At 46.0% G+C, this 287,401-nt stretch overlaps 6 protein-coding genes, 1 long non-coding RNA gene, 2 other non-coding genes and 1 pseudogene across 15 annotated transcripts; 4 read left to right on the top strand and 6 right to left on the bottom strand.

The window, feature by feature from the left end:
* The first annotated feature begins 12,846 nt into the window (after positions 1–12,846).
* CHST3 (carbohydrate sulfotransferase 3) lies at positions 12,847–47,602 on the top strand. 2 transcript variants are annotated; one of them, XM_006212865.4, is made up of 3 exons: positions 12,847–13,500; positions 40,056–40,277; positions 41,481–47,602. In XM_006212865.4, exons 2-3 carry the CDS (start codon positions 40,138–40,140, stop codon positions 42,757–42,759), a joined length of 1,419 nt encoding a protein of 472 aa, XP_006212927.2. In that variant the 5' UTR covers positions 12,847–13,500; positions 40,056–40,137; the 3' UTR covers positions 42,760–47,602. The 2 variants fall into 2 exon arrangements, with proteins under 2 accessions (XP_006212927.2, XP_031538130.2); XM_031682270.2 differs by lacking the exon at positions 12,847–13,500 and adding an exon at positions 13,540–13,712.
* A 35,314-nt stretch (positions 47,603–82,916) lies between these two features.
* On the bottom strand, positions 82,917–109,771 carry SPOCK2 (SPARC (osteonectin), cwcv and kazal like domains proteoglycan 2). Of its 2 annotated transcripts, XM_072971347.1 has the most exons (11): positions 109,735–109,771; positions 108,682–109,168; positions 94,496–94,541; positions 94,122–94,236; positions 92,644–92,758; positions 91,075–91,189; positions 90,532–90,651; positions 89,835–90,053; positions 88,250–88,312; positions 86,775–86,912; positions 82,917–86,659 (listed from the first exon to the last, which is right to left on the bottom strand). In XM_072971347.1, exons 2-11 carry the CDS (start codon positions 108,868–108,870, stop codon positions 86,514–86,516), a joined length of 1,266 nt encoding a protein of 421 aa, XP_072827448.1. In that variant the 5' UTR covers positions 108,871–109,168; positions 109,735–109,771; the 3' UTR covers positions 82,917–86,513. The 2 variants fall into 2 exon arrangements, with proteins under 2 accessions (XP_072827448.1, XP_015102144.2); XM_015246658.3 differs by lacking the exon at positions 109,735–109,771 and having other exon boundaries at positions 108,682–109,186.
* Positions 101,617–101,691, bottom strand: TRNAA-UGC (transfer RNA alanine (anticodon UGC)). Its single transcript has one exon. It is a non-coding gene; the product is annotated as a tRNA-Ala (tRNA).
* Positions 109,772–116,680: 6,909 nt separating the features above from the next.
* Positions 116,681–197,107, bottom strand: ASCC1 (activating signal cointegrator 1 complex subunit 1). Of its 3 annotated transcripts, none has more exons than XM_006212861.4 (11): positions 196,898–197,107; positions 195,220–195,364; positions 193,975–194,074; positions 190,270–190,367; positions 185,848–186,026; positions 164,910–165,046; positions 158,552–158,671; positions 142,682–142,806; positions 137,921–138,006; positions 117,177–117,335; positions 116,681–116,982 (listed from the first exon to the last, which is right to left on the bottom strand). In XM_006212861.4, the coding sequence occupies exons 2-10, from the start codon at positions 195,329–195,331 to the stop codon at positions 117,219–117,221; spliced, it is 1,074 nt and encodes a 357-aa protein (XP_006212923.1). In that variant the 5' UTR covers positions 195,332–195,364; positions 196,898–197,107; the 3' UTR covers positions 116,681–116,982; positions 117,177–117,218. The 3 variants fall into 3 exon arrangements, with proteins under 3 accessions (XP_006212923.1, XP_072827447.1, XP_031538133.1); XM_072971346.1 differs by lacking the exon at positions 196,898–197,107 and adding an exon at positions 196,430–196,615; XM_031682273.2 differs by lacking the exon at positions 196,898–197,107 and adding an exon at positions 196,183–196,206.
* On the top strand, positions 164,436–164,542 carry LOC116282398 (U6 spliceosomal RNA). The gene has a single exon (XR_004191912.2). It is a non-coding gene; the product is annotated as a U6 spliceosomal RNA (small nuclear RNA).
* Positions 196,684–205,498, top strand: ANAPC16 (anaphase promoting complex subunit 16). The gene is made up of 4 exons (XM_006212862.3): positions 196,684–196,830; positions 198,618–198,784; positions 203,841–203,915; positions 204,655–205,498. The coding sequence occupies exons 2-4, from the start codon at positions 198,643–198,645 to the stop codon at positions 204,768–204,770; spliced, it is 333 nt and encodes a 110-aa protein (XP_006212924.1). The 5' UTR covers positions 196,684–196,830; positions 198,618–198,642; the 3' UTR covers positions 204,771–205,498.
* Positions 205,499–228,804: 23,306 nt separating this feature from the next.
* DDIT4 (DNA damage inducible transcript 4) lies at positions 228,805–230,960 on the top strand. The gene is made up of 3 exons (XM_006212860.3): positions 228,805–228,963; positions 229,087–229,347; positions 229,623–230,960. Exons 2-3 carry the CDS (start codon positions 229,146–229,148, stop codon positions 230,114–230,116), a joined length of 696 nt encoding a protein of 231 aa, XP_006212922.1. The 5' UTR covers positions 228,805–228,963; positions 229,087–229,145; the 3' UTR covers positions 230,117–230,960.
* A 2,923-nt stretch (positions 230,961–233,883) lies between these two features.
* On the bottom strand, positions 233,884–267,895 carry LOC116282363 (uncharacterized). The gene is made up of 4 exons (XR_004191870.2): positions 267,235–267,895; positions 253,032–253,225; positions 246,184–246,250; positions 233,884–234,060 (listed from the first exon to the last, which is right to left on the bottom strand). It is a non-coding gene; the product is annotated as an uncharacterized lncRNA (long non-coding RNA).
* A 1,245-nt stretch (positions 267,896–269,140) lies between these two features.
* On the bottom strand, positions 269,141–287,165 carry DNAJB12 (DnaJ heat shock protein family (Hsp40) member B12). 3 transcript variants are annotated; one of them, XM_031682276.2, is made up of 9 exons: positions 286,760–287,165; positions 279,082–279,262; positions 277,757–277,902; positions 275,760–275,945; positions 275,561–275,640; positions 274,424–274,533; positions 272,795–272,967; positions 272,124–272,221; positions 269,141–270,932 (listed from the first exon to the last, which is right to left on the bottom strand). In XM_031682276.2, the coding sequence occupies exons 1-9, from the start codon at positions 286,890–286,892 to the stop codon at positions 270,903–270,905; spliced, it is 1,137 nt and encodes a 378-aa protein (XP_031538136.1). In that variant the 5' UTR covers positions 286,893–287,165; the 3' UTR covers positions 269,141–270,902. The 3 variants fall into 3 exon arrangements, with proteins under 3 accessions (XP_031538136.1, XP_006212921.2, XP_031538135.1); XM_006212859.3 differs by having other exon boundaries at positions 272,070–272,221; positions 286,760–286,963; XM_031682275.2 differs by having other exon boundaries at positions 272,076–272,221; positions 286,760–286,963.
* On the bottom strand, positions 281,237–285,521 carry LOC140699314 (large ribosomal subunit protein eL21-like; annotated as a pseudogene).
* Positions 287,166–287,401: the final 236 nt, after the last annotated feature.

Here is a 287,401-nt window from a genome sequence, read left to right as displayed (position 1 = left end):
GAAGCAGCTTCAACAATTATCAACACATGGCCAATCATCTATACTCCCACCCGCTCCTTCCTCCTCTTCAGGTTATTTAGCATCTATTTCCTATGTTACTCTGTCACTATGTAACTCTATAAGAACTTTTTTTACTATAAAAATAGTACCACAATCTTATGATCACATCTATATAATTTAACAATAGTTCCTTAAATTATCAAATATGCCATCAAAGTTTACATTTTAACAATTATTTTATAAATTTTTTAAGAAGACAGTTTGTTTGCTTGAAACAGTATCTAAATAAAGTCCATACATGTCTCTCTTTCTGTGATATTAGTAACTACATAAGATGAATGCCTGGATTCTTTTATCAGGGATGCAAAATGGTGATAGTCAATTCTGTGATTCCTCCTTTAACTACTAGCTCAGATATTTCACAAGACTTAATGTCAATGATTCACCACTCTTTTGGGATTTTTGAAGCCTGTTTTCTAGGAGATTACTCAGAAAGGGCTCAAGGGAACAGTATTTCTTGGGTACTTTCATGTTCATAACTGTTTGGCTTTTCTACTTGAAGGTCAGTTTCATTCAGTATAAAATCCTTGGTTCACATTTTCTGAAATACGTCATTATATTGTCTTCTGACATAAAATACTGCTGTTGAAAAGTCAGATGACAATTTGTTTTTCTTTCCTGTATAAGCAATTTCGTCTTTTTGCTTGGATCCCCTTTTTTTTTCTTTAAAGCTCAATAGTTTTCCTAGATATAAATCTCAGGGTTGATTGGCCCACGTATACAGTACGCTTCTTCCATGTGAAATTTCAGGCCATGCTCTCTGTAAGGAACATTTTCCTTGAATTGTAGTTTTTAGTATTTGTTCTGTTCCATTGTTTTGCTTTTCTTCAGGGTTCTTCATGGACTCCTATTACATGTATATTGACTCTTCCTTTTCTATACTTTCTCTGCTGTATCTGTCACCTACTCTTGAATCTTTTTTAATCTCTTTATCAATGTTTTAAAATGCCCTCCTTTCTACCTTAGTTTCCTTTGAAAATATGATCTGTTATGGTGGTTCTCTCTCCTGTTCCTTCTCTTTTCATCTGCACTTCTGAAATGCTTTCTCGTTCTTTTGTATTTAGTTATTTTCTGACTTTTATCATCACTCTTTTCAAAACTTTCTTTTTTCCTTAATCACCTGACTTCTGAGTTCATCTAATTTTTATTTATGTAGTTTCATAATTTCTATCATTTTAATTTTTTCTCTAATTTTGTTTTGAAATATTAAGTTTTCATCTCCTTTGTGGACATGTTTTTCTGGCATGCTTTTATTACTTGTAGAAAGTTGTTTTGTAACTTATTGTCCTTTTTTTCATAACTTTATGCAAGATTCAACCTTGATGCTTTTCTGACACTTTTTTTTTAAGTAAAATGAATTTCCCAGCACTTTAGGAGACATGGGATGAGTAAGGATAGTTTTCCAACTTCATGGATCTTTAGCTCCACATATTGTTGAGTCTAATTACTATTGCTGCATAACAAATCACCCCAAACTTAGTGTATAAAACAACCACTATTTCATTGTGTTCAGATTCTGTGGGTCAGACATTTAGAAAGAAAACAGTGAGGATGGCATGTCTCTGCATCGTGATGTCTGGTGCCACAGCTGGAAGTTTGAGTGGAGGGGACTTGATAGCTTGGGGCTGGGGCCATCTGACAGCTCATTCACTCCTATGTCTGATGGTGGATGTGATCTCTCTGTGTGGCCTGTTGGGCTTCCTCACAGTGTAGTGGCTGATTTTGAAGAGTGAATATTTTAAGAAAGAAGGTGGACATGCATGGTATTTGAACAGTCTTGGAGGCCACATGGCCTCTACTTCCACTGGACTCTATTGGTCAAGTCAGTCACAAAGTTCCAGCCAGCTACACAGGCCCAACATTTAAAGGGTCAAATGACAAGGCTACATTGTAAGAAGGGCATGTGGGATGAGGAGATAATTTTTGCAGCCATCTTTAGAAAATAAAATCTGCCTCAGTGATTATATGTGTATGTGTGTATGTGTGTGTGTGTGTGCTATGTTATATGTTATGTACACACACACACACACACACACACACACACACAGCTTTGTACTCCCTGACATCCCTTGATCCACCGTCCTCCAAGCCTACTTTTGTCTGGAGCTTTTCTTTCTTTGTCCCTAGTGTGTCTGTCCTTATCAGTTTGGATTCTGCTCTCCAAGTTCCAGTGTGAGAATCTGTCAATAAAGACAGCTTCAGTCTGTTAGTTTCAAGTGTGTACGGGAGCAGGAGGAGAGCGTATATAGGTCAGTGGTAGAGCACGTGCTTAGCATGCAGGAGGTCCGGGGTTCTATGGCCAGTAACTCCTTAAAAATAGATAGAAATATAGATAGATAGATACATACATACATACATACATAGACAGACAGACAGAGGGTATACGGGAAGCAAAAAGGAGTTTATGGGGCCTAGATGGCTCTAGCACCATCAGACCTCACTATACGAGGTCCCCTGACACTCATATGCAAATTGGATTCTGCAGAAGTGTTTTCTAGTTTCAGTCGCTTTTGAATTGAGCTGTCATACTTTTGAGTACAAGTTGGTGATTTAAGGATGTAACTATTCTCAGCACCATCAGAAGCCCAGGTGTATTCCTTCTGCTTTTTCCCACACAGATATTGGTATCACGTGGGTCTAGTAACTGGATACAGTCCATAGCTGAAGGAACTTGGGGAGAGGCAAAAACTACATTTTGCCATCTTCCCAGAGTGAGAGAGGCTTTGGCTGCAGTCCATACAGATCCATGACCCAGGACAGACAGCAGAGTAGAAGGGGTGGGGAGTGCTCCAGGGGCAAAGGGAAGATGTCCATCCAGCACACGACAAAGGCCTTCCATGGCTGGACCCTCTGTGGCTGGGCTTCTGCTACGTCTGCCTGTCATCAGCTCCTAACAGGTGCTGCTCTCCCCAGTAGGCTCCGAGGACAGCAAGCTGCTCCTCCATTTCCCTGAACATACTGTCCTGCTCCTGGTCTCATGGTCATGAGACTGCCTGTAATGCCCTTCCTCGCTTCCCTGCCACTTCTCTCCAGTTCAACCAAGAGCTCCTATTTATTTTACCGTTTAGCATTTACCTTGGGCACCTCCTTCTTTAGAAGGTTCTCCTAGATGTCTAATTGGCTGCTAGGACCCACCTTCTCCATGCTCTCAGGTTGTGCATTCGTGCAAGTGCACATGCACATGCACACACACACACCCCCACATGCACATGCACACACACTCCGATGCCTCCCACCTATGCCTCCTCACGTTGCACTTCCCTCACCGCATTGTAATTATGTCTTTATTGGACACAGAAGCCTTCCCTGCCCCCAACTAGATGGTGAGCCCCCTGAGGACAAGTCCTATGCCTCGTCACCTACAGCAGACTGGATCCCTGCCCTCAGTTCACTCCCCTTGTCACAGAATTCACTGTCTATGTCATCACCAGGCTTCGTGGTGGGTAAAATAGGCCTCTCTGCCTTCATGCCTTTAGGTTGGGCATGGGATTTTTCTGGCCAGCGAGGTCAGCAGAAGCTTCACGTCCTTTGATCCGATACCTCTGCAGTATGAGTCAGGTCAAGTCACTGCACCTCCCGAGACCTCTGCCACCTCTCCCTTTCAAAGAAGACAATAATGATTTCTTTGTAGGGCTGCTGTGAGGATTCAATAACGTAGGTAAAGCTCCTGGACTTCGTACCAAATAAGTGCTATTTTTCTTCCTCCATTTCCACCCCCTGACATCTGTAAGTGAGCTGTTAGGTTCAAATGATGGGGATAGAGGAAGTTGAGGTGGGTGAGCAGTGGGGAGAGGGACGAGCTTACCCTAGGCTCTTGGCCCTTTAACTCCAGCCAGGGGAGCCTATTTATGTTCTTCCCCTTACCCCCTCCTTTGCCCCCAGCATTCTTCCCTGAGTCACTGCCAACTGGCTCTTCTTGGCCCAGAAGAGGATTGGCTGCAGATCCCAAGAATGGCTCAGCAATTCTTAAGAACATAGGCAGCTTACACTTCCTCTGTCTTGGAAGCTAGCCACTATGTAAGAGGCCTGACTACTCTGAAACCACCATGCTGTGAGGAAGCCCAAGCTAGCCAGATGGGGAGAGAGAGGCCACACTGAGAAGAACAAACCATGCCGCATATGGGAGTGAAAACCCTTAGACTTTCCAGCCCAGCCCAGCCCAACTGCTAGCTGAACACCGCAGAGTGAGTGGCCTTGGTTGATGCCACGTGGAAGAGAAGCACCTTCCAGATGGATCTGGTCAGTCCACAAGACTGTGAGAAATAATACATCTTTATTGTTTTAAGTCATTAAGTTCTGAGGTGGTTTTTTATACAACAGATAAATTAATAAATAAGTGAAACTTTCTCTATAAAATGTTATATAATATGTATAATATTTATTTTTCTTATTATTTCTGAGCCATTTGAGAGAAGTAGCAGCAGTCATGACTATAAATATTTCTGTGTGCATCTGTAATGAACCAAATATCATGTTACAGAACAGGACCGTTACCAAACTCAGGAAATTTAACATCAACACAATATTATGATTCATTCTATCCCTGCTTGTACTGGGTCAATTATCTAAATAATGTTTTTCATAGTGACTTTTTTTTCAGTTCCAGAACTCAGTTCAGGAACACATTGCATTTGGTTGTATTACTTATAAGGAGCTGCGTAACAAGTCACCCCAAAACTTAGTGACTTAAAACAGCAATCTTTACCATCTCACAGTTTCTGTGGGTCAAGAATCTGGATGTGGCCTAGCTGGCCTATTTGGCTCAAAGCTGCAATCAAGGTGTCAGCCAGGGCTGCCCTGATCTTAAGATTCAACTGGGGCAGGATCTGCTTCCAGGTTCATTTCAATCAGTGACAGCTGGTAGGATTCAGTCACTGCAGACTGTTGACCTGAGGGCCTCAGTTTCTTAAAACAGGGGCCTCTCCAAAGGGCAGCTCACAGTATAGTATTTTGCTTCATCAGACCAAGCAAGGTGAGAAGAACCAGAGAGAGAATGCTAGCAAGACAGAAGTCACAGTCTTCTGTAATCTAAATCACGGTCTTCTGGATTCTCAGAAGTTGTATTTCATCACCTTTGCTATATTCTATTCATTAGAAGCAAGTCACCAACATGAAAGCAACTAAATGTTCATCAACAGATGAATGGATAAAGAAGATGTGGTATTGTGTATATATTTACATATATATATACACACACATACACATATATACATATATATATACAATGTAATATTACTGAGCCATAGAAAAGAATGAAATATTGCCATTTGTAGCAACATGGATGGACCAAGGGATTATCAAACTCCCAATAGGACCTTCTTGCCTATCTATTTTGTACACAGTAGTTTGTATCTGCCAATCCCAAACTCCCAGTTTATCCCTCCCTCCTCCCTTACATGCCAGCAACCATAAAGTGACATCATATAATATTTGTCTTTCTCTCTCCGACTTATTTCACTTAGTATGATAAGTGAAGGGAACTATATTCAATGGCTTATAGTAATCTGTAATGAAAAAAATATGTTTATATACAACTGAATCGCTACGCTGCACACCAGAAACTAATACAACATCACAAATCAACTATACTTCAATTAAAAAAAAAGGGGGAGGAAAAAAAGAAAAATTTATGGTTACCAAAGGGGAAAGGAGGGGGAGGGATAAATAAGGAGTATGGGATTAACAGATACACATTGCTATATATAAAATAGATAAGCAACAAGGACCTACTGTATAGCATAAGGGAATATATTCAATATCTTATAATAACCTATAATGGAAAAGAATCTGAAAAAATATATATACATAACTGAATCACTTTTCTGTACATCAGAGACTAACACAATAATGTCAATCAACTATACATCAATTAAAAATAAAAAAGAAGTCACCAGATCCAGGCACACTCAAGGAGAGGTGATGACACAGGAGAGGGGCGCATCACTGGGGACCATCTTAGAAGCCTGCCTGCCATAGTCCTCAAGCCTCATTAATCTTCTTCCAACCTGGAATGGTTTCCTACACTTTTTGTCTTTCACGTCATTGACATTTTAAACACTACAGGCCAACAGTTTTATAAATGACCCTCAGTTTGGGTTCGCTTAATGTTTCCTCATGCTTAGACTCAGGTGATGTGTTTTGTGGCAGAAATACTTCATACATTGCGTCCTTCTCAACACGTCACATCAGGAGGCATATGCTGTCGGCATGTCCCTTTATCAGTGACCTCAACTCGTGCCAGTGTCGACAAAAAATTAATCAATAGCCAACCTAAGAAAGAAATGGAAAATTTTATTCAGGTCCACTTGAGGATTAAAACCCAGGAGACAGTCCCTCAGAGAGCTCTAAGGACTGTTCTGAGGAAGTAAGGGGAGAGGTCAGTATCTATGTGAGTTTGGCGAAAGAGTACATATAACCAAGTACACATCTTGGTGGTAGAAGGTTACTATTATTTGGAGGAACAGATATCTTAGTTAATAGTTTTATTGCTTTTCTAAGTATGGGTAGATGCTGGGTTCATAAAATTTTTTCCTGAAAATAGCTAACTACCTGAGGGCCAGTTCTGTCAGGTTTCCCAGAGCACAAAGTGCCTCATCCTGATCTTCACCCTCAACTCCTTTCAAGGTGTACTGTAAGTCAGTGACTGCGGTGATGGATGATTTAATTCTTGCAGGACTGGATGGTGGGCAACATTCTTTATATTACAATCCCTTTTGTTTTGGTCTTAATTTTGATCAAAGTTTGGGAGGCATTTCATGACCAACTTGTCCCATGGCACCAGGAATGCTCATTCCCAGGTCAGGCGAGGATTTTGTTGATAGGCCACTCAATGTGCTGGACTAGGCCCTGTTAACAGTAGCCAAAAGCCTCTGGGCCACCTGTCTTACTAGTCTGTTATGGTCCAGGAAATGGTTCCCTCTTGTTCTAAGAGTTACACTATTACAATCATTGATCTTCTAAAGATATATTTGGTCAGTCCTTTCAAGTCACCTAGTCATCATTATTTCTATCATAGGCTCACTCATACATTTAGTAATGCAAGAAACAATAATCTTGTAAAACAGGAAGAATATAAGTGTAATATGGCCAGTAACACTAATAGGGTCACAAGTAAGTATTTAAGCTAAGAATTTCCATTAGGTGCGGCCGGTATCTCCCCAGGTCATCTGACCCAGTCTGTTCTGCACCAATCACTATCTTCAAGGGAAATGATATATTGGCATTGTACATAGAGTTCACCAAAGAATCTGCACATACAAAGTGAATGGTGGGTCACTGTGACCCCTTACAAGATTGAGAAAGGAATAATATCTTCCAAGGAGTCACCTGCCTGGTGTCAGAAGGAGAAAAAATGATCTTTCTGGTTGAGCAGATATTTCTGCCATTGGGGAGATGTGGTTAACGCTAATGCAGATGAACAATGCATGCTAGAGCCCAAGGGCAGAGGAAAAGTTTTATGCATAAATTTCTCTTGTCTGCCATAAAATGTAAATTTTTATTTCATCACTTTGATTGCTTGGTTAAAATAGTGCTCAGGCTCCCACATTCTTCAACATCCTGGAATTCTGCCTCTGGCCTAGGAAGTTCTTTCAATTTTTCAAACAGCGCTTAAAACAAACAAATAAACAAACAAACAAAAAAACCTGAGACCAATTCTATTGGCAGAGCAATTGTGGGAAGAAGATGAGCCTGGAAACTCTTTTAGGATGAAAATTCCCTATGTCCTGAATCAGACCTTTACTCTCTACCTGTTATTTGCATCCAAGATACCCTCATTGAAAGCCCAAGTAGTGGCTGTCATGCTTGGAGAGTGAATACCCATTCAAACCTTTGTTTCTTTCAATTGCTGGTGCCTTCACCTAGAGAGCTCTGTCCCACTGCTACCTTCTTTTCTACCTGCAGAACTCCTGCTCATCTCTTAAGCCCAGGCCTGGAGTCTTTAGCTCCAGGAATAAGGCTGCTGCAGTTTCAGGGGCCAACAGTCACATCACATTCCATGTACCTTGTGCCCCCTGGAGTTGTGCAAGCCTGTGGTCTTGTTCTGAAGACACCTACTCCCACCCCAGCCACAGCCTCACCTCACAAAGCACACTGATTCAGGAGTACTTGTTTAGATGTAGGTCTGTGTCCTCTAATCAGAAGGTGAGACTAGGTTTGCTCACCTCAATGGGCCTCTCCATCCAATATGTGCTCAACAAGAGTTGGATGAACACAAGAAGGTAGCAATGACCACTCGGGCACACCCTCCCCACCCTCTACTGGTATCAGTAGCACAGAGACCCATTCTCCATAATCTGGTGATGACAAGTTTCCACCCTGTATCCCCCAAGGGGCATCACAAGGTTCTGGCAATAAAATCCTAGACCCCATATGTCCCGCAGGAAGGCTTCCCTTACAAAACCAGCAGGGGCAGTTAAATGTAGCTTCTGGACAGATTTGTGAGGCTGAAATGGAGGCTCTCCCTTTTGAGAAGAGGGGATGGGGTCTGGAGAAACCCACGTGCCAAGATACCCTCTCCAAAAATCAGCTGAAGAGCCTGCAGACTGACTCCAGGGCAGAGGCCTGGGCCCTGTGATGTGAAGTGAGAGCAACCAGCACGACTGGAGATGCAGAGAGGGGTTCCAGGAGCTTACCCAGGAGGTGAGGTGGAGTCTGAATTCTCACCAAATCTCTAGTCCCCTATTGCAGGTCACTGTCTTTTTGTTTGTTTGTTTTTTCGGTTGAAGTATAGTCAGTTTATAATGTTGTGTCAATTTCTGGTGTACAGCGTAATATTTCAGTCATACATGTACATATATACATTCATTTTTATATTCTTTTTCATTATAGGTAACTATAAGATATTGAATATAGTTTCCTGTACTATACATTATAAACTTGTTTATCTATTTTATATATAGTAGTTCATATCTACAAATCTGAAACTCCCAATTTATTCTTTCCCAACCCCTTTCCCCCCTGGTAACCATAAATTTGTTTTCTATGTCTGTGAGTCTGTTTCTGTTATGTAAATAAGTTCTTTTTTTTTTTTTAAGATTCCACATGTAAGTGATATCATATGGTATTTTTCTTTGTCTTTCTGGCTTACTTCACTTAAAATGATGATCTCAAGGTCCATCCATGTTGCTGCAAATGGCATTATTTTATTCTTTTTTATGGCTGGGTAGTATTCCACTGTATAAATATACCACAACTTCTTTATCTAGTCATCTATCAATGGACATTTAGGTTGTGTCCATGTCTTGGCTATTGTATATAGTGCTGCTGTGAACATTGGGGTGTCTGTATCTTTTCGAATTAGAGTTCTCTCTGGATATATGCCCAGAAATGGAATTGCTGGATCATATGGTCAATTTATTTTTTGTTTTTTTAAGGAATCTCCATACTGTTCTCCATAGTGGCTGCACCAAATTACATTCCCACCAACAGTGTAAGAGGGTTCCCTTTTTCCCACACCCTCGCCAGCATTTATCGTTTGTGGACTTTTGAATTATGGCCATTCAGACTGGTGTGAGGTGATACCTCATTGTAGTTTTGATTTGCATTTCTCTAATAATTATTGATATTGAGCATTCTTTCATGTGTCTATTGGCCATTTGTATGTCTTCACTGGAGAATTGATTGTTTAGGTCTTCTGCCCATTTTTGGATTGGGCTGTTTGGTTTTTTGTTATTAAGTTGCATAAGCTGTTTGTATATTCTGGAAATTAAGCTCTTGTCAGTCGCATCATTTGCAAATATTTTCTCCCATTCCATAGGCTGTCGTCGTTTTGTTTATGATTTCCTTTACTGTGCAAAAGCTTATAGATTTAATTAGGTCCCATTTGTTTATTTTTGCTTTTATTTCTATTGCCTGGGTAGACTGCCCTAGGAGAACATTGCTAAGATTTATGTCAGAGAATGTTTTGCCTATGCTGTCTTCTAGGAGGTTTATAGTGTCTTTTCTTATGTTTAAGTCTTTAAGCCATTATGAGTTTATTTTTGTGTATGGTGTGAGTATTACAGGTCACTGTTAATAACAGAAAGGAACCAACCAGTCAGGTTTTTCTGCTAAAAGAGACACCGAAGTTTTATCTCCCTGTCTGGATACTTTGCCCAGACCCACTTCAGCTGGCAGCTGGTTGAAGCTTTGGATGGTCTAGACCCAGATAATGAACTGGGACCTCTGACTTCCACCTATGAGGACCTGCTCCTGGGAAGGCCTGGGTCATTCTCAATCTCTGGGTTTCTTATCTGCATCCGTTGAGAATGACAGAGGAAGGCCAAGTGCAGATGATAAGGGTTTGGCTTTTTGTTTGTGTTCCAACTCCGAGCCCTTTACCACACTAGCCTTGTACCCTAAAGCCAGCTCCGCCCAGCTGGGCACCCACATGCAGAAGGAATCACACTTGGTCAAACAGGATTATAAGTCACTGTGAAACAATATTTACTCACTTAACCAAAGTGACAATACAAGATTTTAAAAGCTTGTAAAGAGACTTACAATCTGTTATCAAAAGCAGCTCAATATTCCAAAAAAAAAAAAAAAACCTATTCTCTTAATAGAGAAGCCAAATTCAGGTTTTGTACCATTTTACCTTTAATATTAAAATTCATGTACTCAATTAAATTCATGTACTCAATTAAATTCATTCTTAGTTGATCCTGATCACACATAGAATTTCTTTCTATAGACTTTCTTTCCTCTCATAAATTTTCCACAACTTTCTATATCCATATTAATTTGCCCTTTATTTTCTTTCCCATTTAGAAATAACCAGCGTTAGTACCAAATTAGTTTCTTTCCCTTAAGAAAATGCAGTTTCATTTCTTATACCTTCTTTTTCCTTGAATGTAAAGCTGTTTTTCTTATTAAATTTTAGTTTTAGTCACATATATTAGAATTCTTGACTCTTAAAAACCTTAAGTTCTAGTGAAAACTAAGAAGCAAATTATTAAGAACTACCTTTTACATTAGCACTCAGATTGGCAAACTTGAAAAACATTCAATGAAATTCTATCATTAAACTTTAAGAACTCTAAAGAAGAAACTAAGAAGAAATATCTGAAGAAACTATTTTAAGTAGATAGTCTTAAAACATAATTATTCCTAAAGAGTTCTATTTTTTAAATCTCTAATTTCATTTACATTTAATTTACTTATAAAAATTTTCATCATACTAAGTTTTTTCTCTTGCTAACAAATCTTGCAACTGATACAAGATCTTATTTGACTTCCAGTAAACCTGGGTACAATAAAAATATTATACTTAATGTGGATGGCGCCAAAGACATATCTGTATTAACTAAAACACAAAATTTAACTTTAATGTCAAAAATTAACTTAATACTGAATATTTCCCAGTTCACGTAAACCCGAAATTTCTTTGGTTTAGTTTCTTTTATATTTCTGACAATTTATGTAAGTGTTTAATTCCCTTTAAGCCACTTAAATAGAGTTCATTTACAAATTAACTTTGTTAATTAGGTCTGGAGGTAGAGACGTATCATACCTACAAGGTACATACAGACATATAAACAGACACAACTAGAGATCTCATAGCTTCACACTAAAACTTACTCATGAATCAAGTATTATAATACAAAACTCACTAGTTTATAACTAACAGTCGGAACAAATTAAGTTTAACCCACGCCACACCCCTCATTTTTCCTCTTAGTCTCAGGAACTGGAGATGGTCCAGATAAGGTAGAAATTCCTGAGAGCCCTAGTAGAACATTCACATCTCAAGACACAGGGAGAGAAAAGCAAGTTCCTCCTAGAAGAACTTGCTCCGTTAGAGTCAGAATTCTGAAAAGATGTTTTATCAAGCTGGCAAAACCAGTTCTGGATTGTCACATGAACCTCATCTTGGGCATCTTTCTCTAGAGTCTAAAGAATATTGTGGTCACACAGTGTGTCTGTCTGTCTCATACACACACACACACACACACACACACACACACACACACACACACACACAAAGCCAAACCAGTTCCAAAAGCCTCACTTTGATACAACAGCATAAAAGCCTATATATAAAGAATTTCATGCCACTTTCCTTCCCTTTTACCAAACAGATTTACTTGGTGGTCCCTACTTGGTAGCCAAAATTGTTACCAAACTTAACGTGTATCCCCTTGCCCAATGAGCAGAGCAGCAAAGCCAATCTACTGACACCAGGTTGAGGTGAAGGAAAGTCCAGGGTTTACTGCAGGGAGGCCAGCAAGGAAGTGGGAGACAAGCCTCAGATCCACTCCACTTGGTCTTTGAGTGAGGGATTTTTATAAAGAGGAATTACAAAGAGGCTGGGATTAATCATCATCTTGTGACATTTCCATGACATTTCTTAACTGGGGTTTTAGGAGTCAGGATGTCTCTGGTTTAGTTTCTGGCTAGAAGGTCCACTGCAGGGTGGTGGTGGGGGGTCCTTTTAACTTATCTTGCACTGGAGAAACAACCTGAGCTTGTACATTAATGATGGTATCTTTAATAGATATTTTTACATTAACAATGTTATGGATAACAGCAATTTCATCTGACTCTGGTTGTTAAGTGTTCAGCTAACACAGGATTGAAGCCAGTGGACAAGAAATGTAATAAAGTCTTCGATAGACGCATTAATCATAAACTCGGCAAGGAAACTCTGGTTTTAAAAAGACTTGGTTTCAATAGGATGGGAGGCCAGAAGGGCTTGGGGGGTTCTGGCACGGTGAAGCCACGAGGATCTCCAGGCCGCCTCTCCTCCAAACCACCCCTCTTCAACGCCACCACCAATCCAGGAACGGGAGCTCTTCCCAGCATCTCTGAAAGGGGGTAGGAATCCCAAAGGTCCCAAGCAGCCCTCGGGGAGAAGCGGGCTGAGGTGCAGCACCGGGAACAAAGGCCCACAGAGGGGTCCTGGAGAGCACGGCTCCCCAGGGACTCCGGCGAGGGCGGCCCCCTCCTCCTCAGCTCCTCCCTTTCCTCCCCGCTTCTACCCAGAGGCCCGGCGCGCAGCCCAAGCTGCGCCAACTTCGCCAACAGTCCCCAAGTTGCCGGGGGCGCAGGGGTGGGAGCTGGGTGGGAGCTCGGTGGGGTGAGGAAGAAAAAGAGGAGGAGGGCTCCCTGGGCGCCTTGGACGAGGTTCAGGAATCCGCCGCCGCCGCTGCCGGCCGCTTGCTGACTCCGGCCGAACAGGGAGGGCGCCAGGCAGGACCGCTCGGTCGCTGCGCAGCACGGCGCCCGCCTGGCGCCGCTTCCCGCCCGGTGTGCGAACCGGCCGGGCCCGCGCCTCCTTCCCTCTCCGCCGCCGCCCTCGCGGGGCGCGCAGAACCGGCACGGCCAGGGAGCTGGAGCCTGGGAGACGATTCTGCCGCGTTCTGCCGAGAGAAAGGCAAAGTTGCGGGCGAATGCTGCCGGCGCCAGACCCCAGCCTCGGAGAGTCGGATCCGCCCCCGCTGGAGGAGGCTCGCTGGCGGGGTAAGTAGGGCGCCAGCATCCCGGAACCGCCTCCGGGCCCCGGCGAGGCAGCCCAGCAGTGCGCCCCCCCCATCTCTGATCGGGCGCGCGCGCCAAACTTTGGAGGAAGAGGGGACGAAACGAAGGGTGTGAGAGGGAGTTTCCGACTCGGAAACTCTCCATGCAGGCATCTACGCCACCAGTCCCACTGCACCCAGATTCACAGCTGCCAGGTACGCACAGTTCATCACCCCTCGAGCCACAGACACTACGCGCGCCCGCCACACCAAGCAGGCACACGCCGCAGACCGAAATGTACAATTCCAGGAGTGCGGGCGTTTGGGTCTTTGGACCAAGCATGTCTTCCTGCCCTCACATAAATCCACTGTCTTTGTCTGCTGCCCCTGCAGCCCCCCTAGTGAGCCCCCAAAGCGAGACGGGCAGGGGAGTGGCTGTCTTGTCTTTGAAATGTCGTGGCCGGGACCTCGAGGCCGAGAACTGGGGAAGGGAAATCAGACATTGCAGTTGGCTATCAGGGTTCATCAGGAGCGAGTTTGGTGTGGAAACTTGGTGTCTGACTGATGTGTCTGGGTGTGCGCAGCCCTTCCGGAGGCAAGGCCGGGAGAGAGGAGGGAGTGATTCATAAATTCACCCCGGCGCGTTAGGGTCTGTGAGCAGAGTAGGAAAGGCTGGCAGGCGGTGCTGCGCTGGACAGCTGGGCGGTAGCAGTGACAGGGCCTGCGAGGGAAGCACAGACCCTTCCCCCTAGCGGATGTGCTTCCTCAGAGGGACTTCCAGGAGACAGGCCAGCCAGCCGAGGAGATTCCAGCCCTGGGTGTGTATATGTAAAACGTGGTGCGGGGTGTTTAGGACTCCAAGGTCCTGAAGAAAGCAGGGTGGTCTTGAAGCCTTATTTATTTTCATTGCACCTCAAGTTGTGTCTGTTTTCAGATGCCCTGGTGTCTTGGGGCTCCTGGATGTTTCAAGGGTTGTCCTGGATCTAGAACAGTGCGTAACACATAGTGGGTAGTCAGTAAATAGTTGTTTGATATATAATGACACCAATAATTTATATTTGTTAAGGTCACTCTATGAGCCAAGCCAGGCCGTCTCAGCTGGGTTGGAATTGGTCTTTCTGCAGAGGAGGGAGCCCTGAGGGGTTCCAGGGAGCCCTGCCTGATCTGTTTGGCTCAAGCAGCATGTTCCACTGTGCCCTGTGGGCTGGCACTGGGGACTTGAGTCCCATCACTGGCCTCTGCTCCCTAAGAAGGACAGCAGGGAGGTCTCCATTTCTGCCTCTGGCTAAGTTCGGGGTGTTTCTTCCTGGCTCCTATGGCCTAGCTGAGATGGGTCTCATGAAGGGTCTAAGATCTGTGTCCTCCAGCAGTCCTTGGCTCTGTGGTGGAGCAGGTGGAGGGGCAGTATGCTATACTGAGCATTGGGTGGGTTCCTCTTGTGCCAGCTGGCATGAGCCTCCCAGAGGAGTGGAAACATCTCATGTTCCTGGAACTGGGATTGCAAGCAATCTTGGGAATGATTCCCTGCTGGCATGGGATTGGGAACATGCAAGGATGTGGGAGTGGCCTGCCCATGTAATCACAAAGAAGTGTGTCATTCCCCATCCCTGCCCCTTTGTGACTGGGTTTGGTGTGCATATCAAGCTTCTACGTGGTCTTAATGCTGAAATTAGCAAGGTATGTGGGCAGCACTCAGAATTGTGGCCCCAGATGAGAGGAAGTGATCTGGGCTTGGCCACCCCCAATTTCAGCCAGTCCCTTCCCAATATCACCTTTCCACATTAATTATGTCTTCTGTGAATCAAGAGTTCTCCATTCCCTATGAAGTTATTAGCATTTTATCACCATTTTACAGATTAGGAAACTAAGGGTCAGAAAAGTTAAGTAACTTTTTGGAGGTCACACAGCTGGTGAGAGACAAAGCCAAGATCTGAACCTAGACAGTGTGACTCGAATCCATGCTGTCTTCACCATGCCCAGCTGTCTCTAAGGTCCCTAACTGGCTCTCCATAGCAACAAGGAAGCAACACTGATGCACTTACTGGGCCCTGGGGCCCCTGACTGCAGTCCTCTTTTTATACACACTCTGCCCAGCCTAGGTTACACCATGGGTCATGGAAATCAAAAGCTGAGTGGCACCAGGCTAGACCCTTCCATGTGGATTTGGAGTCAGGAAACGATGGGGATTTGGGAGTGCCTACAGGGAAATACTGCAGTAATTCAGTGAGAGATAATTCACTGCTTATCTGAGAAGTGGGGACAAAGCTACCACTCATGACCATACAAGTCACAAGTTTCCATTTGGGAGAAATTGCTAGGTAAACATCCTCAAATGGATTACTCTATTCCTTTCCCATTTTGGCCCTTGCCAGGGTAGAAATTATTACACAGGGAAATCAGCCCTCACCTGCCACCTCCTGCCATTGCTTACCTGGTGAATATAAAAGGGCATGTCATGTCATGGCTCCCGCCGCCCACCCTCACCACGTGCCCTGGAGAGCTGGACTCCATGGCAGTGTCTGGTCTTCAGGAGAGATGGATGGGGTAGAGCCCGGGCAGCCAGAGGGAGTGATAACCACACGGCTCACCTAATCCCCAGCTTATGCTTCCTCACACAGACCCCACAGAGGGACAGTGGTTCTAGTTCCTCCTTTACAGATGAGGAAATGAGACTCAGAGAGGTTCGGTGACTGCCCAAGGTCACGAAGCTAAGGAGAAAGTACAGGCTATGCTGCCTTCAGGACTTTCTGCAGGCACTTAGGGATAGCTGTGTTTTCTGTCTGGTTGGTATGCTATCTCCCCCCACTCCAGGGCTGAAAAGGGGTCACCCCTGTTAGGACAGGGTCCTCACTGCTCTGCCTACCCCCATCTCTGCCCCAAGAGCCTCTGATATAGGTGTTTGTAGTACAGGGAAAGCTGGCGACTTTAACAAGGAGCAGAGGATGAGCACTGCCCAGGTGGCCCCTACCCACCTTCCACAGCAAGCCCACTTGAGTGAGTTCCAAGAGGCTTCGCAGTGCTGAGCTGCAAAGATATTGGAGCTCTCTCCCCAGTTCATTGCAGAGTGGACTTACTGTCCAGGATGGAAGTTGGGAGACTGGGTGTGGGGAAAGGCTGCCCCATTTGAGACACGGGGGCTATTTATCTTTGTGACTCTGGCTCCGTCCTAGCCTCTAACACATGGAGGTACTTGGGAACATTGTCAGATGACAGGCGAAGCCCAGGGAGGGGGCTGTGAGCGCCTCTGCTGGGAAATCGTAAAGCAGGGAACCCAAGGGAATCTTAGCTGAGAGGAAACAGAGAGGCCTTTGCCCTTCATGAAGTCACACAGGAGGAAAAGAAAATAGCTCTCCTTTTCATTCCTTAAACAGAAATACTTATCACCTTTTCTCTGATGCTTAAATAGATGGTTCTGCTTGTCCTGTCTTGAACATATCAATTCCACATCTGGGTTTGGGGTGGCTGGACAGTTTGCTCTGTGCTTGAAGGTCTCAGCCTTCATCTTCATCAACCCAAATTTGACTGGTTGCTCAGGCACACCCAGCACATCCCTGCCTCTGCAAGCTCAGGAGGAGAGGCAGGCAGGCCATGAGAGCCCCTGACCACTAGTAACTTCACATCTCCACCCACCCATCCCTCCCTCTCAATGCCTCTCCCCTCCCCCCATGTCCTACCCCCAGCCTCACAAAAATGGCTGTGTGCTGAGGAACCATGGGTTTTCTGGCCTCTGGGAAATTTATCACTGGGATTCCAGAGGCCTCTCTGAAAAGGATTTGGAGGGAAAGTGTGGAAAAGAAATAAGCCAGTTCATAGCTCAACCTCTCCTGAATGCCTCAAGTAAACAGCCAGCCCAGCCAGGGAAGCTCTGTTGGCCTCCGTGCTTACACCTGGCCCACTGGCTGCCTTTACCAGCTCCCTCCTTCCTGCCTCCTCCCCGCCTCCTCCCAGTCCAGCCTCCTTGACTTTGGGAGCCTCAAAAGTCAGGGAACACACCCACGGATGGCCTGTCTTTGTGCTGTGGGACACTGGGAAGCTGGCACACTGGAGGCTGGAGACAAGAGGAGCATGTGGGAGAAAAGCCCACCAGGGGTGGGAGCCCAGCCCTGCTCCATCTGAGTAAGTCTCCCAGCCTCAGCTCTGCTCAGCGGGGCAGAGTGGTCTTTCTGTTGGTGGGTTTGACTTTGATAATGGAGAATGATGGGGCTTTTTCCAGTTTTGCAGCATCTAGGGAAGCTTTGCATTTTAAACATCAGTTTAGAGTAGATGGATCAAAGCCTGTCCATCCCTCGAAGGTGGGTTCACACGTGAAGAAACCCTTAAAACCTCGTTTACATGGTAGGGCTTCCCGGACTAACTAGAATGTCAAGGTTCTTTGCCTTTGACTGGAGTCCTATCAGCTTGGGCCCTATCTGCTTAGCGTGCTGGTGGTTTGAGTTTACACCAATGTTTTCAAGAAGCTCAAGCACTGATAGAAGTTACTGTGTCTGTGAGGTAGGAAGTAAACTCATGATAATTTAATAACTTCATTTTATTCGGTGGGCCCGCTCTAAAACCCAGCACTCAGTGAGAAGGGGAGAACCAGGGTGCTAGAGTAGGGGGCAGTTCCCAAATGGGATTGGCACCTGAGGGCCACACCTCAGCCCCAGGGGACCTTCCCATCACATGTGGCTATGCTGAGCTCAGTCAGTAAACTGAAACCCCTGGGATCTAGGGAGCGGGGACTGCCATGGGGCTCTGGGCAGGAGCCCCTCTGCCCTGCTGCTGCCAGGCTGCAGAGAGGGAAGTTGAGGGGTGAGCCCCAAAGCTTGCAGCCTTCATGGGAGAGAGGCTGCACACCCACGTACTCACAGATTATCACACATCATCATGGGTGGAAATACACACACACACACATACACACTCAGATAGGCCCCCCTATTTATTTCAGTAAATAGCCGCACATGTTATACATTGAAACATTTGTAGGTACAAGTGTATACACACACAAACACAGATACACAAACACAAGGATGCACTCATTCCAAAAGGCAAATTATGCAATGGTTAATAGCATATATTCTGCTTAGTACTTGTGTGACCTTGGGCAAGTTACTTAACCTTTCTGGGCCCTAGCTGCCTAATCATTAAGGAGGCAATGGTAATGGGCCATAGGTAACAGAGCTGTAAGTGAATTAGTATCTGTGAGGAGTTTGGAAATACGCCTGTACATAGCTCGGTATGCATTTTTAACTATTGTTTACCACACACTGTCTGCCCCACAGATTCAGGCCCAAGTGCACAAGACTTCCCAGAGAGGTGCTCACAAACTTGTCAGCAAATGGAATCAATCCCTTTGCACTTTCTGAGCCCTGATTCTCAGGATGTGTGGCATTCACTGTACTAGACTCGAATTAGAATTTATTATAAAGATCATTTCATCTTTTCTAAGGAAGCTCATTATTTTAAAACAGTGTGGGCACTAAATCTCCCAAAGGGTGTGATTCCTTTACCAGCAGCAGTTTTCAAACTAGGTTCCAGGGAGTGCCAGAGTTCAGCCGAGGCCCCTTAGAGGCCTGGTGGGAGGGGGTTGCAGGCCTGTCTCCCAGTTATCTGTTCTACATATTAGGCTTCCAAGGAAAGTTCTGGTTTATAAGAAGGCTCCGTAGTCTAGACAGCTGAAAGCCCCCCTCGATGGGCAGACCCACTTCCTATCCTGTGCACGCCTGTCCACACATGCCATCGATGCCCGTGTGGGCCTATGCAGCTACCTGAGACTTGGCCCAGGGCCTCTCCCACTTTCTTCCCCGCTTCCCTCCTCTCTCCTCCTCGCCAGCTGCTTCACCATCTGCAGGATTCTGGAAAGTGCTAGCATGTCTGAGCCAAAGCTGCACTATCTGAGGAAATATTCTGAAAACAAACTGGGCCACCCCCCTGCCTGAGACTGCACTGATTTTCCAGCAAAGAATTTCACAACTCTGGGCACATGGGTGGGGCCGCAGGCCCCTGGCTCTCCTCTGGAGAAGGCCTGGGGCCTGTCTCTGCGGAGTGAGGACAGACATGCCTGAAGAGGCCCGATCTGCAAACCTAGAACTTGTGAGTCAGAAAGGGAAGTCCTTACAGAGTTAAGAACCAAAACCCCTGGCCACAGAGGTCAGGCACCCTGTCTTCCTCTTATTCTGAGAGATGCTACTTTCCTTTCAGTTTTCTTCCTCCTTTTGCATCTGGTGCAGGTGCCTCAGGACAAGGACACCAGAAATATTAGTGCTAACAGCCAGCATGCCCAGCCCTAGGCTGAGTACCTCTGGGCCCGCAGTCACCGAGTTCTCACAGAAAGCTCAGGAGGTAGGTACCACTGCAATCACCACTGGACAGATAGGCAAACAGAACGAGACAGGAGGAATAAGTTGCCGGCACCCCACTGCTGGTGAGTGCAGCGCTGGGTCTAAGCCCTGCAGCCCGGCTCCAGAGTGAGCACTCCTGACCCTGCGTGTGTCCATCCTGCTGCGTCCACAGCCCGAGAGGCAGACTGGCACCCTAGGACAGTCATTTCATAACTGTGGCCAGGGCGAATCGCTCGTGTCTGGCTGGGAAGCTCTGGGGAGGCCGGCAAGCTCTGCAAGTAAAGTCTGAGCCTTGGCCTTCCCTCAGGAATGCCTGGGCAGAGCATCGCAACGTACAACAGCCTCTTTTGCAAGGCCAGCCATCTGCTGACTGCTGCTTCCCTGGGCAATGACTGGTCTCAGGAAGTGACATAGATGGCAGCAGAAGGGATTTAAATTATTAACAAGGAGGAACTGACAGATCAGGGACCCCTGTCTGCCATAAGGCCATTCCAGTAAGACAGAAAGCCCACCCTAGAGTAAGTGCTGAACTGCTGAGGACGCTGAATGGCTTCCTTGGGCCCTGTGATCCCCCAGGGAGTACTATACCCCAGCCTCTTTCACCAGCCCTTGTACTCAGTGTTCCAGGTTACAAACTGTCCGCTGCCAAGAATACTCTCTCCTTCCTTTTCTTGTGGCCAGCTCCCTTCATCTTCAGGCCTCAGCTTGAATGTCTGCTTCTAGAAGCTTCGGTCAGTGGCCTTCCCTACAGATGTCCCCATCCTCACACATTGCCCCCCTGTGTTGTCCTGGCTGCTTTCATGGTCTGTCATCTCTACTGGGTAGTGAAGTCTGCAAGCAGGACAGCACATGCCTTGTTCTCCTTGTGTCTCCAAGTGCTTAGCACAGCTGCAAATGTGCAGTGAGTGCCCATGCCTGATTGCAGAACCGTGAGTGGTGAGTGTGGCATCGGGCCCCAGGAAGGAGCAGGGGTGGGACAGTGCTCAACCTCCCAGGATAGGGTGCTCCTGTTAGGGAGTGATCTGTGTCTGGGTAGAGGTGGTGGCAGTTGTCGTGAGTGGGAGGGGGGAGCTGATGTGGACCAGAGGCCCTGGTAGAGTGGGACCCTGGGCAGATGGCCTCTTATAGTCACCGCCCTGTGGATAGGCCTGAAACCCTCGGAGAGGCCCTTTTAAATTAGGTGGGCTGGTGGATGATTGTACTATGTGCCTCGCTACTCAGCAAATGGCTCTCAGTCCTGTCCCCTTTGTGGACGGACATCCATTCATCCTCTCCAAGCTTCAGCCCCCAACCTCCAAGCAATGGAAGGCCCCCATGCCTGAATCCCTTCCCCTCCTGAGGATGGTTCCAGCTATAGCCCTCAAACTGTCCTTGTAGAAGTAATGGGGCCCTAAGTACTAGGTTCTCCTCCACGCCACCCGGGGAGCATACATTAGGTGCTCCAGCCAGGGCATCACCTGTCCAGGTGCCTGCTCATGCCTGACACTATACCAGGGGGGCTGGGGGTATCAGAAGACACCTCCAGGCTAAAAGAGGAGAGGACACTTGGACCAAATAACCGTCTTCGAGTCCAACTGTGATGTGCCCACAAAGGTGAATGTGAGAGAGGACTTGGGGGAGGCTTCATGGAAGAGGCAGGCATTCCAGTGCAAGAAGGAAACCTGGGCAAAAGCATGAGGATGAGAAAGTTCAGATTGAATGCAGAAGATGGTGAGGAGTCCAGTTGGACTGAACTGCAGTTTGTAGGATCGCACAAAGAAGACAGAGAAAAAGGTAAGGCAGATGGAGTTGTGGTTATATATGCAAGCTCTAGAGCTAGGCTGCCTGCATGGGGAATCTTGCTTCCCATTTACTGGCTGTGTGACCATGGCCAAGTTGCTTAACCTCTCTGTGCCTCAGTTGTCCCATCTATAAAATGGAGATACTAACAGTACCCACCCACATGGGGGTGATATAAGAAAATGTGTTTCTATACAATTGTTTAGAGCAGTGCCTGGCACATAGTAAACATCAAAAAGTGAACTATTATCCTTTTTTTTTTTAAGCAGCTAAGAAAGTAAATTGAGGTCAGATCATAGAGGTCCTTTGATATCATACTTTCCATTTGCTAAACACCACTGTGTGCCAAGTTCTTTACAGACATTCTCACTAAGGCCTGTACAACCTAGCAAGGTTGTTAGCAATGTCTCCATTTTATAGATGAGGAAACTGAAGCTCAGAGAGGCAGAGTTACCTGCCCAAGGTCACTCAGCCAGGAGGAGGCAGAGGCAGTAATAAAACCCAGGTCTGTCTGGCACTTAGGTCTTTCTTCAACATGGAGATTGGAGAGATGTGACAGAGGCAGCATGGGGACATCCCCTGGGCTGGGGTCACATCCAGGGGCAGAGCATGGATCCTGTAGCCATGGGTCCCTGGGCAGGGAGAATAGGAGGTGACAAGGGGAAGGAGGGATACAGGCAAGCCTGGAAGGCAAGAGGATGGGGAGGCCCTGAGGCCACAGCATGCAGCTCACCATTCACAGCCCAAGGGCAAGCTGTTGAGTCATTTTGGGAAAACATGACATCACTGAGTCTTGCTGTCTGCTGCCCACCTGCCAGCCTGTCCTCTGTGGTTCTCCTGGTGCTCAAAGTCCTGCAAGGTGACCCTCACACTCCAGGCAGCAGGGCCAGGTCACCTCCCCAACCTCTGTCTCTTACCATCCCACTGCTCCTCTCCCTGCCTGGGGCCCCCACTTAGAAACCCAGATGAGGCAGGAGCTTCTGCAAGTGAAGATGGGCATACTGAGCTTCCAAAAGGGCCTCCATGCCAGGTCTGTGATTGGAATTCTGGGTGGGAAGGGGACAGCTGTATGAGTTTTTAGAACTGTTTTTCCTTTAAGAATGGTGCCTGATACTCTATTGCAATCGCTTTTTAAAAGTAAATCCCGGTTGAGCTGTGTGCCCACAACTATGTCAGATCCCCGGCAGCCTCTGCCTATCCTAGAAGGTACAGTTGAGTATCTGAGAGCTCTTTAAGTACTAGGCATCCTCAGGCTGAGTGATTTATTTGTGTCAATCTGACTGCAGGAGGTAGCCCCCATTTTACAGATGCTGTCACTGAGGTCCAGAGAGGTTAGGTGACTTGTCCAAGGTCACACAGCCAGAATTCAATCCCTTGGCTGTCCAACTCCAGATGCTCTTAGCCACTCCACCATCCAGCCTCAAATAAAGTCACCAGAGAATCATTGCAGGTGGGATGCACTGAACCTATACCAAATGGTACGGTGTAGACAGGAAGTGCCAGGAGAATTTGCATCTCAGAGTGTGGGTCACTCCTGAAAACTTATTGGAGATTATGGATCTATTTAGGAGGTAACAGAAAGTGCCTAGGTTCCTTGCTGAGCACACCCTGCTGACGTGGCTATTTGAGGGAAGACTGTTCCCTCTGAAAGGAGCACCGGGACTCAGAGTTTGCCTGTCCTCGTTTTGGTGGGTCAGACCTAGAAAAGGAGTATAAGTCAAGCAAGAATCAAGTGCCAGCTTCCTCAGCCCAGTCTGCGTGAGGGTGCAGATGCCAGGCTGCTGCTGCCACTCACAGTGCCCTTCCAGCTGAAGGAGGGGCCAGTGGCTGGCCCTGCGCTCAGGGGCGCCCTCTCACCCTCGCCACGACCTAGCAAGGGAGGCACCGTTACCCCCATTTAACAGATGAGGACACTGAGGCTTAGAGAGGTTTTCTGGCTCATCGGAACTCCCTTGGCCGGAAAAGGGAGGAACTGAGACTCAAGTCTTTTTTCTGCCAAGAGAGAGACAGACATAAGGAGGGAGGAGGTAGCCTGCCCTCTGACACTGAGCTGAGCAGGCTGGCTGTTCTCAGGCTTGCATTTCTGATTCATTCTGCCATCACCGGCCTGTGCATTACAGGGCGAATAACCTCTGGGGTGAGAAAAGCTCTGATTTCCCTTGGGCCATGAGTCATCATCTTTCCAGGGACACTTTTTAAGGCAGAGAGGCCCTCCCCAGGCTTTGGGGCGCAGGTCCCTTCTCTGCCTGAGTGCCAGCCCCCAACCCTGGCCCTGCAGTGCCTGTTTGTGGAAGAGCCAGGAAACAAAGGGCCTCCACGAAAGGCCTGGCCTTAGTGATTACCAGCATGTGACACGCAGCCTTGCTCTCAATGGCCAGGGGCCAGACTCCCATAGGTCTGTGGGGTCTGCAGCCTTCAGGGGTCCCTTGTCCCCTTAAATGCTCAAGGCCCATGGGGTTAGCACAAGTCCACTTGCTTGCCCCAAGGGTATCTGGGAATCCCCTAGGACTCCACCATCTGCAGGGCAGCTCCTCCTGACATTCTTCCCCACCCCCACCCCCAAGGAGGGAGGGGACCCAAAACAGTTACTGCCCTCCTCGTCAGTCTCTGACTACAGTAATAATTTCCGGAGAGTTGTCATTTTTCTCACAGAGAAACCAGACTGTTAAATTCCACTTGTGGGGCAGTTTTGTTTCTCAATGCCCCCAGTTTTTCCTTCCTGGGACAGGATTTTGGCTTTGCCTCTACTTAAGTTCAAAGACCTGTTAAAATGGACTTTTCCAAAATGAGAGAGTCTCACCTCAAAAGAACTTTGCCTCTACCTCTGCAGGCAGAAAACTGGTACCTGCTTTTATCTTATTTTTAGTTTCATTAAATTTTATAAAATGAGTAATCCATGCCAATGGTATAAAATTGGAAAGGTACAAAAGACATGTGGTGAGATCTCTTTCCCACGCCTGACCGACACTGGGGCTCTCCACAAAGGCAACCAGCATTATCAATTTCTTGTGTGTAAGCTGCTTTTGAATTACCCAGTTTTAAAGCAATTAAGATCGTACTTTATTGGGCTTCCCAGTCCACCACTCATCAAACTGAGGCACAACACAAAAATCAGTGGCCCAGGAAGTAGCATGAGGCCGCCTGCAGAGTGCAGCTCTGCTCAGGGCTGGCGGTGGGATCACTAGCTGTCATCAGTGCTAAGGGGCTGCTCCCTCCCAGGCTGCACTGGCGGCCCATGTCCAGCCCCCACCCCTCAGCAGGCACCTTGGATCCACTCACACATCCTCATTCCCTTCAGCTCTAGGGAGTCAGCCTCAGACTGTGCCCTCAACTTCCAAGAGTGGCTCCTCCAGGCTCTAGGTAACCCTGTGCTCCCGGCTGCCCCTTCTCCACTTTACCTTCTTGTATGGCTGGACAGGGGCCTGTAGCTGGGCCTTGTGGGGTCAGGGCCTGGTGATGGTGATCTGACCAGATATGGTGCCTCTTAGCCAGACTGAGTAGCCACACAGGTAGGGTCCACCCTTCTCCACTCCCATCCTCAGTGCAACCAGAGGCCTCCCTGCTCACCTCCCCTCCCCATCTCACCTCCTTTCAACCTCTCCTCCCTTTCTTTTCTTCATTCCTTCTTTCCCTACATATTCATCTGGTGCTGTTCAGCAAACATTAACTCAAATAGGAAGTGGAAAGTGATAAGAATGGCGCAAGGCCGAGATGAATGCTGCTAGGAGAGTCCAGTCTTTGAGACTGTCCTTCAGCAGATCCTGCCCTTCACACCCTGGCCTTGTACCTCCTGCTGGGTGACCTTGGGCAGGTCACTTAGCTTCTCTGAACCTCCCTTTCTCATCTGGATAAGGAAGGAAAGGGCAGTGGTAAGGATCCAGAGGACTGGTGAGAACCTGGGGCTGCCAAAGGGCTTTCTAAAGAGAGGGGGACAGTTATGTGGGGTGGGGCAGTCCTCCTCCTCTCAGGGATTGATTATGACTGTGGGGGGAGGGCTCTGGGGACAGACAGGGTTTGTGTTCAGCCTTAGGGCATGGATGGGGGAGGGGGGCCCCTTTGGGCACCTTGGGCCCAAAGCTACTGCTGCCTCTCCTGCCTTGGCAAATGCCTTCCCTTTTCTGTATTTCCACACTGAGGTGGACCCTTGGTTTTGTTTTTCTTTTTTAAGTAGTGACTTTATTTTTAAATAATGATAGATGTTTAGCATGCAAAATTCAAGTAAAATGGATGAGATCAGAGAAGAAAGCAACAAACCACCCCTCAGTTCCCCTACCCAGATGTCACCAGCTAGTTATCTGGTCCACATACCTCTCTAGGCACATAGACAAAGAAGGGGGACAGGGGAGGGACAGAATGTTTTATGAATATGGGGGAGATGCACACTTTAATTTAGCTTTAGGCCAGCATTGTAAAGAGGCTGTCGGCCCCCAGAGCAGCCCCTCTCATCTGTTCACCACCTACATGAGGGTCTGGAAGTGGGGCAAGGAACTCCTATGCCAGAATCCTTCAAACTTCCCAATTCAGACAAATTACAAAGGGGAGCTGATTGAATTACAGATCTTCCTTGACTTATGATGAGGTTATATCCCAACAAATCCACCCTAAATTGAAAATGCATTTAACACACCTAACCTACTGAACATCATAGCTTAGCCTAGCCTAACTTAAACGTGCTCAGAACACTTACAGATGGACAAAAACATCTAACACAAGGCCTATTTTATAATAAAGCGTTGAACCTCTCATGTAACTTATTGAACGCTCTATTGAAAGTGAAAAACAATGGCTGTCTGGGTGCAGAATGGTTGTAAGTGTATCGGTTGTTTATCCCGCTGACTGCATGGCTGACTGGGAGCAGCAGCTGACGATTACTGCATCTCTCGAGCCCAGATTCCAAGTACGGTTTCTACTGAATGTGTATTGCTTTCGCACCATCTTCAGGTCAACCATCTTAAGTTGGGGCCTGTCTGTACTACATTCTGGCTCTAGAACAGTGACTTTTAATCTTTATGGACCAAAACCTGAGACAGAGACAGTCACACATAACTGAAATAAAAGTCTTATGAAACTCATGTGTATCCTTATGGCATATCCTTCATATGCTCTGATATTTTCTGTCTATACAATTCTGTTCTATTAAAAAAACAAAAGCTTGTCCGACCTACCAAATTGATGGCACAGCCTGAAGTTAGAAACACGTGGTGAAAAATGGTGATTTCCAAACTTGAGCGCCCATCAAAATCACCTGCAGAGCTTATTAAAGCACTTGCCAGGTCCACCCCCAGAGATTCCGACTGAGGAGGTCTGGGGAGGGGCCCGAGAATGTGCATGTCTACCAAGTTCCAAGGTGCTGCTGCTGCTGTCCTGGGACCCCACTGTGAGATCCCACCCTCCTAGAGTATGTTTTAAGACAACACACTCCCTTGGCAGAGACTACCAGAGGATTTACTGTGTTCAACAGATGAGAATTGCTGATGGCTAGCAAAGAATGATAAGTCTCTGGCATTTCTGAGGATGCTAATCAGGCACTGTCTCTGGGATCTTAAACACTCGCCTACCAAAATTCATCTCACTATTAGTATCAACTGCTGAATGTAGAAAAGGTCTGCTAAGCAAAGGGACATTTATGCCCAACCCTGCTTGAATTGCCTGCCTCTTAAATCCCAAGCCCACAGAACATAAAACCCTCCCAGCTCTTTTGAAAACACTGTTCTCTAGGCAATGAAAGGCACCATTTACTGTGCAGATTTCACCTTTCTGTTTTTCTAAAGGAAAGAAGGTAGGTCAAGCATGACCATCCCATAGGGAAAGCCGTCCCCCAGCTCCTGTTGGGGTCTGGTGGATTTCATTATCTGTCCCTGGACTCCCAGCTTTAATGGGAACCTCTTCCTGGCCTTGCAGCTGAGCCCCACATCAGCAGGGGCTTTCCAGACTGCTGACTTCTGAGACCAGCCTATGTTCCAGGATATCTCAGCTCCTCCAACCAGGGGACTCAGCCCCCACCCCTAATCCTCCCCCTTCTCCTTATAGCCTTAGGGCCCCTCCCCAAACTCACAGTCCTCCAGAAGCCAGCCCTCAGCTGGGAGCAGCTTCGTGAGGGAGAGAAGTGTTAAATGGGCACAGAGCCCCTCTGTTCTATTAACAATGGCCCGTTGATTACTGGATTCTGCTGGGTTGGCCCCCTTGACTGGACTTCGGAGAGAAGGAAGGACTCCAGCCCCCTAGGCAGCTACTCCTGGGTGTGAGGTTGATTCAGAGGCCAAGGCCTCTGTCTGCCCACAGAACCTCATTCTTCAGGTTCTGATGCAGCAGCAAGAAACCCTCTCACCCCTCCCAGCCCATCCCAGGGGTAGTTTGGGGCCCCAGGAGTGATTCACTGCAGTTTAATTCAACAAACATCTATTGAACAGCTCCTGGGCACTGAGGTTCGATGCTAAGTAGCTGTGGGAATAAGAATAACTGCTGACATGAATTCACTGCTTATTATAGTCAACCCCACCCTGGCTGTCAAACAGAGTCACTAGGGAACTTATAAAAATTCCAGTGCATAGACACCCACCCGACTCCCTGCCCAATCTTCAGGAGTGAACCCTAGGCACTCTTTTGCAAAAGCTCTCAAACTGTTTCCCTTGCCCGACTGGGATTAAGCATCACTGGTCTCCTATTGGTTAGACACTATGCTGAGCACTTAACTTGTAACATTCCATTTCATGGGGTCCATGATTGTGGAAGGCTGAATAATGACCCCCCTCAAAGATCTCCACATATGAATCCTCACACCTGTGGACACATTATTTCGCATAGTAAAAGGGACTTTGAGGTGTGGTTAAGGATTTTGAGATGGGGAGATTATCCTGGATTCTCCAAGCGGGCCCAATGTAATCATCAGGGTCCTTCTATGAGGGAGACTTGACTACAGAAGAGGAGTCCAAGTAACGTATTGGGAAAAATTCAGCCAGCTGTTGCTGACTTTGAGAATGGAGGAAGGGACCATGAGCCATGGAAAGCAGACAACCTCTAGAAGCTGGAAAAGGCAAGGAAGAAAAGTTCTCCTAGAGACTCTAGAAGGAACCCAAGCCTGCTAATACCTTGATTTGAGGCCAGTGAAACTGATCTTGGACTGGACATTCAGAACTATAAAACAATAAATATGTGCTGTTTTAAGCTACTGAGTTTGCGGTAATGTGTTAATACAGGGCTATTACTAACCCCATCTTATAGACGAGGCACAGAGAGGTGAGTCACTCACCTGGGGTCACACAGCTAGTGACTGGCAGAACTGCAACAGGAAGAACTCAGGTGTGTCTGACCCCTTAGTCCGTGTTCTCTCAACCTCAACGCATCGCCCCTACTTTGCGGCCATACAGACATGGGTTCAAGTACCAGCTCTGCTATGTTCTGTCCTTGTGCCCTTTGCTAACAGTGGGCCCACTTGGCAAGAGGGGAGGCTGCAGGTGGGGAAGATGTGGGGGCCACTTGGAAAGCCAGGGTCAGCCAGGCTGTTCTCAGGTAGAATACCATGTATAAGAGTCTGAATTTGATTCTGGAGGAACGGAGCCTATAGGTTCCACCCCAGGTCGCCTCTGCTGCGTTTCACAATGCTGCCTCAGACTTTCAGGCCCGCTCAGGCTCTGGGATCTGGCTCTATTGGAGCAACCATGCTCCTGTGCACAACTGCAGGGTTGGGGCAAGAAGCAGCATTCTACTTGTCACCTACAGCCAATGAGAGCTGCTTATCTGGGATGGCCACTAAGCTCCCGTTTCTTAAGAAGCCAGCACCAGCCCAATGCCTCCAAAGCATGTTTCGTCAAAGACTCTCCAACAGCCTTGCACCTGGGGCCATGTTTGTCTCTGATATAAGGAGCGTGAGATAGAAAGAGGTCCAGAGAGTTGTTCAGAGTCATACAAGTTGGTACATGTCCTAGAAGACCAGTTCCTCGCCAGGACTCTGATCTGCCCACCACGTACAGCTCCTGCCTTTTGGCTAAATCTCCTGCTCAGTGCTAGAGAGCCATGGTTGAATTTACGGGCCATGGAGACAGACTGCTTGGGTTCGAATCCCCACCCTTCCTTGTAACTGAGGGAAAGTTGTTTGTCCACTGCCTTAATCGGGGTGGTCAGTATGATCTATTTTTATCTACTTACTCCTTACAGGATTGTTCTGAGGACTCAATATATTTATGTGTGAAGTGCTTGGAACAGTGCCCACTTCATTAGGAGTGTTAACTTCTGTTATTCTTCAGCTCCCTGAGGATGGAGACTGTCTTTCCCTCCCTCTACTCCCCTTGCCTCTTCCCATGCTTGGCCCAGAGCAAGGGCTCAGCAAATGAATTTACTGGCTGAATGTGAGCTTTATCATACACAGGTTCACTAGATACTTTCTCAATTGCATTCACTTCTAAAATTTCCACCTTAGTTGCAAATTCTTCACCTCCTTCTCGCTTGGGAACCACAGAATTGCCATAAAGTGTCCTGAAGCTTGCTTTGCCCCTTGGTAGGTCCAGTGAGCAGTTCATAGATAACCTAGATGTGCTTGGGTCTCACATACCCTGAGTGGCGGTGTTGCACAGTGTGGCTGCCAGGATCTCCTCTCTCCAAGGCCATGCCTGAACCACCTTCTGAGGCCCCCCTGGGATCTCTGGGCCCTGAGGCAGCACTGAGTCCTGTGTGGCCTCCCCACTCCTCTCCAAACTGGAGCTCACTGCTGGTCTTCCAGCTGATGAAGGGGTCAGATGTTGTGTCATCCCCTCCAGAATCCTTTCCCATCTTTCTCTTTCCCCTGCTGTGGGGATAGGCTTCCTCATCATTTTACCTCCTCAAAAAGCCCCCAGGTTTGTCCTTACACTTGAAGAGACCCAAGGAGGGTGGCCAGTCCATGTGTCCCAAAAAGCCAGACTCAAGAGTTCCGAATTGGACTCCGCTCGCTCACTCCTGCCCCAGGAAGGCCATTTCTGCTCAATCTTACCACCCACCTCCAGCTCCATTTTCCAAAGATCTCTTTAAAACCTGTTTGCTATCGTAGGGCCTCTTTTTTTTTTTCTAGTTAATTACTTTTTTGTTTGGAGGTACTGTAGATACCCGTGCAATTTTAAGAAATAATACAGGATCCCATGAACCCATTCCCCAGTTTCCCCTGATGGTGCAAAACTCTAGTGCAGTATCACAACCAGGGTACTAATGCTGATACAGTCAAGATACAGAACATTTCCATCACCACAAGGACTCCTCATGTTGCCATTTTATAGCTATGCCCACTTCCCTTCCACCCCCACCCCTTCTTTAACTCCTGGCAATACTAACTTGTTCTTCTCTCTTACAATTTTGTCATTTTTAAAATCTTATATAAATGATACGTGATGGAATACTACTCAGCCATAAAAAAGAATGAAGCAATGCCATCTGCAGCAACACAGATGGACCTGGAGATTGTCACACTAAGTGAAGTAAGCCAGAAAGAGAAAAAAAATACCAAATGATATATATACCAAACATACCAAATTCCACTTATATGTGGAATCAAAAAAAAAAAAGACAATGATACACACAAACTTACTTACAAAATAGAAACAGACTCACAGACAGAGAAAACAAACATATGGTTACCAGGGAGGAAAGGGAGTGGGGAGGGATAAATTGGGAGTCTGGGATTTGCAGTTACAATTAGATATAAAATAGATAAACAACAATGCCCTACTGTATAATACAGGGAGCTATATTCAATACCTTGTAATAACTATAATGAAAAAGAATACAAAAATGAGTGTATATATATATACACACACACACATATGTATAACTGAATCTCTACACTGTACACCAGAAACTAACACAACATTGTAAATCGACTATACTTCAATTAAAAAAATGTTATATATGGAATCACACAGTATGTCACCTTTAAAAACAATTTTTTTATTGAAGTATAATTGATTTACAATGTTTCAGGTATACAGCAAAGTGACTCAGTTATACATATACATACATATTCTTTTTCAGATTCATATGCTTTTTTTAGGCAACTGGCCTCAACCTTTTCCTGCTGTAATCCCCATCGCAGATTATGTTCACACTCAAGACACACTCCAATGGACTTGCCCCAATTTTCCCCAAACCCAGAAATCATTTTGTGGGGTAGCCCTAGGACTTAAAATTTTGGCTCTGATTCATAAAAACATATAAAGGCATGTAAGTAATCATATAAAATTAGCCATATGAAGATCTTTGCCAGCTGTGCTGCAGAATGGATTGGTAGCAGTTCTGTGCAGTGTCCTGGATGCTCTAACTCCACCGCTACTCTCATTCACGCAAACACCAGCAAAGCGAGAAAGAGAAAGAGGGGAAAGAGAGGTGAAATCATAAGACCTTTGCATCTGTTGCAGTTCTTTTCAGAAGCAAATTTCTTTCTTGCAAATTTTGATGCTTTAACTATTCTTAGTAACTTCACTATTCATTGTCATCTGTGGTGTTCTGTTCAGTAAAGGGCTGTATGTGCTAAATGAAAGGCTTGGAGGAATAATGTACAAGGCATGTGTGCTTGAATGGAGGGGTGAGAACTGGAATTGGGGCTGGCATTGGGGGGTGATGTCAGATAGCAGAATGCCAAATGGGTGGTGATGAATTTTGTTTGGTAGCCAGTAAGGATCCTGTAAAGTTGGGAGGGCAGATTGGTTTTTATTTCACATGCCAACTCTAATGGATTGGCACTGCACTGAGAAGGCTTATGAGGCTACAGCTAGTCCCAGCTAAAAAGAGGATGATGATTGATTAGTGATGTCTGACCCAGGCACAGGACTACTGAGTGGTGGAATGTGTGCTATTTGCCATCCTGTGTTGAAGATTCTTGAGTGGGCTAAGCTCTAAGAGTCAGAGTGATAAAGTTGGGCAGGATCATCACTGATCTTCATTGTAATTCAAGTTTTGTCACCATCCAGTTGTCTGCCTTGGTCAAGCACTTCCCTCCTCTGAGCCTGAACTGCTATAGATGAAAAACATGGAAGGGTAGATAAGAAAATTTCCAAGCCCTTTCCAGTCCTGCCATTCTGCAGTTTTAGGGCAAGAGCCATATTTTTTGCATGATTGGCGGGGTGGTGTGTAGGACAGATTTCTCTTAGACCTCTCTGAAAGAAATGCCCTCCTCAGACTCACACAGTCGGAGGCAAGGACAACTCGAGTTGGAAAGCCACGCTGCTTTGTGTAAGGCTGTTGGCCTTAGCCACTGTGGACAACATGATTTTGTCCTGGGGGCAAAATCCACTGGCATTCAACTTGTCCTCGACCTGACAGCTCTGAGGCCCGAAGCCCCCGTTCATAACAGCCCGAGTGGAGACAGCTTTTCTGCAGGGTCCGTTGTCCTGCCCCAGCCCACAGCTCTTGTGCCTTTGCAGCCACACTCGTCAGCCAGTGCACTCAACACTTCCTGGCCATGTGGGCCATATGGAATTTGTGGGCAGTTTTGGCCTGTGGGAAAGCTGGGGAGAGAGCATACTTAAGGGTTCTGCCTATGGTGTTTCTGGGTCTCTCTCTGGTTGCCCTGCTGCCTCAGGGCTACAGGTGACTGCAGTGCCTGCGATGGGGAAAGTCAGCAAGTTTACTCCCAGATGAGACTGAGAGTGAGGAGGATGAGAGGTCCAGGGCCAAATGCTGTCCCTAAATGAGCCATAGTGGCTCTGCCTGAGGGACATTTCCAGCTGTGGTCAGCCCAGTCACTGTGTCCTTTCTTCATCCTGGTATTTTTAGGGGACTCAGACCCCCTCCCACCCCCACCATTCCAGTACTCACCACCAATCACAAGCCACAGAATCTGCTGCATCTGTAAAGACAGGGCAAGCAGCTCCTCAGCAGGACCACTTACCACAATTTGGGCTTGGATTAAAGAGTTCACTAACATCTTCTCAATGAATTCCCTGTGACCACTGAGTGTACAACAGATGCTGTAAGTGTCCCATTTACAGATGAGGAAACCACTCAGATTTAAGTTCCTTTCCTAGCGTCACAGGCTTCAAAGTCAATACATAAAAGCAAGGAAGTCAAGCTGAATAGAGATTCACTTTTAACTTGTTCAGACTTCCAGAATGTCTGTGTTCTCTCTCTCTCTCTCTCTCTCTCTCTCTCTCTCCCTCCCTCTCTCTCTCTCTCTCTCTCTGTCTCCGTCCCTTTCTCTGTCCGTCTCTCTCCCCATCCCTCCCCACCTCCACTATACACAAGCACACACATATATATAATCAACAAGCATCTTCTACGTGTCCAAGTATTCCACTAGCACCGGGGAAGAGGAACTACAGAAAACCACAGCTAAGTCTTCAAGACAGTGTATGAATCCATTCTTTCACTTCACAAATGTTATTGAGCCCTGCCATGTGCCAGGCATCTGCTGCCCAAGGAAGGAACCAGGGGTCCTCCAAGAGCCCTCTATTCACCTCCCTCCCCACCTCCGCCCATAGGCATCACTGTTTATGAATTCGTTTTTTTTATTGTGGAAATATATATACCATAAAATTGGCTATTCTAACCATTTTTAAGTGTACAGTTCAGTAGCATTAAGTATATTCACGTTGTTGTACAACCTTCACCACCACTGATCTCTAGAATTTTTTCATTTTCCCAAACTGACATTCCATCCCCACTAAACACTAACTCCCCATTTCCCCTCCCCCCAGGCCCAGGCAACCACCCTTCCAGTCTTTGTCTCTGTGAATTTGGCTCCTCTAGATGCCACATGTAAGTGGCATCATACAGGATTTGGCCTATTGTGTCTGACTTATTTCACTTCATAAACTTACAGTCCTCAAGGCTCATCTAAGATATGCTTGTCACAGGCACCACACTGGCATCCTTAAAGTCCCACGTGTCTATCCTTCCTCTTCTGCACTCTGGCCCCACTTGCTCAGGCGGCCTTCTCTCTCCTGGACCAGTACAGAAGGGACGGCCTGGTCTCCTGGCCTCTGGGCCTGCCTTCTTCTGATGCATTTTCCACACCACTTCCAATCTTATACTTCTCTTTTTTGAGTTTCAGGTTGGATTTTAAAACTTATTAAAGTGGTACTTGTGTATGGTTGTCAAAAATTCAAAGACTACGAAAGGGCATAAAGTAAAAAGAATGATCACTTAATACACCGTTTTTGTAGCTGGGCATCAGCCTTTTTAACCCTTGCATGGCTTGCATTCATCGTGCCCATGCAGTTCCTCAGCCAGCCCCATCTGCTGAGACACTCAAGCTGCTGCTCACACGTTGGATTTTCAGGGCTGGGTGCACATCCTTGGCCATGATTGTTGGCCCACTTCCAGGTTAGTTCCAAACAAGCCAGAGGACTCCTCCCAGGCGGCCCGGCTGCATGGCTAGGGGCATCCTGGACACCAGCCTCAGCTGCAGCTCCTGACTGGACAGGGGTTGCAGAGCCCAGAGTAGTGGGTCAGCTCCAATCTGGCCCAGGTCCCAGGGTTCAGCGTGAGAGGCACAGGAAGTACCTGTGCTGATAGGGAGGCCAGGGACTGTTCTCTAGGGCCCCATATCCATGCAGCTGTCAGCACTGGGGTTTGCACAGGATGTGTTTCTCACACAGCTGAGCAGGCCCTGATGAAGTGGCCGTGTCAGATGGGGGAGAGAGCGTGCTCCCCGACACGCCCGTACAGCAAGATGGGGCTGAGGACTAGCAGGGTCTGTCCCGGCCAGGGCTGGCTCCTTGAGTGTCTGTGGCAGCTCCAACCCTGCCAGGCTGGCCCTCAGCCCTGTGGTCCCCCTAGTGGCTCTGGCCCACAGCTTCTCACAAGTTCTTGGATGTCCACAGTCACTCAGGTGACACACACCTCCACCTTTGGCTGCATCTACTCTGTCTCTGTCTTGGTGGAAGTTGAAGTTTAACATGGTTTGTTCCTGGGAGAGGAAGCTAGAGCCCCGGGCTGTGAGGGGCTTGGGGAGGAATGATGGCCCCAGGCTGCACAGGAGAGCCTCCCTCAGCTAGGCCTCCAACCATTTCCTTGTCCTCTCATTCCTCCTCTTCTTCCTTCCCTCACTGGTTCGTCCAACAGCCTCTGGGTATTTACTCTCCTATCTGATACTAAGCTCAAGATATTGGGGGGCCCTGGTCTTTCCCAAGCCAGCTCTGGATGTCCCCATGTGAAATAAGACCTCGCCTGGACAAGCCACTGGATGGACTCCTGCGTCCTCCAAGCAAAGATCATCTGCGAGCTTGTGTGCCCCTTCTCCCTGTCCTGCCCTCTGTCTCCACTCTAGGGGACCCAGAGACAACCCGCAGAAACCCTCCCAAGGTCTCCCCTCCCAGGTGTTTGGTGATACGGCACGGTTGGGACAGCCCCCCAGCCCAAGGCTGCGGCTTTTGAGTCAGTTCAGAATTTTCCCACAATGGGCTTCACTGCCCCCATCTCTGCCCAGGGAGCCTCCTCCATCTCAGCTCTTCGCCTTTGTCAGCCCAGGCAGCTCCTCCTCCTGCCTGGTGGAAAGGCTGTGCACAGGGAGGGCCTGCCACAGCTGAGGCCCCAATCCCTGCTGTGTTCCTGGCCCTGAGCAAGTGAGGGGAGTGGAGCTTTGCTGCCTGATGCAACGTCTGGCAGCGCCCATCCCTTATCAGGGCTCCATGCACAGCAGACTCTGGGACCCTGGCTCCCGCGGGGGAGGCAGGAGTGGGCTGCAGTCCATCTGCGGCCTCAGTGGAAGGCCTGGGGAAGCCAGGGGCCTGCCTGGGAGCCATCCAAGAAGAAAACTGTTCTCTCATGTGGGCGCTTTGCCAGGTCACGAGGGAGGCTTGAGCAGAAAGGTCCCCGAGCGGAGAGCAAGGTGGGGAAGCCATGCCTAGAATTTAGAGCCTCAGATCACAGCCTGCTTCCTTTCCAATGCTCCCTTGCTAGACTGCCTGGGATGCCTTCGCTGCTTTCTGCCCTCCCCATTATAAGCACAGAGCTGTAGAGGCTTGAACTGAAAGCCACAGGCCTAGTTTCTCTATCCTCAAAACAGCATCCCAGATTGATATTAATTCAAGAGATCAATGTATGTGAAGCCCCACGCGTGAAGTTTTGCCCATGGTACACACTCGTAGCACACACTTATAGTATATACCTACAGTATACACTCAACACATGCTTGTAGTACACGCTCAGGGCAAATGCTCAGCACACTCTCAGCACAGGGTCACGGCGCACATGTGTGGTTCACTCAGGGAACCACGGCTTTTTCTTCTTTCTCTTTATATTGTCCATCAACTTAGAACAATTAAGCATCTCACACTGGGCTAAATGTTTTGGAAAAGGCATTCATCTCTTCCTTCTACAAGTATTCTGGGGCACCCACTCTGCCTGGTACGCGTGGAGCAGGGCACTGAGGTTCTGGGGGCAAAAAGAACAAAGGTTTATCCAGTGTCACAGATGTCACAGGGGTTTCATTCAGAGGGGGTTTTCACCCTTGTTTCTTCCTTTTAGAGCAACACTGGGAAGGTTCTCAGAACCCTGTATTTGTGGCGGTCAGGGGGCTGGGACAGTGACTCAAAAATAGAAACAGTGCTGGAAGGGAGGGGAGAGGAAGGTTCAGAAGCTTTGTCATCGTCACAACCAAACTTCTAAATCTTATCAAAGATACTAGACCCTGCAGAGAGAGGACAACGAAGATAACTCCCCCTGCCCCACAACTGCCTTTTCTCCCTCTCCCATGCACCAGATACTGCTCTTCACAGCAACTTCATGCAGTAGGAACTGCCCTTTCCATGTCACCAGTGAAGAAACTGAGGCCCAGAGAAGCTAAGTCACTTATGCAATGTTACACAGCATGGTAGACATGCAGGAGGACTAGAGCCCAGGACTTCTGGTCCCAGCTCCTTCTGCTTCCCTCACATCATCAAAGCAGGCAACTCTCAGCTGACCCAAGAGGGCAGAAAGCCAAGATTTCAGCCCTTTGTGGTCAGAAGACTCAGTATTGGGTCTCACCCAATACTCCCAGCAGACAGGCAGCCTCGCACCCCCACCCCCAACAGGCTAACCTGGCTGCATAGGGAACGTAGCTCTGCCCAGGATTCTGCAAACTCATGCTGACAGCCTACCAGGCACCAGCTTCAATGGGTTGACTTACCAGTGATTTGCTGGGCAGCAGGTATGTGGCGGGTCCCGTTTTAGATGCTGGTCTTCACTTCCAAGAGCTTGCAGTCTGGGAACGAGAGATAAACAGACCATTAGCTGGAAAGTCCTACCATATGTGCTACAGTGTGTGTGTGCCAGGGAGCAGTCACTGTGAAGCATCAAGGGGCCTGAATGACCTGGATCAGGGAGGGGGGATCAGGCTGCTGCTGGAGGACCCGTGTGCAAATTATTTAACCTCTCACAATCCCAGTTTCCTCATCTGTAAAATGAGATGGGCTCTTGTGAGGATTTGATGAGGAAATGCAAATCCAGTGCTTAGTATGGCATCAGACACAGAGCAGTAATTTTATAAATTTCACTAGATTTCATCTACCCATATCCTTCAAGTTGGCTCTTTCAACCAGAGTGTAAGCCCCCTGAAGGCATGGGCTGGGTCTGCTTGTTCACTGCTGTATTCCCATTGCCAACACTGGCACATAGTAGGTGCTCAGGAAATATTTGTTTAATGAGTGCATGGGAAATGACTGGCCCAGAAGAATTTGGAAGAGCCAAGAATATTCCAGTTGACCTTGAACTGGCCTTGCAGCTCTCTTCCCTCCTGACTCCTCTCCACCTACTCACACTCATGAAGCACCCCAGCACTCTGCCAGAAGAGCTGCCCACTGCCCTACCACCACTCTGTCCTGCACAGCTGGGACCTCCACTCCAGCTGCCAGGGTACACATCTGCCTTCTCACAAGTAGAACCCTGGCCTCCCGGCTTTCCCTAGAGGATAGATTTTCTGGCTGTCCCTGAAGACATTTCCATTGTGTAACAAAGGTGCAGCCCTGGGACCCTCCTTCCTGCCCTCCCAGTCCCCTGTCAACATCAGCTTAGAAGAAATCAATCTTTCCCAGAAAGAAGGATGGTCCTGGATGCCCTGCATGAGATCACAATAAGATTTTTCCATACTGGGAGCAGACTGTCTCCCATGGTTGAGGGTCCTTATGGAGATAAGGATAGACTTTTGGAAGAGGGGGTTGTGCTGGAATTTGGGGCTTGTGGTACAGGGCAGGTATGTACGATGGTGAGGATAAATGAAAGAAATGGTGATTCAGGTTCCAATGGGCAATAGTGAATTTGCTCCAGCTTTTAAAAATATAGACACCTTCCTCAGAGAGTCATTTATTCCTTTAACTATTTTGTCATTTAGCAGTCATGCATGAGTGTCTCCTGTGTGCCTGGCCGAGTGCTAAGGGATTATGAGGGTCCCGGACAAACTCCCTGTCCTCCATGAAGGGATGATCAGCATCAAACAAGTCATTACAAGTGGTTCTGCTTTATGACAAAGTCTCAGGTGCTAGTAAGAGTCTTTGTAGTGTGGTGGGGCTGAGGGAGCCCTAACCTATCCCTGGGGAAGCTGCCTCACAAAACTGAGACCTCAAGGCCGAGGCCACGAGGAGGATTTTGTTAGAAATCATGTGCTACAGTGAAAACCTTTAATTAATTTTAAAAAATGTACACACCCACATGGTAAAAATTCTAACGGTACACAATGTTACATAGAAAACTTAAGATTCACCCCAGCCTTCACTCCTGACCTACCTGTCCCTCTGTTACAAGGCCATGTTTACCTAGCATTTATATTTTTCTCTCCCTTAATTTTTTTTTTCAAATGGGAGCATACTACATCAGAGATACTCAACCTGGGATGACTTTGCATCTCCCCGCTGCTCAGGGTCCATCTGACAATGCCTAGAAACATTTCTGATTGTCACATCTGAGCAGAGAGGATGATACCATTATCTAATGTGTAGGGGCCAAATCATGTGCTAGGGGCCAAGGATGCTGTTAAACATCCTACAATGCATAGGACAGCCCCCACAACAAAGAATTATCTGATCCAAAATAGTAGTGCTAAGATTAAGAAAACCTATCCTATATAAACACACTATATCTGCATCTTGCTTATATATTTATATATTATTATAGATATAAAATTTTAATATACATAGTAGATTGTTCACATTAGCATTTGTAGATCCACCTCATTATTCTTTATGGCCTCATAATAATCCATTGCATGGATGCGCCATCATTTTTTTAAGTGTTTGCAGTCTTTCGCTATTGCAAACATGCATACTGCAAGGAGGATTCTTTTCCATATACTTACCATTGAGTCATGTATGAGGTCAAAGGATAAAGTGATGGAGGTGACAGGGGTGAATCAGAAGGCTCATTGCATTTTAAATGACCTGATTTCAACTCTCTGGGGCATAGTCCATTGGGAGAGTAGGTCTGGGTGCTAAGCAGGCCTTGGGGTTCCCAAAAGTCTGGTGGAAGAGCTCCTCTTTGTTCTCATCTACAGACAAGGGTGTTCTGACTGCCCATCTCTCCACAGGACCAGGTGTCCCCCACCTGAACGACAAGCCAGGTCCTGAGTGATGCCCCCGAGCTGAGTGCCCACGACCTCACCCTTCCCCATGGAGAAAGGACTCACTATGCCCCAGGACTGCCGACACTTTCTGCACAGCCTGAGAATGAGGAGCAAATACGCCCTTTTCCTGGCTTTTGTGGTGGTGGTTTTTGTCTTCATTGAAAAGGAAAATAAAATCATATCAAGGTGAGGGATGCAAGCACAAGTCTTCCTTATCAAGGTGGGGGGGTAGGGGCAGAGAGGTAGTTATAGGGCTCTCATATGTATATGGGAGTCTGTATGTATATGGACCTACAAAGGCAATCCTTCAACCAGCAACTACCAGGCCCATAGGCAGTAAGTCATGCCCACATCCTCATGACTGCACAGTAGTGAGACAGGCTCTGGATTCAAGCAGCCTGGGTTGGAATCCTGATTCTGGCCCTTCCCAACTGTGAGAGCTTAAGACAAATTATTTCACTTTTCTGTCTTAAATTCCTCTTCTGTAAACTGTGGGGAATGATTGGGCTTGCCTTGATGTGAAGATTAAATGAGAAAATGTAAAAGCATTTAGCCCAGTGCTTGGCATGTAACTGGAGTCCAATACTTGCTGGCCATGGTTATTATTTTTAGTTAACTTCCTGGCCTAGAATGATGCCTCACATTAACAGCACATCCCTCATATGAATCTGAAGTCATGGATGAGGGTGAGGCAGGGTCCTGGTACAGACCTGGTGGATAGAGCTGCCATGTGCAATTGCCCAGGTTGTGTATTGTTCAATTCCAAGGGTGTGCACTCACATGGGCTATGCTGGGAATACTGCCACCTAGAGTTGGCAGTGTACCACTGTATGCAGTGGCCCTGCTAGTGGGCCTGAGCACAACCTCTGCAAGAAAGCATCAACCAAGATGGGTAGGTTAGGAACTGGGCTGCCCAGTAGGCATTATATGAGTGCCCTGCCTGGGTGTCTCAGCATGGACTGTTGCAGTTTGTGCCAACTGGGTCCTATTGCAAGTCCCTGCAACTCTCCACCTGAGGATATTCTCTCCACCCGCACACTGGCAAGCCAGAAGTCCTGGGGAATAAATGCCTCTGAAAGCAGCCCTCAGGCAAGGTCAGCTGGGAGCTTCATACCTCTTGGGTGAGAGAATCCTGAGGTGTGTTCTGCCTACCCCGTAGCAGAGCCATTTGCCCCAGGGGTAGCCTGCTCACCCTTAGGGACTTCCTTTCCTCCCTGCCTCACATCCCTACCCTGCTAGCAGTTCTTCCTGTGATCGTGTCCCAGGTAAACTACTTACACTCAAATCCTTGTCTCAAAGTCAGCTTCCGGGTGATCAGCCAGGGTTGCGCCTTCTGGTGGCACAGGGGATGGAGTCCCCGGTCAGTCACTGATCCCTTTGTCTTCACAGGGTTTCAGACAAGCTGAAGCAAATTCCCCAATCTCTGGTAGATGCCAACAGCACCGATCCAGCCCTGGTCTTGGCTGAGAACGCATCTCTCTTGTCCCTGAGTGAGCTGGATTCAGCCTTCACGCAACTACAGAGCCGCCTTCGAAACCTAAGTTTGCAGTTGGGCGTGGAGCCAGCAGAGCAGGGTGGGGAGGAGGAGGCGGAGCAGGAGGAGCCCCGCCCACCCGCCGAGGCCCCGCCCAGACGCCACGTGCTCCTCATGGCCACTACCCGCACCGGCTCCTCGTTTGTAGGCGAATTCTTCAACCAGCAAGGCAACATCTTCTACCTCTTCGAGCCGCTGTGGCACATCGAGCGCACGGTGTCCTTCGAGCAGGGCGGCGCCAATGCCGCGGGCTCAGCTCTGGTCTACCGAGACGTGCTCAAGCAGCTCTTCCTGTGCGACCTGTACATCCTGGAGCATTTCATCACCCCGCTGCCCGAGGACCACGTGACCCAGTTCGTGTTCCGCCGGGGTTCCAGCCGCTCCCTCTGCGAGGACCCCGTCTGCACGCCCGTCGTCAAGAAGGTCTTCGAGAAGTACCCCTGCAAGAACCGCCGCTGCGGCCCCCTTAACATGACGCTGGCTGCCGAGGCCTGCCACCGCAAGGAGCACATGGCGGTCAAGGCCGTACGCATCCGGCAGCTGGAGTTCCTGCAGCCGCTGGCCGAGGACCCCCGGCTTGACTTGCGCGTCATCCAGCTGGTGCGTGACCCCCGCGCCGTGCTGGCCTCCCGCATGGTGGCCTTCGCCGACAAGTACGAGACCTGGAAGAAGTGGCTGGCCAAGGGACAGGACCAGCTGCGGGAGGAGGAAGTTCAGCGGCTGAGGGGCAACTGTGAGAGCATCCGCTTATCGGCCGAACTGGGCCTGAGGCAGCCGGCCTGGCTGCGGGGCCGCTACATGCTGGTGCGCTACGAGGACGTGGCCCTGAGGCCGCTGCAGAAGGCCCAGGAGATGTACCGCTTTGCCGGCATCCCCCTGACCCCGCAAGTAGAGGACTGGATCCAGAAGAACACGCAGGCGGCCCATGACGGCATCTACTCCACGCAGAAGAACTCCTCGGAGCAGTTTGAGAAATGGCGCTTCAGCATGCCGTTCAAGCTGGCGCAGGTGGTGCAGGCCGCCTGCGGCCCCGCCATGCACCTCTTCGGCTACAGACAGGTGCAGGATGCCGCCTCGCTCTCCAACCGCTCCGTCAGCCTGCTGGAGGAGCGCGGCACCTTCTGGGTCACGTAGGGAGCCCAGAGAGGCGAGCACCCCTCCTGATGAAAGTCCCACCCTGCCTGCCTCACCCAGGCGAGCGGGGAGCCAGCCGGCAGCAGCGCCCGCAATGGGCGGGCAGGAAGCCGCGCAGGAAGCCGCGCAGGAAGCAGGCAGCACTTCCGCCGTAACGCCCGCCCATCCCCCCGTAGAAAAGTAGGCCCCCAATCAGGTCGCTTCCCCGCCGCAGCTGTGGGCCTGGGGTTTCTGGCTGAGAACGGAACAGTGGCCGGTCCCTTTGAGGGCCGTCAAACCCAGACCTAAGGGGCTGTGGTCTCCTGAGCAGGCCCAGCCAGGCCTGGGCCTATTGACAAGCCTTTCTCACTCGCTCCCTCTCTCTCATATACACACACACATACACACACAGAAACATACGTGAAACACACATAGATGCCTAAAGACCCTGTGGGCCAAAGTCCACACATAATTGAAAACCAGAAGGGGTTCTGAGCACTGGCTAGTTGCAATTAGACCCCCTGCTGTACACAGTGTCAACCTTTCAGTTTCTGAATTTCTCCACGATCCAGTGTGGCATCTGGGTGGGTCCCTGGGAGGAGAGAAATCAGCTTTGTATAAGAGCTACAAAACACACGCAGATAAAGACAAATACCTACACTCACACCATATACACAGACAGAAAAACATCCTAATAACACAAATGTACACACACATACATACACAGAAAATCTTCCCTGTTGCTTTGTGCCCGCAGTGTTTATCTGTATCATACAACTAAAGAGGAGCCTTTAATTACATTTTTAGAATGATTTGAAGGTGAGGGAAGGAAATACAATCAGGGGCCATAACCCTGTTCCGCATCCACGTTTGAGGCTGAACGGTGGATACAGAACTGCCAAGTCCATGGCCTCTGCCTGCCTTAGATTCTCGTGGCTACCTCCTCTGATCCATTCATGTCCTTACTGCTAGCAGGCAGCATGTTTTGAAATGGCGTGGCCAACCCTCACGTGACTGCAGCCCAAAGGCCTCATCCCAGCTCAGCTGGCTTCCCAAGAGCAGGTCCATATTTGAAGGCTGCCTCAGGCCTGACTGGCAGAAGTATCTGTGGTCCCTGGAGGCAAAAGGCAGCTCACGAGTCCTGCCATTTCCAGCTAGGCCTCTGTGGGGCAGGGCCCAGAAGGAAGTACAGAGTGCTGCTCTTTGAGGGGAGAAGTCACATCAGGATACCCCCTCCCCTGAGAAGACAGGGGACAGAGGTCAGCCACGTGGTTGGTCGCCATGGTTATGTGGTTAGTGTCTGAATTCCTCCTTTCAGGCTCTGGGAAGAGCATTGCTCAACGTGGGATGGGCTGAATGTTTTATCTGTTTCTTTTTTTTTTAAGTTATTTATGGTTTGGTGTCTTATTTCATGGCTGTGTTTTCAGGTTTGTTCCTACAGAATTGCTGCTTGGAAGCAGTCTGGGCTTGAGGAGCTGGGGGGGCTGGGAAGACCAGTTGGGAGCACTCTGACTCCTGCTGGAGGGTGAGGAAGAGGAGCCTTCCCCTAAAAAGAGCAGAACCTAGGTAGCCACATGGCAGCCCACAATGCCCCACAGGCTTTTCTGTTTGAACCCATGTGGAACAAATCTCAGAAACCATGAGGGTTCTTTGCTGAGTGTCCAGAGGCAGCATAAATTAGTAGTCCTTACCCCCTTCCTGAGAAAAGGCCAGGTTTGAAAATCTCTCCTGGGTCCTAACATATTTTCTGAGGGGTCAAGGGCCTATGACCAAGGAGCAAATGCCCCCAAAGTGGAAGCCTTTCCCCACTCCCACCCCAAACTAGGGAGTGGAACTCAGTACCACCTCAGAACTTTCAGGAAGCTGCAATGGCTCACTAAGGGCTGTTTCTGATTTCCTGGACAATCTCTCTGTCAGATCTGTCCCATTGTCAAACCCAGAGGGCTGGGTTTTATTTGGAGTATTACGGACAGCAGGGAAATACAGGATCTGGGTCCAGCTGGTATTGCCATGCCGAAGGGAGGGTGTGTCCTGGCAGGAAGCCAGCCTTTGAAAAGGTGAGGATGGTAACCATCCTGTGGGATCTGTTACAATCAGTGTATTTGAGCTGCTAGGTCTCCATCACCATGGACTCAGCCAATCAAGGATGTCTTTAGGTTTTCTAATCCAAGAATAAATTGTGCAGGGAACTGGCTCTAATTTGGGGTGCAAAGGGACTCCAGCTCTGAAAACTTGATCCTGGAGCAGAGTGAGGCCAGGATGTTACTGGCAGGCCCAGAACTGCTGGCCATTCTGTCCCAGCCCCTTCCCTGCTCCCTCCACTGTTCCCCACCGGGGGGTGTGTGGGTAGGGGCAGGCACCTCTATCCAGAGCCCTTCCTGGGGCTCTCCTGGTGTGGACAGCAGACTTCTTCCTTCCTTCCTATATGCCTCTGGGCCTCCGCCCCGAGCTCTGAGGACTATGCCGAGAATGGACCTTTGGGACTTCTCAGGATATTGACAATTTGTACACTGCAGGTTGACTTAACTTATTTATTTTGTGTAAAGGAAGAGACAAAAAGTATTTTATTATTTGCAGGGACTCAAAGCTGTACCCAAATCAAGAAAGACAAAATAATAATAATAGAAACTGTTCACTTCATACATACGAGGACACTCCAAGACGATTCAGAATACACGAGAGGACAAAACTGAGAGCGTGGGAATCACGATGGCAGCTGGGTATTTTTTAGCTCGATTTCCTCTTGTTAATTTGAAGATGTGACAGTCAGGCCCTTTCTGCTGTATTACCTTTGCCCAGGTGTCTGAAATAGGACACAACTCAAGTGAGTGTTGCCTGGGGCCCAGCAATGCCCTGGGAACCCTCAGGGTTTAAGGACAGGGTGGGGTGACTACTGACTCCACACTCTGTACTGGGACCTGCTTGGAGTCATGCCTGAGGGGTTTTCAGCTGGGAGCTGGGCTGGGAAGGTGGTCCAGCCAGGAACTGGTACCTCCTGTCCCAGCGAGACCAGCCTGGTTTCTTTGCTCTCACTTGCTCCCCCAGGAGCCTTGCCCTCCTCAGCACCCACCTGCCTGGAGACAGAGGGAGCAGTCGAGGCCTCACCTCTGCCAGCCGCCAGCTTCCCCAGAACAAGAGGCCCATTCAGCAATGAGCGTTTACTCATTTTCTTTTTCTTCATGAAGACCTCTTTAGCCTGGCCTATATAAATAGTTCAGAACATTCCAGGCCTTGGTGAGACAGGGCAGTGTCCAACACCCTCAGGCAGTCGCCACTGCTGCCCATTCCTGGCTTCTCCTCTGGGCCTTGTTTGTAAACAAGTGGATGAGGACATGGGGGGAGGGGTCTTTGGGAGCAGGATTTTGGGGGGTCAGAATTCCTGAGACCCACGGGAAGGGAAAAATCAGCAGCAGATGTGCAGGTCTCTGTAGCGCGGCCCCTGCAGGTTATCACCGAGTTATTACTAAGGTTGAAAGACAGGAGCAAGTTCTAGTCTTTCGTCCCTTGATGCGATGCACTCACTTGAAAATAAGTAACTAAATAAACAGAGAAAATGTTGGTCTGCCAGTACCCTCAGCCTGGGAGCTATGCCAGAGGGCTGGCCAAACCCCTAAGGGCAGAGGGCCCACCCAACCCGTTACAGTGGCATCGGACCCTTCCACCTCTGCTCTCTGTCCAGCAGGAGGTCAGGGGCTCCCTGTCCCAGAAGATGTATGCTTGGCTTAGACAGCAGACAGGAGATGTAAGCATCAGATGGTCTGGTCCTGACCCTGCAGGTCTCTTCCAGCCCTGGGTGATCCTGTCTCACACTAGGCCCTATTTTAACTGACTGTAGGGCCTGTCCCTTGATAGGCCCTGGATTATGAAGGACAGAGGCAGAAGAGTGGATGGCTGTGTCCCGAAGGCAGTCTCTCCTCACTCCCATCCCCAAAGGTTGAGAGCAAAGGTGAGTTCCTGACAGAGCAGGGGTTGGGGGGACAGATACCTACAGAAGCCAAGTGGGTCCTGTCAATCTACACAAACTGAAATGAGCATCCTCTGAAATCCAGAGTTGGTGGGTAGTAGGTGAAGATCCTACGACGTTCAGGGGGAGGGAGAAAACCCTCTGAATGCAGCCACATATGGCCTTTCAACTGCCCATGGTTTCAGGAAGAGTGGAAGCTGCCCTTTACCTCAAAAGGATGAAGTAGGATTGGCAACTGCAGATGTCTTAAGAGCTTCAAGATCCTTTGATCTTGTGACCTTTGTCATTCCATACTGTGCATGGAGGACTACTTAGTTATGTTTCCAAGGTTACCATGGTGCCATCTTCAGGCCCTAGCTCATATTGTAGACCATATTTTAATTGTATTTATTTGTCAGATAAAATGATCCATGTACCCTGTTTCCTCTAACATTGGTCTTGAACTGGGTGCCCCCCTAAAGCCTCCATTTCATCTGTACATTCTAGGCCAAGTCTGCCTGGCTCCCCTGCTCTCTCTTGGCTCCTGCAAACTCTTTTTGCCAAGACCTCGACCCTATGTCATGTTTCATGGCCACATAGTACCGACACCCCCTCCATGACCATACATAGCCATGGTATGTACATATGTGTCCACACGTGTGTATGTGTAGCATGTAGCTCAATCTGCTCGGCCATGTTGCTCCCAGCCCCCTTGCCATCAATGTCCTTGCCATGGTGTCCTTGCCATGATGTCCTTGCCATGGCTACAATCTCCTGGAAACACAGGGGCTGCCCTTTGGCGAGCTGTTGGCCACCGCCAGTCAGGATCTGCTTTGCAGAACAGAATGTGAACCCATCACCTGATGGCTTACTTGACTTATTTAATTAAAAGTGAAAACATGCAATGAGAAAAATCTGAAATGTGTCTCTGCCTTCTTTTTTGTGTTTATTCCCAGCAGCAATTGGGTTGTAAAAATTAACAGGAAAATTTGTATGTCAATTGTATCTCAATAAAGCTGGGGAGGAAATAGAAAAAAAAATAAACAGGAAAAAAAATTAGCAGCAGTAGGAAAGGGGTAACCTCCAGCATGAAGGTCAGAGAAATCCCTGGCCACTCCCGAGGAATGGAAGGCCCAGGGAGATATGGATAAGTGCCAGGGGTATGATGAATATTCCTTATGTTACCAGGATGGCAGAGCTGGTGATTAGTGTTTGGAGCTGGCTGCAACGATGAGGCCTGAGACAGAAATACCCAGGCATCGTAGGGCAGGGACAGGAGTGTTAGCTAGAGGTCAGGGGGCCCTGGGGACAAGTCCCAGCTTTGCCAGTATCTGGCCCTGTGACCCTGGGCAAGTCACTTCCCTTAATCTGTACCCCAGTTTTCTTTAGAATGAAAGGTATAATTAGTAGTTTACAACCATTGTTCCACAAAAGCCCGTTTAGGGATTCAAGCCAGCTGTAAGGGCAGGCAGTGCCCTCTCACTCGGAGCAACCATGCGTTGATCTGTTACACATGTTCAAATAGTGCTTAAGATTTCATTTGGCCTTCAACCAAATCTCAAAAATCACCTGAGATAGCTAAGAACCCTTTCAGCTAAGAAATGTAATGCAATTACATTGCTGTCTAAGTCATATCGACTTAGTACAAATTAGATTTCAGCCCTTTTGTCTCCTAACAGCCACCTGGAGGGAATGGATGTTTCCCCAGGGAGAAGACAGTGGGTTCATTGGAGAACACAGGAAGACAGAGCTGGTGAGCTTGGTGGGTCTGGGGACACCGGGCAGCAGAAACAGCAGCCATGAAGAGGCAGAGAAGACCTGGGCCCTGGAGACAATGGTATCTGGAGTGAGGGGCTAACAACAGATATGAGGGAATGAGCCCCCTTCCCCAGAACCCAAACCTGTATCTCCATCATTTCACCTAGGCCAGGCCTTAGAAGCTCATCCCAACACGGGTGGAATCTCAGCCACCCCAACCCCAGCCAGATGTCACTGCTGTCGCCAATCTTCTGGGGACTGAATATATTTAGTTTAATTTCTGGGTTGTGCTTCCTACCACAAATGACCCCCTGGAGAAACAAATTGTCCTAATCAGAGAGCAGAAAAGCCTGGAGGCCTCCCCACCCACCACCCCCGCAGCCACCAGCCAGAGCTGAGCCCAGACCTCTTCGGGCCCCCGAATCTTCCTCCACTCCACCCCAAGTTGTCAGCCCTGGGAAGAAGCTGAACACCCGACGGGCGCTCTGAGGGAGGGGCAGTCAGCTGGGCCCATCCCGTCAGGCAGTTTCGTCACTAGCAGAGAGGGGCCTTGGACCTGTGCCACTTGCTCCTGGAGCCTGAGGCAGAGGGTCTCTCTCCAAGTGTTTCTGGAGGCGCTGTGGTCACCTAACCTCTCTTGAGAAGTTACAGGGCCCATTGGCATATTAAGGCTCTGAGAAGTCCTGCTTTCCTCTGACTAACCCAGCTTACCAGGGTTCACTCCAGACCAATTTTATGGGTGGAATTCTTTTATCATGAAAACTTTTTGCGCAACAATATTTTCAAGATTTTGGCATTCTACAGAACAATTTGTTCCTACCAGAAACCTGCAAGTGTTAGTATATAGGGCTGAAAGCAGGTAAAGGTGGTAGATGAAGGGGTTGGGGAGAAAAAGTCTCAGGTGTAGTCTCAGGGCCCTTGCCCATTTTTACACCATTCTCACCTAGCTGTAGGTCAGGAGCAAGTCAGCCTGTGGAGACTGTAGCAGCCACAGGGTCACCGTGGGTCACAGTTCACATCCCCATGGCATCCACTCTGCTGTCCTAAAACCTTCTGGTCACTTGAAACCCTTGGTCATTGGTGTGCTCAAATCAAGCCACACTGTGGGGCCTCTGTGACATTACCCAAAAGATGTGGCAACCCCCACAGAGAGTGGGGACCACGGAGAACCAGGCCAGGCCTAAACACTACAGGATACTATTGCTCTGAGGAGTGGGAGCTTGGGGTAATTCTTCAAGGAGTCATTTCTGAAACAGCTGGACAAAGGTTACCCACAGTAAACAGGTTCCCTAGAGAAATAATCCCCTAGGAGCTAGTAAACCTCTTGCTAAATGCTGCCATGCAGTTTATTGGAAGAGCAAGCAAGCAGTAAAGACTCAGGCAAGAGACACTTGCCCAAGAAAATCAGAATGAGAGAAAGAAGGGAGGAAGGGAGAGTGACAGCAAACTGGGGACATTCTCCTGAGAGGCAGGGGAGGAAGACAGCCAAGTTGCTAGAAAGAACACCCATGAGGACAGCCACAGCCACAGTGTCTAAGAATTTAAGGGATGTGCAGGGCCAAGCGAAGCCCAATTGCACACAGCCCCGCATACCACTGGCGTGGCTCCAGCCTCCCCTGTGAATGTGTGGGCCACGCGGTGTCTGCTTTTGTTCTTAACTGGCATTAGAGGCCAACACTTAAGGGATTTTATACAAAAACCAGATTTCTGCTTCCTCTTGAAAATCAGGTATCTTGGTTTGAATTACACCAGAAGTTGATACTGAGACAAAGTTTTGAGAGCAAATGGTTTCTCCGGGAACTGCAGACCGCCAGGCAGGGGAGGAGAGGGGGTGACAGCCAGCAAGGGTGCTGTGTTGAGCCAGCTGCCCCCTTGGACAACTAGGGCTGAGTGCCTCCGGGAAGCTGCACAAAGCTTGGGCCCTGGAATAACCAGCGCCAAGGGGCAAGGTGAGGGTGCCTAAAGTATTCCTGCATCAAAGACCCGTCAGTCTTTGGCTGAAGGCTGTTCTTGGTTTATATTAATTCCCCAGCACAGCCCTGCTGGCAGAACAACATTCCAGAATTCTGGAAAAAGCTGTCAGGCCCAGAAAGCAAGGAAAACACAAGTGGTTGGAAGTTTCCAGAGCACACTGAAAGTTTCCAAAGTAAGGTGTGAGGGATGGGAGGAGCCTGACAGCACCTGCTCCCTGGGGTGGCAGGTCACCTGGGGCTCTGGTCCCCGCAGGAACCACGGGCTTCAGCGGGGAGAAGGGCAGGGTCCTACTCCCTCTCTGGTGTCTCCAATAGTAGGCAGCATTTATCCCGGCATCTGCACTGACATTTTACCTCAATGGAGACATCCTCTCTATTCATCCCTGTCTGTCCAAGGTAAGAAAGCAGCAGGGAGAGAGGGCCACAGCTGCGACTCCCACAGGCCCGGCATGTTTGAGTTTTCAAACCTCGGCTTAAAGTCCTGTTGGAGTGCTGGGGTCTGGGTTGGCTTTCCTGACAATGTCCACTCAGGGGCCCTTCATGCTTAGACCTCGGGAATAGCATGGTTAGTCTGGAAACCAGGGGCTCTGCCTAGGTCTGTCTGGTCAGAACACGGCGGAACTCAACCTCCGCATTGCCATCTCTTGCCACACCCAGCTGGATTTCTTTTCTTTTCTTTTTTTTTAAGGTTTTCATCTTTAATGAAATGACTTTAGAATTAACATACATTTCCGTGACACCAACTCTACAGTTTTTGGGGTCACAGAATTATATCCATAATTAACATGAATGCCAACATTTCAAGCAGTAGTTTCTGTTACACTGGAGGAGCTGCTGTCCACTTGGCCGGAGGCCAGAACGAGCAGTGAGGAGCACAGGTGGTTTCCTCACCTGGAGGGTGACCAGGGCCAGCCGGCATCTGGTCCATACCAGAGCAGCCCTCCCTGGAAAGATTTCAACTTCTTTCTGCTCTGACACACACAGGAGGCAGTGTTCACCTGTGGGCACAATGGGTTCCTTGGGTGTGCTCCTTTGATGATCGGCACGGCAATCCCTAGGGCCCGAGTTCGAAAGCCACCCTGTTCTTGCCCACCCAGGAAAGTTCAATAGGGTGACCAAGGAGACAGTGTATAAAAAGCCCTGAAGGATAAAGATGACTTGAGAGTTTAGAGATCGGGAAAGTCTGCTCTGGCTGAGGTGGTGATGAGACAGGAAGCTAGAGAGGAAAGCTAGGACCTGAGTGTGCAGGAGCCTCTAAGCCATGCTAAGAAGAAGAGATTGGACTTTGATCCCAAGAGCTATAAGGAGCCTTTGAAAGGTAGAGTGAAGCAGCGCAGCCTGATCAATTATATCCCATTTTACAGTTGAGAAGAGCGAGGCACAGTAAGCTGACATGACCAGCAGTGTCAGGATGTGAATCCATACCCTTCATCCTTGTAGACCCTTCTGTCCCATCTTTTGCCTCAGGTCTCCCATGTCAATCTGTTGAGACCTCGTAGGCCACAGAAATGCCATGGAGGCACAAGTCCAGAACCAAAGGCTTCCCTTTGGGATCATACAGAACAAGCCTGACCCCTCCTCTCTGTACCAGCTTTTCAAAGTCAGCCTGAGTCTGCTCTTCTCCAGCAATGTGCCCCAGCTGTGTGACCCTGAACCAGTGAATTGCCCTCTCTGAGCCTCAGGTTGCTCGTGTGCAAAACGGGGATACTATCAGTATGAAGGTTAGGGATGCATGCAGTATCTCTGGTTCATGGTGAGCCCTGAATAAATGGTGGCTGTTACTCTGTGAAAATAGAGGCCCTTCAACCTATGCTGACCCTTTTCTGGATGCTTCTCAGTTAACCAATGAATCAACAAATATTTTGAAGGGAGGCCTAAATAGAGATTATAATGGAACCTGGGGCCAAATCAAACAGGTCCCTCAGCATCTACACCAGGCAGTCAGGCTGCCCCCTGCAGGACAAATCCTGAAAACCAGTGCTCAGCTTCCAGGGACAGACCTTGAAATGGCCCTCAGAGCAACTCCCAGAGTTGGGATGAGTGAGTACGGGCTAATTTTCTCCTTCCTTTTGGAAGCTTTCATTAATTCCACTTCTATGCTTCACCAGCCTCTTCCCCTGACTTGATGTTGATTTCTTTAAGCAGTTTCCCTTCCAGGAAAAAATGCCCCCTGCCTTCTGTCTATATGAGTGGAGAGACTGATCCTTGAATACCAAGAAGATCTGGGTTTAAATCAATTCATTCAAAACATTGTTTGATGGGCAGCATTTCTCCCCCTGCACCGGCCCCTGGGTGAGGTGTAGTGTCTGGCTGGCCCAAATGAAGGTGTGTTCACACTCGGCCTGGAGCCTACAGCTTCCTGACGCTTGCTTCACTTGGCTGGGAGCAGAGACACAGTTGAGAAGACATGTGTCAAGGCTTGCCTGTGGAAGGAGGAATCCAAGGAGCCCATCACAGGGAAATGCTCCTGACATCTCACTTCTAGATGTCATGGCCTTCTCCTCCTCCTCAGTTGAAGCCTTCAGCATTCACATTGTCTCCCACTGCACCTGACATAGCACAAGTGGTGGCTGAATGAGTGAATGAATGAATGAATGAATGGTGATGAAGTTTAAGAAGCCCTTGGAATAAAACATTTTTTTCCAATTGTAATAAAATACACATGACATAAAGTTTACTGTTAGTATGTTTAGTACATTCATGAGGTGCAACCATCACCACTGTCTAGGTCCAGACCATTTTCATCACCCTGAAAAGAAATTTTCATATGCCCTGGCAACCACGAAGCTGCTTTCTGTTTCTATGGATGTGTCTATTCTGGACAGTTCATGTAAATGGAATTATACAATAAGTAACCTCTTGTGTCTGGCTTCTTTCACTCAGCATAGTGTTTTCAATGTTCATCCATGTTGTATGATGTATTAGAATTTCATTTCTTTTTAAGACTGAATAATAGTCCATTGTATGGCTATACCACATTTTGTTTATCAATTATTGGCTGATGGATACTTTGGTTGTTTCCATCTTTTGGCATTTAATTTAATAAACATTTCATTTAATAAACATTCATTTAATTTAATAAACATTTAATTTAATAAACATTCCCTGAGTTCCAACTATGACCCAAGCACTGTCCTGGGGACTTGCTCACTAACTATTATTGAACCCTCAGCACTGCTTTCGACTAAGTAGAAATTGTTTCCCCATTTCACAGATAAAGGAACTGAGGCTCAGCAAGCTTTAAGGAATTTGCTGAGATAGAAAGTAGCAGAAAGAGTTCAGCCCAACAAACCTTGGCTGTGTGCCTGCACTCTGCCAGCCCCCACGCTGGGCTGCAGGGCACAGGCGTGAAAAGCACAGTGCCTGTCAGAGCGATAACAGACATCGCACGTTAGACTTGCTGGGCCAACTCGTTATTACTTACTTTCAATTAAAGAAAATCATCAGTGATTCCAATGTGACTTAATTTGTAATCATCTGTACCAGTAAATTCCCAGTCAGGGAAAAATAAAACCCACTATCACACCCCGTGTCTGTGTCATCCCTCCCTGCACATGACTGATGGAATTGTCCAGTTTGAAGTGGTTTGGGCCTCACTGGTTCAAGTGTAACTCACCAGTTTCTTTCTGCCCTTGACAATGCAACGTCACTCAGTCTGTCTCCGTAGCAACAGCTCCCTGAGCTTTACTGGTCTCCTTAAGAGGCCCAGGACCTCCACAACAGTGCACTTTATCTTGGACCTAGAAGCAGGGTGACCAGACCCCAGCCCTGCAGCAGGCATGCTGATTTCTCACCATTGCCCTAGAAGAGCCGTGTGGTCATGTGGCCATAGCTTAGATGGCTCGGAGTCCACCCCTCTGTGTCTTTTTTCCGAGGATGCAGGAGATTCAGCGTCTGCCCTGGAAGCTGCTGGCAGAAACCTAGCAGTGCCAAGTGCAACCTCTTGGATGGTAAACTGAAGTGGAATGTAAGTGAGATTAGACACTTTCTTAAATATTCAGAGATGCCACCATCTTTGCCAGTGTCAGAATTTGTGTATCATGGAGGATGAGAGGACAGAATCTGGAGCCGGACTGCCTGTTCTCAAATCCTGGCTCTGCCCACTTCCTCGCTGTGTGGCCTTGGACAACGTAATCAACCTGTCTGGGCCACAGTTTCCTCATCTGTAAAATGGAGATTGGATAGTATCTACCTATGGGGTTGTTGAAAGGATGAAGTAAGATAATAATGTGTAAGGGGCCTGGAACAAAGTAAGTACTCATAAACGTTAGCTATTTTGTTAAGAGTCTGGTCAGAAGGGAGGATAACGAAAGTGAAACAAAGTTCTAATGGTTTTACTTCCCAGAAATGACAAGATTGGTTATGTGTATCTATGAACATTTTAAATAAGTGTGTATCTGTAATATTGTTTCTCACTCAAAATACTCTCCCAAAACCCTCTAAATGCTCACAATTGATCGATAATCATAACGATGACTTACTGAGCATGTGCTATATGCTGGACACTGCACCCAGTCTTCCACACATTATTTCCTTGGATGATCCTCCCAACCCTGTGAAATGGGAAACTTGATTATCACCCATTTTACTGATGAGGAAACTAAGGCTTGGAGAGGTAGGCTGAGGGTGGATTCAAGTTGCAAACCCAGGTCTTTATGCCGCCGGAGCTTGACCTAAGAACAGCTGTGCCCCACCACTATGGGGACATCTGTGTGCTCAGGCCCTTTGGCACCCACATCCCTCTCCTTGGTGGCAGGACAAATAAAAAATCGCTTAATTGTCAGCCCAGTTGTCTGGGATCTTGGGTAATCCCTGCATGTGTCATCTGCCTCTGTGAACAGTGCTCATGGGATCCTGGCCAGGAAAGAGGCAGTGGGACCAGAGACTCTCTTTAAAACTTGGCTTTCAATGCAAGCCAGGCGAAGCTAAAGCAGGGAAACATTACACACGGAGCTGCTAGAGGGAAGGTCTTCTGCTGACCTCCAGGTACAAGCCCACAATAAACAAAGGCAGAAAGCTCACACTCAGCAGACAGCCGAGAAATGCAAACCAAAACAACAATGATCTCTTAAAATAGCAACAGTCTTTTTTAAATAGTAAAACCCAGTGCTGTTATGATAAATCACAGAGAAAAAAAAAAACCCAGTGCTGATGAAGGTGTAGAGAAACATCCATTCATCTGCTGGATTCATCTGATGGTAGACTTTTGGAGGAAAGTTTGGTAACATGTATCAAACACCTTAACATTTTTCATATGTTTTCAACCAGCAAATCCAGCACAAAAATTTATTCTAAGGAAATAACTGTGGCTGAATGCTAAGATTTATGTTTCAAAACATTAAACATTGTTTATAATAGTGAAAAACCAAAAAAAAAGTCTTAAGTGTTGAAAAATAAAGAATTGGTCGAATAAATGATGGTTACACATAAGATGGGATACTCTGCAGCCATTAAAATAATCATGTAGAAGACTTTTTATGACAGCTAAAGATGTTTAAGATGTGTTAGATAACAAAAGTGGTCTAAAAAACAAGCACCATATGACTCCATTTATATAAAACAAAGTACTCTCTATAATGTGAATATATTTGCACAGAGAAATGATTGCAAAGGCAGAAACCAAACTGTCAACAGTAAATTACTTATCCGAATGTTTAACTGTTTCTTTAACAAACATGTATTCCTTGCATTCATCATCAGGTGTTGAAGAATGTAGCCTCTGGAGTCAGGCTACCTGAGCTCAAATCCCAGTTCCACCTCTGATGCATGGAGACCTCTCTGTATTTCAGTTTTCAAGTACAAATAGGAGAAATATTGACTCCAAAGCGTCTGCTAAGGGGTGTTGGGAGGCTCTGAATGAGAAGGTATATGTGCTGTTCTGAATACAATGGTGGTTTATCATCACCCTTACTATGATTACTACGACTAATCATGGTAATGATTATTAATATACCTTGGAATTAGGAAGGAGAAAAGCCTGAGGGTTCGCCCACTTCCTCGGCCCACCTTGGAAAGCCGTCCCTGCCAGCTGTCCTCTCACCGGGCTGGTGCTCGCTCTCGACTTCCTGCAGGGCCTTCAGCTCACACTTGCCAGGACTCCCGTATTCCGTCCTCCTTGCCCCTGTCCACAAACAGGAAGAAACATCCCAGCAAACACCGGTCTGCTGGCCCCAGAGTGAGACGTGGAAGTTTACAAAAATGCATAAGCAAATGTTTGGTTTGGGGGGAGAGGAGGAGCAGAGACCACACCAAGAAAGGAGACTTTTCAGAAGGCCCAGGAGGAGACTACCCTTCACCGCTGGGCCTGCTTTCTTCCATTTGTTTCTTCATTTCGTCCTGACCACCTCATTTGCCATGAAACATCTGGCCCCAATGTGGGGCTGATTTTAATAAATCCAAGACATCTCCCTTAGCCGAGCAGACTTGGAAGAAGTCAAGAAGAAACCCCACAGTGTTGCCAGCAGAAGCCCTGAGAGGCAGAGACAGACAGGAAAGAGGAGGGTGATTAACAACCAAGTGAGGACCAGGGTGTATTGTGGGCGCAAAGCATGTACACGAGGCTGAAATCGAGAGGGATGGGCCAGAGAGAGGTATGTGCCCACAGGAGCCAGCAGCAGCCTCCAGCAAGCACTCACCTGCCCTGGGTTTCTGTCCTCTTCTGTGACCCCTCATTAGGCAGGAGCTGGCTCACATGGTCACAGATTTCCCCAGACGTGGGAGAACAGTATAGAGGGACATGTTGGAGTTGCTCCCCTGCACAGATAGACACACGCACACACCCTCTTCCAGGCTGGGAGAGCTGAAGCATTATGGAGCTCCAGCCAGACTCCATCGTCCAGTCGCTTTAACTCGGACGGATACTGCAGCCCCTTCTACGTGAAAACACCAATACGGGTGTTAAATTCTGGCAAACCCAAGACAAAGCAGAGTAACTGTTGGGTGGAGCATCAAGAAAGGCAGACAGGAACGTTAGATTGAAAATGAAAGAAAGAAGTGAATGAAAAAAAAAAAGCTGTGATTCCTAGAAATTCCCACTCCACCCACTTCCCACAACTATTCTATTACTCCAAAATGAGAAATTAATTCCTCCAGGATTAGGATTGTGAGGAATGTGCCAAAACTCAAAAAAAAGGCTTTATGTTTGCAGAATGTGAACTTGGCTTAGCTGGAACTCACTAAGATGCAGCTAAGGGAGCCTGTGCTCCACTTCTTTGCGTTTCAGTAGAGCCTCAAAATATACTTTGTCAAGGTTTAGGGCCTTTTCTGTTGTTGGTGTTGGTAATAGAGCAGAGTGGGCAGCAGTATTAACACTGATGACAATTTTTGTCTTCTCACTTATGTATGTAGAAGGTGTTCAATGAGTGGGAAGGTCACGGCCCTCTTCCCCCTCTTCTTATCCCGAACCCTGAACTTCAGCAGGGAGGAGATAAGCCGCTGTTGAAGAGGCCACGCAACTCAGTACTCACCAACTCACTACTTATTTTAAAAATACAGAACTTCCTAAACTAACCTGGTCGTTTTCAACTCTGGACACACACTGAAAGCACCCACTGGCTCTCAAATTTTCCTGTGCATCAGAATCTCATGGAAGACCTGTTAAAACACAGATTTCTGGACACCCCTGCCCAAAACTTTCTGATTCAGTAGGTCAGGGTGGGGCCTGAGAATCTGCATTTTAATAAGGGCCCTGGTGCCACCGGTGCTGCTGGTCCCTGCTCACACTTTGAGAGCCACTGCCTCCCCCTGTTCTCAGAGACTGATTCAGTTGGCCTGGCATGGGGTTTTGGACACCTGTTATTTAAAGGGGCCCAGAGGATCCTGGGTGAACCACTGCTAACAAAAGCTACAAAAAGCACATTGTAAAAATCAGCACAAATACCCAGCTAACAGTTCTTGCTAAAACCCAGGTGTTCTCAATCATAATCTTATCTAACTCCTATTCCATTTTTATATCAGAGAGAAATCTTGACATCTCTCTCTCTGACTTGGCATGTCTGCAGCTTTGCAGAGGCCGTTTCTGCACGTCCCTGCTCTGCTCCTGGTTCTGGCTGAGCTCTGGGACATCAGCACTTGATCACAGCTCCTAGCTCTCAGTGGGCAGGTTCGTTGGTGTCTTACTGCTCTCCCTCTTCCTTTTGTTCAAGAGAAATGTTCTCTGTCCTTGTACATGGTACAGAGATCCCCTATGTCATGCCTTCCTTATGACCCAGCCCAGGGATAGCTGACTCATCTTGATCCACAGAAAAGCCAAGGCAGCCCAACTCTGGGAAGGGCAGTCTACTTAGCACACAGCTGAGGAGCTGTGTGGTCTGCATGGGCATAAACCCTGCTTCAAGGCCTGGCAGCAAGGGAGCAGTGGGCCTCCAGCCCTATCCTGTGGGAAGATTTACAAAACAAAGAGCAGCTGCTGTGAACAATGACTTCACCACATAATGGGGCTCAATGCATTTAGATCAGGAAGGGAAGGGTCGGTGGATGCTGGCCAAGTCTTGCTGAGAGAAGCCTCAGAGAGACAGGCAGCTGAGACATGGATGACGCAGCCATGATGAGGAGCAGAGGGAGGAGAATGAACACACTTGGCCTCCCCCGGGCCATGCTCTTACAGGTCATACCTTATTTAATCCCTACAACTCCACAGTAGATGCTGTCATTGCTTCTATTTTGAAGATGAGGAAAGAGAGGCTCCGAGAGGTCACACGTCCTCTCTACAGTCACGTAGATGGTATGATAGCTGATGCTGAGTCCTTACTGTATCCCAGGCACTGCTTCAGTTGCTATATATTGACCCAGAGGTAGTGTATTAGATAGCATAGGCTAGGTTGTGCTGTGGTAACAAACAATCCCCTGAAGTTTCTGAGCCTAATATAACAAAGGTTTACTTCTTATCTACATGAAGTCTGCTGTAGGTCCATGAATCTCTCTGAGGCATCTCTCCTTCATGCAGTGACCCAGCAAGCCAGGTAGCTTTGATCTTGTCACTCAGCTAACTGAACAGAAGGCCAACTTGGTGCTGAGGCAGAGGAAAAGCCAATTGGAGGGTGACGTGCTAGCTCTTCTATGCTTTGCCCCGGAAGTGACTCATGCAGGCCCTGCCCCCTACTCCTGCCTCTTTTTTATAGAAAATCTGAAGTCTCCCAGGCCTCTGTAAATCTTAAAAGAGCAGGCTCAAGCAGTTGATTAGGACAAGGCTGCAGGCATTGGGGGATGGCTACGACTTTGACCATCTATCTCAAAGATTCACTGAGATTACCCCCCACCTTCCCTTTAAAACTTTCACAGCTGAACAGAATCTTTGGAGATAGTTTTTTCAGGGGGATGCTGGGTCCACCAGATTGCAGGCATTCTGGTTAAAACCAACTTTCCTTTTTGTTACCAAGTCTGTTGCCCCCAGCATCATAGCCCTGCCCCTCCTTCTACTAGAAAACAATCACTCTTATCTAAGCCTTAGGAGGCAGCTGCCGAGAAGAACTGGTTAAAGCCAGTGGAGTCCAAGATGGTGAAGGATTTGACTTACAGTGGACCTTGAGCCTCACTGTAATGTATTAACATGCAAAATGACACACCCACCAGCACCTTGACAGTTGATGGCTGCCATGACAACCACCAGAAAAGCCCATACAAGGACTGAAAAGCCCATACAAGGACTGGTTGGCGCCATCACGCCTGGAAGGAGGACATGATGGAAGAAGCCTCCCATAAAATTCCACGCGGCCTGACCCAGGCTAGAGCTGGCTCTACCGCCCGTCTTGGCTAGTGGCTCCCCACTCGAGCACCTTTTCCTCGCTGGAGCAGTTTTCTTCCCTGATCCCTGCTCGAGCACTTTCCTTCCATTTCCCCTTCTGAGCAGTAAAGTGACTGTTCACTTGTCCCTCTGCCTCTGCTGCGTGAATTCTTCCACAGTCAGTGGAAAGGACCTGCGCTTTGGTGGGCTCCCTGATTTAGGGGTCCCTCCATCTGCTAACAGTACAACACAGGGAATTAAGCCAATATTTTACAATAACTGTACATGGAAAGTAACCATTAAAAACTATACATTTTTTAATTAAAAATTTTAAAAGAATGTAGTTTTAACATCCCCTTGAAGGAGAATTAATAAAATGGTCACATTGAGGCTAACAGATTGCTTATTCCTATGCTTGCCCTTAAAATGGTCAACTGACCTGACTGACCAGTTGCTACTCCCAGCTGCAGGTCAGTTGTTAAAATAAAGCTATTAATTTTACTGATTCTGCTTTATTCCAGTAATCGAAAGTAATAAACATACTTCGTTTCTGAGTTGTTCTCCAGGGAGAAAGTCACACAACTGTAACCTTACAAAGTAGGCTAAATGCCAAGAAGACCACACTTTGGGTACTTATGAGATAAAGAGATCGAACAAGTGACAACTACTAGCCTCTACAGAATTGGTTGTCTGGAGGCATCATGACACCACTCTAAGTCTTCTGATGAGAAAATGATTCTGTTGATTGTTTATTGTTTGAGCTTTGGCTATGTAATCACCTTACCCCATCTCCAAGGTGGCTTCACAGTTTTGAAGGCACTAGCCTGCTATGAGTCCCCTTTGCCCGACAAAGTAATAAAGCTGCCTCTTCTAAGCTTCAAGACCCTGTCCCTGAGTTATTTGGCTCATCAGGGACAGGGGCTGATATTTCGGCAACACCTTGAGCTGAAGTCCAGTCTGGGCTCACTGTTTACCGTTCATTAGCTGGGCCCTGCTGGACTTGTTACTGTCCCTTTCTTAGCCTCGGTTTCCTCATCTGTAATAACCCTTAGAGTTTTTTGAATGCTGTGACATTTCATGAGATAATGCAGGCAAAGAGCTTACGAGCGAGCTTGGCATGTAGAAAGCCTCAAAAATGTTAGATTACACTCAGAGTAGGGATGAACTTCAAAATCTCACCTCTTCTGGGAGAGAGGGAAGGGGGACAGTGGTGACTAAATGTCACCCCCCCATCCTGCAGAGCCCCAGGGCAGGGGGATCTTTGAGCCCCAGGGAGCCCCAGTGTGGGACCTCCTTCTAGACCCCAGTGCTGGCCTCCCGAGACACCAGCCCCGCTCTGAGGCAGAAAGCTGCTCACACACGCAGCCTGGGCAGCTTCCTCCGCGTGACTGGCCCAGAGGGAGGCCAGGAAGTCAGGGACAGGCCAGGAACCCAGAAATCTGTCACCTTTAAGCCATAGAAACAGCCTTTGGCTGATGGACTGAAAAGAAATTCTCCTGATCAAACCCACCCCCTGCAGATAGCCCCAGCCTCAGATATCTCAGATGTGATATCTCACATGGGGCTGATTAAAAAATGACAAGATAAACCCCAAACTAAAAGGCCAGCTGTTATGCTTGAAACCCTGTCCTCCAATTCAATTTTTAACACTAACAATAGCTATCATTCATTGTGCTTTGTTGGAATTACATTCAACCAAATTCAACGCTCATAGTAACCTCAGGAGTAGGTATTGTTATCCCCATTAAAGAGATGAAAAAACTGAGTCCTACAGAGTTGAGCCACTTGCCCAAGGTGACACATGTCTGACTGAGGACTGTATAAAAGCCCCCAGCAGCCCCCTCCTGACTGCAATGGCTCACTCTGCCCTCTCAGTCCTCAGGGACACATGTGGACATTCTGAGACAGGAGGGAATGGGGCAGGGTACAGCCACTCAAGGAATGACGGCAACCAAAATGGTGGAAGATTCACCTCCTAGTTGGCCTTAAGGATTAAGAGGTTTGACTTCTAGTAGACCTTGAGCTTCATCATATGCTCATTGTAACAGCATGATCAAACAACATGCCAAAAGGGGCCATGATAGCCCAAGGCTAACCGCAAAAGGCCAAAGAATGGGTGGTGGCCCAGTCCCTGGGAATCCCAGCCCCTGCCCCAGGGCAGCTGGATTGATCCCACCTGTAGGACCATAAAAAGTGACACCACCACCCCTAGTGTCCTTTGCGCTCTCTCCACTTTGGAGATGGCCTGCACTGTCTATGGAGTGTGTACCTACGTGTACTTTAACCTGAGCACCCAATTCCCACACCTCTTACCTTGCCTTTCTCTTGCCTTACACTCTATGCAGTAGGTAACTCTCTAAATAAATCTATCTTAACTCAACAGTGGCTTACACTTGAATTCTCTCCTGCACAAAGCCAAGGACCCACACTTGGCAGGGCACGTCCCAGGGGCTCAACCGAGACTTGGGACTTGGCCCTCCTCATGCCCCACATCCATTTTCCTGCATCAATTCTAGTGGCCGTCCCTTGCCCAGGAGTCTCTGCTTTTGGGGAGTAGGCACAGAGAGCCCTACATCCTGAGCATCTGCCACTGGCCACCCTCCTGTACTTACCCCGAGGCTGCCATCTGGACAAAGCCTCCTTGTCTTGTCCTGGGAGGTGGCAAGTTTTTAATTAAGGACATGGGTTTAGAACCAGGGCTGTTTATTAAAGGATTGGGTTTCCTCTCGAAGGTGAAGAAGGCACTGTCACAGAGCGTGGAGAACAATGTCAGGCTCACCATCTCTTCCTCTGCTCCCTTCCCTGGGCACGTGGTTCCACCTGACAACACGCCACCTACATACACAAGCACACTCACACACACACACCTGCACACATATGCAGTCTTCCAGGAAGCAGGGGAAAGCAAAAAGGGCCTTTCTTGAGTTCTTGGTTGTCCTCAAGGACATCTAAAGTCATTTGCAAACTTATGGTATATGTGTATGCTTGTGTGCATAAACTGCAGGCTTATGCAGGACATAATTTGCAGGGCCCAGTGCAAAATGAAAATATGGAACCTGTTGTTCGAAAAGTATTAAGAATTTCACAATGGCAATAACAGAACATTAAACCAAGCATGGAGCCCCTCTGCGCGCAAGCCAAGTGTGACTGTACTGACCTTGTGCCCAGGAAGGGAGCGCCTCACACGTGGGTGGGTTATATGCTTATCCTGCAGGCACTTTGCTGATTAGAAGGCTGAGGAAGTTTTCACTAGAATCTCAAAAGGGTTCACAACTTTCTAAAAGTTAAGAACTATTTGGTAGCAGAAGGCCTGGATTTGAGTCCAGGCATATCATTTACTAGCTGTGGGATCTGGACCAATTTCCTTGACCCCTCTGAGCTATTTTGTCATCTGTAAAATAAGGGTTATAATAAAGCCAGCCTCACAGGGTTAATGTGACGCTAGGGGCAACAGGGTAAAAACTTAGCACAGAGCCTGGCACGTTAGCTCCCAGGAAGTGGTTGTTAGTTAAGGAATTGCGAGTCCAGTCTGTTTTGTAGCCTAACCTGCACCTTCCGGATGTCCCCAGCAGGCCCAGCAGAGCCTGGCAGAAGCTCTCGCAGACACGCGCTGGTGTTTCTGTGGACTGGCCTGGTGTCTCGGCTGGTCTTTTCCCCAGGCCTTGCCCTGTTGGCTGACCTGACTGGGTTGGTCTGCAAGACCTGGGCCCCTCAAGAGGACCTCACAGCTTTTAAGTCTAATGTCACCCTTGATAGAGCCTCTTTCTAAAATGGGGCACCCAGGAGAGGGTTCTTAGGAAACCTGGGCTCAGTGGCAGTTGGTGGCCTGTCTTTCCCCTCTGGCCCCCACCTGGTGGCTCCCTGGGGGCCTCCGTGCCGCCTCAGTGACTGTCTCTACTGGACTTGCCAGCATCACAGGGAGAAGAGCCTCCACGGCCCAGTAACCACCCCCTCCCTTCCCCCAGCCTGGCGGCTGGTGCCCCGGCCCCTCCTCACATCATTCAGGGTGGAGACTCCTAGCGGCTGAGAAGAGGCAACACGGGGGCTGAGACCGGTTACACTGCTCTCCATATCATCTAAGGGAGGTCTGCAGCCTCTCAGGGCCTCCAAGTCCATATTTGTAAAATGCCAGGGTGCGCCTTCCCCATCCTGGAAGAGCCCTCCCCCAGACACACAAGGAGACGTCTCGACATGTACCACAGGCAGCCTTGTACTGATGAAAGTGAAAGCAACCAGATGTCCGTCCAGAGGGGAGCAGTAAATAAAGGGCAGTTAGTCATGTGAGGAACGTTATCCGGCAGTTCTTAACAACAAAGTGGGCTGATACAGAAAGGTGCCCAGGATGTATTTTTAAGAGAAAAATGAAAATTGCTAGATAATACATACAGTGTAAATCATTTCCGTAATAATAAACTATGCATTCTCTAAGCACATTTATGTACAGTGTAAGGTCTGGAAAGATACCTTTCAACGTGATCATAGAGGCAGCCTCCAAGAGGGGAGGGGATGGAGGGGGTGACTGAGAAAGACTTAAAGTCTACCCTTCTGGAGCCCATGCCCCAGACCCTGCTGGAATGGAATTCCTAATCCATTCCTAATCCCAGGGCCAAGGCCATGCAGCACTGCTGGCACCTTGGGTGGGAATTCTGAGTGGCTTATGAATAACCACCCTCCCATCCAGGGCTAGTAAAACTGTTCCAATGCCATTTATTAATTCCCTACCAAGGGCCAGGCACAGCCGGGCATCCCACTCTTCCAGCGACAGGGTGGGTATTAAGAGTCCAGCATGGAACTGCCAAGAACTGTGGCGGGCCTGAGATTTTACTCTGCTTGCAAGCCAGCAGTCAGCCTGCCAGTACCATCCACGCTGGCGGAAGACTTCTGGGACAGAGACAAAGGACTTATTAGGTAAAGCAGGTGACACAAGCTCCATGTCTGCTTTGCTCCCTTTGCCCCCTTGGGGCACCAGCGAAGTGGGAGGTGGGCCGCAGGGGAACACTGTGCCCACAGAGAGTTCATGTCTCAGTTGAGGAACCCTGAGATTAGGAAACCACTAATCTTATAAAGCAGCTTCTAGCAAACCTGCCCCAGCTTTGCCCTGGAGGGACACATTGTTTTTATTCTCCTGGAAAGCAAATAAATCTGCCTTCTTCCCTGGAGGGAGAGACTATCTTTATCGGCTAAGGCTGTTTGCTAAACAAACATCCTTGAGAAGAGAGTCCAAAACAAAAGCTATTACAAAGACTCCAGAAATTCCAGAGGCTGTCTGGAGAACTGCTTCTGGGCACTGGCAGGCACTGAGATGTTGAGTCCCCTCCCCAGGGTCACACAGCAAGGACACAACTGAGCTGGGGTTACACCAGGTAATCTGACTCCAATGCCCTTGCTTTTTCCTCCCCGCCTTCCAAATGGACTGGTAGTCCAGCCTGGAACCAAAGAAACATGGACAACATTACTTTGTGGGGGGAAGAGGGGGTCCTAACTCAGTGGTAGAGTGCATGTTTAGCATGCATGAGGTCTTGGGTTCAACCCCCAGTTGAAAAAATTTTTTTAAAGCAAACAACAACAACAAAACATTGCTTCAGAGTGAGTATCGACTCTGAGTTCCCGACAAGGTCCTACAGAAGAACTGTGGGAACAGAGCCTGTGGCTTGAGGACCAAGTGCTGCTGACCTGACTCCCCCAGGAGATGAGAAGAGAAAACTCCCCTCGGGCTGCCCCTGGGTGATGTCAGAGAAGAGCTGAAAATAAGGAATAAGCTCCTGGAGACCGGATAAATGCTCTTTTCTTTTGCAGAAGGAAAATAATGTCATGCTACTCCATATTTATTTAAATGTGAAATTTATTTATGGAGCAGAAAGAGTTGGTGTTGGCTTTCAGCGCCCAGCCAGGAAATGGTCTGGGCTTGTTTTTGTCTCCTTGGGCACCCTGTCCCCCGGTGACCCAATCTGATCCTTCAGACTTGAAGGCTGGAGCCTGTGCCCTGGTTCTCAGGCTCCCCCTGACCCACAGCCACCCCTCCCTGCCTGAAGGATGCGCTGAGGGGCCGAGTGTGTCACTGGGGTTCCTCTATCACTTACTGAGCTTCATGGGTAGAACGGGACACGCCTGTCTGCGCACCTCTCCCTCATCAATAAAAAGCAACTAGTAGTAATAATAACAACGATAACAGCTTCTAATTCAGTGAGTCGTCAATACGCGCATCCATGAGGTATTAGGATTCTTTACAGATCAGGAAACAGGTCCAGGGACATTGGCCACTGTCACATAGACACCCCTGAGGAATGTCTGCCTACTGTCACTTTGCCCATCCCAAATTCCCTCTGGCCACCAAGGAAGACACGCCTCCAATATCTGCTCCTCTGAGTTCTGTCTGAAGATGCACAAAGTTTATATACTCAGAGGCTGGGGCAGGGCTGAGGCTGGGGTCTTGGCCTACAGACAGCAAGCCCCGTTCCCCAAGAACCGCTCTGTAGGAGGCTCTTAACCTTGTTTATCTCATTTTAAACTCATGGCAGCCCTGAGAGAAAAAACGCTTTATCTCCACTTGCAGTGGGGAACCTGAGGTTCTGAGAGTCTTGCATGGCCAGGCCCCAAGAGGCTGGTGGGGACCAGGACAAAGGTCCCACTCTGTCAGCCTGGCTCCCTGTCCCCACACCACAAAGCCTCTGAACCAGCACATTGGGATCCAGCCTCAGTTTCTCCCTCTGCAGCCTGGAGACGAGACCCAGCTCCTTGCCATCTGAGGGGTTTCTGTGTTCTCTCCAACTGAACTCTGTGCTATTAGTTTGGACAGACCCAGAGAGGACCAGTGACATGCCGGAAGTCACCCAGTCAACCACAGCAGGGCCAGGACAAGGTCTGAGCCCCCTGCCTTCAGGCCAGTGCTCTGTCACCCACACCTTGTGGCACAGGCCTCTGCAGGGAGGTGATGGTGGTGGGTGTGCCAAGGCCCTGTCTCACGGAGGGGGCTGAGCAAAGCCATCCCGGCTGTGTCCCAAATAAGCTCTCATGGCAGACAGGGAAATTACAGGGTGAGGTGGTGGTGGCAAGGCCAGGGTGGGGCCAGAGGATCGAAGAACAGGGAGGAGCTGGCCTGATGCCCACACTTTCCTGCCCAGGGCCTGCTGGCAGCTGTGGAGACAGACACCTGCAGCCAGGGGTGCCTGCGGGACCCACCTTGGGAAAACGGTGGGCACAGGGGTGCGGATGACCCAGGGGATGTCCCCCTCCCCACACTTCACCCCCTTTGCAGCAGGGTGATGAGCTATTGTCCTGCCAATTAAAAAAATGTCACTCAACACTCGGTTCTACATGAATAAAGTCACTGGCCACTGTCAGCACTGACCTTCAGCCCACCCTGAAAGGAGTTCAGGCTGGAGTTGAGGATGAGATGCTTTGTGCTCTGGGAAAACTGACAGAACAGGCCTCCAGACAGATATTTTCAGGAGAACTTTTTTATGAACTTGGACTCTTGCATCTTCCCATACTTAGAAAAGCACTACAAGCTTTAACTGAGGCAAGCAGCAACTTGTGTGCTTGGCTTCACGTACCCCCTTCACCAAAATCCCATACGTGCAGACCGGCTCCCCAGCCTCTCCTGAGCCATCCTCAGGGCTAGCCGAGCGGCCGGCTCTGGGGTAGAAGATCCCCAATAAAACAGAACTCACGCTCTCCACTGAGCATTTTTATTTCAGCCGACAGTCCCCTCGCCTTTCAGGTCACAGGAAGGCCTGCTGACCTGCCTTGTAAAGCTGCCCCTTCCCTGCCCCCACCTGCTAGGTGTCCCTCATGCCTGGTGACTGTTGTTTGTCTGCTTTCTTTCAGACTCACCGTCCCAGACCACTGAACTGTGAGCCCCACGGAGTCTAGGCCGTGCTTGGTTCTGCTTTCCCTCTGCCGCCCAGGGCCCAGCACGGGCTGATGGGGCCCCAAATGTCATCCTGGGGCACCTGCCCATTCAGTGGTGTAACAGGATGGTGAAGGACTCATCCTGTGGTTCCAAAGGGCAGCAGAGAAGCAAAGCTGAGGACATCTATGGGGGACTGAGGCCCCAGTTTTAAGAGAACCCATGTGAGGGTAGACATCTCCCCCTAGAGCCCACAAGGCCAGCGGAACTGACCCCACCCCAGCAGCCCCCACCCTGGCTCAGTCATGGACAGAGTGTGGAGGATGGTCCCTGGAGGCGAAAAAATGCAGTGATGAATAGCTCTTTCTACCTGGCCCCATGGTAGAGGGGGGCTCACCCAGCCCCCACCCCAGCCAAGTGCTGGGGTGACTTTTGGAATTCCACATGGAAACCTGGGTGTTCCTGCGAGGAGGAAGGGCTGCCATCTGGTGACCCAGAGCATAGGTAGAGATCTCGGGAGAGTGTGCCCTGTGTCCCTGAGAGTTTGAGGTACCGGGGAATGGAGAGGTGGGCTGCTGAAGGCAGGAGATCAGGCAGCTGCTCCAGCAGGTGCTGAAGGATGAGTGGCTTAGAGGCAAGGCCTGGTCCAACATGGAAACGCAGGGCCCTTGTTCAAAAGCTTACTAAACGAGATTAACATCAACAGTGGTCAGGCACGTCAGCCACACATTTTGATATGATGTGATGAGAAGGATGCTTTACTGCCATGGGCTCCCCTCACTCCCAGAGGGATGCACTCCCCAGAGGCATCTGTTAAGCAGGAATTGAGAAGAGGAAAGCTGATGGTCAATAAAAATTTGAGAAGATGCTCCTCCTCATCAGAGTTCAGCAAGATGCAAATTAAAGCCACAGTGAAATACTATGTTTCACCAGAAGATAGGCAAGAATTTCAAACATCAAATAGCAATAGCTGAGAGCACTGAGGGTGCCTGGGACAGGTTGCTACACTCTGGTGTGAGCTGCATCTCCTGTTTGGAAACTAATCTGACATTTTCTTCTAAAATATGAAACACACACTTACTTTAGCCTAGCAGTGCCAACACTGACGAGTTTCCTATAGAACAGAAGCACCCACTGAAAGGATATATAAAAAGGAATGGCTTTGAAATACTGTTTGAAATAGTGATGGAAAAAAACCAACCACTTAGGTATCCGAATAGCCATCTCTCTATACAAGAAATGATTGAATGAACATTGGTAGATTTCTGCTCTTGCATATTATGCATCTCTTAAAAAGAACAGATTTGGCACACCTCCACTGTCTGGAGGGCTGTGCACATCCTACTAAATTTGGAAAGCATGTTGCAGAGGTGGGACACTCCGGGAACTGTAGGCGGGATGACTCGATGGGGAAAACCATCCCACACAATAAAGGACACTCAGCACCCCTTGTCCCTTCACATTGTGCTAACCCTGCCCCCTCATCTTCAAAGAAAGAACAACACAAAAGCCTTAACGTGTTTCCAAATATTCCATGCTAAAAACCACTGTGATGGTGAGGCTGAGGGTGGTTTCTTTTGTATTTTAACAAACATTAGCAAGCCCCTACTTGTGTGGATGTTTGCACCTGCTTGTAAAGACATGGGAGGTGTGGAAGGGGAACGACAAGGGGGAGGGAGAAGATCCTCACACCTGGCTCCATCTTTGTATGGACTCACCAGGCAAATGAGGACATGACACTCATGTAATTACCGAAATTAACAAGGAGAAAGACCTTTTAAAAGAAAAGTGATGATGGGGGGAGGGTATAGATCAGTGGTTAGAGACATGCTTAGCATGCATGAGGTCCTGGGTTCAAACCCCAGTACCCCCATTAAAGAAACTAAATAAATAAATAAACCTAATTACCCCCTCACCAAAAACCCCAAACAAACCAAAAAAAGAAAAGAAAAAATACGAAAGAATAACAGTAACAAAAATAGCACTACATACACTACCCACAGTCCCTGCCCCCAGCGCAGCAGCACGCAGTGTGGACAGGGAGCGTTGCCCTTCATCCCAGCTCTGCAAAGATCAAGCCATTACCACTGCAGCTCCCCACTGGTGGCACATCCTGAGGGGAATTCAGGGTGGAGAAAACCAGGAAGCGTTCTGTGCTTTGCATCCTGGTCCTAGATAGTTCAGGTGAGTATCTAAGGAACAATTCCAATAAACCCAGATTCTTGTATCTTCTCATACAAAGAAAAACACTAAAATCATTAACTTGAGATGTCTGTTCTTTGTGATCAGCTTTAATCTTTTGATGTTTGGATACATGTCTTTTCCTGGCTCCTCCCTTACCTCTTCAGAGCAGTTCCTCGGAGCTTTCCGAGAGGCTGTCTCCCAGGCTATAGTCCTCAGTAGGGTCCCCAAAAAGAACTGAACTCGCAACTTTTAGACTGTGCATCTTTCTTCAGTAGATGGGGTGACCTGGTAGCCGCACCTGCTGGCCACCTCCCTGGCCACACAGCACCGGCACCCTCCTTGCCATCCAGCAGCCATCCTCTGCTTGCCACAAAGGCCCCTTTCTCTGCTGGCTGTTTTCGCTGGGCCTTGTCCACGTCCATGGTCAGCCTCTGGCTGCTGTTGGTGGCACCAGGACAGGCCCCTGCCTGCTATTGAAGGCTGGCTTTATGGACATAAAGATTTGTCGGCCAGTGCACTCAGGCGTTTGGAAGCCAGCTGTTTCCACCCTCCTGCCACATCCCCGCCCCACTGCTCCCACCCCGGCTCCAGGAGGGAACACACAGCTTCTGTTCTTCCTCAGCCCGTGACATAAATCACTGCTCCTCAGGCTAGGTATCAGGGCCAGGTCCCCTGCAGCCTGCATCACAGGCGACCTTGACACCCTGCTGGCTGGAAACCACGCCCAGCACCTCCCTTGCACTCTGCCCTCTCTGAAGTCTGGGTGAGGCTGAGCCAGGAGCCCCTGGCTGCACCCCAAGGCCATGTCAGGGGGCGGTTCCAACTTGTGTATTTCTCATTTTAAAAACACTGTCTATATTTAAATACGTCCTGTCTTGTTCCAAAAATATAAAACAGCCACAAGGACACAAAAGATGCGACCAATATAAATTAAGACCAGAACAGGATGCTCATAATAAGCTTGCCACAGTGATCTTCAGTATAATTTAAAACACTGAAACATTAGAAGCCACTTCATGTCCAAATGTGGGAGATGGGTTAAATAAATTACAGTGTAGCCACACAATTGAATATTACACAGTCAGAAAATTTGAAATGATAGCTATATAACCTAATTTACTTATAAACAGTTTATTTATAGAACCTAATGCTAAATTTGTATGTATATGTGCCTAAGGGTATTTTTATAGGAAAGGGACTAGAAGTCTCATGAGCTTCTTGAAATGATTGTAGCTTCCAAGAAATTAAGAGTCACCACCTACAGAAGGGCATGTAATGCCATGACTAGATATGTACGATGCACATAAACTGTATGTGATACAAAATCCTCTGCTATCTAGCCTGCATCCCGGGGCTCGGCCAAAACAGATGGCCTGTCCAGGGGAATGCCTTGCAGCCCCCCTCTGCCGGCCCCACTCAGGAAAGGAGCTGACTCATCCCCTCACAGACGGGCAGGGCGGGGTGGGGTCAGAAACTCTCTCTGCTCCCCTCTCACAAGGAGAGTCAGTGACACATCCCAAAGAGTTAGCCACTCGTGGTAGACTGTCTGGCACAAGCAGCAGACTGGGGATAACTGAAATCAGTTGTTCACCCCATCCAGGGCTGGAGGCTCTTACTACCCATCCCCAGGGGAATGTCCCCAGAACACATTCTAGATGGTTCTGGTTATCTATTGCTGAATAACAGGTCACCCTGAAATTTAGTGGCCCAAGGCAACAACAAACGTTTTATTCTCTCTCATGGTTCCTGTGGGCCAGGAACTCAGGGATGGGCTCAGTTGGGTGGTCCTGGCTCAGGGTCTCATGCCGTTGTAGTCAGATGGAAGCTGGTGTTGGGGCAGCATGAGACTGGGGGGGCTGGGGGATGGCCAAGCATCTCTCTCCCTTCACATAGCCTCAGAAACTCTCCATGTGTTCGCTTCACGTGTGATAGTTTCGGTTTCCTAACAGTGTGGTATGTATCACACAGAGCCATCACCAGTAACCAGGGCAGGCAAGGACAGACTGAGGTAGATGGAAGCCCTTTGACTTTTGACCCTGTACACTGGACATCAACACTCTTAGCCTATCTTTATCTATACAAAATTCAGCCATTTCCTGCCTCAGGTGACCCGCAAACACTTTGAGCTATGATGGCAGGGGGCACTGAGTGTCAGCCAAGAGACGGACTTTGGTAGTGACCATTTTGCCTGAGTTTTGAGCAATTATTTGAATATACTATTGAGTTTTACCCATACGATCTGACTTTTTAAAAAAATAAGTGGAAAACAGAAAAGTGAACTTGTTGATGAAAATGATGACAAAGGTCTGGGCTCCCACCCCAGGACAGCTGAGGCTGAGATGGAGTCAAGAGGGCCTCCATAGGCCTGAATGGGATGGTCTTGAGCGAGTTGACCAGGAGTTCTCTTGTGAAGAAAAAGAACAAGAGCAGCAAAGGAACAAAAGAGAAGAATGTATATTACTGTAATATTTGGGAGGAAATGACACAATGTCTGGGATTTGCTTTGACATGCCCCAATGAACAAACAAACAAAAAGTACACATAAGGAGGGAAAGATTGGTCATGAGTTGCTAATTGCTGAAGCATGTAGGGTTCTCTATACCATTCCTTCCATTTCTGAGAATGTTTAACACACCCACAGCAAAAAATAAAAATAAATGTATATTAAATATTGGAAATACATCGCTAAGCATTGCAAGTGGACATCAAACTGTGGTTAGATGTAATTAAATTCCTGGAAATGTCTCCTCTCCATAACTCTTGTACACATTCCTTATGTCTTTTATAAGGATGATCAGGATCATATTTATACAGAAGTCAGTTACCATCTGTACTGATGTACTTAATTCCATTGTGCAAACAATGTAGAATTTTCCTGGCAAGATAAGTGTACTATATACGTGTAACAACAACAAAGATAATACGAGTCCCTGAATTCAGAATTCCTGAAGTAATGAGAAAGTGTTAATGAACAGAGAGAACAGGTGCTGGCAGTGGGAGCAGGAATATTCTGTATGGTGTGAATTTCTTTTTGCTGTGTGTATGTCATTTTTTTTTAAACTTAATTGATTCACTTAGAATAAGAAAAAGCTGTTGAACAGGTACTACTGGCTGTTTCTCTCTTTTTCCTATAGTATATCTTTACTAATTTTGAACTCATTTTGTCTTCCAGGGGAGTAGGTAGCACTAGCAGACAAGAGGGAGCAGACGTCAAAGGTAAAGAGAAAATGATGGAAGGTAAGTTTAAAATGGAATGAACTCTAGTCTTTAGCTTAATCCCACTCCTCTACTTTGCTCCATTCAGCTCGCCTCCACCCATCACCTCGGACTTGGGGGAAAAACCCTTGTTGGATTTCAGCCCCTGGACGTAACAGAATGACCAGCACGCCATCTGGTGGCTTCCAGCAGAAGTGCACAAGCAGTGGGTTTTTTTCTCTTTTCATCTCTTTTTCTTCTTTTCTCTTCTCTTCTCTTCCTTTCTTCCTTCCTTTCAGCAGGGAGGGCGCTGTTCTTTTATGAGCTCACAACACCAAGTAGTAGTTTCCACCAGGGTTCATAAACAGGTGCTCCACAGGCCAAACCTGACCTACAATGTCCTGTCTATAAACGTAGAGATGTATGGACCACAATGCTTTTACAGGCTGTTAGTATCTTGCCAATATTTAAAATACAAAGTCTGATCTCTGGCTTCTTTTGAACAGCAGATCTGAGGATGCCTGGCTGAGCCCTGAGCTCTCCAGTTACCTGTCTGGCTTCTACTGTGGCCACTTTGGTTTGGTTTGTTGTACACCAGATCCCTGTAGTGTGTTGAATAGTGTCTCCCAAATAAATGTGTCCACCTGGAACCTCAGAATGGGATCTTTTTTGGAAATAAGGTCTTTGTGGATGCAGTGAGTTAAGGATCCTGAGATAAAATCATCCTAAATCCAATGACTGATGTCTTTATAAGAAGAGGAGAGGACACAGAGACACAGAAAACACCACTTGAAAACAGAGGCAGACACTGGAGTAATGGGTCTACAAGCCCAGGGGCACTGAGGACAATGGCAACTACCAGAAGCTCAGAGAGATGCACGGAACAGATCTTCCCTAAGAGCCTCTAGAAGTAACTAACCCCACTGACACATTCATTTTGGAGTTTTGGCCTCCAGAACTGTGGGAGAATCAATTTCTGTTGTTCAAAGCTATCCAGTTGGTGGTGACTTGTTACAGCAGCCCTGGGAAGCTAATCTACAACCCCCAAGAGATCCCCACCTTCCTCCAACATCCCTCAAACAGTCCTCTGCTCTAAAACCTCCAGGGACAGGGAGCTCACTACTTCCCACCTCTCTGATAGACTAATCGTTGGAAAGTCTTTCTGTTAAACCAATACAGAATATGAACAACATACCATCAGGTTAGAGTCTGTAACAAGTGAGAACGAGTGAGGAAACCAAGGCCTAAAAAAAACAAATCCCTGCTTGTTGTGGGCTCAGGGAAGGTTCATGGAGGAGACAGCACTTGAACTGGGCCTTAAAGGATGGATACAATCAAAACAAGCCGGAGCAGGTGTGGTGGTAGCCATGTTCCATACCACAGAGCAGTGGAAGGTCCAGGAGTAGGAAAGTGTGGGCTCTCTATAGATTCATTCATTCATTTATTCATCCCTCCTATGGATATTTATTTGCTGAGCAGTGAGTAGTGAGCTTAGTTGGAAGAGAGGTGTGTGTCCAGGTGGGGTCAGCAGGTTGGAATTTATAATGGAGGGCCTAAATCTTTAAAACTCCTGGGCTCCCAAGAGAGCTAAGTAAAATGTATGACATTTATCCACATCCCTGGATTTTTTCCTCAAGCTAAACTACTCTATTTTCCACTGCTGGTTTTGTATCTTTCCAGAAAGCTTCCCTGTATCCCCTCCCCTGGTAACAGATCATGTTCTGGCCACAAAGATGGTTACTGACGTGGGCTGCACCCCACATACCTTGGCAGCACCAATGGGTCCAGTCGGAGTCCTTCCCTGGGCCTGCTGTATAGACTCTGGAAATAAGCTGCACTCTTTCTGCTGGAGCAGCGAGTTCTCTGCCACGTGGCAAACTCCCATGGGGAGTTGGAGAGAATGAGGCTAACAGGTGAAAAGAAACAGAGCAAAGTGTTGATGAGAGATGGCCAGCACCTGGGAGAGCCCTGGGGGCACTGACCTCACAGATGCCATCCCTGAGGCCCTGGCTCCTAGACTGTTTCCTTCACTTCCAAGAGCTGCCCCAGTATTCTCCCTCTTCCTGAGCTGGGTTTCTGTTGCTTGCACCAAGGGGTCCTTCCTGGCCGATATGGTCCTGTTTCCAGCTCCCCAGCTCCCCCTGCCCTGCTGACCAAGCAGCCAATGAGAGCAAAGGAGGGTGATGGTTCCCATCCAGGCCAGCAGCCCCCACCCCGTCCAGTTGAGAGAGGTCACCTCGCGCACTTCCTGGTGAGCATGTGAGCACCTGGCACTGTTAGAGTGACGCTGAAAAAGCACAGGGGTGTGACTCCAGGTAAAATCCAAGTAAAGTACAGAAAGCAGATAATGAATGAAAGCCTCTCTGTGACATTTCTGCCTCAAAGGACACATATTTCCACTGTCGTCCCTTTGGGTCAAGGCTCCTTTTGAAACATAAGCTGGGAGAGAAATTCAGGAGGCAGAAAGTAGGCCACTTTGCCAAAAAATTAATACACCTTAGAAGAATGCACCAAATTTACTAAATTTAAAAAATTATAGCACAGGGGACTATACTCAATATCTGGTAGTAACTTATGGTGAAAAGAATATGAAAATGAATATATGTATGTTCCAAATGACTGAAGTATTGTGCTGTACACCAGAAAGTGACACAACATTGTAAACTGACAACACTTCAATAAAAATATATTAAAATATTATAAAACCTTGTTTCTTTTCACAATATATAAAGTTCTCAGCAATTCATATAAAATGTTGACATTTTGGTTTCCAGCATGAAACAGTTGGGCTACTTTAGCTTGGCAGCTGTTTGCAGAAAGGTTCTACTGGAAAGGGTAAAATTGTTTCAGCAACTGAAGAGAAGTGAATTTCTAATGATAATAAACAGTACCAGGGGTGATGACAGGTATTTTTGACAAGGGTGATAACAGGCTGAACTGAGACAAGATAATTCATCTAGTCACTCATTTAGCATATACATCCTGGTTACCTGCCCTGTGCCAACTCCAGGACTCAGAGATACACATGTGACAAGACATGATTCATGCCCTCAAGGAACTCAAGCGGGGAAAAACTCAGGGACTCAAGAAGATGTAGCCCAGTGGTCTTTAGACAGAATATAGACCTACACAAGGCCAATGAGGAACAAAAGCAGCTAGGTCCTCTCTGCCTGAGGAGGTGGGAAAGAGACATGATGCTTGAGCTGGGTTTTGAAAGATGTGTAGGAGTTCACCAGGTAAAGAAGGAGAATGGAGAAAATTTTCAGGCAGGGGTATAGACTAAGCTAAGGTTCTGAGGTACAGGAAGTGGAGAGGAAGAAGCTGAAGAGGTGAAGGTCAAATCACCAGGCTTCCACAAAGCCAGTCAAAAGGAATTTTACTTTCATCCTGTGGGTAATATGGAGCCATTGAGGGTATTATGTAGAGGAAGAAAATCACCCTGTCTCCATGGCAGGTGTGATCAAAATGGACCAAGAGTGCTAGAAAAGAGGAGGCTGGAAGACCAGGTTAGTGGCTGCTGCAGCTGTCCAAGTGACAGATGAACTGGGTTACACTAGAATTTATTCATCCAACAAATATTTATTGGTCACCACCTGACTAGAGACAGGCATTAGCCCAAGTGATCACTGCTGGGAATGCAGCAGTGGGTAGAAGCTGGATGACAGAGGGTGAAGTAGAGGAAGAACACTCCAGACAGAGGGAACAGAATGTGGGTGTTCTAAAGTGGGAAAGATTTGAGTTCTTTTCAGGCACAGAAGGAAGACAAGTGTAGCTAGGGCCTCATAACTGGGAGGCTGGGAGAGACTAAAACTGAGACTGCCAGTCTTGCAGGGCGTTGCCCATCCACATTTATCTCTACCCTTCAAGGTCCAGTGCCAATGCCACCTCCACCAGGAAGGCTCCCTTGATCACTAGCAGTCAGATTCATCTCTCCCTCTCTCAGCTCCTTGCTCCTTTTTGCAGGATGCCTGCTGGAGTGGTTTCTAGCTGAAGAGTGGATAATCCATAAACATTTTTTGAATGAATGACTATTTGAAAGAGAAAAAACAGTGGGGTGAGGGAGGCAGTGTGGAGGCGGTGGGTGTTGCAGTAAAGATGGAAAGCTGGTGGCCTGAGGAGAGTGAGTCAGCCTGAGAGTCAGGACAGTGCTTTTCAGACTTCAGGTCATGATAATTCAGTGAGCACACAATAAGCATTTTTTTAAAAAGTGAACAGAATTAAAATATTAGAATACAGAGTGAGAAACAATAAATGCTGGAAAGGGTGTGGAGAAAAGGGAACCCTCCTACACTGTTGTTGGGAATGTAGTTTGATGCAGCTATTAGAAAGCAGTGTGGAGATTCCTTAAAAATCTAAAAATAGAGTTACCATATGATCCAGCAACCTCACTCCTGGGCATATATCCAGGAAAAAAACCTCTAATTCTAAAAGATACACACATCCCAATGTTCACAGCAGCACTATTTACAACAGCCAAGACATGGAAGCAACCTAAATGTTCACTGACAGATGACTGGATAAAGAAGATGTGGTATGTATGTGTACGGACGTACACACACACACACACACACACACACACACACACACACACACACTGGAATACTACTCAGCAATAAAAAAGAATAATGCCATTTGCAGCAACATGGATGGACCTAGAGATTATCATACTAAGCGAAGTAAGTCAGAGAAGGTCAAATATCATGATGTTGCTTATATGTGGAATCTAAAAAAAGCACACAAATGAACTTATTTACAAATCAGAAACAGACTCACAGACATGGAAAACAGACATACGATTACCAGTGGGGAAAGGGGATGGGAAGGCATAAATTGGGAGTTTGGGATTAGCAGACACTAACTACTACGGTATGTAGAATAAAAAATGTGCTATACTGTAGAGTGCAGGAAACTATATTCAGTAGCTTGTAATAACCTATAGTGAAAAAGAATCTGAAAAGGAATAGATATATATATGTATCAATGAGTCACTATGCTGTACACCAGAAACTAACATAACATTATAAATGAACTATACTTAACACAGAGTGTGTAGGAAAGGTTGGTGTTGCTTCATGACGCCTTGTTCTACTTACACACACTCGTCACAACGTACAACCTACTTCTCTCTCTGGTCATGACAAAAGAGACCCTCAGAGTTGGGATATAGATTTGGCTCTTGTATCAGAGACTTACAATAGCGATGATAGGGAGTCACCTGGCCAGGGAGGCTGGAAAGTGCCTTTCTCTGGGCAGACAGCTGCCGGGCTGGAGGCGTTGTGGGAGGGGGGCTTCTGTTACTGTAGAAGGGGACTGGATTATCCTGCGGCCTCTGCCTCAGCTTGTGTTTGAGGAGCTGCTAAGGGTCCCCTGGGCTTGGCCCAGGCCAGCACATAGGCCCTGGAGGCTGCGGGCCAGGCCCTCCTCCCCCGGGGGCAGGGCGGGCTTTCTCCACACCCTCCTCCACACCCCAGGTCATCTCTCTGGTGATAAACGAAATTTTCTCATATTGAGATGTAAGGAAGTCATCCTGGCTTATACGTGAGTTCACCTGAATTTGATGCTTAACTAAAATAGCTTGTTTGTGGCCCGTCAAACATATGTTGTTCATCTGCTTTAATTATTAAAGGGTACATTGATCAGAAGTAAATGTCCACATTAAAAATAAAGGTTAAATGCCTCTCTTCCTGGGACGCCAATGCTGGTCCTCCTTTGATGAGAAGACTCCCTTCCCAGGTGCCAAGGCCATACTGACTCACTGTGTATGTGCTGGTCTGTTCTTTTTTGAAATCTTGAAGAAATGTATCCCTGACTTGTTAATATTTCTTTTTTCTGACAAGATGTAAAACTGTGCTGAAAACCCTGCTTCTCCGGAGCAGTTTCTCAGAGTAAACTGGGAAGCAGGCTTCCGGGCTAGTCCTTGCTTTGGCTCAAAAAAACCTTTTTTCTTCTTATTTTTGATTATTTTTGTCGATACTGGCCACCAGTGGCCCTTAGAGCTCCCCACGCCCTTTGGACTCTGTGAGGAGTGAAGGGGGTGGCCCAGGTGGGTGCACACATGGCACAGGGCCTGGTGCGGAACAAGCCCTCCGGGAACGAAGCCATCCACCTCAGTGTTTCGGCCACCAGCTCTCCTCCTCACTTAGCCCTGTTGACAGTGTCACTGTTCCCAGGAGCCCCCGGCACCCAACAACATACAGACACTCTTCACCCCACACCCAAGGGGCCGCTCTCTTCTGCAGGATCCCAAGACTATGACGCCTACTGACCAGAGAAGCTTCCTGTGTCCGGGTCCCCAAGAGCACCCCCAGGTTTGCTAGGAGGACAGACAGTTGAACTCGCAGCTGAGATCTATTGCAGTGAAAGGATATGGAGCACAATCAGCACAGGGAAAAGTCCAGAGGAAACCAGACAAAAGCCTCCTCTCCCAGTGGAGTCACGCAGGACACACTGACTTCCTCCAGCACTCAGTTGTGACAACACACAAGAAACATTTCCTACCAGGGAAGTTCCTGAGAGACCCAGCATCCAGGGGATTTACTGGGGGCTGAACAGGTCGGTGCTCGCCTCTCCCCTCCTGTTCCCCCAGCTGTAGGAAGCTCCACAGTCTGGCCCCTGCCTCACGTACCTCCAAATGTCACCAACAGAAGCCCTTAGTCTTTTGAGCCTTCAGAAAGACGGCTGTGTAGCTCACCTCCCTTCTCCAGCATTCTTTTTAAAGCACAGTTAATTTTGCTTTGCAAATGTGTGAGCCCTTGGGGTTAATTAGAGCAAGTGTGGAAAGTGAGGGAGATGGCCAGAAAATCCGGAGCCTCTCAGGCTCCCCGCCTTTGCACTAGGCACAGAATCACAAAACTGGACAGTCCAGTCCACTTCCCTTCATCTTACAGGTGAGGAAACTGAGACTTCTGGCGAGGCGCCGATCCACTGGGAGGCAGGACCGGGCAAACTGCAGTGGTCCTCACTTCCAGCTCTTGCCCCGCACTCGTGCTCACTTCTGTTTCCGCCCACGACTTGTTTATGAAGCCGTGGGGCTCTCTGTGGGATTTGTTGTCTCCCTGCGGGAACAACACAGGACTGGCAGCAGAAAGGGGAGGCTGACCCTAGAGTCTCGGCCTGCCTGGGGTGACATCGAGGCTCTACCAGCCAAGGTCACCCCTCTGGTGGTGTAGCTGTTTCCTGTGTAAGTGGGGGGAGGGGCCCCCCACTTACACAGGGTTGTTGGGAAGATTACAGAGCACAACGCAAAAAGCACCTAGGTCATTGATGGGATAAGGATCATTCGTTTTCCTCCTCTCCCTCACCTATGTTGCTCAAAAATAAATTTAAAAAAATTGTTTAAAGGAAGGAGTTTTTGTTGCTGTTGTTCTGTGTTTGCTTAATTGTTCTTGGTCAAACCCACCCCATCTCCGAGCACCGCCGACCAGCCAATGGCACGGGGACCCACGTGGCAGGTCGGGGGAGTCTGGTTCTCTATGGCTTTTGTTTTTTTCTTTTTGATTTGTTCTCAGGACCTGGTTATTCACCTGAGAGGACTAAATGTACAGTCCTTGTCCCAGGAGGCTAAACCCTGAGGAAAAACAAGGCACCAGAATGAGGTGGCGCCCACAGTGTGGGAAGAGGGTGGGAGCACCGGAGCTGAGGGACCACGGCCAGAGGAGCAGGGGCATCTCCCTCAGGGCTGGCAGCACTCAGGCCAGTCCTGGGCTCTGCTCTTTGTTGAAGGCCCTGGGAACCCAGGTTGCTGGGATATGGTGACATTGGATGTATTGTTCCAGAAGCCAGGGCCCTCCCTCGCCTCTGCCTCCCTATGTCCTGAACAAATGTTGAACATCAAGTGCAAACGCCAGCATTTCCCCACAGGCTGAAGATACTCACCCAGAGGCTTCCTCCGCGGTAGGTGCAGGTGCCCTCAGCAGGCTGCAGCCTCCTCCATTACCCAGCGCACAGGCCTGGCTTCTTGACTGACTTGATGTCAGATGAAAATATAAAACCTTCTGGCTGCTGCTGTTGAACTGCCCTGCAGGCCTCACACTGCCCCTACCCAGAGATGAGGGCCCCATTCTGGCTCCCCACAGGCTCATTCCCTCCCTGGTCTCTTGCACGTCCTGTCCTCCTCCGACGGACACACACAGCTTCTGTCTGCTTGGCCTGGAAGCACATAACTGCCTGCATATCAGCATCACCTGGGAACTTGTCCCACACAGTACAGTGACGGCCCCAACCTAGAACAACAAAATCGGAACCTCTGCGGGTGGGCAGTGGGGGCCCGGACTCCCCCAGATGATTCTGATGTGCAGCCAGGGTTGAGCCACTAGGTAATTCCTACCCACGTAGGGGGCTGAGCTGAAGTCCCATTCTTCCAGGAAGCCTTCCTGAACTTACCCCTGTGCAGGTGACCCTTCTCCTCTGAGGGCCTGTGGGCCATACAAGGAACAGTCAGTGGGCACTGATGGCAGCCTGCTTTGTGTGGGATGGTAATTAGGAAGCAGAATCCAGGCTTTGTCCTTTGAGAGCTGCATATTCTTGGTCAAGTTACCAAACCTGAGACTCAGTTTCCTCATCTACAAAATGGACATTAATAATAGTACGTACCTCACGGGCTGGTAAGAGATGCTTCCACTGACCAATCCAACCTCACGAACCCCACACTTTCCCATGGCTCCTCTATTTCCAAAACCACAGGTTCCCACAAATCCATCAAGTGAACCAGTTTCCAGGGGTCTCCATCTCCACTTCCAGCCTATTTTCTCCTGCATCCTGAGTGCTGGGAGCAGCTCCTGAGCAAGTCACATTCCTCATTCTTCCTTCCAGAAAGACTCCTGAGTCTCCAGGTCTGACCTTGCAGGTGGCAGTGAGAAACAACAAAGGGCAGAAAACCAGCCCACATGGCCTCCACCCCCTAGGTCACTCCTCTCCCTTAGGAATCCATTCTAGCCAGCCAGGCAGAGTCTCCCCCGGCTCTGGGCTGGCACAGGGGGCATAACTAGACACTTATGCAGGGTTGTCACTGCTGAGCAAGCACTTCCACGTGATCCTTGTGAGATGACTTCTCCTCTGCAGATGACTTGACCAAAGTGGCGGTTAGCAAGTTCTAGGCCTAGAGTTGAGAATCACAAGAAATTGGAAACAAAAGAAGTATCTAAAAATAGGAAAAATGGTTAAGTTCATTTGAGTACATCCATATTCTGGAATACCATGCAACTATTAGTCATGTCTTCAGATAATTTTTAATGACGGGGGAAATGTTCATAACAGGCTGGACGAAAATAAGTAGGACCTAGAGTTTGATCTCTGCTTTGTGATATAGCTGTATTTACTGGCAGATCTACAAATATAAACTGCACATATATTTGCAATAATACCCAGAGTGTTTCTAAGTTGCTCCTGGCGCTCCCCTCAATGAATCAGGCCCCTCCTCACAGCCCCACCCTCTCGAAGGTCTAACGTTATGAAGGTGAATAAGCGAAGCGTGATGGCCACAGGCCTGTACCCTAGGACCTCGTTTTATGAAAAATGACACCAAGGCGGGGAAATAATCAGAGTAGTGCCAGTAGGTGGTGTTTATAAAGTTTTTATTTTCCGTTTTCTTAAAAATAACATTTGATTTCCTTTATGCATGTGTGAAGTGTACTTGTTTCCTTAGGCTGAGTTAATAGGCAGATAAAGACAACACGAGGCGGGGTCCCCAAGTGTAGGTGGGGTTGGGGGTGAGGGGAAGGGGGGCACAGGGGAGAGAGAGAGGGTGGGGTGACCCACGGGACGCTAGAGTGCCCATCAATGCACAGACACGATCTAACACTTTGTTTTTCGATTTTTTTTAAAAGACATCTAAAATTACTGAGAGATACGATTTCAGCACTTAAATATACAGACGGAAATCCAAGCACTTGAACACAATTCTTAACTCTAAGCTCAGTTATTGCACATAACACATTTTAAGTAGGCTTCAGGCTATAAAGCAATTTGCTCTGCTTGGGACTTCCTTGAATGTCTCGAGTCTCCTTCTGCACCCCCAGTGTCTCTTCCCTTTGACCCTTGCCAGCCCACAGCCTCAGGACAACGCCAGGGGTCAGTGGATTAGCCATCATTCTCCCCAAGGGCTGAGAGTGAGGCTGGGGTGAAATGGAGGGTTCCCATGTTGATCCCAATGGATCCCCACCTACTCAGAGGAGAAGCTGAAAGCAGATGGAGCTCATGAGAGGCTGCGTGGGCAGGCAGGCTGGTGCGAGGAAGAAGTGTGACCACTGGCCACATGTGGTCACAGCCCCAGGGGGCCAACACCCCCTCATGCTCTCATCAGCGTGGCCTCCCTCCTCCTCCTTCCTGAGCTCCCACACCTCCTCCCTCATCGCCCCTGAAACCATTTCTGAGTGGTCTCCCAAGGCACATGTGTTCGCTCCAACTCTAACCTCCCCTATCTGAGACACACCTGTCTCTCCCAGACCCACGTGTAAGCACGTCTGGGGCAGCCAAGGGCAGCTCCGGGGCCAGGCAAGAAACTTCTTTGAAAATTTGGTTGAGCTCTTTCAACAGGGCCTGAATTCCGCTGCCTGCCTAAAGCAGGGGGAGTGGGGACAGGACAGAGAGAGGACACAGAGTACAGGGACATGGGAGGGACTGGGTGGCAGGCAGCTTGGTCAGGGGGCACACATCTGAGGAGCTAAGGAGGGACCACCTTGCAACCTGGCTCAAGAGGAAACCTGCAGCTGGTCTGCCAAGTCACTCGGAGGCTTTCAGTCCACTGGGCACAAGCTACTTGGTCTGGCTTTGGGGGGGCCTCAGTCCCAGAGAGTGGAGTGAAAAGCAGCGTAGGGGCTTCAGAGACAGGGCAAGGCTGGACCCCTGAGTCCCACCAGGGTCTAGTTTAGCGCTTTTGCTTTCTTTCTACAAACATATTTACAAGGTCATAAAAACGTGCACAACCAGAAGACCCAGGGACACAGAGAGGACATGTGACCCCAGAAGGGGAGGGCGAAGTGAAAGGAGAAGACCACCCCTCCTTCTCTACCCCTCCCCACCCCAGAACACCCAAGCATCCCCAATGCTGCCCCAGGGGATGGTTCCAGAAGTCTGAGCCAGGGCAGAGGGAAGAGACAGACAGACTCCAATCCTAGCGAGAGCAGGAAGTTTCAAGTAGCTTTGAGAGGAGAGGCTGCTCAGAGAGCAGAGGGCTGACGTGGACCGTTGGCATTTCCCTGAACTGAGCCGGGGACCAGAGGGAGGAGGGGGTGGGAGGACGGAGTGGGGAGAGGGGAGACGGGACGCGGGGGATCTGGAACAGCGCAACACCTTAATGACCAGAACTGTGCTGCAGAATGAGAAGCGGTTCATGGGGCTAACTGGAGTTTCGTTATTTCCCCCAAGGGAGGACTTGGAAGATGTTGATTCCAGGGTGGAGTCAAGAGGCGGACAGGTGAGGTTCTTCCATAAAGTCCAACAGAAGCGAGGACTCTGCAGAAGCCAGGGAGCCAGGCTGGGATGCTTGCCCAGGACCCTACACCTGCTACCACATCGACCCCACACCTGCCACCACCCAGCACACAGAGTGCCCCTCCTCACATGCCAGGTGCCTAAGGATGGTCCCTAGGCTCACACACGCACACACACACACACACACACACACACACATGCATGCACTGTGCTCACCACACAACGAAGGGCATCAGAGGCCCAAATCCAGGTAAGAAATTCTTTACCAAAGGCTAAGAAATTTTGATTTCAACAGGGAGAACTGGACAGAGTTTAAAAAAAAAAACAAACCAACCCATGGGGTGTCTTCTCATCCACCCTGGCTCCTGCCTGGTAAGGAGATTTGGGGGACCAGTGAGGTGTGGCCTCAGATTCTGGTTGCCTCAGACCTGTCCCCTCTGACTTTTCACAACCCCGAACACCTCAGAACTTGGAGAAGCCTCTCCGCCAGAGAGGCCCTAGGGGACCCTCAGAGGGGACAGAGGGAGAGCCCAGGGGCTGGGAGGAGTGGGGCTGGAAATGGCCTGTCCTGAGGGGGAGAGATAGGGAAATGTCATGGTCTCTGAGGGCAGAAGGCTGCAGCTCCCCACCACTCCTCCTTCACAGGGTCTCAGGGATGCTTTTGGTTGGTCTGGATGGGAGAGGAGCACTTATTAAGGGGTCGCGGAGGAGGTGGGTGCACACACACACATTACTGGCTAAGACCTTGCTTTCTGATCCTGGGCTCCTGGAATGGGCCACGGGACCCCAGCAAGGGGTATGGGGGCAGGTATGGCCCTCACAGGGCCAGGCGGACCTCACCTGCATCACAACTGCCCGCTGCTTCCACAGAACTGTCCAGGCCAGGCCCCCACCTGGGAGCCAGAGCTGTTCCAGGGTCTGACATTCAGGGCTGCCCTGACTCCACACCTAAGAGCTCTGCCTGGATCTACAAAACCAGACTCTCCTTGCCAAGCTGACCCCTTCTCCCCATCACTGCCCACTGCCCTACGCTCTTCTCCCAACAGCTTGGCAAGGCCATCCCCTGCCCTGACTCTCACTTTCCACCCCCAGCTCCTTCCCGGCCACCTGTGCTCACACTGGCTTGAGTTAGAGTCCAGCAAAGGGAAAGGGCTCTCTGAGGTGGGTGTCCTGGCCCATTTAGTCTGAGCCCGGGGTGGGGACATCACAACCAAATTAGCCAGCAGACAGTTCCCTGCCCTCCCTCCCTTCTGCCATGGGGACTCATTTCACAGGCCAGAGCTTGACTCCAGAAGAGGAAGGGAGAAGGCAGGGGCCAGAGAAGACAGGGCTGGCTGAGGCGAGGGTAGCAAATCAGGACAAGGGATCCCAAGGCGTCAGGGCAGGACTGGATGGGGCTGGGGGGCTGGCAGGGGGCATCTCACTTAATCAGTTTTGACCTTGCTGTGTGTGTATGTGTGTGAATGTGTTTTAAAATCAACAAATGGAGAGAAAACTACAAGGAGGCCAATGTGTGGACCAAGGACACGTTGGTCAGTGCATGCCACGCACACACACACTCACACACACATACACTCACACATCCAGTCCTCTCTGGTGGGGCCAGGTCCTTCCAACTGTATTTTCCCGATCCATTCGTAAGCTGCCTGCTTCTGTCCAGGTCTCTGCTGGCCCATCCCCCGGCCATCGGCACCCTGGCCTGCCACGGCGCCCACGGGCCCTCTACCAGATGTAGCCTCCGTCATCCGCCTCGCCTGCCTCGCCCTCCTCCTCCTCTGCCTCCTCGCCTGCTTCCTCCGTCTCCTTCTCTTCCTCGTCCTCCCAGCCAACACCGCTCCCGAAGTCCCCTGAGAAGCCCACGATGTCGTCTGTGAAGGGGACAAGCCAAGGGGCAGGTTAGGACCCTGCCGGCTGCCTCAACCCCGCCAGCAGGGAATCCCGCCACGAGGCCCTAGCTAGGCCCTCGCTGCTGCCGGCCCTTACCACAGTCGGGGCTCCCGTGCATGCGGGTGCCGGTCAGCTCCAGGCCCAGCTGGTCCACACACCAGCAGTCACCGCTGCTCTGGTCACACTGCATCTTCCGGTAGTAGCCATCCTCATCACAGCTCGGGATGAAGACTCCTGAATGGGGCAGGCCCGAGGGTTCAGAACAGGGCTTTGGGGTGGAGCCTGGGGTGCACAGGGGCCCAGAACCCACCAGAGCCCAGCCAGTCCAGGTAATAACCACCCAAAAAGTCCAGATGTCCAGGGCTGGATGCCAGCATTTCTTTCAGCTCGACCCACCGGAAACAAGAAAACCACCTGCTCAGCCCCCTCGAGGGCTCCCATCCATCCCCACGGTTCCCAAGTCCTGTGGGATAGCCAGTCTGACCTCATCGTGCTGGGAGCCCTCGATGTTACGGCCACTCCTCTGCCTGGCTGACCCCTGTCCACAAAGCCCAGGCTTCTCCTCCCAGCCCTCTGATTCTGACCTGCCTTCAGGACCCACCCACTTTCCCTCAGGCCTCGGAGCAGCTGCTCCTCTGTCCACTCAAAGGCGTCTGCTGACATCTCCACTTTGGAGCTCTAGAGATAGACTCTGCCTACTTGGGGGTGGGGGCTGAGATATGTAAAAATGATAACACCCGGCACCACAGGACGGGCGCCCTAGGCCCAGCACGTACGCTGTGTGCGCCAGGAATGCAGACCAGACAGGACTGCAGCCAGGAGGAAGATCCTGGCTTCCTGGCAGAAGTGGCACTAATGCCAGCCCCTACAGGCCACTGGGCTCTCGGTCCATATGGCTTTGCAGGAGGGTCCAGTGTCTGGTTTCAGGTGCAATGGTCTCATCGCCCCGTTAAATGCCAAGCTGCACTCAGGAGCTATGAGCCCTTAGACCTCTGTGACCCCCAGGCTGGCTTCTGTCCACTGTGCTCTCCTTCAGCATCACGCGTACACAAGCAACAACTGGTCACTCTGTCCTTCTGGTCTGTCAGCTGGTGTGTTGTGTTTCCCCAAGTAGCCTGCATGCTTTATGAGGCCAGGGATCAAGTCTCTCCTGCCCATCGGTTCTGACCTGGGCTGGATTGGCTGTTCTCTCTCCAGGACTGGCGCTCAAGAGTTTGCTTGAGAACATGGGTATCTGCTGGTGGGGTGGGGCTCCTTCGAGCTTTGCATACAACCCTGCTGAACTGAATTGAATGGAGGGGTCTAGGAACCTTCTGTAGCCCCACCTCCAGCCCCGGCAGGAACAGGCACAAAATTAGGCACAAAATTAAAACATACTTTTTGAGGGGCCAGTTGGAAGACCTTGGCCTACTGGCTAAAAACAAGAAGAGGGTTTGCCTCTCCTGTCTTCCCAGGCCGGGGCCTTCTCTGGGCTCAGCATCTTCCATGATACCCAGGGACTGGAACCTCCGGGCCTCAGAGGAACACTGAGGCACCTGCCTCCCCTTCTGAGCCCAGCCCAGCCCCCTCACCTGGCTTCTTCTTGGCTGCTTCCTGGATCTGGATGCGCTCCAGCTCCGCCAGGCAGGGGGGCTCTGAGGGAAGAGAAGCAGTCTCTGATGAGGGCCGTCCCACGGTGCTGGGAAGACTCCCTGAGTGCTACCACAAGGCTTAGAAATCCAGACATGGGGCTGTGCACAGTGAAAATTCCTGGGCTCTGACACAGGATGCACTGACCCCTCTAAGGTCCCTCAACGTGACACAGGGATAAGAACACCCAGGCTCCGATTGGGGGAGGCTGTTACATGGCTGTGGGATGGGCTTAAGTTTCCAAGAAGCCCAGGGCTCTCTGAGGGTGTCAGGAACTCATGGGATGAGTAAACAGGATTCAGAAGAGAAGGTGGGGTGAAGGCACAGATTCTCCAGGGTGAGAGGCCCTGGAGGAAACATAAGACTAGAGGGAACATTAGACGGCAGTCTGAAAATAACTGGCAGCCAAATCTAACTTGTCTGTGACCTTGAGAAGTCCCCGAGCTCTTCCCAGAGGGAGCCCTGGCAGATTGCAAAATGTGATCAGTTCCCAGCCTCCTGCCCAAGAAGGCTGCTATACAGAATGGACAGAACGTGCTTCAAAGGGCTGGGAAGTAAAAGCACTGAGGCTGTGTAGATAGCACGGAAGATCTGTGCAGAGGGATTTGTGATTTACTGCTCTGCACCCAGATTTTCTCACTTTATCCTCACAACTGTCTCTGAAGTCTTGTTATCTCCCAGTTCAGATGAAGAAACTGAACTTGGAAAGATTCAGTTGCCTGCCCAGGGCCCCAGACCAGCGTGTGGCGGAGCCCTAGCAGAGGCCTCAGCCTCGAGCCACAGGTGCTGTGACTCTCCCCCAACACGGCCACAGCTGGAACCAGGCCGAACACCAGAGGCAGAGCACCTCCGGGCCGGGCTGGTCAGCTGACCCCCCAGTTCCCCATCGACGGTAGTTACCACTTGGCCTAGGTGATCTCTAAGCACAAGTCCCACTCTGGTTCAGGATATACAAAGCTGGCGAATGACGCCATATCTCTAAGGCTAAAGATCACCTACATAGTCACATATTTGGGGCAAATACTGTGAGATGGGCCCCAAAGTGGAAACATTGAGAAGCCAAGGTAGCTTCAGCTTCAGGATCCCTAAGCCCCTTCTGAGCCTGCCAAGGGGCCCTAGAAATGTTACATTTGCAGTTTCTTTCTTTTTTTTTTTAATGGAAGTACTGGGGATTGAATTCAGGAACTCATGTATGCTAAGCATATGCTCTACTGCTGTGCTATATCCACTCTCTACATTTGTAGTTTTTAATACCCTTCCTCACAGAAGGCCTCTGAAAGTGCATACACTTCAGAAGCCACAAAATCCACGCTGTTGCCTGCCGAGCAAGGGAGTTCGAGTGCTGGTTTCCCTGGGCTCCAGCAGACGAGGCGCTGAGCGAGTGCAGGAAGTAGGGGGCGCTGGAGGAGTCCTGGGCCTGAGAAGGTGGCCAAGAAGGAGCCACTCCGACTCCCAAAGAGAGCCTGGAGCGAGGGGCAGGGCCTGCACAGCAGAGCCGGACCGGGGCTGGGGAAGGGGCACACTCACTCTCCCTCCAGAAGCAGAAGCACCACTCAGCGGTGGAGACACGGCCGTCCTTGTAGGTGTCGCAGGAGTTGAAGAAGGGGCGGATGCAGACCTCGTACTTGTCCAGGTTGATGGCAGCCAGTTCCATCTGGTCCAGGAAGAGGTCGGCACTGGTGTCCAGCTTGGAGAACATCCAGCCGATGGAGTCCTTGCAGCTGGCTCCCAGGCTCTTGTCCAGCCCTAGGGAGAAGGCTGCGGTTCAGACCTGCTCAAGGTAAACCGCTCCATCTCTCTGTCCATCCATCCCTCCACCTCTCCATCAGCCCCAGCCCTCTGTTCAGGGTCAGAGCAGCTCAGAATCTAACCATGGCTGATAGCCTATCCCTCTGCCTCTGCAGAGACTGCATCCAAACCAGTCAAAACCCTGTTTAGAAAGCCCTGGAGGGAAAATAATTCTTCACCCTCCCTTAGCTACCCAGTTCAGGGTTTAGCTTCCTTCCACCCATTTTAAGAAGCTCTTTCTGTTGGCTAATCTGAATCTCTCCTGTCTGGCTGATGCCCTCCTTCTTTTGTTCCGTGGTTTAAGCTCTTTGAGGGGCTCAGAGTCTAGCAGGAGGGAGCAAAAGGTGGGTGTTCTCAGTGCAGCTAGGTGGCCCCAATGCACACCTGTCTCCCCATCTCCCGCCCTCCCCCCAGACAGAGCCATCAGCTCCTGTACCACTGGGTGGGCTGGCCCCGCTGCTGGCTGAACCGTTCTGCTTGGAGTTCTCATGAAGGAGCTGGAACCAATCCCGCAGCCGATCCCCCAGGTCAGCCAGGTCCTGACCCGTGCACGTCTCTGCAGGCAGAACAGGAGAAGGGGGTGGAGGATGAAGGTGGGGTGAAGCAGTAAGCATGGTCCCAGCTTGGGGTGCTGCTGCCCTACAGGCCAGGGGGCTGGGTGGTGGTCAAGGATGCCAGAGGAGAGTTGGAAATCAGAGGCTCTCCCATCTTCCTCTTCCACCTCACTCCGCAGCACTGAAAACACACAGTAAGGGCTCCCTGTGATGAGGCCTGAGCCCTCCTGACCTGTGTAAACCAGACCTACAGCCCCACAGGTTTCTCAGGCCTGTCCCTGTTGCTGCCACTTCCTTCGTGCTGCAGACCTCTCGTATCATCCCAGGGCCCTGCAGGGAGTGCCCCAGGGGCCCTGGAGGTGAGCCGCCCCACACTCCCAGCCTGGCTGTGGCCCAGCACTCGCTACCTGGTTTGCCATCGTTACCTGGTTTGCCATCGGCGGTGGAGGTGGCAGCCTGCTCTGTAGGGCAGGGGCAGGGGCCCTCGCATCTCACCGTCAGCTGCTTGCTGCTCAGGCACGCCTGCTGCTCCAGCTTACACTGCATGACAAGGAAGGTTGGGCTGGGGGACGTGAGGCACTGCTGGGGGTACCCTCCAGCCCACCCCACAGCCACATCTGCCTTCCCCGTTGGAGACTGCAGGGACAGACCCATGAACAGCCCGGAGGGGCCCTCCTAGTCCCTCTGGAGGCCACAGGTGCACAGAGGTCAGGGGCAACAGGCCCCTCCCTTCGTGGCCTTCCCAAAGTCACCTCCGCAGCTCTCCTGATAACAAACAGCTACTGGCTATTGAACGTCCGCTAATTCCTTGGCCTTTACTGAAAAAACACTCTGCTGCAGCTGTTAGTTTCCGAGAGGGGCTCATCTGACCCTTGCCTTCAGAGCATTTTCCCCGGTCTCATCTGGTTTCTCCCCGTGGGATGACTGCTCATAAGAAGTGGGTCATCATAGCATTTTACATCATCTCACCTGGTCCCTGGCAGCTCTGTGAGGGAGGAATTGTGTTTCTCATGCTCAGCAGAGAACACAGAAGCTCAGGGAGGCCCAGTGACTCAGTCAAGGCCATGCGGCTGGGATGGAAGCCAGACCTCCCCATAACCTTCACCTCCCCGCTGAGCAGCACCAGGACCCTCAGACCACAGCCTCCTGCCCAAACCTTGCTTTGCCCTTGGTGTGCTGTGACACAGGGCTCTCCTTCTTCCTCTATCAGCTCTGCCTGCCTTCGCTGCAATTCCCCTCCTCCATGCAACTTCAGCCTCCCTGCTTATTCTCTCTCCTTCTCTTCTCCCAGGGTGACCTCATCCCCTCCCCAACTTCAACCATCACCCACTGCGGTGACTCTTAAATCTGTATCCCACCCCAAAAGGGTTCCTAAGCCTCGGAACCCAACCCCAGCTAACAGTCCATGCCCTCCAAACACAGAGCAACTCCTCACTTCTAGGAGAAGCGTTCACAATCAGTCCATGCATTTCCATGGTACTTTAAAGTTTATACAATGCTTTCACAAATACTGTCTCATTTAACCCTCACCAAAATCCCATAAACTGGGAATTTGTTCCCCCAACCACTGTTTCCTCCCACATCATCATCTCATGGAGAATTAACTTCCTCCTGCCCCAGAATGCCTGGTACTTGCTGGTGAAGTATCCTCTCCACGTGGCAATCCGCCCATGGAAAGATTTCAACCCCCAACACCTGGATGGCAGAGCTCCTTCCTTCCACTGCCCTCGGTACTTTCATGAACCTCACTTACTCTGACTTATACTTACTTGCCTCTTCCAGGCCCTGCCTGCCACTGCACCTGCCCAAGGTCAGGGCAGGGTCTGGCTCAGACTCTTGGGCAGCCCAGCCCAGGGCTCAGTGCCCCTAGTGTGGTGGACCACACTGAGTGCGCTGACCCCACGTCAGCACCGGGAGCCCCACAGAAGGCCCGGCTGAGCTCCTGGTAGCTTCAGGTGTACCCCACCCACCCCACCTGGGGCAGGGCTCCTCACCACCGAGCTGTAAGTGTGGCCATCAGAGCCGCAGACCGAGGCGAGCTGGGCCATGTGACAGGGCTTACACACAGTGTCTTTGTTTCCATGGAGTTTCAGGGCAGGCTGCTTAATCCTACAGGAGGAGCAAGATGGAAGAGCACAGGGATGGAGGCAAAAATGAGAGAGGGATAAGGGAAGGGAGGGTTCAGAAGATTGGTTCCAACAAGAAGCCGTTGTTGCTGAGCTATGGAAGATGCAGCTGCCTCCCTGTTCCTGGCCACGCTCCCATCATCCCAGCCCGATCCTCCCCTAGCTCGTAAGGGTAGAAGCCCCAGGGCAGAGTACAGACCCCAGCTTCCCCTTTGCAGCTGGGCTTTCAGGCTGCAACTCCAGGCTCAGCTGGAACGGCGACACACCGGCATAAGGGGTCAGACCAAATCAGAGGTTGCAAACTGCCAGCCTGCCAGCCACATGTGTCCTGTAGATTCATTTTGTTTGACCACCAGGAGATTTGTTTTTAACTGGGTTATTCACCAACATTTGCAAAATGGAAGGGTTCACATGAAAACCTGGATTCCTGGCCTAGGTGAAATGGAAGATATGGAAATCCTGGTCCTGACTTTCCCCAGGGCCTTGGCTCACCAGAGTGGTCTGCCACCAAGCTCCCTTCATGCATTTCCATTACCTGTCAGGCCCCTACAGGCATCTAAGATTGCAACCCTGATACTCTGGTCTCTGATTCTATGATTCCCCAGGAGTCGTGGAGTCAGGGAGGGTCTTGTCCTTGGGCTGGAGCTAACGCCTCAAATGCCCCTCACGCCTTCCCTCCTCTGAGAGCCTCAGAAGCTACAACCTTAAATATTTCATGAGGTCGTTCCATGTCAGAGCTGGAAGGAACCTCAAACTATCTGGACCAAGCTATTTGTCTTATGGATATGGACACCAAGGCCCAAAGAGATGTGCATTGCCCTGTGTCCCACAATTTGATGACTAATCTCATACAGTGTAGTGGTTTTGAATGACATCCACAGATTCTTTGACTCTCCTCCCTTCAACAGATGGAGCCTAATTCCTCTCCCCTAGAGTGTGGCAGTACTTATGACTCACTCCTAACAAACAGAAGTGGCAGAATTAACAATGCATGACTTCTGGGACGTCATAAATGACATTGTGGCTTTCTTCTTGATCTCTCTTCCTTGGATGACTCACCTGACAGGAAACGAGCTGCCATGTTGTGAGGACACTCAAGCATCCTTAGGAAGAGGTCCACTTGACTAGGGCCAACAGCCAAGGGAGTGGGCTCAGAAGTGAATCCTCCAGCCCCAGTCCAGCCTTCAGATGATGCAGTCTCAGCCAGCATCTTAACTATAACCTCCTGACAGTCTTTGAGCCAGAACCAGTCCAATAGAACCAGTCCAATAGAACCATGTCTGATTCCTGGCTCTCAGAAACTGTGTGAGATAATACACATTCGTATTATCACCCAAGGCCCTCACCTGTGCTCTAGCTTCTTGCGGCTGATGCACATGGCCCGCTGGTAGCCCTGGGCGATGCACACCTTGTGACGGCTGCACTTCACCTTCTGGCAGGGGTCCTTGGTGGTGTCCAGGGCTGTAGGGACACAGGGTGAGGACACAAGTCACCTGGGAACCAGTGCCAGAGAGCCCAGGAACCCCCAGCCCCACTTCTCAGCTGGGAAGACCTTCTCTCCAGCAGCCATTGGTAACCAGAGTTCCTAAGCTCAGAAGTCCCACCTCTATCAGGGCCTGGCTCCCCAAGGAGCCTCCAAGGCCACAATCAGGACTTGCCCTCCGGTCTCAAGTCCTCAAGGGTGTCAGTCATCTTCCCCTATCTGGGAGGGGCAGGTTACCTTCATCTCCTTGTTGATTGTCCTCCCAGCTCTTGATGTAGTCATCCTAGACAAGGACAGAGTGGGTGAGGGAGAAGGGAAGGGCTAAGATTTACATCCTAGAGCTGAAGTTCAGCTCCAGGACCAACAGAAGAGATAGCTGGCCCACTGCTGCCACATGCCAATTGCCATCATCCTTGTGGCTTCCCAGATGACTCCTGTCCACCCAGGCCCTGCCAGCTCCCTCCCCCAGAATCTAACCCCCTAAACCAATGTCCAGAATCCCTTCCAGCTTCTCCCATAAGTTTCTTATCCCCCATGCCCCTCCCATGCAGGATACTTCAGGGAAGGAGAAATCATGGTGAGGGTGCAGAGGGAGAAAGGGAGTAGGGTGTGCAGCTGCAGATACATAAGAGTGGAGCCCCAGGCAGTACTCACCTCCACCTCCTGGGGATTGGGAAGCAGCAGCAGACCACGGGCAATGGAGCAGGAGGAGAGAGGGAGAGATGAGGATTTCAGTGTGAGGCCCACCCTCAGACCACGTGGTCCCAGAGCTCCCGAGGCCACATCATGTGACTGGACAGTGGGCCACAGTTTAATGGCCACAGTTCTCTGACCTCTATGGCCTCCAATTGGAGGACAGTATTTCTATGTCTTTACTACAGACAGCTTCAGATCTGGGCCCACTCAGGGCTGGCCCTAGGAGCAGTAGAGGTGAGACCCATGGCTTTGAGAGTGAGGCCCATCCCTCCACTGGAGGCTCTGAAGCTGGTCCCAATGGCCCAGCCCCGCTTCTATTATCAGGACAGATGTCTGAGGGGCCCACACTTTCTGGGAACAGTGATTCTCGTGCCTGGGCCCTCGCTGTTCCAGAAATGCTACTCTCTCCCCTGGGTCCTCCCTTGGCAGTTTCCTCCCCTGACACCTGCCTACTGTGTGAGTGAGGCAGGAAAGACCTCTCCTCTGGGCTGCATGAGGACTATTTTTCACTCAAGGTGTGACTTTCCTGCAGGGCTCAGATGGTGCCCTGAGAGATAGAGGAGCTAGAGCCCCTCCCAATGGCTTCCTCAGTTACCACGATCCAGCTGCAAATCCTCAGAGTCAGACGGTCCTAAGAAAGTCCTCTGATGTCATGTGTCCCAGGCCCCTCTGTGTGCAGGAGAGGCCGGAAGCCCAGAGACAAGAAATGATCTGACCCAGGTCCCACCGCCTCAGAACCCCAGTCTCCCAAAGTCCAGCACAGACCTCTCTTCCTCCCCTGGGCCTGTGGACCCCACGGTGGTCAGAGGCCGAGCAGCTTTCACCTAGCCTAGCTCACTGGCACAAACCCCAGCTCATTCCAGTTTCCCTACTTTCCCCTGTGGGGCGAAGACAGCAGGAGAAAACCAGCAAACAGCTCCCAAGGAGTTCCTGGTGGCAGCTCCAGCAGGCACGGTGGCAGGGAGCTTCTCAGGACTGGAGGAAGCAGTGCCCAGGAGACAGCTGCTGGCCTCCTCTGGATGGGGCTCCAGGCACCAGGGGGCAGGGGACAGGAGGAGCCATGGGCAGCTGCTCCCCCCATCCTGAGTCCCATCCAAGGATCAGTGCTGTGCTAGATGGGGGCAAAGGCCCCACTGTGGGGAAGGGACCAGATCCCTGTCAGGTCAGGGGAAGAGGCATGGGGCTCCTGCGCCAGAGGGCACCCCAATGGAGGCAGCACAAAGGAGGGCACCCACAGGGCTCTGAGGTCTCTGATGTGTCCCCTGAAAGTTGACAAGCATCAGAGGAACAGGCAGGGGTAAGAGCACTTATCAACATTGCCTCCTGGGCAGAGGCCAGAAAGGGGCCAGGCTGAGCAGGCAGTTGGCATCACACCCAGGTAGAGCATGCTGTGGTCAGGTGTGCACTTGAGTGTGTGCTTCTGCACACGTGAGTGCAGTCCTTTGGGCCTTGGGTGCACATGTGCACACTCACGGGCCTATGCCCTAGAGCTCGTATGTGTGCAGGTATGTGTGTCCTCGTCTGTGAGCCTCTGCACACACGCACACACGTGGAGCAATAGTGTGTGCTGGGTGTTTGTAGGAAAGGATACCTCAAGGCAGTTCACCCAATGCCAGATGCTTTTTATCTACAAACGAAGTAACAAAGCCCACTTCTGAGAGCAGCCTCCAGTTTCAAACGTGGAGGCCAGGGCCCTCCCTTGGCTTGGCCTTCCTGCCTCTTCCTCAGAGAGAGGCCCAGGTGGGATGGGAAGGAAGTGGTGAGGGCAAGAGACCAGCGGACATCTACCTGTGAGGGCCTGGCTGGCAAGGCCTCTGCTGTCTCTGTCTTGCTTTCACACGTGTGTCTCTGAGCATCTCTTCGTCCACCTCCCCTTCTCTCCTCTCTCTTTCTCCCTCTCCCCCTTCACTCTGCCCACACCTGCCCCCACATACATGTCCAAGCAGCCAAGTGTCCCACAGTCCTTGGGCCCAGGAGCAGGCAGGAGGAAGCCCACAGGTGGGGCTTCTGGGGAACCTGGCCTGGGCAGCCCTCTGGGCACTGGACAGACCAGCCCAGGCTCCTGGCTCAGGCACCTACCTGATTCCAGAGGGCATGGCCAGAGCCTTCTTGAGCCCCTGGGCCAGCTTCTAAGGAGACCACAGGGCAGCTGACAGGGAACCCAGGCACCATTTCTTCCATTTGCCAGGGCCAAAAGCAGCAGCTCTGACCCAGCCCTTCTTCTCCAGGAACTCGTCAGAGTGGAGGAGTCTGTTCCCTGGTGTCCACTCCACCACAGATGGGAAACGAGGCTGAGAGTGGCCAAGTGGCAGAGGCCAGGGCTACAAGGTTGGGGCAAAAGTAGGAACTGGTCTCCATTGAGTTGGGGTCTCCCCATCAGCTTCATTATTCTCTGGGAGGAGAGTGGGCGTGAGGTTGTGAAGAGGATGGGGGAAGTGGCTGGTGTGAGTCACCTTCCCTCAGCCAACAAGGTCTCTGTGCCCCCGGACCCCCTACACCTGAACTGGAGCAGGGAGGGCCTCGATGCTCCCACACTCCAGCCCTGCCTGAACCTTCAACAAGGCTGGGAGCAGAAGCCTTTGGGACTCAGTACAAAACAGGTTCTCAAAGGTCAATACCAAGAACTTCTGACTAGAAATCCAGGCGGAAGTGGGGAGAGGGAAGAGGGGGCTCTAAGCAGGGGCTTTCACCATCCGGCTGCCTGTTAGAGCCCTGGTGGGAAAGAGCCATCTCCACCCGCCACCCGAGTGAGGGTCAGACTCCTTCCCCTGATTCGGGATACAGGGATGGAGCCCCTTCTGTATACAAGCATCGCCCTGGGTTCTAGCTAAGCTCCTTGTCTCCACTGTGGTGGCTGAGGCTGGGGGATTCCTAAGTGGTTCTGGATCCCAGAAGAATGGGAGCAGCGGGCCAGAGAGCGGGATGAGGAGGAGAGAGGGCCCTGGAGTCACACAGAAGCCCGCGCCTGGCTACCAGCACACCCTGGGCAAGACCTTGGCCTGAAGGAGCTCAGCAGCTATGTCCCGGGACCACCTGGAGATTAAAGGAGAGGGTGTGTGAGGGATGCCTGGTGTCCACAAAGTACTCAAACAGAGGCTGTTGTGGCAAAAGAAGAGACCAGAGACTTCAGGTGGAGAAAATGCTGGAGGGGCAGGAAATGGGCAGGGAGAGGCCACATGAGGAGCCCCTGCAAGTGCAGAAGGAAGAGGCCACCACCCAGAGAGCAGAGACCAGGGAAGGTGTGAGAGGAGTGGCCGCCAAGGGGTCTCGGTGGAGGGCAGGGCATGATGAGGAAGTCCTGTGGGTGGCATTGGAATGGCTGCTTTGGGGGCGCAGCCCAGGGACACACTGAGGAGCCCCCAGGTCAGCTGTGGGTTGATCCATCTATAAGCTGAAAAAGAGGTGTTTGTTGGCAAGTGTGAATAATGCCTTTCAACACAGTGGTGTCTATTTATGGCACCCAAGTGGGCTCATTAGCAATTGTGAGAAACAGTCTGATAAAGGCACCAGGGTCTTCTAAGGAAACAGGAGGCCAAGTTCTGCCCTGGCTCTGCTGCCAGTCAACCCTGTCCCTCCCTGATTAACAGGGATTTGGAAGGGCCCATCTCCAGTACTCTGGGGCCAGGGTCAGGTCAGAGGGGAGATGGGCCATAGGCCAAGATCCAAAGTTCTAGGCAAAGGAAAAGCCATCTATTTTACCTGGTTAGTAGAACGAACCATGACCAGCCCTGCACCCAGTGGTGCTCAGCACAGGGCAGGCACGTGGGAAGGTATTAGGGATGTACAAGTGCACCATGGAATGTATTTCGTGATGCTTTTAAATTAAATCCTCTTCACATGTCTGTCTTCCTTTTATTCTCCCACTCGTGTAAATTGGGCAAGACAGACAGGATCAGCCCCACAAAAAAATGAGAAACCTGAGGCTCAGAGAGGCAGGGCAACAGGCCAAAGGTCCCAAGACAGATGAGGAGCCAGGCCAGGACTCCCCTTCCCGACACAACCCTCTATGAGGAACAGTCTGGAACTGGGAGGAGCCAGGGGAACAGGTAGAGAAGACTTGCAACCTGCAGTCTGCCCTAAACTTGGTTCACTGTGCGTCCTCAGCAAGTCACCTGCCCTCCTGGGGTGACGCATCCTCTTCTGTGTCCTGTGGGTGCCTCTCAGCAATGGCTGCACATTGGAACCGCGGGTAGAGCTTTTTAAACCCTCCACCGTCCAAACACCACCTGAGCCCACTGGGCGGCAGCTCCCAGGGCTCCCCTGGCACTTGCAGGCAGGCAGCTGAGTGAGCCCACAGCGACAGCTCCCAGGTCTAAGGTCCTTCCAGCTCTGCCTCCCGTGTCTAATGCTTTTATCTTCTCTGGCTGCTTCACCTCTCACATGGGGCCTCAGGGAGGAAAAGGAGCTGCTATTCTCCACCCTCTGAGAGCAACTCACACAAGGCAGATACTCAGGCCGGCTTGCTGGAACCCGACTCCTGATTTCCAACTCCAGGCTTTTGCCTTTGGAGCGCACATCAATCCACCCTCCCCAACTTTATGACATCAAGCCAAGTCCTGTCCACCTCCTACTGTCCCTCTGGCCTGCCCTCCCCTCACCACGCCCACTGGTCCCACCCTGCCAACCCGGACTCAATTACTGCAGCATCTCCTCTGAGCTCTCCCTGCCCCCGCCCATCTTCCATACCCTGCAGCCACAGGGATCTTTATAGAACATAATCCTGATCATGTTTCTCCCTGCTTAAAACCCTTCACTGAATATATAACTTGCTTTCATTTTGAAAAAAAAAATGTTTGAAGGTGACTAGGTAAAAAGGATTTGTACCAAAATGTTAACAGTAGTTTCCTCTGGGGGAGAGGAATACAGAGAATTTTAGCATCTTTCTGCCTTTTCCCAAGTTTCCAAAATTTCTATAATGAACATGTATTTTGTAATGAAGGTGAAAAAAATAAATATATTTTTTAAATCTTCACTGGTTCCCGGTCACCTACAGAAGAAAATCCACCTTCTTTTGATCTGTTCCTGGCTAGTCCAGCCCCATGCCCTTCCAGCGGATGCTTCAGCCTGGCCAGACCTGGCACAGCCATCTCCCGTCTTGGGAACATGTGTTTGTATCCAGCCCCCGAACTTCTATTCATCTTTCAAAACCTGGCTCAGGCACTGTCTTCCCTAACCCCACCCCATATCTAGCTTTTCTTCAGGTGGACTGCATCTGGTAGAAGTTTATTATTTCTCTGGTTACACCAAGCAATGCCATTGCTTCTGCCTAATTTAGATGACCAGTTCCTTGTAGGTACAGATCATACAAAGTTCACCTGTCTGTGCCAAGCACCTAGCAGAGAGTAAAAGTACCCTAATAATAGCTAACATCGTCTCAGCAGTTACCATGTGGGAGGCATTATGCTAAGCACTTTATACCCACTGGCTCATTGGAATCTTCATAACAATTTAAGAGAAAAATTACTATTATTATCCCATTTCTCAGGTGATAAAATTACCTGGAGAGGTTAAGTGATTTATGCAGGATCACACATCAAATAGCACAACAAAAGAGTACTGGCACCCCCAGAACTGAGATTCCCGAACTGTGTTCCTAACCAGGATTCTGTATTGCTCTGTAAATAGCAGATAAAGAAAGTTCCAGGCCAGGGGCTAGGCCCAGGAGGCCCAATCCCAGCCCACAGGTGGTTTCTCCCACACCAGCTCTGCTCCAACCCCAAGGCAGGGAGTCCTGCAGCCAGAGCAGAGGGATTGGCAGTGGTGGGAGAAGACACCTGGGGACCCCCCTTCTCCAAGCATTTTCCAGAAACCCTTTCACATGCCCCTGGTTCGGCTGGTTTGGAGCTAACTCATCTCCCGCTTTGATCTCGGCAGCTCAGCCCCGTTGCCGTGGAGACAGGGCCCACTGTGCCAAGCTGGGGGAGAGATGGTGGTGAGTGCGCAGGCCTAGCCGGGCTTAGGGGGCACATGCTGGGTGTTTCCAAGGGCTGTTTACTTCCTGTCATTTTAATTAGCACCCAAATCACCAGCTCACTTCACAGCTTGAATTAACCCAATCTCTCCCAGTCTCTCCACCTGGTTGGGGAGGATGGTACGCAGCAGTGAATCAAGCAAAAGAGCAGCACCCCAGGGCTAGAAATCACCTGGCCAAATCTCCATTTACCTCTTTACAGCACAGGTGAGGGGGAGGCTGACACCCCTGCCCCAAACCCAGCATGGAATCAGGGCACTGGGTATTCCCTTGGCCTGGCCTCTGACTGCTAACAAGAGCCTTGCCCTTGCTGGACCCCCCTCCTTTGCCCTCCTCCCTGGAAGGCCCCAGTGTGGTAATGGCTGTGAGACTGTAAGAGCGCTTTGTAAACTGTGAAGCTGTCTACATTCAAAAGCCACAAAACAGGACCAATAAGGCCAGGTTCTTTGGCACACACGGTGGGAGCCTGGGAGACAAGGCGGGCAGGAGGCACTTTCAGGTCTCACAGTCACCAGGGGCCTCGAGTGCAGACTTTTGACGTCGTCTCCAAATGAGGATCTACAGCCAGAGGCACCCGGACAGTACCGAAAGATGTTCATCATGAGACTTTAAAGAAACCACAACTTAAAAAAAGTTTTTTGGTTTTTTTCTTAGTGGGGAGGGGAGTAATTAGTTTTATTTATTTATTTAATGGAGGTACTGGGGATTGAACCTAGGACCTCAAGCATGCAAGACATGTGCTCTACCACTGAGCTATATACCCTCCCCACAAAACCACAACTTTTGTAACCCTGTTATGGCATTTCTTCATTTTTCAATAGATCAAGAACCTGTAGAAATGGAAGTGGGCCGGGCCTCCCTCGACCCATGAAAGGCCCTGTAGCTGGCAATATTTTTGCCTCATTCCTTAGGCGAAAGGAACTCTGAGAGAACCCAGACCACCGAGAAGGCCCAGGAGTGGGGGAGCTTGTGACCGGGGGCTCCTCCTGCCCCTCCCTGCAAACAGCTGGGGAGCACAGAGGGAGGGACCCAGAAAGGAATGAGGAGAGGTGAAGAAGGGGCCTCCTGGCTCCTTCTCAGCTGAGGCCTGACACCCCCATCACAGGCCCAGGCAGAAGGCGCAGAGGAGGCTGGGAGGGGAGGCAGTCACTACATATTTGCCCCTCTCTCAGAGGGCGCGGCTGAGGCTGTGTGATGCCTGGACAAACAGACGGAGACAGGTATCTGGCAGACTCCCCACCTCCCACCTCCTCTCCCCTCAGAGGAATTTCCTTGGAGGATAAAAATGTGCTTATCACTCCCTGCATGCCAGGAGCTCTACCTGGCCTCACGTATGCCCATGCCAACACCCCCAACCCCAGATTCTGTCTCTACCGCTTGGGGCACCTCGGGCCATGACCCCAGTCCCTGGGTTTCTGGTCCAGGCGGCAGCTCCAGGGGGCAGTAGAAGGCAGAGAACAGGGAAGAGGTACAGGGGAGAGGGGGCTTGGAGTTCTGTTCTGAGCTGCTTCAGGACCTCCGTTCCCTTTCTGGAGCATGAGTCGGGGGTAAGATTTAAATCTCAGGGATTTCTGAGGAGGGCCAGAGACTGGAGCTGAGGAAACCCAGGCATGGGATAGTGAAAGAGCATGAGGCTGTGAGGGGAGAGGGGTTCTCAGATGTCTGATCTGTTTCTTTACCTATAAAATGTGGGGGCTCAGTGCTTAGTGCCAAATGCTCCTGAGGCTCCACAGATGGCCCTCCCAACTCTCCCAAACTGAGACTTTGACAAGAGGGAAAAGGAGCCTGATTAAGTTCAGACTCTTCCACCTCCTCTGACCTGAGCAAGGGAAAAGGGATCAGGGAAGGAGTCAGCAGGTTGCATCTAAATAAGCAGGAGTAAGATACCGGCCAGGCCTGGCTCATCTTTCCTGCTATGTGCAGCCTTGACCTCTTCTCAGATGCTGGGGACGAGAGTTGCAGGGACAGGATGCCCTGCCTCAGGGAACCTGGTCTCCACCCAAGGGAGCTCACCCACCTGCAGGTCTGATGGAGGGCAGCCTTCTCTGAGGGCCCACTGAAGTGGGGGAAACTCTGAGCCCCCTACTCCTAGGCAAAAAGGGGAGGGTGGCTGCAGCCAAGTCCAGGCCCACAGACACAGGGGAGAACAGGGAGGCCTGGGGGACAATCTTCCTTCACGGCATCATTCATTCCCTTATCCCACAAATGAATCATTGGAGAGTCAGGGTGCTGGGGTTCTAGTCGTGATTGTCCCAATGTCTCAAGGTCCCCAAATAACCAGCATGGCTCAGCCCAGAGCCCCAGCTCCCCCTTTGCCCTCTGCCACCTAAGCCCACAGTGCTGCTTCCTGGAGAAAAGAGGGAGGTACTCAGAGGACAGGGTAGCTAAGATCTTTTCTGGCTCTCACATCCCACAGCACATACTTTATACTGAGCACCTACTATGTGCACATACACCCCATGCAATGCTCTGAGGACGGGCTGGTAAGGTCACAAAGCAGTCTGTCCCCAGACCCTGCCTTCAGGGACTTGCCTTGGGAGGAACGTGATAAACACATATTTAAAATACCAACAGGAGGACTCTTGAGATGCAAGCCCATGGTGTAAGTAATGCCACGAGGCAGCACCAATATGTGCCACGTGAGTTTATGGCCAAAAAATGTTGCAGGAGCCCCAAGGAAGGGGCTATACCTACAGCTGACCACTGGCTGAGCCCTCAGGGGGGGTCAGAGGCTGGGTCATTGTGAAAATCATATCACCCTACAGCTTGCAGCTGGGCCTGGTTCTGCCCACCAAGGTTAGACATATTTTCTTTGTCTACAGACCTAAGAAGACCCACATTACACCTGCAGGGAAACATACAGCAGCAGTGCCCATCCCCAGCTTGGTGTTGACCCCAGGTTGCCACCAGGCCTCATTTCCCATGTTTCTTAGTCTCTAGTTAATACATACCCTACCCTAATATAGTCATAGATACTTCCTCAAGAGGAAAAAGAATATTGCTTCCCTAAACCCAAAGCCTTGCTGTCCAGCCTGTGGCAGGGGTGGGGTCGGGTGGGTGAGGTATGTTGTGCAGGTGGAGGGGCTATTGATGGGCCTCAGTGCCAGGTGAGGACATGATAAGGACTGTCCATTAAACCAAGGGGGAGATCAAGGGCCAGAAACGTGACATGGCTCCCCCAAGAAGGCATGCCCTGGGCCTTAGGGTTTGAGGCAGGCTAGAGCTCTTCTACTCCTCCAACAGCTTTCCGACCTTCTAGAGAATGGAGTGGGTGGTGACGGCTGGCCATCCTCTTCAGACAGCCCGGACGCCAAGAGAAGCATAAGACAGCCTCTCTAGGTGAAGAGGGCCCTTCTCTCGCTGTCTTCCCAAGGCTCAGAGCCCCGCTGGGCGTACAAGAGTCCCTCACTATGCTGATACCACTGTGGGCGATGCCAGCCCCTCCAGTGTGGGAGAGGGTTTGCAATCAGGGTGGAGGAGGAGGCCAGGACCTAGCCTTCCATCCCCAAACCCCAAAGATGGAATCCATTCTGATCTGTTCTGGGGTTCTTCTTACACACCCACACTTACCCACAAACATCTGTGAAACTCATTCCCCCACCTGCACTGGTTTAGGTATGGAGGGGAGGGGGAAGGGTGGGATGGTAACAAGGGAGCCCCTTATTGGCTATATTTGTGGCTGAAACTTGCTACTGGCCTACTTGGTGTTCAGATCTGCAGTGAGTGAGTGAATTAGTGAACATACATCGATGTCGTTCTCATGGAGATGGATGCATGGTGTGGACTAGCCCCAGAGAGGCTGATCCATCTGGTAGTTTTTCTAGGAGGGTATTGCCTGAAATGGATGCCCTCCAGCCCTCCCACAAGATGCCTTCATGTTTATACATCTGTTTCCATCTTCTAGACTGAAACTGAAGTTCAGAGAGGTCATGTGATGTACCTGGCATCACGTGGCCAGGCAGTACAGGGTCAGAACCTGAACCCAGATCTCCCAACTTCCAGACCAGAACTCTGCCAGCACCCCGCGCTCCTGCCTCTCTTGGGTGGACAGATGCCTCTAGAGAGTCGCTAAGCCGAGAGGTATGGAGCAGGCTGGTGGCAGGCTCCCAAAGACACTGAGAGCCTTGGTCCACCCTCCTAGGAGGTACTGCTCCTGCCCAGGACATCCTTAAGCTCACAGGGCACAAGCCAGGGTAGACTGTTTCTTTCCATTTCCACTGAGGGTTAGCCTAGATTTCTTTGAAAAGCAAAGTTGAGTTAGATGACCTGGATTCAAATCCCAGCTCTGCCGCTTACTAGCTGTTTTACTGTAGATGAGATACTCAGCTTGTGCCTCTGTTTCTTCAACCAAACAGGGATGGACTCTAAAGTAATGATAACTACCTCACAGATCATTGTGGGGCACAAGAGGCAGCACGTATAAAATGCTGACCGCAGGGACAGACAGAGGTAAGCACTCACTGCAACCAGTGATTCCACATTTATTAACTGTGTGCCTCCCAGGTGCCAAGCACTGTGCTAGACACTCATAAACATAATTAAAATTTAATAGAAATGGAGTATAAAGCAGAGAAAAGCCAAGAAGAAAAAGAACAGTCAGTGCTGCCCAGCTAGCTCTTGGATGCTGTGTAATGGACATGTCTCCTCTCAAGTGTCCATTTCTATGAGGACCTGGATGCTTTGTTCCAAAGACTGCAGTAAAATCCCACCCACTTCTTCAGGGAGTGAATCTGGAGATGGATACACCGAAGAGCAGGGCTCCAAAAATTCCAGGCCTGCCCAGCACAGGACACAGCCAGATCCCCATCTCCTCTGACCTGAAATTCCCTCCTCCCCAGCAGCAAGGCACCAGGCATTAGAAGAGATCTATCCAGACACATGTGAGAGCCCTGCACCCACTGGAGGGGAGGATTACTCTGCCGATAAATCCTTCACAGGCCCCTACCTCCCCAGTAATCCTAGCGCTCAGAGAAAGAATGCTAAGCTGAAGTCCCTGCTAACCAGCTCAGACCAATTCCAAGCTGGAGCAACGGCCCACGCTTTCCTTCCCTTCCTCGTTCTCCTGACCCTTTCGATGTCACTCCCTCCATCTCTCCCCAGCAATTCGGTCCACACCATTTAGTGAGGCATTTTTCTCTCCCACGCTACTAACTCCTTGGTCCTATTCCCCCAAAATATTCCACTCTTCCTGCTTACCTCCCTTCCACCCAAAGTGGGGGCCCTCCACCACTTTGTGATTATCAACAAGATTTAGGTTCAACCTGGCAATGCCTTAGAGGTTCAATAGAAACTCCTATCTCTCTTTCGAGGAGCCAGGGAGCATATTTTCAAGAAAGCCTGCCTGATTAAAATGTACGTAAAGCCCAATGCTACTGTGCCTAAAGAGAGGGCCTTCAGTCCCTACGGTGGGAAGTGGGGCCTCTACTAACAAGGGAGGGATAAGAAATGCCTGCAGTCCTGGCACAGTCTCTGTGTAGTCTGTGCACTGCACAACTCCAGGGGGCGCCATTTGCACAGAGGCACCCCTGGAGTCATCAATGCAGTGGCTCTGAGCTAGCAGTCTCCTGCATTTCTGCAGAAGCTGCCAAAGGTTCCCCAGAGCCAGGACCCCCTGCCCAGCCTTCCTTGTCTTCCTTCTCTCCCTGAACCTGCTCTCCCACAGGGCTACTTTAAATGGGGTTTTAGAATAAATCTCCCTTATAAGAGCCTGAGGCCATTCAAACCAATCCGTGCCCTGAAGTTTCCATGAATCTCATGGGGCAAGTCCTGCGGGATTTCAATCTAGAGCCTTTCTTCTAAGCATGGGAGGAAAGGGGAAGTGACTGGCACCAATACAGGAAGACAGGTGTGCAGATCTGTGCCAGGGGGTCAAGTAGTCGGTCATTTATCCTCACCCACAGAGTAGGCTATTGGAAATAGGTGGATGAAGGGAGACAGAGAAGAACTGTTTCTTTTTAAACTTTTACTCTTCTGATTAAGCATTTCTTTTCCCTCTGACCTTCACCAGTCCATTCTGGAAGATCCAACAGCCAGCAAGTCAGAGGGAGGCCTGGACCAGTGACACATGGATTCTGGATGGGCAGGCCTGCTGTCGCCCCCTCGCTGCTGTGGCCGGGCTGCTTCCCAGGCAGCGGCAGGAGACTGCAGTTAATCTGTGCTGGGCCTGCAGGGGACTCAGGAAAAGCCTTGCTGGAGCTCCAGGCTCCCTTGGCTAGACCAGCCATGGGGTGGGGCAAACCACCCACCCTGAGGCCCAGGCCACTGAGGCCTGAGAACCAGGCAGAACGCAAGCCTTTCTGATGAATTACAACCTACAAGTTTGACTCTGGAGATAACGAGTCACTTGTCTCACAGTAACAAAAAGATGCGTGTTTCTGCCTCTTTCCATTATTTGGCTGGATATCGTATGAGGCATGTGTGTTTTAACATTGCTAAGTAACTTCTGGAAGCACACAATTTAAGACAAGATAAGAAAGGTCATGATGTAGCTGTGTTATGCTAGGTGGGTCCGTGAGAGTATCTGGGGAATGTGGAGCAAGAATTGGGGTCGCAGAAGAGGCTCTCTGGGGACAGGTACCAGCATTCCTCTCCTCCAGAGCATCGGGCCCATCCCCCACCTCACACCCCCACCCCGCCCTTCTTCTCTGGGTCCCAGCCACGCCCTCTGCCCTCCCCACTCCTACTTGCCCTTCTGGGAACACAGCAGCCTTCGGTTTCCCTTCTGATCTACAGGTGCCCGTAAACAAAGTGCTGCAGCGACGCCGGCTCCTCCGCAGCCGCCTCCCCATCCCCCACCCTGCAAAGTTCGGCCCAAGGTTAAGCCGGGGTTCCGGTGGGCGTCCACGAGGGGTTCCCAGACGCAGCTTCGGGGCTCTCCCCCCTGCTTTTCAGGTCCACTGGGCTACAGAGTCTTCCCTCCGGATTGGAGTTGCGCCCCCTCTTCTGGGCTGCGCAGCCCCATGAAAGGTGGGTCCTGGAAAACCAGCCTCCCATCGTCCTAGCGTCACTCTGCAAGGGGACCCTAGATCTGGCCCTGGCGGCCACCCAGAGGTGGCCTCTGGTATTTTCACTGCCTTCACCCGCCCCTCATCACGGACACGCCTTTCACCATCCCGCCTTATGAGGATTGCTAGGCTCCCCCCTCCGCCCCCGCCAACACCAACCACGGGCTCTGTCCCCTTCTGTTTCCCCTCCCCCAAAGCCCAAGATGGGAACAGAGGGCAAGCGGAAGACGATGCTACCTTCCCCGCCGGCCCCACCCAGACCTGTCCCTTCTGCAATGGCCCGTATGTGAAGCCTGCAGCATCTACCCAGTCAGGGGCACACCTGGGGGTGGTACAGCCCCCCAAAACAGAAGGGGAGTAGGTCAGAGGCCCAGCTCAAGCCAGGGCCCCCGCTCCACCCTCCCTGCACCCCCTTGCATCCCGCACCCCTCTTGCATCCCGCACCCGTCTCCACACCCAGCCCGAACCGGAGACCCTGTGGTTAGCGCGCGCGCCCGCTGAACAACTCCTTGCCGGGACTCGCCTAAGGCGGGTGTGGGACTGGGGGTCCTAAGCCTGCCAGCTCCCGGGCCGAGGGAAGGGGGAACACAGGGAAAGATGGGTGCGCGTTGTTTACTCTGGGTGCAATTAGCCCGCTGGGCTGCGGGAGCCTGTAGCTGCGACGTGCAGCCGCTGCTCCCAGCCCCGGGGTCTCTGCTCCAAAGCTCACTCCCCAAACCCCCACCCCGGCCCTCGCGGCCCTGCATACTCACGTCTCGGAAGCGGTTCCAGTGCTTGATCTTGCCGCTGTACTGCGAGATGGACGACAGCCATTGCTCGTCCTCCATGAAATTGCCGGGGGTCTCGCCCTCCTTGAGCCCTTTGGCGTTGCCTTCGGCCAGGGCGGCTGTGGCGAGGAGCAGCAGCGGCAGCGCCAGCCGCCCGCAGCCCGGAGCGCGCATCACGGTCTGGGTTTGACCTGGGGAGGGGGTCTTGACTTCTGCAGTATTTTAATGTCCTTCCTCCCACCCGGCAGTTGGCGAAGCAAATGCCGTCGTCTTCCTCAGCCTTCCTCCTGCGGTCTGATTCCGGTGACAGACGGATAGTGGGTCGCGGCTGAAATGTGACCTGGTTAGGAGATGCACTTGTCTGAAAAAGCCCAGCGCTGGACGTGAAGAGGAAGAGAGAATCAGAGAGGCTGCGCCAGCAGGGGCCGTGTCTGTAACTGTAGCATCAGCATCACGTTTGACATCATCATACCTGGTTTGAAAAAAAAAAAAAGGAGGGGGGTAGATTTCAAAGGGAAGCGCTAGATCAGAGTGCCAAATGCCAGCCAGCCGCCGCCGCAGAGCCCAGCCCAGTCCAGTCCAGCACTTAGGGAGCTGCAAACCAAGGAATCCTGATCCTGAGATGTCCCTGCTCTCCCTCCAAGGGTGGAGAGCAAGAAGGGCCTCAGGTCTCCTCAGGGAAGATGGAAGTAGGGACATGACACAAAACTCTCTGGTTACAAAGCCAGTCAGGCTCAGGTGTCTAAAAGAGAATTTGGCCACAGACACACTCTCTCCCCCCTTGCCTCCCACCCAGAGGGGCCTGCGCCACAGCCCTGACAGCTGGCTTCCTGCGCGTTATGGCTCGACAGTAATGGGTGTCTTCGTTAAGACAAAAGCCATATAACAACTGGCTGCCTCATGCTCTTTTCAAGGCAAGCCCTGAGCACTGAATAGCTGGTAAAACAGAGGCAGATGTCCTCCTCAAGCAGCTGTTTAAGGGCTGTCACCCCTTTTGTTAGCTCTTCCTAAGGCAGCCCTAAAAGGCAAATATCTGACCATTTCATCCGCCTTGAGGCTACAAATTCAGAAAAAGGACATTTGTTATGGTTTTGATTTCAAGTTGATTTTAATAAGCCACTGGAGAAGGGGTGGTGGTGGGGAGGCTGATTTCGTTTGAGGTGTTTAGGTTTTTGTTAAAATTGTGATCCTTATCACTGCCTTTAGAAATGTGCTGACATACTGGCCAGGAAGGCTGGAAGCTGGGCATGGTCCCAGGATCAGAGCAGAAATGGGGTCAGGTTTACATCACAAATAAACTGAAGAGGAAACAGGTAATCTGACAGGACAAAACATATTGAAATTTTGGGACCCAAGCCTTAGACTGTTTTTTTACTAAAACAAAAACAAAAACAAAAACAAAAAACTTGCCTGCTGTGATTAAAAAAAAATCAAAGGCAATGAAAACATGATTTTAATCGATAGGAAAAAACACAGGTTACAAGGTTCATGGTCACCCTGAGTCTTGGCTTGCTTGGGAATTCCGAATGCATCAATGGCTTGGGCTGGGGTCCCCTTGGGAAAACAGAAAACAATAGCTCCCTTTCCGTGTTTTCTTTTTCCTTTGCAGTTGGATTTAGAGGTGGTGCTGCAATGAGGTCCTGGCCACTGAGGTCTTAAATCTCAGTAAATAAAGCAGCCTCACCCGGTTGTTCACAGCAGCAGTGTATAGAGAGCAGAGTTTTTTGTCATACAGACCGATGATGGAATCCCACTTACTAGCTGGGATCTTGGGCAAATTACCTAATCTATTTTTTTAGTCTATAAATAGTACCATCTATCTCAGAAGATTGCTTTTAAACCTGTACAAAATTACATACTAAGTGCCTGTGCATAGTGGGCATTTAAAAATGTTCTTCCCTCAGGTTGAGAAGTGAAGGCTACAATGTCCCATAGTTCTGAATAGTACTAACATTTGCCATCTTTTCCTATCTCAATCCTGGTCTTTTAGCAAAGCTAATTATGTGTCTCCAAGTCACTGAGGAGGTAGAGCCTAGATATCATAGCTCTCCTGTTCCAGGACAACCCAATAAAGTCCCTGGTCTTCTGGAATTACTAAAGTTGTCCAATAAAGAGTTTGGAAAGGCACTGACAAGATGCCCATCAATAAGACTACAGTTGTTTCCAGAACTCTGAAGATCAAAATGTTTCCCATACTCCTGGGCAGCTCCTTCAGTGGGACTCACCTTCTGCAGCACCTTCAAGTTGGGTCAGTATTAGCCCCGGGCTTGAAGTAAATCAACAGTCCAGGACTGTTAAGCCAACAGTTAAGCCATCTAGGAGAGAACATCCAGATTTCCAGATGAGGTTGAAAAAGAGTTGTAGAAAATAGACAATAACTATAGTTTATAAAGGAAAAAAAAGGTTTTCCTAATTTTTGAGAGACTTACCTGGCAGGTCAGCCTTTTCAAACAGCCTCAAAGCTGCTGGCTGTATTTGTTAAATGGCATGTATGTTTGATGCTTTTTCTCCATTTGCATTTAATATTTAGTAATACAAAATGGAGGCATGAACCACAGCTTCCAAATAAGAAATTTAAATTTAATCATAACATTAAAATCATTTAATCCCATTTCTAGATGACCTCACCAGCATAAAAAGACAAACACATAAAGATGTTCAATCCAGAATTATTTCTTTTAGCCAAACCTGGAAACCAAATCAAAGTCCTTAGTTAGGGATCAACACTAGTTAAGTTATATTACGCACAATAGGCTACTGTGCAGACATAAAAATAGTGTAGATCTGTACCTACTGACAACTATTATGATCCACTACATACTGCTGGGTAAGAAAAGCTCTTTATAGAAGATCATGTATAATATGATCCCATTTGAAGGGAAGTATTAGTACAGTATAGCACTTCTCAAACTTTCTGGTCTCAGGAGTCCTGTAGACCGAAAGATTATTGAAGACCCCAAAGAATGTTTGTTTTGTTTATGTGAGATATACAGTATAGATAAAGATATACTGTACTAGAAAATAAAACTAAGTCTGTCTCTCAATTTTTCTGTGAACCTAAAACTGCTCTAAAAAATCTTTAAAAAAAAACCTTAAGAATTAAAAAGTTTATTTAAAAATAACAATACAGAACCCATTACATATTAACAAAATAATATATTGTATGAAAAACAACCATATTCCCCCCAAAATTAGTAAGAGCAGTATTGTTTCACATTTTTGCCAATCTCTTTTTAACATCTGGCTCAAAATATTCGGCATTACAGCAAGTTTATTAGTTTATTAGGGCTGGCATAACAAAACACCACAGACCGGGTGGCTTAAACAACAGAATTTATTTTCTCAAAGTTCTGAAGGCTAGAAGTCCAAGATTAAGGGGTTGGTAGATTTGGTTTCTCCTGAGAAACCTCTCTTCCTGGTTTGCAGATGGCTGCCTCTTGCTGTGTCACACATGGCCTTTCCTCTGTGCATGCACATATCTGATGGTTTTTTGCTGTTGTTGTCAAATGATCCTTTATTGAAGAATTTTCCTTGTTGTTCTTAACTAGCTGAGCATTCCACCGCACCACTGCTGATGTCATCCGTGACGTCACGATGGTGGTGACCATCAACATTGCAGTCCACACTGGGCAGTCCCTGGGATCTCTTTAATGGTTCCAGACAGTTCTCGAGCTAAAGGTAAGTGCCACATCTGGTGGGCAATGTTGACAATCTCATCAAAAATTATTATTTCCATTGCACTTAATGTTTTTCTGTCTCGGTCATTCCTCAAGGGCTTTGATGATCAGGGCAGAGGCAGAAGGAACTTCCTCAGTCTGGCCCTATCTATTCTCAATGGTCAGTTTGAGTGTAATTCTCAGACCCTTCCAATCACTGGCTGCTAGGCAATACCATCACCAAACTTTCTTGAAGACAGACCCAGGGGGCCGATCTTGGGAACTAGGGGTGCAATGTTTCTTTGTGTGTCCAAATTTCCTCTTCCTGTAAGGACACCAGTCAGACTGGCTTAGGGCCCACCCTAAGAGCCTCAGCCTCACTTTAACTTAATCACCTCTTTAAAGGCCCCATCTCTAACTACATTTTGAGGTATTGGGGGGTTAGGGCTTAACATATGAATTCTCAGGGGACACAATTCAGCCCATAAAAGCAGGTGTAACTGGAAATAGCTAGTAAGAGCACAGAAGTACTGACAGCAAACAGAATTAATCTCTAAAAACACATATCTATAACCTAAACCTACCAACTTATAAAATTCTAGAAAACACAAAAATAAACAAACATAGTATTCCATTAACCATCAGTGTGATGATGTTACTATATGACACAGTCTCTGGAAAACTCCATTGTACACTCAGGAGAGAATTAGAGTGAAAAAGGCAAGTTGTATCCTAATATTTTTATCAAAATAGTAGGACCTCACCTCTTCCACAAAGGATCTTAGGGACTCCCAAGGGTCCACAGACCACATTTTAAGAACAGATACAAGCTGTATAACCTCAGGCATATTTCTTAACCTTGTTAAACCTTAGTTTCTAAAATGAGGATAATGATAACACTAACTTAAGTGGGCTTGTAAAGATTTAATGAATTAATATACAAATAAATGACAAATGTGAGCATTCTGCTAACATTAGCTGTTGTTATTTGTAAAAAAAACACCTAATGACATCATATATGTGCTTAAATATATTCAGAGTAACCTCTGGATGAGGAAATTTATTTTTTAAATATTTAAACTGAAGTATAACATACACTCTAAAAAAGGCATAAAGTATAATGTGTATAAGCTTGATTTTTCACACAGTGAACTTATTTTAATCTTTGTTTAAGAGATCATTTTATTAACTGCAACAAAAAAGCTATAGGTAAACAACCACAAGAGCAGCCCTTTTCCTCACCGATATACAGCATCCTTGGGCTTGGCCATCCATCTCCCTGTAGGAATCAAGAGAGAATCGAAGAGGTGTTCCTTATCTTAATACCCCTCTAGTGCCATCAGGTTCCCTTTGCCTCCAGGAAAAAGGCACAGAGCAAAAGCAACGCTGAACCAACTTTTGTATCATTATGAAGCTGGATTCTCATCAGAATCCAGTTTAGTAAACTCTGGAGCTCACTTAAAAAATAGCCATGATCAGTATTGCTGATCACGTCTCTATGATAGGTATGAAGTTCATTTGGGGGTAAGTCATTGTGCCCCATCCAAATAAAAAAAAACATAAAAATTATTCTCCATAACAAAGTTCATTATATAACAATAAAGATCTTGTGTAATAATCGTGGTGAGACTTTTTTTTTCCCTCCTCCTCTTAGAGATGTTGAGGGTGAAGTCAGTGACTCAAAAGCCAGCTGGAGCAATGTTAGGTGCAATTTAACGCGATTTCAGTGCAGAATGAGTTGCAAAGTGGTAGTACTAACAGAGACTGGATTATAAACACAGAAGCAAATCCTCCAACCTTTACTCCATTACAGTTTGGAGAGGAGGCCTAGAATCCTGAAAAATTCATTTAGCCTCATCAAAAATTATTTGCTAATACTGTTGCTCTTTCTTAAAAGTTCTACATCAAAAACACCTGCTATGCCCTCTTCTACAACAGTAGTTAAAACAAGTACTTTCTTTAGTTACAGTCTCAAAAATTTATCAACTGGCTTCTAGAAAGAAAATTTAAAACATAAAAATTTATTTTCAATTCTACCAATACCTACCCACTTACAAAATTCTACAAAACACAAAAATACACAAACACACACTCCATTAACCATCAGAGTGATGATGTCACCATATCACGTAGCTGCTGGAAAACACGGTACAATCAGAGAGAATGACAGTGAAAGCAAATAACTTGTGAAAAACTACTTAACAACATGGTAAGGACTTAAATGCATGGTTACCTTTAAATACTAAATAACACAATTTCCGATTCTGTTAAGCAATTAGTATTTGATATACAAAGTTACATTTTCCAAAGACAAAACTTTTTTTTTTAATTTACTAAAAACATAAGTCATACCTCTGATACCCAAAAGAAGACATCTTTTCTTCCTGGCCAATGCTGCCCAATGGCAGCTGTCAGAAAGAAACCAGTAAGCAAGAAGCAGCACCGAGATGAGACGAGGGCACTGGACTCCACAGCTGACTTCACTATTCAGTGCTATCCCTGGGAGCACTCATTCCCACACGCCATCTAACAATCAGCAGTGAGCGAGGCAAAAGCTCAACTTAAATAAGTAATGAATATTCCCAGCAGAAAGCTCTTTTGGAAAAACTAACCCTGCAGACACCAATATGTAAGTCCTGGATGAATAACAGAGCTCTGCCAGTGAATAAGTGATGGCAGCACGGTATGCCAACACACACTGACTAAGGGGTCAAACTAAAACTATATCGTAACACTAAAAGAAAAACACAGTTACTTCAGAAATGCATTTATTACAAATGATCTGTGCAATCACACTGATAAACAAATCTCTGAGTGTCATACACAGTCCTTCCCATGTCGTGGCCTTAGCACACGGGATTCTGAATCAGACTTCTCAAACAGACAGTAAGAACAGGAATGAAGGAGACAGAAAAAGAGAAAGAGGCCATGGAAGCAGACAGGCTGTGAGGAGGGGGAGACAGAGGGGACAGTGGGCTGGAGCTGATGGGCAGGGCAAAGCTGTGCTGGAAGCCCCCCTCCCCATGCTGGCCTGCAGCAAGGAAGGAGTGCCCTCTGTGGCTGACACTCTCCCAGGGAACTTTGCACAGCCCTGCTGATATTATTGCTTCAAATGCTGCTGCCCGGAGAAGTAACCAGGAACAGAAAAGAGCTACAGTAATGCAAGTCCATCAGTGCCATGGGAAGGGGAGGGTTAGGGGAGGGTGAAAGAACAGGATACTAACAAACACAAAAGGTACCAACTTCAGAAGAAAAAGGACAGATCAAAGTAAAGGGTAAAAATTTTAACTTACTTTGTTAAACATAAAATTCTGAGTAGTAAAGGAATTGAGAATGGGGTCTCAAAGAGATACTTGTACAGCCATGTTCATAGAGCACTATTCATAATAGCCAAGAGGTGGAAGGAACCCAGTTTCCCTCAACGGAAGACTGGATAAACAAATATGGTACATTGGGCCCTCCATATCCATGGTTCCACATCCACGAAGTCAACCAACTGCAGATCAAAAATATTCAGAAAAAAAATTTCAGAAAGTCACAAAAAGCAAAACTTGAATTTGTTGTGTGCCAGTAACTATTGACCTGGCATTTACACTGTATTTGGTATTATAAATAATTTAGAGATGATTTAAAGTATACAGGAGGAGGGGGAGGATATAGCTCAAGTGGTAGAGCAAGCATGCAAGAGGTCCTGGGTTCAATCCCAAGTAGCGCCTCTAAAAATAAATAAACCTAATTACCCTCCCATCAAAAATTTTTAAAGGAGGGAGGTATAGCTCAGTGGTAAAGCAAGCATGCACGAAGTCCTGGGTTCAATCGCCAGTACTGCCATTAAACAAACAAACAAACAAACATAACACCTCCTCCCTCCCACCCCTCACAAAAAATAAAGTATACAGGAGGGTATGCATAGGTTCTATGCAAATACAATGCCATTTTATATAAGGGACTTAACATCCAGATATGGAGGGAGGTCCTGGAAGCCAGGGAAACTGAGGGGTAACTGTATACACATACAGTGGAATATTATTCAGCCTTAAAGAGGAAGCCCGGTCACACGCTACAACATGGATGCACCTTGAGGACATCACGTTAAGCAGAATAAGCCAGTCACAAAAAGACAAATACTGTATGATTCCACATATATGAGGTATCTTAAGTAGTCAAATCCACAGAAATAGAAAGCAGAATGGGAGTTAGCAAGGGCTTGGGGGAGAGGGGAAAGAAGAGTTGTTTAAGGGGTTTCCGATTTTTAAGATGAAAAAGCCCTGGAGATATTTCACAAGACAAATATACTTAACACTAGTGAACTGTACTCTAAAAAATGATTAAGAGGGTAAATTTTATGTTCTGTTTTTTATCACAATAAAAAATATTTTGGGGTAGTGATTTAAAGTTAAGAGTACAAGGGGAAAGGGAAAAATACAAACCTTCTAGAAACTGTAGACATTTGACCTAGGTACAGAGATTAATAAGATCACACATCTGTAATTCTCTTTTAATCATTAATACAAAAGAGTTCAATGGTGGGGGCAAAATCAGTAGGTATAGAAGGAATAACGCGAATGTGAGCTCCGGTGGGCTTCAGAGGTACATTTCCGGAGAAGAGCTTTGGAAAGAAAGGCAGACCCTGTGAAAGATGAACACGCCAAAGGTTATAGGCATTAAGTTCTCACCCTGTGCCCACAGCCATCTTGGCTGATTGTCTGATAACTGTGGCCAACCATTAGACAGCATGGTGTCCTCAGGGAACCACCCAGGAAAGTTACCACCCAAATTTCCACATCCCTCCTTGGCAATTAAAATGATACTTTTCCTTAGCACCTTGTCAGGATGTTCAATTTCGAGTGCTTCCAGAGATCCACCTCAGGAGAAGTCAATCTGTCCACAGGAGGCATAGTTTCCAAAGCTGTCTACTGAGAACCTCTGAGAGATGTGAACTGAATTGAGCTTTAGGGTACCGAAGTAGAAGTTCTCAAAGAGCTGAAAAGGAAGAATAAAAACCCAGAATGAATATCCAAAGAACATCACAGATGAAAATATTAAATGTGAAAACACCACAATAATCCCAACAAAGTCCTGTGCTTTCTTGTCAGTATTTATTCTGAAAAAAGATCCTGGAGAGTGGGGATGGGAGTGAGAACGGAACAGCAGCTCTTCTCTGATTAGTTGAATAGCCTCCTCTGACAAAACGCACTAGAGAAAGGAGTCTGAAAAGTCAATTCCAAAATGAATCTACTGAGCAGATATGATCAAGAACTTGTAACAAACATCCCAGGGCCATACCCTGATACACAGACCTACCAAGGCTGCTCCTGTGACTTTCAGTGACTGAGCAGGGAGGATGTTAGTTCTGTTACAGCCAGGATAAAATTTGATATAATACATTCCTCCACCTAGTCAACATTTATTAGAAACACTAACTAAAATAAACAGAAGATAAGGTTCCTGCCCTACAAATGATTCGGATAACCCACTGAGGAATATAGAATACTTACACACACCAAACAGCCAGAGGAACACTTCTACTGGATGATAAAACAAGTACAAATGATAATATTTATCAAAAACCTTTCATTAGGCTTTGGATTCAAGCCAGCATCCTAAAGTAAATGCTCTTTATTACAATTCTTATTTAAAAAGCTTTCAACTTTGTCAGAGGGAGGGATGAACCACACTCTGAGAAAGACCTATTCTGGTGATTAGCACATTTACAAGACAGAATCCAAAATGACATCAGAATTCATCCCAGAAAATTAAGCCACACTGCTTAGATAACGAGTGTCAGAAGAGTAATGGGCTGACCTTCTTCTGTTAAGATGCAAGAACTGCTCTTTTTTAAAATGTCAGTAAGATCCCGAGAAAGCCTTTCAATACACAAACCAACAATGCTTGAACAGAACCTGAGGGTGAGACCTTTGCACATTAGCAAGAGACTGTCTTGTCTCTTCACTTATTTTTATACAATTTCTGCACCATGGACTCCAGCCACTGTCGCCTTTCCTCTTCCTGCAATTAATGGCCTAGCAAAATGCCTGGGGTTCATTAAAGGCTAACTTTATAAAGCCCAGTAAATATTGATTCTTCAATATGGCATCAACTTGACCCCAAAGATCTATTTAGAGGCTGTGCGCTGCATTGTCTTGTCTTTCAGAAAGGTGATCAGCTCTTGTCTGCACTGATTTACACAATTAACTTCTCTTCCTGGCTTTGGCAGCCTGTTCAAACCATATCCACCCTTTTGTGTAAAGAAATACAGCCTGAAATATTTATCGGCTAATCCCTTTGCTGAACATTAATTTGAAGTGAAAGTCACGTCGACAAGACTGACAGATTTATAGCTTTGCAAACTGAAGCCTTCTAGATACAAAAAGACATAACCAAAGGGGCAACAGAAGACAAAACAAAACTACAAGGGAACTCATAATACTTTCAACAGATTACTCTTCAGGGACTAGCAGCCTATGAATCCTCTACCTTCTTTTCTCTGTGCCTGTGTTTCCAAGTGGTGGAGAGACCACAGCTAGGAGCTGGAAAGTGACTTACCTCCAACTTCACCTTGCCTTGTACTTATAACCCCCAGATGGCATGATTTGCTAGGAAGATTTCTCATGCTTTGAGGTTTAAAGCAAAGAGCAAACGGTGATAATGAAGTTAGCTGGGATGTGATTTCAATGCAGTAATTACAAAAATTAAGAGAGAAGACTGAAAACAAATTCTCATGCTCCCTTAAGGCAAAAGCAGCTGGTGGAAAACGTGAAGTCAGTCTAAACTTAGGCCAGGCACACGGGGCTGGGTAGCTGTGGGGAGACGACACCACCCACTGCATGAAATCATGAGGGCAAAGACTCAACTGATGAACAAGTCAAAGTACCTCCCTTGTAAACTGTAAACCACTACTGAAAATTACATACTTCTATGGTGTTAATAACATCTCTCTGCTCTTCTTAACCTGTCCTTATTCTACCTTCATAGTTGCCATCTTCTTCCATACCTTCTGATAATGTCATAATCAAATGGATTTCTCATCCAAAGTCCCTACTGCAGTGCCAAGCCTCGTTTTAGCCTTTGTCTCTGTGTTCTTGTTCTGTGTGTTTATAATGATTCAGTAACAAATTTTTCGTAGTTATTTTATTGTTTAGTCATTGTTGTATCTTTAATCCTAAGTCCTTCTTTTAGTTCTGCCAATTATTTCTAGTGACTCATTAAAATATAAGCTTTACAGAAGAAGGATCTTTTATGTTTTTCAAAGCTGAATGCTACTGTATGCTGTTACTGTATCTAGTAGACTGCATATGATCAATAAGTATTTGCTGGATAAAATAACAAAAATGAATGTTGTAGATGTCTGTGTACTTCATGTTGGAAAAAAAAAACTATGATGTGGTCTTGTTTAGATGGATTTTAAAATCTTATTTATAGATTGCCACCCAGGAATCCTTGAACAGGACTTACCTAAATGGTATTACCTCTAATCATATCTCAGTTGGAACTAGTTGTCAAGAAAGAATTTATAGGTAGTAATGGAAATTTTACATATTCCTTTACATTTCTATGTCTCTCTCATTTGTCAAAGCCTAGTCTAAGCTCACATTTCTGATCTGGAAGTCACTGAGCACCTGATGTTGTGCATTTTCATGTAAAGAGACGTATGACATGGTTCTGTCTCCCAGGCACTTGCCATCTGCTACGGGAGACGGGGCATGTGTCAGAACAGAAGCATGCTGATGATATGAGTGTGTGTATCTTATGAAAAGTTACTGTATTATGTATTCAATTTAAAAAGTTTACCTAAAATAATACAGGAGGAGAGGTACAGGCAATGAATAAATGCAGTGGGAGGTAAGAAAGCAAGAGACTTAGAGGGCTGAGGTATCTAGATAAATCACCTGGAAGAGACAAAAATAAGCTGGGCCTTGTAGCAAGTCTACGACTTAGTGGAGAAGAGGGAGGGCAGCATCAGGGGAGAAATGGGTATGGAGGGCCAGGCTGAGTAGACCAGGTTATATGTTTGGAGGGTTCTTAAAAAGAAGTGGTGAAAAAGACTAAGGTTACAGCCATAAGGAGGATGAGTCAGACTAAATGGGGCCCTGGGGGTCAGGTTCAGAAGTTACACTACATTCTAGACCAGGGGTGGGGGAGCACTGAAAGCTTCTGAGTAGGTTGGTGGCCCAAGATGAGAACATGTTTTAGGGAAATGAATCTGGGTGTGGTATACTGTGCAGACTGGAGAAAGGAACCCGAGAAGAAAGAAAAGGAGACAGGGTAGCAGTTAAGTCGTGAGACCCTGAGTGTCTTAACTAAAACAGTAGTAGTGGGCTTGGAAAGACTGGAGCAGATGTGAACTACTATGAACGAAACACAAAACACACTCTGTGGTTTTCTAGATGAGAGGAAAGAGACAGGAAAAAAAAAGGTGAACTCGTAGCACAGTTAAGTGTAAGTGCATCACCATAAAAAAACTTTACAATTGTCTTTATTTCTATTGAGTAGTAGTTCTTTATACATTATGGAAATGAACCCTCTGTCTGTGTGATGAACTGCAAATATATTTTCCCCTCAACTTGTCACTTGTCTTTTGACTTTGCTTTTGGTGGTTTTTGCTGTGTCAATTTAAATTTTTATAAACTCAAACGTAACAGGATATTTTTTTAAAAAAAGTTACCCAATGCCAATATTGTTCTCTATTAAAAGGTCAGAACACCAAATATATAACTATTGACAGCAATGCTAATAAAATAAAGATCTTAATGGCCAAAGTTTACTGAGCAAGCATGTATGCCAGGCATGATACCTGGGGCTCCAGGACTGCCTCCTCACAGCCCCAAGAAGCAGATACTATTATTAATCCTCATTTTATCCTTGAACCTGAGGCTTAAAAGGCTAAAGTAACTTGCCCAAGAATACACAGCAAGCAAACAGTGAAAAATTGAAATTCATTACACTGGAAAAGAAAAAAAATTAAGACTCAAACCCAGGTAGCCTAACTCTAGAGTCCGAGCTCTTGACAGCCTGCACTCTCCGGCCTCTCCCAGTGGCCAGTGCCCCTCCAAACACGGCCCTGTTGAGACCACGATGAGGAAGCCTGGCTCACAAAACCCCCAAAGATTGAAATGAACACATTCGTGCATGTGTTCTTCCTGCTTTCACCATCACCTCTTATCCCGGACCTGGTTAAAAAAAATTAGATGGCTCTAGTTCAGCTAGAAGAATTTTAATTGAATTCTGGATGAAAATAAGCACACATCAACTAAATGGCTCCATTTAATTCCATACCTGAATGCAGAAGAGGAGAAAGCTCAAACTACAAGTTTAAAAAAAGAAAAAAGGAACCTGGTTGCTCTTTATAGCCTAAAGTAGTTTAAGAAGAGCAAAGTGGTCCATTGTTTAGAAAATAAAAGAGCTCACAGGGAAAATTTAAATTAAAAAAGAACCATGGCCAGGTATTTAAGTCGTGTTGAGATTTTTTTCTCCTCACTGTTGTTTTATAACAAATCCCTTGGGGATTTTGGAACCTAACCCACTTTCTTACCAAAAACATTTCTTTCTCTGACACGCACACATAGAGCCCTGTTGTGTTGGAAGCCAGCATTTATCAAAGCTGCACAAAGGAACAAAACAATGAACAGCTGCACAAAACTACAAATATTTGATAAGGAAATAAAAATAGAATTTAAGAATGCCAATATTTGTGATATCACTTGTAGGTAATATGTAGACTTGGACAATTTAAGAAGAAAATTTTAAACTCAAGTAAGTATAAGCATGACATTTGAAAACTGTTATGTGTACAGCTGCTGTCCTTCATTGATTACAGTTATCTTCAGAAAGTTAAACAAACTTTTCCTATCACCAAGTACAGAGACAAACGTGGACCATCAAGATGAAAGGTTTCTGGTCAAAACCAAAGCTTCCCTGACAGAATCTCAAGACACAGATCCAACGATCCTGCTGTCCTCTCCTCACATGACCATTTAGTTTGTACACGGTTGTTTCCTGGGGAGAACCAGGAGGGACTATTGATTTCTGGCAGTGTGTAGTACACACTGGTAGAAAACAAACAGCAAGAGTTAAGGGCTATTCTTAACCTGGTCATTTTTCCTTGCATTCATTTCAGACCTTCTACTCCTTCCTCCCAGGTCCTTTGACACAACCATAAAAGACCAGATATAACTCCACATGTGACTAGGGTGCAAGGATGAGCCTGAACATCTCAGATAGAGTTGGGGAGGAGGGTGGAGGGGAACCTTCTCATATCTGTGACCTCAAGCTACAAAACTGAATGAGCGGCCAATCTTCAACAGCATAAGGACTAATGTGCTGGGGATCCCTGTCCATTTGGCTTCCCAAATAAGACTCCTCCTTGTTCTTCAATCTTAGACAAAGTAGTGGTCACTCTTTTCAAAGATCTCTCCTTTAAGAAAATCTATTTCTTGTGTGCTGGATGGCCTCAGTGAACTACTTGTCAAAAAGAGGAAATGCAGTTGTGAAGCCCAACATAACAATTCAAAATATGGTAAGTCCTGATAAAAGAAATAAAAGCAAAAATAAACAAATGGGATCTACTTAAATTTAAAAGCTTTTGCACAGCAAAGGAAGCCACTGACAAAATGAAAAGACAACCTATGAATGGAAGAAAATATGTGCAAATGATGACTGACATGGGGTTAATATCCTAAATATATATACAGTTTATATAACTCAATATAAAAAAAACAAACAATTCAATTAAAAAATGGGCACAAGACCTGAATAGACATTTTTCTGAAGAAGACATATAGATAGCTAAAAGGCACATGAAAAGATGTTCAACACTGCTAATCATCAGAGACATGCAAATCAAAACAATCACGCCTGTCAGAATGGCTATCGTCAAAAGGTCTACAAGTAAAAAACGTTGGTGAACACAACATTGTAAATCAACTATACTTCAATTAAAAAAAAAAAGGAAAAAAAATGTTGGTGAGAGTGTGGAGAAAAGGGAATCTTTGTATACTGCTGGTGACAATATAAACTGGTGCAGCCACTATGGAAAGCAAAATGGAGGTTCCTCAAAAAACTAAAATTAAAACTACCATAAGATCCAGCTTTTCCACTCCTGGGTATATATCCAAAAACAATCAAAAACACTAATTCAAGAAGATACATACACCTTGATGTTCACAGCAGCACTATGTACATAATAGCCAAGATATGGAAGCAAACTATTTATCAACAGATGAATGGATAAAGAAGATGGTGTATGTTCACACACATACACAGAGGAATATTACTCTGCCATAAAAAAGAATGGCATTATGTCATTTGCAACAATGTGGCTGAATCTAGAGTATTATGCTTAGTGAAATAAGTCAGACAGTAAAAGACAAATACTGTATGTTATCACTTATATGTAAAACCTAAAAAATAAGACAAATGTATAAAGTAAAATGGAAACAGATTCACAGGTATAGAAAATAAACTAGTAGATACCAGTGAGGAGAAGGAAAGGAGGAGGGACAAGACAGGGGTATGGGAGTAAGACACACAAAATACCATGTATAAAACAGATAAGCAACAAGAACATATTGTACAGCATGGAGAATTTTAGCCATTATTTTGGAATAACTTTAAATGGAGTATAATCTATAAAAATATTGGATCATTCTGCTGTATACCTGAAACTAGTACAATATTGAAAATCAACTTCAATTTTTTAAAAATGTAAGTCCTATGAAATTTACAGTCATCCCTGGTATACACGAGTTAAACTAACCCTTAGAACATAATCTGGTGCAACTGAAAATAAGTACTGGTGCTCAAATAATGCAAGTATTTAGAAGGATGCAGTGGGTCCCGTTCCCCACCACCGCCCAAGAAAGGATGCTTTCTATTGTTTTCCCATATGGCAATTAGACTTTTGAAATCTACAGTAAACAGGAATAGCAAATACACACTACTCTGAAGTTTTCCCAGTGTTTTTCTTCAATAATCTGTTTTACAAACTTCTATTTCTCACAATTACCCCCTGTTTACAGATGAAAGTAACAATAATAACACTATTTTGTACTTAATAATAATGCTCACCCGCCCACCTCCCTACCAGAGATGGTATGAGGATGAATGGAAGAAAGTCTGACAGGCACTCTGAGCTCTTTGGGAAGGCACTCTCGTAGGAAGCCTTGCTGAGGCTAAACAACACCTTTCACCTCAGGATCTAAAAGTATCTCACAAAGCTCAGCTCATTAACAACCCTTCAGAAAATTGCCGTGATATAAACCAGAGCTCAGCTTTATTATCTCCATTTAAAAGATAAGAAACAGAGACAGGCTAGGACCACTAACATTGTGATATAAGATTAAGAGTTTCTGCTTTTGAGATTGCAGATATTAACCACTATATATAAAAATAGATAAAAAACAAATTTCTTCTGTATAGCAAAGCGAACTATATTCAATACCTTGTAACTTTTTATGAAAACAAATATATGCATATATATTCATGACTGGGACACTATGCTGAACACCAGAAATTGACACATTATAACTGATTATACTTCAATTAAAAAAAAAGTTAAAAAAAAAAAAGTTCCTGGGACCAGGCATAGAACACAGGTTGGTATAAGGCCTTGTCCACAAGGCAGGGTGCATGTGCCTCACAATCTGAATAACAAATCTGTACCAAAAATGCCAAGTGGGGAAGAAGTTCCATCCTTGGGCTATGCAAATGCAATCAGACAGCAAAGTAAGGGTTCACTTGGTTTTGTCGCCAAGAAAGAGAAACAGCTAATGTGAAAAACTATAATCACAGACCTTGGAAGATCCTAATTACAACAAACAAATAACGGCATATTTCAAAGCATTCTTCTGAAATTGGCCTCTAGGTACAAGACTGATAAGACTTTAGGTAGTAAACAGAAAGATACGGACACCAGACTGAAAATATAATAGATCTGAAAAACATCACAGCTCTTCATGTCACATTACTAATCTTAGAATTACGATCACAAGTAAGTTTTTTCCCCACCACAGATAAGTTCCGCTTGTTAAAATTCCCCCCCCCCCCCCAAAAAAGACTGAGTTTCTGCCAAGGTAGCAGGCAATTCACATTCTCAAGCCCTCCTATACCTTGCATTTTCTTCTGGCTACCTGAGCGATCATTCCTAAAGAGAGCAAATGTGGGAGATACAAAGAGACAGAAGGAAAACGGAGACCCAATGCATCCAGAGGTCAAAAATACCTTCCATCTACTTAAAAAATATTCATATAGGCTGCACTCACATGGATTCTTTCTAAACATCATCACAAAAGAACAAAATGGGGCCTATTCACACTAAGGTAGGCCATGTCACTCTACACACACACAAACACACACACGTCATCTGGAAACCAACGATAGAAACTTCTTTTCTATTGAAGAAAAGAGGTTAAAACAGTCCTTAGGGCAAACTCTCTTCCTTAATTTCTCCATTCTTAAACAGGGACAATACCTTACAGGATACTCTGCAGTCACAGGAAGATAAATTATAAGATGGAATTTTGAGCTCTATTAATAGCTGTTGCTCACTGACTGTAACCTCCAATGCATCATTAAAGGACAAAAAGCAGCTTCCTTAAAAGAAAAAAGAAAAGGTCTACTAGAAACTCTGATAGCTACCAGCCTCTGCAGTCATCATCTGGTCTCATAGGGCTATAATATTTTTAAAGACCAGAATAGAAACATCTACTTCAGAATAAAAGGCAATGTAGTTGTTAGGTGGTTACTATCCTAGAGTCATCTCCAAACACAGCCCTAACTCTGCCTGAGATCACATTCAATTTGAAACCTCAAACTGCAGGGATCAGTGGTGAGAGAGCCAATAATAGCTAATAATAGCCAATAAACAGAGGACATAATGTACTTCCAGAAGGCTGGGGGCACCTCAGATCTAAGAAGTAAGTCAAGGCCAGTCTGTGGGAGGAGTAATTCTTATCATCAGTTGTCTCTAAAAGGAAAGCAGCAAGAAGGATGTAAAGCAGTGAGCTATGATTTCTCTACCTATCAAGATGTCACTCCTGCTTTGCGCATCTCTGTTAAAGCAGTACCAAAAAGCTTGCGTGTAGCCAGAGCCCAAATCCCACCTCCACTGACTGAAATAGCAAAGGAACATTATCAGGCTCCTTGCACAGAATGGGAACGTGAACTTCCCTCATTGATTCTGTTCTCCCAAACCACCTGCCTGTCTTGGCTGCAGTGAGCATAAGTGATGTTATTGGCTTGACCTAAGGAGGAGCCAGGCAGAAAGAACCCAGACAAACAGCCAGGGAATGAAGGCTTTAAAATCTCCTTCAAATAATTACTCAGGGTTGCACTTTTGGATGTCTGGCCTGCACCTCACTGCTGACATAAAGATTATCAAGTTTAAGATTCTGCTGGTAAGGCCAAATGACCTAGTAGAGAGTGAATTAAAACCGCTATATACAAACAGGATGCCAGGCATTCTGCTGAGCACCTCAATACTCAGAATGCCAAGGGACTTCCCCTCCCTGCAGAGCCTTTCAATTTTAAAAGGTAGCAAGAAAAAAATGTGAGGTGGAGGTAGGAGGCAGGAAGAGAGAAGAGGCCGTGCTGACACGGCTGAAGAAGCCAGACTTCATCTTGGCACACAGCAGCATGCTCTGCCCAGCTGGCCGGTTTCCACAGCAGCATGCAGAATTAGCATCAGTGATGGGCCGCTGGGAGTTTAGTTTGCTGCAAAATCTCTTCCAGAGCAAGCCCTGCCTTGAGGCATGGATATTACTGCTTCACCAGGACAAAACTGCCCCAGGTGGCTGCTGGCAAGCAGGGACTCTTCAATGCCCTAAGAAAGGCAGGTGCCCTCTCAGAACAAATAATGCTTCTGCAGGTAAGTTCTTTCCCTCAAAAGAAGGCTGCTTAATGCTCATTCACATCTGTTACCACTCTTACTTTCAGTTTGGTCATCTTCCGTCAGAGATTATTCACAACTGTCCTTCAAACAATAGCAGAAGGTAAGTGTTTGATCTTTGTATCACATGTGAGAAATGAAGTGCCAAGTCAGGAGAGAGGAATCCCTGAACGGGAGCACTGGGAACGGGATGATTTCTGCTCAGCCTGGGGGTCTCCAGGCAAGCGGCTTTAGGGAGGCCAGGCACAAAGCAAGAAGGGAGATAGCAAGGTCATCCGGCGCAGCCGTCTCCATTCCCGCTTTTCCAGCAGGAGAACAGCAACCAGAAGCTGAAGAGCAAATGAGATGCCCCTCGGCAACATCAGAGTATACACACGCATAAAGAAAATTTCTTTACAAGAAGAACAGCTGGGTTTGAAATGGTTCCTTGGAAGATGAGAGGCTGCCACATGTTATCTTGGAGTTTCAACTAAGACATCTGATCTTATTAGACAATGAGATGTGAAGTACTTTGTCCTCCGTCAGGACCATAGGAAACCTGCCTCAGTAGCACCGCGGGAGCCCTTATCTATTATGACACACACTGACTTGTCTATAGTCCAGTCCAGATGGCCCCCTTCCCCTCTGCAAAGGTGTGGGCTAAATGTCAAATAAGCAAAAGGCCTTAGAAGAGGGAGCTACAAGACCTCTACAATTCAAAAAACTGGTACCAATGTTTTAACCTACAGCTGGGAGAGTAAACTTTGAATTGGCATTCTGATTGACTTATATCCTGTTTTTGTAACTTTTATTTTGTAATAATAATGTTCACATGTGAGCACTAATTCTAAAATTGTTTCATCACTGAGATATGGGAATCAGGACATTATTTCTTAAGAAGTCACAGTTTCATGGTGCTGTGAACATCACTCTCATTTCTTTTATCACTTTCCACAGTGTCCTCTAACATTCGGAATAACACTTAGACACTGTTGGCACCAAGCCACCTAACAACCTAACATGGTTTCATTTGGTTTGATCTGTAAACAATACGCTGTCTCAAAGAAGACAGTGCCCTGTCACCATCTCTGGGTACAGATTTATATTCGGCTACTGGTATATTTACACTGTAGCTAAAAAACCGCAATGGAATATATACATACAATGGAATATTATTCAGTCTTAAAAAGAAACTAAATCCTGATACGGGCTACAACATGGATGAAACCTAGAAACATTATGTAACTGAAATAAGCCAGCAACAAAGACAAACATTGTATAATTCCACTTATATGACGTACATATAGGAGCCAAATTCACAGAGACAGAAAGTAGAAAAATGGTTGCCAAGGGCGGAGGGGAGGAGGGAATGAAGAGTTATTGTTTGATGAGTATAGAGTTCCAAGTTGGAATGATGAAGAAGTCCTGGAGATGGATGGTGGTGATGGTTATACAACAATGTGAATGTGCTTATTAATGCCATTGAATTATACACTTAATTGGTTAAAATGGTAAATCTTATGTATATTTTATCACAATTTAAAAAAACCACAATGAACCCAAGGGAATCATAACTCAATTCACTTCATTTGTGAACTACACCAAAAATGATACAATAGACCCCTAGCAATAAATATGTAAAAAGATAAATATTTCCCACAATAGGAACAGATATCCTGTTCAGAAAGTTCACAGGAATGGAATCAGAGGGACCAAACAATGACTATTTACCCCCACCCCATCCCCCCAACAAAGACACCAATGTGTAGCTTAGTGTTTTATATTTTGTAGGTATTCAATAAAATATTTACTTTTCATCCTGGTAAGAACCAGAAGTAATTTTAAGGAAAGTAATTTTAATCTCTTAATTCCTTTTACTCTCATTGCCTGTTCCAAATCACGACCCATTTCTTGTCATTGTGTAGGTTAGACACTTCCAAACCCATCATTCCCTGCCTGAGCCAAGACAACGCATTAAGTACTCCAGTACCACTGCAAAGATGAAGAACCAATAAACATAAACTCAAAAGAGGGTGAAGGGAGGCAAAAACATCTTGCATGAAGAGACAGCAACAGACCAGAGAAGGCACATCTTTCTGGATTGTTAGCTCTGTTAAAAATCAGCCAAGTAGGTTTTCTGGTTTCATTTTAATGATGATTTTGCCTCACTGACTGTCATATCTTAGGCTGCCCTCATTAAGTGTTTTAAGACTTTACTTTCCAGGCAAAGTGACACATAAAACAAATTCAGAGGATAAGTTTTGGTGAATACTGCTTGGATTTGAATCATTCCTCTGTCCCCAACCCCAACCCAATAATCTAAAGCAAGAATGTACAAAACCAAATTGAAGCAAACTACATTTTTCCGTATATATCTGATGCTCTAAGAAACTGCCCAATCACCTGTCAGAAGTCTTTCACATTTTTAACATATAATACATTATTTCTATTACTAGCAAAATATGAAAAGCCCCTAATGATTTCCTGCATCTCCCATTTCCACAAGTCTTATTTTATAATCATCAAGAATGGAGGTGGAGCCATATTTTATCACTAACAGTGCAGAGCAACAGAGGCCATATTTTGGCAAGATGTCTTGTCACAGGTTCCTCCCTAAATGCCACACTTTTCTGATATTCATGCTAATTATAAAATTAGAATCATTACCCACAAGCTCACTGGTCTTTATCTTTCATTCAATACTTTTTTATTAATACATTCTGTAAAAAGGCATAAATGAAAATGTAAAAAAAATCATTGTTCATGTTTCAAGTTAACGAGAGCACACAACACAGAAACACAAAATTAGTTTTGGATGTATTTTTAAATAAAAGGAATTTAAGTGTAAATTCAAGTTCATTATTATCCTTATCAGCTGAACCTTGCTATGTGAAGTAATAAAGTTGCAATCAAATTTAATTGAAAAATGAGCTTCACATACTAATGGAGGACTGTGAGGTATAAACTACAGGTCTACTTGACTTGAGGCTCTCTTGAATTCAGTAAACTTATTTTTAAAATGAAGTAAACATTTGCTAGAAAAGAGTTCTGTAAGCAGAAATTCAACAGGACTGACTGCTGTTAATGACACAACATTAGTTATGTCTATGACATAACCAATACACCTTTAGGGTCTATTAAATATGAGCATCATATCTAGCCATAAAGCAGGGAGCTGCACTGGGTGAAATAAGAGAAAATTAAACTAAACACTACTCTTTAAGACAGAGGTCAGCAAACTTTTCCCATAAAGGGTCAGGTGGCCATGCGGTGTCTGTCACAACTACCTAACTTCGGTAGTGCAAAAGCAGTCAGAGGGCCACACACACAGGTGACAGGCCAAATTTGGTCCTAAGAAAAGAGCTTCCCAGTCCCTGCTCTGAGAGTTTACAATCTCAAGTATGGGGCAAATAATATCCCCTAGGGCGAACAAAGTCTTTTTTTTCTTTTCCTCTTCCAAAATCTGATTTCTATAGGAAACGGTTTCAGCGAGCCAATCCAGAAAAGCTTCCCAAGTGCCTGCCAAGTGCAAGAGACACCGCTAAGCGGTGAGGGGCACATGACCCATCTCTGCACAGAGTAAGGAGAGGAGGGGAGGTATGGAGAGGCGGAAGCACACCATCGACTTGGGACAGTCCTCACCACTGTGGAGTTTTCATCACTGTGGAGGAGTTAACACCTGTATCAGACTTTGAAGAATGAGTAGGATTTGGATAGAATAAGACTGCAGTGAAAGAAAAAGACACATAAGGACAAACCCTTAAGAAGTGGCTATATAAGGCAGTGAATTTTTAAAAAAGAAAAAAGTAGATCCAGAAGCAGGGAAAAAGAACCAGGAAAGCCAACTGCCACTAAAGCCAAGAGACAAGAAAATTTGAAGGAGAAATGGGCTTAAAACACTCAATGTGGTTACTAGGGAAAAAATAAAAGTAGGTCAAGGCACTGACTAAACAAGGGGTATCTGTGACTTTTTACAATGATGTTTCAGTATAATGGTAAGAGGTGAGAGATAGGTTTCATGGAATTAAATAGGAAACAGTTTGAAAGGGATCCTGGTAGGAAGAATGGCTTTATAGAGAAATGGACTCATTCTTTAAACAAAACAAAATAAAAATATTCTATTGAAAGATGCAGCTATCTTATTAGTAGCTTGCTTGAATATAAAACAGCCTCATCAGGAAGTTGTTCATCACAGTAAATTCTTATTTCCTTTGAAATCAAATGGCCCAAATTTTGTGGTTAAGATTGGGAATTGATAAAAGTTGTATCTATCCTAAACACTGGAACAAAACACAGGCAAGACTTCAACAAACTTTTCTGAAAGGTGGTTATTTAAAAAAATAACAAAACCCACAACCATAACAAATGGTTGGTGTCCTATTACCCTCCCACATGCACATGTGTCTTTCCTTTTATATTTTTTTAATTAAAAAAATTTTTTATGTTGACATACTTCCAGACTTACTGAAAAGTTACAAAAATAGTAAGAGAATTTCTGGATACCTTTTATCCTTCTTTCTTTTTTTTAATAACCTACTTTAAGAAAAGCGTTCTTTAGCTGAATTTCCTGTTTTTTGTTCTTTGTAATGTGGATACTGCCAACAAGCTCTGGCCATTCAGTTTAAAAAGTGCTGGGTCCCAAGTAGTTTAGATAATGTTATCCATGATTCAGTCACAACTTGTAACAAACAGAAGTGCAATATAAGGTCACTCAACAAAACTCCTGTTCGGAATTCATTTAAATTCTTTAATCTGTAGATTGATGCCTTTCATCAGTTCTGGCCCATTCTCTCTCTCCCCTCCTTCTGGGACTCCAATTAATGTATAATAATCTTCTCACTCTATCCTATATGTCACTCATTCTGTCATCTGTAATTTTTACCTTTCATCTCTATCCATGCAACATACTGGATAATTTCTTCTGACAACTTCCAGTTCACTATTCCCCTCTGCAGCTATATCTAATTTGCTGCTAAATCCATCCACTGAGTTCTTGAGATTGGTTACTGCATTTTATAGTTGTAGCATTTCTACTTGGTTCTTTTCCAAAACTGCTACATCACTTTTTCTTTGCAATAGTTCCCAACTACCTGATTTTAAAAAGTTGTTTTTAGCCTAAATCTGCTAATTCTAGTATTTCATGTCATTATGAGTTCTGGACGTCTATTTGCTATAAGCAAACAGAGTGGTTTTCTCAAGTACCTAGTTATCTTTGTGTACTGGCTATCTGGGGGGCAAAAGTTTCTTGGAAGAATATTTTTAAGGCAGGGGGTGATGGAACTTTCTTCCAGAGAGAATTTTTCTTTGCTATTGCCGAGTGTCTGGAAACACCACTAGTCCAGAGGCTCTTTCATTCAAGTTCAAGACTCCAAGGTCTTAATCTCCTTTTCAAACCCTAATAGTTAATTTTTGCCCTGCCTGGGGATCCTCTTTGTCAGATTTTCCCCTCATATTTTCTGTCTCTCCATTTTATGCCAGAGATTTCCTTGACTCTACCTTCCAATCCTTAATTAAATACACATATGTGTGAGTGTATGTTATTTCTATGGACTCTCTTCTCACAGAAACATTTTCCACAACATCTTGTTTTAATTTTGAGTAAATACTTCAGAAAGTTGTACATCTGCTTCTCTAACAAGCTGCCCATTTTATATGATTGTCAAGAATGATGTGACTGCTTCCAGTGCTATGGATAAAAGCTGTTACAAAATATTAGTATGTCCAAGTGAACTGAATTTAATAAGTGTCAACAGTGTATAAGCATAAATAGCTTAAAGAGAAAGTGACATCTGCTTAGTGACTGTACTTAAAATTAATCAAGTCACAGAAATATCACATAATAAAAAGGACACCTAGCTACAGTAGTAATGAGAGATAGCAACTTTATTCTACATTCAATTTGCTGTTATTTATACTGATACAATAGTGCAATGGAACATTTAGTGACAGATTTCCATCGCTTCTCGGCCTTTTGTCTAAGATCAAGTGTAGTGATAGATTTCCAAGGGAAGGCTTTCAGAAAAAGTTGAGTTAAAAAAAAAATTCTAAAGAACCATGTGACTAAGAAGTAATTTTCAAGAATAGTATGTAAAATGGCTTAATAATGAACTGGATAATAAAAAACACAGTATTTTCTTCCTTAGAAATATATACTTTCTAAATGTTAGTCTTTCTTTGTAGTCATTAATATCTTTTTTTAAGTTACTATCTAGTTCTCAATCTCATCTCTCTTCCCTTGAAAAAATAAAAATGAATTAATCTTTTCAATGTTCTTCTAATACTCTGAAACAAAGTAATCATTGAAAACAAGCCTCTTCACTAACAATATTTAAAAATTTAATCGTGCTTTTGTTACCTTAGGACGACAGACCAAAGAGTTGGCCAGGGAGGGACATGTGAGGCATGTTCTGCTTTTTGACTTTGGTAGTAGCTACACTGTTCACTTTATGATTATTTGTTAAACAGTACATATATGTTTTATGCACTTATACCAAAAAGAATAAATAGCATGTATTTTTAAACAGCTTCCTTTATGGAAACTTCTCTAAGTAAAGCAAACTAAATAAAACTCTCATTTAAATATATTCATTCTAACTGTCCTTTTAAAGACTTTAAGGGGCAGAGATGGAACAGAAGCAAAAATGAATGAAACACTTGAGTTACTCTCATTTACATCTTTCAAGAAAAGTCTCATTGTAACTAGATTTAAAACATAATTTCAAATAAAATATCAGTAAATATTAATATAGTCTAACACTGCCAATTCCCTTTTTCTCTAAATTTAAATATTGCTATATATAAAAATGGAAAAGGCACAAACTCATCTTCTTTTTAGTTGGTTTATATGTTCCAGAATTTTTAAGTATCTCAAGAAATGGCACTTTGACAGTGTCCTTTGATTTTGGACCTATAATATCTTCTATTCCTTCTCAAATATCTTACTGAGCTTCTATTTGTACCAAATCATCTCCTCTGGAGAGTACAACCTAGGGCTCTAGTATCTATCTCCTCTTCACTTTGCAGTTAGAAGCCATGCTTTTAAACAGTTAGACTGTACCTCTGTTCAATCTGCTGAGAGCACCATCTTGGAATACTGATTCAACCTCATAAGGCCATTTCATAAGTCCCCCAAACAAACTGACATTAAGACTGCTTCTCGCTCCAGAAGTTGGCAGTTAATGACCATTCTACTTCTAGCTAGCAAGGGAGCAGGTATTTCCTTGCAGTACATCTTTAGGTCAGCATGATTTCTCCATTTACAAGTTTATCACTGTGTTACAGATAAACAAATTGCATCTTTGCTCCTATCTCTTAGGTGAGAAACAAACCCTCTGATGTGACACTATCCTTTTAATTTGACCAAAGTCTTTCTCACTCATACATTCTCCTTGCAGAGCTATCTATCAGTCTTCCATGAAAAACTGCCATAACTAAATATGTTCCTTTTCTGGTTTGAAAAACACAAAGGAACGATTTTTCAGTTGTCAGTTCTTTCAAAGTTCTTCTTAGGGTAAGAAAAATTCTTATTTTAACTAGGAATAATCAGATACTAGTCTATTATAGTGCAATGACTCTCAAAAGAGCTGTACAAAAGAAACATGTGGATTCTACCTCCAAAAGTCATTGGAGATTCTTTTCTTCTTATTAAGGCATCCAGAACACATATTACACCAAGCCAAAAGGACCAATTCTCTTCATGGAGTAGAATAGCAATTGGCTGTTATTCATTAAATTCTTACAGCAATGAGCAATGACTTGCATCCTCATTTTGTTTCTCTTTGAATAGCAGATGAAGTTGATTTTTTTCCAACGCTGCTTCCCATCACCAGCACTTCCGATCCTTGACCTACGTGGCTGTTAATATGCTGTACACATATGCTTGGGCTCCTTAACAACCAGTGCAGTTAACCTTTCTGTTTACTCCAAGCCAGTTCCCATCTTGTTAGTGAAAGTGATTTTTTTTTCTTTCTAAGCATAATAATTATATCTGGTACAAAAAATATATATATAATCCATCGATTTTCTGAGTCTTTTTTTTTTCACAAGGGTTTCAGGGGCCACGGGGTCTCATGTTCTAATTAAGAAAGACTTGTCCATTCATGGTAATTCCAAAAGGTGGGCTCCTACAGCTACTTCACAAATACAGTTAATACCTCTTGTGTGTTTGGGGAGCTAATTAGTGGGTGCCACATTTTACTTTTATTCTCAAAGAAAGGTTAATTCCTTCGTTTGAATATGAGTGAAATATTATCTTTATATTTTCTGGAACTAATGATTAAAAATAAAATATTAGAAATTCTATCAAAGAACACTTTGTGACAAGTACCTATGATCAAAGGCACTTCTCCTCCATCTCATAATTTGCCCCCATCATTTTATACTGTAACTGCCTATTAACCGGCTATACCTCTCAAAGACAAGAAGCTCTTGGAAGGTAGGGACTGTGTCATAATGACTGTTTTATCTGTAGGGCACATGGTCTCACTGACGGTATACAGTCAATAAGTATTTCTGTTGGTGTTAGTATTATATTCAATTCAAAAGTCTAATTTTTAATTAGCCGATTTTAGACTACCTGGCACACTCACTGCCCCAATACATATATATATCTAGGTAGATATTATCACAGTTCAGATAGGCCCAATCTCAAATATGTACTGATCTCTACCCGAACACTGAGCCTCTTTATGGGAGACAGTAGAAACAATGCTAATTTGTAAGTTTTGAAGCTTTTCGTTCTGATTCAGACTCTGCTACTACCTAGCAGTAACGCTTCGTAAGTCACTTTAACCACACTGGATCTTGCACCCTCAGAGATTAAAATGAGGAACTGGGGAGGCGGGTGTAGCTCAGTGGTAGAGTGCGTGCTTAGCATGAACGAGGTTCTGGGTTTAATCCCCAGTACCTCCATCAAATAAACAAACTTCATTACCTCCCCCCACCCAAAAAAAAAAGAAAGAAATAAATTTAAAAATGAGGAACTGGATTAAATAGTCTCCAAGTACTCAGCTGGGCCCAGCTCTAAGACTAACTAGGCATGAACCAGGAAGGGTACCACTAGCATAGCAAGCCCTCGTCAACACTAGAGGGAGCTACATTCATGTCATCACTAGGGTGGTTAGGGAGATTTCCAAGCCAAGCATCTTTAAATGGAGAACTGACTTTCCAGAATGAGAGAAATTAAATATTAAGGGGGAGATCCACACTGTTCACACAGCCTCTTCTCAGGCTCCCTGCTGTCACCTCCCTCTTACAGATGTCAAAGCACTTCACACTGGACATGGATCAATGTACCTTTTGGGATTGAACTCTAATTTCAAAGGAACCAAGTTGGCTTGAGTCATTTCTACAGATTTCTTTCCCATTCAGTGTAGTTTTTTTCTTAATCAAATTAACAATAACAAAAAAGCAAAGTAATTAAAGTTTTATTTTTTAAAGCCATTATTTTTTAAAGCCCCAGGAAATGAGCTGGAGGAGTAGAAAGATTCATATCACACTGAAGTTGTGGCCTGGGAAAATCAGTACAGTTAACTGCAACTGAATTCATTAGCAACTTGCCATTCAAACTGAAGCTACCATAGCTACTTTGAAAACAAGAAAATTACTCAAAGAGATGAATGATATCAAAGTAAAAAAGGAATCGACAATGTGGGAGCTGGAATGCCCGTGTTGGTGAATGCTGTCATTGCCCTGTGGGGCTCTGCGGTGAGAAGCCTGCAGCTGCTGAAGGGTGATGTCATTGATTAGAGGCAATGCGGTCACATTAGGCATTTGGTGAGAAAACTGCCAAGTGGCAAGATAAGGGAATAGAGGATGAAGGAGGGAAGGAAAAAGAAAACACATTTCTAAAGCTAGAGCTTTTTTATGAAGTTATTATTTACATACTCTCCCTCCCAGCTCCAAAAAAACACCCATGGCCTTGGAAATGTATGACCTATACCATTATAGAACCAGTAAAATGGAGAATCAAAAACCTCTCCTTTGGTGTCAACTGGTTTCTCTTTGCCCAGAGGCACAATGGCACATTCACTGACAGAGAGGGCATCAACTGTGGGTATTACAGAATGTGGTCTGTGGGAGAAAGATAAATGCAGTCCTGAAGAACCCTTTCTATTTCAATTTCATAGGTTAATTTAACACTCAGAAGGCAAATCCTCAACAGTCAGAAACGGACCACCTACTTTTTAGCACATGGGCTGTTCCTGACTAAAAATAGATCGTACGGGAACTCTGGAGGGTGACTTTGTGGGTGAAGAGAAAAATCTACTAGAACAAGACAAATAGTTCTTTTTCACTTAAAAAATGCACACTAACTACTCTGAGGTAAAATACAGAGTAAGACTCACAAGGGTAAAATCAACTTATTCCTATGGATCCACGCAAGCAGGATACTAAGTTTCTTAAGTCATCAAGTTCAAGTACTCTAAGAGATACGACAGCCTTAACAAGTCAAAAAGATTTTTCTTTTAGGACAATAAAAAAAAATTATTTGCCCAGTACCTCCTCTAAAAAATAAATAAATAAGGAAACCTAATTATCTTCCTCTACCAAGAAAAAAATTATTTAAACATTCCTCACAATCAATGATCCTGATGGGAAGCAAGAGAAAAATATACTTTGTTGTTACCAGGAGAAGGACTTATTTTCCTTCCTTATTTTAGGACATATGCCAAAGGATTTTCAATTCACTCTGCTTCTTACTGACCTTTAAAATGTTTCGACCATCAAATGATTCTCTTTCCTTGAAGATATATTTCCCATCCGCCGTGTAGAGATTGTACCTGCCTTCAGCTGTAAATATTAGAAGAGACGCTTGAGTTATTTATCTATTTGTTTTCTCTTGGACGTCTATAGGTACAACTAGCAAGATCTTCCTATACTACCTGAAAAGTGGCATAACGTGGAGGGGAAAACATCAGGCTGTGAGTCAAGAGACCTGGCATCTACTCTCAGCTCCGTCATCAACTCATGCAATATGTATTTATTCATACAACATTGTCCAAGTACTCACTGTACATTAACTATGTAACAAACCACACTCTTAGGCAGATGATGTCTCCTCTCCTGACTTCAGTTCCTCATTTACAAAGTTAGAGGTTAAGACTAGATGATTTCTAAAGGTTCCCTGCAGTCTAAAACCCCAAGATTTTGTATAAGCTGCATGCATTTTTAAATATGTAAAAATATACAGACGTTCACACATTAACTAGTCAAAATGCTGGCAACCGTGCTTTGGGTTGATTTTAAGGGCTCCCCTCAAATGAGAAAAACTCTTTTAGCTGCAATCAAAAGTATCCTTACAGGCATTCTACACAGAAATCTACAAATCTACGACCTTAGCTTCATCAAAGCTGTACTCTAACTTCTGCATCAATTTAGCTTGCTTATCCCAAAAGATGTCCTTCAAATACAGTAGGAAAAGGGTATCAAAGGAAAGGGACAATCAGTAAGAAAAAGGAAAACACCGTATTCTATGTTCTTTTCAAGTGAAAATCAAGACAGAAAAGAATCCAGGGTATACAAATTCAAAGCATCTTCAAGAATCATTTAACTCTCAGAATATTTTCTGAAATATCAACCCTTTCCTGCCCACCAAAAGACACTCAAAATATTTGTATTTCTACTTTTGAGTATACTCTTTTATTGTATACAAATATGAAAACTACCATGTCAGGCTTGATAAAATACATCCATAGTGCTAACTCCATGAAGATAATATGTTTCAGCTAGCCCACTGGAATTACACATGGGTAACTACAGAACTATTTCTCTAATGAGAACTGTTCTTTTAATCAAAGATTACAATCACATGCATGTTTCACAACTTAAAAATAGGTCCCCTGTTAAAAGGAGATGTGAAACTTCAAATTTATACTAAATAAGTTTCAGTAAGAAAGCAGCAGTGATATCTGAAGATTGAAATGCTTAACGACAGGTTCAAATCTTAAGTAGCATTAGCCATCAGGGAACTGCAAACCAAAATCACACTGAGATACCACTTCACTCCCAAAATGATGGCAATTATCAAAAGACAGATAATAACAAGTGTTGGCAAAGGCATAGAGAAACTGAAACCCTCATATACAGACATCACCCCTTATTTATGGTTTTATTTACCAAGGTTTCAGTTACACATGGTCAACTGAGGTCTGAAAATATTAAATGGAAAATTCCAGAAAGAAACAATTCGTAAGTTTTGAATTGTGCATCATTTAAAGGAGCATGATGCATCCCACCCAGGAAGTGTCATCCCTTTATCCAGCACATCCTGCCCTCTCAGGTAGTAGATCAACTGTCAAGGTATCTCAGTGCTTTTGTTTCAGTAACCTGTATCTTAATAGTGGCCCCAAAGCACAGGAGTAATGATGCTGGCAATCTGAAGATGCCAAAAGAAGCCATAAAGTGCTTCCTTTGAGTGAAAAGGTGAAAGTTCCTGACTTAATAATGAAAGAAAAAAATCATATGCTGAGATTTGCTAAAATCTTCTACCCATGAAACTTGGAAGAAGAAAAATGAAATTTATACTGGGTTCACTGTCACACCTCAAACTGCAAAAGTTATAGTCATAGTGCATGATAAGTGCTTAGTTAAGATGGAAAATGCATTAAATTTGTACAATAAGATATTTTGAGAGAGACAGGTATCATTCACGTAACTTTCATTGTAGTATACTGTTACAATTGTTCTATTTTATTATTAGTTGTTAATCTCTTACTGTACCTAATTTATAAATTAAATTTTATCATAGGTATGTTTGTATAGGAAAAAAACTGTGTGTGTGTGTGTATAGGATTTGGTATGCAGTTTCAGGCATCCACTGGAGATCTTGGACGTGCCTCTCGCAGATAAGGGGGGGACTACTGTACTGCTGGTGGGAATGTAAAATGGTGCAGCCACTTTGGAAAACAGCCTGGCAGTTCCTCAAGAAGTTAAACTAGAGTTACCATATGACCCAGCAATTTCATTCTTAAGTATATACTTAAGAGAAATGAAAACATATGCCCACACAAAAACTTGTACATAAATGTTCACAGCAACATAGTTCATAATAGTCAAAAAGTGTAAATAATTTTGTCCTTCAACTGACGAATGGATAAATAAAATGTGGTATGTCCACACAATGCATTATTATTTGATGATAAAAAGGAATAACATTTGAAACATGCTATTACACAGGTGACTCTCATAAATAATTATGCTAAGTGAAAGAAGCCAGTCACAGAAGATCACATATTGCATGATTCTATTTATTTATTTATTTAGCATGATTCTATTTAGATAAAATATGCAGAAAAGGCAAATTCACAGGACAGAAAGTAGACTAGTGGTGTCTAGGACTGAAGGGTAAGGGGGAAATGGGGAGTCAATGCCAATAGCTATGGGGTTTCTTTTTGGGGTGATGAAAATGTTCTAAAACTTACTGTTGTAATGTTATATAACTCTTTACTATACTAAAAATTACTGATTGAATCATACGCTTTAAATGGGTGAATTACAATAAATAAAATATTGGGGGAGGGTATACCCACTGGTTAGAGTACATGCTTAGCATGTACGAGGTCCTGGGTTCAATCTCCAGTACCTCTATTAAAATAACTTACTAAAATTAATAAACCTAGTTACCTCCTCCCCCTTAAAAAAAAACCCAACAAACAAACAAAAAAGACAGAGTAGGACAGATGCACAATGTACTGCTGACAGTATTAAATGTCTAATAAAATACTGTCTATACCTGCACTGTCCAAAACTTCAACCACTAGCCACATGTGATTATTTAAATTAATTAAAATTAAAAGTTCACTTTCTCAGTCTCACTAGCCATCCTCAAGTGTCCAATAACCACAAGTGGATAGTGGTTACCTTACTAGATACCACCGATATGGAAGATTTCTATCATCACAGAAACTCATTTTGGATGGTGCTGGGTACAGCGTAGCTACTGAACCAGCGAATGAGAGTAGTGTTCTCTAGAGTTCTGAAACTGTCTTTACCTGATAATGTTGAAATGTACATCACCTCAGGGGATCTAACAGTGTTTTCCAAAATTAAAATTGACTCTCCAAGAACAAATAAATGCCAGAAGCACCTTCAAATGTTCCCACTGGACAAGCTACATTATAATATGTAAGTATCAAATATTTCAGAAAAATGTTTTTTTTCTGGAATTCCAAATATTCTTCTGCAATACGATTATCCAAATGAAAGAAATGTATTCCATCAGAACAAGAACAAGTATAGAGCTCTGGATTCTATCAACCACCCAAACAAGAGTCTATAGGCTTTGACTGAGCCATTTGAAACTTTTCTGCTCTCAATGCTCCCAAAGTAAAACAGTGATTTACCTAGAAAAGTCTTAAATAAAATACAGTCTAGCACCACAAAACAGTAACACTAGAAGTAAGAACTGGAAAGCTACATATCTCTTAGTCCTACAATGGCTCTAACCAAATTAAATGACTTTCAGTTGAGATCTTTGGTATGCATCTGAACAAAATAAAAAGATGTACTTTGGCAAAAAGGAACACACAAACCGTCCGAAACTATAAATCTACAAATAGTTTACGGGTTTGAGTCCTGATGGAGTCCTCTTCCAACCTAGACTTTCTAAAACGAAAGTTAGAGGCCTAACAAAAGAAATAAAACCTGTATATGCGGTTTTGGTGCTGGTACATTTTAAACAACTGGCTGCTGAAGAAGAAGCTGCATATAACTTGAATTTGTAGCTCCTGATCAGATAGATGCTGAATGTGCTAGAGAGCTTTCACTTGGTGGGTGGGGATGGGAAGAAAATGAATCCTTCTGAAAAAGTACGATATTATCCCAAATCAAACATTAAAACAAGGCATTTTTATATGAAGGCTCAGATTCATGAGGGGAGAAAAAAAGGTTTTGAGGGCTTAGATTCACAAGGGAACGAACACCTTGGCGCTATTGACTTCTGGGTCTGTCCTGTACACTGCAGAGGGTTAAACAGCATTCCTGACCTCTACCCACTGGATGCCAGTAGCAACCCACTCCCAGCCCCTTAGCTGTGACAAACAAAAGTGTCTCCAGACAATCCAAATGCCCTCCGGGAGGCAAAATTCACCCTAGCTGAGAATTACTGCTCTAACATTTACTTTTACTAGTTAATCTTCTTTCTTGTTTTCAAAAAAAAGACAATGTATTTCATGGGGCATACTTATACTAAAATAATTATTTTCACCTATAATTTACTTGGGCATCCTGTATTTTTATTTGCTAAATCTGGCAACCCTATGTGTGACACAAACAAAAGATTTAGAATGCTACAGTTCCATGCTAGGTATGTCCCTGTCCACTTCCATTGTGCCCATCAAAACAAGCTAACGGATCTAAAAACGAAGACATGTCAGTGATTCTTTGATAGTTCATTCCATTCCAATCCCAGGAATCTCTTCAAGTCTTGTTGATCACAAACTGTGCTGCACTTCTATGGAGGACTTACCGTTGGGGTCTTTCCTGAATAGAGTATTCATGACTGTAGCATGGAGTTTCACACTGTTCCACTCTTTCACTATTAGTCCAGATGCCTGAAAACGTTCCAGCACCCGATCAACCAATTCCTGCAGCCTAGAGAAATTGAAGAAAGACGTGCAGAAATCTTAATAAATTCCTGAACCGTGATTACTAATTCAACAACATTTATGGAGCATCTGCTCTGAGCCAATCACTGTACAAGGAAGAAAATAGGCTGCAGTCCCCACCACCACGAAGTTCACAGCTTTGTGCAGACATCAGACCCAGAACAACTGTACAACATCATGGCCAGTATTAAGGGAGTGATCAAATAGACTTGGAGGGACCAGGTTTTCATAGGAGGCTTAAACAAGGTCTTGAAGGAACACGAAAAGTTACCATCTTGGAAACTGGGTACAAGAAGCCAGGCTCAACAGAGAGCTGCCTAAAAGCAAGTGCTTTATTGGTTCATTCAGTCACAGACCCAAAAGCTACTGTGGTTGATGTGTTTCTGTCAGGATTGAGTGAGGCCTGGCTTGACTCTAAGACACATGCACTGTGAAGATCACAGTAGCCCTGGACATGGCACCAGTGTTCAACAAGGCAGCAATGTAGCTCCAATGAAGACAACTGTAGGGAAATCCATGGGCTACATGACTGATGCACCAATATGGACTCCAGTTGACTCTAAGCACTAGGGGTTCTGCAGGGGGTTTCTTCTATTTTGATGATGGCTGCTCATTACAGTACCTCCATCAGAAACAATTCTTGCACAAGAATTCTGTTCAGGTGTTCTGATCAACAGCTTAAAGAACTCTCTTGAACACTTCTTGTAAGGCCATTCTAGTAGTGATGAATTCTTTCAGTTTTTTGTTTGTCTGAAAAACTCTTTATCTCTCCTTCTATTCTGGCAAAGAACTTTGTCAGCTGTGCCAATGAGAGGGGTCATTTATTCCAGCAAGGGTGTGGTGGAGCAGATCTTGGTCCTGGGCCTCAGGAAGCAGCCATCTTCTGTGACCACCCACTCATCTGGTGGGGACGTTCACTCTGTGGCTTTTAAATATTGTGCACGAATGTCCACCCTGAGCTTGGAGAAGTCCCCGCTGAATACTGGTGCTAATGGGAAGGTTGCATCAAATGACAGAGTAGGGCACTTGGTGATCAGTGCAGGGAGCAGCCTGCTCCTTTCAACCTTTCCCGTCATCTTTTTTGAGATTTGTGCTGCACACTGACTCCTCTGGTTCAAAATAATCTTTCAGTCATCACCACTGTACTAATGAACAAGAGATTTCATATTTTTTGGAGTTGACACTACGGGTACGTACTAGTAATACTCTTTGTGTCACACACTGGCTCTTTTCCCAGACGCAAGTGGCCCTGAGATATTTATAGAGTTTGTGAACCTTCTACCACTTCCTGGGCCACAGCCTGTGGAAAAACACTGTGACCCGGTAAGAGGTTTCTCCTTGAGCAGGGCCGGATGGGTCTGTTTTACGTGAGATGTGGGCTAAGCCCACCCTGTGTGGCCCATGTGTGGGAGGCTGCCTAAAGCCATGGGGCAGAGTCACTCTGGTCACAGCAGCTGAGTTGCTCAAGGCCTACCTCCACACGGACAGCAGCCTCTGGTACCTCCACCCTTCAGTTATCTTTCACCCACTTAGACGTGGGCAAAACAACCTTTTTCTGCTTGTACTGCATATGCTGCAGCAAGAGTTATCTTCCCCTAGTGATTGAGTCATAAGCACAAAGGACTCTTTTCCCTTTCATGTTTTTCAGGCTCCAAAGTTCAAATTAACCTTCTTAAAATTCTAACTTTTTATTTTAATTGTTGTTATTAAATACTGTCTACTAACCAGAGAATATTTACAGCTATAATTAATAATAATAAAATAAATACCCATATTCTCACCACTTACCTTCAGAAATACATCACAAGGCTGGGACCAGAGTGAGGCAAGTGAGGCACTTACCCCAGTCACAAAGTTTAAGGGGGTGCCAAAAACCGCAGTAATCAAGATAAATGATGTTTTAATGCAGTATTTCAAAATCAATGCAAAAAAAAATCCTGATGAACAAAATGCCAAAATTTTGAATGAAGACAGATCAAAATACAACTGAGTTTTCCTTTTGCCTCAGTATGCTTGGCATGGGATAGAATATCACAACATACAGTTCCTCAGGATGCTCCCTGATCTGGAGACCCCAGAGACTCCCCGCTGCCTGACACAGCACCTGCTGGGGCAGCCTCATGACCTCGCACTCCTCAACATGCACATTTTCCCGCCAGGCTTCCTCCACTTAGCAACCTGCCAGCTGCTGCCTCTGTGTCTGCTGTTACCTGGGTCCCACATCCTCTGCTCCCTCTTCCCTCCACCTATGCAGATGTTATCATCCTTCCAGGCTCAATTCAAATCCCACTTTTCCATGAAGCCCTTCTAACTCCCCCAACACACCCAAATCCCCCATATCTAGGAGGAGTGATTTTGCCCTTCTCTGAAATGCTACCCTAGTACCTGGGTTCTACTTAGCCTTCTCAGGGATAGTCCATTAATGTTCAGGTTTGTGTCTTGTTCCTCTACTAGACTGTCTGCTCCTCAAGAGCATATTATATTTGTCTTATATCTGCCAGAGCACCATTATACTTGGCTTTGTGTAACTACTGGCTGTGATTGGTTAACTGACAGATTTGACTGATTAAAGAGTGAGAACTCATGAATGTAAAAAATAAACACAGTCCTGAAGGATCATTAAAGATCTGCAGATAAAACCAGGGAAGGAAGGACACTTCAAGCAGAAGAAATAATGTGCAAAGATGTCAAGGCATGCAAGACCACAGCTTATCTGGAAAACCACCATTTATTTAATACAGCTGTAACACGGACTGAGAGGAAAGGGGCAGTGGAGATGAGCTGGATGTAAGTAGTGGTTGGACCATGGGAAGCCACAGAAATTTTTAAAAGGGGAATGATGTGGTCAGATAACCATTTGTGAAGCTGACTCTGTGGCAGAGGGGAAATGCTTTAGAAGGGGAGGAGACCAGCAGTACTGAGGTCAGCTAAGTGGCACTGACAGTACCAACAGAAGAAATAATAACAAACACCACGTGTCAGGCATTAATTCTAAGCACTTTCTGTTAAACCGTTTAATCCTCACGATAAATTACTATCCCTATTTTACCAATAAGGAAACTGAGGCACAGAGAAGTTATAAAACTTGACCAACTGTCAAATAATGAATAAGTGGTAGATCTGGGGCGTAGGTATAGCTCAGTGGTAGACTGCATGCCTACCATGCATGAGGTCCTGGTTTCAATCCTCAGCATTTCCATTAAATAAATAAAACTAATTACCCCTCCTCCCTCAAAAAAGAATGAACAAATAAGTGGTAGATCCAAAATGAACACCCATGCAGTCTGGCTTCAGAGGACATGATTTAAGGACCACGCTCTAAAGGAGAAAGGTATGAAGATCTAAACTTTGACAGGGGCAGTGAGAACCAAGACAAGGGAATGGATTCAACAGAGCTTGTGAGAGAGAAGCTGGTGCTCTCAGATATGACAGTGCTGGAGCAGAGGAAGAGCCTGCCTTAAACGACCAGGTGGGTCACCAACCAAGGTGGGGGATTATGGAGAGGGAGAGGGTCTGCTTTTGCATGTGTCACATTGGATATCAAATGGGACATGTCCAGGAAAGAGATGGAAATACAAGCCTGAAGATCAAGAGAAAAATCTGGGCAAACGACACAGATTTGGGAGTCATCAGTGTAAAAGCATGGGATGAGGGGGCAGGGAGAGCTCAGTGGTAGAGTGTGTGCTTAGCATGCATGAGGGCCTGCATTGAATCCCCAGTACTTCTACTAAAAAATAATAATCAAATAAAATTTAAAAGCATGGGATAAATGCAGTCATGGAGGGAGGGGGATTGAGAGCAAGCCGAGAAGAGAGCTAAGGACAGAGCCCTATGCGACACTCCCATGTATGGGGCAGAGAAGGAATCAGCAAGCACAATCCATAAAGATGAGGAACAAGAAAAGGAAGATTTCAGAAAGGCTGAAAGAATTACAAGGGGTTAAAAAGGAATAATCAATATAATATTATGCTATAGGAAAGTAAAGTAAGAAAAGAAGCAACATATGCCCACTTATTTCTCACAATCAGTATGTCATCAGAGACCTTTGCCAGAGCAGTTTCGCTGGCAGGTTGATGACAGAAGCCTTATTACAGAGGCCCAAGGGAGAGGCCAGAGAGATGAGGAGGGGACACATGCACATAAACTCAAGAAATGTGGAAGGAAGGGAAGAAACTAACTGCCTTGGTAATTAGATACAGAGTTGAGGGCAGGTTGTTTGCGTTCGTTTTCAATGAGAAAGAGTTGAAAATGCATGCTGACAACAAGAAACTATCCAACAGAGAAGGAAGATGAAACTTTAGCCAACAGAGGGAATCAACAGAACAAGATCTCAAAGGAGACAGGAAGGGCTGATACAAAATGCACCTCCATTTCAAATCACAACAGAATGATGCCACACTTTTCCACCTCCTCTCTTAAAGAAAAAGTGGGTGGGAGCTAAGTTATAGAGAAACAAGGAGCAAGTAGCACTAGAGGAAGGAAACTAAACAGAAGAATGAAAGCGTCCAGTCTCCATCTTTGTCCTTCTGGAAAATTAAGATTTCTGCCCAATTTACAGACTTAGAACTTTAAAGGGACTGAAGTCTTTTAAAATGTTCTATTCTAAGCTGCTAATTTTACCCAAGAGAAAACAAAAAACAGACAAGTTGAGTTGCTCCAACTCAGGGCAAAGGGTCAAGAATCCAAGTCTCCTGGCACCCAGTTCTGCTGCTATCAATTCACTGTGCACTCCAGGAAGCTGGCTCTTTATCTTACTCACTGCCTTATTCTGGCATCTAAGTTAATGCCTAACTGACGTATCATCAGTGCTCAATGAAGAGTTGTTGGAAGTATATATGCATGAATTTATCATATGACAAATCTCTGCAACAGATGACTGGATAAAGATGTGGAATATATATACCATGGAATATTACTCAGCCACAAAAAAGAATGAAATAATGCCATTTGCAGCAACATGGATGGACCTAGAGATCATCATATTAAGTGAAATAAGTCAGATAGAGAAAGATGAATATTATGTGATATCACTTATATGTGGAATCTTAAAAAAAAATAACACAAATCTTATTTACAAACCAAAAACAGACTCACAGACATAGAAAACAAAGTATGGTTACCAAAGGGGAAAGTGCAGGGGAGGGATAAATTAGGCGTTTGAGATTAACAGATACACATTACTATAAATAAAATAGATAAACAACAAGGACTTACTATATACCACAGGGAACTATATTCAATTTCTTATAACAACATATAATGGAAAAGAATCCTATCTATATCTATATCTGAATTGCTTTGCTGTACACCTGAAACTAACATTGTAAATCAACTACACTTCAATAAATAACAAAATTAAAAACAAAAAAATCTTGAAAATTATTTTGATCAATGATCTAAATAAAAGGGCGAATAATATATGATTTGAAGCATTAAAAAATGACAAATCTTTGGAGTTCTATCAAGAGAACATAAGAGTGCTTAGGTACAATCACAAATTTCAGGCTGATGTCACAGATACACATTTGACAATATGTCATTATATTTCTAACAGTATAGTCTTTCAATTCTTACTTCATTGATCCTTTCCTGTTTGATTATGAATGAGTCACAAAGCTTCTCTATACCTTTACATCTCATAAGTGAATTAAAAATCATATACGATTGCTATATAGACAGAAGCAAGATGGTGGAGTAGAAGGACACTTGTAGCTCACCCTCTCCCACAAATACACCAAAACTCACATCTACGGACCTACTCAGCCAACCAGAGCACCTGCTGAACTCTGACAGAACATTGCCCTCTTCGAAAGATAGAGACGCCAAAAATCTGGTAGGAGAAAAGGAAAATAGAAAGAAGAAAAAGCAAAACAGTGCGGGACGGGTCCCGTGGGGAGGGAGCAGCAAATGAGGACTGGTGCTCATTTGCTGGGTCTCCCTTCCCCAATGGAGAGGCCAGTGGGACAGAGGGGGAGCCTCCAAGGCTCCAATCTGCCCCAAGCACCCCTTGACTCACAGAACTGAGTTAAACGGGCATAATGGGTCCCCAAGACACCCAGCCCAAGACACGAGCCGACAGCTGGGACCGGGACAGGCCGCCCAAGCCAGGCGGAGGACTGGGGCGGCTGCACTGAGGCAGCCCCAGGGGACTGCAGGGTGCTGTGTGCCGTGGCTGGGAGGGGATACATAGCAGAACAACCTCGGTCCCCCATAAACTGAGAAAAAAGCAAAGCAAACGGCTGGTGTGCCCTGAGGGGAGGGGCACCGTAGCCTTTGTCTCCTCAGACCTGCGCTGCCATTACTGACGTTTCTCATCAGAAGACAGGCAAGGTGCAGTCACAGCCGCCATCTCCTCTGTGTGCAGTGCCCCGGCAGGGGCTGGGCCGAGACCTAAATCCACACCCAGTTGCTCTGCAACCCCCTAGGCAGGACTGAGACTTGTTTACAGCCCAAGGCAGACAGGATCTTTCTGCCCTGGCACCTCAGAGAACTCGCACCTCCAAGACAAACAAGAAGTGAGATTTGGCACGGAGCAGGAGCAGGGGCAGGGCCATTCTGCGGTCTTCCCCGAGCCCGCCTATGGAGCGCAGACCTGGGGCGTAGTGGGCAGCTGCACAGAGCAGCAGAGCAACTGGCACTGGGAGAGGGCGGGTGGCAACCCACCTTCCTGGCAGGAACACAGCACTTGACCACGGTGCTGGGAGGGGGCGCGATCCACCCACCTGCCTCACCTGAGCACAGCATCTGAGAGTGCAGCATCTGACTTCAGCATTGGGAGGGGGAGTGACCCGCCCGCCCACAAGATAAGAGCTCAGCACCTGACCCAGTGTCGGGAGGGGGCGTGATCTCCTAGCTGACAGCCACTGGGAGCAGCACAGACGAGGGCACCAACAGAGGGCCTCTGGAAACAGCAAGCTGAGTTCGTGTAACAGGGTGAAGACACAAAGACTTCTCAATAAAATCATTAAGTGCACACCATCTCCAGGAGAACTAGATAACTGATACTCCTTAAGCCACAGTGCCAGAGAGATATGAGCAATATGAAGAAGCAGAGGAACCACTCCCAATTAAAAGATCAAGAGAAATCCCCTGAAAGCACGATCAAGGAAATAGACATTGATGGCCTACTAGATCAAGATTTCAAAAAAGGGTGATCAAAGTACTGAAGGAACTAAAAGAAATAGTGTTTAGATATATAAAATATGTCAAAAATGAAATAGAAGCTACAGAGAGCTGACCTAAACTCTGTACAAAGAAGGCGAGATAATCCAGAGGAACAAGTAAGTGACCTAGAAGATAGGACAATAGAAAGCACCCAATCAGAACAGCTGAGAGAAAAACAAATAAAAAACAATGAAAACAATATAAAGGACCTATGGGATAATATAAAGCGTGCCAATCTACGCATAATAGGGGTTCCAGAAGGGGAAGAAAGAACAAAGGGAATTGAAAAGGTATTTGAAGAAATCATGACTGAAAACTTCCCAAACCTAAAGAAAGAATCAGATCCAAGTACAGGAGGTTCAGAGGGTCCCAAACAGGAAGAACCCAAACAGACCCACACCAAGACACATCATAATCAAGATGGCCAGAGTCAAGGATAAAGAAATGATCCTAAAGGCAGCAAGAGAAAAACAAAGAGTGAGTTACAAGGGAACCCTCATAAGGCTCTCAGCTGATTTCTCTATACAAACACTACAGGTCAGAAGGGAGTGGCAAGATATATTCAAAGTCCTGAATGAAAAAAAGATGCAGCCTAGGATACTCTATCCAGCAAGGTCATCCTTTAGAAGAGAAGGAGAGATAAAGAACTTCACAGACAAGCAAAAACTAGGAGAGTTTAGCAATACTAAACCCATGCTGAAAGAAATACTGACAAGTCTACTTTAAATAGAAAAGAAGCAGGATGCTACAAAAATGAGAAACTCATAACTGGAAAGGAGATAACTGCTATGAATTACAAAAAGAATAAACACAAAATTGTAAAAGAAGACATCTAAATCATTAAGAGTGGGAGAGGGAAGCAAGGAAAGCCACCATGGAAAACAGTACGGAGATTCCTCAAAAGCCTAGGAATAGACTTACCATATGACCCAGGAATCCCACTCCTGGGCATATACCCAGAAGGAGCCCTACTCCAAAATGACACCTGCACCCCAACGTTCATAGCAGCACTATTTACAATAGTCAAGACATGGAAACAGCCTAAATGTCCATCAACAGATGACTGGATAAAGAAGATGTGGTATATTTATACAATGGAATACTATTCAGCCATAAAAACTGACAACATAACGCCATTTGCAGCAACATGGATGTTCCTGGAGAATGTCACTCTAAGTGAAGTAAGCCAGAAAGAGAACGAAAAATACCACATGAGATCACTCACATGAGGAATCTAAAACAAAACAAAACAAAACAAAACATAAATACAAAACAGAAACAGACTTACAGACATAGAATACAAACTTGTGGTTGCCAAGGGAGCAGAGGATGGGAAGGGACAGACTGGGATTTTAAAATGCAGAATAGATGAACAAGATTATACTGTATAGCACATATGTACAAGATCTTGTGGCATCTCATAGCGAAAAAAAGAATGTGACAATGAATATATATACATATATGTTCATGTATAACTGAAAAATTGTGCTCTACACTAGAATTTGACACAACATTGTAAAATGACTATTACTCAATAAAAAATGTTAAAAAAAATAAAAATTAAAAAAAAATATAAGGTTGCTATGAGGAAAATAAATTATTCTTAAGCAGCTTTATCATTCAGATAGTAGTTTGGGTTTGAAAACAGAAGCTAATTACTAATGCCTTAAATCTGAGCTCTTAGTTTAAAGGCCTGTATGTGCTAAAAAGCTCAAGCGTTCCAGAGCCATCATTGCAGACATGTAGTTGTACTGCAGAATGATCACTAACTCCAGAAAGTGCAAATACCAGGCTTTTGTTTGGGTTTTTGTCTCACAGTTTAACTTTGTTCTATCTAATGAATGTTTCCTGAGTGCTTAGTGTATACAGGCATTATACTGGTCACTAAAAGAATTAAAAACTAAGCAAACATAGTTCTTATTCTTAAGGAGTTTACAATGTCTTAAAATAACTATAAAGAGGACTTCGGTAATGACACAGCAATTATAAGGGGCTTTGATTATTTAAAGGTGGAAGACATTACAGCAGGGTTGAGATCAGAACAGGCTACTAGGAGGATGGGCTTAGGAAAGGCAGCTAATTGTATTCATCTTTGTAAATCAGCTGAATAAGTAAATGACTTAGGTAAACAAACATTCACTGAACACTGACTATGAGCCATGAATTACAAAGCCACTGGATAGATGATGCTGAACAGACATATTCCCTGCCTCCAAGAATCCTCGTCTACTTGAGAAAAAGAAAAAGAAAGGATAGCAAGAAGGAAAGATAGCATTTGGACACAAAAAGTTGAGGAATAACATGAAAGAAATTTTAGTCACAAGAAACAATATTAACAAAGACACAAAGATCATCAACAAGCAGTGAGACTAACTGGGGCTTGGGCAAGTCCACGACACAGGAGGATCAAACTGAAGTATTAAATCGGTTTCATCCTGGAAGATCTTGAGTGCTAGACTGAAGAATATGAACTAATTCAAAAGATGATGTGAAATGACGGGAAATTTTTTAGCAAGGAAGTCCTACTGTATATAGGATAAGGCTTGGAAAGGTTGATGTAGATAGTAGATCATAGGATCTCTATACACACTGACATAAAAGTAATGTCCGGGTTATATTTCACAAAAAGAACAAAGTATGGAACAACAGGAATGATGTGATCCTGCCTGTATAAAACAGTATGCGGAGACAATGACTTTCAGCACTGTCTCTTTGCTCTGCTTACCATCTACTGGGAAAGGACGTGGGGAGAGTCAGGGCAGGGGGAAAGGAAGCCATTTAATTTTCACTTTACCCGTCTGGAAGGCTTTAATTTTATGAGAGAAAACAATACAAAAGAAAGCAGCGTGGCTGTGAGAGGAAGATGGTACAGTGATGCTGGGCTACACAGTTGTGGAATTTAACTCTAACTACACCTCTCTCATCTTCTTGTCACCAAACTTCTCAAAAGAGTAGTTGGTCTCCAATTATTCTTAACCTCCTTTTTCTGCACCAACATGAGCACAGGCTTTACAACTAAACAGAGTCAGGGCCACCATAATTTCACCACATACAAGCACATCTTCATTCCTACTGACCCTGATCTGACCAAGCATACTAAGTGTGCCTGAACAGGTATAACATTTGCCTGCTTCACCAGCATTGTTTCTTTAAAAAATGTTATAGATATACTACAAGAAAAAAATTACTTTCTATCCAGAAATAACCACTGATAAGATGTTTATTCATATTAACTGATTTACTTCTCTCTTGCTCTCTCTTCCCACTTGTGAGGGGAAAAAAGTGAATGTATATTTATGAATTGTTTTATAATCTGTTTTTATTATATAACACTCTGTAGTGAATGCCATACTTCCCTGCCTCCAAGAATCAAGTAGACTTGAGAAAAAGGATAGCAAGAAGGAAAGACAGTATTTGTTTAGACACAAAAAGTTTTTATTTTACCTTTGCTCTTTAAAGATTTTTTTTTTCTGAATAAACAATTCCAGGATGAGTTATTTTCTCTAGAAAATGGTCTTGCTGTCTTTTGGCTTCTATTGTTGATACTAAAAATCCACTGTCCTTATAAATGTCAATTCTTCGTAGGTGACTTCTTCTCTAGTGTTCTGCAGTTCTGTTTATTTATCTTGATTTATCTTGATATGGGTTTCTTTTATCTATTCTGCTTGTATTTATTCTTTTTTCTCTCATCTACTGCTACTGCCTCAATCCAGGCCTCTCTGATCTCTTCACGTGGCCATCTCAGGTCACCCTACCTCTCCCTCACTATGCTTCATCCATGCCTGGAATTTGCTAGGCTTTTTCCTGCCACAGGGTTTTTAATCTGCATTTTCTTTTGCCTAGAACTTCCTTTGCTGACAAACTCCCACTCCTTCAGGTCTCAATTCACCATCAATTCCTCAGGGAGGCTTCCCTTAACACTGCCTTACACAGTCTAAATTGCCATATTTCGTCTTTAAAAGGGCACCATTTTTCCCCACTTTGCATTTATCACACTTTGTGATGATATATTTATGTGTTATTTGTTAACGGCTGTTTTCTCCACTAGCCTGTAAACTACTTGGGGGCAATAACTGGGTGTCTGGTTTTACTCACCATTCTTAATTCACAGTCTAGCACAGTGCCTGGCACACAGAAGGCATTTAATAAAGTTTTGTTGAATAAACAAATGACCAAATGAAAATCAAACTTCCTTTTACATGGTAAATAACAGTGTCTCTAGATCTGCACTTGTGTTTATTCCCTTTTCCTAACATGCTACTCCCTCAGCCTGCAAACTCCTTATTCAGCAAAGACACCTCCTCTCTGAAGCCTTCCTTGAATCCCCTAGAATCTCAATCACAGCCCTCACGCTCATGTGCTCTAGTTCCTGACATCTGCCCCTCCATACAAGAGAAGCCCTAGGGTCCACTGCACCTCTCATTCTGGGTGCCTGAAAACTGTCTGACGGAAAGGGGACTGGAAATGCCTTGCAGGGGGGAATAACCAATGGTGCCAGGTCTTTGAGGAGATCATAAGGGATGGGGTCCTGAGAATAAGTAAAGAGATTAGTCTCATCAGAGAGAATTTATGCCATTCTTTAGAAAGAGTGGGGTGGGCGTGATGAAAACAGGTAGACTGTGAGGGAAAAAGGAAGGAAGCTGAGTTGGTTTCATGTTCTCAGGATAATGTGAGGAAGCCATTCTTCTGAGAGGGGCAAGGGTAGAGGCCTGCGAGAGTAACAGACAGAATAAAATGGCCACTGCATTCACTGAGTTCAATGCTTAAGCCTTAGCAACAGCTGACTACTAAGTAAGGAATAAAAAGGTTGAATGCAAATCCCTCACCCAGACAGGCTTTACCAAACCCAAGGAAGCACTGATAAGTGTAGCTACACTGTCCCAGCTCTGCTTCTAGAGGAAAAATCTGATCTAAGTGGTTCCACCCTTTTAAAGGTCAGGCACTCCACAGTCAAACATTTTAAGGGAATCTTTGATTTAAAATATATGAAATCACACAAAAAATGTTGAGTGTGTTCTTATTACAACATGGCCTCTCCCCCATCATAAAGAAACATAAATGATTGAATGTGCCTTAAAAACAGGGCCATATCTTACTCGATTCTGCATCAATTTACATGGCCTAGCAAAATATTTTGCACATAGACATTCAAATAGTTTCAACACTGAATTAAATAAAAAGTGTACAAGTCCCTTAGCCACTGCAGATATGGGGAGGGGAATTTATAAATCTTTTGGAAGTAATATAAACGTGTCTCTTCTTGTGGAGGAGAAATGGGAAAAGAGAAAACAGAGCATTAAGAGAGATGAGAATTATTTTAAAATGTTCTTGGTTGATCTATTAGTGCCTTCAGTCAGTATTTCACAAGACTTTTCAACTTATAAGACTCTGACAATAGGAAGTGTGCAAAATGTGTAAGGGCTGGATCTGTGGAGAAATAAAGGATGTATTCATTTTCTGAGCTCTTATCTTTTTGTAAATGAGGATATAAAGTATGTCTGAGCACTGTCTTCCAAAGACATCTGTCTTCTATGGCTCTTATTTTTCTTCTAATTTCAAAAATCAATTATTCTCTACAGTTGAAAGACCTTCTATAGAATAAAGGGTCTAGCTATTAAACATATCCAATGGAAACACTCAAGGTGATGACTTTGTCACCCTCTCCTAATGACCACACTTTTCCTCCCTGGGGCCACCAATAGGGTAAATCAAAACTGTGGCTTCTACGGCATATGCATGTTAAAACAGACTTGAAGCCCCAGATTAGGAAAAATTCACTGTTTTATTAATCAGACACTGTAATCCCATGTAAAATTTCCATGTAGCTTTATGTTAATTGCATGACTATAGGCTATCACCGATTTTAGTTTTACAACAAAGTAAGGTTTAAACTAGTACAAACAAAAATTAAGTAAGTCTAGTAACAGAGACTAAGGGAACAACAGAGGTCAGGCTGAATGGCTATGATGTCCTATAAAATTATGAGATTTATCAAGGAAATAAAAAAAAGTGGCTTTAATACATTTTAAAAGTGAGTCAGCCCCCAAAGAATCGAAAACAACTCTATTCACAACAGCCACAAGGTGGAAAAAACCCAAATGTCCATCAAGTGATGAATAGATAAACAAAATGTGGTATCGCCATACAATGGAATATGATTCAGCCATAAAAAAGAGTATTGACATACATTACAATATGGAGAAACCTGGAAACATGCTGAGTGAAAGAAGCCAGACACAAAAGGCCACATATCGTATGGTTCCACTTATAGGAAAAATAGAGAAAAGGCAAATCCATAGGGAGAGTAGAACAGTGGTTGCCAGTGGCTGGGCAGAGGAAAGTATCAGGGTAGAGAGAAATGGAGAGTGACTGCTTGATGGGTATGGGATTTCCTTTTGGGGTGATAAAAATGTTCTGGAACTAGACAGTGGTGACAGTGCACAATGTTTCAATGTATGTACTGCTACTGAATTATATACTTTAAAACGGTTAAAATAGGTGAATTGATGTTATGGGAATTTCACCACTTTCCAAAAAAAAAAAAATAGGTCACAAGATTCCATTTTACTCTAGGAATAAGAATTGGAACACAGTCTACACTACTCAACGAAGCATACGCACACTGAAAACCCTTAAGGCACAGGGCTTCAGAGCAGGGTTTTGCTATCTATGTGTTCCTCGGTCATGTTACTTAAGCTCTCTGAACCTCCTTGATCTAAAAAATGGGCATAAGAGTATCTATCTTACACAGATGCTGTGAAGATAAAACAGAGATGATACAATTAAGCACAATGCCAGGCAAGAGTAGTAAGTGCTAAACAAAAGATAGTCATAATCTCCTTGGAAACCACGTAAACGTAAAGGCTGGAAATAAAATCTTACTTAGATCAGAGATCCTCACAGTCTGGTCTGTGGACCTCTGGAGGTCCCTGAGACTCTTTTAGAGGTCCATGAAATCAAAACTATTTTTATAATAGTTACATGATATTATTTGCCTTTCTCGCTGTAATGACATTTGCATTGATGATACAAAAGCAATAGCAGGTAAAACTGTTGGCCTTAACACAAATGAAGGCAGTAACAGCAGACTGTACTAGCAGTAGTAAATTTTTCACTATACATCCAGTTTAAAAAATTTTAAAAGCCAATTTCATTTATCCTTAATGAATATGATTAATTAAGATGATCAATTTTTATTAAATCTCGGCCCTTGAATACATGTGTTTTTAATACTCTGTGTGATGAAGTTGGCAATATATATAAAACAGTTGGGCTGGATATGGAAATAGATGGCTATCTGGAGGAAAAGCACTTGTGAGCTTGTTAGATTTAGAGCTGAACTAGCCTCTTTGTCCATAGAACACTATTTTTGCTTGAAAGAACAACTGACAGACAAATTATGGTTATTCAGACTTGGCTATTTGGCAGATATTTTCCTCAAAAAAGAGCTTCAAGGAAAACAATCACCAGTATTTTTGGCCAATAATAAAATTCAAGCTTTCAAGTGAAAACTAGAATTTTGGAAAATGTGTGTCTGCCACCATAAGCTTGACAGCTTCCCAATACTTAAAGATTATGATGAAATTAGTAGTGACATTAACACACTTTTTTCCCTCCAGTTTTATTGAGATATAATTGACATACACCACACACAAAAAAACTGATGCCGTATCATTTTTTCCTTCCTTACACTCAAAATTCACTTCCCACTCAAAATTCACTTCCATTGGAACTTAGATTTGAAATAAGTGAGATCATCAATTCTCACTGAGATAACAGAAATCTTAGAAGAGATCCTCTAGGAAAGCAAATCAATTTGGGGGCCTGCCTAGAAACACAGATTTTCTCTAGAGGGTTTCTTGTTCAGTATGAGCTCTGTTCTAATCCTGCCCTAATGAAAGGACCACACAAAAACAAACTCCCAATTCAGTTGGGCTCTTCTGCTCACCAAAGGCTAATAAATGACACTAACATTACAAACGGTTCTGGATGCCTAGGCTAGCCTCAGAAATAGCCTGGGTTGCAGACTGAGAATCCCCGGTAGGGATCGAGGTGTGATAGTAACAAAGATAAAAATTAGTAAACATTTTTAATGTATGTTTTGATGTTGGTATTATGTGCCACGCACTGCTCTAAATATTTTATGTAGATTAATTTAATCTTAATAATCCTATGACGTTTGTATAGTTATCATCCCTATTTTGCCCTGGAATTCACTAGATCTGCATTATGTCACTTCTGAAACTACCATCCTAAAATGTCATCCTTCCTGCCTCCTGTTATCCTAGAAAACATGAAGGAAGCACTGAGTTCCATAAAAACTAAACAGGTACCATTGATATCCATCACTAAATTAATTCGACAATTATCAAACTATGAGTCTAATACTTTTTCCTACAACAAATTCCTCTTGCAAGATGTTAACCTACTATTTAAGAAAAAGAAAGAATTTAACACACTCTTTACAATAATAAGATCTCAAAGAAAAGGAATCAAAACTACCTGAACTTCCAGGGATGCTTTTAGGCACTTCTTCATTGAAACAAACAAGTATTCCAGAAACATACCTGTTGGAGCCATCTTTCATGTGGACTTTGGCATAAAGAACATCCACCATGCCAGGATCATCATTCATGTATTCTATCCCTGACATCTCTACTTCCAGAGGTTTGCCCCCAGAAATGTCACTGCAAAGGAAAAAATATTAGATTTTCATAACTGTTTAAGCTAAGAGGGCTATTACATTTAGAAACATGGTTAATATACACAAATATTACAAAATGAAGTTGTTGGGTTTTTTAAACTAACATCATGATTTAACCATCCTTCTAAATTCAGAATTGATACATGTTCAATGAATACAAACTAGAAACACACGTTATTTCCAAAGTCACACTATATTTATCCCAATACCAGTTTATTAGCATGTCTAAGGAATGTCTAAGCAAAGGCCAAGTGATGACAGTTCTGACTGACAAAGACATTTACTGTGCTGCCCATCTCTCTGGTTTTATCTCATTATTTCTACAAATTGCAAACAGTACTTCATTCATGTAACAACAGTGAAGGTGCAACCTGGTATCATTTCTTTAGGAGCAATTTGGCAATATTTATAAAAAGCCTTCAAGAATAGAAACCCCCTGCCCAAGAAATTCAATTTCTAGGAGCCAAGCCTAAGGAAATAATTATGAATTCAGATACACATCCAACCAAAGCCGATAAAGGAAAGTTCTTTCAGAAGAACTCCAACTGATAAATGCAGAAGTAATAAAGGAATTAAAGTATCACACCATTTTACAACTCATGATGAAATATTTAATCAGTTCCATTATTTGAGCAAAAGATGGAGATAAGAAAATTTATACATATAAATATAACTTGTACCTACATAAAATCTCTGAAAGGATGTAACACAAAGAAACTGCTACCATCTGTTGCCTTTAGAGAGGAGATCAGGGTGCCTGGTGGGATAGCAGTGCGAATGAAACTCCTCACTCCATATCCCTTGTACTTAAACTTCTGAACCACGTAAATGTATTATTCATTAACAAGTTAAAATTTTTAAAACATATGCAAAAGAAGCCAAAGACAAAAGTGTATATACTGAATAATTCTATTTATATAATTAAAGAACAAGCACATTTAATCTATGGTAATAGAAATCAGAACAGTAGTTACTTATGGGAGAAGTGCATTTACTGGAAAAGAGCAAGAAGGAACTTCATAAGGTGATGACAATATTCTACATTTTGACTTGGGTGAGGTTTACATAGGTGTACACATTTATCAAAACTCATCAACTATACTTAAGATCTATGCATTTTACTGTAAGTAAATTACATCTTAAAGAAAAAATACATATATGCATATAAAAATGTAGCATTATATGCTCTAAAGTGTTAGGGGTAATTATCTTTAGGTGGTAATATTACAAATGATATCTTGTTTAACGTCTGCAATTTTTGGCTATTCTAAAGCTAACATGTATTTCTTTTATGTTAAGTGAAACCCACCATCCTGCTTTCTTCCTAGGCCCTTTAAACAGACTTGTACTTCAACCAGTAAAGGCCTTGCTGTGCCAATCTGAAACCAACTGAAAATCAGCTCACCACAGAGCCTTCTCCAAGCCCCACCAGGCCAGGGACTCCATCCATCTTGTCTACACCTATATCTCCAGCACCTGGGACAGTGCCTAATATAAAATAGGTACTCCATAAATCTCTGATAAACACTGATTGGATGATCCAGAGGAAAGGGAGAAGCTGTTTGGAATAATTTTGAGACTGTGGACACATGCCTATATCGTCATTGAATAAAATGCGGTCTGGCTCAAAGACAAAAGGATGTTAGGATTAATCAATTTCAAAAAAAGCAAAACAAAAATGTTTTCTCCCCTCCCATCACCCAAGGAGCAGTTTTCTTGATATTTAACTAAGTAAGGCCATAAGGAGATTCTATGTAGCCCAAGAATCCTAATAGTAAACATTCCCTTAAAACATCAAGGCCATTATTGCACAAGACCAGAATTTCTCTAAGAAACAGCCTTGATCATAAGTATCTCTGTAACCACCTCCACTAAGTGGGATATTCAGAAACAAGCCAAGCTCTGAACTATTAGCTCTGAACTATTATCTGACTGAAGCCTTTAGCTTCAATCAAAAATACAGTGTTATCTCCATTCCTAGTAACAGCCAAAGAATTCAACATGAAAGACTGCCATTCAATCCTATCAAAGTGTAGTCAACAAAACTTCTTTGGGGGGAAAAAAGTTTAATAGTACACATACATTTCTCTGTATTTTTTTAAGCTTTACTCCTGCATAGTTAGATCACCAGAAAGCACTATACCACTGGTTCAGTTTCCTACTGAAATGTTTCTACTGGGTTATATATAACATCAATTTCTAGGGGTCAATGTAAGAAAGAGCCACGTGAACAATGTTTCTGTACCTTCTGCAACACTCCGGCTGAAGACACTACTCATCATCATTCTGGGTTCTTTAAGATTTACTCAAGTTTTTCTTGGACAGAGAACCAGAAAATGATTCTCTCCCCCAAAATTGTTATGTTCCTTTTTAAAAGGAAAGAACTGTTAACTGGTATGTTTCTTTTTGGAATTTAGTTTGAGTATACTGATGCTTGAAAACAGTACTAAATTTTAATGTTCTAGTACAATTATTATCTTGGTTTTCAGATAGAATTTTCTTCTCATTCCATCTTTATGGTTTTTGATCTCTCTGACTTTAACATTTCTTTTGTATATGTATCCTCATTTCTAAACTACCTCAAACTCTTGGAATTAGATGGGTTACCAAAAACAAAATGATGAAATAGGATGTAAAGTCTGCCTTATGAGTAGAAACAGAAACTCTTTCAACGTATCCTTAGGATTTATCAACAGGGACAATTAAATAGGAGAGAAATCCAATGGTTTGCCTGATAAATGCTCTTTGTCTTGGTGACCAACTATCCCACCTGGGACATCAGTAAACGTATTATTCAACTGAGAGACAGCTGAGGCAATGATTAGGAGCTCACATTTGTCCATGGGTATTTTTCCTCCTCTTCTTCTCTCCTTATTCTGGTCCCTTTTTAACTTCTTACTTGGTTTTTACCTCAGCCTACTGGGAACACTTAGGTAGGAGGAGAGTGACACCAGAGCAAAAGAAGGGCTGCATATTTGTCAGACTATATCTCAGAGCCACTGCACTGTTTGTGTTCAACATCTCACAAAGAAAAGTCACAAGGGACACATTTAGAGCTTCAGCATTTACTGAACACCGTGAATAATTCAGTTGAAATCTATACAGCTACATGGCCTCTAGTCAACTGAAATCAAAGTTCTATTTCTGGTCAGGTAATATCCCTTAAACTCAAACACCACCCCAAAATTTAAAACAAATATTCAACTACCCATTTCATGAAAATATCTATAAATCACCACAGTTTTAATTAAATTCCAATATAGCCACATTTATGTAATACCTCAATTTAAAAAGTCATCAAATTAAGCTACAGCACATTATATACTAGTCTATTCATTTGCAGTGTTTTTCATTTTTATATTTTAATTTGTCACATTTACATCATCAATGGTTCAGGCTAGAAATGCCATTATTTACTGACATTTTTTTCTCAGCATACCAAGTAAAAAGACTGAAGATCAAGAATAAGGAATAGGGTGGAGGATATAGCTTAGTGGTAGCATATGTGCTTAGCATGCATGAGGTCCTGGGTTCAATCCCCAGTACCTCAGTTAAAAAAAAAAAATCAAACAAAACAAATAAATCTAATTACCCACCCCCAAAATACAAAGAACAACAACAAAAAAAGCAAAATAATTATATTAAAACAATGTATTAAAAAAAAAGAATAAGGAAGAAAGAGAGGTTAAATGATACATTTTACCATAGGGCTTTATGATAAATATCTTTTTTTTTTTTGAGACATTTCTTCCTTTTAGGGAAACCAGGCACTTTTAGCCAACCTAAACAACCAATTCTGAGTCTCATCCCCCTTCTCAGAGGTAAATTAATTTTGCATTATACACTTTTTAAATGTGTGTAGCAGAGGGGAAGGTGAGAGAAGAGGGTTGGGGAGGCTTGCTTTACTTGCTGGTTTCAAATCTTTCCAGCTTTTTGAAAAGAGCATCTTCGAAAAATTTTTGCCTGCACTGCAGATTTCTGGCAGGGTAACGTGTCCTATTTCAAAAGCTTTGCTGAATTTGAGAAACTACAATTACTGTTTTCATCCTGTCATGTCAAAATTCTTAGGAACTATTAAGGCTGCTCTTCATTCCCTATGCTCACCAACCCTGACATGCTTAAAAGGTTCAGATTTGGCATTTAGTCACAAAAGGCACCAAGAGACATGGAAGGAACTCAGCTAAATCCTCACATAGCTCAGGATAAAGCTTCAGTGATTAAAATCCTGTGACCTGATTTTCATAAGGTAAAAAAACAAATACTTCTCTAAACAAATGTTTTATCTGCCTTTAATTTTTTTTCTTAGCAGGATTATCCTTATGGCAGCCAAAAAATATGCAGCTGCTTTCAGTTTGGCTTAGCAAAAAGTGATCTGGGAATAAGTTAAAGTATCAGAACTGATTTTTAAACAAGGTAAAATTGCTCTGCTTTGTAAGGTAAAGCATAAAGTTTCATTTTATGCAAGGAAAAAATGTAAATATCTAATTATGAACACCAAATTATTTTTAATTTTAGGTAAGATAGAAAATAGTTATGCTCATCATAACTAAGAAAAAGAACAAGGCAAAGAAGTATCCTTTGCTGTATGAGATTCAGAAAGAACAGGCAACTACAAACCCAATCAGTTTATGATTTTGCTCAAGAAAAATATTTTGTCTTCAAAACAACTAAAGGAGAAAGAGAACTGGTCCACAAATTAGTCATTGTATTATAGTTTAATATGCAACACAATTAGAGAAAAAATTTAAATCCTTTTACCTTGTTTTATCCAATGAATCAATAACCCATTTCTATAAGGCCTTGTCAGAAAGTATGGGACCTGTATATTATAACTAAGTAAAAAATAAAACTACTTAAATTAGTTAATTTTCAAATTCCTCTCGTTCTGCATCAATCCTCTGATAAAGGCGTAAAGGGGCTGGCAGGGAGAGATGACCCTCTGAAATAGAGCTGTTAGGTCAAAGGTACGTGTAAATTAAAATCTTACGGTAATAAGAGTAACAACTCTGCTCCTGGAACAGCAATGCTTTCCCTGAGCCAAAACAGATTGTTTGCACAGCTTCTGGTATCCTTACTGACTCAAACAAAAATACCTGTATTAAAAAAAGAAAATTAAAGCCTGCATTTCTGAAATATAATGAATACTCCCCTCGGGAAGTATGTTATAATGTTTGAGTTAAGGTGGTAAGCAGAATAACAGCCCTCCAAAGATGCCCACATCCTATTCTCTGGAATTTGTAAATATACTACCTTACCTAGCAAAAAGGCTTTTGAAAATGTGATAAGGTTAAAGAATTTGAGGTGGGCAGATTATTCTGGATTATCAGGGTGCACTCAGTTAAGTCACATGCATCCATAAAAGCAGAGAACCTGTCCTGCTGTGGCCAGAGAAGTAAAAACAGAGTGAGGGTCAGACAGATGCAACATATTAGCGTTAAAGATGGAGGAAGGGGGCTACTAGCCAACGAAATTCGGTGGCCTCTAGAGGCAGGACTTGAAAGGCAAGGAAATGGACTCTCCCCTGGAGCCTCCAAAAAGGAACACAACCCTGCCAAAATCTTGATTTAAGCCCAGTGAAACCCGTATCAGATTTTTGCCTCACAGAACTGTGAGATTATAAATTTGTGTTGTTTTAAGCCACCAAGCTTACAGTAATATGTTACAACAGCAAAGAAAACTAATATAGTATCTACACCCTTCTAGATAATGAAGAGAATTTCCTTTTGAAGAGAAGAATGGGATGTCCTGTGCTCGCTTCGGCAGCACATATACTAAAATTGGAACAATACAGAGAAGATTAGCATGGCCCCTGCGCAAGGATGACACGCAAATTCGTGAAGCGTTCCATATTTTTACGTTCATGTATTAACTGAAAAATTGTGCTCTACACTGGAATTTGATACAACATTGTAAAATGATTATAAATAAATAAAAAATGTTTAAAAAAGAAAAAAGAATGGGATGCCCTGTTAAAGAACAAAATTTGCCTATTGAACTAGTACGATTTAATTTAGAATCTTTCCATACAAATTTGTAAATACATGCTTTAAATCCCACTTTAAATCTTTCAGACAATAATCCAACATTAAGTGTTACAAATGGGTGAGTCAACAAACCTTGTTCCCATGTCACCCAGCTCCCTAGTCCAAAAACAAGCCTGTGATACTAAAAAGAAGCTAATATAGGGTAACCAGCCTTCTCTACTCCGGTGGATTACTCACTCAATGAATTCCGTTTTACACTGCTGTAGCATCTCACATGTCTGCTGGATCTCTTGTTCACTCAAAAGCACCAACATTCCAATAGTTAGGTGAAGCTTTTTAGGATTCTGGAAAATGGTGCTATCAACCCCATGATCCTGTCACCAAAGGGAGAAAAATAAGTTCAGTCATACAAAAGCAAATGGTAGGAACAGAATTGAGTGCAGAGAAATAAACCCACATATTAATGACAGATGGATTTTTCAACCAGGGTGTCAGGACAATTTCATGGGGAAAGAAGAATCTCCTCAAAAAATGCTGCTGGGAAAACGGAATATCTATATGCAAAAGAATGAAGCTGAGCCCATACCTCATACTATACACAGAACCTGTACCAAAATGGATCAATGGTATAGAGCTAAAACCATAAAACCATAAAACTCTTAGAAGAAAAATAAGGGAAAATCTTCATGACCTTGAATTTGGCAATGGAGTCTTAGATATGACACTGACAGTATGGGCAACAAAAGAAAAAATAGATCAACTAGACTTCACCAAATTTTAAAACTTCTGTGTATCAAAAAAGATACTATCAACAAAGGGAAAGACAACCTACAGAACAGGAGAAATATTTGCAAATCATATATCTGATAAGGGTTATAAAGTGCCCATAATACATAAAGAACACTTAACAAAACGCAACAACTAAAAGACAACCCAATTTTAAAAAAAGAAAAGGAAAAGATTTGAATAGACATTTCTCCAAAGAATACAAATGGTCAACAGGCACATAAAGATGTTCAATTTCTTCAGCCATTTAGGGAAATGCAAATCAAAACCACAATGAAGGGTGTGGGTACAACTCAGTGATGGAACGCATGCTTAGCATGCATGACGAGGTCCTAGGTTCAATCCCCAGTACTTTCACTTAAAAAAATTTGTGATTAAAAAAAAAAACCAAAACCACAATGAGCTACCATTTCACACCCATCAGGCTGGCTATAATCAAAAAAGTAGAAAACAAGTGCCGGCAAGGATGTGTTTCACAGGTATGGGATTCCCTTTTGGGGTGATGAAAACATTTGGAATGACACAGAGCTGGTCGCTGCACAAGAGTGCTACTGCACTAAATGCCAATGAATCATTCACTTTTTAAAAACTGAAGTATAGCTGATTTACAACGTTGGAATCATTCATTATAAAATGGTTAATTTTATGGTACATGAATTTCATCTCAATAAAGAAATATTTTTTAAAAAAGGAACTGGTAGCCTGACAGAATGGTACGCCCAGGAAAAACAAACTGCTACCTAATTGTATATTCTAAGAATATCTTTTGTTCCTCATCAGCTTTATTCATTCCAGAGCAACTGGGCCTTTTATGGGCTTCCTGAAAGATAATATACTGTTTATAAAAAAGTTTCTATCTTAGCAAACACTGCAGTATTTTCAGGTAAAATATTTTGTGTTAAGAACAAATTGTCCTTAGCAAAGAGATGAATGAAAAATGAATTTGGAGAGATAACTAGACACTGAGATTGTCACATCAAATATGGTCATCCTATTTTGGTATCATCAGTCCTTGCACTTTAAAACTTTTGTCTCTAGAAGCAAAAAATGTAAATATATTCATGAATCCCACAAAATACACTTAACATACAATTAACCATTTAAAAATACAATTTAGTGGTATTAACACTATGTACTCACAATGCTGTGCAACCACCATATCTCTTTAGTTTCAAAACTTTTTCAGCACCCCATAAAAACACTTCATACTTACTAAATAATCACTCATTACTTCCCAACCTTCATTTCCTGGTAAACTCTAGTCTGCTTTCTGTCTCTTTGGATTTGCCTATTTTGGATATAGCATATAAAAGGAATTACACCATTTATGACCTTTGTGTCTGGCTTCTTTCACTTAGCATGTTTCTAAACTTCTTTCAAGTTACAGCATATATCAGTACTTCAACCTTTTTATGGCTGAATAATATTCCTCTGTGTGCATATAATACAATTTGTTTATTCATTTATCCCTGAATGGCCACTTGAGTTGATTCCATCTTTTGGCTATTATGAATAATGATGCTTTTAAAACATTTGTGTACAAGTTTCCACATTGACATATGTCTTCAATTATTCTGTATATATACTAAGGAGTGGAAATGCTAGGTTCTATGGTAACTCTATGTTTAACTTATTGAGGAACGACCATTTTCCACAGCAGCTGAACCATTTTACATTCCCAGAAGCAACGTACAAGGATTCCTATTTCTCTGCACCTTCACCAACACTTAATATTTTTCTTTTTAAATTTTACTATAGTCATCCTAGTATAAATTGGTATCACGTTGTGATTTTGATTTGCTTTTTGCTATTGACCAACGATGCCGAACATCTTTTCATGTCCTTATTGGACATCTGTGCATCCCCTTTGGAGAAATATCTATTCAAATCAAATGTCTTTTCAAATCCTATGACTATTTTCTGTCTTTTTACTAGTCCCATGTCAGATCATGAATCCATTTGAAGGTAAATAGGTTTCAAATTTCATTAAATTCATTTTGCAAATGAGGAGAAGAAAAAATGTTGAGGAGCTTCTCCTCCACAGGAGCAAAGGAGGAATTCTATCTTTGAATTGCAAGTATCCCATAATCTGATCTCTGGACTAATAAACAAACCACCCTAAAGGCAAAAAAAAATTATTTATCAAATGCACATAGCTTTTACCCTATACTAGTTTGCTTAAGACTGCCTAGTTTTCGCCTTGGCAACAGGAGTTATTATTCATTTTCTAAGCATTAATGGAGCTTGCGCTATTTTTACACCTGATGAGTTTTGTGATTCTACACATCAACCCAAATTGCCTCATGTAATGAAAGTGATTTTAAGGAACAATCAACTTTAAATGTGTCAAGGAAGACTAAGTACAATGCTTATTACCCCAGCTGCTGTAAACCAGGGCAGAATCTGTCACTTTAGAAAGGCATACAAGGTATTAAAAAGCACCCCCAAATGATTCCAATTTGCACACCCTCCCAAAAAACTCTAGTTGAGAACTGCAATAAGTAAGCTAATATTTTTTGAGCCCTTACTCTGCCCCAGGCATTTCCTATGTACTTTAAATAGACAAACACCCTATGAGCGAAGTAGCATTATCTACATTTTACAGATGAGGAAATTGAGGCACAGAGAAATAAAAGCCACTTTCCCAGAGTAACACTCCTAGGAAGGTATGAAGCCAAAATTCAAATCCAGGTAGTGAGACCTACACTTTTGATCAATATTACATTGCCTCTCTAGTAACAACTGCCCAGAGGATGCTAGAACAACATGGCCATTACCCAGAGGCAAGGCCTTACACATTTCAATAAAACAAATGGGCCTGATCACCAAGCTAGTCCTAAAAATGAGGCAAATCTCATAATTCCATGAAAAGAAAAGTAGTTTTAATACTTGCCTTCTCTGAGACACGAGCATCAAAAGCATGAACCATTAAAAAAAAAAAAGGATTAATTGAAGTGGATCAAAGTTAAAAACTTGTGCTTCAAAAGACATATTAGGAAAATGAGAAGGCAAGCCACAGAGAAAAATTATTTGGAGAAAAATATTTGCAAATCATATATCTGATAAATATAAATATTTTTTAAATTTTTAAAATTTTTAAAATTCTGTTATAAAATGATATACAATCCAATTTAAAAAATGAGCAAAGTATTTGAATAAACATTTCACCAAAGAAGATATACTAATGGCTAATAAACATATGAAAAGATGCTGAACATCATTAGTCTTTTAGGAAATACAAACCAAAACCAAAATGAGATATCACTTCACACTCATCAGAATGACTATAATTAAAGACAGACAGTAACAAGTGTTGGTGAGGATAAGGAGAAACTGAACTGCTCATACATTGCTAGGAGGAATGTCAAATAGTGCAGCCACTTTGGAAAACAGTTTGGCAGTTCCTCAAAAAATTAAACATAAATTTTCAATAAAACCCAGACCTTTCACTCCTAGGACTCTGCTCAAGAGAAATAAAAATGTTGTAGGTCCACATAAAGACTTGTAAGTGAATTTCACAGAAATACTATTTATAAGAGCCAAAAAGTGGAAACAATCCGAATGTTCATCAACTGGTGAAAGGATGAAAAATTTAGTATAGTCATACAATGAAATATTGGGCAATATATACAGTAACAATATGAATAAACTACAAAAAACAATAGCTACAATAGCTAAGAAAAAGAAGCCAGATGCAAAAACTACGTATTTATGTGAAATATCCAGAAAAGAGCAGATCTATAGAGACTGAAAGATGAATGGTTCCCTGGGGTAAAGGCTGGGACCACAAACAGGCATCAGAGATTTTTTTGGAGTGACAGAAATATTCTAAAACTGGATTGTGATACTGATTGCACAACTCTGCAAATTTACTAAAAGTGATTGAACTGTACACTTGAAATGGGTAGGGTTTTTGGTATGTAAATTGTACCTCAATATGGCTGTTAAACATAAAAATGTGTATATGCCTTTTCTTTTTAAGAGCATCCTAGCAAACCTGAAACAAGTTTTCACCTATAACTCAGCCTGCTGAGAGCTATCCTCATGGAATTTTACTTGATCTCTGATCAACTCTTATTTGACCCTTCCTACTTGATGACTTCCTAAAGGTCTATCAATCTATGTTAAAAACACCATGTACACAGAGTTATCTTTGTGCATGGTAAAGCTGGTATCTCAAATCACTGAGACAAATGAGTTTTGTTAATAAATTATATTGGGGCAACTGGATAGCCATTTGGAAAATAAAATAAAATTATATCCATTCCTTGCACCACAAACCAGAATAAACCTCAAATTAAAGAAATGTTAAAAAATCAAACTATACAAGAAAACAACATGAGTAAATTCCTCTTTAACTTGAATGTAGAAAAAGGCCTTCAACCTAAGACTAGGAATCCAGATGCAATAAGAGATAAGACCATTAACTTTGATTACTTAAAAAGAGAAAACTTTTACATGGCAAAAAAATACAAGCAAAGTCAAAAGACAGACAATACACTAGAAGAAAATATTTGCAAGATATATCACAGATAAAGGACTAATATCTCTAATATATACAGAACTTTTAAAAATCAAAGGAAAAATAACTAAAAATGTTATTAAGCAATAGGCAAAAGACATAGATACTTTACAAAAATAAAGATATAAAAATATGGGAAGATGTACAATTTCACTTTTAAAAAAAAAGAAATGCAAATTAAAACTACACTGAAGACCACTGCTCACTCGCCAAACTGACAAAAATTCAAAAGCTTGACACTCTATTGGAGAGGCTGTGAGGAAACAGGCCCTTTCATACGCTGCAAGTGGAAATGCGAATAGTACAACCCCAACAGAGGAAAATTTAACAAAACAAAAGGTACACAGGTATTCATCCTTTGACCTAGTGTTATGGACTGAACTGTGTCCACTCAAAATCCCTATGTTGAAGTCCTAACCCACAATGTGACTGTATTTGAAGATAAGGCCTTGAAAGATTAAGGTTAAATGAGGTCATATAGATGAGGACTTAATCCATCAGGACTTGTGTCCTATAAAAAGAGGATGAGATACCAGGGGCACATGCACACAGAGAAAAGGCCATGTGAGGAGGACACAGTGAGAAGGCAGCCGTCTACAGCCAGGGATAAAGACTTCACCAGAAACCAATTCTACCAGCACCTTGATCTTGGACTTCCAGACTCCAGAACTGTGAGAAAATCAATTTCTGCTGTTGAAGTTACTGAGTCCATTGTATTCTGTTATAGTAGCCCAAGCAATCTAATTCTCTCAGCAATCCTACTTTTAGGAATTCATTCTGAAGATATATCTCCAACAATATATATGTGCACAAAGTTAGTCACTACACCATTACTGCAAAATAACAAAAATATCTATATGTCCAAGTACAGAATATTCGTTGAAAACTATACATAAACACATGTATAAACTGATAATGGAGTGATTTTTCAAGACATAATGTTAAATGAAAAAAACAAAGTTCAGAAGAACATATGGTACCATTTGTGTAAGAAAGAACAGAAAATAAGAAAATAAGTTACAAAATGGGACACAGGACAAATAAACTAGAAAGCAATGAAGTCAGTTACCTACAAGGGATGAGGAGAACAAGTGGACGGGATACAGGAACGTGTGACACTTCTGAGTACGCCCTTTTGTACAGTTTTGACTTTTGGAAGCATGTTGATTGTCTACATATTCAAAATAAAATTAAATCAGTAAGGCTGGAACAAGGACCTACTGTACAACACAGGGAACTATATTCAATATCTTGTAATAATGTATAATAAAAAAGAATATGAAAAAGTATAAATATGTATATATAATTGAATCACTTTGCTGTACACCTGAAACTAATACAAGACTGTAAATCAACTATACATCAATAAAAAAAAGAAACAAAACAAACAACAACAACAAAAAACAAGAATAGGAAGGGGTAGGGGAACCTAAATTTGAAAGCAAACTAAAAATGAGCTCAACTGCATTTTAAATGGATACCAAATCCACACTAGAGGGGGTTAAAAAAGGGAGAACTAATCCAAGTAACGTATGAACATAATATTTGACTTCACATCTATTTTCAGTGGGGGAAGGGAGAGAACTGTAAACAAACCCTAAATTCTTTTTAGTAGGTCTAATTCTTATAGATGTATGGGCAGAGCAAATCAAAACCTATTTTAAATGTATTAAAGGATTAAGCAAATGAGTAAAGGTTTTGGTGCTGGAAGCCAGGATTCCTACTGTGGAAGGAGGGACATAAAAATATAGAATGGGAGGACAGCAGGAAAGAGCCCTGTGGGGACGGACTGCAATCAGGGGTACTTTTGTGATTTCTTGATTTCTAAAATATGTAAATGCATGAATATGTACATATGTGTGTATACATATACATATTTCCTAGCTCTGTCTACTAAAAGGGCCTAGAAGCGCAGACATCCTGAGCATATCTAACACCAGTGTTCTGTCTCTAATACCATTTCCCACTCAAAGGAACCAGGGTTCCTTTGAGGAATGGCTGATTCCAGGGCTGGGACAGGGAAGTACAAGATAAGCTTGCAACATCTTGTTATGTCAGAAAGTATGGAAATACTCAGGGGGTTGGGGGGACAGGAGGAAGGCATGTCACCAACACTGGAGTCAGTTTGCAGGGTCCCTCACTGGTTAAATTAAGGACAATCTGAGCACTAAAATAATTAAGAAAAGTAATAATTTATAAACTATTAAAAAATAGGAATGTATGAGTCTATATCAATGATAGAGAGTGAGATGATAAGAGAGGGTTGTTTCTTACAGTAGAATACTGACTATCAACCAGCAAATACAGAGAAAACACTAGAGTTGGAAACTTTAATTTTTCAACCATCATAGCAAAGATTGGTTCAGGTACGAATCATCAAAGAATGCTAAATCTATGGGGAAATTTTGTTGAGAAGCAGAATATTTGCATTGTCTTAAAATGTCTCCCCTCAGTTTACTGATTTGAAAGAAAAATAATAGTAGCTATTCAATGAAGAAATTAATCAGTACTTTGACTGGATGGTATAAAAATTAACATTATCAATGAAGGGTGTCATATCTAGATGTGATATATCAAGACATATCATCATTTATACAATGTTCTAGCCAGGAATGTACAACTTCAGTCTACTCATGAGGAAACATCACATAAACCCCAAATGAGAAGCATTCTTTTTTTTCTAAGTCAGTGTCAAGACAAAGACAAAGGAAGGCTGTAGAAATGTTCCAGACCCTAGAAGTCTAAAAAGACACGACAACTAAATACACCACCTAATTCTAGACTGGATCCTATACTGGAGGGTTAACAACAACAACAAAAAAATGCTGTAATTGACAAAATTAAAATGTGGATGGCAAATTAAAGTATCAGTGTTAAATTTACTGAAGTTGAGAATTATATAATTATTATGTAAAAAAAAATTCTGATTCTTAGGAAATACACATCAAGGTATTAGGGGTACAGCCATTCATGACATATGCAACACACTTTAAAGCAGTTCAGAAACAACAACCAAAAAAAGAGGGAAAAAATGATAAACCAAATAAAGAATTAGCAATAAGTGAATCTAAGTAAAAGGTACAATCCTTAAGTCTTATAACTTCTGTAAGTTTAAAATGATTAGTATCCTATTGCCACTATAACAGATTACCACAAACTTAGTGATTTAAAACAACACAAATTTATTATCTTACTGCCTAGAAAAAAGAAGCTCTAGAACTTTCCTTCCATTACGTTACTTTTTGGGAGCCTACCACTTTAGTCAACTTGAGTTCAAAACTAGCCACAAAAATACTGAATGCTGGGAAACAAAACATAAAGAACACAAAAGAACAAGGAAAGGAACAGATAGGTTACCTAAAAGGCCACATAATCTGAGTCATAACAGTTCAGTCTTAAACGGTATTGGAGATTTATAATACACTATTGGACAATCTTTTAGTAAATGGAGAAACACTCTAGCTTTTAACCCTGCCTAGCAATGTCATCTATGAAGAAAAGCTTTTCTCTTACTGAATTATCTAAATTTAATGTGGAACCAAACAATCTTCAAGGCAATGGCATAAGTCTCCAGAGTCACTATTTTTCTTTGCTTGGAATATATCATATTCCTACCCACAAGCCTCTTCATTGAAATGAATAAAGGCCAACAACAAATTCTTTACTCCAGGGGTTTAATTACACTGGGCCCTGCTCCAAGTTCACCATTACTGGGAGCTGGAACTATTTTACTTCATTAGGTTGGCCACCCAGGCTGGCGCCAGAAAATTCTAATGGTGGTGACCTTCCACCCAGCAAGGAGAAGTGAAGGGTGAAGTAAAAAGAATTCCCTAGGGCAGTTCTATCTAGGCTGGGGGAAAAAGTGTTTGTTTATGGCTAAGTCACATCTATTTGCCTCAGTTTATTTGTTAAATAAGGTCTCATTTAAGGAAAAAGTGCATTCAAAGCTATCTCCATAGACAGTCTCAGCCACAGTTCAGAGTTCAAAGCCATGTTCTAACTCAGCAGTCCCAGGTGCAAGACCTTAACTCTTTCATTCAAACCACAGCTCCATGATTTTCCATTAGCAATCACCACATCATCACAGGCCCTTCACTGATTTCACTTTTAATCCAGCATTGGGCTCCACAGGGATAGAACTTCTAGCAGTGCTACTGGCATGAAAAATTAACAAGAGAGAAATCTACAAATGTCAAGCTTGGGGGAAAGGCCGGGAGAGAGAAGTATGGATTAGCCCACCATGAAGCATTCTCTCTGCTTCCTTAAAGCCCCAGTTAGAACCCAAATCATCCTGTCCATGCAGATGGAGTGTGACACAGGCACATCTGTCAGAGCTGTCAGCTAGCAGAAGGAAAGCCTCTCTTCAGACTCAGACCCCAAAGGCCATGCTCTATTACACGAGCGTTAAGAACACCGATGAATCTGATCCGAATGGATAGCTTCCAGAATGTAAATAATTTACAGCACTCTGCCTTCACAGTACCTGCTGAGAGCCAGAGACAAAGGAATAATCCTCAAATCATATTCACATATATCATCTTCCAGGAACTCCAAACATATCAAAGGTTTGGGATTTACCTATAAAAGGCTTTTAACTTGGAATACAGAGTAGGGTTCCAATTCCAACTCTGTTATGAACTAGCTATAATCAGGCAAACCATCTCACTAGACTTCAGTTTCCTTCTCTATAAGATAAGGGAGATAATTTAATTTACCTAAGTCAAAGGTCCTATAGATTTTTCACACGCTCCCAAAAACCTATAAATAAGTACAAAATAGGTATTTGTGAGGAACCCATCAATTCACTTCCTGATATTCAAAGGAAAAAAGGAAATAAGCACAGAAGCCTTACCCATGCTCATTATATTTTTTTCTTTCTGCATGGCCAAACCCCAGAAAACCACTCCTGGGTGGATGATGTAAACCTCATTCACATAGGGAAGTTATTCATATAAGGCAGACTGGTAAAAAGAGCATTTGGCTTTGCAACCAGACAGGCCTAGGTTCAAATTCTAATTCTGCCACCCAACAACAGTGTGCCTGCTCATTGCTCTGAAACTCAATTTCATCATCTCTAAAACAGATATTTCCTTCTCAGGGTTGTTCTGAAACCTCTGGCACATAGTAGTATGGAGTAAATACAGGCTTCCCCCCTTCTTGTTTTTTATATGACTACACAACACTCTAAACAAATGCCATCTTTACTCTTTCAAAGCACCATCAAGAGCTAATCATAATCAGGCTCTGCTGAGTCATTTCTCTTCTTCAAGAATGTTTACAAAAGCTGACTTTTATTTCAGAGTCTTTATATATGTTATTAATAAAATACCCTGTTAAGCTGAATCAGCTTCAGAAAACAGGGTTTTGATTCTTCCAACTTAAAAATTCTATCCAGACATAATTACAGGAAAATAGAGAGGTTCTTAAAAACAAAGGACAAATATTCAAGGATCAGCTTTTACACTGACCAGAAAAAACAAAAACAAAAACAAAAAAAGTCTCACACATTGTCTAAACATCCTTATCTATTAAAAAGGAACAAAAAGCTTCTCCCCTTCACCAAGGGATACATCTCTCTTATGTCAATGAGCACAATAAATAGCTAAACCTACTTTTCTAAAAGCTTAACTATTCCTCTGTAAATTACTTGTAAGCACTAAGTTAGCAATCCACCTACCAATCTGTATTCATTCCCAAAGACAGACAATGACCACTCAAACACTAATGATGAGTAAATGGTACACCTCCTCCTCAAGTCAGACCCTCAGCTCCTTCTTGATGACACACTTTCTCTCACCTCCCATATGGTAATCCACGGTATTACTACAACAGCTAACACACAATACTATGTGCTGCGCTCTGTTCTAAACACCTTAAATATTAACTCATTTACTCTTCAAATCAACACTAAAGGTGGTACTATTATCATCATCATTTTAGAGAAGACCTCCAAAATAACCCGGGAATATATTGCCTCCTAAATATGCCACAGACTCTAGTCTTTTCTTCAAGCGTCATTCGTCTCTAACTGGTAGCCGTCTCTGGTACCTGACTCTTTAACTCTCAATCCCTCCTCCATACTGCCTTCAAAGCTATTTTTTCTGCAATGTTAAGTCAATCACATTAGCCTCTACTTAAAATCTTTGTCAGTTCCTGACTATCTATAAGATACATTCAAAATCCTTAAACCACACATGATGTTTCACTACCTGGATACCATTCACCTTTCCACTCTTAACTCCTGTCTCTTCCCTACCCTGCCCACTTTCTAGGTTGCAGACTTAAACTCCTCACTCACCCTTGAACACAGAGACTGGAATACCTCCATACCTTGCAAGTGTCAGTTCCTCTGCCCAGAATGCTCATCATAAAATACACAGCCTGGCCAATGGTAGGCGTTTAATAAACAGTGAGTGAGTGAATAAAAGATAAACACCTATTCACAACAACCATCTCCATCCAAATGGTGCAATACATGAATCTTACAAAAACATCTCCTTTTCTTACTTTCCTACCCAACATTAGAACTCAGGAGTTCACATTTATCACAACCAGAGATGACAGGCACACCTCACGTAATTGTGCTTCACTTTGTTGTCTTTCACAGATACTGTGTTTTTCACAAATTGAAATTTTATGGCAGCCCTGAGTCAAGCAAGTCTATTGGCATCATTTTTCCAACAGCATTATCTTTTTAATTTTACATTATTGAGTTATAGTCAGTTTACAATGTTGTGTCAATTTTCAGTGTAGAGCACAATTTTTCAGTGGTACATGAACATGCATATATTCATTATCACATTCTTTTTCACCGTGAGCTACCACAAGATCTTGTATATTTTCCCCTGTGCTATACAGTATAATTCTGTTTATCTATTCTATATATACCTGTCAGTATCTACAAATTTGGAACTCCCAGTCCATCCCTTCCCACCCCCTTCCCCCCTGGCAACCACAAGTTTGTATTCTATGTCTATGAGTCCATTTCTGTTTTGTATTTATCAACAGCATTACTTTTAATTTAGGTATGTACGTTTTTTAGCCACAGTGCTACTGCACACTTAATAAACTATAGTAAAGTATAAAGGTAACTTTTATATGTACTAGGAAACCAAAAAAAAAATCACATGACTCACTTTATTGCAATATACTTCACTGCAGTGGTCTGGAACCAAACCTACCCTATCCCCAAGGTATGCCTCTATCCCATCTTCATTCTAAATTACTTTATAAGATAATTACAAATCCTGCAATTCCCCTCGTCCATGAAAAATCCTAAATTATACTCTAAGGCTTTCACATATAAATTTGCTTCTTCAGTGAATAATACTAAATGGAAAAAAATAATCCTAATTGGTAGAAAAGGGACAAACCCCAGATCCATTAGCCATTTCTGCCCAGTGTCAGCCTTCACACTACAATATAAGCAGAATTATGCAGTTTCTATTCAGGTTCTCCATGCAGCCTGAGAAATCCCCTGTTGCTTCAGACAGATCTGTAAGCCCTCAGAATGCTCCACCAAACACAGTTTTGAATTACTGTTTTTCATTACTGATGTGCTTTCACTGGACCCTGCTGTGAGATAAAATGGAATTATAGCAGCATTACTAGCTATAGACAGACGGAGAGATATACAAGGTTTTAATATACTTTGTGAACTTGCAGACAGTGAGACATCTTTGAATCTTAATGCAAGAGAGGAAAAGAGTGAAAAAATAAGGTGCAGTTTATCTGCAGATCACACAGATGAAAAATATCTTACCAGTGTCTATGAGCAGGTAAATCCTACATTAAGTACTCAGGCTTAGGGAGCTGAAGCACAAGGATGATGGTGATAATGTTTGTAGTCAAATATCGTTTCTTATATAATTGATCAGCACAAAGGAAGGTGACTTCAGGAAACGCTATTCTAAAAGGTAAAGTCACAGTTCCCTTCGAGAGTCAAAGACAAACATGCTGCCACACAAAGAGAGAAAAGAAGGCCACTATTTCAAAGGAAGAAAAAAGAAGTTCAAGGAAGGGTAAAGGAAGGACAGGATGAGACCTGGGAGTAGAAAAGTTGTCTGTTGTATCAAAAATGTGACTTTACAACAATGTTTTAAAATAAGCATTAATAGCCATCAAAGGCAGAATTTTAAGAATGATCCTCAAAGATCCTCAACCTCATATAATTCCCTCTCTTTTGATTGTGGATGATTTTTAAAGATAAAGAATCTCACCTCTTTCACTCCTGATTCAGAAATGAAGATGGATATCCCTATTGAAAAAAAACCTCCTTTTAAATAACATCTGATCCATATAATATCTTTTTTCAACAATTAGGTAATAGAATATGATTTGGATAGAATAGAATAGAATATCTTTTTTTGCCTTTTTTTTTTTAAATAGAGGTACAGGGGTTGAACCAGGACCTCGGGCATATTAAGCATGTGCTCTGTCACTGAGCTATATCCTCTCCCTCTGCTGCTCTTTTTTGGAATCCTCAAATACTGTGCAAATTAATTCTAGTCAAGGATGGTCCCAATGAAAATACATGCTTAAAGATTGGTACAATTGGTTAAAAGACAAACAACCATCAAAATACCTTCAATTTAAACAGGCTTTTTTTCCATTCCCATAATTTCTCACAGTGACTCCCAGAATTAATTTCATCTATTTGTTCTACTGGGTTGTATAAATTAGAGCCATTACTAGGTCCTACACAACTTTGTATCACCTCCCCTACTTCACATGGTGGCACCCACTAGCTATGGTACGTTGGGAAAATTATCCTCTCTAAGCTTCCATTTCAATTTCTTAAGTAAAATGGAATATCAATATCTACCTTATAACAGATGGACTGGAAGTTAAACAAAATAAGCCAAGAAGGCACTAAGAACAGTGTCTAGCACAATGCAAGAGCTCACCAATTATTTGTTATTTTATATAACAAATCAAGGTCAATTAAGTGAATAAAAATAGTGGTAAACTCAACCTTAAGATGTTACAAATTATTAGAAGAAAACACATATGAATGGTAGCATTATTCATAATAGTCCAAAAGCAGAAACCCAAACATTCATCAATTGATGAATGCATAAACAAAATGTGGTATATTCATACAGTGGAATATTACTTGGCCATAAAAAGAAATGAAGTAATGTTACACGATAAAACATGGATAAACCTTGAAAACATTATAAATGAAAGATGCCCAGAGACAAAAGGCCACATATCATATGACTCCATTTATATGGAATATTCATAACAGGCAAATCCATAGGGATAGAAAGTAGATGACTGGTTGTCAGCAGCTGGGAAAAGGGGGCAATGGGGAGTGATAGCTTAATGAGTATGGGGTATCTTTTTAGGAGTGATGCAAATATCCTAGAATTAGATAGTGGCAATGGTTGGGTAATATAATGAATATACTAAAAACCACTGAACTATATACTTATGTTATACGAATTACACCCTAATTTTAAACTGTATGAGAATGTCTCCTTTTATCCAAGAAGAATTAAGTCCTACAGGATTAGCCTCCTGCCATCAATAACTAGAAAGCTAGATAAAATATACAAAACAAGTGTTTTCAGACACTGGGTAACAGAAGGTGCTAGACTGACTGAGCCCCATCTTAGCTTTCTGAATGGAGACAATTTACAGACAGTGGCACAGAGTAGGGAACCCAAACAGAACCCAGTGATCCCAATGAGTTGAGGGGACAAAAACTGGAATTTGGGAATGCAAGGCAAATAAAACTTGCAGGGCCAAGCACTGAAAAGGAGGATGTCAGGCAAAAAAAAAAAAAAAAAAAAAAATAGACTCCGGAAATCTGCATAAAGTTCTCTTTGAGACTTTGGCTGAACAACAATCTGCACATCATAAAGTGAAATCCACAAGACCAGATTAAGAACAACTACCTGGGAGCTGTAAGTCTAACAATATCCAAAGCTCAAGCAGCAGGGAAACACTCAATTTCCCACGAGCCAAAGTGGAGACACCACTCTTGAATACACAGAGCACTGAAAAAAAGATTCCAGGAGGGACACACGTTAGTAGTAAAGCTAGACTAGCTCTAGAGTAAGGAATACTCTAGATCTGTCCTTAAAAGGCTTTAAAAACAAGCTTTGGAATGATTATGCTGATTCACAAATAACTATCTTCCAGAATGTTTCAGATTCTCTAAAGGAAAAAAAAATTTTACTCTCAACAAATTCACAATGTTCAGCATCCAACAAAAAATTACCAGATATACCAGCAGAAAAATGTGACCCATAAGCAGGTAAAAAAAAATCCACCAACAGCTATAGATCTTGAATGCTACGATGCTAATGGAATGACTTTAAAATAGCTACTATAAATAAGCTCAATTATTTTAAGGAAAATGTGAAGATACAGAAGAGCGAAAAGGATAATATAAAAGGAGAAACTAATGGAACTTCAAGAGATAAATATAAGGGCAAAAATAAAAATGGGATTCACAACAAACTAGACACTTCAAAAAAAAATCACTGTACTTGCAGAAATAGCTACAGAAACTATCCAAACTGAAGCAGAGAGAGCGAAAAAAAAGTCTGGAAAACAAAACAGTGCTTCAGTAATCTGTGTACTAATATCAGTTGGTCTAATATAAGTGAAATTAGAATTCCAGAGAAGAGGAAAAGGGAAGAGAAAAGATAATTAAAGAAATAAATGCCTAAAAAAAAAAAAAGGAAATAACGCCTTAAAAGTATCCAAACTTGGAGCAACATCAGCAAGATGGCACACTAAGAAGATCCAGGCCCTCGTTCCCTGGTAGAAAACACCAAGCGAACAATAATATACAGACCAAAGCAGCCTTGGGAGAACTCTAGAAACCAATTAAGAACCTGCAACAACCCAAGCAAATGCCTAACCAAAGGAAAGCTACACTCAAAATGGTAGGAAATTTCATGTTTTCTGTCCACCCCTTGCCCTACCCCTTCCCTAGAACGAGTAGGAGGAAGCCACTCAATTTCTGCTCCTCCATCAAGGCAGATAGGAAAGAGTGGAAGTGGTTTGCAATGTTCTGGCTTATCAGGAGCAATCTGGGCAACATCTTGACTAGATGTAACATCACTTGGGAAAAACAGATGAACATCATATGCCCCTAGGTGTGATATCCTTCGAAAGATACAACATCACCTATGTAGTACTCTGAGAACATCAAGTTCTCTAAGCATAGCATCAACTTAATCATGAGGAAACCTAAGACAGACACCAAAAAGTAGATGTAAAACACATATCTGATAAAGGACATATATCTACAACCTGTAATAATTCACAATAACTCAATAGCAAGAAATAAACCCCCTCCAAAAAAAAAAACACTTAAATGGTAAATCTTATGTTATATACATTTTACACACTAAAAAATTAATAAATAAAGAGAAACTAAAGTACCACCAGCAATAACAACAAACAAATGGGCAAAAGATTTGAACAGACACTTCACAGAGGCAGAGACACAAATGACCAACAAGCACATGAAGAAATGCTCGGCAGCATTACCCATCATGGAAGCGTACATTAAAACCACAAGCCACCAGAGCACGGTTACCAGAGTGGCCAAAATCAAAATAAGACAGAGACCACCAAATGTTGGCAATGAGCAACCTAAACTCTCATACATTATTTGCGGTATGAGAGGTGCAACCACTTTGGGAGTAGCTGTGACAGTTTTCTGTAAAACTAACCAGATATCTGCACTTAATCCAACAATTATTCCCCTAAGTATGTACCCAAGAGGAATAAAAACACATATTTAACACAAATATTTCTACACAAATGATAACAACTTTATTTATAACAGCCAAAGACTAGAAACCACCCAAAGTTGAATGGATAAACAAATTATGGTGTATTCATGCAAAGGAATAAACTCACCAATAAAAAGAAATGAACTACTGTAATACACATTGACATGAATGGTACTCAAAGTGTTACGCTGAGTCCAAAAAATTCACAGAGATTTTCATGTAAGTTTTCATTTATATGAAATTCTAGTGAAGGGAAATCTAATAATAACAGACAGCAGATAAGTGGTTGCCTGGAATCACTGGTAGATGAGATGGCAGGGAGTGGAAGTGACTGCAAAGAGGTCCAAGAGAACTTTTTGGGGTGATGGAAATGTTCTACATCCTCTTTGTGATGGCTATTGCACTGCTGTATATGTTTCTCAAAATTCATCAAAGTGTACTCTTAAAACAAGTGCATTATATTGTCTGTAAGTTACAACAATAAAGTTGATTTTTAAAATAAAATGGAAAAACAAACTATCAAAAATTTAAAGTTTATATTCCCTTAACTCATGTATTCTACTTCTAAGAATTTACCCTAAAACGTATCCCAAAGAAATCATAAGCCAAAGACAAAAAGATGCATTTACAAAAATGTTCACTACAGCATTATTTAATAGAAATAATTTCCTTTAATGGTCCATCAAACGGGATTGATTAAATAAGTCAGGATAAATTCACAGAATAGAATACTTCACAGCAATTAAAAGCAGCAATTATTAGATTTATATGTCTTGACCTGAAATGTGTTCAATCAAAATGGCAGTTTCACAACAATGTGTGTAACATAATTCTATTTTAATAAATGTATATAATACATACAGATGTATATTAAAAAATGTTTGAGCCAACTTTATACCAAGAGATATCATCTTTTTTTCTTTGGGGTGGGGGGAAGTAATTAGGTTTGTTTATTTATTTATTTTTTAGTGGAGGCACTGGGGATTGAACCCAGGACCTCATAGATGCCAAGCACACACTCTACCACTAAGCTACACCCTCCCTCATCTTTTTCTTGTAAGTAAGAGAATGTTGAGACCACTTCTATTTTAGAGATGAAGAAAACTCTCGTCAGAGATTTCAAATGAGTTTCAGAGGAATCAAAGCAAGACCGAGTGCCACACCATATTTCAGGAAATAACTGCTATCTCAATGAACAGTTACATGTTCTCCAAAGCTGCTAGAAGGGAACTCTCCTAAGTTGGAGGAATAAAAGCAGAAAATGCCCATGTGGTTTTAGAGCCTGTCTTCTAACATCAGAAATGAAAATTTACTAAAAATTTCCTCCATATAATAGGAAGATAATGGCCCCTTACTTATTTACTCTTGCATGCTGTGCTTCCTTCCCTGCTGTTATGAGGACCTGATTTAAAAGCAGGAAGAAGACAGTATCAGTATGCAGTCTCCCTGAAAGCAGAAAGGAAGTACTGCAGACTGATTAAGGCTAGCGTGACAATCATAGTGCCCAATCTTATCCCAGCAGAGTTAAAGCAATCATTCCAGTATTTGTTCCCTGTCAGCCCATGTCAGGAGCCAAAAGAAGAGTGAGAAAGCGAAAAGTGAGAAAGCGCGCACGCACACACACACACACACACACACACACACACACACACACACACACACTCTCACTCACTCACACAGAAAGAAAAAGGTTAATTTATTACAATCTGCTTGTCGCATACAAAGTATCTGTAGTACTGGGGCGGGGGGGGGGGGGGGGGGGAATCACTGAGCTTCAATAAGTGGTATTTACAAGGTAACACAATTTCAAAACTTTCCAGTACCACCGCCACAAAATTTACCAGACCACACTGAAGCTCCAGTGTTCCTGATCTTCTTCTACCCCACCCTCCACTCCCACTGATGATGACATCATCTTGCTATGAAATGTTAAGATGAAAAAAGATATTCTGATGGTTTACTAATGACAATTAGTAATATTCTGATGGTTTACTAAGCATATATATTACTAAGAATATACATAGATAGATAGATACAGTATTTGACTTTGTATATGCCAATGAAGTCACTTAAAAATGGATTATACAGTTCTATACTGTCTACTCACATTTGCCCAATCTGAATCTTTTCACCATCATAGCCTTCTTAAATAATCAAGCTTACCAATTCTCACCTCCTGTCCCACAGAAGTACTTGGACTCTAGTACTTCTGTATCTGCATACCTATACCTCGCTATGTTCTAACACAGAAGACCCAGCTTGAGGAACATGGATGGGACAGACAAGAGAAAGGAAAGGAAAAAGGGGAAAAGAAAAAGGAAGAAGGGAAGAGAAGAGAAGGAAGGATCTTATAAAAATTTTCACCAAAAACATGGTCACTGACTTTGCCTACAACTATCGAAGATAGTTCTCCTCTACTCTGAATACTCCAAGTAATACTAATAACTTTAACCAGCCATAAAAATAGCAGGAGGAACAGTTATCATTTATTAAATGCTTATTATGTATCAAGCACTATGGTGAGTGCTTTGTGTTATATTATTTAATCCTTCCTGCAATTCTCCAAGGCAGGCTGTAAAGATATGGAGAGGTTAATTTGCCCAAGTCTACACAGATTGAGGACCCCAGAATCAGACAGAGGACCATCTGTCTCAAGAACCAAAAAAAAAATATTAACCACAGTTCTATTTTACTCCACATGCTTTTATTCCTGTCTTTACTACAAGATTGAGAAAACACAGCATGGCCAGCCATATGCAAAAAAATGAACCTCAACTTAAACTTCACACTTATACAAAAATTAACTGGATCACAGATCTAAATATAAAAAAGCAAAACTACAAAAATTGTAAGAGAAAACCTTTGTGACTTGGGGTTAGGCAAAAAGTTCTTAGACATAATATCAAAAGTATGATCTATAAAAGAAAAATTAATAAATTGGACTTAATCAAAATTTAAAACTTTTGCTCTGTAAAAGTCACTGATAAAAGAATGAAGAGATAACCTACACCTGGGAAAAAATATTTGGAAATCACAGATACTTGAAGGGACTTGTATCCAGAATACATATAAAAGAACTCTCAAAACTCAACAGTAAGAAAATACTTTTAAATTGTGCAAAAGATATGGACACCTCACCAAAGTGGATATAAGGATGGCAAAAAAGCACATTAAAAAGATGTTCAACATGATTAGCCATTTGAGAAATGCAAATTAAAACCACAGTAAGATATCAATACTTACTATTAGAACGGCTAAAATGAAAACACCACTACCAACAAATGCTGGCAAGGATGCAGAACTGGAATTCTCTTATGTTACTGACGGGAATGCAAAGCAGTACAGGCACTCTGAAAATTATTTGGCAGTTTCTCATAAAGTTAAACATATACCTATCATATATTCCAGCAATTCCACTCTTGGTGATTTACTTTAAAGAAATGAGAACTATCTTCACATAAAAAGCTGGAGACAAATGTTTATGGCAGTTCTATTCTTAACTGCCCAAAACTAGAAACACTAATGAAAGGGGACAAACTACTGATACACACAACTTGGACGAATCTTAAAGGCATTATGCTGAGTGAGAAACACCAGTCTTGTAAGTGGAATCATACAGCATATAACCTTTTGAGACTGGTACTGTATGATACCACTTACGTGACATCCTCAGGAAGACAACACAACAGTGACCAAGATGAGATCAGCGACTGCAAAAGTCTGGGGTGAGGAAGAAGAGACTGTAAGCAATAGCATGAGGGAGTTTGGAGGGAGTAGCACTGTACTGTATGCTGAATGTGGCAGGTGGCTACATAAATCTATACACGTGTCAAAATTCATAAAAATATACACCCACAAGGTACAGAACAGTGTGTATACTAGGATGATTGTTTCGTGTCTTGAAATTTTTTAAAGGCTATTTCTATACTACATAGACACTTATGTGTTGATATGTCTATCGTTTTTTTTTTCAGTTCAGAATTAAAAGAAACTGTCAGGAATGGATACCTTTTTTGGTAGAAGACATTTGCACTTTTCTACAAAATGAGCCATTTGGTACTCTTCATATTTTTTCTTTAACTTTTGTTTTGTTCTGTTTGCTGCTTACCATGGAGCACTTCTCCAGTACTTCCTCCTGGAACTTCAGAAATCGCTCCTGAACCTCAACTTCATTGAGGAAGAAGGCAAGGAAGTGAGTGAAGGGCTGCTTTCTTCTAAAAGTGAGCAAAAGAACATCAATCCGAGTTCGGGCTGAAATCACACCACTGCGATGCTGGCCAGTGATTACTACAAGATAAAAAAAAAAAAGATTAACATGCCCAAGGACCATCAAATGCTTGTGAAATAGGTGACCCCTTGATACTGTTATCTCCTGGGGAGCTGAAACTGTTCTGAATGTGCACATAATTATGAACAGGCAGTAGTACCAAGGATAAGAAAGCTGCTAATGAATTCAATCTAAGCAGAATAAGGTTCAAAAACAGAATAATCTTAAGCCCAGCTGATACAGCAGAAAAACAAGTTCAAAAGCTACAAAGCAATTCCTCATACCTTGTTGGTGTAACTGTAAAATTATGTAGCTGCTATGGAAAAGTTTGGCAATTCCTGGAAAAGTTAAACAGAGAAATACCAAAAAGCCCAGCAATTCCACTGCTGGATAGGAACTCAAAAGAAGTGAAAATAGGTATTCAAAAAATTCTTGTACAACTGTTCGTAGCAGCTTTATTCACAAGAGCCAAAAGGAGGAAAAACACAAATGTCCATTAACCAATAAATGAATAAAAAAAGTGGTATCTTCTACACTGAAATATTATTCAGCAAAAACAAAGGAATGATGTATTGATACATGCAAAAACATAGATGAATCTTGAAAACATTACGCTAAGTTAAAGATGCCAAACACAAAAGGCCACATATGTTTCCATTTATAGGAAATACCTAAACAAGCAAATTCAGAGTCAGAAAGCAGATTAGTGGTAGGCAAGGGCTGGAAAGTAGGGAGGAAGGGGGAGTGACTGCTTAGTGGGTATAGGGCTTCCTTGTCAGGTGATAAAAATGTTCTGGAACTGGATAGTGGTGATGCTTGCATAATACTGTAAATATACTAAATGTCACTGAATTCAACATTTTCAAGTGGTCTAAATAGTAAATTTTATGTTGTATATATTCTACCATAACGAAAAAAATCAAAAATATATCACACAGAGATTCAAATAACAATAAAAAACTAAGAGCAAAAAAAGTCGAGTTTTCTGTTATGTTAATTTTACCTCAATTTTAAAAAATACTGTGGCAAAAATTTTTAGTAATTCACTACAGTAAAAGAGCAAATGAGAATATTCTATAATATTATACATGTCTACCCTACATATATGAAAATAGAAAGTTGAAGTAAAAATGTTTTTCTATATCTGTATTGTATGTATAGATATCAAACTTCCATGTTTTTGTATAATTTGGCCTTCTTTGATCTGGGCTGTCTATAATATAAATGAGAACAGGGAGGAAAAAAGCCACAAAGAGTTACACCAGAGTCTGCAAAGAAAAAAAAAATCATTTAGGGATTACACAATCTTTGTTTAAGCAGAGATTAAACCTCTAAGTTCCAGAACGGGCAGTGCCTGGCTCAAAACAGGAAGTAAGAAAAGGTACAGAAGATATGAACAATGAACAAAACTGGCATTTCAACAGATTATTTATTAAAAAATAAAGGACAGACTTCTAAATGTAATCAAAACATTGAAACATTAACCGTAATTGTAGCACAATGTGCTATGTACTTTCAAGGCCACAAAGTTTGTTCCTTCCAAGCAACTACAGAAGTTAAAGAAATAATTCCATTCATTTGTCCTAATATTTTCCATTAAAGCACTTGAAATTTTCTACAAGAACAACCTATCTATTTCTTAATAAGAATGAAATTATCACACCCATTTTGTTGTAGAGAAATAAAATGGAAATTTCTAGGAAAAGAAGTAAATTACAAATTAATTAAAAGAAAACCTAAGAACTGTTTGCCTAAGTAAAACACTGACATAAGTGATAACCAAAAAATGTAAGAAGTAGAGATACAGTATTTTCTAACATTATTTATATTTTCAGAAAGACTACTTTAAGAATTCAGGAAAGGGAAGTATCCCAACAGGCATTCAAACACTGAGCTACAGAATTACTGATAAAGAAGAGTTCAAAGGCAAACTGGGACAAAATTAAAGGAAAGTAGAAATTATAGTGACCTCTGCCAGGGACTGAAAATATGGTGAGAAACTAGAAGGAAAAGAGATGGCAGGGAAGGAAACTTAAAATTCACGTTTAAGTTTTATTTCTGTAAAAATTTAGTATAAAATACTAAAATCTATCCTTCTTCATTAAGAAAGTGGTTTCGTCGAGAATAAGACAAATAAGATGTTTTCTTTTTTTTTAACACAGAAACTGTAAAGGGCGCTTGAAAGGAAACTGATCAGACCGATTTCCAGGAAAAGATTCAAAGTGGATCAAACAACAACTAAAGAGCAAATATGATGAGGTTAGAAATACCCTACAACTACAAATATCTGAGAGGACCCCAGAATTTACATGACATGGGTCCAAGGACTCCAATTATGGATACACAGGAAGAAAATAATTAAACGCAATGATGTTAAACTTTAAAAAAAAAACAATTCCCTAACTACATTGACAATATCATTTTAAAAGCATCTTCTTAAATCTCACTGCCTGAGACTTCCAAACAGACTAGACCAGATCCTTATCTAGAGGACAAATTAAAACCTACTAGATTTTCTTCTCCAGTTTCTCTAATTTAGGAGAGGCAAAAGAAAATAACTAATTACAGCATATACCACACCAATGCAAATGTAGTCTTGATTTCACATCACAACCCATTTACTCCAACCAATAAATTTGATTTTTCTATATACTTTACATCCCAACAAGAACAATAAGCCAGTTTACCCTCTTGTTTTTCAATTAAATTAGTTTCACTAAATTCTTACTTCTAACGATCACACACACTCATTTTTCACACTGAAATATTTGTACTTTTTAAGTCAAAATGGAATCTTTACAACTCTGCCTAACCTTTTATGGGTAAGTTTTGGAACGGCTCCAGTATCTTAAAATGACTAAGGTCTGCACGTTCATACCACGTTATAATTTCTACCAAAATAAAAATTATTATACATACGTTACAATACAGATAGAAAAAATGGGGAACATATTCAACCGTTAACAGCAATTATGGTTGAGGTTCATAATGCAAGAGACTTTCATTATACTTTATACAGAATTTCTACAAGCTTTTGTTTTATGAAAGCACATATTAATTTTTAAATCAGAAAAAAATAGATGCAGAAATAAGCTTTAATGCAATTAATTAAATTATTTCAATTTTTGTAACTTGAACTCTAAAACTTAAGACTCAAATTTTTTTTAATCTGGAATTCCAAATTAAATATTTGAAAATAAATATCCAGTTCAAAAATGTCACTGAAGTTCTTAAGCTAGTTTGCTGAAGTTACCAAGGAGCTGGGGAAAATTATATCACTTCACTGCCCAATACAGGAGCCCTCATGCAGCTGGTTAAATTAAATGTTAAATGAATTAGAATTGAATAGAATTTAAAATACAGTTCCTCAGTCACACCAGCCACATTCCAAGTACTCCCAGTCACATGTGGCCAGTGGCTCCTGTACTGGACAGCGCACACACAGAACACACTGCCATCACAGAAAGTTCTTTTGGACAGCACTGCTCTCAAGTAAACTGCTACTGATCTGCCATAGCATTATTCGTACATAGCATAAAATGAGAAGAGTACTTGTCATTTTTTCTCCTAAAACTTAATACAACCTGAGTGTCTATGGAAAATGGATTATTGGAGGCTGCTGCACTGATGTGACTTTGAAAAAGTCCTGTTTTTTTAGAACGAGTTTTTAAAAATTCTTCCCCTACAGTGTCCCTCATTCAAAGCCGCTTTACATGGCAAGCCTGTGCCCTTGGTTCACACTGATGCTTTAGTACACTTCCTGACTTGATTTCTATTGCTAAACTATTTGTCCTCACCTGACCAGTTATTTGAATAAAGTTGTTGTTTTAATTATTACTCTTGTAATTTCCTTCCTCATGTAGAAAGCAAGATAAAAACAAGGGAACAATATGGAAAGGGCTAAACTTTATCTTGAACTTGCTGATCTCATTGATTTTCTCTAATTCTAACTTGAAAAAATTAAAAACTCCAGCTCAAGTTACTAATGCATAAAAGAAATCTCCTAGTCCACAACAAAATCTGGAAGCTTTATTCCATCAGTGCACAGTGAAGTATAAAGGGAAGGCTCAGGTACTCCATCAAGATAAGGTTGTACAACTGCATCTTTCCTCATCTTGGAGACTGACACTGACACATTATAAAAAGGCCAATAGCTACAAAACCACATAAAAAATACAGTCACCAAACACTTCAGCTGGGTCACATTATTCCATACACACACAAAAGTGATTGCAAATATAACTAATATATATTGAGTCTCACCAATTTCTCCTTCTTGTCCAGGCTTAGGAATGCTAATAGAAGTTCTGGTCTCCACTTCTAGTTTCTTCCTTGTGTCCCCTCTCTTTCCAACTATATGCCTATAATATAAAGAAAACTAATTAATATAAGGATATTATGTCAAAATGTGCTAGGATAAAGAACTCCATCATGTTTAAATCATATGTGGCCAGAGATAACTCCCTCACAGAAAAATGCTTCAGTAAAAACTCAGTATTTGTAGAGGAAATTACAAGTCATTGGCTTTACAGAACATGTTGCATTACACTCATTGGCAAAATGATGCCCTACAGCCATTCAACATACAGAAAGAATAACTATGCCCAACACCTGTTTGCTTCTCAAAATTATATTCAAAATCTGGGTCTGCAGTTCAGTAAACGGAAAGCTGGCATAGTCTCACAAGGCACTTCCAGTAATCAATGGGTCTACAGTGCGAAGAGGGAAAACCTTGTCCTTTCAGAGAGCAAATTAACTACATTACAAGTTCATCCTAAGGGAATTATCCTTGATTAATTAAATAAGGGTAAAGAGCTTAGCAAAGAGCAGGGTCCACCAATCGGAGCAGATTCAAAAACACAGAGTAAACAGGTAACCTTCAGTCTGAATACAACACACAGGCATATTTTGTTTAAGAGATTTCACTAAAAGTTGGGAAACTTCACCCAAAAATACAGATTTCTAGGTTCTTTAGAAAAACTAGGAGATCTGGCGGCTCATGGCAAAAATACACTGGAACATGAGCTTGTCTCTAAACATGGAACATGAGCTCATCATAGTTGCCATCACTCCTTACTGTCTTTCATTCACTCCACTTCAATCATCTGCTGGCTCATTTACATTACTTGCCTAGGCCTACTCGTATAAATAATTCTGACAATCCAAGGTTATCTTCTGGAACCCACAGTAATCAGATGTGTTAAAGCAAATGAGACTACTAGATCCCAGGAGAAATGTTTCAGTTTGTAAAGCACTAATAGACCATCAGAGAAACATAAAATTAAGGGAAAAAAACTTCCTCATCAACAGTATTTCAGCTTCTATGATTTCAATTACAGTACCAAATAGCATGAGTGACTATGTCTAAAATTCTGCATTTGTTTTTACATAGGATAACCAAGCCCAGTTACTTCCATTAAGATTTCTTGCAGTCAGCCAAGTTTTTATAAAACAAAGTGTATAGAAGAGGACTGCAACTCCACAGTTTCCAGGTGGTTTTTCTTTGTGTTGGGCTGGGGATTGTACTGTACCAACTCTGTCAGGCCTTTGTCTTTCCAGGCCTTATCAATGAGGGCAGCTTTCAACCAGCCTCCTGTCTGTTAGCACATGGACAAGCATACCAGAAAAAGCAGTTGGCTCAAAGTGTTATTAAGAGTCTAGGCACCTTAGAAAGGGAAGTGATTCAAGTTAAAGAGGCTTTAGAATCAAAGAAACCTTGGGCAAGTTATTTAAACCACTCTAAGCCTATTTCCTCACTTATAAAAATGGAGTGAATAATACCTAAGTATCATAAGGTTGTTGTAAGGATTAAATGTGATCATACATTAAAGGGCTTCCCACTTACTGGCACATAGCTCAGTACAGCCCATGCCACCCTCATTCAGCCCACGATGGCATTCTTCCAGTTAAGAATACAGCCAGACCAAAAGAGGTTTACATGGGAAGTCTAAAACATTCACTACAGCAATACAGATATGCACTGCAAGGGTGAATCCTTTACTGAATATACAAGGGAAATTCTTGCCAAATCAAGCGGTTCTCAATCTTGGCTACACACTGGAATCACCTGATGGGGGCTTCAAAAACTATTGATGCCTCGGTCCAGCTCCCAGAAATTCGGACTCAGCTGGTCTGGGGTGCACCTAGGTATCAGGAATTTTAAAAGCTCCCCAGATGATTTTAATGTGCATCTGAAGTTAAGAAACACAGTATTAGATCTAGTCCACGGACATGTGTACCACCATTAGGCTTTGATTATAAACTAGTTTGGTCAAGTCATTTCTTCCTTGATCCAAAAGACTACAGAAATGACTCATAAGAAAGAAATCTTCCTTGTATGTCACTTATTTCTCAATAAGGCTGGAAGGAAGGAAAGAAGAAAGGGAGTTAAGGAAGTAAAAAAGAAGTCGTCCTAGTAAATATTGTCTATTAATTAGGATTTAACAGAAACAATACCTAATTTAACATGCAAGTCATCTGGAACAAAATGAATACTTAGAATATATAGAATTCAAAGGCTCATCAAGTTAGAATCAGACATAAGGAATTTTTACACACCTCAGCAGTAGCAAATATACACATTAAGACATGTTATATTAATTTTATCAGGAATCTGAGCTGCAATTTTCTAAAATCATGTTTCTTAAAGAAAAATGTCACTGGAACCTGAAAGGAAAGTGAGCTGTCAGAATGAACATTTCAGTTCCCATGCGGCCACATTCCAGCAGAAGAATTTCATCTTTAATAGGTGTTTCAGAAGATTCTCAAGGTTGATAAAAATGAAACAATTTGCATCTTGGAGCTTAAAAGTATGATTCCATGCTTGTAGATCTCCTCTCATAGAGGCACATGGACATTTAATTCATCTGGTACTACACAGAAAAACAATCTATGGACTTCCTAGACCAGCCTATCTGCAGAGGTGCAAGCCCAAAAGAAGCCTGTCAGCTACATAAGCTAACCATATTAGTGGTTAATATGGGACAGAATGTGGTCCATCACACAAGCAAGGACAGACTGAAGTGGCACAAAGCTTCCAAGCAATGTACATATAAAGATGACTCTGGAAAAAGCATATCAGTCTTCGACAAGCATTGGAGGTTAACAGAACAGACACATTCCTGCCTTCAAGAAGCCTCCCACCTAGTGGAAGAGATACCAAACAGCACACAAGTAAATATAAACACAGGTCTGAGAAATGCTACAGAGGAAAAGTAGAGGGTATTACAAAAGCACACAGTAGGCAATCAATGTGGTGGGTGGGGATGTTGATGTCAAAGCAAGCTTCCCTAAGGAAGGAGAATATAACTAGGGAAGGGAGAGGAGCGATTATAAGGCAAAGGAACAGCATATGCCAAAGCTCAAAGGCTCAAAGGCAGGAAGGAACACAGCACATTTGAGGAACTGAAGAAAACCAGTTAAGCTTAAGTGCAAAGCCAGGTAAAGAGTGGTATGAGTTGAGACTGAAAAATGCAGAGCTGGGTAAGTCATGTTCCAGATATTGGCCACTGCTCCCATGTTTAAGAGAACTCCATCTTCAACGGAAGGATGTTGTTTGATTTTAAACAGAGGTAGTAAAATAAGCAGATTTGCCTATTTAAAAGGATCATTCACCCTTAACGTGAAGAACTGATTGGAAGAGCAAGAATCAACGTGGAGACACCATACATAGGTTGGCTATTTGAAGTAATCCACAGAAGAGGAGGCAGGGTGGCTATAAAGAAAAAGATAAGTGGTGGATTCCAAGATATTTAAGAGGCAAAATCAGCAGGACTTGGTGACACATGTGGAATGATGAAACTGATCTGTAATCAGTCCTGAGAAATTCTAGGACATAAAACACTATTTTGTCATTAGTAATCAAGCACTGCAGTAGTAAGTGTGGAAAAGAGAAGAGGCAGTTTCCTGCTGAGTTTCCTGGGAGTGCCTTCCCTTGAAGCTGCGGGGGGGTGGGGAGACCTCACTCACTTGTAGAGCAGGCTGGGGGCCTTCACAGTACACCGGAAACCTTGTGGGGTCTGCACCACTTCGTAGGCTTCACAGGGCTCTTCTGCACACTCCACGAAGCCTGCACAGAAACCATAACATCTCACTCAGAGCTGCTGCTATGTGAACAACAGTTTTCTCCCCAGCTGGCAATCACTCTCAAGGTTTTAAAAAAAAAAAATACATACAAAGAACAGCCATACGCTTTACACTGCAGAATACTGCTCTGACATTCCTTCTGATCTGCTCTTAGAAGAAAAATAAAGAATAAAAAACACATTTTAAATCTTCCAATCTTGGAACCTTGGAAAAGTAGTATATACATACTGCTATTTAACTGTTTTCTCCCAGAAAGCTAAGACACACTAAATTTTTTTCACTACTTTTTTAGTGAGATGTAATTCATGTAACATAAAATTTATCCTCTTAAAATGTACAACTCAGTGGTTTTAAGTGTTAGAGCACAAAATCACTTCAGTGAATGAGGTAGGAGTGATACTGGGAGAATTTACTACACACAGCCAAGACAAAGAGAAAGGAGGATGGTGAAATAAAGGAGTTCAAGTCCTCAGGGCTGAAAGGCAACAGTGAGAAGGACCGAGGGGAAGACTAAGTCCCAAGGTTTAGGGCCTAATGGAAAAGCTTACAAACCAAAAGGAAAAGGAAGCAGAGAACCTGTGAGGCCCTTTTTGTGCATTAAACCCAAGTTCAAGTTAATTAGCCTGAAAATATTTATAATTCACTTCAACTGTTCAGCTTACTTCTTAAAATTACTCCTAAATAACAATAATGTTGGTTGGGTATTTGAAACTGCCTGAATATAACTGCAAAGAAGAAAAGAAAAATTACAACACAACAATAATAATAACAGCATTGGATGAACACTTTACATATGTTCATATACTTTGATAATTACACAAATTACTTCATAACTTTATAGATAAAAGAACTTAACTTCGTCACAGAATATTAGTGGTTAATATTAACAGTTAACTAAAATTACTCATTACATTTAAGCCTCTGTACAAAGATGAACTATAACTTGACTTACAAACTGAGAACATCTCATCAAACCCAAACTCATCTGTCCCCTCGGACATAAACACAAATGAAGCTGTCTCAAATTTCAGTACTTACAGAGAAAGATACTGAAATAAAACAAAGAATTGCTTCTATAACACAGAGAACATTTTACTTCTAATCTGACCAAAGAGTAACTAGGACTACCTTGGTAATAGTCATCATCTTCTTCTTCATGTTGATAAGTCTGTTCTTGGATGGGATTCTTCCTGTAAACTCGTCCACCGATTCTTATAAGCTGTGGACGCAGAACTTCCATGATGCTGTCTGCAAATCAAAGTCCAGTGAAATCCTGAAAAACAAATGATCACCTTACCTTTTGTTTTAATCAGAAATAAAAACCCAACCTCTATGTGGAGGCCTGAAAGGACATATTTGAGCATCAGTTCACAGTACTTACTAAGCAAAAGCAACTCTGTTTCCATTAGATTTCCCCTATCTCTAAGCTGTTTTAAATCAATTTCCACATTTTCCACTACACTATTCCACTCCCAGCTCCACTGTAGACTGTAATTTGTAAACTATTCAGCATTCCCAGAAAAGGTGATTAAAAGATACTGAGCCTATCCATGACTCTGAGAGAACAGAGGTCTCCTTATTACTTTACCTAAAGAAAGTAAAATGCAACCTTCTATGTTTATCTAAACATCTGCGAAGTGTCTCACCATTTCTATCCAGCAGGATAATTAAGAGAACTAGGGATATTTAATACACTTACCCTTAAGGGTCGAAAAAAGTCCCTAAGTACTTTTAGAGGTGCTAGAAATCAGTACCCAACAATTAGATAGTTTCCTATCAAAACATTGCTAAAATGACTTAACCAACATGGTTCTCCAAACCAAATCCTCCTCTCAGCAATGTGTGTTCAAACACTGTATACCACTCACTGAGATGCCAAGCTTCTAGTCACCACTTAAAGAATCAATTATTTAGGAAACAAAGGTTGCTTATGCGCTAGCTGTGGTTAAGTTCAACCAATGTTGCTACCACATATGTTAGATGGTCTTAAAGCCCAAAATAGAGTTTCCTCCAAGAAAGATCAACCCTTACTAAAATAAACTAATGCTCAATCCAATCTCAGCAAGTAAGTCGCTTTGTTAGTTTGCTTACAGAACCAAGGAGAGATTTCATGTTGTGAAAAATAACAACATAGAAGGCAAAGACTTCAATATGGGATGAGGGGCCATAATTAGCAATAGTTCAACTGAAATTACACCCTAGTGCCTTATTCCCCCTGGATCTCTCAATTTAAAAAAAAAAAAAAGGCTCTGCACAAAAGTAGACTTTAATGTTAAGGTCGGGCCCTCAGACTGAGCTCTGGAAGAGGGAGGTGCCTCAGGGAGAGCAAACCCTTCACCTGTCTTTCCCATGCGGCTCTGAGACTACTTAGAAAAAACGACGAAGGAATTAATTTCGCCCTGCTTCATGGTGGTTTGGAGAGAGAGAGAGGAAAGCAGGCCTGCAACGTCGTGGGAGAAGATGAAGCCCTGAATCGTAAAAGCGAGCGAAGAAAAAAGTACTCCGCTGCCGCAGGAAAACCGCGGTAAGGCGAGCACGCGAAGGCCCCGGAAGTTCTCTCGGAGATCACGTTCTCCGCGCCTCCTCGCCCCGGCCACGCCCACTACCGCACGGGCGCGCGCACGCCGCCACGAGCTCCCTCTACGAGGGCGCGAGCACGCCGCCGCCCTTGTTTTAAACGCGACTTCTCGGGCTGACTTTGGGGGCGGGGCTGTGGAGGAAAGTGCCGAAGCCGCAAAGGTAAGTGGCAGAGGGCTCAGGGACCCTCGGAGCTTGGTGGAAAGGGAGTTGATCCCTGGGATCCTACCTGCAGGGACTAGTAAAATGGAGAAAGTAGGAGAAACAGGAGCCTGCCGCAGAGGGCGTGTAAGAGGAAATTTCCTCAGGCCGCGCCGGACAAGTGCGCATGCGGGCCGAGGGGTGGCGCCTGCGCAGTGGACAGCACGGATGGCGACGCCCCCTGGGGAACCCGGCGGGGACGAGGGCGGGTGCCGTGGCTTGGAGTCAGCTTAGGAACCACTGGCGTTCTGAGCCCTCCTCTCTTCGGCCCCTTTCTTTCCACTCCACCTGGTTTTAGCTGTAGAATCTTTTTGAACGGTAATCCAGCTGTATAAGTGGAACACAGTGGAACGATTTTTTGACGATGTTGTTTACTGATTGCTTGTAATAAGTTGCCATTGTACCAGGGTACTTACTTCAGCGTCTTTTGGATAAGGAGACATTTTAAAAAGAAGGATTCTTTTTAAGAAAATAGACATGTCTCTGCTGAGACGGAAAATAGTTTATGAATATAAGGTCAACCCTGTCATACATGAAGTAAATGATCATCCTCATCCTATCAATGTGAACATAAGAATGCTGGCGTTCCACACCCCCCCCCCAGCACTCTCCAAAGATCTCTACTGCCAATAGTTCCAGCTTCCCTGATAGGGTCAAATCCCATGCTACTTCACCATCAGTATTTAAACATTAAACGAAATTTTGCTAAGCACTACCTTGGGCCTGGCAGCCAGGTGGGAGATTTGTGTAAACAGATCTGCAAAGTGAGGAAGAAAAAGAAAACAGTAATGGACCACCCCTCATGACACCAAGCTCTATCCCCTCTGCATAACCTTTGTTGAGCTACTAGCCCTGTGTTTTGTCATTTGTTCATCATTCGGGAAACATTGTGATCCCGGTTCTGTGCTAGGCCTTGAGGGTAGAAAGACAGCCCTTTCCTCCTTTTCTAAGAAAGGGGTTCTTCCTAAGATCATGAATCTTTTGTAAATGTGTATCATTAGCTTCTATTTTGTTCTGAACTTTTGTAAGGAGTCACGTATTCAGTACATATTTTCTTATTTACATTTGGACTTTTTGACTTTTTGATAGGACAAAAGATTAAACACAACTCCTCTATTCCTAATAGGTCGTCAGTCCTAAAGTCTTTCTTGAACTATTTTATTCCAGTTTTGGGTCGCCACCAAGTGATCAACTTGGGTATTACATTTGGATGAAAAAGGTTTTTTTTTAATTTTGAATAAAAAGGCCAATATGTATTTCCCAACTAATTCCCCTTCCTTGGGAACAGAACACAGTGTTATTCTGGAATTTTATTTGGAAAATTTTATAAGTGAATTTCTTGGTGTGGCTTGGTGAGGATGTATCCAAGACAAACTGTCCTATGAGGCATGGTTGTTTTATCCTCATATAATTTATTTCCTCAGTCAAATTGCTACCTTGGCACTGCCATATTACCCCTTCATAACCCATAAATCACCCACACTCAATCCCAAGTGACATAAACACTTTGCTAATGGTGGGAAGTAGTGTTTTAAGTAGAAAAACTATGAATAAACATATTTTCACTTAAAATCCTGAGTGACATTTTGGCCTGAGGCATCAATAAAAGATCGTGGGAATAGAGAGAGTAGAAGAAATGGGAGCTAATTCTTTATTAAACTGAATGCTGGCTTTTATGGCAGCTAGAAAGAAATGTTGTCAGTCTCGCTTCCATAAACTTGCCAATTGCTATTTTTCTTTCTCTGTAGTGAAGTGAGAATTCTCCTAGAGGAAATGGCTGCCTCTTCATCATCTTCCTCAGCTGGTGGGGTCAGTGGAAGCTCTGTCACTGGATCTGGTTTCAGTGTCTCAGACCTTGCCCCACCACGGAAAGCCCTTTTCACCTACCCCAAAGGAGCTGGAGAGATGTTAGAAGGTGATCTCATGCTGCTTTTTGCTGAGTAATTGGATTCAGACCTGCAATGAACATTAATTGTAAAAAGCTATTAAGTGGATTAGAGATGAGTTTGCCCTGGTTTCAGCTCCACATTTCATCTCTTGTCCCCATTTCAAAATAGTATCTCTAAAACACAGATCTTTCTCCAGAATCAGAATTTTGAAGCTGAACAAGCCTTTGGAAATCAAGGGGGTCATCTAGAGTTATTTAAACCTAGAAGAGATTAAGTGATTTAACCATGTGAAAGGACAAAATCAGCACTGGAACCAGGAATTCTGTTGACCTGCTCCAGTTTGCTTTATCCTGACACCAGTCTGCTTCCCTATGGTCAGTAGGTTTGATATATTTTTCGTAATATAATTCATCTACAGATAGATTAGTCCCATCAAAAAAGTTCTGAGAAGCAACAGAAACCAATCTGCTACTATGGTATGTGAAGATGACTCCTGGCCCACTGCAGGACAGTGCTGAATGGTTTTTCTAGCCCTGGAACTGGATTTGCATCAAACCATCCCCTATCTTATTCAGCACACATTTGCAAACTGGCTGGCCAAGGTCAGGGCACAGGCTGTAAGCATGGAACAGCAGTATCTAGAATTCATCAGGTCACTGTCACTTTAGGAGCTGGACCAATAAATTCTTAATAGGACACATAAAAATCACATGAAGAGCTCATTTTAAAATGTACATTTCTGGCTTAGAGATTCCAAATTACTCTGAAGCACAGGAATCTCCATTTTGACTACATCCAGGGGATCCTCATGAAAGTGGTCCTTAACTATTAACCTATTCATCATACTTTGAAAAAAATCAGCAAAGAACTTATTAAGGATTGAAAATCTACTTGATTTTAGTACATCTGTGTTAAATTATATATTGATCTTTTTTGCTTTAAATATTGCAAATTTCAGTAAGTATGTTTAAAAATTAATCTGGAAATGTCTAGGAAAGGTACAAACTGTAGTTAAGAGTTGGCTTTTTAGGGATGATATTTATTCATTTATATCAGGCTTAATAAAAAGCAGAGGTTTGGGTTAAGCCAGGGCAAACAGAAGACTCACTTGTGACAGGAAAAAAAGAGAAGACCGGGACCGTAAGGCTCTTTAGAACTGGTTCAAATCATGTTTAGTGAAGTAGACAATCAGATAGTGTACTTAGTAATGCATCTGAGGTGTAAGTACTTCTGTCTTTGCCTTTTCATTTTCTTCAATTGTATTAACTGAATACTCAAGTTAATATCACTGAGTCTGGAGGTAGTGAACATTTGGGGCCTTGTTTATCATATTTGACACTAAAAATAAATTATGACTTCAGTTATATACAGCAGAGACCTGGTATTAAGGAAGTTTCCCATAAAACAAGTCAAAAGTTGGCGGCATTTAAATTGCTTAATGAGTTTTATAGCAGCAGAAGAGGAATCACTGTTTCACAATGGACCCTAAGATAGAAGGCATTTAAATTCTAGCTACGGGAGGAATTTAATACAGGAGGTGCCTTCTTGGTCTCAAAGCTATCAGCATTCTTCGTCAGTGTACACCAGATTACTTGGTAACATTAAAGAAGAAAGACTTCTGAGATTAGTCTAAATGTTGATGTTCTAACAAGTTACAGTTCTATCCACTTTTATTCTATCCCATTGTGCTTCATGGAGGAATGTGTTGGCTTTCTGTTGTAGGATGAATTTATATTAGGTTTAAATTCACAGTACACAGCTTCAATTCTCTGCCTTACGTTTAAAATTTCACCTATATTTTAAAGCTGCTTACATTTAAGGGCAGACTATGAAAACTTAGAGATGGCAGTCCTTGAACTATCCTGGTCAAATGAAAAATGTTAAATTGAAAAGAATACTCTTAAATGTGAGTTAATAAGGATGCTAGATTTGGAAGCATTGTCTACCATGTTTATAGGTGATACTATTATGCAAGTAATCTAATGCATAGGTACCTGACCATTTTTCTTACAGTAGGATGTAGGCATACCTCATTTTGTTGGGCTTTGCAGACACATTTTTTGGTTGTTTTTTTTTTTTACAAATTCAAGATTTGTGGCAGCCCTGCATCGAACAAATCTGTTGACACCATTTTTCCAGTAGCATTTACTTACTTCATGTCTGTGTCACATTTTGGTAATTCTCACAATATTTCAAACCCTCCACCAGCAAAAAGATTACAGTTTGCTAAAGGCTTACATGGTGGTTCGCATTTTTTAGCAAACAAATATTTTTTAATTAAGATATGTACACCAGTCTTTTTAGACATAATGCTATTGCACACTTAATAGACTACAGCATGGTATAAACTTAACTTTTATATGCACTAGGAAACCAAAAAATTAGTATGACTTACTTTATTACAGTGGTCTGAAACTGAGCCCACAATATCTCTAAGATACACCGGTATGAAAATAGAGTAGGAAGAGTTGCCTGTTCAGAGTAAGGAACAAAAGTAATTAGGAATCAAGGTTGGATGCTGTTTATAATCTTAGCAGGTTCAACTTGATCTTGCATTCTCCTAAGTCTAGGATAGTAAACCCAAATAACCTGTACTTAACCATGTAAATTAACTTTTTTCTGTATCTGCTGTCTGATAACTGACAGCTCACATAAGCAGTATACTGTAGAGTTTTCAGCATTCCCCTGTCCTTAGACTATCATCACCCACTTATTAGTAAGCAAATTAGAGACTGCCTTCCAGCCCAGAAGTGGCTGGATTTTAGTGATATTGTAGGCCACTGAAGCATAAATTATCTGGCATTGTCTAATTTCCTATTGTGAGGTAATACTCTTTTAATTGAATTTGTTAGCATCCTATTTATTAGAGTTGGCAATGGTGTTAGATTTGGGCAATTTACTCAACTTTTCACCATTTATAACCTTTGTCCCTTAAGAGGAAAGCTGACGTATTGCTACTTGGTGTGTTACAAAGGGTTTGATTACAGTTTCTAAATGGAAGACAGATTGCCCCAGGCTGACTCCTCTCTGGAGAAATTCCAGGCTTTAGATTCGTACACATATCACATCTAATAGGATGTGGCTAAGAAGCAGTGGACTTTGTGGTTAATGCCGAGCTGCAAATCAGCAGAAGTGTTCCATAGACAAAGAATAGCAAAGTGATGTGCAGGTGCCTTTTTGAAAGATTAGCTTACATCCTTTTGCTTTGAAGTTCATTACCAAGGGATATATGCAAATGTTATAACTTAAGCATTTATCTTAATAGCACCTGTGATTGAATGTAAGCGGGAGGTAGCCCTTCCAAGAGCTTTCAAATAAATCTTGGCCTGATCCTTATAGCCCAGAATTCCTGCTGTCTTGTGTGAGATCCTAAAGTTCAGGATCAAACCACCTGAGAAATGAGCTCTAATTCTCTATGCTTTGCTCTTTCTAAAATAAAACGAGTTATATTTAGATTCTTTAAGCAAGGGTCTGAATAGGATAGTGAATGGTGGCATATTTACACAGAAGAGCCATAATAAATTGCATCATTGCTGTCAAATGTTCACACAGTCCCTCTTCCCACAGTGAGATTTCATAATTATTCACTGCCTATCGCCCTTATCTAAAAAACTCAGTGATATCATTAGCTTACCTAGATAATTTTTTTAATTTGGACAGTCAGTATAATATTGAGTTAATTGAAAATAAATTTTTTTTTGCCCAGTTTCGATGATCTGCTCACAAATGACTTATATTCAGCCAGAGGAATGGGGGCGGGAGGATGGGATAGGATCATATCCCATATAGCACAATATGTAAGAAAAAAAGTTGAATTTAAAGAATAACAGCCTCCCCAAAGTGTACATTACTTTATGAAAGAAATTATATTTTAAAATAATACATAATATGTATATATCAATAATATATTTCATTCATATTGTATTATATATGGAAATTATTATTTTTACATCAATTTTGAAGATATCATTAGATAGAGGCCCTCTTCATTGTATATTCAAGCTTTATGGATGTATTATCCATAGTTTTTCTTAGTTTTTTACCATGAGCTTCCAGAATAAGGTCTGCCTTGTGATACACTCAGCATGAAGCCAGAATGTGTTAGTCCTATCTCCTTGTCACTTAATACCTGGCTGACACACCAACCCATGATTGATGGGTGAGTGCTTGACACCTAGTAGTGCTGGCATGAACTGCCACCTAAAAAAAGATAGCTATGTCCTCTTCCTCCATTTGTTTTAGGATTTTTGCAATAAGATCCCTTCCCCAGATGGTTTCTGCTGCCCTTTTAAGTCACATTTCCCTACATGAGCTCTCTGTCTTTTGGGGTCTGTTTTGCTTTATCAGCCCTTGCCTGATAAGAAATAACATGAACTAGCTTACGTTTCAGTTATCTTCCAAGTATTGTGGTGACTGAGTTAGCTACCTTTTCGTTGCCAGTTCTTGGCATCAGTATGTGCTCAGTTCTGAAATTGCACCATACCCTTATCACCATCCAAATTGCAGTGTTTTGGTTCAGTTGGAAAAATCAAGGTTACAGTTTCTGTTTACAGAATGAAATTTCCCAGCAGTGTTTGTGATGGTCCTAGTGATGTAATTTGATATATACAAAATCAACAAGAGCTATTTTTCCTCAGCTATGGTTTTTAGAATGAAAATGATTTAGAGGTTTGGTGTACCTTTGTATTTCGAAAGCACAGGGGTCACATGGCCAAATGTGTCAGCTGTCAGTATTTGCCTGACATACAAAATAGGAGAACATCAAGAAATTGTCAGGTTAAGAGAGGGGAAATGTTGACCAGGACATCAGACTCGGGTTTCTTGTTTTTGTTTTGGTTTTTTTTAAACACTATTTTTAAACTCTTGAACAAGCAGAGGGACTATTTTAATATTCTAGGTATAGAAGAAGTAGCTTTTATACCAGAGCAGTGTTAGTTCTAATGAAACAGAATCCCTCTTTGTAAACACTGAAAACTAGACCCTGAATGTAAAAGCAGGGAAAAGACTGGACATGTTTACTTGGTTTATCAGAAGCCATAAAACCCTTAGAGCAGATTAAAACTTTTCCTCTTCTGTTTGTAGATGGCTCTGAGAGATTCCTCTGTGAATCTGTTTTCAGCTATCAAGTGGCATCTACGCTTAAACAGGTGAAACATGGTAAGCACATGAGTGTTGTGTACTTAACTATGAGAACAAATGGGGGGGGTGGTAAATTTACTTGGCGACTCAGAAAGGTCAGAGTGCTCTGTGACAGAAACTCCCAAAAAATTAGCAAGCTAATTCAGTGGACGAATTACCTGCAGACAAGAGCATTCTATGGTCTTAATCCAGATACAAAGTCCACATTAAGGCTTACAGTTGAAGTAAAAGGGTTGGTTTTCTAGGGGAGTTAATGCTTCCTACTCCTCTTGTATTGCTCTTTCCTCTTCTTTCTGAAACCTTCTTTTACTGTTGTCTCTGGTTACCATCATTATCTTCAAGTACTTATGTGATACCACATGGTCCACCTGGCCTCTAACATCCTGATAGCACCTTTTCTGTTCCATCATGCCTCACCAGGCCCTCATTTATGTGTCAGGGAACTCTGTTCCCCCCAGCAGACCAGAGCATTTCTCCATTGAAAACATAGTTTTGGGGGGAAAGCTGCAATTACTTGTAACCCTAGGATTTTAGTATACAAATCACGAATTTAGTACACAAATAGCATTGAGGATAAGTATTACCTTTTTTTTTTTTTTAAGATTAAGTCTTCTGACCAACATAGGATAATTACTAGAATATTGAGGGGAAAAATCCTTCTAGAAATCATTTTTAAAATCAGTCATCCTGTTGGTGGTTGGTGACTGTCCCGTGGGAAATACATTGTATTACATATTGCCTCCTTGACTCTTTACAGATCAGCAAGTTGCTCGGATGGAAAAACTAGCTGGTTTGGTAGAAGAGCTGGAGGCAGATGAGTGGCGGTTTAAACCCATTGAGCAGCTGCTGGGGTTCACACCCTCTTCAGGTTGACCTTGCCTGGATGGTCACCTCTGGAGCACAGCAAGTGCAGATCCGGCAAGACCTGCACTTTTATTTATTGCAGCTTACATAGCCATCCAGAGATTCACAACTCAATCACTGAATTGTTAACTCACATCCATACTGATTTCTCTGTATCTGTCCACAAACAACAAATACTTAAATGTGTGATCTTACAGGGAAATTTTTTGGTTCATTTGTTTAAAAAAGTATTGAGAAACAGATTAAGGCAATCGGTGTCAGAGAACCAAGAGGTTTGGGTTTAAAAGATTTGTAGAACTTCACCAGAAAGGACACATACCAGAACTGGTCAGCTGAATGGTGTCTCTCCTGTCATTCATGCAGTTTCTGGGATCCTCACCATTCAAGTCCGAGGTCAGGATCTGGAGTTATAAAATACAGCATTTCTGACCTAAAAGCATTTTTGACAGTTCTTTTTGCAGATGAATGTGATTTCAACTCAGGACTTGTCCAAATTAGGAATTTCTTAATGTTTGGGGTTTTTTCTATTTTTAGACATCTAATTCTATAGACTTAACTTTTTCTAACCTCTTCTAGGCATGCCAAATGCTGGCAAAAAGAATTGCTTTTTGAGTTTGGAAGCACTTGTGAAAACAAAGCAGTGAGCAAGATCCTTTTAAACACAGAAATCCCGAGTTCATCTTGTTGGTGGGCTCAGGCAATTCTGTAGCAAATAAATCCTTTGAAAGCACTCCAAATTGGTTTCTTTATCCTTTCAAAGTCTCAGGGATTTGGGAATAGGGGGAAGAGCTCAAATTACTTTCTATAAGAAGGGAATTTAAAAACCATTTCTCCTAAGCAAATGGTAGATTTGCTTCATCTCAGGGATATTTGTCTTTTTGGAAGTATAAATTTATCTTATCAATATCTGAGTAGGTTTTCATACCATGAAGAGAAAAACCTGGAAAGCTAAGAAGGATCCTTTGTTTTTCCTCATGGTCCCCAGGGTCCATACTGCACAACTAGGAGAATTATTTATTAGATTGTTCGCAAATTTTGCCTCAGACAGTATTTGCCTTTCTCCTCATTAGTAATTTGTACCTGACCTGCTTAGAGTTGCTTAATTGTGAATAAATATAATCCCAGTAGTAATTGGCCTTAATCTCAGGAGTTCAGAATATTTTAACACATACTACGTGACAGGGAGATGGTGACCTCACTGAATGGGTAAGGAATCTGAGGGCAAGGAAGTTAAAGACCTGCTCGTGGTCACATTGCCCAGACAGAAGAAAATGTTGTAACTTGGAATAGATGGCAGTTGGTTGCTATTTCAGCCCACTATTCTAATCTCTAAAGTGCATCAGAGCACAAGAATTACCAGCCCTCAAACTCACCTATTTCCATATTAATGCTTCTCAACCTAAACAAGTTCCATATTTGAAAGCCATTGAGTTTCCCAACATTGTCCTTTTGGGCATCAACCCTCTTGATGATTACCAAAGGAAAAATTTAAAAATACCTAGTCTGCAATAAACCTTTAAGTCATATTTTCAGTGACAGTTTAGAAGCAATCATTAACTTTCTCTCATTGATTTGTTTAAGTACAACACAGACACTGTACCACCTCATCTCTACCCTTTGATATTTGAATTTATTATTTTCTCTTTAAGCTGAACATTTCTCTTAATGATCTTAGACATTGAAAAGATCCTAGAGTTGAGCAGAAATACTTTCTGAAGCACCTTTCCCAGTGATCATTTCAGCTTCTACTCAGGTGCTGCCAGGAATAAGACCCTCACTGTTTTTTGAAGGTGGTCCTTTGGAAAGGTCCTCTGCCCCTTTCTGTTGGTCATTATGTCTCATTATCCGCAATTCCTATTGCCACGCTTGGGGCTTGCAGATGAACCTGTTGTTGCTCATCTGTCATCCTCTCTGTACTCATTATGTGCCAGTCACTCACGGGCATTAATTACAATTCTTTCAATAACGCTGCAAGATATGTAATACCCCTTAATACAGAAGAGGAACCTGAAGCTCAGAGCAGGCACTACTACATGCCAAGGCTGCATAGCTAAGTAAATGGCTAAGTCTGCATTTGAACTCAGTCTGCCAGACTTCAGAGCTGAGATGATTTGAGATGTACCATGCTGCATCCCACTGAACCCAACCCAGTGCTGTGTACAAACAAAATCCCTAAACCCTTTTTTTAAATGATAAAATGAATTAACTACCTGAAGGAAATGAACCTTGTCACTACTGTCCCTTCCAGTGCTTTGTGATAAGGAGTCTCAAGCACAGTGAAAGAACAGCCTCCTCCCTTAAGAACTGATAGGAATTAGCTATATGTTAGTGTCTGCATAACCTTTTAAGATTCAGTTTGGCGAAATGTAGTTAGATGCTTGAGCGATACCTACCGAGGTGAGCAAGGAGGGAGGCAAGAGGGCAGATGGCAGCTTAATGACCAGACTGCACAGACGGCCATCCTAACCAAGCTGATGGTAACTGTGCCTCAGTGCATGAAACTGCAGTTTCCAAAGCATTCTTACATATCTCATGTCTTGAGTCTCACATCAACCTGGTGAGATAAATGAGGCAAGTATTATTTTACAGTTAAGGAAACCGGTACAGAGGAAGTAAGAGTATTAATCAAGATTATAGTTAATAATATAGGCCTTTCAAGTCTTTGTCTCTGTGCCTTCTAGTTCATCATATACTAGAAAATCTGAAGGCAGAATTCGCTGTTAATAAAGAATTGTTCATGTCAATCTGAAACATAGTTCCATATAAATGTTGTGTCTCATGGTAATTAGACATCAAGAGTAAACTTTAAATAAAGCTGGTTTTACTTTTATGTAGTCAAAAATCTTACTTTTTGACTTTAATTATCTAGGATCAGTATTAAAGTCCCGAGTCTTCACTGATACATTTAAATGTGTTATTTATTAGTGCCATTCCAGGCCTGATACTCGCTGGAATGACAGTGGTCTGGAACTCTAAAGCAAGTTGCTGATCCAAGGGCCCTTCTGCTCTGTCCCTTTACTTGCACCCTGTGGCTTCCCTTCCCCCACACGGTTGGCAGTCTTTGAATCCCTTGTTCCCAATCAGAACACCAGATACTGATATGGCAGAAACTTTGGACCCTAAAGCCAAGCCAGAGGTAGAGGAAAGGAGACAGGCCGGGAGATGCCTTCATCTACCGGTAAGATGGGGAGCCTGCCCAAGGATGCGGTGCCCTTTCAGGAAAACCCAACAGACACTACATTTGGAGAAGGCCACTCTGCCTCTGCCAGCAACAGTAGAGGGGATGTTTATTTCCAAATGTCTTTTACTCATTCAACAGACATTTACTGAGCACTTCCTGTGTGTCTAATATCTGCTAGATGCTGAGAATATGCAGTTAAACAAGACAACAGTCACCAGCCTCGAGTTTATAAATATATTAAGAGAGACAAAAGGATAATTTTCGGAGTAAAATCTGATAACAGAAAGCATGAGATGCTGTAAAATGAGAGACAGCTGATCCAGCTGAGAAGGGGTCAGGAAGGCTTCCTAGAAGAAAGATGTTCAGGCTGAGACCTGGAGAACAGGTAGGTGGGGTGGGAAGGAAGGACTTCTTAGATGGAGGAACAAACTATGCAGAGGCCTGAGAGTGAGGAAGGGTGTCATGCTTCCATGGGGCTGCAGGTGCTCTGTTATGACTGGTTCATAGCCGGTAAGGGCAAGAGATGCAACAGAGGATCGGACCGGATGGGTTTTGCTAAGGAATTTGAACTTCGACTAGAGGGCAGTGGGGAACCATTAAAGAGTTTGAAGTAGGGGAATGACAGGATCTGTTTTCACTTCAGAAATTTTAGTTGGGAGGAATAGTGGCAAATTAGTGGCAGTAAGGTCTAGAACCTTTTGGAAGCTGCTGTGGAAATCCTGGTGAGAGACAACTGCTACCTGAATTACAGACGTGGAGATGAGAGGATAGATTTCATCTGAGAGTTACTCAAGAAGTAGCAAATACAGGATTTGGTGACTGGTCAAACTTGGAGAACTCCAGGCGGACAACCAGATTTCTTGTCTCAGTTGAGGGACTGGTGCTACTGTTCACTGAGACAGGGGTATAGGAAGAGGAGCAGGCTCAAGGAGGTGTCCAATAGGCAGGGGACTCTGTGGGCCTCTAGCTCAGGAGAGTGAGCTGGGCTACAGTTAGATTTAGGGCTCACCAGCCTAGAGATAAGAAATCAAAGGTGGGCATGAGTGGCATTGCCCCAGGAGAGAGCCCATGGAGTGAGAAGAGGATTGGACAAGGAGGGATGCCCGAGGAACCCTAGCATCTAAGGGACAGGCAGGGGAGGAGGTGCCTGGGAAAGCAACTGGCAGGGAGTCACCAGAGAGCCAGAAAACAAGGAGTGTGGCATCACAGAAACCAAGGGGAAAGGACATTTTGAGAAGGGGGCTGCTACAAACAGCAGTATCTAGTGTAACCAAGCAATTAACTGAGAGGAATGGAAAAGGCCTTTGGATTTTACCAAGGAGCATCTTGGTGATCTTGTCTCAAGAGCAGCCACCTTAGCAGTACACTGGAGGCAGAGCCAGACTGCTGTGGCTGGGAGAGAGAGTGGAAGGTGAAAATGTGGGACCAAATCTAGGCAACACTTTAAAGAAGTTCAATGGGAAGGGGAGGCAAAAATAGGGGGCAGAGAAGTTGACAGTTAAAGGAGGATACACAGTTAAGAAGTTTGTTTTGGGGAGAGGTCAGAGAGAAAGAGGGTGTAATAAGGTCCCTGAGAAAGCGGGAGGGATGGGATCCAGCCCAGGTGGAGTGATGAGTTTTAGAGGGAAGGCAGGCGAAAGGCTGGTGTTGATGTGGGTGGATGTGTAGGTGAGGTGGCAGGAAGCTGAGGGAGTTCCCATCAGATGGCTTCTGTTTTCTCTGTAATGGAGGAGGCAAGATGGTCTATGGCCTGGGGCAGGGGCAGGAGGAAGCGGGAACAGTGGGGCTGGGAATGGTCCCTGTGAAGAATGGGAGAGAGCTGACCAGGGTCAGAGGTTTGCCAGGCACATTCAGGGGCTGTTTGCAGTTCGAGTCCCTGAATTTGCAATGGCGCCAACCTTTGGGAAAGTACACCAGCAGCTCCTGGCAGCCTGGCAGTAGGAATGGAAAAAATGAATAGTTGGTGGTTACAGTGTTACATGGTAAGGGCAAGAAGGTAAGAAAATTGTTGGTCTAGGGCTAGTGAGGGAAGGAAGTGAAAATAAGAAGAGATTACCAGAGAGAAATTAGAAGGGTCAAACACTTCTTGAGGGCAGACTATGTCTCTGGTAATAGACAGTGAAACAGAAATACAAAGATGGGGCAATAATTCCTAGATCTAGCTGTGCCTCAGAATCAAGCTTAATAAAAATACAGACACCCTGGCTTCACTCCTCGGGTCCAATAGGTCTAAGGTTGGGGGTTTCATGTGACTCTCTTGCAGGGAGGTTTGGAAACCTCTTGGACCAATGGAAAGAGCAGATAAGTAAACAGACATATGGAATATACACAGTGCATAACTCCATGACTCTGGTCTACACAGGGTGCTATGGAAGCCAAAGGGGCTTGGAGGTGAGGCTGCAGGGGAGAGACAAGAAAATTTTCCTAGAGAAGGTGAGCCTGGGCCTGAGTGTCAGTCAGAATTGGAGGGAAGATGCCAAAGAAGCATTCCAAGTGCAGGGAACAGCACGCACGTAGGCAGGGCCGCATTCGTGGAACTCGGAGTCATTTGGTGTGGCTGGAGCTGAGCGTGTAAACAGGGGAGTGGTGCGATCTCTCAAGACAAGGAAGCAAGAACCAGGTTGTTTTGAGCCTCGTTCACTGTGCTCCACTTTCTATCAAAAGAGCACTTCTCTGACCTGGCCAGGGTACACCTAAGAAAGAGGCCAGGAATCCGGACTTGCACGGTGAATAACCAGGCTCCTGGGGCCCGGGAAGCTTAGGCACTTGGGCAGGTGGTGTGCACCACATGTGCTCTTTCCAGGCCACTGGGTGAACAGTGTGTCTGCTCTGACCAAAAAACTAAGCAATTACAGATCTGTATTTATTTACTTACTTTTAGGGAAAGGCAGATGTCCTAAGCTCAGAATTATTGAAGGAGCCTCCCTACTGGGCTCTGAGCCAAACCAGGGTAAGAGGCAGCCAGCAGGGATCAAATGTAAAGTATATGGATGTTGTGGAGAGATGTTTTCCCCCACAGATAGCTTCTCCTCCTTCCTTCCCTGGCCCAGAAGGCCTGAAGTAAACACCCACGCCCTCTCTCCCTATCCTTATTCTCAGAAATCTCCAGGCATATATGTGAAGATAAACCACACAAGCATGGACATTTCATCTGTTCAGCAAACCCAGCGGTCATGTTTAGGGGCTGCTGAAGTCAGACTCTACCCACTTAACTTTCTTCAGAGTCTCCAAAATACAGTAAATCTGGAATAGTCGCTGAAGTCAGGGCAACTTAGCTGTCAAGCATACTGCCTGGAGGACAACCAAGGACTTTCTATCCTAGACCAATGTCTTTGCCCAGAGAAGACTCAAGGCTCATTCTGTGATCCTGCTTCAATGCTCAAGGCTAGAATGCTTTTTCAAAGCACTCCTGATCATGAAAAGGAAAATCAGACTCTCCCAGCCTGAGATTGCAGCTAGAGGACCAGGTGCTTCGGCCTCCGGAGACCTACAGACTCAGGAGCCAGGAGGAAAGCAGGACATCGTCCCAAGCCATCTCTCAGTGCAGAGCAGAATTCATTCCGAGAGCTAGAAAAGGAGCAGAAGGAGGGATGGCAGATCAAGGAGGAAGGCAGCGCCTTGCTATCTGGGAGCACAAGCCCCGGCTGCACCTGTAGTTAAGCCTGACCCTCTGCTGCCAGCCAAGGGGCGTCCTCATTAGGCAGATAGGGAAGCAGAGCTTAGCCTCAGAGTTCTGCAGCAACTCCCGACCCCAGGATCAGCAAGTCCAAGAACAGAGAAGCAGTCTCCCATTCTGCACCTTTGCAGTCTCTTTGGAGTCCTGCTGACTGTGTGGCCAAAATGAGCTTTCCATTAAAAATAGTCTCCTGGAAAGTGCCACTTGAATATGCTCCGATTTAAAAGCTGCTGAGGGGGATGGGAAAGGCTTCAATAATGAAGGTATGAGTGACCACGAGGGCCTGAGCTCAGAACCCACACTTCATTTTGGCACAAAGGCTCTCAGGTTCGGTACAAGTCAAGTCCAGGCAGCGGGAACTCTTTAAGAATGTTCATCATGGTGGATACAGAGTGAGTGGTAACTCTCTGTGGGGCATTGTGCTAAGCACTTCTCACACATCATGTCATTTACTCACTGGGAGAGGGTAACAGAACGGCCATGTGGGGCAGAGGAAGCCACCAAGAGACGGCAGGAAAGGATCCCACAGCCAAAGAGCTGAAGCCTAAGCACCTCTATTCATTTGGGCTAGGGCTGCCGTAAAACAGTACACAGACTGAGTGACAAACAACACAGACTGAACTGTCTCACAGTTCTGAAGTCTACAAGTCCAAGACCATGATGTCCTCATGATTGGCTCCTGCTGGAGGCTGTGACGGAAGGGATCTGTTCCAGGCCTCTCTCCTTGGCTTGTAGATGACCATCTTCTCCCGGAGTTTCTTTACATTACTCTGTATGTCTCTGTGTCCAAATGTCCCCTTTTTATAAGGATACCAAGAAACAGACTCACAGACATAGAAAACAAACGTACGATTACCAGGGGGGAAAGGGGGTGGGAAGAGAGAAATTGGGAGTTGGAGATTTGCAGACAGTAACTACTATATATTAAATAGATAAACAACAAGTTTATACTGTATAGCTCAGGGAACTATATTCAGTATCTTGTAGTAACTTAGGGTTAAAAAGAATATGAAAACGAATATATGTATGTTCATATATGACTAAAGTACTGTGCTGTATACCAGAAGTTGACACAACATTGTAAAACTGACTGTACTTAAATAAAAATATATTTTAAAAAATAAGGATACCAGTCCTATTAATTGGGGCTCACCCAGCTTGACTTCATTGTAACTTGATTACCTCTATCAAGTTCTATCTCCAAATAAGGTCACATTCTAAGATACTGGGGTTAGGACTTCAACATACATATATTTTGAGAAGATACGTAATTCCACCTCTAACAGTGATGTCTAACCAAACCCTCTCCTTTTATAAACGAGAGTATTGAAGCCCCAAGTGGGAAAGTGACTTGCACAGGGTCACACAGCAAACTGAAAAAACTAAGACTAGAACCCAGGTCTTTTGAGGCTACAAGCTTTGGGCAGACTTCCCCAAGGAGCATCACTGCCTGATTTGGGAAGCTCCCCTTCTCCATGAAGGGAATCCCTGAGCATGGAGAAGTCTGGGTAGCACCCAGTCGAATCTATTTATAGGCCTGGGATGAGGACACACGAAAACTCTCTTACAAACCAGTATTTGGGGAAAGACTCTGAAACACCATCGTAGAAAGAGCCCTATTAATGGAGCTTAATCTAAGCACTGGGGTTATTTTCAAGGCCGGGCCCCTCATTAAGGAGGCAGATATGTCATGTGTCATAAAGCAAGAGCTGTTCTCCTCATCCGGCGCCCCCAGCGGTGCAGGTAGCCAGTGCCAGCTTCTCACAGACTCTGCCTCACTGCTGACTCTCCTGGCCCGCCTCTGCCTCAAGGCTGCATCTGGCAGGGTCTCCATTTTGCAAGAACTCACTAAGAAGACTCTTGAAAGTCTCATGCAACATGCAGAAACAACATGGGTTTGAGAGTCTTGCTCTTGCAGCTTCGAAAACAAGGAGGCCACAATTGAGATTGAATATAGTACGGAAGTGTGGGTGACACCAAACCGCAGATGAGTTGATAGGCTGGGGGAAGGAAGTGAAAAGTTCACCTTGTCCTTCCCTGTAACAGAGGGCTGTTGGTTTTGCAGAGGTTTGCTTTAAAAAAATTTTTTTTATTCAATAAAAATAGCTCGGTGGGACAACATATTATGGCATTCGTGGAAATAAAAACTAGGAACCACATCATAGGATGTTCTGCTCCAAACTTGGCCCTGGTTCCTCAGGCAGCTCCTAGCTCCTTCTGATTTCTGCAGCAGCCATGGAGGCCCTCGCCCCGTCCCAGGTGGGGCCTGGCCTTCAGGGAGGAAGGGAGGAGGTGGTTCAGAGGCATCAGCTGTTTCCCTGCATCTGAGCCAAGACCCTCGCCTCAGCTAGAAGCTCAGCTTTGTCCCCGGTGTCTGCCTTCCGCACTGTGAAAAGTTTCCAACACAAAGGGCCGATTCAGGAAACCAAGGTTAGAGGCGAATGGTCTTATTTGAAAATTGTGAAGGCCAGCCAGCCTTTGGGCTTCCTGCATTGATTGCTCTCCCGGGGCCTGGGACCAGCCCAGTGGGGTGGGGCAGGCAGCTCTGCAGGTTACAGGATGTGAAAGTGGGGACTGAGGTTAGGAAAAAGAATAAAAGGCTGGGACTAGAACACACCCAGCAGAAGGCCATGTGCAGTTCTCCTCTTCAGGGTTTCCTGTGGGTACACTGAGAACATTGTGTTCTGGCTGTGAATTTACCCAGCTGAGCTGGCTCCAGATTCGGCCCCTGGGTCCTAGTGCTGCCTGCACGCAGCCTCCGCCTTGGCTCACCTGCACTGCGTGAAGCCCACTATAGGACCTCGGGAGACCACTTCCATCGTGTCCTCGCTACTGGGTGAGGGCCCAGTGACTAGCCTGTGGGCACTTACATTCTGATTCATCCTGTGTTTCTGAAGCATCTTTGACTTGGCACTGTCACGTAACAGCATCTCATGTCCCTCATGACAAAACATCCTTTAGATGACAAAACTGAGGCTCTGGAAAACTGGAAGGAACCAAGGTTAGTATTCAAGGTTTTGGGACCCAGGTCTTCTGACACTTTAGGGAGAACTGATTTTGAGACCATCACTTCAAGTCCTTGAAATGAATCTAGGCCTTTGCCTTCATCGGTTTATCTCCAAATTTTGAGAATAAGGTGATTTCTTAACAAATTCTCCAAAACAGGCATGTGGTGCAGAGCTGTCCAGAGGAACCTGTCTACTCTGTGCCTGAGCTCCCTGGATGGACCTCCCACCAGCACCCGTGTGCAGCTCCACACCAGGCCTGGGTTGTTCTATGCCTAGGTAGGGTCCTGGAACTCAGAGGTATATGCTGGGCTCCAGGCCAAGTAGCCAAGAATCAGTGGACCAGCAGAGAAAAAGAGGGAACTTAGGAGCAGGTGGAGGCTCTATGGTTAGAAGAGATTTTTGCAGGGTTCTGGATGATCAATTCCTCTACTAGATGGTAAGCCTCTGTTTCCCAGTCACCTCTGTATCCTGTGTGTGTGCTGGTCCTTGGTCCTTGATAAACAGTTGTTGAATGACCTGAAGGAAGGCCTTGCCTTTAATTATGGATTACAGTCATTCACAACTGCACATTGAGCACCTACTGTGTACTAAGCACTGGTTGATAAAGGGCACACAATTGCTAAAAACAAATGTACAAAGGAAAGATAGCCATGGTGTCTGCCCCTCCTAGAGATCACAGTTGCATTTAATAAGCAAGAACAATCCCAAGGTTCCAGGGTTATCCGAGGGGAAGCCCAGGGTATGGTGGGTGAGTGCAGAGCTGTGAGACCTAAGGACACTGGGGGCCCAGGAAAGTCCTCGAGATGAAGGAGCTGGGAGAGGGAGGTTCAGGCAGGGGTAGGGGTGCTTGTAAAGACCTGGAGTTTAGAGAGCAGGTGGCTCACTGAAACAACTGAGAAAAGTCTCCTATGTCTTCTGAACCCCACCAGGGGCAAATCTAGTTCTCACTCCAGGTGAGAGCCCGGGAATTGGTACTGTCACTGAGAAAGGAATTCTACTACTACTCTGTGGCCTTCCCCCAGGCCCGAGACTCCAAACCAGAGGAATCCCAAAATACGACTGGGATATATCTTGAGGCGGGAAGGCCATGAGTGTGGCCAGAAGGGGCAGGTGCTAGTCCAAGCTAGTACCCTGGGACCCTGGACTGAGATACCAGGCAAGCCACTTTCCACCTCCCTCTACACTTCAGTTTTCCTGCTTTATGTATTCTCAGTAGTTAGCCTGACACTCAGACCTTCCTGAATTAATGAATGACACCACTTTACATCCAGAAAAAGATTTCTTCCATTGCTAAGATTCTGGATCTGAGACCCACAGTCAGTCCTGCCTAGGATACTTTTGGCAACAGAAGTGCCATGAAAAGAAGAAGGACAGTGTCCAGCACACCCGTAACAGATGTTTGTTGACTGGATGAGAGAATGCTCTCCCTGAAGTCCCTCTGAAAGCGTTCATGGATCTTTGCTTCTCTCGGCAGCTGCTTTGCTCTCCATCACTCCTAACCCAGCGCAGTCATTCTCGCCCACTAACTTCATCGGCAGACACCAGATTTAGTCGTGAAAAATGAACCCTAGATCTTGCCTTTAGTGCTCTATCCTAGAGGATGGGGATGCAAGATGACTGCAGGAGGCTGAGGCAGTACGAGGAAGACTACAGAGGAAGATGTGCAGAGTCTGAAAATCCGTGCACATTCCCATATAACTCCTTGTCTTAGAAAGGCCAAACCTGCCAAGTGCTCTGCCCGCTCCTGTGAAGTGCTAGAACTCAGCAGGGCTTGCTGTAACAGCCCTGGAAATGGACAAGCGCTCCGTGAGCCACCGCATTCCCTGCTGGCCCTGAATCAGGAGCTACAGTCAGGGCAAGAGTTCCCAGCTGGGCACACCCTCAAATGCATTTTCCCTCTCCTGTGGGTTTCCAGGCTAGCCCGCAGAAGCCTGATTCATCCACCACCGCACTGAAACGTAGAATTAATTCTGGCTATACCCTGGGTGAGCTAGGCCATTATGGTGACCAAACCACCACTTACAGCATTATTTTGATGGGAAAATGTGTCCCGAGCTCCAAGCAACCAAATTATAAGTGGGACACAGGCACACCCAGGTTCAAATCCGTTTTAACACTTCCTAACCATGTGGTCACAGGCAAAGCACCATCCTCCCCAGCCTCAGTTTCCTGGTTTGCAAAAGAATACTGCCTTTAGAAGGTTGTCCTGATGACTGAACAGATACCTGGGAAAGTGCCCCATGGTGGAGGGCAGACGTCTCCCTCCTTCCTTTCCCAGGCGCTTTTGTGGAGAGACCTGAATATGCAACTCCTAAAACAGAACCTCCGAAAGGGGTTCTTAACCAGCTTGCATGGGGGCAGTATTACAACTGGACTCAGGCTCAGAGTAAGTGTTTAGGAGATAAATGAACTGCTGTCTTGGAAATCACAGAACATTCCTCATCTTTGACCTTCTCCGGGCTGTTATTGGCTCCTCTGAGCCAAGGAACTTCTCCGACCCGGACTCAGCTCCCTCTCTCACAAACTCTCCATGACCAGCATTGTTCTGGCTTCCTCTGCTCCTGGTCCTGGTCAGGGGCTTCGCCTCCAGAAGGAGCCAGAAGCCCTGACCTTTCACCTGAGCCTACACAGCAGCTCACAAAAGCAAGCAGGAGGCGGGCAGAGCCCCAGGCAGCACCACTTCGGCGGCCTGCCCGCCCCTGGAAGGCGGGCTCCTCCTGCCGGCTGTGGCTTCGGCCCCTCCTAGCTCTGTTTGTTTCCAAGTTGCAGTCAGAACGGTTTGTACCCAAAGGATCCAGAAACAGCCAAGGAATCCGCAGGGTCCTAAAGGTCGACCATATTCTTTTCCTTGCCCATGTTTCCAAAAGTCAAAAGTAAGTCAAGGTTTCCTGGCCTTGGGCTCCTTTGTCCCCTGTCCAGGGTCACGGGCACTGGTGAGGTCAGTCACCTTGAATGAGCCCCCATATACTGCACTGTGCTTCCCACGGTCCATCTCCACAGCAATCACCACTTCTCCCCATTTGGAACCACAGAGCCGGCTCAGACCCTCCAGTCATCGTCTGTGCAGGTCCTGTCAGTGCCCCTGGCGCTGCAGTACTTCTCACCCAGTCTCCACGCTGCAATCCACCCCCACCTCCCACCCCCATCCCCAATCCTGCAACAGCAAAAAACAAAACCAGAAAACTCTTGTGAAAGTAATATGAGCTCATGGTAAAATCCAATATCCAGTGTTTTTATAGTGCAAAATAAAGGTAATCTTACTTTTTAACCTCAAAAAAAGATATAAAGTGAAAAAGCAAAAGCCTCTCTCTCCCCTCCATCCCTTCAGAGATAAGCTCTGTGGATATGTTTTCCAGGATCCTTCTAGACATTTTCTCTGCACATGTTAAGTGTGTATCTGCAGGGGAGTGACCTCTGTTTTTTTCTCAGAGTGAGATTAGAGGATACAAATTGTTCTGCAGCTTGTTCTTTTTACCTAACAACATTTATCTTGGGCATTTTTCCAAAACTGACCTCATGCTTTTTAACACCCACCTAATACTCCATGATATGGAGGTACTCGAGTTTAACCGTTTTCCTGCCAAGGATGCTCAGATGGTTTTCAGTTTTTCCGGCCTCACATCTCGAACCTCTGACCTGCCTCCCACACCACTGCTCGACTGCAACACCCAGCCCAACTGTCACTCGCAGGTCAGCCATCTTCCTTGTGTTATGGTTATTCATGGAGGGGCCTTATCTCCTCTCTGAGGTCTTAAATCCAAGACAAGGTGTTTGGAGGTCCTGACAAGGAGCCCGAGGCCTATCAACTCTGCACTTTTGCTGCTCTGGGGAAGTGTAAGGAGGTTCAGGCCACCCGGATACTTGTTCTTTCTTCTCATGTATATATCTGCTGGGAATTCTGTGGCCCTGGCTTTGCGCAGGGCACTGGAGCTCCAGGAGGAAACAGATGACAGATACAGACCCTGGCCTCCTGGAGCTTGCAGTTTAGTGGGAAAGACAGGCATGTACACCCACTCAAATAATTACATATATAAGTACTTATGGGATGAACGCTTTCAAAAGAAACAACAGAGGAGAAGGGATGGGGCCCCCAGGGAAGGCCTCTCTGAAGAGGTGATGAGGCGGAGGGCAGAGAGGGCCAGTGAAGCCAGCAGACCATGGGATCTGGTTCCCATGCTGGGCCACTCCAGCCACTTTCCCTTTAGTCTTCTCAACTGACAAGGAGGGAAATCCTCCTTTCAGTTGCAACTTTCTGTGACAATAATACATGCTATCAAAGTTCAGGGGAAGCAGAAGTCCCCCTGCCTGACAGGGGTCAGGGGAGAGTTCTCACTGACATCACACTGACCTTGAGTCACAGGTGAGCTCTAGTTCCATCCAATTCTGGGTGAAATACTTGTTGAGCATATACCATATGTATCTAATATATAGAGGTGGAGAGGGGTGTGATTGTATTAGCAGGAGTTGTGGTGGTGCTGGTGGTGGTGGGTGTTTAAAGATCTAAAATACCTGAACTCTGCAAGAGTTTACAATCTGATGGAGCATTAGACCCAGGATAGAATCATTTCAATATACGTCAGGTGAGAAGAGAACTACTCGCCCACAGCGAACTGAGCACTGGCGTCAAAGGCAAGCCGGTCTGGGCTGGATTCCCTGCCCTGCACTCCCTGGCTGGGAACTTGGAGCTTCCCAAGTATGTTCAAAGGGGACTCCTGAAGGGCCCTGAGTTGAGATTAGCTTGGCATATGAGTCAGAAGGAGCTAGAAGGGCATCTGGGACAAGTAATCAGGGTGAAATGGGAGCAAGCTGGGAGGATACTTGAGACCACAGAGCAAAGCATCCCACAGGGCACAGGGAACCTGGGCGAAGTCAATTATGCCAGCATTGAAAGAAAAAGCCAAAAAGAGCAGTTTAAGGAGTGCAACCATCATCCCCTCTTTTCCTCCCTGGGGCCAAGGACTTTATGCCCCAGAGAGGGTACCAGATGGGAGAAGACAGCAATCTGTTGTTACCTCTGCCAGTCTCACTTCCAAATCTATGTGTCTGTTTCTCTTTAGCATGATTAAAAATACTGTAAATTACATGCTTACACTTTGTTGATGTTCTCTTTATGACCCACTGTAGGAGGCTGTATATATTTTGCACATCTACATATATATTACTGTGCAAACTTGTATACATAAAGCCATGCATACTGTACTTTATGGAAAGTTTAAGAGCGTTTCAGAGGTAATTAGAACCATATGTGATTTTCCCCTCCTGGCTTTGGGAGGGAGATGAAGCCAGAGATAGACAAGGGCCTGCCCTGGAAGGTGGCAAGGCCAAGGTAAGGAGCCAGACTTGCTCTAAAGGCAGTGGAGAGCTATTAAAAGGTTGGAGAGGGAGGCTTTAGTGAAGCTGAACAAAGGTAAAACAAATAGAAAGTTCCAGGCTCTCCTTATTTCTACTTAAGATAACAGAGTTACCTCCACAATCAAAGCAGTAAAATCCAAACCAGCTCTGTCCACAACTCTTCTCTGTACCTCACTTTCTCCACCTGTAAAGGGAAGCCTCACCTGCCATAGCGTGGAACCCCAGGACCACAGGTGAACTTTGGCAGGCAATGAGGCCTAGGCCCAGGGAGCTTTAGGCCTGCCTTGGCAAAACCCAGGAACATTGTTGCCAAATCTGAATATCATTCCTGGCCTCCAGGGCTGGCCAGCTCTAGACTTGGAGCATCAGGGTTTGAATTCTGTTCCTTGGGAAAGAGCTTGGTGGCAGCTTCTGCAGGTCTATGGATGTCTTCCTTTCCAGAGCCAGAGACTCTTAAAACTTCCTGGGAGAGTGAGGCAACACGCCTCATTGTGCAGACCTCAGCAAATGCAGCAGCTTCATGGAGTGCTAAAGAAAAGCTCTCATAACAGCCCTGTGTGATAATAAAAAGATAAAGAGGCAAATAGGTATGTAGGTCAGCTCAAAAATAGCCACCCACCCATTTGGCCTGGGTAACCATTTGTGCCAAGTGGGTCCAAAAAGTTTTCTTCCTTTCCCTCCCAAGCTGATCTTCCTTGCTTTTTACAAGGTTGCCTTAAATTAAAAGCCGGCGGGGCAGTTCAGACCTGCAGCCCCACAGCGGCAGGCACTACTCCCTGCACTCCCTCCACCAAACAAATCCTGGGGTCGGAGGGCACAAGGTCTCGGCCTCTCTGACGTGGGTTCTTGGGTCTAAGTCAGTGTTTAGGGCGCTGACTCACAGACACTCCCCCGCCCACCCCCATAAGGTTCTCCATGCACCCAGGAGGCCTCCCCCACCCCAACAGAGACCGCTTTGTTAGCAGATCGGGTTGGAGGAGAGTTACAGCCTCAGGGTTGTGAGGGCCTCCTCAGCCTCTCCTCCCTCCCCCTCTTTCTGCCCGCACCAGAAAGGGGCCGGCCCCTCGCCCTGCCCCCATTCAGCAGCCCAGCGACTGAAGAGCTGAGCTCAGCATCTCCGCGGCCTGGCCGCCTTCCTCTCGGACGGTGGGAGGAGTCTCCTTTCTCCCAGGGGAGGGCGGGGCCAAGGCTAGTCCCGCCCTTCCCCTCTGTCCAACTTTCCCTCCATCCCCCCTCATCTCGTCCTCCAGATGCACGTTTTCCAAGTCACGTCCCCGCTTCCCCCCTACAATCAGGGGGTCCGCGGAGACAGACCCCCCCGGTCAGCTGCTCAGCATCTGTCACCTCCACGGCCGGGCTCCCCTGAGGGCGCACATCGGACGAGGCTGGGGGGTGGGAGGGGAAGGGAGAGGGAGCAGGGGGTCTTCCCTTCCCCCATCCTGGCTGGCCCCACTGCAGACCAGCCACCGCGGGGCTGTCGGTTCAGATCCTGTGTGCACCTCCTCCCAGAGCAGAACCTAGATAGCTAGAATTTTTTGTTTTTCTCTGTATTTGATTTTTAAAGGATTCAGCCGTGGCTCCTGGATTTCTACACCAAAGTCTGTCCTTTGTGGGTTACAAAAAGGGGAGTTTCGGAGGAGGGGAGAGGCCCCTCTTTTGGCGCACCACGTCCCACGTGGCCCTAGAGGATACTGGAGCTCTCAGGGAGGATGTGTTGGAATCACTGTCACTTCTGGGCCTGAGGTGGTCTAGCTGAAGGGCACCCCTTGGGCGACAGTGTGCCTTGCATTGAGTCAGCATTGGGCCCGGCTGAATTCTGCAGTGGGGAGGAAGAGCCTGATCAGATAAAACAAAGGCCAACCCAGGAGAGAAAGTTTTTTATCAACAACTCCATATGGACGCCAGGTGTTCACTCCACCTGTTCTACATCACCACTTCCCAGTGTGTACTACCCCCCTTTCCAGCCATACAGCCCCCTTTGGCTCACAACTAAGAGTATCAGTGGCTTGGAATCAAGGAAATGAGTCTAGATCTAGAGTCACAGCCCAGGCCTGCTGACTGGCTGTGTGACCTTAGGCAAGTCCCTGCACCCACCTGAACCTGTTTTCTTACCTGTAAAACGACACTGATGAGACCTGTCCTATCTATACTACGCAAGTATGTTATTTTTATTGACAGAGCTACGAAAATAGTAAAGGACATAGGAGTGTTTTTAAAACCATAAAGAGCTCCAGAAAGGTCAAAGATCTTTGTGAGGAAGTGGCAAAGTTTCCAGGTGGAACTGGCAGCTCCCATCCTCTGCCAGCCATGGAGTTCCAGCCAGAGACCAAGGATGCAGACAATGGGCGGCTGCCTTTTGCATAGACCAAAGTTTCCCAAGCCTTTGGCTACTAAGGCGTTTCTGAGTAAGGTTAGAGACTTGGCAGAGGGGTGAGGAAGCAGTTGCAAGCTTGGGAAAAGAAAGTTCCTGAAGAGTGAATGAGGCCTAACTCCTGGGAGAATGGGAGATCACGGGCACCCTATAAAGCTCCCTGCTCTCCAGCTTAGTTCCTTGTCCCTAAAAGGGGGAGGTGGGTGGGGTGGGGGAGGCTGGAAGAGATGCTCTCCCAGAGCTTGTTGGCCCTAACATTCAAAGATTTTAAGGTTCATTCCACTGCCAGAAGAATCCTGGCAGTGAGAGGGCTGACTTCCCTCTCTGCTGAGCATAACTCCAGCCCTACTCAACCCAGCCCCTTAGGGTACCCAGAGGCTGGCCAACCCTCCTGGTCTCTCTTCTCTGGGGAAAAAAGAGTGAGCTCATTTTGCTGTCCAGGCAGGCAGCAAGCCTGGATTCAGGCTGTCCCCACTGTAGCAGCTTCTGATCAACCTTGTCATCCCCCACCCCAACTCCGCCCCTGGCTTGATGAACAATGCCCACCCTGACCCCGCCCCTCCGTTTGATATATGGCAATTGGAAACCTTCAAAAAGCAAGAACACTGAAAGGGCTGGAACTGGGACGTCTGTTTCTACCTCCCCTGTCAGGCCTCCTCCAGATGGTCTACCACCTCACGGTCCAGGCCTGGGAGTTTTAGAAAAGGAGCTGCATAGAACTTAAGTCTTTTTTCTTTGTTACGATCCTGGTGGAGGTTGAATAATCCTTTGAGATTCTCTAGTTCTGAGTTTTCAAAACTGGGGTATATGAAGCCATAGGTTAAATGTTGTCATCTTTATTTTTATTAAAAGGGTTTTTTTTCGGGGGTGACTAAGTAAATTAACTATTTGGTAATTTTAAAGTTTGTTAATAAAATTAACACAGAAAAAAATAAAGTAGAATGCAAGACTTCATTATTGATGATAAAAATAATGACTTTGTGATAAAAAGAATGGCTTCAAAGACACGTTATACTTCCTAGGGGTGGCATTGGGTCACAGCCCAGAACCCTACTCACCCTTAGCAGTCAGTCTGAACTCAGGTCAGCTGACTCCTGTCCCCTCACAGGGCCTGGGCTTGCCTCTGAAAGCCATTTAGCCTAGGTTTTGGGTACCACTGGGAGAGGGGTGTTGCCTCAGCATCCCTCCACTTCACTGTTCTCTTCCCTCACAAGAGTTCAGAAGCCAGGATGGGAGAGGGATTGTGGGAAGCTGGCCAAAACTGGCCCCACAGATGAGATTTCTTCCTGAGAGCAGTCCAGTTAGTGAGAAAAAAAGACAGTGCCCTGGGGTCTGGCTGGGTCCCTAGGACAACTCTGGCTGAGTGGGCAATGAGGTGGGGGAGCAGTGGAGGTTGGTAGGCCTTCAACACTGTGGGGATAACCGGAGGTCTGTCAGAATCCTAAGGCTTCCTGCCTAGCTCTCGAAACCCTCATCCATTGTCTTGACGGTTATCAAGCCAGCCCTTTCTGTGGTCCCCTCTCCCTCTGCCCTGTCCCCAGGGGAAATGACTTCTTGTGAAATCTAGGAGCCTAGCCAAACTGGCTGGCTGTGAGCTCACCATTATCACACGTGGGCCTAATCTCCCTGACCGTATGCCATCTCACCCAGCCCTAAGCCACCCCCAGCCCACAGAGAGGCCCTTTGATAGGCTAGGACCCAACCCCGCATTCCTTCCAGGACCCATCTTTCCTTCTGAGATGTCAGTGTGCACACATCCCAGCTAAAGATGAGCATCAAGATCACCTGGAGAGCTTTCGTACAAAAGGGCTCCATCCAGACCTACCAAATCAGAATAGGGGTTAGGGAGATGGGATGCTGTGGTTTACAAGCTCCACAGATGATTCTAATTATCAATTGGGCTTGAAAGGCCCTAGTTAATCGAAGGATTACAGGACTCTCCTTCTGGGCCTCAATTTGCTCATTTGTAGAATGGCCTTAATATTCATTCCTCTGGGGGTAAGTAGATAATCCATTTCAAAAGTTTCTTTGAAAGGCTGCACCATACAATGTATTGCTAGTATTTCCATTTCAAAACGTAGCTTCATTTGCAAAAAGATTCTCTACTGAAGTTTTAATTCTTCCTCCTATATCACAATCAAAATCCTACTGAAGCCCTGGGCTGTCAACAGCTTTTCAGAACCCTCCTAATAAACCAGGTGCACTTATAATCTTGCTATTTTGACTAAGTTATTTCTTGTTTTTCAAGTGAAAAAGCCACAGAAGTCCTGGGAACACTTCTGCTGGCTTCACTGTCCTCACCTCCCACCACCACTCCCCCCCTCCCCCCCAGCTGGCTCCTCCCACCACCTCCACTACCCTCAATGAGATGTTTCCAAAAGGCTGTGGAGGCGCCTCAGGCAGAGCCATGCAGGCACCCTGGCTGGCCTTCAGGGGTTCCCATCCTGAATTCCGGGGTTCCCAGAATCACACTCCCACCCCAAGATCTGGTTTAACTCCCCAAACCCGACTAGGGCGACTCGCCAGACCGAGGCCCTGGGAACCGGTGCGCAGGACAGAAACTGCCAGAACAGGGAGGGGCAGGTGGCCAGGAGTAAGTGCTCATTGACTTTAAATTGCAGGCTGCTGTGGGTCCTACGGGAATAGAGCAGAGCCTGGGAAGAGGCTGAGTGTCTGTATGGTCAGGGCTCTGGCCACAGGGACTGGGACATGGGGCCTGGTTACCAACTCCTGAGTCACCAGGGACGTGACACTACCACACTCCTGCTCAGAGTTCAGCCAATCTCCCCATCTGTCTTGATGTAGATTCCATGTTGCACACTGTGTCTGTGTTACAAATGCTTTCCCCAGAAGACATATGTAAATATGTAGACTATAATGAGAATGGTGCCCTCTGAAGTTGTGCAAAGGGGTAGTCCTATTCCTACCAACAAGGGAATATAAACTTCAGAAGTATTTTGAGGAAAGTAACTGCTTGATGGGTTCAGGGTCGCCTTTGGGATGATAGAGATATTTTGGAATTAGATAAAGGTGTTGGTTGCACAACATTGTGAATATACTAAATGCCACTGACTTTTTGTTACTTTTATAAATGGTTAACTTTATATGTGAATTTCATCTCAATAAAAATTTTTTTAAAGTAGTTGAGACACTCAAATGGAAAGTACTAATTGTTTTAAAAGATTCCCTACAAATCAGCCTTCTGCACAATGTCACCTCTCTCCCTACTTCCTGGGGTTGCTAACTATAATCCAACAGGAAGAACTGGGTTGCCTTAGAAGCCCCACTCCCAGACCTGGGCTGAGGAGGAAGGGAAATATTCAGGTACAGCCAAGGCTCTTGGCAGCACTAGACAGAAAGTGAATAGAAAGATAGCGTTGAGGTCTTCTGAAGGCCCACTCCAAAGGCCAACTAGATCCTGGGAATCCAGATGTGGGTCTGCAATTCTAGGAAAATCCACCTTTTCTTCTTTCATCCAGTCATCTGTTTATTCATTCATCTATTCATCCAAGGAATATTCACTGAGCCTCCACTATGCATTGGCCTCTGGAAGTTAGGAAGGGTAGACCACCACTCTCAAGAAGCTCATAATAGTTATTAACAGAAGTACACATGGGGTGTGAGGATGCCATGAGGAGGGGCACCTACAGGAGGGTGAGTTGGGTTGGGGGCGCTGGGGAAGGCTTCCTGGAGGAAGGGATGCCAGAGCTGGGTCTCCAAGGCTGCTGGTGGGAACATGTCCAGGCAAGCCTGACCTGCAGCCAGTCTAGGCCTGAGGGAGAGAGAAGCACACCAAATGCAGTGTTCTTAGGGTCTTTGAAGGCTCTGAAGAGGCCTGGCTCTGAGGCTAGGAGATGGAGCTGTCTCCTCCTCACGGGTGCCACGTTTTAGGGTCTCCCTATCCCATGTGCATCAATGCGGAGACAGGTGTGTGAGATGGTAACAAAGTCTTTCCAGCCCCAGTCAGTTGGAAAGGATCCTACCCTTCACCTCATAGGATGAAACAAGACCCTTAAACTTGGCTCCTTGGAGGGGCTAACAGTTAAGAAACTGTCCTTCCAGGTCCAAAGGTTCTCCTGGCAGACAATGGTATAAGGCTTTGCCCCTCCTTCATAGGGGTGAAGAGTGTCACTGGGGAAGCCATTTAGCCCCCGAACCTCAACACCCTGCAGCCAGACCTCCTAGCAGGTTGTTGTTTACCCTGTAGCCCACCCTCTTCTACTGTGAGAGGAATCTCCACAGTTAAGACGACCTGTCCTTTTTCCATCATTTCTTAAAAACAATGAGACAACATTAATGGATTACTTTTGGAAAGAAACAAAATTATCCAGTGCCCATTAACACAGTCCCTCCCAATTATGAGAAGCTGTTTTATTAACAGAATGAGACAGAATAAGTGAATGAAAAAAAGGTGCTTAGCACACTGCTTCTGTGATGGCTATCTATTGAATGAATGAATAATTCCTAGTAAACCGACCTTTCCAAAATGGCTCTGGATTCTTCTGCTTATGAAATATCTATTTAAAAACCTCTATTTTTCTTAGTGTTCCACACTTATCTGAAAAAAAAATTTTTTTTCATGCCAGAGAGAGAGAACAAAAACACCTTAAGTTTATCTCCTGCTGTTTCAGATGTCCCCAGCTCAGTTGGCCTGGGAGGAGTGAATAGTTCTGATGTATTAATTTCCTGATCTTCAGTCCTGAGTGACAGAAAGACACACCCAAACAGGTCACCCCAACTCTTTTCTTCCCACCTCAATACAGGGTGATTTCAAAAGACTGTCATCTACCACCACCACCACCCCCGCCCCCCAAGCATCTGCCTAACTGCTATGGCTTGGTGTCTTTAGACTCCCAGCAAGTGACTGGGGCTTGGAGGATAGGACTAAAGGGCCAGTGTTCAGGCCTTGAAAGCCCCAGTGGCTGAGAGACTATTTTATTCAGCATCAGTCTTAAAGATATCTCCTAATCTGAGTCCTCTATTTTTTAATCCATAAATTTGTCTCCAGAGATGGTTCTCCCATCTGGAAAATTGGGGTGGGGTGCAGGGTTTCAATTCTGGTCGTTTACAGTTCTGAGTCTTGGTTTGCCTGGAAGGTCCATGGGTCAGCCTTTTTTTTTTTTTTTTTTTAAATGGGGGGGGGTGTGGAAGGCTGTGGTCCGACTCCTCCGGCAGGCAAGTGTCATTGGTTACGTGCAAGTCTGCCCCAAGGCGAGGCCTGCCAGTCTGATCTGGTTAGGCTCTTGCCCGCCCTGGGATGGGAGCGTCTGATGTAAGCTTGATTCTCTCTTCCATCAGGATCCTGCGTCCCAGATTGACAAACCTTTAAATAAGTAAAGGTCGAATCCGTCTGAACCTCTTCCCACCCTCAGCAATCACAGTCTTCGAGCACCGCCGTAGGGTCAGATTTCCTGCGGCCCTGCCTGAATGACGAAACAGGAGATGGCGATTGCACTATGGGGCTTTCCCCGAGATATAGGTCCTCGGTCCTGATGCAACTGTCAGGGTCTTTTACACAAAGCGTTTTGGCAGAGAGGGGCGCTAGGACCCAGAGGATACCCGGGGCCTCTTGGCCGCAGCAGGCCGGGAAGGCACCGCCGTTAAGGCGGTGGGTCAGTAGCGCTGGCGGGCGGGTCTGTGTGTGGATCTGATATGGGTCCCAGTCCCCAGCTCCAGGACCAAGCGCTCGGAATGGGGGCCCGTCAATACTCCTTTAACCACGTTCCTCAAATCCTCTTCTTGGACGCAGCTGGAGGGTGGGAGTGGACACGGTTTGGGGGCCAAGATCATATCGCGGGCCCGAACAACCCCATTAACCCATCCCCAGGGGCTGTAGAGTAACACGTGGGCGGGCAGGTGGACCCGCCCGGAAAGGGGAGCCCGGTGCCCGGAACTGCCTACGCTTTGGACCCCACCCCCAAATCCCTACCCTTCGTGAGGCAGGGTTAACGTGGGGTACGTGTGCGAGAGCCGTCCGAGTTATAGTCCGCTCCCCGCGCCGCCGTCCCACGGGCATCCACCCGTGCGCCCAGTCGTGCCCGTAGCTCGCAGGCTTCCGGACGCTGGGAGCAACCGTTTTCCCTGCCTGTTGCCCCCTCAAGTTCCCCTGTCTTTCCTCCGGAGTGGCTGCGGCTTACCCCCTCCCCCAGCAACACGACCCTATAATAAACAAGTCTTTCCTTGATCCTCCCCTGACGCGAGCGCCCTCGGGGACCTTGGCAGCTGCAGCCGCTGAGGATCGCTTCCAGAAAGGGGGCGTGGCTGCAGCTGGGGGGTTCGGCCGGGAGAGTTCTGGGGCTCAACGGGGGCGGGGCCAGGCGGCTGTCACCGGGCAGGAGAGAACGTTGCGAACGTGCGCCCGGAGTCCATTGGCTGAAGTGGGCCACACTCCCGGGTCTGGATTGGGTTGCGGCGCGGAAGGGGTGTGGCCTCCCCGCGCTAGTCCTTATAGGCCTCTCGGCTCTGGTGCTAGGGACCGCGGCAGGCCGAGGGGGAGGTGCGGGTGGGAAGAAGGGACAGGTCTGGGCAGAGCTCGGGGGTTGGCACCCGTTCGCGCACCCATTCAAGCAGCAGTTCGCACCTGTCCCAGCAGTTCTCGCTGACCGTGCTAGCTGGTGAGTGTCCCTTATGTGTGTGCTGATCGTTGAGCACAGAGGCCTCAGTCTAGGAGTCCTAGCTCTCGCAGTCCTGTCTGGCCCGCAGACTGACGCTCGGTCCCTGCCGCTCTTGTCTTACAGTGTCTCTACGCTCCACCACCGTGAGCTCATCTGCAAACGTCCTGGCGTCCGTCCTCACCATGCCTAGCCTCTGGGATCGCTTCTCGTCGTCCTCCTCCTCTTCATCCTCGTCCTTGTCCCGGACTCCCACCCCAGATCAGCCGCCTCGCTCAGCTTGGGGGTCGGCGGCCCGAGAAGAGGGGCTTGGCCGCTGTGCGAGCCTGGAGAGCTCGGACTGCGAGTCCCTGGACAGCAGCAACAGTGGCTTTGGGCCAGAGGAAGGTAAGCCAGAGGCGGGGGCCGGACGCGACTAGAGGGGCCGGGAAGGTGAGAAAGCACCGCGCTGTAAGGAGTCAAAGCCACCTTGGCTTTCTATCTCTCCGAACCCAGATTGCGGAGGGGGGCGGGCAAAGGAGGGGAATAGGAGAATAGGGTACGAGTGTGGGGCGGAAACTGAGGCACGGAGTGGGAAGGAGCGCTGGTTTCTTAGTGAAACAGCACCTCCCGCGTTTGGAGCTGCTCTTACCCCCTTCTTCCCTTTGTGCTTTCCGTTCCAGACTCTGCATACCTGGATGGAGTGTCTCTGCCCGACTTCGAGCTGCTCAGCGACCCCGAGGATGAGCATCTGTGTGCCAACCTGATGCAGCTGCTGCAGGAGAGCCTGGCCCAGGCACGGCTGGGCTCGCGGCGCCCCGCGCGCCTGCTGATGCCCGGCCAGCTGGTGAGCCAGGTGGGCAAAGAACTACTGCGCCTGTCCTACAGCGAGCCGTGCGGCCTGCGGGGGGCGCTGCTGGACGTCTGCGTAGAGCAGGGCAAGAGCTGCCACAGCGTGGGCCAGCTGGCCCTCGACCCCAGCCTGGTGCCCACCTTCCAGCTGACCCTCGTGCTGCGCCTGGACTCACGCCTCTGGCCCAAGATCCAGGGGTTGTTTAGCTCTGCCAACTCTCCCTTCGTCCCTGGCTTCAGCCAGTCCCTGACGCTGAGCACCGGCTTCCGAGTAATCAAGAAGAAGCTGTACAGCTCCGAGCAGCTGCTCATTGAGGAGTGTTGAACTTGGGCCTGGGGGGCCGGCACTGCCCCCATGGCAGAGACAGTTGAACTCTTGGGGTGGACATTGGCAGGCAGAAGCTGAGGGACTGATGCCTGTCGTTAGAAAACTGACAACAGCCACTTGAGAGGAGGAAGGTCGAGGTGGGCGTGACGTGGTGTATCCCTAGGAAGCTCACTGAGGTGTGTGCGGTGGCTCCCACCTGGGGACACATGCCCCTCAGTACTGTAGCATGAAACAAAGGCTTAGGGGCCAACCAGGCTTCTGGCTGGATGTGTATTGTAGCATGTACCTTATTTTTATTGTTACTGACAGTTAAGACAACAGTGGTGTGACAGCCAGGAGAGCAGCTGGGCTGCACTGGCCTCTGCAAAGGATGTGTGTTCATGGTAGCTGGCCCTGGTGGGAGGGGGGAGGACATCCAGGTGGTTTGTGTATCTCATGGTCTGAAGGGGCCAAATGTTCTTTGTTTTTGTATCCTTTTTTTTTTTGGATCAGAACTTCACTACTGACCTGTTCTAGGCAGCTATCTTACAGACGCATGAATGTAAGAGTAGGAAGGGGTGGGTGTTAGGATCACTTGGGGATCTTTGACACTTGAAGAGAAAATACACCTGGGAGCTGCGATTGGCCCATCCCCAGATGTGTCCTGAAGGGCTGAACTGTGAGGGGATGGGTCTGATTGGGGTGGGGGCTGGAACCCCTCCCCCAGAGGAGTACTATCTGGGTCTTCCATCTAGAACTGTTTACATGAAGATACTTGCTGTTCATGAATACACTTGATGTTCAAGTATTAAGACCTATGCAATATTTTTTACTTTTCTAATAAAAAAAAGTTTGTTAAAAACAGTTGTCTCTCATCAGTGCCATGAAATAAAAGGGAGGGGGATGGGTGCTGGAAAAAGGTGGGTTTCATCTGACTCTGGTCCAGCTGTGCTTCTCTATGCCTTTCCGGGGCTGCCTGCCAGCCTGGTAATGAAGGTATGTAGACTGCGTGCCATCTGTGTCAAGAACCCTGGCTCCCTTGGCTCTGCTGGCTGAGGCTCCTAGGGGAAAGCGCTGGAAGGTGAGGAGTGAGTCAGACCTCCCGCAGAGCCAGAGTCTCAGTAGGGAGAGCTCACCTGGCTGCCCTGAGTTAGAAGGCCCTGGTACAAAGGACCCATGAGCCCAAGAGCCATATAGGCACTTGAACTGCAAAAGACTTTCTTTTTCTTTGTGAAAAAAGGCACAGTTCAAGTTGTTCTGCAGTCAGGTTACAAATTTTATCTCTGGATATGTAAAGGCTACAGAGATGGAGTTTGAAAAAGACTACTTATTTCAAGTCTCTGACTGGGCAAGGAACCTAGGGCTCAGAGAGGGGCATGACCTGCCACGGGGAGGAGGTGTGGCCCAGGCAGGAGCAGAGCACACAACACACACACAGGTGGTGTGGGAAGGGCTTAGAGAGCCAGGGGACTGCTGGCCTGTCTTCATGAATGTTCTGGGTGACCTGGACTTGTGCTCTCTGGGCCCCAGTTTCCTTATCAGTAAAATTGGTGTTGGGCCAGATGAAGGCCAAGGCCCTTCCCACTCCTCCCTCCCTGTGACTGATGGCCAGTCCTCCTTCCACACCAGCCTCTGGAGAGTTGTTATCTCCCTTGTTTCTCTTCCTGGTCCCAGACAGGCCTTGTTTGCCCAACTGTAAGACAGTAATTCTTCTGCTTGAGTGTATGGTCAAATCTCTTGGGGCTCCCATTAAATGCAGATCCCTGGGCCCTGGTGGAGATTCTGACTGTGTGTGTCTGGGGCAGGGCCCCAGGAATCTGCATTTGCATCTAGGATCCTGACACAGAATCTTGAACTTTGGGATGGCTTAGAAAACTCACATCTCTTTGGTTCCCAAAAATGAATGAACTTGGGTTCAAGCTATATTTGAAAATAGTGGTAACAAGTAAAAAGGTGCCTAGAGCAGTTTGAAGAGAGCCCTTACTTCTGAGCATATCTTCCTAATCACCACCCTGTAAGGAATGGGTGGGGCAGGAGTTTATAATGTTCTACAGATCCGTAAACAGAGGCCCAAACCTTTAAATGATTTTGTCTTCTTTTGATCATGGCTGACCTTGTCCAGCCCCTCAGGGCGGAGCTGGCAGTGAAGCAGCCTCAGCACTTGGCTGGTGTCTGGGGGCACTTTCCTGGGGGAACTGAGATTGGGACCAATGCTCATGGCTGTGCTTCCTCAGCCCCTAAAGAGGAAACCAATGGTGTCTACCTCCAGAACAGAGAGTCTCACTGGTATCTGGAGACAGGAGCTGGATGGCACCGTAAGCATTAACTCCTCTCCTGGACCAGGAGGCAGTGAGCATCCTAGACTCCTCTTAGATGGTCAGACTGAAGGGGGAGGAAAGCGTGGGTTCCTACAAAAGCTCAGCTGAGATGCCTTCTTCTGAGGCCCAGACTATCTTTCTTCATCCTAACAGGGCTTGAAAATCCCCCCACAGGAAAGAAGGGTCCCCAGGTAGGGGCTCTTCGGCCTCCTAAGATGCAGCAGGGAGCTCTGTCTCAGGTATTGGGCTCTTGAAGAGAAGATGGAGCAGCCTTTTTTGTCACTAAGATAGAATGCTAATAAAGCTTATAAGACTTCACACATAAAATCCAGCTTTGGAAAATGCTTTCAGAAATCCTTCTATTTGGCCTACAAAATTTGTATTGATTGCCTCCCTTCATCTAGGATTCTCTCCCTTATTTCTATTTCCCACCCCGTCAAGATGCTACTGGAGAACCTGCAATAGCTCCCTATTGTCAGATCCCACTGTGCCTTTGAAGACCTTTAGTATTGGGCCCTAATCACCCTATTCAGGCTGACCGCTCACCACTCTCTACTACTCCCCTGGCCTGCCCCCTTCTCTAGCCCCAGACTCTGCTTATTCCAGTGCCCTCCACCAGGGATGTGATCTTTTTCTGTCTTGCCTGAAAACCCTGCCCTTCCTTTAAGGCCCAAAGCAAGTTCCAGCCCTTTTATGACACCCCTCTGCCTCCCCTTGCCTCATCCTTCACCAGGGCAGTGCTGAAAATTTAGTGGTTTTCCAATCCCACTGTATGCACCTGTTTTGTATCCTGCCCCTGGGTTCCCCTCAGGCCTAGTTGTCTGACTGCATGATCATCCCCCTTCTCCACTGGCTCAGACAATACGAGATTCCCCCACCAGTCTCAAACTCTCAGGCTAAGGAGACAGGAGGGCAGAGTGGAAACACTTTGTTGTTTTACTATGCCTGCCACCTAGTTTGGAGGAATATTAATGGCTGAGGTCCTAGAAGGGAGGTAGTGTCTCAGTGGGTAAGGCCACCATGCAGTAGAGTTGGTAAAATCTGGGTTCAAATTCTGACTCAGACATTGCTTAGCCAATGACCTTGAGCAAGTCACTTTCAGTTTCCTCCTCTTAACATGGGGATAATAGTGAGGAAATGCTGTGTATAAAAGCATGGCTGGAGTTCACCATTGGCAGAAGAAGCCAGTGGCTGGGCAAGAGCTGGCAGCCCGGCTGTGGTGGAGCCTGTACCCTTTCCCTTTGGCCTGGCCTTCCTCTAACATCTTCTCAAAAGTCATCATCTTAACAACAGTCATGCCAATATATAACCTTAATAAATTCTTGTAAAAAAAAATCATTTGAGGGGGGAACGTGCTCAGTCAGCTTCATTTCGAAGCCATATTTTTCTAAGCCCAGTGCATATTCAGTACCCACATAAGGTTCCTTTAATTCTACCTCATGTTTCAGAAGAAATTCAAAGGCCCAGAGTGGCTTAGAAAGCAGAGTTGCAGGGCTAAGGTGGGAAGTGTGGTCTCCTACCTCCTGTGCCTTCTGCTCGATTCCCTGAGCCCTCCTGGTTCCCCAGCGCAGGTGTCCTGCTCAGTTGCATCCTGCTCTTGCTGCAGGAGGTGGCCAAGTGCTGCTGGGGCAGCCCAGCAGAAGGCTGAGGAAACATGAGGTACAGAAACCAGGCCCAATTAATAGATTATTATAGGACCCTGTAATTATCCTGAAAGGGGGGCTCTTTATGAAGGAATCACAATGAGAAAACAGCCCATTAAACCGAGACACATCCACGCAGGGGTGCCGCTGGGGGATCTCCATCTCAATCCCAACAGTGGGCAGCTGCATGGAAACATCTGTGGCCGTGGGGTACCGAGGCTCTGAGGGCAGATACTGATTGACTGTCATCTGATTACTGTGTTCATTCATTCAACCTACATATAATTAAATGGGTCCATGGAGCTGCAAGAGTAAGCCAAAGTAAGTGGGAACCCTTAAGAAGCTGATATCAAAATCAAAATTCTCTCTCTCTTTCATACGCACTCTCACATAATGACACACATACATTTATAAGCAAACCCCGGGGGCATAAGAAAAAAGAGAAAACGGGCACATACTCATTTTTTCCCCATCCCTAACTTCCCAGGGGGAAAAAACTAACAGTACTGAAGGATTAAAAGTATACAAGATAAAACTAATTAAACAGTATAATTGAAATTGGTGAATTTTATTGAATGCAAATGATACCTGAATCCCTGATTTTTTTAAAGAAGTATATACATACAAAAATTAACTCAAAGTGGATCATAGACCCAAACGGAAGAACTAAACTATAAAACTCTTAGAAGAAGATAAAGGAGTAAATTTTCATAATCTTGGATTAGACAATGATTTCTTAGCTATGACATCCAAAATATGAGTATCAAAAGAGAAAATCAACGCGCTGGACTTGATAAAATTTAAAATCTTTTGTGCTTTGAAGGACACAATCAAGAAAGTAAAATGACAACCTACAAATTGGGAGAAAATATTTTGCAAATCTATATATATGATATACGATTTAGAACTCTTACAACTCAATTAAAAATGAGCAAAAGACTCGAATAGACATCTCTCTGAAGGTGTACGAATGACCTATAAGCATTCATAAAAAGATGTTCAACATTATTGGTTGGTACAGAAATATAAATCAGCACTACAATGGGATACCATTTCATACTACCAGAATGGCTATACTCAAAGAGACGGACAATAATTGGTAAGGATGTAAAGAAACTGGAACCCTCACACATCGCTGGAGGGACTGAAAAATCACAGCCATTTTGCAAACAATTTGGCTGTTCCTCATAGTGTTAAAAATATAGTTACCATATGACCCAGCAATTCCACTTCTAAGTATACACCCAAGAGAAATGAAAAGATATGTCCACACAAAAACTCATATATGAATTTTCATAGCAGCATTATTCATAATATCAAAGTGGAAACAACCCAAATGTCCATCGACAGACGAATGGATAAACAAAATATGGAAGATTCAAAAAATGGGCTATTATTCATCAATACAAAGAAATGAAGTACTAATCCATGATATCAGATGGATGGGCCTCAAAAATGCTATGCTAAGTGAAAGAAGTAAGTCATGAAAGACCACACATTGTATGATTCCATTTATATGAATGTCCAGAATAAGAAAATCATAGAAATAGAAAGTAGATTAGTTACTTAGACCTGGAGGACTAGAGGGGAGATGGGGTGACTGCTAATGGGTACAGAATTTCTTTTTGATGATAATATTCTAAAATTGATTTTGGCGATGGTTGCAGAACTCTGTGAATATACTAAAAACCACTGAATTGTATACTTAAAACAGATGAAATTTATGGTATGTAAATTATATCAATACAACCTTTTTTTTAAGTACACATTTTTCAAAATCCATAGAATTGAACACCTAATAAAAGGGTGCACTTTACTGTATACAAATTATACCTCAATTTAAAAACAATTTAACACACACAAAAGTCTATAAATGAGCTCTAGAATTTTTAAAACATAAATTATAGTTCCATAATTATGATTCCATTAGTATAAATACGGTGAAGTTTTCACCAAGAAAAGGAAAGCAAAGAGAAGCTACAAGAACTTTGGTTCAAATTTCATTTCTTGCCTGTCTCTGCCAACAGAATGTCAGTCTACATTTTTTGTGTGCCTAGAACAGTACCCAGCTCACAGCAAATGCTCGACAAACATATGTGAAAGAAAAGGAGGATGGAAAGGACCATGACATCTCAAATCCACCATCTCCTAGAGAAGCCCATTGGAGCCACTTCCAAACACTTTTAATTGTGGTAAAATACACAAAACATAAAATGTACCATCTTAACCATGTGTAAGTGTACAGTTCAGTAGTGTTAAATATATCCACATTGTTGTGCAAGCCATCCCCAGAACTTTCTCATCTTGCAAGACTGCAACTTCATACACACTAAATAACAATACCCCATTGCCCGCCTCCCAGCCCCTGGCAATCATCATTCTACCTTGTGTCTCTATGAATTTGACTTCTCTAGATCCATCACATAGTGGAATTATACAGTATTTGTCTTACTGTGCCTGGCTTACTTCACTCAGCACCATGTCTTCAAGGTTCAATTACACTGCAGCAAATATCAGAATTTCCTTCCTTTCTAAGGCTGAATACCATTCCACTGCATGGATATACCACATTTTGCTTATCTTTTCATCCGTCAATAGACATTTGGGTTGCTTCCATCTTTTGGCTACTGTGAATAATGCTGCTACGAATATGAGTGTACAAATAACTCTGAGAGCCTGCTTTCACTTTTTTTGGGTACATACCCAGAAGTGGAATTGCTGGATCATATGATTAATTCTATTTTTAACTTTTTGAGGAACCACTATACTGTTTTCTACACCATTTGCACCATTTTAAATTCCCACCAATACTGCACAACACTGTCAAGCACTTTTATGCCTCTCTACTTCTCAGTCCAGGTCCAAATGACCCCAGTCAAGCCTCACTGCACCCACACCTACAAGGTGGTAAGTGGTGAACCGCTGGCTGAGGGCGATGGATTAGCAGACTCCTGTCTGTTCTAGGAATTCGGAGCCAGAGTGAGGACAGCTTCCCAGAGGAGGAAGAATGAGAGTTCATCCCTGAGGATGTGAGAGCAGCTCTTCTCACTCTCTTCCTTGGGCCTCCCTCGACCTCATTCCCATTCCCTTGGAGGGGAGTGGGGAATCAAGGGCTTGGGACAGAGTCGGAGAGCTGATTCGGGCTGGCTCGTCTCAGAGAACAGGAGAGGAGCCTGAGCCCCCAGGAGAGAAGGGCTGAGGTTGGAGAACCTGTCTCAGTGGCCCCCAACCCATTCTGAGCCTCCAAAAATTTTGACTTTCGCTATCATTGACGGAGTGAAGATATGAAAAACCTGTGACTTCAGCAACAATGTTAAGTGAATTCGTGTTTTATTCACCCAAACTGCACCTATGGACATTTAAAAAAGCAGCAGAAGACATAGGGGCCAGACATGCTGTGGACATTAGTCTACGGACAACCCGGGCTGGTCCTCACTGGAAACTGCCAGCCCCTAATGATAACTTCAAACCCTCTTTTAAGTCCCTTAGAAGTCAGCAGCAGGCAGAATGGAAACTGCCCACTCCACCGTGGGGCTACAGAAAGGGCAGGCCTAGGGCTCATATTTATAGAATGCTTTACATCTTCAACTCACTTAACGTATCACCAGTCCTATGAAGTAGGTACTATTATTATTATTATTTTAACTGAAGTATAGTCAGTTTACAATGCTGTTAATTTCTGGTGCCCAGCATAGTAATTCATTTATATATGCCTTTTCATATTCTTTTTCATTACAGGCTCTTACAAGATATTGAATATAGTTCCCTGTGCTCTACAGTAGGACCTTATTGTTTATCTATTTTATATATAGTAAGGTACTATTATCATTAGTCCCATTTTTCAGATGAGGAAACTGGGGATTACGGGGCAATGGAAAGAGTTTGAACTGGGAGAGGGGAGCCCTGCAGTCTAGCATGATTTTGCCATTGACCTTGTTTATTTACCTTTGAACTGAGATGGTGGGACTGGATAACCTCAAGAGTGATTCTCGGAGGCAGAGCTCAGCTGCCAGTAGCTGTCTCCGCTGCTTTTCCCAGCCCCGCCCCGTCACTGCTCCCCAGGTTCAAGCCTGGGGCGGGGTGGGGTGAGGGTGGGGGCCGGAGGAATAACAGAGCCGCCTTGCAGGTTTCTGGGCAAATGCTTGACTGCTTTCTGGAGCAAGTTCAAGTCTGGAAGGAGAAGGTTAAGAAGAAATTTCCACAGCCCTTCCCCCAGCCAGGGATTTTCCACTCTGCCTGGGCAGACACGCCTCTCAGTTTCCCCAGAGTGAGCACCGGGCAATCCATAGGTGTTAATGAACGTCTCAGCTGAGTGCTAGGAAGAGTGTAAGACCTGGTTCTGCTTCCTGCCCTGGGAAAAGGGACAAGTTTGTTGGGAAGGCACGACTGCCCCAGAAAGATGAAGAGGTGGGCTGGGAACCAGGATGGTGTACAACGAAGTATTCAGTCTAGAGGCACCCCAGAGAGAGACCAGTGGGGACAGGAATCACCAGGGGAAGTTTTCTAAAACGGGGGATGGGAGCTGAAGGGCCAGAGAAGGGAGGAGGTTTGCATGGGCAGAGAGAGAATAGAACAGATGAGGAGGGGAATAATGTGGACCAGCTTTGCAGAAGTTGCTGTGAACACAGGGACAGTCTAGTGGCCACGAGAAAGTATAATGTAAGAAGTGGAAAATTTGATGAAGCAGATTGTGCAATAAAGAAGACGGACGGCTTTGCTATGGCCTTTGCACAAGCTGTTCCCTCGGCCAGAAACACGCTTCTCTCGGAGCGTCACCTGGTTGGCTCCACATCAGCGGGGTTTAGCTCAAATGTACCCTCAAATGCTCCACAGGGAAGCCTTCACTGGCCACTCCTGCTACAGCAGCCTTGAGCCCGTTTCTTGCACATCTTTGTGTTTCATTTTCTCCCCAGCACTCATCACCACCTGCACTTATCCTGTTTCTTTTAGTGGCTGCTTCGTGGAATTCCACAAGAGCAGAGGCAGTGATGGGGCTAGTTCTACACTCCCTGGAGCCTGGCACAGAGCAGGCCCTCAGTAAATATTGTTGCGTTTAACTGAACTGCACTTGGGGTGTTATGATAAAAGGAGGCCTATGATAATGTTGTTTTTTTCCTGAGCACTACGATATGCCAGGCAATGTGCTAAGTGCTTTACAAACATTATTTCATTTATTACTCTGAACAACTCTATGAGGGAAGTGCTAACTATTATCTCTGTCTTTGGGGTTTTTTATTTTATTTTTTTCCTTTAAAGAATTGTTTCTTTTTTTTATTCTTTTTAAAATTATCTCTCTTTTAGAGGAAACTGAGGTCCAGATAGGTTGGTTAAGTTGCTCAAGGACATACAGAGCCAGGATTTGAACACACACATTTATCCTCTAAATTAGCACTGTCTGATAGAAACATGAGCCACATAAGTGACTGAAATTTTTCTAATAGCTACATTTAAAAACTCAGGTGATGTTAATTTCAATGATATCTTAAATATTTAATTTAATATTTAATATTAAAATTTTAAATCTGATACATTAAAAATTATTTCAACACATAATCAATATAAAAACATGAATGACATATTTTAAAATTTTATTTTACTAAGTCTTAAAAATTTGGTGCCTCGTTTACACTTAAAATACTTGCTAAATTTTTGTCAGAAAATGATCCATGCTTAGATTTCATAAAATCTGCAGTTTAAAAGGTAGATCTGCCAGAGGGGGGCGGTCAGATGGGGGCCCTGGCTATTCAAGTTGTTCTACACATACTTCGATGTTTTCTGATAACTGCATTGAGTATCAATTTTAAAGCTAAAACGTAAATCGATTAAAATTAAATAAAATGGTAACTCAGTTCCTCAGCTGCACTAGTCACACTTCAAGTGCCCAAGAGCCACATGTGGCTGGTGGCCACTGTACTGGGTGGGAGAGACCCAGGGGAGGGATATGGAGCAGAAGGGACCAGCTTTGGGAGGGAAAGGGGGTCAGCTGAAGTGGCAGGCCTGGGCCCACCTAAAAATGAGATGGAGTGACCAGCCGTGACTTCCACCAAGCTGCAGAGGTTGGCTCACTCACAAGGGCTGGGCCTCCAGTGAGTTTTCTGTAGGCCTGGGCTTCTTCCCACCACGGAGCTGATAGCCCTCAGACCCCTTGGCTGAGCACATGGTCAGCCTCCTCTCAGAGCTTCTATCCCCTTCAACCCCAGGGGATCCTGGGGTGGGTGTGGGACTAGACCTGAGCAGGCTGAGGCTGGTGGGGTAGAATGATCACCCCCTTTGCTCCCCGACCTATGGTCCACTGGAGGGGGGTGGTCAGGTGAGGGCCCTGGCTATATAACTCTGGAGTCAAGTACACCTGGGTTCCAAGCCCAGCTGGGCCAGTTCGTTGCAGTGTGAACTTAGACAAGTCAAGTCTGTGCTCTGAACTTCAGCTTTCTTATCCAGAAACTGAAGACCAGTAATGAAATACTGTGAGATTCGGGTGACGCCTACAGAGTGCCCAGCTCAGAGTAAATGACCATTAACATAACTAGTCTTCCTAGATAATGTCCTTTTCCTGTCAAAAATAGGAAAGTAAGACTAGAGCATGTTTGTGATCACTGGAAAGGAGATGTCCCAAGTGAGCTGTAGAGGGAGTGAGTTAATCTGGGTGGATGAGGGTTCCCTCTGCAGGGAACCCCACTTGCCCTGCATGACACAGATCTGGTTAACCATCCGGAGTGGGGAGGGGGATACGCCACTCCCACAGGCCCTGGGTGCCTGAGCGTGAGTGGTGGGGTAAGAATGGCCAAGAGCCACCTTCCAGAAATGGGGAGTGTGAGTCAAACTGAATCAGGAACAGATGAAGTCACCCTGGGTCCCTGGAGTTACTCAGAGTGACACTGGTACATGCCCGGCAGGACTGATGGATGAACTGAGCTCCAAGAAAGCAGGTGGGGCTGGAAACTACCCAAGACAAGGAAACTGGTGGAGCGGAAACTCTAGGCACTGCCTCAGGGTGGCAGGAAGAGGGGCTCCGTCTGGGTATTTTGGAGGGCGAGGCAGCTGTAACTCCCTCTCCCAGTCAGAACTCCGCTTGAGCAAAGAATACCCGCCTCAGGCCCCAGCTCTCCCCACTGCAATTTCCCAGCCCCCAAACCTTTGCTCTGCTGGCTTCTCCCAAGTGCAGGAGCTGAGAGAGCCCTGAGCCGACCTCTGTCCTCTGCCCGCCAAAGGTCTCTTGCTCTTGTCACCTTATTCTGCTAACATTTTCTGCATTTTCTCCCTTGTCTGTCACCCCCTACTGGAATCGGTGCTTTTAGTGTTAGGACAAGTCTATCTTGGTGGGGGCTTAGTAGATACTTGCTGGGACGTTAGACTCAAGAACTGGGTGGGTTTTCTTCGCATTTCTAACACTCGTTATGTGGCTGGGTGTCCGCCTCTCTGAGCCTTGTTTCCACATCTTTAAAGTGGGAAACGAAATCCCTAAAATGCCTGGGAGAACCAGATCAGAAAGCAGGGAGGATGAAGTATCCAGCTAGTTCTAGGACGTTTCTGATGGATAATACTTCAGACACAGTTTGTGAGCATGTCAACTTGCAGAAGAGGAAACTGAGGCACAAGGAAGCCATGCAGAAAGGCTGCCCAAGGAGAAGAGTTGAGCTCTCCCTGCTCCCCACCCCCAGCCCCTAAGGCCCTGGTTTCTCCTTCCAGGACCTCTGGTTAGATCACTCTCATTCCATTTCCCTGGGAGTTTCAGTCCAGAGGTCCTGCAGCGTGCCAGCCTGTCGCTGCCTTGGGAGATGGCCTTGCCCCACTCAGCTTCCTGTATGGGATGGGGTCTGGTTCATGGGGGTAGGGAGGGTGCAGGAGACAGCAGAGCTGGCTGCCTCTGGTGCTGGGTGCTGGGGTCACAGAGCGTGTGTGCGTGTGTGTATGTTCATCACTCCAAAAATATTCACTGGATCCTCACTACACCCCAAGAGGGAGGCAGTCCAGCCTAGTAGGGAGATGCTGGAGTCAAACTGGACTCATATTAAATGACATAACACTCTTGGCCCTTCCAAAGTCCCAGTCTCCGACCTGAAAAAGAGAGCTGTGAGGACGGTGCGTATATAGCACTTAGCCCAGGGCCCAGCTCACCGTCAACACTCAATAAATAGCAAGTGGTTTTTTTTGTTGGTTTGTTTGCTTCTCAGATTGTCAGCCCTGTAAGGACACAAGGGACACTTGTTTTGGCCACTGCTTATCCACAGCCCTCACACTTGGTAGGTGCTCAGTTGGATGAAGGAATAAGTGGAAGAAAGGAGGAAGGAAGAAAAGGACGGAGGAAGAAAAGGAAAAGGAGAGGAAGGAGCTGCTCTGATTTGGTACCTCCCAGCTTCTGTGCCCACCGCATCCTCCCTCTCTCGCTCGGGGGCCACCTTCCAGGCTCCTCTCACTGTGTGCTGAATGGTGACCTGGAAGGAGAGCTGATCTGAGAATGGGACAGCTGAGTCTAAATCACCACTTGACTGAACTTAGCCTCCTCAACATTCTCCTCTATGAAAAGATGATGACTGTACCAACCACCTTCTGAATTCAGTAGGGAGGTCCAAGAGATGTGTATGAATACACTGAATATTTTTGTAAACTAAAGAGTATTAGGGATTATCTTGGTAGAATGATAGGCAGTGTAGGCTCTGGGACTAGATTTCCTACATTCAAATTCCTGCACCACTGTGTGCAGACCTTGGGCAAGATCCTTAACCTCTCTGGGCCTCGGAGTCCTTATCCATAAAACAAGAATAATAACAGCACTCGCCTCACAGAGTTGTGAGATTTAAGTGAGATAATGTATGAGAAGCTCTTGAATCAGTGGAGAGTGCACAGTAGGCCCTCAAAAAAATAGGGGCCACGATAACAAAGCCTGCCCTCAGGAAGGATTCTGTGAACTACTTCTCACTAAAGTGTGAATGGGTGATAAGACCTACTATGCCCCCTCTGCTCAGAGGAATTGGAATCTTAACAGGAATTAAAGGAGTGAAACCACCTCTAATGATGGAATTTTTTAAAGTAGAGGAAGTAAACAGAGGGTAGAGAAGGGCCTTTCTAGGGTCCCTCAAAATCACATATGCTGCCTGCTGCACAAATCCTGCCAGGTCCAAGAGGGGTACCCCACACAGGAGAAGGGAGAACACAGTCCCAGTCCCGGAGGAACCTCCTCTCTGCTTGGAGAAACAGGGAACAACTAGACCCTAGGACAGTGCATAACTATGGCTAAACATGGAGGGCCATCTGCAGCTTGGCAGGCAACAGCTGGGGTCCAGCTATGAGAACAGGAACTAAGGCCAGAGGTGGGGATGGGCACCAGATGTGATGAGGACTGACCTGTGACCAATGAGGAAGGGGTGGCTCCCTCCTGGAGTGGAGGCCCCATCCTCCACCTCTGTTTTCTCTACTAGGAACTTAGTACCAGGCTGGTACCCATAGCAGAGGGTGTAGAGGTGTTCAGGACAGGGGGTCTGGAGTCAGACTGCCAGGGCTCAATCCAGGCTCTACTTCTTTTCAGTTGTGTGACCTTGTGACCTCAGTGTGGAGGACACAGGAAGAGGGAGCTGCTGGCATCCATTCCCCATCTCTTCCCATCCCTCTTTGAAGAAACATTCCTCCCTCCTTCCTTTTCAGCCCATTGGAACAGGTGGGGCTACATGCATGGGGCCTGTGACCACACCCACCAGTCAGCACAGAACCTTCCTGGACAGTGCCTTTTATCAGTGGTCCCACAACTCCTAATTGTCTAATTAGAGTAAATCCTGGAACTTGGGTCACAATTACCAAGAAGAGACCCTCGTTTCTACTGAAATAGAATTGGGGGTGATATGAACCTGAGGCTGCAGATAACCCTTCACAGCAGAGTGGAAAGATTCAGTCTTTATGTTTTTGAGTTTCCAGGTCAACCCATGCCTGGATTGTTCAGTTTCCTGAGCCAGTAAATTCCTCTCTTAGCATAAACCAGTTTGAGTCAGGGTTTTTTGTCATTAACATCAGAAAGAGTCTGAAATTCACATGGTGAATTTTTTTAACCTCTCTATAAATTTCAGTTTCCTCATCTGCAAAAAGGGGATGACAATAATAGCATTTTTCAGGAGAAAGGAAGGGTTGTTCTGGGATAATTAAAAGAGTTGATGAGGGTCCAACACTTAACATAGAGCCTGACATGACCTATGTTAGGCATTCAAAAAACATCAACTTTTAGGTGCTCTGTGTTTGTTAACAATTCTGGCCCTAGGAGATGAACTACAAAGGCCTCTGGGAAAAAGCCTATTCCTGTAACTCTGAGGGGTCCCAGGAAACTCTGGGCATGAGGTGGGGGGGGCACTCCACTCTGCAGGGAGGACTGCTTTATCCATCCAGAGCACAGGTGGCACAAAGAAAGCTCAGGTGGGTGTCATGATTCTTTTTCCCAGTCTTCACAATCTAATCAAGCCCATTTTGCAGATGAAGAATGTGAGGCTCAGAGATTAGGTCCAATCTAATCTATATCCAGCCCCCAAACTGACGGCTCAGCCCCTCCCTTGGAGCACATCAGTGCTGTACCACCGTGCGGCAGCTCCTTGCCAGGTCTCAGTCCCAGTTACTAGGCTAAATAAAATGGGTCTGTTATTGTTAAACCAGGGCTTCCACTAGTAATGCTAGACAAGTTTGAAAGGGTAAAAAGGAGTTAGAAACACTCTTCCTCCTTCCCTCGGGTGGCTCTATCTTGGACCTGCTGTCTCCTGCACAGAGAACTTTCTTGGTTTCCCCTTTTCGTGTAGTTAAGGTGCTGTCACCAGTTAGCGGTGGTTTACCCCCCAGAGGGAGTCTGACGCAGTTTTGCTAAAGGAAACCACGCAAGCCTGACGGCTTGGCACGACCCTTCCTTCCGGGCAGGCCAGGATGCCTGGGGAGTGGGGGTGGGAACAGCACCTCCCACTTCCCTCCAGATAACCGCCAAGCCGGCCAGATCATTCTCACGTCTGGGAATTGAGCTCACGTTGGGCTTTTCCCATCTAGCCTCCTTAAGCCTCAGTTTCCTCATCTGTAAAATGGTACCCGCCTATTTCAGGGTGTTTTGAGGGCATTATGGGCGGTGGGGGGAACTCCTAGGCTGTTCAGCACAAGGATCAGCACAAAATCATGGGTGTTCAATCCCTCCTCCCAAACAGAGAGGAAGGCACCTGTGTGCTGGAGAGGGCAGAGTGAGGATTCGAACTGGGTCTTATGTGACTCCAAGCTCAAACGTCTACCTTCAGGAACTTCACCCTCTTTTGCTAGTGGGATCCTCCCCACCCACTTCCCTAATACTTTTCCTCCTCAGCCTCCTTCCCAGCCATGCAGTGTCTTCTCCTCTGCCTGGCAGCCCTCGGGCACCTCCCAACTACAGCCCCACAGAGCCAGACCTCCCCCACCTGAATTGCTGGAAAGAAAAACTGTTTTCTTCTGGGTCCTTTGAGTCCATTCACCCAGCTCTGCATTGATTCAGCCTCGCCCGAGGAAACGTCCTGTGTGATACTCCCCTACCTCCACCCCCACCCACCAGTAACTCTAGGACACAGCTCCACTGTAGCCAGTATGGCCACGAGAAGTGGGATCACATGCCCATGGGTCTCCCTGTGGGATGGGAAGCAAGATGCATCACTCCCTCTAAATCTCCTTACAGGGGTCTCTCCCTGTCTGCCTCGGGCTGGTGCCTTCTGATGGTGGAGGCGGGCCCTCGACCTCAATGGCCAATGAAGAAGCTCATAGGGGTGCTTTTGGTTGTCAAGGCAACAGGAAGCTGTATTTCATGTCCCCACCTCCATCCTTCCAAGGACCAGCCAGGTCACACTCTGCGGGCCCTAGTTCCACCTCAGGATAGAGTGGGAATCAAAGCTGGGGGACAACTAGGACCCAAAACCCTTCACAAATGCTAACAGCATAGATGAGCCAGTGTGCACAACATCGATAGAAGACTGCCTGAAGGAGGGGCACTACGAATAGGGTTCTGTTAAAAGGGACAGTGAAACCCAATTTACTGTATTGGAGTGGAGGTAGCACCACAGGGGCAGGGCACGTTGCAGGGCAAATTCAGGTGGGAATGAGTTGGGTAGGTGCTTAGCAAGTAGATTAGGGCTTCCAAGCCAAGACTCACCCAGGGCAGGGATGGGAGCCAAGATGAGCAGGTGCAGCTGAATTGTAGGTCTCACAGTGCTTCAGTTCTGCGCAGGAAGAGAGAACCAAGGGTCACCAAGGCCATTCCCTTGCCTCCAGGCAGCTTGCACTCTGTTGTAGGTATAGTCATGTCCGGTCTTGGGCATTCATTAACCTCATACTCTTCCCAGGAAAGAGGAAGGTGACCAAGTTCATTGTCCCCATTTCACAGATAAGAAAACTGATACCTGCCTGGTAAAGTACTCACCCTTGGGCCCTGGGGCCTGGCATTGGGCCCAAGCAGGACTCTCCAGGCCTTTAACTCCTTGGTGTGTGGCTGGTCCAAGGAAGCCCCATGCCACAGCTCTGACATTGTCCACCCTTACTGATGATACAGGGATGCTGGGGCCAACTGAACCCCAAGTTTAACGAGGCAGGTGAGCCAGAACAGGGAACCCTGCCCCTGCCTCTGGTGGCTATGGACCGGCAGCAGGTAGAGGCAGCAAGACTCCCTCCTTGGTCACTCTGAGAATGAGTCCAGTATTCCTCCATGGTCCTGGCCTCACAAGGCCCACAGTCTAATGGGGAGACAGACCTGCCATAACTGCTGAGTGTGATAATTGCTCAGGGACAACATGGACAAAGCACAGTGGCATCACAAGAGAAAGGGTGCCTGAGTTTGCCCAGGGAAGCTGGAGAGACCTCACAGAGGAGGCAGCCTTTCAGAGGCCACAAGACACATAGGCCTTTGCCTGGCAGACAAGCAAGAGGAGGGTGCAAAGGGAATAATGTCTGCAAAGACCTGGTGCCCTGGGGAAACCGCAAGTCAGGAGCAGGACTGTGGTGGAACCTGGGCTGTGGAGCGAATGCCCAGGACAGGACTGCGTGCCCCACAGTTGGGTGCTTTCTTTCCCCTTCTGAACCAGCCAGTACCCACATTTGCTTTTCTCCAAATGATGGATTCACAGAACCCTCAGAACCACTTCTGAGGATCCCACTTTGAGAAGGGCTGGGTTAGAAACTAACCACGGTCAACTATGGCTACATGCCAACCACACGGATGGATAACATGGGTGTTGTGTTGAGAGAAAGAGGCCAGGCACCAAAGAGTCATTCTATAAGACCCAGTTATATCAAGTTCAAAGATACTGATAGGATACCTCTAGGGGTGTGGAAGGTCTTAATCCTCTGGGGGACAGTAATAATATCATGTTTCTTGATCTGAGTATTGGTTTCACAAATGTGTTCTCTTTGTAAAAATTCATCCAGCTCTATACTTAAGCTTTGTGCATTTTGATGTAGCTTCTACTTAAATTAAAAAAAAAAAGTTAACTGCGTTCCGTACACATCACTGTAAATGTAGACACTAAAATTTTGCGATCACATAATCGGCTGTAAGCCAAACATCCAGATGACGCAGAATATGTTTATATTGATTTTTTAGATTATTCCAAAATGAAAACACAAATATTTTAAAGTCTCATGGAGACTTCTCAGACTCCAGAAAGCCTGGCTACAGACTCCAGGATTTGAGAGGAGGGGAGGCATTACAATGCTCAGTCCTGGGCCTGGGGGATGGAGGGTAAACTGTACTGTACACCGGCCTGGAGCCTCTTCCCAGGGCGGGGACACAGGGAGACGATGTCCTCATTCAATAGATCACCTGTTCCTGGGAGGCTGAGGACCCCCAGGCAGAGGGAACTAGTTCCCGCAAACCCCCTGAGACTCAGACCCAGCCCCATCGTAGCAGGGATGGCCACTAGAGGTGGGTCTCCCTGGCCGGGATGGGAGCTTCTGAAGGGCAGGGGCCTCTTTCACTCACTCTACGTCCCTGATGCCTAGAGAGGGGCCTAAACAACCCAGGTCTGGGTGGAACAGACTGTTCCAGAACACAGAGAGGGCTGCATCTGTGGACAGGCTGCTCAATAGCCTCTCAACAGGTGTCCTCTCCCGTCCTCGGGGACATCCCTTCTTAGCCCACCCCCGACTCAGCCGCTCTTGCCCGCTCTTAACAACCAGCCTCCTCTCCCCACTTTGCTGTCTTCTTTCAGCCAGCATTTCTCAAACCACCTGTATGATCTCTGCCCTAACCTTGTGCTACCTGGAGTCTTATTTACGCAATAGTTTTCTTTAAAACAGTAAGTTGTCATTCCTATTGTTGTGACTTGCCCTTGTTCTAAGCAATAATATTTGTGAAATCCTGGATTTGATGCGCTAGTTTTATTTTTTTTCTAACACACATTAAATTTTAATTTAAAATACTTGTTCTCATATCACCTAAAATTACCTTGTGGACCACCACAGGGGAAATGATTTTATACAATGGTTCAGCCAGGATGGACGGTTATTAGTTATGAATACTAATCATGGCCTCAGGTTAATAGCAAGCTGTATGCCTCTTCCATGCATTTGCATTCACATCTCATCCAGTCCTCTTAATTCCTGCACCGTGGACATCATTGGCCCCATTTTACAGATGAGGAAACTGAAGCTCTAAGACTAGTAGTGACTTGCTTAGGGTCACACGGACAGTTAGAACTTTTGGTCCTGATTCAAGGCTCTGATGGTTCACGACCAAGGAGAAGACAGGGGAGCAAGAGGCATCCTGTCTCCAACCAGACCCACAAGGGCCACGGGATGGAAACTCATGGCATAGACAGTTTGGATTAGACATGAGGAAGGACTTCCTGGTTAGAAATGTTTAGATGCAAGAATGACTGACCTAGGAAGTGCGTGGAATGCCCAAGTCCTCAAAACAAGATAAAGGCTTGCCCAGCTGAGATCATGCCAGTGCAGCCTGGAGGCAGGAGAACGGACTGAGTGACATCTCGGGCCTCATCCAACCCCAGAGACTGGGTTGCAGCCTGCCATCAGGGTGGCCATCCTTGCCGTTTCTCCAAAGCATCTATCATACAAGGAAAGGTATGTGGAGGCTCCAACTTAAAGGAACTGGGAACACCCTGTGTTGGCCCCCAGTCCTGGGAGGGAGTGTTGGCAACCGCAGGTCAAGGTGGCAGGGTGTTCGCTCACCCCCTTCCCTTTCCACCGCTCTGCCAGCTCCTGGAGCATGTCTCCAAGGCTGGGAGCCCAAGGTCTGGCTGCCCTCAGAATCGCTGGGCCTGCTTGGCAGCCTGGGCCAGGGAACATGCATTTCTTCACTGCTCTCCAGGGAATCCTTTTCAAAACTCCCTGATCTGAAACAAAACAAAAACCAAAAACAAAACCTCCCTGACCCCAAAAGTTAGACACATACTGACTTAAGGCGTTGCCTTTCCAGGGGACAAATTATATATATATATATATTTTTTGGAAAGTCAAAGTGTTTATCTCTCAAAACAAAAAGGGTATTATCTTCTCTTCTAATTAGACAAATAATATATGCCCAGTTGTTAAAAAAAAATCAAATATAGAAAAGTATAAAAGTGAAAGTAAAATTATCCAAATTTCTCTCATCTAGAAAATAGTGCTGTTAAACTTATGTTTACCAGGGGGTAAAGAGGGTGGGAAAGAATAAACTGGAAATCCTGGGGAGTGATGGAAATGTTAGCCATCTTGATTGTGGTGGTGGTTTCACTGTGTATACATCTATCAACATTCACCAAATTGTACATCTGAAATATGTGTAGTTTACCATAGGGGAATCATACCACAATAAAGGTTTGTTTGTTGTTAAACAAACAAACAAATAAATAAATAAAAAGAAAACAGTGCTGTTGACATTTTGGAGCACACCCTTCCACATTTTTTCCCCATGGTACAATACACATAACATAAAACTTATCATTTTAACCATTTTTAAATGCACACGGATCATAATTTTATGAGGCCTCCTGAAGACAGGGCTAATAGTGCAACTTCAGACTCCTCCACGGCCAGCGGGGAAGGTGACTGGGGGCGAGGGCCCTTCCGACTTTGTTTAAATGGAAAGACAGAGGCAGCCAGCCAGTCACTGTGTGGGGTGGTAAGGTTGGTCTTGTTAAAATATAAAAGCCAAGAATAACTCCAGTGGGTGTACAGAGGAAAGTGGGTCTGTCCCCTGCCAGGGCCCCCTGAGGAGAACCAAGGGGCCTGCCTGGTTGTGCTGAACTTCTGCCAGAGGTCAGTCTAGACAAGGAGGGTGAATGTGTCTGTGATTATCTGGCAGGGGCCTCAGTCTCAGGTGTTCCTCTTTGGCCCGGGCCTTTGGGGTGAACAGGAGGCGCGAACTCTGGTGGACAAGGGGTGCTGGGACACAGCAGCGAGTCGGGCACACGATCACCGACCCTGGGGAGTAACAGGCCCTGCGCAGGAAGGCACCAGCCAGCAGAACAAGGAGCAGCGCCCACCCCCTCCCCCAGCACCGCCAGGCCAAGGAGGGCAGGGCACAGGGGGCGCCTCCAGCTCCCAAACAAGGATGTCAGAGGGTGGTTGGGAGGCTTTTAGTCAAGAAACCACAGACACTGATTTAGCAGATACCACGTGCTGGCTTCAGAAGATCCCTGAACTGGAGGAGCCAAACTAACCGGGCAGGGCCACCCCCTTGCTCCCACGTGCTACCTGTCCCCGCTCCAGATCAGGAGGGGTGGCTCTCTTGTTAGTCTCCCACCACATCTACTGTGTGCCCTCACTCAGCCTGAGCACACCCTCATTTGTGTTTTGCCCTCTGTACAGCCCAGCTGAACAGGAAGACCCCTGAGGGCAACTACTGAGTCTTCAGGGGTCCTCATAGCTCCCTGTTTCTGCCCAGTCCAGTGCCCCACACAGAGCAGACGTTCAGGCGACATGCACATGGGGAGGCCCTCGGGAGGAGCCCTGGCATTAGGCACAGCTGGGATTCTGAAGGAAGCAGCTCTAACGCCCTCCCAGGGTGGTTTGGAAGGCATCCAGGAGGAGGTGAGGGACACACAGGGTCTTGGAGGTAGCACACAGCTCAGCTAATGGAGAGGGAGCCGGCGGAGGGGGCACTCTGATGCGAGGACCTGCTGTGGGAGTGAGGGGTGGGGGCCGAGCCCCAGGAAGTCTCTCATGTGGTGACTCCCAGGCTGAGACGCCCTGGCTTGCAGGCTCACACCTGCGTCCGCCAGGAGGCGAGGGTGAGATGCGGGGGCTCCAATTACAGTCATGACTTGGATGGTCTCGGGGTTGCCACCTCTTCCAAGAAGCTGACTTTTGAGGAATCTGCCTGGCCACGGAAGTCATGCTATGTCTGCACTAGCCTCAGCTGTTGATTAAACCTCCGCCTGCGCCATGCACATCCCAGGAAGAACACTCTTCCTCCCAGCGTGTCCTCACTCCCGTCTCTCATGTTTATGGGCATCAGGTGGTTCAGAGAGGGATCCACACCCAGCGTGTACACCCAGTGAGGTGGGCCGAGAAAACAACACCCGCCACCTTGTGGCCCCGCATTTTGGGAGCTGCAGGCTTGGGCCATCATCACCCCTGGGCGCGCCACTCCCCCTCCCACCTTCATCAGCCCCCGACCCCAGTGCATCTCTTATGTCCCTGCTTCAGCCTTGCGCCTGCCCAAACTGTTGTTTATCAACACAGAACAGAACATTCCTCTGCCAGCAGAAACACACATGGCCACGGTGCTGCCATCCCACGCCCTGCCGTCAACAAACTCCCACGCACTGTTTGCCGCTGTCAAAGCTGTGCTCACACACATCCTCACTGCCAACACAGCTGTTCCCCACTGCTTGGAATCAGGCCCTCCACCCCGCACACGCGTTCCCTGTGGGTTTTTCTCACGTGGACTCATAGCCGGGGCTCACATTCATGGACCAGGCCGGCCAACAACACACTCTGCCCTCTGACCTGGGCTGTCAATTCCCTTGCTACTGTGTGACCCTGGGTAATGATTTAACCTCTCTGAGCATCAGACACCTCATGTGTAGACTGGGGATAATAATTACCTTATAGGGCTTTTCCCATAGGCTCAGAGGGCTGGGTGAGAGAGCAGGCATCCAGTCAGTGCTCAATCACTGCAAGCTCTGGTGGTGGTGATGAGCTCTGTGTATCCTCTCTGGAGTCTAGCCATTGGTTTTCCTTTCCCATGCCCAGATATTGGGCTCACCTCACATTCACACCTTCCTGGCTGTGCGACCTTGAGCGAGGCATAGCCCCTGTCTGCTTCTCATGTCCTTGCTGGTGAAATGGGTTTAACAACCGCCGGGCCAGACCCAGAGGCCTACGGTGAGGCGCGTTGGAGCAGGTTACCATTGTCCTTGGAAGCCTGTCCATCCTGGCCACAGCTGCAGGGCGCTGTGGAAGGAAAGGACTCGACGGGCCAACAGCCAAACCTTGGCATGCTTAGCCACTTTCCACCTTTCCTCATCTCCTCATCCAATCCTCAAACCGGTGTCAATGTTTCCACGTCAGCTCTGCTGTGGGGCTGCAGTGGCCCATCTCCGCCACACCTGGGGGGCCTCGCCGAGCTGTCCCCGCCCCTGTCCTCCCAACGGCGTTTCTAGCAGACAGAGCTGTTCTTCCTTGCTGGCCCGCCCTACGTGCTGAGCCCTCCTGTTTACCCATCTCCTCCTGCTCTCTCTCCTCCCCCAGAGACTAAGCGTCCCTGGCCCTCTCCTCGTGTTCCCCTCCACCCTGTCATCTTCTCTAGGACCCTTTCTGTCTTGTCTCATCAACCCGGTCCTTCCTTCTTGGCCAGCTCTAGCCTCCTGCTCTAGACTTTACTATTCTGGGAAACAGAGAGGTGTGTGCAGAGGGATAGAAAACTAGTATGATTAGAGAACTGAGAGAAATCTAGGCTGAGCAGGTGGGTGTACATTACAGAGAAGAAGGTTCTGTGGTGGGTGGAGCATCACGTTGGGCCACGCGGTGAGCTGGACTTCTCCGCACCCTATAGCAGCTTACCTTCCTTGCCCCATGGTGGAAACAGGTAAAATTGCTGGAGGGAGGATCCTGGCCTCGCCCACGCTCAGAGGTGGTGGCTCCTCCCTTCTACTCTGAGTGACTTTCAAGCTGCAGCCACCACTGGGAGCCATCGGAGATCTGTAGGCTCAGGGGAACCATGGTAAACCGGCTGGCTGCCTCTGTCTTGTGGGTCACTGGGCAAGAGCACAAATAGAAATCCATCCACCACATGTTTAGATATTCAAAATTTATAAATAAAGCTAATAAGCTGTCAAATATAATGTTTTATTTTTCTACCTCCATTAATATACCTTCAGAATGACCTGGAAGATCAGGTTTGAATTTTGAATTCTCTGACACTACAGAATCCCTCCCCAGAACACGGGGACATGAGAGAGCTGGGTTAGTGGTGTGAACACACGTGCAGTGTGGGCTCCAGGGCTGCTGGCTGACCTGGCATAAACATAAAATGTGCTTCAACCCAATCAGTATCAGTGCTTTTAATTTCCTCCCAGGCCAGTGTGGCCAAAAGATCTAGAAGGCAGTATGCACAGTCGTTAAGACCCTCATTCAAATCCCAGGACTGCCAAACTTGAGTACTTAATTTTGGAGGCTCAATTTCCTCATCTGTAAAATGGGACTCATGATACCTCCCTGATCAAGTTATTGTGATTATCAAAAGAGATAATCCTTGGGAAGCCCTTAGCATGGTCGTAGAAAATAACTGCTCAATAAGTTGTATGCCACTATTGCTATTCTCATTTCTCCACGCTTGGGCAAGGACAGCATCAGAGCCGGAAGTCATCTGCCCTGTCTCTTCACCGCACACATGAGGAAACAGGTCACTCCACTAAGCAGAAGCAGATATGGAACAGGTCTTCCAACTTTCCCACAGTCTTGGGTTTTTCCCTAGCTACACGTAAAACATGGTGGCCCAACAATGTGAGTGTCTGAATGTCAGTGAACTGTACATTTTAAAAATGGTTAACACAAAAATGTTATGGTATGTTCATTTCACCACTGTGTTCGTTGTCTAGGGATGTCATATCAAATTACCATACACTGGGGGCCTGAACAACAGAAATGTATGGTGTCACAGTTCTGGAGGCTAGAAGTCCAGAATAAAGGTGTCAGTAAGGTTGATTCCTTCTGAAGGCTGTGAGGCAGACTGGCCCATGCCTCACTCCTAGCTTCTGATAGTCCGCCCACAATCTTGGCTTCTTTGGTTTGTGGAAGTATCACTCTAATCCCTGCCTTTATCTTCACATGATGGTCTCCCTGTGTGTATGTGGCTTGCTCTGTGCATCCAAATTTCCCCCTTTTATAAGGACACCATTCAGATTGGATAGGGTCCACCCTATTGACCTCACCTTAACTAAAGACATCTGCAATGACCCTATTCCTGAATAAGGTCACATTCCGAGTTAGTGAGGGTTAAGATACATAAGCTTTGCGGGGGGGGGGCATATTTCAGCCCATAACAACCACAGAAAAAAACCGTGGCTACCTTGCATGAAGGGAGGTGTGTATAGCTCAGTGGTACAGCACATGCTCAGCAAGCATGAGGTCCTGGGTTCAATCCCCAGTACCTCCATTTTAAAAAAAAAGGAAAAAAAATTGTGGCTATTTTGTATTCAATATCAGTTTATAGGCAGGGGGAAAACAACTTCAGAGCTTTGCTCATAGTAAGTCTTCAAAATGTGTTTCTTGACTTGTGTTAAATCTGGTGCCAATAATCTAAAAGGACTGGAATCTCCCAGTTTCCAAGACGCATCCTCTCCTGGCCATGAACTAAAAGGATTTGTAATGATCAGTACTGTTTCCAGACAAGTACTTAATAAACTCTTTAAAAATAATTAGTTCTCTTTGGTTGGCTCAACTCTGCAATCCTGGACACCATCTTGTTTCTACTATTTCCATTCTCGGAGAAGGGGTGAAACCCAGCTACAGCAGGTTGAATTCCATGGTGTTTTGTTTTCCATGTGAATAGCTTATTTTATTTAAATGTTTCCTTTACATTTTTTGAGGGGAAAGTCTTCAAATAGAGAAAACTTGCAACTGTTAACCCTTGTGCCACATCTGCTGTATCTGTATCAAGTTTTTCTGGTGAACCACTTGAACAGAAGCTGCAGGCATCATGATGTTTCACCTCCAAATATTTCAACATGAATTTCCTAGGAACAGATTGTTCTCCTGCACAATCACACTGGGATTCTCACATCTGAGAAAACCAACAATCGTTCCATAATACCGTCTCATATCCAGTCCATATTTAAAATTGAAGGCTGATTTTTCAAAAATTCTGAATCTAATGAATTCCAAGTCTGTGAGGCTTAGGGTCTTGACAATACGATCTGTGTAATGGGAAATTTTGAAGCTCTCGAAAATTAAGCTAACATCTAGAACTCTTCTGGCCACACACATTGATGTTTCTTTGTTTTTTCCCACTAGCAAGCTAGCTCTAGGAATGCCTAACTGCATGCTTGGGGTGGAGTGCTGCTGGAATTCCTTTTATTCTAAGACAATGGCCTTCTGAGGAGTACCTGCAGGAAGACCTGTGTGGCCTGGGACCTGCTACAATTGTTTGGGACCTCCGGCAGGATTCACCAAAGGGAGCCAGGTGGGGAGGGAGGCTCGTCTTTGACTGGGGTGGAGACTCCCAGAATGAGCAATGTCCCCTCCAAAGCTGGCCAGGTGCCAGCCTGGTGTGGTTGCCAGCACTGCCGTCCTCACAGACACTTTCTGGGGAGTTCCAGATGGTGGCCCAGACAATCGAACCGTCCTGGCCTCAAAAGTCTGCCACAAATCAACACTGCACGAAGGAAAGGAGGAATGTTCTGCAGTGAACTTTCCTGAGTTTAGAGGGAACGGTGCTCTTTCTCTCCCTTCTCTGCAAATCCAGGGCTCAGGCTTAAGCCTTGGGCTTTAAAAACTGCTTCATAACTAGGGGCAGCATTAATTGGTAGAACTGTGCAAATAAGAGGGGGGACCCACAAGGATGGAGGGGGCAGGGGGACTATCTGGTCTGTGATTCAGGACAGCCTTCCTCCTCCAGCCCCCAGCCTTGCTTGAGCTTGGCTGCAAGTTTCAGCCAATGTATTTCTGGTTGGGAAGGAAGCCAAGGGTCAGATAAAGTTCCAACGTATTTTGCAGCAGGCCTGACACTTTGCCCAGTGCTCTAGGCCTGTGACAGCTGCCAGGATGGTGTGTTGGGAAAGCCAGGCCAGACGGAGCTGGTTTAAATGGGCTTGAGAGAGCAGGTATTTGACCAAGCAGACAGCTCAGCAACACCCAGCACGGTAACACCCTTGAACCAACGTGGCTGCCTGGGCCGCGTAAGGCCCCGCACGCCGTCCCCAGGAAGCCGCCAGCAGCTACCATGTTAATTCCCCTGCATCTCAGGGACCAAGATCTGTACTCCCATTGGACTATCTTTAGTAAAACAAGTAAACGCTTAAGCCATTGAGCACCTGACATTCATTATCTAATTTAATCCTCACGACGGCTCGGTAGAGCAGGTAGTGTTATTGCCCCAGCCGTACAGATAATAACTAACACATACAGATAACAGATACACCTACATGTATGAGACTCCCTTCTAAACACCTGCCAGGCATTACCTAACTTACTAGGGAAACTGAGGCACAGAGGGGCAAAGCCAGCTGTCCAGGGTCAGAAGGCTGGTAGGTGGGGACCTGAAGCCCCTGGAAACCAGGTGACTCCAGATGGAGGGTCCACCCCTGCACTACCCCATGGTTTTCCAGCTGAGGAATCTGTTCTGAGACACGCAGGGGAAGACAGACCGGGGTGACATGGGAAACAAAATGAAGGCGAAGGTTTGCAGTCTTCCGTTTCCTGACGAACATAATGAGGCCCCCGTGGGAAGAGATGCTCAGACATCTGACCCTGAGCCCTGGGCCGCTTTTCCTTCCTCTCCCCTGGCCCAGTTGGTCTGACTGTGTTGTTCCAGGCCTCAAGGGAGCCGTTGTGAGACAGACAGGGACAAGTGCGCAGGCTGGCAGGCTGGCAGGAGGCCTTTCGCTCCCACCAAGCTGCAGCTGATCCTTCTCTACTCCGAGGCAGCCTGAGGGCAGTGAAAAGCTGCCCTGTGTGTCTCCTGTGGCTGAGGCTGACTGTCCTGAATCTGGAACTGAGCCATCTGGGCGCAGCCTTGCATGAAGGCCAGGCTTCCTGTCACATTTGGGCTCTGCTGATACCCCAAGGCCACCTGCAGCAATGTCACTTGGGAGGTGAGAACAGACTGCCTGGTGTCAGTCCTGCTATTGGCATCGTCCTCATCAGCTCTGCTGTCACCTGCATGTGAGGACAAACTCACACACCCAGAGGAGCTGCTGTCTTCTGTCCCACGGCCTGCACACACCCATGGCCTCTGGACCGGACTCTCGGGAAGGTGCATCAGGCCTTGCTTTGAAGCACCAGGCTGCGTGCTCAGAGGCAGCGCCACAAGGGCAGGATGAGATGACACTTCCAGAAGAAATAATGTCTAAGCTAGGTTTTACATATGTAATGAACCATGCATGACTATGACTGTATCCTGCTCCTCAGGGAAATTTAGGTTGACATATGCTGTCTTGACTTTTTCTTATGTTTACAGACATATCTATGCCTTTATCTATATAAATATCTCTAATTTGTTAAATTAGAATGGGACCGACTTTCCTCACTTCTCAAGGCACCAGGAACACTTTTTCATGTGGGTATGTACTGGTCTAATGGCTGCAGAGTATTCCAATTTATGAAGGCTGTACCATCATTTACAATAGCAGTCCCTTACTAGTAGACATTTAGACTTTCCTCAATGTTTTTGCTCATCAATCATTCTTCCTTTCTTCCTTTCCATAAATATTTATTATATTCTTACTATGTGTCTGGTATACGAAGATGAAAATGGACATGGTCTCTCCCTCAAAGACCTTTCAGTCCAGTGGAGAGACAAAATTCTAATCCCCAGATGCAATAAAAGCTAAGGAGGGAGGTTATTTTGAGAGGGAACACACCAGGGCCCCTGCTCTACTGAGAACTTGGAAAAGACTTCTCGGAGGTGCCAGTCGTTTGAGGAGTGTAGGGAAGAGCATTCTGGGCAGACGGAACAACATACGCAAGGGCAGAGATGGCTGAACACAGTGTGTGTGATATGTTTGGGAAAATCTAAGACTCCTCCTAAGGCTACAGTATAGGGACATATTGCGGGTGCAGCTAGACAGGCAGGGTGGAATCCACATGAGAAAGCCTCCAATACCAAGCCAAGGCATTTGGACATGATTCAATAGGCAAGAGAGCCCTCATGTCAGAGTCTAGACACAGAATACTGCAGGCTCCCACCTGGAAACACCCAGGAGAATATTAATGTTCGAGAGGAAATCTCTGCTTTCTATGGAAGGTTTCTTTTACTGCCTGCTGGGAGTTCAAAGCCTGTCCTAAGCTTCAGGGCTGGGCAGGTTACCTCATTACTGAGTCCCCCACAGAAATGTGGCCCAGAGAGATCAAGGCACTCACCCAACTGAAGTAGCAAATCCATGCCAAAGTCAGAGCCTAAGGCCCTAAATGCCAGCCTTCAGCTCCAGCCCCAAACCCACCCCCTTTCACCTGCAGATTTTTTCTGGCAGCCACTCCTTCCACTTTCTGACAGGAGGGTGAGGAAACGCCTTTTAACAAGAATCTGTGGAACACCTACGAGTGTTCCACTGGGCTTAGCCCGGAGGATGCTCTCAGCCCCAGAGGACAACAGGAGTTCCAGTCATTTTTACCAGAAAAATCTTTCGGCCCCTCCCCCACTCCGCACCCTCTGCGCCTACCCCCTCACCCCTCCTCCGCCTCAAAAAGTTGCTGAAAAATCATGCGTAACACAGCGGACAGGAGCTTCCTGCCTTGTTGAGCTGGCTTACTCAATTTCCCTCATTTGTCCTCTCAGACCAGACAGAGCAAAGGGCAGCCATCAAAGGTGTCTGAGACGAAGCTCCAGCCGCCGCCGGCTGACTGGGCTGCTGGGGACTCAGTCTGGTCCCGGTGTTCGCTGAGGGTAGGGGCTGGGGGTGGAGGAGGGGGTTGGGCCAGGGGTTGCGGGGGCGAGGAGGAGGGGGCTGGGCCGGGGGCAGCCCGGCGGGGTTGGGTGGGGACCCGCCCTGCGCGCCGGATGTGCTGTGTGCGCCACGTGCAGGAGCGTGCAAGCGGCAGCCGCCGATGGCGCAATCGCGGCCAGCGTGCGGCTGGGCCCGTCCCGGGCGGGGGCGGGGAGGCGGGGGCGGCCAGCTGGCGGGACCCGCCCACAGCACCTACCCTCCATCCCTCCTTTCGCGCTCTCCTTGCCCCCTGTGAGGGGTTCGAGGGAGGATGCCGCCCTAGAGGTCCTCTGCGCCTTGCCTGGCTGGGCACAGGGGCGCCCGCACACGGGTGGGCATGCGCGGGCACACTGCCCGGGCAGGCTTGCCCTGATCCCCGCTGCCGCCCGGGCTCATTATCCCTGGGCCATTGGCGTTCTGTTCTGCGCTCATCCCTCCACCCCCGCACTGCGCTGACAGACACACGAGTTCCTGGTGCCAACCCGCAGACACACCTGGGCAGCTCCACGTGGGCGCCACACGCGCCGGGGCGCATTTGCCCCGCTGGATTTGGAGACTTATTCTAAGTCAGCCCCTAAATTTGTTGTCCCATGCCTGTTGTAACAAGCATTGAGCTGTGTGTCCTTGGGGAAGTTGTTTAACCCTTCTGATCCTCAGAAAGTCATCTGTTGGATGAGAATGATGATAGTACTTACCAATCTCATTGGGCTGTAGTAAGAATTAAGTAAGATAAGGGTGGTGGGTATAGCTCATGCTTAGCATACACAAGGTTCTGGGTTCAATCCCCAGTACCTCCTCTAAAAATAAAGTAAGTAAACCTAATAATCTCTCTTCCCCACAAACAAAAAATAAGATAGTGGCTGTAAAGTATTAAGCCTCACTGGTCACCCAATAGACAATAATCATGATGATTTTTATAGAGGGAAAAAACTGGGCTATACAAGCCCCAGTTGGGCTCAGGGAGTCTGTGGCACGGGCCAGAATGGGCTCCTGGGTTGTTTTTTCTTTCCTATATCATATTTCTCTTTTCTGCAATTCCCTTCATCTCTTCGCCTGGAGCCTGCAACATTCATCCATTCACTCAACACAAGTTTCTTGATATTTGTGCTTACTACATGGTATTAAAAACTCCTTAACTGAGTGTGTGGCATCCCAGGCCCTGCCAGCTACACCTGTGGCCTCTCAGCCTGGACTGCTGCCAGCTCGGGCCCCTGACTCATGGGAGTAAGTCACGTCCCGCCTCAGTCTCTCCATCTGTACTCTAGGGATAAGGGCCTCCTCTCCCCAGTCTTCTGGGACCCGCAGAGGATGACTCAGATAACAGTGGGGAAAGCCCAGAAAAACAGAAAGAGGCTCTTACTGGAGCCAGGGCACGATGGCTGATGCAAGGTCTAGGTTTTACGTGCAATCCAGCAAGTGGGAACAGGGCTAGTCCGGGGAAAGCGTGAGGAGCCTGGGAGGGCAGAGGCATTCCTGACCCTCCCCAACATCCAACGGCTGGGGTGGGGGACCCAGCCTCCACCTTCCTCTGAGAGGCCAGCCCTGGGTCCAGGCTCTGCTTCTCCCAGCTCTGTGACCACCAGAGTTTCCTAATTCCTGTGATCTGCCTTCCTTTTCTGTCATGTAGGAGTTGTGACATTTCCCTCACTGGGCTGTTATAGGGAGTAAAGGTGGTCAGAGGCTTGGCATAGTCTGGCCACCCCAGGCTGGTGTCCAAGGGCCCCTCCCCAAAGAGTCAGAGATCAGTGTACCTTCAACCAACTCCAGACATAACAGACCCCCACTTATACCCCATAATACCCAAGGAGTTTGGACTCAGGGTCCAAACCTGGTCTCTACCACATGCAAGCTGTATGACATTGGGCAAGTTACTGTCTTTGGGCCTCATTTCTACACATGTGAAATGAGGACGGACATGCCTGCTTTATGAGGCTGTTGTGAGAATAAGAGAAAATGAGGTACATGTGAAGTGTTCGTAACAGCGGCCATTGCTGTTGTTGTAAAATGCATTTTTTACATTTCCCCCACTGCTCCTCACCATTACCTATCACAGGTGGGGCCAAGTAGAATATTATTATCTTGGGTCTTTGGGATAGAAATATTACTGAAATCTTTGGTGTCTTTGTTTTCTTTCAAAGTTGATGGCCTCATCCCATGAGCTTTAATGGCAGGAGTTCTGCCTGCTTGGGGACTTTATAGCCATTATTGTATTTAACATGTGATGAAGGACTTATATGACATCCATTATACAGATGAGAAAACCGAGGCAGGGAGTGGTCAGATAACTTGTCTCAGGTCACAGGATCAGAAAGTGACAGTGCCAGGGTGTAAGCCTAGGCCTGCTGGGCTCCAGATTGTCCCACCTCACAGGGCCCTTCCCGCCTCTTGTGTTTCTGCTCTGGGTGTTGCCTTGCCCTTTCCTGAGTGGGCCTCTTAGGGTGTCTCCAAGGCCAGGGACAGTCATGATCATTGCTTCCTTGTCTTCCAGGGTGTGGCCCGAGTACACAGTAGGTCCTCAGTCTGTGCTGCTGAACAGGGAAATTGAGTCCCACTTAGCAGGGAGATGAGTCCTATCAGGAGGGAAGTGACTCACCCGGGCCAGCTGAGTGTGCGGGCTGTGTCTGTGTGTCTGTGTGTGTGGGTAGGGGTGGGCGTGGACGTGGTTCTGCACAGATGATGTGGAGGGAAATCCAGGCTGGTGACCCAGTCCCTGCCATCTTTGCCAGCCCCAGCGTCACAAAGCCTCCCGTCCCTTCCCAGGCCCTCTCTGCCTGAGGCCTCTCTTCTCTTCAAGCTCCTTCCCCACCCCAACATGGTCCTCATGTGTCAGCCTTCAAGATGCCTCCTCCACACCTCAGCACTCTATGCTGAGCCTGCAAAGGGGTGGGGGTCAGGGGTTCTCAGGGCCACCCTCCCCTCTCCAGCCTAACACAGGCATCTGGCTGGGGTCACAGCCACTGTCAGCTCGGACGAGAAGCTGACTCCTCCTTTGCCTGAGGAGAAGCTCTTTGGGTATCTCCAAGGCTGGGCCCTACTATTTTTAGATGCCATCCCCTCCCTTCCCTCCCAGCTTCATACCAGCTGAGGGAGGAAATGACTCACTCAAACTCAGACAGGTAGAGGCTGCCTTAGTGAGCCACAGGCCAGCCCTGCCTGGCTCCAGCCCTCGGAATGCCCCACTTGGGGTCACCCCAGAGTGGCCTGCCCCTCAGCCTGAGGATAAAGCTGTTGGGATCAAGGCCCAGGGTCTCATTAGGCCTTTTGTGGGCTCCCTCTGCTATTTGTGTCACAGGACTGAGGGCAGGACACTTCCAACAGGTTGTGGACCCTCTGTTCACCTTAGCAGACTCCAGGCCTCTAACTCTCTTCTGGGCCTGTGGTAGGCCCCAGCCCAGTGTGAGGGGGTCAGGCAGGTCAAGCAGACTGACTATGGTCCTACCCATTAGCCTCAGTGGAGACCAGGGGTACAGAAAGAAGAAAGACTGCTCAGTAGGGGAAGGGGAAAGCGTGAAGACCCTGGGTATGTGCGTGCTGAGTTGTCCCAGCTTGCCCACGTATGAGGAGTTTACTGGGACCGGGGATTTTCAGTGCTAACCAGGAAAGCCCTGGGTAAGCCATGACAGCCGGTCACCCTGGTGCTGAGTTGTAGGCTGTATCTTCGGAAAAAGGCAAGTGTTGGGAGCTTGTTTGGATTTCTTGGCCTGGTTGCGCCCAGTCAGGACTGGAGGACCAAGTTCCTGGACAGACCTCTCTCTGGTCAGGGGATAGTTCTATTCACCTCCACTGGGGAGAGACTGGGCCCGGGCTGTGTGAAAGGCCAGGAGCTCTGGGCTGGCTGAGAGACCCAGGACGCATCTTGGCTGGGGCAGCTCTCCTTGCTAAAGCCAGAGACGGGGAGGGCAGGCCAGTCAGCATGGGGTTTGGGGCAAGGATGAGCAGCGCTAGTGTTGGGGGAAAGGAGAGGTGTCGGGGAGAGACACTGGGAATAGCAGGAAATAACGATGAGAGCATAGGGTTGGCATCAGGGAGGCTCGGTTCCAGGCCCCCTTACTGCCAGTGCCTCAGTGTCCCCAGCTGTAAAATGGGAAGAGGGGCACCTGTCCCACGGCCTCAACTGTCTGTAGTGAGGAATTTGAGAGAATGCCTGGGGCAGTGGGCAGTGGGCAGTGGCAAGTTGGAAAGCTGGGGCTGGGGTCGTTAGTTGCAGAGGCCTTGCTGGAACTGAGAGCCCACAGAGCTCTCAGCTGGTCAGGGAAATGGGCAGAGGATGCCTTCGCCCTCATCTCCACCCCAGATCAGCATCTGCGTCAACATGGCCCCTGGCCTCACCTTGGGGGTCTTATCAGGGGAGCAGTGGCCAAGGCCCAGACCTTGATGGGGGCACACACTTTGCCATTGTCCTCCTCACCCTCAAGGTGTTGGCTCTTTTTCCACGGACCAGGGGTCAGTGGCCTAGGCAGCAGCTCCCACACAACTGAACTGGGCAGCCTTAGGCAAACCACTTCTCTTTTATGGGCCTCAGTTTCCTCACTGGTAAAACTGTGGGGTTAGATGGGATCTCTGGTTTTTCAATATTTATTTTTGCAGTGGAACGTCTTCTCCAGTCAGAGTTCCAACTGCACTAAACGAAAGAGAGGACAGGGGGCAAATGAAACCAAGGGCTCAAGGGGACACAGCATGAGACCCTCTATAGGGAGCCTGCCTTCTCTAACACTCTATTATTTGTGCCTCTAGGGCAAGAGTGTCCTGGTTTCCCTCCCCAGGCAGCCCAGTTAGGCCCCAAGCCCAGCACCTGGCACATTCTACCAAGTATAGAAATCTCTGAGTTCTCTAACGCCTGGTTCCTGCTGACAGAGGTCTGTCTCAGCCCTTGTTATAGAATTCAGTGGGATCATAGGCCCCTTGTCGCTTCTCAGGGAAGTTACAGGACTGAAACCTATGCCACAGCTAACCTTGTGGGGCACTTCTGGGCTTGTGAAGAATTTCCACATACCTCATCCCATGGGCTCCCCAATAGCCGGCAAGACAGGCCTGAGATTCCCACTTAGTAGGAATCTTAGACTGGCTCAAGATCCCCCCACTGTGGGTGCAGAGCTGGGCACCTAGCCAGGAACCCTGGTCTTTGCCTGGAGTCACAGTCAGGCGCACCCGGCCAAGGCCCAGGCTTTCCCTTGCTTATCTCTGGGATGCTGGCACCTGCCGGCACCAATGGCAGAAAGGAGGTAGGAATCTACGAGGAAGGCAGGAAAGTGGGAAAACTTTCTTCCTTATCCTGGAGGTCTAGGGCAGCCATTCTTCCCAGCTAACCAAAGAGGCAGGGTTACCTGCACTCTACCCCATCAACTTCCCTGCTTCAGTCAGAGAAGGGTGGGAAGGGGGAGGAAGGGACCTCAGAAGCTGAGATTGCATGAACAGGTAAGGGAGGATGCCAGCGGCCAGGCAGCTGACCCGGGGTTGCCCAAGGGCTCTCAGGAGGCCCCCCATGGGCACTGACATCAGCAGTGCCCTGGAGGGACGTGCAGTCCTTGGGCTGTCTGCTCTCTCACGACAGCAGGCATGGGGAAGGGCCGAGCCAAGTCAACAGTTCCTCGAATTGTGTTACAGCCTCGGCCTGCCAGCTCCGGAGCTAATAATACAAACAGATGTAGGGTCACACAACTCCGTCCCATGACCTGAATCCCACCCTGCCGCGTGAACTCAGGCTCAAGTCCCGGCGTCCTGGGGTGAGGCTGGGTCCAGGGAGGACTCCAGCCCCCAGGTCGGCCTGTTTGTACAAAGCCCACCCAGGTCAGGCTAGCAGCCCACTGACTTCACTATTGACAGAGGCTGGCATTAAGGACTCAACCAGTGAGGTCTGTGAAATGATAATGATTGTAATAAAAATTTTTAAATGATACAAATGAAAAGTGTTTATGTATAATTTTAAAATTATAACAAGAAATTTTAAGTGATACAAATGAACTATGATAAAGATGCCCTTTACAGCTGAGGCTGGAAACCTAATCTCCAGACTTTGTGGCCAGGGCTTCAGTGCTGAGAAGGGACCAGAGGGAGACTGAATACCCTGCCTCCACCACCACTATATGCTGTGTGAGCCTGGGGCTCACAGCCTGAATGTCACAGATAGTCGCTACCGTTGTGGCACTCAAGGAGGCTGTCAGACACACAGGGTCCAGGATGCCATCCTCAGCACCTGGGCCCTAGGCTGGTGGCCATCAGGTAGCAAGCCTGCCAGCAGTGACCCTGCAGCCATGGCCAGGGCAGCACTGGGGCAGCCCAGGGAAAGCACTGGGTCTGTGTCCAGGAGTGGGTGCTGCCACCCGGCCCAGGCCTGAGCGCCACTGAGAGCATCATCTTCTACCCATCAGGGGTGGGAACCGCTTCAGTCAGTGAGCAGAGGTCCCCTGGAGGATGAGCACTGTTCATAATTCTCATGTGAGCCCTGGTACAGCCATCCCTGCTCGGGGAGAGGAGACATGGGGGTATCTTCTGGGGGACTCTGCTTCCCCCAGGAGGTGGGGAAAAGGGAAAAGGCGTTGCTCAACACTTATCCCACAGGAGACTAGTTACCTCCCCCCACTGTACAGCTAGATGCTGGTCCTTACTGGAGCCCTGTCAGGTCTGGCAGAAGCGTCCATGGTCCTGTGCGTAGGATTATGGCTTCAAAGCTACCTACATGGCGACCCTGGGCAGGGTGGGTGAGGTGGAGAAAGCTGCAGAGGGACTGCCACGAGGGCCATCAGAAAGGCTTCTTGGTACTGGGGGGCCCTTTCTTCTTCAGCAGTGTTCATGGAGGCCCCACTATGCCCAGGCCCTGGGACTGCAGCCCTGAACAAGTGGGCAAGCCCCAGACAGGAAGTGAAGCCTTCTTCCAAGAACAGCACAGGGACCTCCAGTTACAGTATGAGAGGGCAGGCTGGGCCAGGCTATGGGAACAAAGGAAGGCCTCCCAGAGGAGGAAAGTGGAGGAACAGCAGGGAGGCCTCAGGCAGAGGGAGGTGGGCAGCATGTCAGGGAAGGAAGGGTGGGTGGAGGAGGCTCTGGCAGGCAGCAAGGTCGAGTGTGAGGGCCTGGAGGCCATGGGGAGCCAAGAAAAGGCCTTCCTTCCATCCTTCTAGCCTCCACTTCCCTCATCTGTAAAGAGACAGCCACCATCCTCCTGTGCTGTTAGGGTGCCTGACTCTTGGGCCCTCACTGTGTCCATCAGAAAAAATGGTAACAATCCAGTTAAGGTAGTAAGACTGCTGATCAGAGTCCCTGAAGGCCTTAAACTTGATCTCTTGGCCTTACCAGCACCAGCTCCACTGGGGAACTGTACCCTGCCCTCCCTAAGGAAAACCCCAGCCAGAGTCAGAGCTACAAAAGTCAGCCCTGCCCTCCCTGGGACTTTGTTCAGACTAAATTAATGAAGGGGAAGGGGAAGATGGAGGTGGACAAGGTGTGGCAGTTAGACCCCCACCCTTCTCCCAAGCAGAGCCCCATCTCCTGGGCTCTGGGCTCTGGCAGGCTGCTTGGCCATGGGGGTTCCAGAGATGCCCCTTGCACCCCTTGTCCTGACTGGGCCCTGGACCTTTATTTCCTGCCCAAAGAGCTGTGGGACTTTGGAAGCGACAGGAAGCCTAGGCCCTGCTCCTGGTGAACATCCCTCCATGAGGGTCTTGGGGGGAAGGAGTGACAATGTGAATGCCACAACCTAGTCCTCCAGCTCTGCCAGCCTCTGCCCCCACTCCTCTCCCTGCTTCCTGCAGGGCTGGCCTGACAGGGCTGTCTCTCTAGGGCAGGGCCCAGCACCAAGAAAGGCTCGACATGCTTGCTGAACACATAACTGCATGGACAGGGAACAGCCCGGGTTCCAGAGGCACAGGGTCCCTTGTTTTTTCATCCCCAGTGAAGTTCTTCCTCTGCCCAAGGTCACTGGGTATGACTGGCAGGATGACAACTGGAAACCTGGCCTTTGTTTTGTTCCTGAGTGCGGTCACTCCCATACTTCCCCAGCTCTGGGACTTTGCTCACTGTCCCCTCTGGTCAAGAGCAGCACCTCACCCACAGCCCTGCCCGCACTCCCACCTCCATCACTGATGCCTGTTTCTTTACCGACAGTCCCCAGCCAGAGCCGCTCGCACCTGCCATGCTCCCAGGTTTGTTTCTGTCACAGTCCTCTGCCCACTGGGGTCTGCACCAGCTCATCCACCCGGCCTGTAGTTCCTCCAGGGCAGCCGTCTGTCGCCTGTGTGGTTTCGGTGTCTGGTGCTCAGTTAATCTCCCTCGACTGAAGACAAATAACAACACTTAGAGCTTCTATGTACCAGACACTGTTTTTTAAGTGTGTATATGTGATAATTTTAACTCTTTATAGTAACCCAATGAGGTAGGTGGTTTTACTACTCCTGTCTTGAAGATGAGGCAGAGGGAGGCTAAGTGACATGCCCAAGGCCATCCAGCCAGTACATGGATCAGCCCAGGCACCTGGGATATAGGGTCCACGCTGACCCCCCACAACTGATCTACCGTGCTGCCTCCCGGGAGTGATGCCAGCTCAGGGAAGCTGCCCTGCACGGTAGAGTGGACACCTTTGTCACTGCCTGCAGACAGAGGTGCACAGCTTATAAGAGCAGCCCATCCTCAGCCCCAGCCCTGGCCCCTCAGATTAAGTCCCACTTTCCTTAGTGTGGCCTTTCCCCTCTTTCCCACCCCTGAACTCAGGACTCCTGCCACTCGGCACAGGTGGGTGCGATCTCCCGAGGACAATGAATTCGGGTTCAGCAAACGTTTGCAAAGATTGCTCTGCTACATAGACCCCCAAAGGCACGCACAGCTTCATGGAGACCCTTGGAAAGGGAGACATTTCCCTCCTCAAGTCTCAGTTTCCTGCTCTGGGAAACGGGCTGACTCGCTCAGATCACATGGTGTGACATTTAGTAAGGCTTCTGACTTGCCCCAGAACCCACACTACGTCAACAGTCTATTTACCAGAGTTGGCACTGCGGTCTGTGCATCTGACCTGGACAAACAGGTGACTCTGCCAGGGAACTCGGGGTGGTGATGAGGTTACAGTCGGGCTGGGGTAGGTGCTCCTTGCCCCTTGGAGCAGTTCCCGTCTCGAGACCAGGGGGCAGCCTGGGACGAGATAAGCTAGTTGATCCTAGGAGCTTGTATGGACTAGTGGCTTGTTTTGCCACCTGACAGTGGGTGGGGACACTTGTCAAAGGCTCTTTTTTGCAGCAAACAGTTGGACGGAGCCTGTCCCACCCCTTCTGGCTTGCAGAGCTGCAAGCTGAGGGCAGGGGGTTGGGGTGGGTGAATGGGGGCGGCTGGCAATGCCTCTGCCAACTGCAGCCAACAAGTGGCGGCTCGCAGACCGGGCCGGGCTGGCTGCGGTGACCCGGGCGAGGGCAGCCAATGAGCTCCTGGGCTGCAGTGGCACCACCGGGCAGCCTGCCTGTCTTTGGCTGGAGCAGTAGCAGGAGGAGCCTCAGGCCACCAGTCAGGGCTGCCGGGCCCTGTCTCTGGGAGGCCGGGCAGATCTGCGGCTCTGTTCATGGAAAGCCCGACTCGGCTTGCCACATTTTTAACTTTCCCGACCTTCTGGGGGAGGAGGGCGGGCCGTGGAGGTGGTGTGGGAAAGATGGCTGGGAACACTGTGCAGCCAGAGATGGAAAGAAACATTTCCCTTGCTCTGGATCCAGGGTGGGGAGAAGGAAGGTTCTGAATCTGTTTGACTGACACCTTGACATTCTGGACGGAATGAAGGGAGTAGGACCAGGGGGAAGCAGAGGTTGTGATCATACACCCTGGACTGGTGTCAGGGACCCCAGGGTCCTGGCCTAATTGAGTCTCTTACCTTTTGCTTCAGTGGAGTCAGCCCTAGAACAATTCTTGTGACCGAAGTGGCTGTCGGCTGGGGCAAGTGGTGAGGGGACATTCAAGCTGTCACCAAAAACTCCTTGAGGGATGGGCTGGACATTATCAATAGCAACAGGGGCTTGTGCCCCCCGCCCCAGCTCACACAGATGCACCAACGCCAACCAATCACATAATAAACATATATTTATAGATATACAATTTCAGAATTCTAATTCAAGAAATACAGCTTCTCGGGGGATCCATTAGGACCTATGTTCTTATTGCACGTGGCTCAGCCCGTCTAGGGACGTCTACCAGGACCAGATGGTCAGGGTGATGGGGGCAGAGCACCGGGGGCCCCAAGGGTGGGGCGCTCTCACCCACATCCAGTTCTTAGCATCTCTCTGCACCTGGGGTGGCCGCTTCCTCACAGGGCAGGACCTTGTTTAAAAACCATGTTTGACATTTCTTGGCCAACCTTCCTTTCCCAGCAAGAATCCTATTTGTTGGGGGACTTTTAAAAAAAGAGCCAAGAGAGGCTCTGGGAGGGTGGTGATCCCATCCTGGCTGGCAGCTTGGGGTAGTAAGGCTTTGGAGGATGGCGGACTCAATGAAATATCCACCGCCAGAGGAAAATTTGGGAAAAACGGTAATTCCAAAAGGCCCAGTATAAACTGTGGGAATAAATAAAACCTCTCTCCCTTTCCCTGGCAGCAAATGCTGTTTTGAGAAAAACTCTCATTTGAAGGTTAAGATAAGAAAACCCTCCCGGTTCACGTACATCCTTTGTCTAAAGCATGAGAGAAGGCTGGGTGGCATCATGTCCACAGAGGGTGGAGACAGAGGTGTCCAGAGTCACGGACTTTCTTCAGGAGTTGGCTGCTGCCCCAGGGTCCTGGGCACCACCTGGCTGACTCTTGGAGGAAAAGCCTTCTGGAGTCCTTGGTATACGACTTAGGAAAAACTAGACGTAACCACAGGGCTGTGCCCTGTGGCACCTATAAGGCAAAACTCACTTAGGGACTGAGTGGGGGGGGGGTCAGAGGGCTCCTGGGCACCAGGACCAAGAGCTCACCTGAGCTGGCCAGAGCGTGAGGTGGGTGGTCTCACCCCCACAGGCCGCCGTCTGGGGCCTCTACCATGACTCAGTACTGACCTGGCACCTGGCCCCACGGGCATTTTCCGCCCTGCAGCCTGCTCCCCTCCAGCTTAACCATAAACCTGGCAACCTTCCAAGTTTTCTACACATTTATCCCATCATGATTACTGCTGCCATCAAAAACAGGCTGGGGTTGAGGGAACGTTAAAAGCTACGACCCGACTTTCCTTATGCTGTCTGCTGTGCCTAAGGTCTAGCCTTTGAAGGACCAGGCTGCCTTCCCCAAACAGGTCTCGTTTTCTACAACAGGGGAGAAATCAACTAAACAACTTAACCAAATCCCTGCAGAGGTTAAAAAGTAGACTATATATATATATATATCTCTTTATATATGCTATTTACATATAAATAGATATATATACACATACACGCATCTATAAATTACATTCTATGGAGAGTTCTCTTTCTTCCTTCTATCCTTGGCCAGCACCTCTGATTGCTTCCACTGAGGTGACTGCTGGTGGCTCCGGGGAGGGGAAAGAAAGGCAGTTGGGCACCCCCTCCCCCAGCCCTTCCCACAGACACTTGCTGCAAGTTTGACATTCTACTTCCGTTGCCATGGTTTCCGTAGCCTAGGAGAGAGCCGATGTGGAGCCAGAGCCTCCGCCAGCCTCGGGAGGAAGGGAAGCAGCCCTGAGGCAGGTTTTCCTGTCTGTCCTAAGAGCTTTCTGCATTTACTGGGTGAGAGAGAGGGCAGTTGTGCGGCGTTCGGCCTCCAATTCCATTTTAATTTTTTTCTTTTTATGTCTTTCGTTAAATATACAGTTCATCACCTTGGCTCAGTGCATGTCACCAAAAATTCTCCAGGGATTTCATAGTCTGGGGAGGAGAGGTAACAGTTAGCTCTGCAGTCACATGCCCTGGAGCGTCTAGCTTACCCTACACAAACCGGCCACCCCCCCTCCCCCCGGCCGGCCCTGTCCTGTCCACCTCAGCCCTCCCGCCCATCTCCCTCCTGCAGTCTATTTCTTTCTCCCAGGGGCAGGCACTAGCAAATGGCCTCAGAGCAGACTCTGGAGCTGGATCCCTGCTGAGAGGACAAAGGCAAAGGAGGGGGTGGGCAGGCTACCATCACAGAAAAGAACCTTCACCGGCTCTGCCCACACGCCTCTGGGCCTGGTCTAAGCTGTTCCCTCTGGCAGATGCTAGGAACAGAGCCTCCTACCCACACACAGGGGTAAAGGAGGCAGGGATCCTGCTACCAGCACCTTTCATTTTTTCCCACCCCTTCTGTGCTGAGGGCTCTGTGTCTGGTCCTGAACTCATGACCTTTTGTTCCCTTCCTCAGACCACAGGTGAGATGCCTGGGCAGGCTAGATGCCTGAGGCTTCCAGGCTGCCAGGTGCAGCATTCAAGAGTGCCTCTGATCCCACCAGACGAGGAGCAGCCTGGTGTACGGGCCTCTCCCGCTCCCAGGCTGTCGGCCCCCTCCCCTGCCCATTGTCTGGCTGCCCATCCATCTTGTTCCATTTCCTCCCGCCTGGAAGGACAGGGGAAGAGGAAGGGCTCTTGGCCCACCCGTTCCCACATGGCTCATCCTGGTGTCAGGTGGGGAGCGTGTGGGCCCAGTAACACTTGGTAGCCCAAATCCCAGGGCACAGATAATAGTTGGCTGCACTTGGAAAAGGGCCAGGGGGACTTGATGGCTAGAGCAGACCAAGGAGGCACAAGTGGCCATCAGCAGCAGCCTCGTGCTCTGGCATCTGCCTGGCTCTTGGATGCCCCACAGCTCCGGAGCCAGGGGGTTGGTGGGGTGGGGTGGAGCAGCACTAGGGGGCTGAAACACACTTCAGCTTCCAAGCACACCCCAGAGTTGTCTGAATTCTGCAGGCTAGAGGTCAGGCCGGGGACAGGGAAACTGTGCCATGATCACCAGGCTCCCCACCTCCCCCTTTGCCTCATGACCAGGGCCAGAGCTGCCAAAAGTTGCAGGGCAGAGGAGGCCCTGGCTCATACTTGGACCTCAGTGGCACGGCTGGCCCAGGACTATCCATGCAGGGAGGCCTGCACCTCTGACAGTCGGTTACAGCTTGGGGTGCCCATCTTCTGTGCTTTGTGGTACATATCTGTGTCGCCAAAGTAGCGGGCCCGGTACAGCAAGCCTTCCTCTGCAAAGCAATGGGTCAGGTTTAGGGCACACCTCTAAGACTGCTATGATGCCTGCTTGGCCTTGGGCAGTGATGGGGGGAAGCCAGCTGCAGGCCCAGGAGCTGGGGCAGAGCTGGTTTCCCTTTAGGGTAGACCCTGGAGAAGCAAATATGGTCCCAACTTGGGAGCGGAATAGAAGCCCCTTTCTATAGAGTGTAGGTGAGGGCAGCCAACGTGACAACATGTCATCCTGGTCAGACCTCCCCAGGGTCCCAAAGATAGATCCAGATGCCCGTCAGTAGGTGGCCAGGAGATTTGCTCTAGTCTCGCTCTACGGCAGCCAAACGACAGGATGACTGCAGTGATTCAGGGCAGGCTGGAGGAAATCTCCAGGTGGCCCCGGCTCCCAGCCCTGGGGAAGCGCAGGGGTGGAGCCCAGCCCTTGGCCGGGAGGTGGCTGGCACAGGGCAGTGCCAGGTGCCGGGCCCACCAATCGCGGGGCAAGCAGGGCTTTCTCCTTCCCTGCTCTCAGGCTTTGTGCCCCCAAACATGTGCACGTGCACACGCGCACACACACACACACACACGCTCACTTTGCTGCTTCTCCTTCCAACAGTTGTTTCGGAGATTGGCAATATAATCATCTTCCACGTTCCGTTCAACCATTTTGAGGCTGGAGCCTGTGTATTCCTCAGAGAACGTGTCCGCCACATAGTAGACGACATTCAGGTGGTCAGTGACTCTCTTGTGGACGTGGCCCACTGACCTGGCCAGAAATAAACCAGGCACAAAGTGGGTGTGCGTCCCAAGGCCCATGGCAGCTCTGGGGTTGATTTGGGCCCCCAACAGGCAGTACCACACAAGACACAGGAGTAGCTGCTTCCCTCCCAAAATGGAGCAGGAGATCTATACCACCCAAAATGAGGGTCTGGAGAAAAGGCAGGGTGTCCTTCCTGCACGAGGGGCCCAGACTATGGCAAGCCTTTCCTTGGGCCCTTTGTTTACCACACTGTTGGCCTGTTGACCTGAGGCCTTTGGGGAGAAGTCCCTTTCTGAGGCGCCCTGGTCAGGGAAGTAGGGAACCTGGAATGACTCCAGGATCCACATCTGATAAGCCGTGTGAACTGAACTTCCTGTGCCTCTGTGTCCTCATTCATCCAAGCCAATCGTTGCTAGGGGCTGCCTGACTATCTAGTCTAGAGTTAAGAGGCTTAGGAACAAAATGACAAGAAGGATTCCAATGAGTTACATCTTTCCAACTCTTGGATTCTATCTTCTAGCTCCAACTGCAGGCTCTGCAGGCTCTGGGAAGAGCTTCAACATGCAGACAGGAGTCAGTGCTCTGGTGAGGACAGCCCCTGCCTGCCCCCTGCTGCCTCTCAGCTCTCCCGCTGCAGAGAAGCCTGGCAGCAGGCCACAGAGCCTGAACTGACTGGTGGGGGTCCAGTGGACCGATTCTGCCCCCTGCTGGCTGACAGGGATCCTGCCAGGCTCCCCGGCAGAGCCAGGCCACTAGGTGGGGGCAGAGGGTTCCCACCAACAGAAGCTGAGTAGCTGTTCATATCAGATACTGCCCTACATGCTGGAAATAAATGAGGGAGCTGGGGCCTTAAGTGCCCAAGTTCACTACTGGTGGCTGAGACCATATATTCATCCAACTAGTGCTGTCAAGCATTTCTAAGGAGCCTGGCATACTATGTGTATTATTCATTCAATTTTCTCAAGCAGGTAGATGTTGTTGTCCCCATTTTATAGACGAGGAAATCAAGGCTCAGAGAAGTTACATAACCCATCCAGGGTCACACAGCTGTTGAGCTGGCAGAGGAGCTGGGATTCAAAGCCACCCTTGCTGACTCTAGAGCCCCTGTCCTTTCCATGGCCCCAGGGCCCCCAACCAGAGTGTAAGAGCAGCGGTTCTTATCTCAAGGTCAGCAGATAAGATGGGGAGAGTGTCATGAAACCTGTGAAGTCATATGCAAAACTGTGTGTGCAGAGTTCTGGGAAAGAGACCTGCAGGTTTCACTGCCTTTCCTTAGGCAGTGATTCTAAAAAGATCAAGAACCTGAGTTTAACAGGGAAAGCCTATTTTCTCAGTAGCTTTCTGCACTTTGATCAAGAACCTGCTGGACCAGGATGGGAAGGAAGTTCCCCTGATGGGGGTGAGACTCCCATGTTCCCTGTCTGCCCACCACCCGGCCTTGACCCCAGCTGCGGGTACTCACGGTCGCAGGCTCAGACTGTAGGGTGGACTGGAGACCATAAGCTGGCTGAGAGCTGACACGAGGATCAGGATGAGGATGGGCATCAGCTGGACAAATACCCCCAGCCCACCCTGGAGGGAAGAGCCAATGGTCACCCAAGCCGGACCTGGGTGCAGGTGTGACGTTGGCTGCAATCACCACCAGCTCCCCCAGCACAACGGAGCCTGAGTGGTGGGAGTCAGCTGCCACGCAGGCACCACTCCCTCCTCCACCTACCAGCTTCCCCAGATAGAAAGAAAGCAGCAACGGGTGTTAAATACAGGTGGGAGGTGGGTACACATAGTTACCTGTGAGAGAATACCAATGAAAACAGAGCAGAAGTGGCTGCCTCCAGGAGGACGGAAGGCAGGGCTGGAGGGACTCACACCTTTTTGAATTTTGAATCATACAGACTAAACTACCAATTAAAAAACTGCCAGTTAAGAAATTACAAAAAAGTTAATAAAGTTGTTCACTGTATGATAATTTGTGATTTAAAAAAACTCCTGTAGGTTAAGTACACACAAAAATAAAAGTTTAAAAGATGAATAAACAAAAATCGAGGGCCACATTGTTCCCTCTGTCTGCCATAATTTCAAATGCTCTCCAATTGTCCACAGTATTTTAATGTTAGCCAGTTGTTCTCATAATCTGTGGCATTCAAAATATGCTTGACACACTGCCAGTTTTTGTATACATATTTCTAAGAGCGCTGAAAAGAAGCAAAGAAAAACCAGTCCTATGTTGTCATCCTTTACAATTCTCTCATGAAGTTTATCTTTCCATTGCTTGCAAAATGTCACTTTGGCCTTAAAAATAACTGGACTACACAAAGGCCATTCACACTCAAACCTGTCTGCAGGTAGAGAAGTTTCTGCATTACATTTCCCAAGAAAGACCATGAAGCCCCTCCTCCCATTGTGGGTGATGTGGAGTGTGGCTCCCTCTGGTGTCCCTCAGCAGAATGGCAAGCAGGGGCCAAGAAGGCTTCCTGGCTGAGTCATGGGGGCACTGCTGTCCCAGAATAGTTGGCTAGGGATGTCACTCCCCAGCCCAGGCCCCACACCCTTGGGCGGGACTAGGCACCCTCCCCGTCCTCTCCCCAGTGCCCTCACTCACATCGCCCTGGTTCTCCCTGCGGTCCTGCCTTTGATGGTACGTATAGCGCATGCGGCCGTTGCTGTAGACATGGACGTTACCTGGGGGTCAGAGGGACTGAGTCAGGAGATGGGGCTGCTGGGAAGGGGAGGGGCTGGCATCCAGGTGCCCACCATCACTACCAGGGAGACCTGACTATAGGGGGAGTCGGGGTACTTACTAGATGGAAAGCCACCGCCAAAGAACATGTTGAAGAGGTCTTCAGGGGAGATGTCGGCTTCAAAGCCACGGTGGAAGTCCCCATGCCCATGGCCGTGCCGGGCTGCCTGGCTCTTGTCATCACCAAACTGGTCATACTGCTTCCTTTTCTCTGGGTTGCTGAGCACTGCATATGCTGTGCCGATAGCTGGAAAAGAGATAGAAAGGTCAGGCTGGAGGTGTGGGTGGCAAAGGGCTCAATTCCTTCAGGTATTCAAGTGGTGCTCTACGAAGCAGGAGTCCTTGGGGCCAGTGGGAAGTGTGGCTGTTTGGCAAGAGTTTGTATGTGGAGTCGGGGTGGGGTTTGGGGGGAAACACTTCTGCGTCCAGGCAGCCCGAGCTGGGTGCACCACTAAAACTCAGGCTCCTCATTTTCTACCTCATGACAATGGTCCAATTTTTCCTACACGCCAGATCCTTTACAGGGTTTATCTTACTTACTCCTAACAGCCCATCTCCATTTTACCAATGAGAAAACTGAGGCTCTGAGAGGTCAAATGTAAGTTCACACAGGTCTGAGGCTGCAGAGCCAGGACTCAAATCCAAGTATGTCTTGCTTCAAGTCTGCTCTCTGACTTCATGAAAACCACCAAAACGCCCCCTTCTTCATTTCTCTCTCTTGAGGTGTCCAGTAGGATGGGGCATTCCTTTCTGCAAGTTATGTAATCTTGAAGTCATAGCACAACTTGACGGCTGAACACACGCGTGATGTGCTGTTGTAAACTGAGGGCAGCTGGAAGTGCCGGCCACGTGCCCGGGCTCTAGTAAAGCCTCCTCCACTGCTGGTGGTGTGGCCTGGGTGAGCCCCCTTTTCCCTGGGGTCCGGTCCCAGCTGTGGAACCTTGGCCTAGCCCAAGTGGGAAGCCTGTGCTCCGAGCCCTCCTTGCTCCTTTTCCAGTGGCCCACTCTCTCAGAGGAGTAGGTCAAAGCAGCAACTGCTTCAGAATGTGCAACCCCTGAGAATAAGGGCCTCGAGGGCCAGATCTGGAGAAACATTAACCACAACTACCTTGCCTCTCCACTCCCATTCTCCTCCTCCCTCCTGGGCTGGCGGACAGGCAGTGGGGGAAGATGCCCTCAGACTGCCCCATGTAGCCTGGAATGGAACACCTGGGGCAGGCCCCAGGAGACGACACACCAGGTCGCGGGGTCTGCTCTGCCGCGGGCTCCCCATCTGGCTATGGTCACAGCCCCGGGACTACACAGACCCTGTCTGGGCCAGGCAGGGCTAGTCAGCATGCTTTCCTCCAGAGGGAGGTCAGACTAAGACCCTGAAGGTCCCATTGAGGACAAGGTGGGCACAAGAGAAGAGAGGCCTGGGGGAGATGGGGAACCACAGCGCTCAGCAACATGGTGCCAGCACAGAGCCTGGTATATGCCTAGTATGTTTAATGAAAATAGAAACAGTGAAAGGGCAGCTTATGATTTCAGCCAGAACTGCAGCACCCATCCCAGAACCAACAGGCCCTGAGGCCAGAAAGACTTCCATGCCCCCACTCCAGGCCTTGGGGCGTGCGCGCTGTGAGAGGGAGCATGTGTGTGTGAAGAGCCCGGGTGGGCTGCGCATGGCTGCGGGGGGAGGAGGCCACCAAGCCAGGAGCCCCTGACCTGGGGTAGCACGGGGAAACTACTACCAGGATCCCAGGATGGGGAAGTGAGGCAGGAGGCCTGCTTCTGCCTCTCAGTCACTGTGAAACCTAGAGACACCATCAGCCCTCTTTTGCCTCAGCTCTGCTCCTGTCACTCCCAGGGAATTAGGAGGAAGGGGAGGCAGGAGCCGCCCTGTCTGAGCTCTGACAGGCCCCGCTGGGCTAGAGGGGCTACTGGGACCTTCCTCCCAGGGAGCAGCTCCTGAGCTGGTAGGAGCTGGGTCCAAGACCACTCTCTGGAAGAGCCCCTATTCCCTCCCTCCCAAGGACAGAAGAACACCCAGACACCAGGAAAATGGGGCTGGCTTACCTTTGAAAGCTTCAGTGGCACCAGGCGCATGGTTCTTGTCTGGGTGGAACTTGAGGGCCAATTTGCGGTAAGCCTTCTTCAAGTCCTCATCTGAGGCCCCTCTGCTCACCCCCAGGATCTCGTAGTAATCTTTACACTGCTTGACCCTGGGGGGAGGGAGCAGAGTGTGGGGGTGGGAGGGGAGCTCTACGCGGGCCCAGGCTGGGAGGTGAGGCGGGCAAGGAAAAGTGGTGTGGGTGCTCAGCTCCGAGCAGGCTCAGGGGACCAGCAGGACAGGCCCAGTGGAAACACCAAGAATACACTAAGGATTTAAGAGGGGGCAGCTGCTGTTTCTGCCAGGCCAGGAACCACTTCCCTGAGCTAACGGCACCCTCACTGGAGGCAACCTCAGGACTGTCCGTCTGTCACTCGGGCCTCTGCCTGAGGACAGGTGCGTCCCAAGCTCAGCCAGCTCTACTCCCTCCTGGCAATCCGAGTCCGAGGGGCTAACAGAGAGGTCAGACAGGGCAGGTATCTGTTCACCTCATCACAGGGCCCTGAACAGACGCTGGTTCTCTTCCATCAGTTCTTACTCCTGAGGTCCCTGGAGACTCCTTGACTCTTGGCTTATTTCAGGCTTTCCCACCTCCCCACAGTTTCTATTGCCTACAACGCATGGGCTTGTCCAGTCGAAATGCTGTCTGGTCAGAAAGACGTACTTTGGCATAAGCTCTTATGGCAAACTAGTCACGCTAGGCCACACACAGGCTGAACCCCAGGTCTGAAGCTTGCTAACGTCTTCACCAGCAGCCAGGACCATGTGGGAATGGCCTCGGAGGGGCGCCTCAGGCTAGCTGGTGGGGAGGCCTGGGGAAAAATGGGAGTGGGAGTATCTATCCCTGAGAAGCCTTGGCTGGACTGTCTTAGCCTGGTAGTAAGCGGCTCTGTGCAGGGCCTGCCCACGCCTTGGAGGGATACCCTCTCCTGCCTCCTCTCCACCCTGCTTAGGCTCTGGTCTGAAAGTGTCTTTGTTAGGGGCAGGATGTGGGCTGGAGAATTATCTGGAGGGGAGACCAGGCCTCATCTCTTGACAAACAGAGCCATGTAGAGAGGCCCAGGGCCTGCTGGCCAGCAGCAGAGGAAGCCAGCGGTGTCAGCATTTACAGCCTCTGCTGTGGGCTGTCTTGGTGGGAGGGGACAGTGCAGCTCTGGTGCCCACACTCTATTCCAGGGCTTTGTGGGAGGCAAGGTGTGAGTGGGTGACGGGCAGCAGGAAGCTTCTCTAGATCTGAAAACATCCCAACAGCGCCAGGCTCGGGCCCCGCCCGCCAGGCTCCACCCTCTACCTTTTCACGGCTGCTACTTGTTCTGCGGTGTAGCCTTTGGTGCTCTCTCCTCCTCCAGCTTCACCATTGGCCGAGGGGGTGTTGGCCCCACCTGCTTTCCTCTGGGTCGCATGGGTTGACTCTGTGGGTTGGGGTTGGTCACTGGCAGACTGTGGTTTCTGGTTGAGGGACTCAATCAGGGCTGTGCAAAGCAAGGAAAGCATTCAGGGATCCTGCTCCAGCAAGGCCACATGCAATGGCTGAGGGACTGAATGGCCCCAGGAGATCCCAGGACCTGCACATCCCATGTGCTCTTTCCCCCACCAAAGCCACCAGCTCCTTCCTTGACTTGGGCCTGTGAGGGGCTAATGGGATAGTCACCTGCTCTCTTAGGCCCACAGTTCTCAGGGTACAGGTCATCTTTAAACTCCACATAAAATAAACTATTAACTCTCTGTTCTTAAAATCCCAAAGTGCTGTGTTTAACAGCCACCCTCTGTTGAGTGCCAAGATGGGTGAAGTACTCTGCAACGGGGGTCCCACCGAGCATGACCATCCGAGTCAGCTGGGATTGGTCAGAAGGCTTCCCGGAGGCCTTCGCTGAGCGGTGGAGAGGAACGGGGGCAACGATTCTGCCCCAGAGGGCGGAGGTGGTGTGAGACTCAGGATAAACATCTGCTGTGCTTACTACTTGCTACTGTTTACTTTTTTCAAATGGCTGACGATGTCAATGTCCTACTTCAGTGTTCAGAGTCCATACAGGGCATTAGTATCCCCCTCAGTGAGGGGCACAGTTATTCAATACCAAGTCCCTGGTCCCTGCCAACTCAATGAGGAAAGGCCCACATCTCTGTGCACAGACCTATGCCCCTATAGGACACCTCTGTGCTGAGGAAGGACAGTAGCATGGCCCCCCAGGTATCCCCAGCTGATACCCCACTGTGCTGGGTATCAGACACTCTCCACTGCAACGCATGTGGGTCTCCTCCAAAGGGCGTGGAGCAGGACTCGCTGGGAGCAGAGCACTGGCTCACGCGGACCACTGCATCCTGACCCACTGCTGCCTTAGTTGCAGTAAACTCACGTGTTCTCACCGGGTCAGCAGCCAGGAAATCCAAACACAGAGGCTGACAGGCGAGCTTGCCTACATGAGTGGGTGGAGGGGCTCCTGGAATAAACCCTGAGAGGGTGCTCAGCCAAGAGCCACAGTGATGAGCGCTTGCTGGGAGTAAGCAGGCCTGGACATGGTTTTTGCCAGTTTAACCTTGATAGTGGCCCTGGAGGGGGGTCTTATTACTACCATCCCTGTCGTGAGGAAGGAGCAGCATCTCATCACCTTGCCCGTGGCTGCATGAGGTGACTAGGCAGCATGTGAACTATGGGCTGTTCAGCTCCCGAATCCACACCCTCAGCTATGCTGCCATCCTAGAACCAGCCCATCAGTCTGGCAGAGGGAGCCCCTTCTAGCACAGTCGTTCCAAGTACAGAAGAACAGTTCATTCTTTCATTTCATTTCATTTCATTCAGAAAGACCCAGCTTAAATTTCACCTCAGCCACTGCCTAACACTTTGACCCTAGCTGACGTGTGATATGTCTCCGATTCTCGGCTTCCTCACAGTGGGGGATGAGGAAGAAATGAGATGTGTCTAAACAACTGGCACAGAGACTGAAAGAGTTAAGTTCAAAATGAGGAGCTGCTGATACTGTGACCAGGGCTGACGAACTGGCTGGTCAGGGAGGTGAAGGGACCCAAGGTGTGTGTGTGGAGGTGGGGGGGGGGGGTCAGGAGGCTCCAAGGCTAAGGAAAGCAAAGTCTCAGGACCCAGCAGGCTTTGGACCCAGTTGTAACCATGAGATTTCAGGCTGTCCCAGACTCCGGGTCCATGCCAGGCACCAAGGAGATGGCAAAGGAAGAAACCAACAGAGAAAGTGATTCTGATCAAGATGGGACTGAGGGAAGAGCTGGTTTGCTGGTTTCCTAGGGCTTTTAAAGAAGTTGTTTATTTTTGATTTCTCTGGAAGCCCCAGGAGTCCAGGCTGATACCAAAGGGCAACATGACCAGCCATTCAGTTGCTGTAGGCACACAGGAGTGTCAGCCAGGAAATGGGATTGACTCGCTCCAGTACCTTTCCAGGCAGATTCTGGAAGCTTTTTAGGCAGTTGCACAGAACCAACCAGTCCAATTTCCCTCCACTGCAGAAAGAGAGCCCAAAGGGGAATGAATGTGTTCTGGGTCACAGAGAAGGTTCCTACTTGAGTTGACAATTCAAGATTTCTGGTTGCTGACAACTGAGTATCTCTTGTGGCCTGGATACCCCGTCTGCCAGGCCTGTGGGACACGACTGCTTCATCGTGACTCACTGTTACATCCCTCATGGCACAGTGGCTGATAGGCAAAGTGACAAAAGAGTAGGAGATGGAACAGCTGAATGTGGCGATGGAGTTAGGACTCTGCCCATTCCCAGGAAAGCTGGTAGATATTTAAAAAGAAGCGAAACTGATGCAACAGACCAAAGCTGGGATGAGAGCAGTGGGAGCTGAGGCAGATGTGAGAGCATTTCTATGGCCAAAGCTACCAGGGGCGGCCCCTCCTCAAACCCAGACTGGAGGGTCAGGCTGCCTGGGTTCAAATCTGGCCCCGCCACTTGCTGGTAGTCATCTGGGACAAGTAAACTGAGCTTCTCCATGTAAAACTGTACCTCCCTGAAGAGAGTTGAAAGAGTAAATGACTAAATGAGTGAATGCTGACAAGGGACTGAGCACAATGCCCAGCAAATACTATGTGTCGTCTGCTACCGTCACTTCATCTCTGGGCTCTCAATATCTGTAGTGCTCAAAGTTGGGAAGGGAGGCTGGAACAGGGAAAGAGCCTGGGAGTGGGGCTAGACAGTCTGGTTCCCTCGCTAATTAGCCATGAGGCCTTGTCAAGTTATCTAATTCCTCAGTGACGACAAGATCCCTGCCCTCATGGGACTGTTCTGAGGGGCAAGTAAGATTCAGTGAATTAAGGTAAATGGAAGGACAAGCGCACAGTGGGGCTCATAAAGGTTGACTAACCTGACCGTGGACCTCGCCAGTAGTGGAACTGAATGCCAAACCCTTTCGGCTACCAATCCTCCCTTCTCCCCGTGTGCTGGCCTTCCTGACTTAGTCTGGATCCCACAGCCGGCCATCTCATAGAATCTTGGGCAGCCTTTGGCATGCACCTGCAGTCTGGGATGGGCTGAAATCTCATGGGTGCAACTTGGTCCAAAGCCTGCTGAGTGCTGAGACTTTGCTTTCTGAAGCCTTGGAGCCTCCTGGCGCCCCCACCTTTGGGTCCCCTCACCCTCCTGGCCAGCCTGCTAGCCAGTTCACCAGCCCAGATCATAATGTTACCAGCTACTCATTGTGAACTCTGTTGGTCTCTGTGCCAGGTGCTTCTATGGGACCTGAGGCAGGTGGGCTGACCTCCATGACTAACCCTCTCTTTGTCTGCTGGGGAAACTGAGGCCTGCCAATGTGCTCATCAGCTCCTGGGAAAACTTAGCACTTTCCACCATTGTTACTAAGCTTCAGGCGAAGCCAATGGCTACCAGGCTGCAGAAGCTGGATAGAAACTCTCATAAAGAGAATGACTGGCTCTGCTACCCCTGCCTTGTAACTCTCCAGCTCAGGGCGCAGCTACTGTTCCTGAGGACAACTGTCCAGCCCTCAGTGCCTCCCCACCCCTCCTCTTGCAGTACATGTTTCAAGTTTCCTCACAACCTTTCACTGTGAGGTCCCTCCACCCTTCAAGGTTTCTCTGAGCCTCCTCTTACCCCTAACCCTTCCCTCTGTCTGTCTTTCCACTTCTCCAAGACCAATCCTGCACCCATGCTCTTGCTCCTTCCCCTTTCATTTTGAGACTTGTCCTTTTCCCACGTGGCCGCTGCCACAACTGACAGTGCTGCTCACCACCTCCTCGACACATGGCTCCATGGCTACCTGGCCCCTGCCCTCTCCTGGGATTGCCTCTTCCTGATGCTGCTCCATCTCTCTCTGCCCAGTGGCCAAGGGTAGATGTGGCCCATGGCTGTGGCCGCAGCTGCTACAAGTTTCACTTTTCCCACAGTGACCTCACCCAGGCTCAACTCTAATGAGCTCCAACCAATGGATGATACCAGATTTTCAGTCTGGAATCTGAAGCTCTCTCCTGAGCCCCGAGCTGACACTTTCTTTGGAACATCCCAGCGGCACCTCACACTCCGCCCATCTCTTCCTACCTTTTTTGTTTTTTTTTTTTTTACAGTGCAGGTCTTTTATTTTCTTTACACTTCTCATGCCATGAATTCATAGGGAACTGGTTCTAACAGTTCAGGCTCCTTTCTATTGGTTCTCACGAAGTGGGCTTCTCTGGGTGGAGCAGGCTGGCGCTTCAGCTGAACCCAAGTACCTTTCTCTTTGGCTTCCTTCTTTTTCTGATCATTTTCCCTCACTCGTTTCAGGAAGCTATCTCGGCATTTAGAATGCTTAATATGCTCAACACACACATTAATTCTCTTGGCAAGAATCTTGCCCTTAACTTGTTTGTTTACAATAATGCCAACAGTATGCTAGGTAACACTGTAGACTCTTCCAGTTTTGCCATGGTAACGTTTGTGGGGCATTCCTTTTTGAACAGCACCAGTTCCCTTGATGTCTACAATATCACCTTTCTTATAGATTCACATGTACGTGGCCAAAGGAACAACCCCATGTTTCCTAAAAGGCCTAGAGAACGTGTAGCGGGTGCCCCTCCTCTTTCCCTTTGTATCGGTCATTTCGGCGAATTACTGGAAGATGGCGGTTCTGGCCGAAAGGCCCTACCCATGTTCTTTAGCCTTGGTTTCTTCCTGGTTGCACAGGCTTGGATTCTAAGTCCCCACTTCTTCTCAGCATCCCTTTCTCACCGAAGGCTCGGTACTTCCTCTCCAATGTCTTTATCCTCATCCATGAGGCCTTATCTCAGGTCCTCTTAACTCATAACCTACATAATGCAATTGTCTCCCAACTGGTTTCTGCCTTGAGTCTCTCTTCCCACTCATTAACCCTTTATGCTGTTAAGAACAGCACCCTTAAAAAAAAAAGCACTCGTATCTTACTTGTGGTATGCAAAATGCCAATGATTTTTTCTAATTTTTTCTAATACTACAGAATAAAGTGAAAATATTCCAGCCTGGCAGGAAAGGATTCCCACAATCTGGCTCCATTCTATTTTCCAACCATAGTCCTGTCTATTCTCAAATTACCACCTCCACAACCTCCAAATCTTGCTACATCCATCCCTTCCCCCACACCTCTTACAATTTCCAGCCTCCATGTCCTTTTCCCCATATGCCCTTCTTCAAGTCTCCTACCTTCCTTCAAAGTGTAGTTAAAAATGCACCGCCCCCCACTCTGTTCCACTCCCTGAAGCCTTCCCTCACTGTGATTTACCATTATTTTTACATCCTTGTCATGATACTGCTTATAATTTATCCTCCATGCTTCCCAGTCCGGGAACTCCCCTCTACCTCACCAGACTGAATTCACAGAAGGCAGAGACTGGATTTTTCACGTCCATCCTCAAGTCCTCCGCATCTAACAACGTGCTTAATTTATGCTTAATCACAGTTCTTATTTTATGATTTGCAAAACTATTTTTTCTGTAACTCTGTCTCCTTCACTAGATCATAAGCTCCTTAAGGTGAACAACCATGTCTTGCCAATCTTGCTACAATCACTTAGCATCAAGCAGAGACTTTGCAAATAAAACAAAACAAAGACATCTATTGCATTAAATGGGCAACTGGAATGAGCTCAAACTTCAAACATTAAGTGTAGACAACTACTAATATTTTTTTAACCAAGGTTTCCTCATCTCAAGCCCAAATTACCCCCACATCCTTGTCAGCTCAGTGTAAGACTGCAGATGGCACAAGGTGAAGTGTACAGACAGGCATGAGGCATATACTCTTTCCAGAAGAACATGAATATGACAAATAGGCAGCAGGTCACTCTTCTGTCTGAGCAAATTCCAGTACTTGTGCTCCAGGAAGGAAACTCATCTAAGCACCTGAACTGAGTGAGGAGGCCTGCTGACAGAAGATCTCCACAGGCCACGAAGTTACCATCCTTTCTTGGCAGCCTGCTTCTGAATCCCAAAAAGTATCAGAGTCAAAAAGAACTCTGAGAGCTGGAGGGCCCCCACCTTTCTCTAGAGGGCTCCCCTCTTACAGAGTGTGATTTCACAGAACAGTTCCTTGAGCAAGAGTCCTGGAAAATAGAGAATGAAACTCTCTCTAATGCAAACAGGCCAAAGACCAATCTATAGAGTCAGGAGGGAGGAAAATTCAGGCATTCCAGGCTGCCTTTCTCAATTTCATAAAGTGGGCAGGGAAGGTTAGAAGGCTGCCTGCTGCTCTTCGGGTTCATTTCATTTCTTTAATAAACATGTATAGAGACACAGAACTTTCCAACTTCTAGCTGTGTAATCTTGGGCAGGTCCCTGGCCACTGAAGTATTTCCTCATTTATAGAACAAAGATAATGATCTTTGCTCCGCCTCCCTGATAGGGCAGGCTGATGAGAAAATACATTCAAAAGAGCTTTCTAAACTGAAAAGTCCTATGGGGATACTTTTATTCACATTATCTGCCAACCCTCTAATTTTCCAGAAGAGGAAACCCAAGCTCAGAAAGATCACATGGTAGCAGTCAGGATGGAACCCAGGTCTTCTGATTCTGAGTACCTACTGCAGGCCAGACTATTTACTAAGTGGTAACTGCAGGCACAAACCCTGCATCTTTAATGGACGATCTCTTTCTCCCCTCCAGCTTGTATGACGAAAAACTCCTGTGGAGACTTAGGTTAAAGAAAAAAAGGATTCCTGGGTAGAGTGAGGTGATGAGTAGTACAGATAACCTCACTATTCCCTCTGTGGTTTGGAAGCCTCAGTCCAGAGCCGCTTAGCAGCCTGGTGCTGTCCAGCTGTCCATATGACTGGCCACTGATGGACTCTCGGGGGCAGGGGAGAATGGGGGTGGCTGAGGTCAACGTCTCCAACAAGGCCAAAGCTTTGAATCCTGCAAGCGGGAGGAGGCTCCAGGAGGAAGTGAGGAGCCCGGTCTCAGGAGAGACAGTCCAAGGTGGTGTGTGGAGTGGGAAAAGGCAGGCTCTAGTTTGGGGATGGTGGTCCCTGGCACTCGTCTGGAGTCGTGCTAGGGAGTGAAGATATGGAGACGCTTTTTCAGGCCCTCCGAAAGTCAGAAGTCTTCTTTCCCTCTCTAAAACCCATTCTCTTCTTCAGAAGAGTTATGTTTATTTTCCTAAACTATAATATTGCCCAGGCCGGCAACCGGCCCTGGGCCACCGAATGGCCCCTTGGGAAAAGTAGTTCGATTTCGCTTCCATGTAAGTTTCCTTCGCACCGTGTGCCACCGCTTCTCATTCTTGGGGGGAACTCCAAATCTCAAGAGGTTTCCGCAAGCACCGGGAAAGCTGAAGTCGCTGTCGCCCCCGTCATCAGGTGTCCAGCATCCTGGAGAGGCTTGGAAGTCAAAAGACTACACCTCCCGGCGGCCACCACGCGTCTCAGTGCGCAGGCGTAGCCGCGCCTCGCCACCCCTCCCCCTCCTCCAACTGCTCCCGTCGGTCCGTTCCCGTATTCCCCCTATCAGTTCTAATGTCCCCTCCGTGTCTCCGGCGCCTCATACTCACCGCGAACTCGCGGCGTCGGGTAGAGCCGCTGCGCCTTCTCTAGGAAGCGGAGCGCCCGGTCGGGCTGGTTGCTCTGGATGGCCTTGAGAGCGATGCTAATACAGCGCTCGGCTTCATCCTTGTTGGATTCCATGGCGGAACCAGAGCGCGGAACCAGGGAGGGGGAGGCCGGGCGAGCGAAGGGCTGCGCCAGCCGCCGGCGCGTCGCGGGGCAGGCGGGCGCAGGATGATGACATAAACCCTTCGCCCCTCCTTTTCCGAGATTTGAGCGAGATTTGAGCGAGGGCGGAAGCGCTACCGTATGTCTTCTAAGAGGGGGAAGTCAGGACGTCTAAGGCGTTAAGGGTGCATACCCACATTCCTGGAGCCTACGGGGTCCTTTTCGGAGGTCTTAAAGTTTCGTATGCTTGCACGTTCTTGGTAGTAACTCTATGCGTTTGAGACGAAGGTCGCTTATTTCTTCATTCAACAGATATTTATTGAGTACCCACTATTTGCCAGTCTAGGTAGTCTTGAACAAAACCAAACCCATGCCAACTTACATTCGAGTGTGTGTAGTGGGGTGGGGAGACATCCAATACAGAGATACAGTAAAATAGTGATAAGTTTTATGAAGAGAAAAAGAAAAAGAGAAGATAAATA

This window comes from Vicugna pacos, chromosome 11, assembly GCF_048564905.1.
Source record: "Vicugna pacos chromosome 11, VicPac4, whole genome shotgun sequence".
NCBI classification, from domain to species: Eukaryota; Metazoa; Chordata; class Mammalia; order Artiodactyla; family Camelidae; genus Vicugna; species Vicugna pacos.
Note: the sequence above shows the minus strand (reverse complement) of the source record. Positions and strands in the feature narration are given on the sequence as shown.

What these genes read in the sequence shown, in the direction of transcription:
- ANAPC16 (XM_006212862.3), top strand. Translation starts at nt 198,643, where the DNA reads ATGGCTGCCTCTTCATCATCTTCCTCAGCTGGTGGGGTCAGTGGAAGC. An exon ending in AGCTGGAGAGATGTTAGAAG is followed by an intron (nt 198,785 to 203,840) that starts GTGATCTCATGC and finishes TTCTGTTTGTAG; the next exon opens with ATGGCTCTGAGAGATTCCTC. An exon ending in GCTTAAACAGGTGAAACATG is followed by an intron (nt 203,916 to 204,654) that starts GTAAGCACATGA and finishes GACTCTTTACAG; the next exon opens with ATCAGCAAGTTGCTCGGATG.
- ASCC1 (XM_006212861.4), bottom strand. Translation starts at nt 195,331, where the DNA reads ATGGAAGTTCTGCGTCCACAGCTTATAAGAATCGGTGGACGAGTTTAC. An exon ending in AGATGATGACTATTACCAAG is followed by an intron (nt 194,075 to 195,219) that starts GTAGTCCTAGTT and finishes GTTTCTGTGCAG; the next exon opens with GCTTCGTGGAGTGTGCAGAA. An exon ending in TACTGGAGAAGTGCTCCATG is followed by an intron (nt 165,047 to 185,847) that starts GTAAGCAGCAAA and finishes CTTTGGTGACAG; the next exon opens with GATCATGGGGTTGATAGCAC.
- CHST3 (XM_006212865.4), top strand. Translation starts at nt 40,138, where the DNA reads ATGGAGAAAGGACTCACTATGCCCCAGGACTGCCGACACTTTCTGCAC. An exon ending in GAAAATAAAATCATATCAAG is followed by an intron (nt 40,278 to 41,480) that starts GTGAGGGATGCA and finishes TTGTCTTCACAG; the next exon opens with GGTTTCAGACAAGCTGAAGC.
- SPOCK2 (XM_072971347.1), bottom strand. Translation starts at nt 108,870, where the DNA reads ATGCGCGCTCCGGGCTGCGGGCGGCTGGCGCTGCCGCTGCTGCTCCTC. An exon ending in CAATCAACAAGGAGATGAAG is followed by an intron (nt 94,237 to 94,495) that starts GTAACCTGCCCC and finishes GTGTCCCTACAG; the next exon opens with CCCTGGACACCACCAAGGAC. An exon ending in CGCAAGAAGCTAGAGCACAG is followed by an intron (nt 92,759 to 94,121) that starts GTGAGGGCCTTG and finishes CTCCTCCTGTAG; the next exon opens with GATTAAGCAGCCTGCCCTGA.
- DNAJB12 (XM_031682276.2), bottom strand. Translation starts at nt 286,892, where the DNA reads ATGGAATCCAACAAGGATGAAGCCGAGCGCTGTATTAGCATCGCTCTC. An exon ending in CCCGACGCCGCGAGTTCGCG is followed by an intron (nt 279,263 to 286,759) that starts GTGAGTATGAGG and finishes TGCTTTGCACAG; the next exon opens with CCCTGATTGAGTCCCTCAAC. An exon ending in CAAGTAGCAGCCGTGAAAAG is followed by an intron (nt 277,903 to 279,081) that starts GTAGAGGGTGGA and finishes CCCTCCCCCCAG; the next exon opens with GGTCAAGCAGTGTAAAGATT.
- DDIT4 (XM_006212860.3), top strand. Translation starts at nt 229,146, where the DNA reads ATGCCTAGCCTCTGGGATCGCTTCTCGTCGTCCTCCTCCTCTTCATCC. An exon ending in TGGCTTTGGGCCAGAGGAAG is followed by an intron (nt 229,348 to 229,622) that starts GTAAGCCAGAGG and finishes TTTCCGTTCCAG; the next exon opens with ACTCTGCATACCTGGATGGA.